Source organism: Athene noctua, chromosome 13 (genome assembly GCF_965140245.1).
Source record: "Athene noctua chromosome 13, bAthNoc1.hap1.1, whole genome shotgun sequence".
Classification (NCBI taxonomy): Eukaryota; Metazoa; Chordata; class Aves; order Strigiformes; family Strigidae; genus Athene; species Athene noctua.
The window spans coordinates 13,019,497-13,284,227 of record NC_134049.1 but is presented as its reverse complement, the minus strand read 5'-3'; the positions used below and the strand labels follow the sequence as shown (position 1 = coordinate 13,284,227).

The window sequence follows — 264,731 nt, the reverse complement described above, 5'->3', positions numbered from 1 at the left end:
CCATGTCTCCCTCAGGGGTTTGTGTAGGCCCTACCATAATGTGGCAAAGCTTCTTCAGGAGCCTTTGTGTAAGCTGGGACATGAGTGTCACACCAGCAACTGGCTGTGGGCTTTTGGGCTGTGGATGGTGGTGAGACCTGCTGGTGCCTTTGAGGTGGGTGTGCAGGGGTGTCTTCATCACCAAAAAGCAGGGAGGGAGGATTCTCCGTGGAAGATTTCATTATGGCAAAGTGTTTCTGTCCTCTTCCAGGTGCCCTAAGGCCTCACTGTGTCCTGCAGTTTGAGGTGGGATGAGCAGGGAGAGCTACACCCACTCTTCAGCCACCCCTTTCACAGTCACTGGAGACAGAGGAATCAAGGTGAGCTTTCAGCAGTATCATTTAATACAAATTCTGGCAGTTCTTCCTGCTAGTTAGAAGACCCATGGGTCTTAATCCTGGAAATGTGAATATTGTAAACTCATTTTCCATCTGTGCTGTCCTGCTGGCTTATAAAATGTTCCTGCTCAGCCAGAGCGGAGAGCCTGGCCCATGCTGGCACAGCCCTCTTGGGCTGGGCTGGAGATGGGACCAGCCTGGAGCTGGGGGGGAGGGAGCAGCTCTCCCGTGGAGGGGATGGCTCTGGCTCTGCAGGCAGGGACATGTTCCTCAGGTTGGCCTTGACAAATTAGCAGCTCACTGCATTTCCACGTTGTGCCAACAAACGAGTGTTTGTGCCATCCCTGTAATTCTGAATGACTGGAAAACAAGCTGTGGTCTTTTAAGTGACTGGTTATCAACCTGTGTTCACAGCAGAGGAGGAAAGCAATTCCATGAGCCATTAGGCTGTCCCCCTCTCTGCCCGTTTCTTAAGCTCTGGAGACGGGTGCAGGCTTTGCATCAGGCCAGGCACCTGAAGCGACCTGCTGCAGCCGAGTATCCTCATTTGGGCAGCAGTTATTTTCTAATTACGATTCTGCCAAGCACAGGAGGCTGAGCCCCATGTTGGATGCTTTGTGTGGGCACTGCTGAATCCACACGGAGGGATCCAGCAAAGGAAGGAGCTGGCCCAAACAGAGAGACAGAGGCCAGCAAGCTGGGGAGAGGTGACCCAGTTGGGAGGGACGAGCTGATCCTGACCACTGTGGTTTTTCTTACCTCAAATGGTGGTTGTCTCCTGTTGCCATCCCTGCAAGCTGAAGGGCAGTAATATATCGCATTAATCCCACCTGAAAACACAATTTCCTTTTTAATAGCTTCTCATCTGCCTTTTCCTGCCTATTTGGGGCACGCCCCAGTGGGGTCTGGGTTCAGGTGCTGTGCTGCTGGGACCCAGTCCTTATCCTTGCCCTTCCCCATCGCATCTCTCCAGAGACGTGAGGGATGTGAAACTGAGTGTTCCCAGAGTCCAAAACACCCCAACTAAGAGAAGCACAAGCTGCAGCACCCAGCACCCTTCACAGTGTGCAGTACCAAAAAACACGGTGCCTGTTTTCAGGGTGAGTTTAACATCTCTCAGGGTATTTCAGCAGGTTGGTTGAATGGCTCCTGCTGAGCTTTGTGTCTCCTGTCTCTGTAGCCACCCCTTGCACAGGAACAAACATCCCTTAAAACCCTCACGCTTTGATTTTTGAAAACACAGGAAAGGCCCCAGTTAAACCAAAAAGCAGCCATGGTCTTTGGGGAAGGTGTGTGGCTTAGTGCAGTTCAAATTAATTTTGCAGCGGGGATGTGAAAGCCACAGTCATGCCCCATCCTGCACCAAGGGAGCCACCTGAGTGCCCTCCCCACAGTGTTTTCAAGCCTGCAGGAAGATGTTCAGCATTGCTGGGAGCTTTTCGGTGATTGAAAAAGGAGATCAGTGGGAAAAGAGCAAAAATGCCTTTGGATGTATGAGCCCAGGAGGTTTTAAGTTAAATTCCAGACTTCTCTGGCTGTGAGCTCTGCTTGTCACCCTAAATACAGACACAAATAACATCAGTGCCCTGGTGCTTTGGTGTGGGACTGGTGCAGGGCAGGGGGGTCCATCTGGGCACGAGGGGTGCCTGCAGCTCTAGTGTCACGCTGGCATCATTGATGGGAGGTGTCCTCATGCTCTAGGTAAAAAGACCCATCCTAGTTTTCATGGGCATCATTTTCAGGGCACTTTGCTCGCCCACAGCCCCCAAAATGCTCCGAAGGGCCCATGTGTGTGCACAGGAGGTGTAGAAGGGTTTGTCCTGGCACATGGTTGCACTCTGGCTACAGCAGCAGCAGCCCTGCTGTGAACATTGGGCTCTAGGATGCCAGCAGAGCCCTTTCCTCTCTTCAGTTCTTTTCCTTTGGAATTCTAGGAATCTTTTAATTTTTTTTCCTTTTTCTTGGAAGAGGGAAGTCTGTTTCACACCACCCTGGCTGGGGGAGCTCTCAGGGTGCAGAATCCTGCCCATCCCTGTGCACCTCCATCCACCGGCATCGATGGTGGCTGTGGGCAGGGGAGGGGCAGGACCCCTGCTCTGACCCAGACCCAGCCACGGCATCGCAAGTTGCCTTTCGGCCACGAGCGCTCTGCCAACTCGTTGGGCTTTTCAGACCAGTTTCTCCCCACCCCTGGTGAGGTGTCAGCCGCGGCACCTTAGGAGGCTGTTCGCTCCTCTGTTCGAGATGAACAAGCGTGTGGTTCCCATGGAGACTCGTCCCTCCCACCGCATCGGTGCAGCCGGAGTCCAAGCGCTTCACAGCCTTTTCAGGCTGCAACAAAACATGTTTTCCACCACATTTTAAAAGGGTTTTCTTTGTAGTTCGGTGGTCTGATGGGCATGTGTGCTTTCTGTTGCTTACTGCTGGAAGGAGCTAGAAAATACCCCGGGAGACAGGGAAAGCGCTCACCTCTGCTCTGCACCGTGCTGGCCTGGGGTGCAGCGGGGCTTTCCCCACACTGCTCTTGACCTTCATGTGGCCGTGGCACAGCAGCAACCCTGAAATCCCATACCAGCAGCCGTGGTTGTGCTGCTGTCATGGCTGGTCCATGAAGCAATGCTCAAAATTGGTCCTTGGTGCAAGAGGGCACCAAGAGGTGCAAGTTGAATCCTCCTGCATAAGAGCACAAAAAGTCCTGGTTTGGGGTTCATGATGTGAAAGATATTTGCTCTGGAAAAGCTGCTTCCCCCCCCAGCCCCGGGTGACTTCTTTCAGCATCACGCCACTCATCATGGTCTGGCCCAAAGCCTGTTCCTACACGGGGTTCACAGTTTCCAATCCTTAGTGCTTGCACCCATGGAGGGTTCTAAGACCCAAGAGAGAGGAGTGAAGATTTAGCAGAGTCTTCAGGGCTGAAGTCATGGTTTATTTTTAATGTTTGGAGTCATAATGCTGATCTGGGACAGGGTAAGGGGAAAATCTTTCCTGGAAGAATTTATAGCTTGGGCAAAATAAACCCTCTCTTCAATTTATGGGATTAATCTCAGCTACTGTTTGCAGTTTCATTATTCAAGGGCTGTGTTTCCCTCCCTGCTGTCTTTTCTCAAAATGATCATCCTCCAGGCTGCCCCTGCCAACAGACCGATGAAGAACTGGTGCCGTTTAACTCAGGCTCCCCGGAACAGGCGTGAGGCATCACACGTTGGCCCTGATAGCTTTTCCTGCTCACTCCCTACACAGCACCCCCAGGCTGGCCCCAGCTGGGCCATGCATTTCCCAGGGAATTCCCAATTTCTGGATTTCTTCTCTTAAAAGCAAACTGCAACAGACTGCTCCAGCAGGCAAAATCGTGGTGAGAGGAAAACTTGAGATGTTGTGCTTTACACTAAACCTTTTACAGTGGTGTTTGACAGTGTTTTAGTTGAAAATTTAAAGCTTGTTTGAAATGGAGAGTCAAACTTGCAGGAATGGAGTGGAAACAGAGTGGTTTGAGCCTCTGGAAGCTTTCTCCAGATGCTCTTCCAGGCAAAATATTGTCTAAATACACACATTGTTGTACAACTTGGGCTGGGTTACAGTTTTAACTCCCGCATGCAGACTCGGTGTCTTCTGCTGCGGGGCAGCCAGCTCTCCTGGCAACTGCCTCCGTGCAGCTCCATCCCGGGAGATGCCGGCTCAGGTCCCCACGCCGCAGCAGCGCCGGGTCAGCCTCCCCGGGAAGGAGAGCACGGAGCTGCTGGACGAGCTCTGAGCCACAGCACCATCCTCCAGGTACTTCCTGGCAACTGTGGAGTTTCTGGTGTTTCTCATATTTGGAGGTGGCTTTCTCGAAGGGTCACGTTTCTCCAGGCAAAGGTGTTTTTCCCAGGGAAGCTTTCAGAAAGGCACGATAGCAGTGCCACGCCTCGGCTCAGTGCTGTGTGTCTGCAGCAGGATGGGCAGCGTCCCCATGCCATGCCAGGGCTCTTGTTCCACAGGAGCCTCATTCATGTGCGTGATTCTTTCCACCCCAAGCAAACCCCACAACCCTCCAGGGACAAATCCTGCCCCATGCGAGGTGCTGCTGAAGCTGGTCTGCACATTCAGGGTCTGGTAGGAGATGGGGGGCTCCGAGCTGCCTGATGCATCCTCAGTGAGGGAAAGAGGCCCAAAAAACCCCCTTGAACCAGCGTTTTGTGTTGGACTTGGCTCTCATCACTCTGCTCAGCAGCGTCTGTGTTTTCATCAAGGGCCGTGTCCATGGGAAGCCCATCCAGGAGCTGCAAGGAGCCATTAATTAACTTCAAGCCGTTTTTTGCTGAAAAGGTAACTTAAAAATCAAACAAAAGCTTGCAGAAATTTGAGAGCTGAGGAAGGTGCCCAGCTGGGGCAGGATGCGAACCTCTGGCCAGAGAAGGAGACTTCATGCAGCAAAGATCAGCTGCAGCTTGGCATTAGAAGGCAGACTTTGCAGAGCATCATCTTAAGCCCCCTTTCCCTGTGGGGAGGGAATTTGGGTTGTTTTAGGGCAGTTTGGCAGTGGCAGGGCTCTGCTGAAGGGCTGTGGCTGGCTGTGAGCGAAATGTTGGAGAGGTCACCCTGTAGCCCTTAATGCCACTGTGTTGGTGGCAGGGAGTGAGGTGATTTCCAGGGCGGGTGTTGACCCCAAGGAACTTTCTCCCACGTTTGTGGCTGGGTGTGTATGCTGTGAAGTGGGTGTGTATGCTGTGAAGTGGGTGTTTGGCAGCACCTTGTCTGTAGCTCAGCAAAAAATCCGTTGGGTCTGACTTTGCTGTCCCGACCCCGGGGCAGCCAAAACTCCTTCTTCCTCCCAACTTGCAAAACACCTTTCAGCCCATTTGGGTTTTTTTTATTCACCACTTCTCATCAACAAAGCTCTGAGCACCATAGAGCTCATTAATAAGGAAAACTAACAGTGAGCAGTGACCAAAAGGTGTCGAGTTAGGAATGTGCGGGAGGAAAGGGTGGTAGTGTGGGGCCGGGGCATCATCCCACTCGCTTGGCATTTGGTGCCATGCTGCTTTGCATTCTGTGTTGGGTCTTTGCTCCAGAAAAAAAGCCCTTTTGCCTTTCTAACAAGGACGGTTTTGACAGTTCACTTGCATCATGTCACCCCCTTCCCTTTTCCTTTTCTATTGTATTTTAAATTTTGTTAGAAATAGATGAGTAAATACTGTGTATATTTGTGTGGGAGAAGTGGTGGCTTGTGGTTTTATGATTTTCCCCCCAGCTGTGATTCACTGCTTTTTACATTTTTTAATCTATTCCACCACACCCCCCTCCTGCTTCTCCCTTTCTCCTGTGCAGCCCAGCAGCTGTCGTTATCAGTGAAATGACTTGACATTATTTTGCTGTACTTTGTTTCTATTCATTGATTTGTTGAATGAAAACTATTTATCTAGGACTGACATGCGAGATTGGAGCCTTTCAAGAAGAGGCAACTCTGCGGTATAATTTTGCTCCAAAATGAGCAGAGCGAGAGCTCTGTGTTAAAACAGCCCAGCTCAAATCCCTGGCCCTGTGATCATGCAGAAGCAGCAGCTGTAAAAACTCGGAGGTGTTTTATCGGAAAAGCACCTTTCCTTTCCCCACCTGCCCCCTTCCCCCCTGGGCAGCCCTGCTTGGTTCTTGCCAGAGGCAAATCTAGGGTTTTTCTCCGAGTGGGGATGCTGGGAGGTGTGGAGAGGCAGGTGCTGAGCAGTGGGTATCTGGGTGCAGACAAGCTGTTCTGCTCTGCCTGGTGAGCACTGGAGCAGTGTCTGGGTATGCTCCTTGACCTCCTGTCTTCATCCCCTGTGAGCACATCCCCACTTCAGTATAGGGCATCCGGCAAAAATGACCCTCTGGATCCCTCCTGGGACCCAAGAAGCCTGGAGAGAGGGTTGCACATCTCCAAAAAAAGGTGCCTGCCTCGTCCCCTGAGAGACATGATGGGCAGCTGCAGGGTGCACGTCCCTGCCAGGCTGGTTGCTGGGTTTTGTGCGTTAATATTGAGGGTAACGTTGGATGATGAAGTTGCAACATCTATGAGCTTGCAGCGTCTGCGGTCGAGGCTGCTGTAGGTCTCAGGGTGTTGATGCTCATCCCTGGGAGGACCAGTGGTGTAAGGGGCGCTTTCCATTGCCCCGCAGACAGAAGTAGGGCTGGAAAATACATCTGGGTCTCAAGTCTCCAGGTTGGCCGCTGTGATTTTAGCTTAAAAAAACCCAAACCTGGCCATGGACCTAAAATGACAGAAGCTGGTTCCCTGCCAGCACTGCTTGGAAAAATCCCACATCTTTCGCTCCATCAATACCAGCCGCACAGCTTGAAGGACAGGTTTTGCCTGGGGAATACACTCTTGTCTGAGGGATTCAGGATCCCTTTTTTCCCACAGAGCCCTGGGTCCTTTCTTCCCTGCACAATCAGCCCTCTTGCCGCTTTTCTTGCCTTTTCTTCCACCGCTTTCCCACATTCTGTTCACACCTTCATGAATATTCAGAGGCCATTGGCCATATGAAGCTATTGAGAGCTCTTGTTAACACTCCTCCTAATGACATGCACCTTCAATAGAAAACAAAAACACAGATAAGAGCTTGTTAGCCGAGACCCTTGTTCCCCACCTAACAAGGTTTCCATTGACTTGGACACTTGTGGTGACACATTGCTTGCTCTCACTGTTGCCTCTTTTGATTTGAGACTGGCTTTTACAGAGGGTTTTTTCTATCCCCCCTCCCTTTTTTTTTTTTTTTTTTTTTTTATTGTGCAGTTTTGAGCTAATTAAGAAAAAGGTCAGGTCTCCCTGAACAATGAGTTGTGGTGCTACAATGAGCCCAGGGAGCAGTGTGCAACGCAGCCCCAAATCAGTGGGCGCTGGGCTCTCCCGCCGCACGCCGCAGCGCGTGGGAAAGTTGTGCCACGAGTGGCATCCCTCTGCCTGCACCGAGCAAAAAGAGCCGTAGTTGGGTCAAGAGGTGATTAAAACCCAACTAGAGGCTCTGAAAAGGGGCTGAGACCACCCGCCACAGTTCCCAAGGGCTCTGTGGGTCCCAGCTTGGTTGGACATCCTCGACAACCCAAAGCACCATCTCCAGGGCCACACTGTGGGGTGACCCTTCCAAAAGACGCCTGGGCTCCTGCGCAAGCACTGCCACGCTCCCAAGATCCTCCCACTGACGTTGCTCCGATTTATGGCTGTATACAGAAAGCAGAGCCTCATAGCTGTGTCCCCAACAGCACCGACTGCCACGGGGCTTTTCGCCGGGACTGAAATCCTATCTGGTCTCAGTGACTTTTTTTTCCAGTCCTCCAGTCGTTCTTTGCCTTCCTCCAGCCGTCACCATTATCTGCCAGGCTTTCATTAGGCTGGGCCCACCCATTCGATACCGTGAGATGCCTCGCTTGTTGTTGTTGGGTTTTTTGGCCACACCTCATTATTTCTGCTATTATTAGGCTCTCGCAGAGTTGTTTGTCATCTTGTCAAGGCCCCTGAGTTTCTATGGATACTGCTCCCCTAAGTGGCCACACTATCAATTAAGACAGCTTCGTGTCTGAACTCTTCCAGAGGACTTTGCGAAGATCTGGAGATAATTTCCCTGCAATGCTCTGTTCGTTACCGAGCTGCCTTTTCAGTAAGGACCGCTGGGTCAGAGCTCTGGGTATTTGAGTTTTCTAAGTGTTACCAGTCTCAAAGGCAGGATCACCTGCTTGGCAAAAAGAATTTGATAGAGAGTGATAATAAAACACCACATAATGTATTTATATATTTATGTATTTATATATGGTGGGCTCTAATATATAAGCAATAATGAGATAACTGTCATAATGATGGAAGCAAAAGGCACCAGCAAAAAAAAACCTGCCATGGAATAAAAGGACATTTGCTTTATTGTGCTCTTTTGGGACTCTCTGGGGGAAGGAAAAGCCTCTTTTTTTTCTTCTTAATGCCCAGCTCGAGGACAGACACACGTGCAAAGCCAAGAGGATACTGAATATTTCTTCTGAAAATAAGACTGCTTGAAAGTTTCCAAATAGAGCAATTAAAACTTGTTTTCCTTATGGAAAGCAGCATAAGTGAGCAAAATGAAAGGCATATAGTTCTTAGTGGGAAAAGCAGGCAGAGGAAGATCACACTGGGTTTACTGGGACTTTACCAGGAACAGCCTGAGCACAAGGAGTGGCTTCACCCATCACCCAGCGGTTTCAATGTTTCTTGCATGCCCAATGTTTCCACAGATAAATTTGCTTCACCTACTGAATTTGTTTTGCAGCTGATTTGGTGTCTAACAGCGCTGCAAAAGCCAGCGTTGTCCCCATGCCTGCACCATCTTGTTTTTGCCCTCCCTGCACGGGCGAGTGGGACGGGGGCGTGTTGCTGGAGGGATGTGAACTGCTGTCCAGAGAGCACCCTGTCCTGCTCCCCAGCTCTCAAACAACCACTTAATTTTTCTATGCCCTTCTACAACTGTAAAATGTAGTTATTTAATGATTTCTCATTAATATCAGGAGGTTTACAGCCTTTTGGCTGGACAGCGAGCTCGAGCACTGTTTGCATTTACTCTCCCCTGAGGATTAGTATCTGGGGGCAAGAGACAGCAGAGAAAAAGGTTTTGATTTGGATTTGAGTTTTGGTTGATGATTAAAATTCTTTATATGCTCTAAACCAGTTTAGCTATCCCTAGGTGGATGTGTGCTGCCAGCAGTGCTATAATATCCATCGAGGGCCGCCCAGAGGTACAAGGAATAAACTCATACGTTATTAGCTAATACAGGAAAGTGATTCGATACGGGTCTCAGAAGCTGGAGTAGATAAATAGGATGATAAATGTTGGCATTAGCAGACGTGACTGACTCCTCTGTCTCTGTGATTTGGTAGTGCCCAGTAATTAAATAGTTGGAGTCTAATGTATTTTAAACTAGAGCCGCAGCCGGTAAATCACGGAGATTATGCTCTTCCCCGCTGTGCGCTCTCTGGGTCGGGAGGAATTTCCACTCCCGTGCCGCAGCTGTCTGCGGGCTCCGGCTGGGTATTGCATCAGTCGGCACTGGGAACGGCTGCACCGGCCCCACTGCTGGTCCTGGGCTAAAAACCCATTCCTGGAGCCTTTCCCTGCCAGCAGGGATTGTCTCCAGCCCCAGAACGGTCCCAGCCCCGTGTCTTTTTCATCTTGGGTTGTCTCATCTGTTCTGTCTGGAGCAGCTTCAGGCCCACACCTGCGTGCAAACGCACCCGAGATCACTGCAGACCCTTAAAACCAGGGTGAAAAACATCCTGGGGGAACAATTTGCTCCCCAAACCCATGCTGTGTTGCTGTGAGAGCATCGGCTCCTTGGACTGTTTTTGCTTTCAGACATGATTTTCATTATTATTGTTTTCAGTGATCCCAATTTCACCCTTGTATTTACACTGAGGTTTACTTTTCTTTGCAGCCAGACTACGACCTTGTACTAAATTAAAATCTTTTGTCTTCTTTTTAATACAGATTGTCCAAGAAGGAAACCCAACTCTTTTCAATGCAGCTTGAAGCTGCATTGAAGTAAAATTTACTTTTTATATAAAACTAGTTTTCATTTCTCATCCTTTTATTGGCCAGACCCAATTCTTCTGCTGGAGGTTGGTTGTATTACGTAGAGTTTTTCCGTTAACATTTAGCAAAGGACAGATTTAAACATTTCTGTGCCATTTGGCCATTTTACACCTTTTAACGCTGTTCCTGGATTAGCTCAGGCTTTCATTTGAAAATTTCTTATATAACTGGCCACACATTCAGCAGACATCACTTTACAAGAGACCTATAATGACCCTGCCCACATGCAGAAATGCTGCCTGGAACCACAGCTGTGATAAATCCTATCCCTGCTCTTCCTGGATATAATTATTTTTAATAAAATCTATTTGTACTGCAAATTCTTTCCTCTCCCAGCTCATGCATTTTTAAATAAAACAAGTAATTCTGCCGTATTGTTACAAAATATGGTTGCTGACGTCTGCCTGCTGTTCTGCACACAGCAGCCACGAGAAACTTTCCTCCAACAGGAAGGATAAAGATGAATTCTCCTGTTTTAGTTAAAATAAATGTTTCTTCTGCTCTTATTACTATTAAAAGCTGATGATCCTCAATCCACGGCCTGAAGCAACAACTAATATTGCTCACAGCAAGATTAGCAGCAGATTAACAACCAGTGAGCAGGAATTATTGGAGAGGAGTTTGTGTTTTGGAAAGTGTAAGGTATAACCCTCCCCGCCGGGCTTCGCAGGGAGTTTGCTCATCTGTAAATCATCCTGTGGGTTGTTTTTCCCAATGCGCTGTTGCTGTTTTGCCTTCCAGCTTATTTTTAGCCTGCCTGTTCCAGGTACCGCTGTGATACATGACCCGCGCAGACCCGAGGGACCTCACCCTGTGACCAGTCGTGTGTCGGCTGCCCTTGGCCAGCGGGAAGTTGAAGGACATGGGGACCTTCAGACTTGCCCAGCTCTGTGGTGGGCTGGGGTAGAGCTAGGGATCAACCCTCTTTCCCAGGTCCCATGGCAGCCCCCTGCTCTCCACGCCATCGTGCTGCTCTGTGCCCTGTTCTTGGACTGGAGGCTGCTCCAGGGCCATGTCTGTGGGATACACAGCAGGTTGCCCACAGACAAAAGGGATAAAGTTTTTTACAAGCTGTCGCTGCAGGTTTGAATGCAGGAAGATGTGACCTTGTCACTTCCTTCCAAAGACACGCTGTTGGGCCAGGGAGGCTGTTTTGGACTGAGCAGAGAGCCACTCAAAAAAGATGTTGGTAAGTGGTAGTATAGAGCTGGCAGAGTCAAACAGTAGTTGCACAAAGAAACCATGGGGAAGTTTTTCCCATGATGAAACATCTCTGGAAGGAATGAATTCCCAGCCCTGGATGACCTAGAGTCCTAAGCTTTGAAGAGGAATGAAAATGCCCAAATCCTGTCCCCCTTGGATCTGGAAGTTTAGGTTTCCTCTTGTCTGGTCCCCTCCTAACCAAAGTCCCCCCTCCTCCAGCTAACGGTGCCTTTGGTTGCTAAATGCTTTTCTTTTTTAGCATAAACATAAATTACTCAAATGAGAGCGGTGTGTGGAAAGCAGTAGAAACCACCTGATCTGATGCAAAAGGGATCAGGATGTTTTAGCCAAATGAGCTGGTAAATGGAAAATGGAGCTGGATGTAGACAAATGCAAAATGATAATTGGGGGCAGTGGACGGAAAGAGGATGTATAATAGCGGGGGCATATAGGAAGTGTAACAGCCAGAGCGGGGCAGGGGTTACTGCAAAAAATCTTCGGAATGATTCGGCTAACGCTAGGTGGAATGGAATAAAGTACCCTCAGCCCCTGATGCACATCAGCAAAGGTGGGGTGGGGTTTGCAGAGGGTTCCTGTGTAAGCAGCCAGTCCATGGCTTTGCAGCAGGAATTGTAAATGTGGCCGTGGGCAATAAACGGCTCCTTACAGCACCTTTGCTCTGGTCCCACTTTTAACATAGTGAAAATGTGTCATTTCTCCAAGCGTGTTACAAACGTTGCTGAGTTAATTCATTGGGTTTTGTGTGTGTGGAGTGGCGAAGAGGAAAGCAAAGGGGTTCAGATTTGCCTGCAGCCATCTTTTATGGTCCAATCAGCCAATTTTCTGTGTAACTAATAAATCACAGCGACAGACACACAGGATGGCGTTCTCTTTATGTAATTATCCCATAAATTGCCCCATTTTCTCCCCCAGAAAGTCCTCCTAGTTCTTTCCCTTTTCTTTGTTGGAGAAGGTTGTTATCCTGAACACAATAAGACAAGCGCATTTGAAGAACTTATTTTGTAAGCAAAGGCTAAAGAGATGGAGCCTGCTCCTTTCTCCACTGTGTGTCTCTCACGCGGCTGTTTGCTCCAAGGGGGGATTTGCAAAGCAAGGGAAACAATCTTACAGCTCAGGAAATTGAGCGTGAACTCCAGGACTGAAGCAAAAGCATCTTGCTGAAAAGCCAGTCAACACAGAGCTGAGCTGCCAAGGGCGACCATGGGGCGAGCAGCGGGCGAGCTGGGGGGACGGGTAACGGCATGGGCGAGCCTGGCTCTCCACCTTTAGCTCTGCATTTTGTTTCACTTGGGCTGTGTTTAGAGGTGTCTGCTGGACTCTCTGTAATTACTTTCACCGTGGCATTTGATTTCTCTGCAGAAACACACTCCTTTTTTTTTATCCCACCATAACTTTTGAAATCCCACACCACAATGACAAAGGGAAGCTTTTGCATCTTTAAGTTGTCCCTGTGCAAGCGACATTTTAGGGCACTCTGGCTTTTCAGCTGCCGCAGATGGCACTGTCACAGCCCAACAAAGTCACCTTGCCGAGCAGCAGAGCTTCCACAGCAGCCCAGCTCCTTCCTGCAAACAGCACGCTCCGCCGCAGATTTGCTTCTGAGACGCTTTTAATTCTCTTCTTATTCCTTTTCCATTCCCATCCCCTGGTAACTACTGTTTCAGACTGCTTAACAGTAAGCACGCAGACCAGGGCAGGTTCTGCCTGCAAGAAGCCAGATAAACTATTCTCCTGTGGGCGCTTGCTGTTATAAAACCCACACAATTTGTGTACAGCAAGACTTTGGGGATCTCTTGGCTTGGCTAGTGTTTTGATAACTGAGCTTGTGTTCTTTCTCCCTTGCCCTGCCCTGTAGAAGATACTTTTTAAAAATACAGCAAGAGGGAAGAGGAAAAAAAAGACCTTTTCCCAACAAGGATATAAAACTTTCATCAAATCGGCCATGTCACTAGAGACCCAAAGCTAATAAGTTGATCTTACATCTGTATAATAAACTCATTTATTAGGTTTTTATTTTAAGAGTTGGTGGTATTAATTAGATTGATATGGCCCATAAATCTCTTGATTTGCCTGAGCCCTCAGATACTTGTAATTTAAATTAATACAAGTGCAGCTTAATTAATCTGATTAAATCCTGGGACAAGCAATGTACTGTTTGCAGCATCCAGGAGTACACTGCAGGGAAAAGGAGTATTTTAAGGTAACGCAGGTTCTTCATCAGATGGTCAGCTGGTGAATGAAGGTACAAGAGTGGCGCTGCAGAAGACGCAACCCAAAGACCAGCCCAACGTGCAAGGTGAGAAGCTAGATGGCAAGCCAGGCATCTTTCAAATACCATGAAGACTGGCTGCTTGCTGGGGCCCCGTGCAAAAGGCAGGCATGGTACAGCCGCTCTTTGGCTCTGCCCTGAGACCTGGCAGCCAGGCAAAGCTCGTCACAGTATCAGGGCCAGGCAAGGAGCTGATCTCTACAAACTCACAGCAACTGCTCTGGTTTTGGGGAGTCCTGATCTTCTTTCATCATTTGGCACCAATAAATTAATTCCCCAGAGGGTGAGTTTAAGCCATTAGTGAACATAATCCACAGCTTGATCTCCTTTGTGGTTGTTATCTTGATATTTTTCTCCCTTCAGTGCTGCTGAGAGGAGATAACATTTCTTTCCAGGAGTGAATAATCATTAATCGGTTCTTCCTTGCCTAAGGGACTAAGTGCCCACCAGACACGAGCTGCCTCATTCCTCAGGCTTGGCAACGAGCAGACCAGGACGAGTGAACAGAGCAGGCAGTTGCGGAGGTAGGTTGATGTGCCCCAGCCGAGACGTACCCGTTCCTCAAGTCCCTTCCCATCAGGAGTATTTCTTCTCTGGTGATGTTTCGGGATACTGGATGGTGGTAGTGGGGATTTTATTGTGGCTTGCCTGAACGCACCCTCCTGTGGGATACAGCGTGCTCTCGCAGGGGTGCACCCATCTGCTTCCTGGCATTACTAAACCTTTGCCAGGCAGATAACACCAGATACTCGATCACTGTTTCCATCTATTTTTTTCCAGAATGCTCTGGGCTGACAGCTCTCAAGATTGATGTTCCCTATCTGTACAGCCCAGAGACCTGCCGGGCAGCCTTCTCCCTATGCTCCTGCTAATTTGCCCTAATCCTGAGTTTAAGTGAACTCCCCAATGGACAGGAGTGGAATTCAGGCCCCATGGTCTGCCCCAGCCATAGTTTCTCTGTTCCCCACAAGCGATCTATGTGGGATGGTGGCACAAGTCTGATATTTACACCGGTTCCCCAGAAGCTGGATGAAAACCCCTTTCAAGGAGGCCACGGCATATTTAGTAGCAAAGCACCAGCCAAGGGCTTGTGCAGCCACAGGTTGTTTCCGTTAAAGTACAGACGCCATAAAATATATTTTCTTTAAAAGCAGGAGATAATGCTATTATAGCAGTTGGATTAATCTAATAGTCTCCTTCATCTTCAAAAGAGAATTGCCTAAATAGCCGGAGAGAGACACATTTTACTAGTCCTTCTTAAGGGCTATCAATCAAACTTTCCAAGAAAGGCACTGATGCCCTTTTTGCTCACGAGACAGAAATCAGATTCCCCACGGCTTTGCTTTCAGCCTGCCGTAGCCTTGCAGTGTAATAGCTGCATTGCAAATGGTCTGGACATCTTTTTCCTCTCCTGGTCGGGAGAAAAAACCCACACGGAGGAAGCCTGTAAGAAGAGAGGGAAAACAGCCCAATTAGAGGCAATGATCTCTTAGCTCTCTGCCCTCTCTCCCTCCTGGATGAAGCAGATGTAAAACAATAGCTTTATTTGTGAAAATTTTAATTGGGTAGTTCAAAGGAAGCAGCGGAGGCTCTTTTGATCTCTTGGTGTGTTTGAATGCCACGTTGCAACGGTGCCTGCTGGCCACGGCGGTGACCTCTTGTGTTAATTAGTGTTTATCTGAAATCGAATTAGCTCACAATTGGGAGAAAGCAGAGTGAAAATCAGAGGATAATCATAGATTTGTGTGATTCTCAATTAGAGGTAAAAGCAGGTCTTTGGCTGCAGAAGTTGACATTAAAATAACTCTGAGAACATTACATTTTTGCTTTGTTTTTCTAATACTCTTCGTCAGGATGGTGCTATTTCTCTTACTAATACCCCGTGCTGCCTTCATCTTTGCTGAGTCTGCTGGTCCGCGATGCTCATTGGAACTTAAACCATAAACCAACACCGAACAATGATGCATTATTTATAGCAGACCGAATGCTGTAAGGTTGACAATAGTGCAAAGCTTCTCTTTCTTGTGGTCAGTAATCCATAAATAAATACATCATCTATTTAGGTTTGCAGAACTGTCTGATGGATGGGAATAGCCTGCGTTATACAACGAGGGCACTGAGGACGCTGCGAAAGCCATTTCTAAGTAACAGTATTAAAAATATTAATGTAGACAGGGGGGTGTGAGAGCTGCCCAGTCACCTTCCTGGAGCTCACCTGTGGGGCTCTCCAGAAGGTAAAGAGCAATGGGAATTCTCAGTGCAGGAATAGAAATACATAAAAGCATCAGATTCTTTGTCTCTGTGTGAGATATTAGCAAAGGGCAGAATTTTATAGCTAAAACTATCTCAAAAGGCAGGTATAAGGTCCCAGTTTCTGAGTAGAGAACAGCCAGAGACATAGAAGTCAAACATCTGTCCACCATGAACATTTGCAGACCTTCAGTGTGTTGGACTGGAATTAAACCCTGTCCTCTCAGATCAGCTCCAGATCCCAAAGATTCCAAAGTGCAGGAATGGTTTTATTCCAACTTTGCTTTCTGCTCCTGAGCTAGCTTCAACTGACACCAAGCTAAAAGATGGACCCTGCTGCTTGCACGCGCAGTGTGCTCATCAGTGTGGAGTGAGGCACTCAGAAAATAACCTGGTGGCATTTACACCGCATCCTTGGGCGTATATTTTCTGGGGTTAGCCACAAGAGGGTGGCATGATGATGTGTACCAGGCAGTCTCCCTGCTTCGGCTGTTTAGCTTCTAGCATGGCATTTTATAGCCAGCTCTGTAGATCTAATAAAACTTTGGAACAGATCCTTGGTTTTGGCACATGAACACATTTCCCACTACAAAGGAGCCTGACGGGTGTTTCTGATGGCAGCCCCGACTGTGCAGTGTTCCTTGATGTTACATGTGTTCTTTATGCCTAAAACCAGCCTTAGTTAGTAGGTACTGTAGCAGCGTATAAAATTTAGACTATTTAGGGATCAAAACTTTTATTGGTACTTGGTAACTGCTGTAGGGAGAAGTCCACAGATGTTGTTTATGAGCAAATACTATTTTTCATAGTCATGCACGTTTACAAGACAGTGATGTTCTTATGCAACTGCTTTATAACACATTGGGATGTTTCTAGTGCGTCTTTATTTGATTATAGCTGACGGTGAACAAGCTGGTTAACAAATACACACAAAAAAGACTCATGTGACAGACTAACTGAAATGAAACAGATTCATTTCCTCTAAAATCTACACAGCCTGGATTGTCTCGGCATGGTTTACCAGAACGTCAGTAACCCACCCCAAGTCACTTGTCTTGAATACTGAATCAGCCAATGTGTCCCTGTGTAAGGCAAGTTGGCATTTGATTTTGCAAAGCCTCGCTTGGGTGACAGGTCCCAGTAAGAGCAAGGAGCAGGGTACAGGGGATGCCCAGGTAGCCATACAAATCGAAGAGACAAAAAACCCCTCAAGTTTTACGTGCAAAGGTTTATAAATGCTAGAATTTTTTAATGTTACTTTAAAGTGATTGATTTCCCCATGTAGACAGACAGGTGATGTTTATACTGAGAATACACCTTAGCCTCACTGTTGTTTCATAGCCTGGCACTTGTCTGAATCAAAACTCCCTCATCCTGGATCTGTGCAGGTTTCTGCAGGGTGTGAGAGTCTTCACTCACCCATGGCTCTGGCTGTAGGGCCAGGGCCCTTGTTTGCAGAAATCCCTTTTGCTGTGAACATACTTTAAATACAAGCTTCCGAATCTCATTACTTGCTGCCTTTTCCTCTTCCATTCGTTTTTCTCCTAACAATGCACCTGCCAATATCTGCCCCTGAGCCCCATTTTAAGTAGCATTTTCCATAATTAATGTCACACTCTTGCTCCCTATCTATCTTTGGCAACTGCCGACCGCCTGCAGCAGGACCAGAGGAAGAGGGAAAGCTCTCCCTGGGTATAACAATAACACAACACCCATTCCTGGAAGAATGATGAGATAGCCTGTGTAATAAATATTTATAAGAGCAAGTGTAATGAAATGAATGTGTAGTATACTGAGGCTCCCTTAGGGTTTGGTCATCACAGGTTTTTTTCCTCTTTTCTTTCTTCTCTGTTATACAGAATTGTCCTGATGTCCCTGGGTTGTCGAGCAAATTGCTTATTGTGTTGCTCACTTACACAATGCATGTTATTATGTGCAACCAGCTGCTCCTGTTTGGCATTGCTCGCACATACAGAACAGGAGGCTATCGTCACTTTTCTCATCTGGAAGTCAACGTTCCCTCTAGCGCCGAAGTTGCTGCCAGACCAGAAGAAATCTGGCAAGGAAGCAAGTCCTGGTGGTAAAGGTCCCTAAGAGACTCCTTTTCTGGGAAGACCGAGGTTCCAGTTTTGTGAGGAGTTTGAGCTGATCCAGCTTTATGCTGCCACTGAAAGCCTCCTTGCGCCTCTGTCTGTAGATTCCCATTGCTTTCCTGTGCTGGCACTAACTCTTGGGTGATTGCACAGGGAGCTGGAGCAGGGGACTGATTTTGTGGATATTGTTGTTGCCAATTAAGTTTTCAGCACCATCCTTTCCTCTGTCCAGCTCCGAGCTCATTCAAGCACTAATGCCATCACAAAGGAAAAAGCAACCAACTCTTCTGGTAATTAGAACAGCTTAAATCCATCACAAAGTGTTAACCTCAGTGTTGCAGACCTGTCTGGAGTCAGAGATGGTCAGAAACCAGAGCAAAGCTGTATCTGAAACTGGGAAATTTAATCCTGCTTGGGAGAGAAAGAACCTCAGCACAGTCCCAAACGCATCTCAGGCACTGACCCTGCTGCAACATGGGGGTCAAGTAGCTGTGGGCAGCACTTCATATCTGCCAAACTGGAGGGCACTAACCCCCGGGGGGGATGCTTTCACTGAGCAGGAAGGCACTTTTGAACAAGTGCACCTACAAAAGCTTCAATGTGCTCTAGCTTCAGAGCTGTAGGGCTTGGCAGCACGGGGATTTGTGTCTGAGCTGCTGTTCCTGATCAGTGGTCGGGGGTGGGGGCCATGCTCAGTCTGCAAAGAAAGTGCCCATTGCAAATCTGAACAGTCCTCTTCAGTGTGGCGTGGATTAAACTAAGAGAATGTAAGGCAACCTTTGCCTGGACTAAGAACATCATCATAATGATTTTTAAAATGGCTATTTTGCTTTATATTTCTATCTCCCTTAACTTCCATTTTGCTCATTTACTTTAACTGCTCTGACCGCCGACTGCAGGTTCTCAGTGTTCTGAACCTCCAGCCACAGGAGGCAGCTAGAAAACATTTTCAGCGGTAGGAATCAGACTGAACCCAGACCTGAGACAATACTGTGCTGCCTATAAAAACACACAATGTGCTGTGAATCTTCTTGTTCCTCTTTGCTTTCTCTCCGGAATGGCTTTTCCCTGTTCTTTGGGTTTCTTTTATTTTAGGCGGTCTTTTCTAGGAGCAAGTGTTGTTCCTTACCTGTATTTGTTTAGTATCTTGCATAACTGGATCCTGGTAGTCTGAATCCTACAGCTGCCAGCGGGAAGTGGACAGGGGCTGCTTTAGCATGTGTTTGGATTCAGAGCCTGAGAAATCCTGGTTCAGATAACTCTGTAACACGTGCTGCTGTGCTTCGAGGCCTCTTGCATCTACACCAACCTTCCAAAAGTGTGGACCCCGCCTTGGCTACAGGCTGCCGGCACAGGAGAAGCTCCTGCTGAGCTAGATAAATTTATGGCAGCTTTTGCTGGATTTCCCTAATGAGCTCTTCATGGCTGGGATCTTACACAAACCAAGGGATGTGTACAATATACTGTCCATATACCTGACCCGCCACAGAATTTTTTTTTTTTTTGAGCACAGAAATGATATCTCCAGAAGGAGGAACAAAAGCTGAACTACAAACACCTGCCACTTGCTGCTGCTACTCTTTGCCATTCACACTTTCTCAGCTCAAAGTATCAGAGGTTTGCAGCTACTGAAAGGTAGAAATAAACTCTTTGCTGACAGGAACAGGAACATTGGGGAGTCTGCAGCACATAAATGGAGGCTTTTTCTTGCCATAAGTATTGGGGCAGAAGTGCTATTATCTGGGGAAGGAATGTCCCTTCTGGTGGCACGTCTGCTGTTACTTCGTTGTTTATGGATTTACAGCCAGGGAGTTAACTGATGCTTCCCGAATCTACAAAGTGCCTCTTTCTCCAGGCTCTCCTCCCTCTGTAAACGCTGCAAGAAGTCATTTCACACAGCACAGGGCGTCCCCGCGGCGGCTGAAGCAGCTAATGCCTGCGCGGGAGGTGTGACACCAGGGTCTCTCCCTGCAGCCGCAGGACGGGCTCCCGCGAAGGCACCTGTCAGCCAGCGCTGGCTGCAGCCGTGAAGGAGTCGCCCCGCGGAAATGTTGGTTGTCACAAGCTCAGTCAGTCTGTGCCGATGTGGGTGAGAGGGGTGGACGGTGGGGACTTGGTGTTACTCTCACAGAGTACACGTGTTATCAGTGAGAAAGGAACTGGTGCTCTGGGTCATGTTACGGGCGCTTTCACAGTTCAGGGGCTGTTTGCTAAGTTGTGGTGTTTTTTTTTTTTTCTTTTCCTCGGGGATAGATATTCAAGAAACATATCTGTCGCAAACTTGGGTTTGTCAAAATACTGGTTTAATTCCTGTTTCCACTGTCGTGCAGGAAGACAGAGACGTGCTGCAGAGGAATCGAGTAACGCTGTAATGTCAGGTAGGGAGCAAAGACTAGAATTAGATCTGGGTCTCTTGATTCTGCGTAGTGCCTGCTTCTAACCCTGACCTATTGGCAGGGAGCTGGGTCAATGTCTTAACACAGGCAGGTGCCATTAACCAGAGCATGCAGTATTTTACTGACCACAGGCAGTTTTCATTATTTATATTTTGCCTGACTTTTAGGTAAAGGTTTTCTTGCTTAAAGGGAGGAAGAAATGGCTGGGATTTGAGTAAAAAAGGGCAGGGGTGTGTCTGAAAGAAACCACTGGCAGACGCAATGAGGAGACATTCCTCTACAGCCTTGTTAAAGCAATTTGACAGCCCCTTTAAAACCACTCCATGAAGGAAGGAGCAGGTGGGAAGGGCTCAGAGAAAAAGCAGGGTTTGTGGAGGTTGTTAATCTTTAGCTCCACACTGGAGCAGTGCAGAAGGGAGTGTGGCTGTTGCCATCCCCTTTTCTTTCTGCAGGGAGGTAAGTATATGCAGGGCACAGGAATAGAGTTGGTAGATTTGTTGTGGCCTTACTACTCCCTCCTTTGCAGTGAGTGCCCACCCAAACAGGAGGGGCCTGATGCTGGGCAGAGCTTCCCTGCACATCTGTCCGGAGCAGGGTCTGCTGGCTCCCAGGGCTTGTCTGTGCCGAGAGTGCCAAGTACTAACATACAGTTGTATAACTCATACACACGGGAAACCTGCTTCCCACCACACAGCCTTTCTGGTTTCATTTAAGTTTTTATAGTTCATTATACAAGCTAATAAATAGGAGGGTCTGGATTAAAAAGGTTTCTTTTCTTCATATTCTGCGTAGCTGGAGCCCTCTCTGCATTCCATACCGTTGTGGTAAAACATCCTGGTGCGCTGGGCAGCCTCTTCTCCTTTCAGAGGCCAAAGTGAACCCCCTTCTACCTGCTCCGGATGCAGTTGCCTTCTGCTCGGCGCTGAAAGAAGGGCTTGGTGTCATTTGCCCTCAGGACTAAACCTGCACCTGCGGCTTTACGTGCAGTTGTGCAGCGTGACTTTGTGTCTGGGACCCAGCCAAGCTGGGGAGGCAGCGGCCTCAGTCTCCATCTTTCAGCGCCCTTCAGCTCCCCGCCTCATTTCCACTGCTTGGCTTGGCTGGCGGATGGGTCCTGCCCCCTCCACAGTGACAGGGTGCAGACAGCCTGCTTTATTTTTCAAGACAGCTGAGAAGCATAGGCTAGACTTCTGATGCCTGAAAAGCCCAATGAACGATGTATAGCTGAGGGAGTTGTGCTTCAAAATGAGCCCCCGGGGGACTGCAAACCAACGGCAAGATGGTCACCGGTGCCTGGTTGCCTCCGTAGCCTGGCGGGGCTGTGCGGGGTGGCTGTCTCACCTCTTCCCCACACACACAGGCCTGCACGGGCCAGCAGCAGGGCCTGTGGGAGGGCAGCCATCACCCCTCGGGTGGCCACCAGCCCTGGGCTGACTGTGGCCGTGAGAGCTGCTGAGTGCCTTGTGCCTGTCAGCGGGAAGCGGGAGGTGGCCAAGGGTGGACGCGGCTGAGGGCTCCCGCAGCCCCGAGGGGACAGAGGGGCTGGCAGAGGTGTCCGCCCCGCCGAGCATCGTGAGGGGGAAGACGATGGCTGGGAGCAGCGCGGTGTCCCCCATGTTCACCTGAGGTAAAAAGGAAAAAAAAAAAAAAAAAGAAAAAACTAAAGAGAAGGGTAAAAAAAAAAAATTAGTAAAAAAAGCACATAAACTGTTTATAACCCCCCGTCTGCCGGTCTGGGGAGCCAGCGGCTCGGCGGAGGAGCCCCGCACCTGCCGCGGCAGCCCGGCCCCGCTCCCTCCCATCAGGAAACGGGGCCGCTCCCCCCGCCGCGGGCTGGCAGCAACCTGTTGGTCCCGGCGCTGTCGAGGAGGGCGGGAGGAGCCCCCCTCGCCTCGGCGGCGAACCCGCTGACAAAGGCGGAGCAGCGGCAGGCCAGGGCCGCCCCCGGCAGCGGGGCCCGGCGGCGCCGGCGGGCAGCGCGGGGCTGGGGCGCTCGCACAAGATGGCGGTGGGGCGGCGGGAGAGCGCGCTCCCCTCGTAGATGCGGCCGCGGCGGCCCCTGCTCCCGGCGCCCGGCGGGGCTTACATGGCGCTGGAGGACCTGCTTTGTCTCTGCTTCTCCGCCCTCGCCGTCCTGGCCGTGCAAGGTGGGTGAGAAGGAAGGAAGGAGGGGAGGGGGTGTGTGTGTTGGTGCCCACGGGGGGCCGCGGTCGCGTGTGGGGCTCCGACAGCACTCGCCTTCGCGCCGCAGCCCGCTCGGCCGTGGGCTGCCGCTGGCTCCCCGCGGGGATGCGCTCCGAGGCCGGGACCCTCTCCCCCGCAGTTTCTCGCCCCTCCCGTAGTAGCCTTTAGTGGCTATTCTCCACCAGTGGCCCTCTCCCCCCTTTCAGTAGCCGCCTTTCCCCGTGGCCATTTTTTCACCTCTCCCCTCTCCATCCCCTTCTCTCTCCCGGCTGCTTTTCGTTCCCCTGAGCTGGGCAACGACCACACTCGTGGCCTCAACCCACGCTTGGACGGTTCCTCCTTTGGGGTCACCCTTTGGGGGTGACACAGGGCGTCCCCCACAGCGACTGGGCTGGGGCAGGGAGCGGGCCAGCAGCAGTGACCCCCGGGCCTCTGCCTTGCCGGCGGCAAGTTTTCTCTGAAGGGACGGCAGCTGTGCCAGGCTGGCTGGTGGCCGCAGCGCTTGTCCTGCGCGGGACTGGCCTGGAGCAGGCCCAGGTGTCCGGCAGGGCCATGGTGGGGACTCTCGCCTCCCCTTGACCCGCTCCCGCCAGCACAGGACACCCGGGTGGGCAGATGTCCTGTTGGTCAAGGAGGCGACCCAGGAATAGCCGCGTTCCTCACGCCCGTGTGTTTTGCAATGGTTACGCAAACGGCTCCGTGCGTGGGTACACGTATGCCTGTCACCCTGGCCTGCTTTCTGCCTTTGCTGTCGAAGTTTATGTCAAGGGTCCTTGGAGCTGTGGACCTTGGGGAGCGTGGATCGTTCCCTGTGCGTCCACAGACACGCAGAAGCTTTTGTCTGCATCCCTGAGAAGGGATTGGAAAGGTGTAGGCTGGCAGAGCTGCGCTGAAAAATGTGAGCCATGTGTGCGCCCTGGAGTTGTTCTTATTTAAAAGAGCCTCCTAAACTGGGGATTGCGGTGGAGGAACCATCCCTATGTCATTGTACATTTTTATTCCTTTTTATGATGCATTCTGGTTTGGCAGAACATAGTAACAGCGCAGAGGGTGTTTAGTCTTTATGGCTTTGAAAATAGCCTTTTGGAGAACACAGTGTGGGGGACAGCTCCAGTGTTTTCTTTTTATTCTTCAGAACATTCTGAGTTCCTGTAAGGGGTAGGTTATTACATGATATAGGTGTAGCGTTACGGTGGCCGTGTGTAGAAATGAGTAACGGTCCGTGTAAATGGCCCATTGTCATCAGTGCTTGTGGGTTTTTCTAGATAGATGGCAGCCGGTGACCCCACCAGCAGACGGACGGACAAGCTGGGGTGGGTGGGAGCTGTGTCTCCTGCCTGTTTGAGCAAACAGCAAAGTGGATCCTCAAGCTTATAATGGAGAACAATGATTAAAAAAAAAAAAAAAAGGAGAAAAGGGAGGTGGTGCAGTGGATGTTGTTTTCAAACCCACTTCAACACGAAAACTTCAAATGCTTTGCGGGAATTTGCAGTTGTGGCTTCTCTGCTTTTTTTTTCAAGCAATTAGGCAACTAGTGAAAATTTGTTTGTTTTCTCTCAGCGGGCCATGTACTGTATAGCGAGGTAATGAGCATGTCCACGCAGTCTGTGGTCGTGCCGCTTGGTACATGCGGATGTACTTTCCAACAGGTGGGTTTCATTCTGTAAAGAAAAACATGGACTTGTTTCAATCTGAAATTAATTTGGCAGAGGGTTGAAATGGTTTTGGGAAAGTTTGCATTTGATCCCAAAGCCCGCATGTTTTGATCCAAAGTTCAAGCCTCTCTGGGTATGAAATACTTAGAGGAGAGTAGACTGGAAAACGTTCCCCCCTCTGTGGATTTGATGGAAGCTGTGCCAGTTTATGCTAGCTGGCGATGTGATCCAGTGTTTTGAAAGCCTTCTGCCTGTCCTACTTTGAGACTTGTTTTCCCTGCAGTAGCAGGAAAGGGTTTAAGAAAAAAAAAACCCAAAGCAAAACGGCCCCTCTTCAGTTGACTCTGGCAAGGGGGCTGTGCTGGTTGCTTTCTTTGGGGCTCTCTACAGGGGACGTGTTGGTGGGAAGTGGGCTGAGCTTTCCGTCCGAGGGATCAGCTGAAATCCATCTGGGTTTATGTCATTTGGATTTGTGGTCGAGCCCTCTTGCTATACAACACATTTCCTTTTTCGACATCACCTAACTTCAGTGCTAATTTATTTTATCCTTCCTGTCGCATTCGTCTTGGCGGCGTAACCCAGCAGCCTGCTGCGTGCAGTTAGTGCCTTAGCCTGGGGAAGTCAGTGTTGCTTTTGTTCGGGGATCGCGCGGCGCCGCTGCCGCGGTCACTGCGCTTCGCAGAACATCGTCACCTGCATGCAGATCCGCTTGCCCTGTTGATTGTGTTGTGGCAGTGTCGCCTGTCCGTGGGCTGGGTTGCAAGGGGACAGGATGAGCGGTCCAGAGAAGGGGTGTTTCTTACAGTCCCCAAGAAAGGGGGGGCAATGACCGTGCCGAACACTTGTGCACACGACGTTAGCGTGGTTTTGCCTGCATGGTGTTTCCAGGGGCAGGTTTGTCGCGCAGGAGCTGGCTGCTGTTGTGCTGTGGCTGTCATGACGGCTGTTCTCCAAGCTCTGATGGCAGAGGCTGCTCAAAAGTGGGGAATTTTCTGCTGGCATTTCTCTGTTTCTCTTCTGGTGTGTAAATCTGAAGGAAAAAACTCTCAGGCTTGGTTCTGTTTTTGTTTTCCCTAGCTTTTCCCTTCTTTCAGTTTTTGTTTGTACACTGTCTTCTCACTACCTTGAAGTCCAAAATGAAGCAGAACCTGTAATTTCCTGATGTCTCCCCCCTCTTCTGCAGCAGACTTTCTCCTGGCAGCTGGAGCAAGTTTGATCTGCTGCAGGGGGCCCCACGCTGGGTGGGCGTATCGCTGATGGTACGCGAGCCACTTCAGAGTGGCGCAAGTAATAATTTGAAAAGAAAATATTTGGCAATATGCCTTTCCCTGGGGAAGAAGGGAGATGAGTCTTCCTGTGTGCATGTTTGCATCCTGGTTTGGAGCTGGAGGCAGCTTCTGTGGTACGGCACAGGTCTCTGCATCAGGGGCATCAGAATGACCTGCATTTGGGAGCTGCTGGGGTGGGCTGGGTGTTGCTGTGACATGCAGAACATCTTTTTTGAGTGCCCGCTGTGATCCTGGGCCAGTTGTTTCATCTGCTCTGGTATCCTCAGGGCCCATCTTTAGACAAAAGTAGAGATGCTGAACGTTTTTCTGTCGAAAGTGTTGAGAGGATAAAATCCATCAGTAAGTACTCAGCATGCATATGATCTTCATCACTATATTATATAACTATCCTGAGGGCAGGGTGCTGCATTTTCCATGTTAGCTCACAAATTTGTGACTCCTGATACCATATTGCTGGGTGTTTTGAACTCTGTTTCCCTCGGAGCTGCCTTCTCAAAGGTCGGCTCTTCTCCTGGGGAATCCAAGGGCTTGTGAACCACTTTGGGCATTTACAGCATAAGGATGCAGCTTGCACGATTTACATGCTTCTCTCCTGTTTAAATGGCTGCCTGGCCATTAAGCCTAGTCATGGTTATATAATTAAAATGGGAATTAATATTTAATCTGATTGTAATTTGTTGCTGGAATCCATCCCAAATTGTGTCTTTGCTTGAGGTGAGTGGGTACCTGAGGGAAAACTGAGGCCAGTGTTAGATGTGGGGGGTTTTCTCCTTGGACACTGAGAATTACAGACCTGCCTTGGGTGATGGCAGAAAACCTAACCTAGGCAAACCTGGAGAGATCGTAGTCATTTTGTTATCTGTAGGAAGCAAATGTTTGCTTTATAGTCAACTGTAATACTAGAGGGGATATGGTAAATCCTTGTTATCAGTATTTGCCAAGTGCAGGTTGAGCCAAAATCAACTCTGGTGCAATTTTGTTACTTTCTGGAGAAGAACTGGACCAGTTTGTCTACAGTATTTTTAGCCTGGTTTTCCAAGAAAGAGACTTACGTAGTCATGCTGTCTGGTTGTCTGTCCATCTCCCTTTCCTTTTCCAAATAATTCTTGGACCTGCTGGTCAATCATAGGTAGTATGGATATGGAGAATTCAGGGTTTTTGAAAATATGTGATCAAGTAGAGGAGAGAGATGCAGTTTCTGCCTGGACTGAAGCAGAGGCACTGGAAAACTCAGCTGCAGGAGGAACCTGAAGTGCCTCAACTGCAGGAAGAGCTTTGAACAGAGCTTGCACCTTGTTCAGGTAGGACAGGGTAAACCAGTCACAAGACAAAGAAATCATGCTCTCAAGTCCTTGTATCCACTTGTTTATTTTATTTTTGAAGTCTTTTATCCTTTAAAACATGCTGTTGTTTTATGGTTATGCCACTATTCACATCACAGGGCTTAGTAGCTCTTTTGTTTTCCTCTCTTCTTTGGAAAGCGTTTTTGAAACACAGGACATGGAGCTGCTGTGACATTGGCTCTTTCATGACATTGGCTCTTTCTGTTGTCTTTGTGTTGGTCACTTGCTGTCTCTGCCTCAGTTTCCCTGTTTGTTCCAGCTGGGCAGAAGATGCTGTTGCACACTGTAAGCGTATGAAGAACACCATCACTCTGAGCACCCTTCTTGCATTTATTAAAATCCCATGAGTAAGTGACAATAGTCCTCCAACTGCTGCTCATGCTTTTCTGACTTAATGGCTTCTTGGTGAGAGGATCCACAATTGTTAAAACTGAATCTACCATCTTCATAGAAAGCAGAGTTGAACTCTGTTTTCATGAGCTGTTCTAGAAATGCTAAACCCCCCACCAGATGTGGGGGAAGGACCGAAGAGCTCCTTCTAGTTTGTCTGACTTTCACTGGTATGCTGAAGTCATCCTTGAAACACCATTGAATTTTCCTAATTCTGGTGAGTAACAGAGCCTTTGTAGGGAGGGGAAGAGCTAGTCAGTGTTTACTTCCAGGAAGGTAAATACCTACTAGAGTTGGAGCTGCTGAGAAGAGAATTCCCTGGGAGAACAAGGAAGCACTTGTCATCAGCCTTGTTTGAGCATAGCTAACGCTTTCCTGTTTGCAGGTGTCGAGACACTTTGCTGGTGAGTGTGTAGGTCATGTTGCTTCTCCCTTGGATGTGTTTTTGTTCATGTCACTAGTGTCTTTTGGTGCCTCTGAGTCAGATCTGCTTCTGCTCTTAATCCATGGGATCCTGCTGTTGTGATATGGGCCTGCTGTATCTGAGAAGTCCAGCAGATGCAGTGTGCTATCTCTGTGGGTAATAAACATACTTTGTGGTGGTTATGATAAGCAATTACTGTATTGCACTGAAATATTCATATCAGATATTCTGAAAATACTTAAAAATCTGTATCTGCATTTTAAACACAGTTGCCTGTTACTGCCTTATTAAATTCAGCTGAGCTGTTAATAACCTTGTTTATTCTATGCTTTCTTGGGTTTTAATGTTTTAATTTTTTTTCAAGATCTCTCATGTGGATTTCTTGAGGACACGTTCATATTAAAGGTGCGTTAATGACACGTGAGCATCCCCAGAGGTTGCTCTCAGCCCAGATTGATGGGAGAACTAAAACCTAATGTGTGAAGCTATTGCATTTGTGCTCAGTCTCAGTCAGCCCTTTCCCTTATTCTGACTGACTTTCCTGCTGCCATTTCCTGCTTGGGTCTTTGAACCACATTCCCTTTGGAGTTGGGATGGCCTTGTTAAATGTAAGAATTTTGGAAATTAAACAGTTAGAACGGCAGAGGAAGGTGCTGGGATGGCAGAATTTGGAGCAGAAGTGAAGCAAACCTGGGCTGCAGAAGCGATGCCAGGCTGGCAGCAGGTTGGGGGGAATGTGATAAGGTCCTGCTTTGTGTTTCACTGTGTGCTGGGAAATGTGCATCCTCAATAGTTTCTAAATTGACTGTCAATAGATGATCACGTTAATTGGTGTGACCAAAAAGGTCATTACTTAATGGGATGGATTTCCTGTACTGTGTTGTGTGAGTACACCAAGGATTTTGGCAAAACCTGGCTGTTTATGCATGCAGGGCTATGATAAATTTTATTTTTCAAAAGCATCAGCAGTGCTTTTAGGTTTTAAAATTACATGAAGTTTTGTACTTGATGCAAAACTGTCCTCTCTGCGCCTCTTGGCTGGCAAGTTGGATCTGATTGCAGAATGAGTGCATGTATTTTCCAGACAAAAGTGGAATTGTGCCTGATATGAAAAGAAAACTAGTCAAGTGTTTACTGATTTGTTATTACTGTGACTGAAAAGGCTTCTATGTTCCTTTGGAAATCTTTGTCCCCTTCTTGTCTCTTTTTTTTTTTTTGAGATTGTCTAGTGGAAAACTCCAGTGTGCTCCTTGTAGTGCTAATGGAATGTGCTGTTACCTTTCTGGAAATACCATTGTTGCTTTAAAGGGATGACATGTGTAGTTCTTCTCTTAATCATGTTGAACGAGAGGGACCAGGCGAGTTGCAGTCCTACCCATCCCAGTCACCTCTTTGACTGCTGGCAAAGCCTTGAGAGAGCTCGTAAGAAGGAGACATGGAGCTTTTTGTGACTAAAAAAGACAAGGGTCAGGGAGGGCAGAAAATTAGCAGATGTTCAGGCTGATGTTTAGGGGATTTAGCCCATGGTGTTGGGATGGGAGATAAGGCTTGTGTACGAGATGCTGGGGCTTGTTTGAGGTTATCTTCACCAGTGGGGTAAGAAATGTAGCATGGGGTGGAGGATCTGGGGCTGCTGGCTTGAATCCATTATTTCCTGCTTGATAGGTGTTTGCCGTAAAGGCTCAAGTAGCCCTGATGTTAGAGAATTCAGGTTGTCGTAGGAGGTTGATCACGTCCTCCACAGGTTTCTGTGTGCTTGTGAAGGCACTGAGTGTTGTTGTATAGCAAAGCATCTTGGCAAAAAACACAGAGAAGATAAAAGGGGAAAAAGAAAACCAGCATCTGATCCAGTACCAGCTCCTTTGCTGAGTTGGCAAAAATTGTTTAGATCCTCCTTCCCAAGAATGATTTTGTAAACATAATACTGCCTATTAGCCATGTAAATTACTGTCATTGGTGGCAATTGTGATGGCAAGATAAGTGTCTTGAAACTCTGGTTTGATTTCTCTCTCCTGGCCCCCCCCCCCCAACCGGCTTGCTAACCAGTTGTTTATGTCAACGCTGATTGCGGCTTTTGTCAGAGAAATCAAAATATTGATCAAAATTATTTAGCTCTGTTTTTCCTAGGTCATAGTAAATGCAACTTTTCTGTTTTTTCCTTTGTACTCTTTTCTCTGTACTGAAAACAAAGCAAACCTTTCCTCCAGGAGATGAGCCGTACGTTCCTGAACTCAAAATGTCATCCGCTTGAAGAGGGTCCTTAGGAGTGGACTTCATATCTGAAGGCTTTCCTCAAGAGTCTGTCAGTTGAAAATCTGGCTAGCAGCATTACCTCAAGTACTATTGTGAGGTTTTCTTTACGTGCAAGTGGAGAGAGAAAGAAGTTTCTCCCAGCTGCTGGCAGAGAATAGCTTCCCATTTACTTAAGGCTTGTGGCTGCTGCCAGGATTTTCTATTTAGCAGCCGAGGGAGTTAAGTGTGGGGTGAAAGGCTTCAGTAACACTTCAGCATCCGGGCAGGAGGCTGAGCTGTCAAATAATTCTTCTCGCTCTTTGTTTTTTATACCCGTCAAGGCACTTGGATAGTTTTGTAGGTTTAAGGCTAGCGAGGTTGTGCCACTTTTCTGTGTACTGTGGGAAGCTGAGGATGTTTCTTGTTTCAGGTTTAATGGTTGTACTTGGACAATAGCATCTCTTAAAGAACAACACCCACTTCTGACTTAAAAATGTTTTGTGGGTGCTTGTCCGTCACAGCCCCTCGCTCAGTAATGTGCCCCTTCGTTCAGTCTGAATTTACCTAGCTGTGGTTTATAGGTGTATATGAAGACAGGCACTGGTATGAAAAGCCTCCCTGTGAGTGTGTGTACACTGATCAAATTTCCTGGTAACCTGCTGTTTGCTAAACTGAATACATGCAGGTCCTTCAGTCTTTCACCTGTTTTCCATCCCTTAATCTCAGCTGTCTGTAGCTATAAAAGCCCATCTTTTCTCGCTAGTTAGGTGTTTGCTCAGCAGAGGAAATTTCTGAGCTACTTTGATTCAGAGCCCTGACTTTTTGGATTTGGACCCTGCGAATCCCTGGGGGCACCAGTTCCCTGCAGCTCAGTGCAGAGCTGCTGTTCAGCTTGGACTGCTGGTGCTGGATGTGGCTTTTCAGATATCATGGGGCTGGAGCAAAGAAGAGGGAAAAGTAAAGAAACCTTCAGCTCTGAGAGTGCCTCTTTAGTGAGCAGCCGAGCTGTTGCTGAGGCAGATTTCAGGTGCTGCAGCAGGATGCTCACATGCAGGAAACCAGAGGAAGAATCAGGATGGGGCATGTATGTGCAGCTTCTGTATAGCTTTTATTGAAAGGCTATTGTCTGAGCTGGAATCACAGGGCGTAGTTACACTTGCATAAAAAATACTGTCTTAGTCTTACTGCAGCTTTCACCAAATAACATCTCAGCCATGTCCTCCATCAGCACAAGCACGGGTGGAGCATATGGAGCTTTGCCCTGTCCCACTCATAAAGATGCCTCTGCCCATTTCCATGTCACCTACACAGTGCAGTTTTTATATTCTTGTGCTGAAGTCTCAAGGCTCTGCCTCACGGTGTCTGTGAAGGAGCAGTGAGCCTTCAGAAGCAGGAAACCAACAGTAGGACTTTTTGGGAGGGAGACATTTGGTTCCCTGTTGCATAACACACTTAAGAGTGGCTTCAGGCAATCCTTTGTCTGCATCATAGTTTTTAATTTGTAAAATGAGGTGTTAAAATTTCCATCTGAGAGGCTAAACACGAATACTTTTGGGGTGTAGGTGTCCAGATGCTGCAGGGCAGTGTACTGCAGGTGTGTGTTTTGGATGTAGAAGTCTGTTGAGATGGGGAATAGGTGCTGTAGAAAATGCATCTGTTTGTGTGGCCGTGCAGTTGTGGTAGTTCCTACCTGTCTGGTGCATCAACACTGGATGTGTGTGTGGGAAGTGTGGATATGGAGATGTGTATGTGGTATGTGCAGGCCTGTAAATGAAAATTCCGGGTTACTTGTTTATGTATTTTGAAGTTTGTGCGTTTAAAAAAGTACTGCCCTCATAGGGAATATTTTCTTCTCACCAGAAACTTGTTAGACTGGAGATTTCACAGTACTAATTTTTATGGCATTTCTTAAGCTGAACTAATTGGGTATTTTGGAAGGGAGAAGCAAGAGTGTGGATGTGTGTTTTTATGTAGATTTCATTAAAAATGTGACTTGGATTATCCCACAAGCTATCTGAGCGATGTGAAGGTCTCTGCTGGAAAATGCAAGTGATTATAGGCTGGTGACTAACAAATAATCCTTGGCTAATATGGGGTGGGCTCAATTAATGTTAATCCCTGCTCATCAGTAGTAGAAGTTGGATAAAGTCAAGGAGATTTTGCAAGGCTGTTACTGACCTGAATGTGCGAAAGATCACACAGCATACCCTAAAATGAAACTAGTTCTTTGGAAGATGCATCATTCTCATAATTTCCTTCTTACACTAGAGGAGGAGCTATTCAAAATGGCCCAAAATTGCCTGGTTATGAAGATGAGGATTTCTCTTGTGCTGATGTTATGTGCTGAGGCACACAGGACCTCATTAAAAGAGAAGCAGCAGTAATTAGTCTAGATTAATGGAAATAAATCTGGTTTTAGTAATAAATGAGGTTGTGTTCCTTGGTCCAGAGCAGCCACCATCTGTAGTGTTCATCTAGCAGTCTGATGCACAGAGGCAAAACCTCTCCTGACTGTGGAGAAAAATGGGTGATTTGGACATTTTTGCTGAAATCTCAGTATAAGTCCAGGTGTTTTTAGATGTGTTTTGGTGAAATAAGTAGAAGTCCAGAGACAGCAGGGAGAAGCATCATATCTGAACCTGGACCCTGTTGATACAGGAGGGCCCCAGAGTGGTGTGACGGTCTTCACAGGCATTCTGCTGCTCAGATACTGGAGCATTGAGAGCATGTCCTTCACCGTTTGGAAGCAGACCCAGTCCTTTTACTGCTTTGTCCTCAAACTGTCAGGTTTCAGCTGGCTGTAGCTTTGGAAAACAGGAGAGATTTATGTGCTCTGAAGAGAAACTTGCGCTGACAGTGGATAAATGCACTGTAGATGTTGGAAAGTTAAACAGCCAAGTAGGTGTGAGGGATTTTGGAATATAGGCTATGAAATAAATTTTCCTCCTGTTGTTATGATAGAAGTAAGTTTAAATTTGGAAATGGGAGGGCAAATTGCCACCCGTTCTGACTCCCAGTCCTAACCATCTTCAAAAGTGATACTGCTCCTTGTTTTCCTCCACCTTCAAGTGCATCCTAGTAGCCATGGATATGGTCATTATCTTGCTATTTCTCCTGACAGAGTCTGATCCCTGAGTTGTAAGAGCTTACTTTGCATTTTCAATGATAACTGAGTTTCCAGATCACAATCAGATACTGTCTTTTAAAACAGGACGAGGTGAGAAGTTATGCCAGAAGGATACAACATCTTGAGATGGTCAAGCCCTTGCATTGAGTGCCCAAGCTGTGGGCACTCACTCCTTTGACTTAACAGTTTAGCATCTCCTGGTTTATTTCAATGTCTCTTTCTCAAACCTACCCTCTTATCTGCTGTTGTCCAAGCAAGGCTGGTTAGCTAGCTGTGTTGATAATTGTACCTTTGGGGGTTAAGTGATAACAAAAAGGAGCATAGCGTGGCTAGATAAAGCCAGGGGTAGTCCACACCCTTGGAGGGAGCTGGTGTCAGATGCTGTAGCCTGTAGCCAGGCAGTGAAGCACAGATGGGTTTTGTGACTTCCTGGAAGCCGGGCGGTGGATGGTGACAAAGCTGTGCCTGGACAGAGTCTGGTGCTTTGTCTGGACTGCCCACGCTGTCTGTTTTCTGCAAAATTAACTCCTGGCCTAAGCCCCCCTCACCTTTCTCTTGTATTCCTGTGCTTTGTGGGTGGTGTGTGAACTCTGTGGACCTTGTGTCTTCCCAGAGAAGTGAAACCTCTCTCGGGGTGATGCAGGTTTGCAGTGACAGTCGTTTGCAGTGAGCTATTGAAACATACTTTCCCATTAGTTTTCTTTGTTGCTGTTCTGAATTGTCTGCTCTTCCCCTGTGTGCTGGCTCATTATTTCGCATTAATTCATGATTTGTGCAATTATATGGGAAATGCAGGAGAGTTGGCAGGAGTTTGATGAGCCTGACTTTTCTTCTTGGGGGTAGGTGACTTTGTAAGGATATGGCATGAAAGAGTTGGTTTGTGTTGTCTTGGGGTGGCAAATTGCACACCCAGGCCTCACTGCTGGGGCTCTGTGGGACAGGTTTGGCTGTTTTGAAGAAAGCAGGAAAGCACAAGGGGAAGAGAGAGGGGCTGTATGTGCAGATTTCTTGGGTACCTGGTAGGACTGAAGCCAGAGCCGTTCTTGGCGTTTTGTATCTACTCTGTGTTACGGCGCTTTACCCCTGTCCTGGGGAGGGACACTGCAGACTTGAACCTATGAAGAAAACACGTGCAAACAAGGGAGGCTTTTTGCTTAACTTTAAAAAACAGAAACGTACAATAAATAGTCCTAAATACATGCCGGGGGATTAGTTGTGAAAGCTTTAAGCTCAGTCTGAGGAGTGCATGTGTCTTGGGATGTATGTCAGAGCAGTCACCCCTACAGAAGGGTTCTTTGCCCTTTTTCTTTGAGACAGCGTTTCAGGTAAGAACAGAAATGTGCTGTGGTCCCTTTTTGTGAGGAGAAGCCAGCACACAGCAAGATAAAAGGGCTGTCACTGTCTAAAACATCACAGTTTCTCTGCTTGTAGCTTGTGTTCTACTGGCAAATGTGTCATACCACTGGTTTCCCCATACGAATGCTCCTCTTTTTTTAAGAATTGTAGTTGTAGGTGGACTTCCCAGCTGCTAGCCCAGACCTCTTGATGGAAGCTGGACTAAAGCTGTTTGATGGATGGTTTCACAGTTAGAGTTCAGGCTGTTGGTGGAGAAGGGGCTTTACCTGCCCTCCTCCTTCCTTTTTTTATTTTCAGGTGAACTGCAGAATCTCATTACCAACAGCAGTGGCAGGGCTTTGAAGATTTCTGGCCTAATTATCTTATTTGTGCTGTGAGTAGCAGTGAAATCCATGTGCTGTCAGGGAGACTTAGCTATTGTGCCAGCTGTACAGGGGTGGGAGAAAAAGGCCTCATGAAAGGGCTTGTTTCTGATGGTGCAGGCTGACTTGGGCTGCATGTGTGTTCCCCAGCTGTACAGGTGCTTCCTGCAAGACCTGGATGGAGTGAATGAGGTGGAAGTGAAAAAGCTGCCATTATGGGCTCCATCCATGGCCACGCAAATGCCTTTTTTGGGTAATGCTCATGAAGGTCCAGCTTGCAAGGTTGAGTTCTTTCTTCATCAGGACTGTAAAAGCAGATTATTGATATTTAGAATCTGCCATTTGACTTATCATCTGCTGGCCCTGGGGATGGTTCAGGCCTGTTTTCTGTGACTTCCTAATGGCTTCCTCAGCAGTAAGTTTTAGGTACCTTCACATAATTATCAACAGTCTTATGTAAGGAGGTTTTGTCAAACTGGATATTCCCCTCTTTTCTGTTCAGCTCTTCTAACAGAAGAGAGATGCAGAGCAAGACTGTAACCTTGAGAAAGGCAGCAGCAGCAGGAGGTGTGTTGTGGGCAGTGGTCCATGGAGCACATCCGAGGTGGCTTGCAAACTCAGCTTAGCCAGAGGCCATTTCTGGAAGTAACAAACAACTGGACAGGGCACAGCTGATGAACTGTGAGATGGCCAAAGATAGGAAGGGAAGAGGTGGTGTGTGTTGATGCTGCATGAAGCAGTTTCACAAACTAACTTAAGGAGCAAAGCCAGGATGGACATTCCCAAAGGTACGCAAGATGTAGCCCTCTTTTTGGCAGCTGAGGCAGGATCCTGGAGCTCACTTTGGATGTAGTTGTGTCTCTTCTGTGTCAAGGTTTGCCAGAGGGAGGTGGCAGTGGGGACTGAGCTGTGTCTTGCCTGGGGGCTTTCCCTCTGACTTGGGTAGAAGATGCTGGGTGCTTCACAGAGGTCTTCTGAGAACATGGGTGCCTAGCCACTGCTGTGGAGATGCATCCCATTATACCTCTCTCTATGGAGGTGCTGTTTGGTTGTTGTGTACTTTTGCGTACCATGCTGTATAATTACAAAGGTTGTGGGACAAATGTAGCAAGTTCAGTGGCGTGCATGCAAGGACTGTGGTAGAGCCATGTATTTGCATGTCATTTCTGAGATGCTGACAGAGACATATCTCTGTATTTATGCTCAGATACAAGGAATCTTCTGCTGTTTGAGTGAAATGGGTCAAAATATTAACTGTAGCTATTCCCATCCTGACACTTTAGCGAAGTGTTGCCGCACCTCTTGTGGCACATATGGTTTAAGGAACACTAAACTGCAGGTAGAAAGAAGGCAGAGAAAAAGAGTGCAGGAATATTTGATGCCTTGATCATCAGTTGAAGGCAGAGGGATGAGAAAGATCTTTGATGATTAAGATCTTTGATCTTTAAGATGATGAAAAATTCAGAAACAGTAGAACATACACCATCCTGGCACAGTTCCTTGGGTCTTCTTTGGGTCAGTATCTCTGTGCTGCCCTTTTCTTACGGGAACGGTCATGACCACAGTCAAAAACATCGAGGGTAATAGCTTGTTTTTCAGATGCTACAGGTGACTGGTCCTGAGCAGCCTGTAATAGCTGTTTTATCTAGCCTTCTATCTTTGCTGTTGTATGTGTTTAGAGTCATCTTTCAAGTTTATGTGCAATTGTGGCTGGGTGGAAGGCAATCCATTGCGTCCTGTGGTGGCAGGCTGACCTGGCACAAAAGCTTGGCAAAATGCTGGTTCCCCCTTCCATGGCTTGAGGGGTCTGAGTGAACCCTCCCAGTACCACTTTGTAGGTGAAGCCAAACAGTCTACATGGCTACCGCTTACTCCTAATGATGCTCCCTGTGGCTTGCAAAGCCAGAACACTGACTGCTGAGTAAAATGAGTGTGCAAAGTCAAGTAGTCATTGCACATCTTAGTATTTCTTTCCCTTTCTATGATTCCAGATAGCATCTGGGAAAAATTTGGTTTGGAAAACAGCTATTAGGAATGTTTGTTGAGACACAAGGCAAAATGAAAGTGAAAAACATGTCTGCTTCCTTCAGCCTTCCACTTTCTTTTTGTTTAAAATGTCCACATGCCATTTACTTTCAATAAACAAAAGATGTTTCTTATAAGCTGGTGTTTACTAGTAGGGAAATGTGATTTATTAGAGAACAGAATCCCTGCTTGTGCATGTGTTTTCAAACTGAAGCAAGAGTTCATAATTTTATAGACCTTTCAAGAATAGATTTCCTAAAGCAAACAGTGAGGAACTGTTAAATTATAGCCATGTAAAACAACAGTGTAATAGTGTGATTGCTCAGTACTAATGGCTTTATTATTCTGTACCAAATAGGAGTGGTTTGGGCTGGTGGGAGATAACCTGCCTTTCCTGAGATAGCTTTGGAACTGATTCAGAGGAAAAGCCAATTTTAGATTGTTGGGCAACTTCTTTTCCTCGTAACGAGGGAGATAAGGACTGTATGGGTGTTCTCTTGCTCCAGCCTTCTTCCAGGATCATGCAGGGAGTAGCAGCTTCCAGAAATGCAATGTACAGTTTCTCTCTACAGTCTGAGAGACAGTGAAGTCTCATGCTGCCCATCCAAGTTAGACAGGGTCTCAGCTTCTCCAGCATTTGCTTGGGGCATCTTCGTGACCTGTATGCCCTTCAGAGGGAATAGGAGAGCAGTGCAGCTCACCTTCCAGAGTCATGGGTGGTGGAGGCTGTGTCGATGCCTCTCCTCAGCCCTGTCTGAGCTCACGAGCCCTCCAGGACTTCCAAGCAGTTGAGTGCAGTGTTCAAGTCAGGGGTTTTGGGCTGAGCTGCTGCAGGGGCTGCTGAATTCTTCAAATCCCTGTGCATGAGCAGAAGTGACCTTGGTGTGCCTGGAACTGACATCTCTGGATCTTCTTGAGACCCAGGTTTGTACCCTATCTGCCCTTTTCTTTCCACAGCTGCTTACATCCAGCTTAAGCAAGTTGAGGTGCCAGATGCCTGATCTTGCTTCTGTCTTCCGTGTGTCTGTCACCTCCAGGTGATGGTGGCTCAGTGTTGTGCTGACCTGGCTGTCAACAAAGCTCTGAAAACAGTGGCTGCTTGAGGAGGGTCTGTGCTCCCTTGTGCAGCTCTGCCAGCCGGTACCTCCTTGGCTGTGCTGAGCAGTTTGTTGCTGCAGGTAGTGAGAGGGACGAGTACAGGTGGTCTCAGCTGAGCTCCTGCTTCCTCTGGTCTTGCAGTTAGCATGTGTCTGAGGATGCCTGCCTGGAGCCTGGGTGGGATCTCCAGCAGATGCATGCATGGTGCCCTGGCCCTCCTCCAGCTCAGAGTCATTGCAGTGACCTTTGCTGAGACGTGTGTTGAAAGGGACTGATCTCCTGTGTTTCTTGGGTTTTGTATCCTGGTTCTAAACTTCTATACGATATGTTGGGCTCATTTCTGGCTGCCCTACACATATGCATGCTGGAAAACCTTGTACAAGCTTTGTTAGGCTATTGGAAGAAATTGTCTTTGCAAAGAGAGCTGTGGTTTGTAATGAAATAACTTTACAGTGACATAGTTTCAGTGCTGCAGTATGTCTGTACTGGCTTTCAGGTTATTCCTGGGCTAAAAATATGGCCCATTAAGACTTCTGGAACAGGATGTAACCATATTTTAAAGATACTTTATTCCTTATGCGTTATTGCTAAGTGATTTAACTGATACTGCATTTGGAGACCTACTTTGTAAGATCACTTTGTCTGAAGTAGAAATTGAGAAAAGAATCAATGTGCGTGTTTCTGATGGTGAAGACATGGTGCTGCCTTGGAGGGCTCAGGAGCTGGGAAGCAGGGCTCGGGAGCTGCGCTGATGTCTGGCACTGACTGATCAGGGCTGCTGGACCAGCTATTTCCATTCCTGATCTTCCCTGCCCCCAGATGACAAGAGATTCAGAATTGCGTGGAAAAGATTAGCATAAAGAGTTTTACCACCTACTTCATTTGAAACTGGATGCGCTTGAGATGTCTTGAACAAATGGACAGTGGCCTTTCTTCTCCCTGGGGACAGTTTTTACATGGATGGGAAGCTACAGATGGGGCCCAAGGCAGAAACGCAAACAGGCAGGGCTGTGATACGAAGCATTTGGCAGCATCACAGGCTTAAAAGCTCCTTCCCCACGGCTGCTTGATCCTGGTTTCTCGGTTGTGCTGACACAGCTGGTTGTGGGCTGCACTGTGAACTATGCGAGTGGAGCTTTGGCCTCAAAACTGTGGGATTAGGGTCTGTGTTGCTGGCACCGTGAAGCTGGCTGAGCCCAGTCCATCCCAGTGCTGCTTGTAAGAAGCCCTCAGAGGTGTACTTGCTTCAGAAAGACTGCTGTGATTACAGCTTTGCAGAGAAGCGCAGTAGTGAGTGCAAACAGCTAATTAGTTTTTATAACCCTCTTTTGTTTGCTTTTGAAGACTGGAGTCCCTTGCTTGCTTGCCTGGCTCCTGTTCGGTATTGTGACAATGTCAGTGTGAAGCTCAGGTTACATGGGGAGAGTTCAGACAGGTTTGATTTCAGCACAGGTCTTGTCCCTGAGCTGTTCCAGCACTTTCCTGACAGGAGGCAATCTCTGTCAGAACAGGTTTGGCCCCAAAACCATGAGCAAAACAGTTCTGAGGGACAGATCTCCCACAGTAATGAGTTCAGTGGTGGGTTGACTGTTTTTTGTAGATGAAAAGGTCAGATCTGTTGCCTGGGTTATGTAGAAAGGTTTTGTTCTGGAACAGCCTGCTCCTGATCAGCTCCCATCTCTGCTGAGCTGCCAGGCACGGGTCTAAACAGTATTTTTCCGACATTTTCCTCATTGTTGAATGTTGGAGAGTTTACTTTTTAGGTGGGTAAGTTCATTTAGGGCTGGGAATTTTTGAGTTCAGATCAGCAGCTTGGACAAATTTAAAACGCCCCTGGTGTTGAGGCTGTCCTACTTGGAGTTTGGTTTTAATCACAAGTTTTAACAAATTGAGTCTATTGAAAACAGTGAAACACCCTCTGGTTTTTTTTTTTTTTTTTTTTTTTTTTTTTTTTTTCCCCCAGAAGCTGTTAGCTGTCCTCAAGAAACAATATTTTAATTGAAGCCATGATGAAAGCAAAGCGGCAGTGGTCGTTGTAAAGCTTAATTTATTAAACAGCCTTGTTTTTAATGCAAAAAAATATCTAAAGAAAAAAAAGCTATGCGCTTTAAAACTGTCAAAGTAAAACCTACAACTTTGAAGTCTTAAAATACTTTGGGAAATGCTGAATGTTTTTGACTGGTTATATGGAACAGCTGAACTGACTTAACTGGAACAAAATTAGAGGAACAAAGAGGTTTTGTTTCCAGAGTGTATTCTTTGCCCTTTGACAGTGCTGTCTGGCTTGCACTTGGAGTTAGATACCCAGAGCAGGTCACTGTCAGCTTCCCTCCTTTGGTTAGAGTTTCCACATAACTGACCCACTGGAACAACAGTAATATGCTTATAAAAGAGTAAAAATTACAGGAAGATTCAGGGGCAAGAGCAGAACTTGAACCTCCTGTGGCTGTTGGGTTTATGAAGGAGTCCGAGTCTCATACTGATGGTTCTTCTTCCCTGGTGCCACATGCTAGTGCCGAGTTTGAGGATACTACAGGCTAGCAGGGCTTTTTCTGGCTGGTGATTGATGCTGTGTCCTACACAGTTGGACCTTCTCAACATGGCCTCAAAGTAAAAGACGTGCTTTCCTTGGAAGATGCTTGGAAAGTCTCCAGTGCACACTTCCCACGAACACAGCAGCTTTCATCAGTGAAACGGTGAGATGGTTTTTATGCACGTGGGGTATCCTTAGCATAGTAGCTGCTCTGGGAGGTGCTCATATGCCCCGTTCTCTGTAGTCATCAGTCAGGGCTATTTGCATGAAAACAGGCTCTCTGTAAAGTCTGCTGTTGGGGAAGGATAGACAGCAGGAGGAGATGAGCAGCTGAGAAACTGAGCTCTTGTTTCCATGCAAATACCCTATAAAGAACAAAAGAGGGCAAGAAGCATACTCAAAGGTGGGATCTGCAAGCAGAAAGGCTCCGGAGTTGTTTTCCATGAAGCAGCATCAGGTCCATGTGAATGTAATTTTTACACTGTTGTGCACTCTGGGTCTCACGGGTGAGTCACAGATGTTGCTTTTGTTTTGAACTTCTCTAGGGCTAAATCCTCCCCTCTGTTGGTGGGAATTCTGCTGCTGTTTTCTACACTAGAATTAGGGCTTTTGGGGTCTGCTTGCTGAAATGATGCAAGTTAATCTGTTCTTTGCATTTCCCAACTTGTAGAGGAGATAGGATGCAAAATAACACAAAAGTTGCTTTGTTTGCCCTTGTGGTATGCCCACTGTGGCTGGCTCTGAGGATCCTGGGGCATATTTCGCTGTCTTTAGGACTGCCCTGTGATTTCTTTCCCAGTGCATAGGAGAGAGCTGATTTTTCTTTCCTTGGCACCTGAGTGTGATGGGAAGGTGTCAGAGGATGGTAAGCCCTGTGTCCCAACTGCAATTGCTAGCAAAACAGCGTTGTGAACATCAGCCTCACTGGAGTCGCCTTGAGCTTGCAGCACTGCCAAGCTTGAAGGTCTTTGAGAGCAGGTGGGGGCTGGAGATAGGGACGGCCTCACAGTGTACCCGAATTGATGTGACGATGGCAAAGAGCTCTTGGGGACTGACTGGCATTCAGGGCATCAGACAGCTGGGGTGGGTTGAGACTTGGCTGCTCAGAGCTGCCTGTACCTGCAATAGAGGGTACCACCTTGATAATACAGGTAACAGGAACAAATGCCTGTCTCCCTTCTCCATTATTACCCAAAGCAAGGCACAAACCTCTGTTCATCAGCATTCACATCCTTTTGACCTGCAGGTATTGAGTTAGTTGCAAACCGGTGCACTGCCTGAGCAGATGCACGCTGAATTTAGTAGCTTGCATAGAAAATAAGTGTCAGCAAGATGTCAGAGAGGTTAGGCTCATTACTAGATCTCATTAATTCTGTGGAATACCCTGTAGAGAATAATTTAATATTCTTACTCTGTTGACATATATTAACATATATAATAGTTGTATAATTGTTACTAATAATTATAATAATAATAAGCTTCTCACAGACAATAGTCAAAATGGATATTCAGAAGGCCCTGTAGGTACTCTTAAATCACAGCTGATGCACAGGAAAGTGCTGGTGTGTGTACAATGTGGTGAGAAGTGCCAGTTTTCTACCTGCTTCTGCCTGGGAGTAGCGTGGTCCTGGAGGCCAGATTTCACAGGTACAGCTCAATGTGTTTAATCAGTGTTAGTTGATTGGGTTAGGCAGTTTGGGTCGGGAAGCTCCTGTGCTTTTAGCTCGAAATTACTGTTCCCTACCCTGGCAGTTGTTGCCGTTCAGCGGAAGCACAGTAATTTGAGGCGTGCATGCTCCTATGCCATTGCAGTGGTGCAAAAGTAAAAGGATATTGCTTAAGTCACCTTCAGCCTAAAGCATCAGTTTGGAGAAGCCCATTCTGCTTTGCCTTGCAGAAAGATCACTGTCAGTGTCAGTCTTCTCTGAGGGTGTCCTTTCTTAAAGCACTCTAACTCCAGGCTTTTCAGATCACTGCCCTAGATGTGATAAAGCTCTTGGTTGTGTGTGTTATGTTTGCCTATGTAGTTGCTACTCTACTAGGCCAAATCTTGCCATTAGTTATAACAGAAAACCAGAGGGTGCCCTGATTTTTGGGTCATTAAAAGAACTTTAAGACACATGGAGCTTGAAAGGTTCTGGATTAAAATGTGTTCTCCTATTTGCTAACAATGACATGGAGACCAACAATTGTGATACAAGGCTTGGCCCAAAGGGTACAGCTGGTCTTGGTTTATTGGAAAATAATACCCTGTGGCATATCTGAAAGTGAGATACAGGCTGACAAACCAGCATGATTATGGCAAAGAAGTAATATTGAGGGTTGTCCAAAGAAAGATTAACTTTTCAAGCCAGCTTTTACTGATGCAAATTGTCAACCACTGTGTTGCAATTAAGAGTAGAAATAACTAAATATGAAATACTGACTCGTAAAGGGGAGTCATCTAAAGTGCTTTGTGTTGCAAGATTTCATGAAAATGGTTTTGAAATGTTCTGCCGCATTTACCTTAGAGAGGCCAGTTCTGCCAGCTGGCAGGTGTTCCCACAGTGCATCATCCTGGAGATGTTTGGGGTGGAGTGTGTGCACTAGAACATCCCGTCCATCTTGCAGGGGTCAAAACAAGATTGTTCCCAGTAGTGCCTTTTTTTCAAACCCAAATAAATTTAAGAAAGGCTTTGTCCAGTGCAGGTGTAAAAATGGCCAGCTTGGTTTTCAGTCTTCTTTTTTTTTCTGGGCAGCAGTTCCAAATCACTGCCTTCCCTGGCAGGGGGGTGGCTCTGTAAAATATATTTCAGGGCTCCTGATCTGTAGGATTAATGCAAGTTGCATTCAGTAAACATCTCTTTCATTAAGTTCATATTATACAATATAAAGGACATTTTTCTTCCTTCCTAGAGTGATGCCATTGCTCTGTGTTGTAGTTACCTTGCATCTGGTGCCCAGTGTTACAGGTCCTGTTTCCTTTATGGATTGCTTTTTCTGCTGCTTCCATTGTTACCCTTACCTGGTTTGGGTTTTCGTGGGTTTTTTTGTGGTGTGTTGTGTTTTGGGTTTTTTTTAAATTGCATTAAAGTTGCGTGCTCTTTACAGCAAGCATCTGGGGCTTGATTTTTATTTTGTGTTTGTGAATTATTCAGTACAGTTTTGCCTTGATCTTCAGCAAGACCACCCCAAGCAAAATACCGCAGCCTGCAGTCCTTATCCTGCTAAAGTTTAGAGGTTCTGATTTCCCTGGTTTTTGCCAAGACCCTACTGGGCCAGGTCCAGAAGGTGAATTCAGATACCACCCAGCTTCTCCAGAACTTTGTTTCCAGCTTCAATCCTTGCATCCTCTCCTCTTAGTCTAATTAAAACCCGCTGCAACAAATGCTGTGAAGCCAGCTGCCATGCTTTGGCAGGTAGCAAACCCAGGGCAGTGAAACCTCCAGCTAATCCATCCATGCTATGAAGTCATAAGAATCTTGTTAATTTTTAAAAAGCCCTTGATGCCCACTAATCCAAATCAATTTTCATTTCTTTCATAAAGTCGTGCTTCCATTTAGGCTTCAGTTAAGAATTACAGCTAATTTGTTCAATTTTATAACAGTATAATTGAAAAAGTGATTTTAATGTCCTGGCAACCATATTCCCTTTCTTTGGTTGTTAATGAAAGAATCCATTAAAGTTAAATGATTTGGGCACAGATTCAAGTTGAATCGCCTGAATATTCTAGGGGAGTGTTTCTGACCATCTGCTGCTCAGTCATTGGTGTTTGTGTTGTAAATGGGACTGAGAGAAGGACTTCACAGGTCTTGTTCAAACCATTAAGCGTAAAATATCATTTTAATTTTCTGATCTCATTGTAAATAGTGGAAATTCTCGGGCAAGTTGGGACTGTCCTGGTCTGCGGTATCCTGCGCTCATAAGTATCACTGCTGAGCTGTGCTTCCACATCCTTTTCAGGGGATCTCATGGCTACTTGTATTGATTACAGTACATCATTCAGCAGTGTGTTGTAAGCTCCTTTTAATGACAGGCAAGACAACTGGAAGCGGAGCCTGTGAAGGGGAAGGTACACGTGATGGAAAGTGTTTCTCCCACTGCCTCAAGTCACACTCTTTTCCGTCTGGTTGCAAATGAAGCAGTGAGTCCTAGTGCAGGGTTGGTGAGTGTGAACAGAGACAACTAATAAATTAGAGCAGCTGCTGTCATTGCCTTCCTTCTTTGCATATTGCCATGGTGGGTGAGTTAGGGCTGTTGGGCCAAGCTGACACTTGGAAGCACAGACCTTGTATACTCAGGCGAGGGCAGAGTCAAAGGGCTCGTGTCCTCCATTCCCTGCAGCATGCTCTTCCTCTTCCTTTTGCTGCCAAGCTTTCTTGTTGTCCTTGGTGATGCACGACATATCTGACCTGCTGGGAAGCAAAATGGACAGCGAACTGGGCCATGAAATCCACTGGGGCTGGCTCTGGCTCTCACTGAATTTGAGCCTGTGCCTTGGAGGTGCATGAGTCTTTCAAGCCTCCATTACAGCTGGAAGCGTGTCCATCTCGTTAAGGAGAGCTCAAGCAGCCATCCCTGCATTGTGACCTCAGGCTGTTTATCACAGGGTTAATATTTACCCGCTCAGCTAGGGTGGCTTTCCATCCCTGTTTCAACAGCCTTGCAATGTGGAAAAAAAACCCCACTCAAAATTCCAGGTGGTGCTTTTCTTTGGAAATTACAAAGCATAGCCCAAGTTTCTGTAGTCCTTTAAAATGAGGGAGAGCACAATATGCTCTGTCAGTTCACTCCAGAGCTTTACACTGCATTTTGTGTATAAAAGTTTTGAGTTGCAAAGGCTAGAGAATTGTCTAGTAGAGAGGATGGGATTTATTTGTTGGGAAGTTTGGCTGCTGGTTTCAGACCTGTGGTGGGGACACTATCATTCTTCTGTGCATTGACTTTTCCCAAGGTTTGAAATTGGGTATGATGCTTATTTTATTTTATTTTTCTATAGGGTGGTGAGAAATTGACAGATGAAATATTCGCTGTTGGAGCTGAACATTTTTCAATTTAATGTGTTTATATTTGTGTCTTTGGAATACACAAAGCCACTAAGGGTGGGGAAAGGAACTACGAAATCTACTTTAACTGTAGCTCACAGGTGAAGGATTGTTTTGTATTTTATTTGGTAATACTAGTTTCTGGTTAAGTGACTGTTCTCAAGAGGCATGATGCTGAAGCTTGTATCATATTGCATATTTTTAGCTTTCTCATGCATGGAGAGGTGAAAGTATATCCTAAAAATATGCTGAACTTAAATAGTTCAAGTGCAAAAATAGGTAATGTTATAACAGGAGATCTTGTTTCAGACTCCCCTGTGTTGTTTGCAGATCAAACGTGATATGATGCATGAAATAAAATCAAGAACTTCTGCATCTAACAAAAGCAAAATGACTGGGTTTCCTTTCCAACATGAGTGAAAAATGCAGGAAGTAGTTATGTGCTTAGATGTTATCCATGGAATCATGCAAATCTAAGTCAGTCATGTTAGCGTGATGTGGTCCTTTAAAATGTCAAATATCAGGCTTATTCAGCTTGGACCAGTGCTCAGCAGCAAAATTATAGTCACTGCAGCAAATGGGATTTCTAATGTTAACACCAGCAGATAACAAAAATAGCATTTAATAACTTTCATTAGAGTTAGTGTTTCTAGGGCTTTGGGGCTTTGCTCTTTCAAATCATTTACATAATTTGCAGGTACAAGCTGCTGTGCCAGACTGTCCATCTGATTCTCTCTCTGATCAGAGCGTATTAATGCACTTGTTCGATGGTCTGTTACCAATAATTACCTTGGATTGCATTAGGAGCATTTCCAACATTGCAGCTGGTCTGTATTTTTCACTAAGTGTATTTCAGGGCCCAATTACAGGACTCTGATGTGTTATTGTTCCAGCGCGCTTGTTCAAGCTTGTAATTTTAATATGCCCCTACACTGTAAACTTATGAATGCAAACCCAAGGCTCTGTCCTGAGTTCCCCATGCATCCCACACTTGCAGCAGCTCCTGCAGAGATTGTCTCAGCTGTTCCTCATCAGTTTTTTAAGAAGGGAAAGATGACAGCTAGGAGGTGGAGGCTTCCTCAGAGATGTTTGTAGAGCAAAGCCTGAAGTTCAGTGTGCTTGGTGTGGAGCAGGTGGGAAAGGGACAGAAACAACTCAGCCCTCCCTGGATTGGGGAGTGTGGGGGATTGTGAAGAGGTTTTCAGCGATATTTAGTGTTGAAGTCACTTTGGCACTTCAAATAAGCATTCATTGATCCAAGGGAGGCTAGTGCTGATATTACTGTTATGCAGGGACAGCTATCCCTGTTCTTGTCTGTAGTGCAAGACACCCTGGGGAGCAGACCTGAAAATGGCTGAGTTTAACAAGTCTGAATTTTGGCTTGATCTATACTTCAGCTGCTGTTTCAGAAGCCTTTCTGGGGTCAGAGAAGAGAAAATACAAAGGCTTAACCTTCATGAACAAGTCAAGCACTTCAGTGTTATGACTGCCATTGACAATTCAACACAATGAATAAATTATTACTTTGATTTGTTTCATCTTTCTGGACCATTTGTTTGCAGAGGATACATCAGAATAACACACATTTCAATGAAACTGAAATCAATCTTGAGAGCTGTTTTTGTGTTTATCCCTATCTGCTAGGCATCATCTGTAGACACAGATAAGATGTTTGGGCAAATCTGATGCTTCTACAGCAACATGAGAGCATTTATCATAGACTCTTAGAATGGTTCGGGTTGGAAGGGACCTCAAAGATCATCCAGTCCCACCCTGCTGCCATGGGCAGGGACACCTTCCACTAGCCCAGGTTGCCCAAAGCCCCGTCCGACCTGGCCTTGAACCCTTCCAGGGAGGGATCAGCCACAGCTTCTCTGGGCAGCCTGTGCCAGGGCCTCACCACCCTCACAGGGAAGAATTTCTTTCTTATATCTAATCTAAATCTGCCCTTTTTCAGTTTAAAATTATTACCCCTCGTCCTATCCCTACAGTCCTGATGACGAGTCCCTCCCCACCTTTCCTATAGCCACTTTCAGCCCTGGGGGGCTGCTCTAAGGTCTCTCTGGAGCCTTCTCTTCTCCAGATGAACACCCCCAACTCTCCTCACAGGGGAGGTGCTCCAGCCCCCCGAGCATCTTTGTTGCCTCCTCTGGTTCCACTCAAGCAGGTCCGTGTCCTTCTGATGTTGGTGCCCCCAGAGCTGGACCCAGCACTGCAGGGGGGTCTCCCGAGGGCGGAGCAGAGGGGAAGAATCCCCTCCCTCAGCCTGCTGGCTGCACTGCTCTTGCTGCAGCCCAGCACACGGCTGGCTTTCTGGCTGAGAGTGCACGTTGCTGGCTCACAGGCAGTTTTCCATCCACCAACACCCCCAAGTCCTTTTCCTCAGGGCTGATCTCCAGCCACTCCTCGCCCAGCCTGGATTTGTGCTTGGGATCACCCTGACCCATGGGAAGGACCTTGCTCTTGGCCTTGTTGAACTTCATGAGGTTTTCACAGGTCCCTCTGGATGGATCCCTTCCCTCCAGTGTGTTGGCCACACCACACAGCTCAGTGTTGATGGGGAACTTGCTGAGGGTGCCTCAATCCCACTGTCTGTGTTGCCAACCAAGTTGTTAAACAGTGCCAGTCCCAACCCCGACCCCTGAGGAATGTCACTTGTCACTGCTCTCCACTTGGACATCAAGCTGTTGACTTCAACTCTTTGAGTGTGACCATCCAGCCAATTCCTTATCCACCGAGTGGTCCATCTGTCAAATCCATGTTTCTCCAGTTTAAGACAAGGATTGAGTTCTTCCTAGAAATCAGTTGATACTTTACTGAGTTGCAGTCTCCAGGGTTACATGAGCTGTGGATTGGTGGCTCCAGTGGTCTTGGGTGTCTGAAATGAGGAACTGCAGTTGGCTACAGCATTAGCAGCATCAGAAGTGTCTTTAAAAATGCTTAAGACAGGGACCTTTTCAGCTGTTTTATTTCCTTGGTGTCTGGTATGTTATATTTATACACAAAGACACTCATTTAACCAGGGCTTTGGCAGCCTTTGCTTTTATCTAAGTGAGTCTAGTCATTAACCTATCTACCTTAATTACAGCTTTTGATAATATCATGCTTTTCAGTTATGGCTATAAACTGCGATGCAGCATTGCATGCGTTTTAGATAATGTTTTTTTCATGCCATCCCTTCTGCTCTCTTGTTTTTAACTTGGGGTTTGAACAGAACAAAGGCAAGAGGCTCTTGCCCAGCATCGTTCTTCAGGGAGAGTTGCATTTGGAGCATGCTACAACTAATCGATAAATTATGATTAATTTAACTTTTCAATGGAAGGGCTTTGTATACATGTGAAAATATAATAATGGACCGCTGTGAAGTGAACGGGTTGGATCGATGTTCCAAAGCCACGAAGCCTTGTAAAGATTTGTTAGATGCAAAGATCATTATAATGAAATGAAGTAGAGCTGTAGGAAGATGGTATTTTTATGCATAATCCCTCCACTGGTCTTGTTGCAGTAACTGGGATTCCTTTTGACCTTTCCAGAAATGCCCAGCTCACCTGCTTGGACAGATGCAGTTGTTAGGGTTCAAGTGTGTTTGGTCCTATGTGACACTTTTCTCAGAAGGGTGTTTGGACCATGACCCTGCTAAAACTTTAGAGCAATTCCTGTCATCCTGAGAGCATATTACAAAGTATTTCTGTCTAAAATGCAGTTCTAGAGCTGTATGTAGCAGTTGAGACTGGCCTAGGCTGTGGGGTGGCCAAACCTAGGCTCGGCAGCCAGCTTCAGGGCATTTCTATTGGCCTAGGCGTGGATGGAGCTGAGCTTGCCCTGGGTCATGAGGGGCACTACAGTGCTCCTGAGCCCAAGCTGAGGAGTGAGTGTGACACCTCCCTCTCCTCCCATGTGGCTGGGTCTGTGAGGGGATCGCTCCTGGCATGGCCTCGTACTGTACCCCTTGATGCAGGGACGCTATGACAGTCTCTGAGTGCAGTCTCTTGCTGCACGCTGTGGCAGTCTGGCACCCAGCTGCTCATGAAAGGCTGGGAGCTGCTTAGTGACAGGGGATGATCTGAGAGTCCCTTGCTGCCAGCTGGATAAATATTCCTGCAGCAGTGGGAGATGCTGCATTATTAAATAGACCATCTAGCTTGCTTATATGCAGAATTAGGATAAGGCCTGCTTCCCACTGGTGAGCGCTGGTTAGTACTAGAACCGTTGCTCTGCTGTGCGGGGATATCAAGTATTAATAAAATGGTCTTTCCAGTAGCCCTGAAGATAGTTTTAGGAGCCTTCTGTTCCAGAGAGGCTAAATGGAGGCTGAAAGTTCCAGTAACATGTGGTAACTGAGAAGGGAATGTAGGGCTTTTGACCCCTCCATCCCACAGGCCTCATTATGATTAAGTGGAAAAAAGTTTTTTGTTTTATTGTGCCATGGGGAGGCTGAAGACCTGATGCACAAGGGGATTTAGGTGCCCAGCTCCTCTTTCAGCCTCCCGTTCTGTAGAGATCATGGGAGTCGGATGCTCCAACCCCAGAGCTCCTCCGGTTCTGCTTTCAGTGCTGATGTTGCTGAGCACCCAGAATGCAGACTTCATCAGAGACCTCTGTCCAGATTTCTTTCTGGGTCACTACTTGCCAAGTGCAGTTGCTCTTAAAACAGGCTGAGACCAAGCTATTGACTTTTAATTGTCAATGCATTAAGTTTCCAAGAAGAAAGAGGGCTTTGTGTTCCTTTAATGGGGACACACTGAAGTATAGTAGCTCTTTGAATGAGACAATGAGAACGTAAAGATTTTCTACAGCTCTGATATTGTCTGAAGAGCATCAGCAGAAGGTTGCATTAAGCAGAACAATGGCACAGTAGTTGGCTTGCTGAGAGGTAGGAAAACCCTTTGGAAGTAGTAACTCCACTTTTCTTCAGTGCTGTTCACTCCTGATTAAATGAGATTAATTGTGCTGTTGAGTTCCACGAGTTCAGCATCCAAAATAAATACATAAATTAAGACAGACGACAGTGCAGAGGCCCAACTGCAGTTTGAATTCCTGCCACCTCCTGTGGGATGTGGAGGGGAGAGAGGAGCCCTTTCCTCTTACTGTCTGATATCCCACAGAACACACACGACGACCAAGCACTCTGCTCGCCTTGCCTGAGACGCTTTTCTTGCTCCCGGTAAGGTTTTCTTTGGCTGGAGCTCTGCAAGGTGCACAAGCCAGTTCCAGAGTGCCAGATGTGTGTGGAATAGGAAACGTGCTGGCCAGGCTCCAGGCTGTGGGACCTGCAGCACAACAGCAGCTCCCCAGGAAAATCTCTGGCTGCCAAGAACTAGAAATGATGTCAGCTCTGGAAGTGTGTCAGATTAGAAACCCTTGTACTTTGCTCTCTGTGAAGTATTAATCTCCCAAGGCCTGTGCTGTAATGGGTCCTGTCTGGCTTGGTGCAACTTTATTTGTTTTGGGCTGGAAGTGTTTGAGGGTTTTCGTGTGAAGGCGCTGGAAGCTGTCAGTGGTTTAGCTGCTTTGGGTTTGGTCCTGTCCTCGAGCTGATCCTGGGGCCTCACTCAGCTGTGCTAAAGATGGGCCTCCCCTGCCTTGAAGTGAAGGTCTAAGCCTTGTAATTGCTGGGCTGGGCATTTGTAGGAATGGGCTGTGGTTTGTAGGAATGATTGTGCCTTGGGATCTTGTATGCGCCTAAATCTCTTTGATTTGCCCCAGCTGAATCAGTTTGTTGAAGAGAAGATAGTGCATCTCCCCCAAATACGGCCGTTCTGTCTGCCTTTGGAACAGCCCCTTTCGGTGGTGGCTTGGTTGTGGTGGTGATGGGGAGCTGTTGGAGATGCTGGAGAAGACTGAGCTGTGCTGTGTAACTGGGGTGGGTTTATCTGCTGAGTTTATGGCAGGGCTGCATTTGGAGCTGGGGCATATGCTGACTGACTGAACCAGCATGGCAGCGCCGTGTGTCCTTGTTGTGATGTGCCATTTGGGAGCTTGTTCATGGACCTTTCTCAGGGATTGTGGATCAACTGTGCTAGGTCCTGTATTAAAAAAAAAAAAAAAAAAAAAAAAGCAAAAAAAAGCATAGATATGCCAGTGCACAGAAATTCATCCCTTTTATGCCTTTATGTTTTGTTTTTAAAGTAATTACTGAACCACAACTGATCGTCCTCTGAACAAAGCTATTTTGTCTCATGTTGAACAGTAACCTTTTATTTGCTTGTGCTGTGTAACAGAGCTAAAGGACATGTTTACTGCTGATAGCCAAAATTTCACCAGAACAAGCATCTCCCTTGTCTAGGTCTTTCCTTCTTGTTTTAAGTGGTTACATCCCAGGGAAGGGAAATAACACTATGTACAAGGAGACAAGTGGGGTTTTGTGCTGTTCTCAGCCATGGAGTGCAAGCTCCCAGCAGATCTATGGGCTTAGGGTATTGTGTGTCTTGGATGTGAAAACACTGCTCTGAGGGTCTTGCCTCTGACCAAGTAATTGCATTGTCAGGAATCTGTCAAACCTTGCTGTGTTGCTAGCTCACACTTCACCTGGTTATTTATAGTTTTGAAATTACAGAACTAAGAGAATTCATTCTTTTTTACCCTTTGTTCTGTGGTAAGTTGGGTTATTCCTGCCTCCATTTGATGTCAGGGAGAGGAAAATAATAGGAGTGAGTTTTGGCTGTACGCTGAGATGTGTGATTTGGGAAGGGAGACATTGGCTGGTTTAACGTGGATTTTCAGATGCCTGCTTTGGATCTGGAATCAAGCCTGCTCCTGGCAGGGCTGTGCTCCCATGGAGGGGAGAGGACAGCTTTGTGCCTTGAAGATTTTACAACCTTTGTTCATCGAAAACGCCCCGTTTTTTATACCACTCAACAGGAGACTTTTTAATTTACTTCACTGGGCCTGGACACCGGAGGTGGATGGCTGGCTGATGGAAGTGAGGAAATAAATGGGAGAAAAAGAACATTTTTCTCCTGGGCTGTTTTTGTGTGTAATGTTGCCTAGGGGTTAGCAACACGGGAGAGAGTAAAAAACCCCTGCAGAGCCTGGGTCAGAAAATACAGTTTTCATGGGAACAAAATGCTTTTTACTTGCTGCATCAAAGACCCTCCATTCTGGGGCATGTTCTACGTTTGAATACATATGCATTCCCCCAGAACTCTGTGTATGTGAATGCATGTGTATGTGGTATATATCTACGTGTGTGTATTTGCACGTAGATTTATAATCTCAAAGCTGTTACTGTCTGTTTTGGAATAGTTTAGCAGTTTGCTGGTTTTAATGGAGTTTAATATGAACCTGTCTGGTTACCTGGGACTAGTTGGGCACTGTTCCTCTCCCCTTGCAACTCACCACTCTGCTTTTGGCCCCTTTTCCCCTAAAGAAGTATTTTGAGACGTTCTCAGTTATATTGGGCTGTCTCTGGTTAGGTGGTAGACAGGTGGGTTTGTGTGCTGTGATGTAAAAGCCTGCTTTGAATGCGTTTGTGATGTTGCCCACCATAAGGCAGTGCTGTATGGGGTTCGCTGGCCTCAATTTAGAGATCCATGAACTGAAAACTTACAGTTCTGCCGGGCTTTGAAGCTTGAAACTGCATGCAGGAGGAGCCAAAGGCATAAAGCTCTCAGGCTCCAAAGCACAGGTTTGTAGCTGAAACACCTGCCTTGAACTGATGTGTGAAAAGGCCTTCTAGCTTCTGGCTCGGAAGCCCACCTCTGTGTTATGTCACTGTCAGTTGGAGGGGCTGTATTTGCTGTTTGAGGCAGGTGGCTGTTCTGGGTAGTCTTCACTACATTCATTACAGCATTACCTCCGGCAGGTAAGAGGGTGAAGGTGAGCAGGAGGCTGCACAAACGTGTGGCTGTGTGTTTAAACAGGGTCGTATCCATTTCTGTCACTATACGGTGAAGAATGGAGGTTGGAAATAGTCAGCAGCTTCTGTAAGCACTTAACATTCCTGATTTCATTTGTCTTTGATCTCCCTTGGAGTAATTTTACTCTCTTCTGATCCCTTCCCTTGAAGGGGCTTTTATCTCATTGTCAGGTTTGCTAATTTAGTGCAGTGTTTTGAACCAGACCTCCTCTTATGTTTTTCAGAGCTTGGAAGATATTTTTTCCTTAAGCAGCTAGTATTTATACAGTTTTTTGAACATCTTAGGACAAGAGTTGTAGTGAAGCTTTTTGCAAGTCCAGGTCCTGGGCCCTGCTGCTCCAACCTCCGTATGTGCAAATGGTCTGTCTCCAAAAACCTGCAGTATTTTGGGGCCAAAAGGGCAGGAAGGAAACTGGATGATTCAGGACAGGTCAGAGCGGCCTGATGTCAGTTGGGGTCTTCATTTGCCCAGCTGGAAGCCTTCCCGGGCTGTGTTAAGTGACAGACAGCGATGGGTTATCGCATGTGTTTGACCTTGTCATGGTCTCCTGCCAGGTGCTCAGTTTGAGCCCTGAGAGTTGTGAGTACATCTGGGTTTTTTTATGTGGCTTCTTGCTCTAGAAACATTTTTGGTGCTTCTGGTATAAAGGGCAGTGGTTTGAGTATGGTCATGAGCTCCCATCGTCACGTAGAGCCTGCATTGCTTGGTGGTGCAGTAGAACCTTGCAAGTAGAAACATACTGATACCCTGGAGGTTGGTTGCTTGTAAATGGTTTCTGCTGTTACTGGGTGGATTATATGGTTGGGACAGTTTGGCAGGGAAGGAGTGACTATTGCTCTTTAAAGATATTGTGCAATCGTGCATTTATTGGTATGAAAGCATGAAGGAAGGCAGCCTCCTCCTGTCAACAGCCAGCAAGATGGTGTTGTCATCACCAGCTCAGCAAGTGCACTAAATATCAGTGATAGAGCAGACCGCTCTGTTGGTGGAGGATCCTTTGCTCCTGGTGTTAGTGCATTCCTTGGCGATCATGCTCCTGGGCTTCTGTGAGGTCCAGGCTTCAAATGTATTTCCCTCCAATGATTGTTTCTCCTCTCTTAGTATAGCAGAGAGAGACCTGAACCAGGCTGTTGGGTTTGGTGTGGGTGAGCTCTGCACCCTCAGAGTTTTGCAACTGGCCCTTTTTTCTCTAACATACTGACCAGAAGCTTGGATCCAGGTAGCTTGTGACTTTGGGGAAAAGAGCTAGGTGATACTTAGGGATAAAGAAACATCATGACATATTTTTAAAAAGCAAATACTTCTTCTGCTGTGATAAAGAGTATGGAGCTGTCTGTTCTTACTCTGCTGCAAGCAGGTTGAGTTGATTTTTAAGAGATTGAAGTTTAAGAAGCTGATAATTGCTTCTTACTGACCTGTGCTGGTGTGGGAAGCTGCTCTGCAGATCTCTGCTCTATTCCTGGCTGGCTGAGCCAGCCAGCAGTACCCTCACGCTTCACCTTTGGAAGAGGAGGAGTATTTTCAGCAAAATGCCATTTTAATTGCTGTATGAAGAAAATAGAAAATAAGACAGATAAACGGGCTGTTTCCCCAGGGGATGAACAGGCCTGCCTGGAATGGAGCAGGAGCTCATGGAGGATATGGAGGCAGGAGGACAGCCTGGGTATGTGATGGCAGAGGGCATGTGGGATGTCCAGCTTGCAGAGCCAGCTGATTCCACATGGCCGTGCCCACCCATCCCTGCTGCGTTACGGTAGGATTGGTGGTAGGATTGGTGTTGAAGGGGTGTAAGAGTAGGCACAGGCAGCATTAGTGCTCATAATGCTCGTGCTTAACACCAGCTGTCTGAGATGCGTGTCTGCGGCGACGTGTAAAGGAGGAATCGAGGGGAAAGATGCAAAGAGAAAGCTAGAGCCATTGGGTAAGGGGACTGACTTGTGACCTGAGTTAATTCCTTGTCCTCTCAGTCTACCTGTGCTTCTTGAGATAGCAAATTTAAGGAAAAGCAAAGGATTAAGAATTTAGCCAACAAAGTTTCACCATCTTTTGAAATAAGCTCTGCATCACATGCCTCAGCCCTTGCCTTAGTATACACACACAGGCTGACTAAGCCCCGTGTGACACACTGCCAGGAGCAGCTGCCACGGGGAGTTCCCTTCAGAGCAGCGTCTGGGTGGCTGCTCCTCCGTGGATGGGGTTCTCACAGCAGTGACAGCTCAGCTGAGCTTTCCCCAGCCTCAGACTGTTAACCCTCACCTGTGTTTGGCCGTGTCACCTTCTGCACATTTATGTGGTAGTAACTTGCTCTGTGCTTAATTTCTCCCCATTTCATACAGTTTTTTTTGTACTGGCTGTCTTGGATGGAAGGTGTCCAGTGGCAGTGTCTTCCCAGAGCATTTGGGGCAGCCTTTCAGCTTCATGTTCCCCTACTTCCAGCCTCCTGTGGAGCCAGTAGTGAGTTTTGTAGCTTGCTGTGATCCTCAAACGACTAATCTTCCCTAGGAGACACGAACAGGCAGAATTGCCCTTACAGGAGGACATTTGGTGACAGTCCCTGCCTAGTGGCATTCCTCAGCTTGCTCCCTGACCTGAGGGGACTGGGCAGAAAGGAACCTGCCAGGTCTGTGCTGTCTGACAAATCCAGAAATTATGTTGCAGTGTGTGCATGTTGGGAGCTTGATGATGTCTACTGCTTCTCGTTGTGCCTTCTTCCTGCAGACTGAGTTAACAGCACGGTGGAAGCATCCGTGTGGGAAAACCCTAAATCCAGAGACTTGCAGGCTGCTCCGTGTTGGTGGTAGCTGCCTGGCTGTGGTGCAGGCTGTGTAACATGGTGTGAAATGGGCATCTCTGCATCCTTCTCGGGCTTGGCTTTGGAGGCTGGGAGATTTTCCCTTGGACATTCTAATGAATATGACAGTGTTTGGGGCAGCGTCTATTCTGTCCCATAATAATAGTGATCAACAGGCATCAGGCAGGTGGGATTCTCGTGTAAGCCTCCTATCACTGAAGGGACATAGTTGGCCAATATCAAGTTCTCAGTGATTGTTCTGCAAACAGGCAATGATGACAAACCTGACAAATTCTCATCCCCACAGGCTTGGGTGGGCACCGAATCAGCCCCACAGGTGGGCAGGGTTAGGCCCTTCCTCTCAGGGGCACCTGCAGTTTCCGGCACACGCCTTGAAATAATTCCATCTCTCCATGTGTAATTTTGCGTGTCATTGCCCCTAATTGCATGCTTAACACACACTCTTTTAAAATGCAGCCCTTCTATCAGCAGTAGGTAGTAGCAGGTTTAATAGGGTGTTTGAATTCCTATAAAATTAATCTGTAGCCTTCTGCGATAGGAGACGGGCAGGGAGCCATGTGGTTCATATCCAGTGTTGATAAACTTGTTATAGAGGCAGGAAACATTTCTGATTGGAGCAGTGACAGAATAATTTGGAGTGGAGCCATAAAAAGAGTGGATGGTGATGGTTTGAGCACAGCAGAGATTGAAACTGCTGGTGTGTGGAAGCAGCACTGCCAGCTAACATTGACTTAGTGTCTCTGGAGAACTCTAACAGCAAATGCATTTTATTAATGGCAATATTCTTCAGGAAATGCTGAGCCTTGTTTCGGAGGTGGAGCTCTGCTACGAGTCCGTGGGTTTGGAAATTGGCCAGACCAAGACCTGTTCAGCTTAGCTTGCTGCTGGTCAGTGCTGTGGCCTCCGGCTGTAGGAGGCAGGTTGCCTAAGAGCACGTTCTGCGTACTGTCTGCTTGCAGCTGGAATATCCTTTTCTATTGTGGCAGATGCATCCATCCATTCTCATTCTGGATTTACCTATATGGGATAAAAGGCTCAGAGACAACAGGTCACATTTTTAGCCGTTCTTCTGTTGTCTTTTCTTTTAAATGTGTTTCCCAGTACGTGAACTGGTGGGAGACACTGTCTTTATGGATTTCCAGCTGGGCTTGTGCTCTTGCTGCCAGTTACCCCTGAGGGGTAAGTGCTCCAACCAAGCTGTGACTGTTGGCATTGAGGTACCAAGGTGGGCTTGAATACTTTTGCTTGCACTTAGTTGTCTTGTGGGGGTTGATCAGCCTCGGAGGAGGCTCTGGTGTGCAGGTGAGGGAGAGCCCTTGCTGCTCTTGGTCTGCCATGGCAGTTGAGGCCCTTGCTGCTCTTGCTTTTGTCATCACTTCACCTTCTTCCAGTTCTTCTCTAATTGAATCCAGCATGGAAGAAGCCAGTGCAGACAGAATGGGTGGCTGCTGGGCACAGTGTGGAGTAGCAGAAATTGTGCAGGTTGTACAGCCCTAGGGATGTGTGATGGAGAGTGCTGAGCACAAGTGTCATGGGTCACCTAACAGGGCTGAATTTCACATGTTACCCCAGCCACACTCATGGAGAACCGTGCTTCCTTTGTTGTGTAAAACTAGGATGTGATTAACCAAGGAAAGCAACTCCCACTGCAACACTGTCTTTTCTTTGCAGGGAGGCTGTTGGAAGGGGATTCTCTGGAGCTGAGCTGTAGTGCTGGTCCTGCAAAGGTGATACTGGAGCCAAACCAAGTCGTGATTTTGGACTGTAACCTGGCCCCTGCTGAGCAGGTGATCAATATCACGTGGAAGAAGAATGGGTTTCCATTAGTGGAGCAGGAACATCTCCATGTGCTTCCAAATGGATCGCTCTTCATCTCATCCCAGGCCGTGGCAAAGGACAGTAAATATCCTGAGAGGGCTGATGCTGAGGGTAATTACTCCTGCGTGTCTCACAGTTCCCTAGGGGCTATCACCAGTCAAACGGCTGCAGTCAGATTTTCAAGTAAGTGTTGGGGGTTTTTTGTTGATTTTCTTTTCCCCCCTCCTGGTGTTTATACAGGCCATCTGCCTCCCAGAGAGTTTGAGATAAAGTGTCTATGAAGTGGAATGATGTGTAGGTGGGATTTGGGATAGTCCCCAAACAAGCAGTGGTGTCTTTCTGTTATCCCATTGTTAACATCATGTTTAACTCTCCCAGGTAAGTGCCATCAGCCATGAATTAAAAACAGGATCCTCCTCCCTCTCCAGAAGACAGTGCTTGTTTTTGCAGAGAGCTCAACACTTCGCAGCCCCAAGTGCAGCACCCTCTGCCCGAGGAGGTGATTGTGGGGTCTGGCTATGACAGCTCTGGCTCTCCTCACCAAGCCTATGAAGGGCTTGTTGCCACAGTGACATAGATAAGGAGCACTGCCCTAAATCTGTGAGTGCTGGCTGAAGCTAAGGGGCCGGATGATGGGGAAGGGGTTGGGAGGAAACCCCCATTGCCTTTCTTCTGCAAGAGTCACCTCTGGATAGTGTGTGTGCAGGAATGCACCTGCGTTACTTTTGTGGGGACAGCTGGAAGGACTGGCTGTGTTTGCGACGGGGCCACTTGATTGGTCTGTTGTGTGCTCCCAGCTTGACTGTGCTGAGCTCTTTCTTCTGTCCACATCCCAGAAGTGGCAGTGGGTGCCCTGCAGCTCTGTCCGGATCAGGGTCTGCCCTGAGTGAAGAGTGTGGGTACACTGATAAAGAGAGTTAATCACTGAGAGACAGTCAGGTGGACATGGGTGGGCACTTGAGGGGCAAAAAGCACTGGAAACAAGCCAGGGTCTACTCAGGTGGTCCAAGTTCCCCTTTGTCTCTGCTCTCAGTAGCTGGCTTAGAGCTTAACAGGCTTCTAGTGGCACCTACTGCTCTCCCCATTCGGAATGTCTGGTGACTTTGATGGCTTTAGTGTGTCTCAGTATGGCCTTATGAAAAGACTCTGAACATAGCTGGGAACTGATGCACCAAGGGAGGCCTTGGGGTCTTTCATCTTCTGCGCTCTGAGGTCCTGATGGACAGGATGTTGGATGTCTTCCCTTCTGATGGCTTTTGTTTGTGAAAGCTTAGCTCTGCCTTTAGCGCAGTGAGTGGCAGAAGAGCAGGAGTTTAATCTTCAGTAAAACAACTTATCTGATGAGAGCCCAGGCTGGTGACTGCAGTGAGCAGGAGTGTTGAGGCTCTCTGTGCCTGGTGGAGCCAGGGGAGGTACCAGGATCCCAGTGGGGACAGATGTGCTGAATTTCAGTTCCCAAACATGCTCTCTTAAAGCACAGTGCTGATGATATCAGGTGTGGGAGGAAAGGAGGTAAGCCAAAATGGTTTTACAGTGCTTCAATGCCAGTAAGCATGTCCCAGTATGTGTCCATCACCCTGCTTTTCAGCTGCATTATGCAGCAGGAGAGAGCACTGTGCTCAGGGCTTCTGGATAAGGAAATCTTTGTGCATCAGCATGGTCTGAAATAACTATAATGAGATCCTCCACTCCCACAGAGACCAAACTAGACCGTGGCATTAGATTTGTGCTCCCTGGCAGCCTTCTACCATTATCGTTGTGCCATGGCTAGACAGGACCCAGAGCTCCTGGCCTCATGGCTGCCTCTTCTCTCTGATGCTTCTCTTGTTCTTGTTTCTAATGGTGCATTTGAGTGGTGTTGGCAGTGTCAAAACTGCAGAAGGGGGAGTTTGAACTGAAATGGGCAGGCAGGGCAGGGTAACCTCTTCTGACACCTTTTTGCTAATCTGAGGGTTCCCCTCCTCTAGTCCCAGTTCTTGGTGCTGGGCCTGAAGAGCTGTGAGCAATGCAGATGAGGAGCTGATCAGATACTTTCCAGCCTGTTCTGCTGTTACAGGGTGGCCTGTTCTGGTAAGGACTTGGAAAAGCTCTTCTGCAAGGAACTGAGACCAAGTTCAACTGGAGAGCTGCAGGGAGGAGGTCAGAGCCCTGAGTAGAGAGAATGGCAGCACTAGGTCTCACACACTGGATTTGGCTCTGCACATCTGCTCAGCTGCCTATGGGTCACCGTTGGTCTCTTCTGGGTTCCCTGGTGAACAGACAGCACAGTTTGGGGAGGAATGTGGAGGAGACTTGGGGAGTTTGGTGCCAAGCAAGGCATGTTGAGACCAAGGCAGAGCCAAGCAGCTGTAGCTCTCTCAGGAGGTGATGAATGCAGTAGGTGCCACTGGGTTTGCTGAGATGTTCCCAACAGGAGAATTTACCCCATGTCAACATGGTGTAAATCTCTGAACTCCAGGGGAAACTCCAGTCAGTGAAGAGCAGTGTGGAGGCTGGGATGGACGGTTGTCTACGTGACACATAGTCTGGGGCTCCACTGGGTGTGAGGGACTGTCTTGTGAGGTGAGTAGCTCTTTATAATGGAAGAGATGAAAGAAAGGGCTCTTCAGGTTCTTTTTTGTTTTGATCTTTGAGAGACTCCAACATCTGAACCACTGAATTGTTGGGCAGTATTAAAGAATAAAATTCCTTTGTGTTCAGGAATGGCTTCTGGAACTATAGTAAATGTGTGAATTCCAGTAAATGATTCCTTGACCTACCAAACAGATGAGGTTAGAAAATAATGCAAATACAGTAACACTTCTCTCTAGTACAGTGACTTCTGTAGGTGTTGGTGGATGCAGCTGCACAGCACACCATCAGGGCTGAGGTGCTTTCGCACTTGCTCAGAGCTGTGGTAGGTGAGGATGCAGAGTGGATGTCCTAACTCCCACTGTACACTGGGGATGTATTTATCTCTGGTACCCCAGGCAGGGCAGTCCAGGTTTGACTTGTGCATGTGCTTCAGGCTGTGAGCACTGTGCTGTAGAAACCAGCACTTCTGATGGCAGGTGAAACCTTTGACTTTGCAACATGTCCCCTTTTCTGCTCAGAAAATGTTTAGCAGCAGTACCCACAGATTGATGGTCACCCATGCCTCATGCTCCCTCCTTTCAGTCATTTGTAGTGCCAGATAAATAGCTGGTTCCGGTATTTTGTTAGGGTTAAGGGACCCCTGAGGGCTGTGAAGATGGAGTCAGGGATCCTACACACAGATATCATCAGGGGAGTTGGGAGACCTGGAGTAGAAAAGGCATCATTAATCCAGGAGGATTTATTCAGCTGCTCTTGCCGCAATCCCAACCACCCTCAATTAGGATATATTCCCTTTTAGGGGTAACTTGTGTTGAAATTCGCACCATGTCTCTTGCCTGATAGCAATGGTTTGTGCCTTGACAAAATGTATGGATGAGTGATTGAAATCGCCCTTCCCTCCCCCTGGATTTTTCCAGAGCAGCATACATAGGTGATGTGTCTCTCCATCCCATTCTGGGTTTTTCCTAGAAACGGAGTTTCAGGTGAACTCTCTCCTTGAGTGTGCTCATGTCTCCTTTTATTACCATCTGCACAGGGAAAGCACTGCTTCTGTGGCACACACGTGCACCTGACATAACATATTCATTTCTGAATGGAGAGCAGCGAGGGAATTGATTAATGAAATGTATCTCTTGCTTCAATTTGTTTTGTGGGTTGGGCAGAAGCACTTGTTACATTAGCATTCAGCTGGTGCAAATGAGGATTGTAAAGGCCTTTTTTTCTTTTTTTTTTTTTTTTCCCTGCTGCTGAATACAGTAGTATATCCAAGGCTGGAGTTACTCTTTGTGCTGATTGCCCTGGGCACTGCTGATCAGTACAGGCCACTAGACGAAAACCTGTTCAGCAGGTGGGATATGTTATCCCTGCCATCAGCCTGTGCTTCTGACCCGCAGTATGTTTCCTTCCCCAGGCTGGGGATCCTTCCGTGGTCAGCCATCCACACTTCGTGGCAGTGGTGGCCATGGCAGACGAGGAGGAGCGAGTCTGTGACTGCTTTTGGTGTGAGCATGCCTGTTAAGTGAACAGCTGCTCAGGCTGATGAATTAGGTTTGTGGGTTTCTCTGAGCCCTGCATGCTCCCACGTGGAAATACCAGTGGTGTTATTTTAGTTGTGGGAAGGTATAGCTTTCTACCTGTTAATAACTACATTTGTGAAGATTTGTTAAAGCTGTTAATTTAGCTTAAACGTTTTGTGCGAGGGAGGTTCTAGAAAATTACAGTAATTGTGACTGTCAGATGAAGACGTTTGCTGTGCCTGGAGGGAATGGGCCTGTATTGGGTTGCATGTCTGCTGGCAGCAAGTGCAGGAGAGGTTTGGTGTGTTATTGCACCTGGAAGGACAGGCCACAGCAGGAATCAACGCACATGGGCTCTCGTGATCCGCTCTCCACACAGAGAACATCTCAGCGACACACAGCGTGTCTGGGATTTGAGGAAAGGCAGACTGTGATTTACTCTTATTTTAAAGATTTATTTTATGGATTTTATGCTATTTATTATGTGGATTAGGTGTGTAGGTGAGTGAATGCTGGTGACTGTAGGCAGAGCCAGGCTAGGCAGGAAAACTTTTGGCAGATGAAATGATCTGGACCATCCACAGATGGGACTTCCAGGTGTGTTGTGAGTACGTGGAGAACTGGTGTCTGTGAAGAGGCAGGAGCAAGCCCTGTATGGATTTGCTGGGCAGCACAGGTCCTGTGCTGCCATATGGCCATGCAGCCAGTTCTGGCTGTGCCTCCACCGCACTGTGGAGCCGTGGCAAATCGCTCCCATGGCTTTCTGTGCGTGTTTTCCTTCCACCCCCCAGGCCTGTTCAGAGGTGAACCGTTCAGAGACAGGTCGTCTGGGCGCTGTACATGATCTCAGTGGGGCCCAAAGTTGCCCCCATCTTATAAATACCTACTAGTAACTGTAAAGATACAAAGGGGATGAGCACACGGAGAGTCTGAGGGCAAAGCCCTGTGGGAGAGAGCTGCAAGCCTGTTTCAGAAGGCCGAATTCCTTGCATAGACTGCATTTTCTGCCTGGGGTGTAGTGTTGCTGGCTGGCAGTCTTTCCAAGCTGACGGCCTCCTGCACGGATCAGGCTGCTGGGAGAGGGGGAGGGTGCTGTGTTTCCCCATACTGCAGTCACCCCTGGGCTCGAGGCTAAAAGTCTTGGCACACACAGTTTGGCTCCAGCTGGGTTTAACATGTCAGTGGGGAGGGAGCTGCATGCTCTATTCCTGAAGGTGCAGAGCCTTGTGCTTTGGCATGTTGCTGAGGGCAATTTGCTGTAATGCTCTTCACCTTCTCACCTGCAGTGGGTAATTTTTACTGAGTGGCCTATTAAGGTGTTCAGGTAATCAGTGCAACAGAGCTGGGAGGTGTTTTGTGGCACGGGATGGCTTTGCAAGCTAAACCCTAGCTGAGGAGTTGAAAATAATGTCGAGTATGTATCTATTGTCTTTGTTTCCTTTTTCCCCTCAAGCATCTTCTTTCCCTTCCTCCCTACGTGAAAACCTCTCACTTGCAGCGCTTCTGCAGTAGTCCCATCACAAGGTCTTTCTGGCAGGAGAGCCGCCCCTCCTAAGGATCTCTGTGGCCCTAGGGTGAGCAGTGTGTTGGAGCCTGTCTTGTGCTCGCTGTGACCTGCATGCACTTCTGTGCAGTGCGTAAGAGTAGCAGGATCTGCTTTCCAGTCCGTTCCTTCCACAGCCCGCTTGCCTTGCGCTGGCTGATTCTTTTCTTTCCGCCCAGCACCAGCTGTTTGCAGCATGGCTCTGAGCCTAGGTTGGGTCATGCTATAGGTGCTGGACGTGTTCTGCCTCCCCTGTTCCACCCTGGTACCCCTTGGGATGAGAGAGGAGGAACACAGTGTGCTGTGGTCTTGGCCTCAAGCTGATGCAGAGGATGCCTGGAGCAGCAATGAGCCTGGCCAGCAAGTCCGTGTCTGCCTGAGCCTTGCCAGTGCTGAGATCCAGGGTTCTTGTTCAGTCCTGCTCAAAGAAAGCTTTTCACTGTTCTTATCTTGTTTTGGTGTTGCTTTCTCTGCACAAAAGAGCCCTGTTCATGTTCCCTATCCTCTCCTTCACTGGGGAGGCTACAGGTTGCTTCTTTCAGAGCTTGCAGAGGTGATTTTTTTCAGCCTGTCCTCACTGATCCCCACTATCCCTATCCTGATCCTGTCAAAGGAATATGACAGAGTGGCTCAGCCTCTGAGTCCCACCCCAAGAGTTACCATGAGAAGTCACCAACAGACAAAACGCAGTTTGCTCTGCATTGCCAGGGTTGAACCTCCAGCACCTGCTGAGCTCTTGAGCTTTGTGGGCTCTCTCTGCTTGGGAAGCCTGGCTGTTCCCGCGTGCCGCTCGGAGCGAGAGGGACGGTGCACTCCCTAATCAGGGTCACTGTTTAGTCACGCTCCTTCACATCCTAATGAGAAATCTGTCACGGGTGCATTTCTTGGCTCTTTGCTTTTGAAGAGCCGTTCCAGAGCCCAGCACAGCAGGCAGATGGGGCTGGATGGAGGTGAAGGGCAGGATCTGGTTCTCAGCAGGGAATTTCAAGATTGCAGACACAGGTCTGGCAGGTGATGGGGAGGAATAGCCAGCAGCCCCTTGCTTTGGGAGAGGTTATTGTCTGGGTAACCCCAGGGAGCCCATGAGGCACTGTTACCTTTTATATGCCTTTGCCCTTCATGCCAAAATGTTCAGAGGTAAGCCTGGCTCGCTAAGCATCCTGCATCTCTTACCAAACTGTACAAAATATACGTGCCTGTAGCCGTGAGGGAGAACTAAGAGAGCAGGGAGCTGCCTGCTGGGATTTATGGAGCTTTTCCATGCTGTTGGTGACAGTGGTGTTGCTGTTCATGCACACCACATTCCAGTCAGGTTCCCTGGTCTCTGAAGACTGGTCCTAAGCTGCTGTAAACTTTGGGACTTCATCATATCAACTTAGATGATGCCACTTAGTAATGAACAGAAGAGAAACAGGTTACCTGACATGAAGCAGAGGAAGCAGAAATGCTTAGAGTTCATCTTTTTAAAAGGATTCCTGCTTCCCATTGTGACCTTTCCGGGTAGACCCTTCAGAGCCTGCCAAAGTATTCTCATTTACACTTGTAGGATGAAAAGAGAGTAACGAGAAAGAGCATTAAGGATATCTGCTGCCAGGAGAAGGTTGTTTTGATGGTGCCATCCCAAATGTACACTGGCATTTGATGGGTTTTATTTCAAACTCCCCGGTTCAGCAAGTTTTATTAACATGAGCTTAAAAGATCTTGTAATCTGTAGAAATTACTCTGCAGTGTATGTTTGAAAATACTCAAGCAGTTGGCTGAATTGGGGCCTTGCATATTAATGTCTTTCTCAATTTTTTCCAGGAAAACATTTTTCATTGCCATTTGTATAGAATTGAAAAACTAGACTTGGCGGACAGCTGGTAGGAGAATTAAGTCTGTAGCTGCTGCGGAGAGCAATGAGTTGCCTTAAACATGTGATAACTATTTAAATTAAAGAAAAACACTAATGACAGCTGAGAATATGCCGAGGTTAAAATGGGTCATGGAAAAGCATTTAATTTTCAAAACTGTACATACTTTCTCAAGCTAACACTGCATTAAAGTGTGTCTGTGTGTGCATGTATGTATGTGTGTGTGTGTGTGTGCATGATGCGAATAAAACTTCAGTTTTGGAGTCCTATAAAATCCAAGGCAATGATGGATGTTCTTGGGAAGCGGTGGTGGGATAAGCACATAATTGTATTGGGGGACCAGGAGGTCAGTTGGGGTCCTTCTAAGCACAGTGCTGTGCTTGGCCCAGCAGTCAAGCCTGTTTTTTGGCTGAAATTTATGTTTATTGTGCCATGTTCAGGATTTCTGGTACTTGTGTTACAGTATTGCTGGATGCGTTTGTACTGCAGGGTGGGTTTAACAGCAAAGACAGTTTAACAGAGACTTATTGAAAGCAGAAGCCAGTTCTTCTGGTGGAGAAGAATACAAGCTTTCTGTCCGTATCAAGGAGCCTGCATGCATATTCAAAACTCCACCGTGTGACTGAGATGCCTTTGGGTTATGTTGTTGATAGGACAGATGCTGACAGTCCCAGGGGGAGGATTTCGGCTCCACTGAAGTCAGCGGGGTTTTGCTGTGTGCGTGGAAGGGGAGGGAGATGAGGCAGCTGTGCATGGACGATGGGAGGAGTGCAGTCCAGGAGCAATCTTAAACGTTATGGCTTTGTCTCTGAAGCAAGTTCAGCCTCTTCTAGTATAGAAAGAAGCATATAGACAGGGGTGAGCCCTGGAAAGCAACCCAGTGTCCTGGCATGTCTGAAATCCATCCTCCTCATCTTAGCCAGGTGGCTGTGTCTCTCCCCTTGGCTGCATCTTATCTGCTTGAGTAGGGTGAAGTTGGTTTTTGCTGGCAAAGCTATTCACTGTGGAGAAGGAGGATCATAACCCTTATGGTCTCTTCCCGAAGTCTCCAGCATTGGCAGCCTCTGGGCAGTTGTTTTGTGAAACATCTGGCTTTGTTCGTACTCTTGCCTTAATTTCCTGTGGCTGCAGGAACGCTCCAAGGTAAGGGGAAACTCATCTCTCAGGGTTGTGGTATTTCCCCTTGTCTTTTTCTCATTCTGCATGTCCTTCCCAAATGGAACAAGTGAGCAGACAAGGAAGCGGTTTAGAGAGGCAACTGCTGAAACCAGCTAATTGCCTGTCTTTTCTTGCACACTGTTGCCTTAAAGGAGAAAATGAGGCAAGAAGCAAATTTGCACATTGAAACCTTTCGGTTACTGTTGTCAGGACTGCTCAGGGTCTGTAAGGCATGGGAAAGTGAGGAATTACATTTCAGGCTATCTTTAGGAAAGAAAAGCCTTCCTCTTAACTCATACATCATAACAGGTTTGCGTTTCTCAGCAGAAACACGTGAGTTATTAACTTTCCTTCTCTTCTTCTTTCCCCAGCATTATCACGCTTTTTCCAACAGCCGGAGTCACAGACAGTGGAAGAAAATGGCATGGCCCGGTTTGAGTGTCGGATTGAAGGACTGCCCTCCCCTGTCATCACCTGGGAGAAGGACAATGAAGCTGTTCCAGCAGAACCCAGGTGACTCCCTGATTGCTTTCCTGGGTCAGCTTGAGAAAAAGCAGAACAAAACCTGACCATTTAGGATGTGGAAATCCTTCATAAAAAGGTAGTATGAAGAGAGAGATGATAGACCAGGTTTGGACCTGATAATCAAGTGATGTAAGAGGAGGTGTTCAAGGGGCCCATGCAAACAGGTCCTTAAAACACCTAAATAAAATTAACTTTCCCCCAAATGTCCAACCCACCAAAAAAACCCACCACTAAAACAAACAACCAAAACCAAACCCAACTGAGCCCATTTTTTTAACTGATCTTTTGTTCTGGAACCTTTGCTGTGACGGATTGAGTGTTCAATGTATAAAAGACAGCTTCAAGGAAATGAAATTGGCTGATAAACAAAGTAATTGAGCCTCAGTTCTCCAGTGACTTGGAAGGTCTGTATGCAAAGGTGCACGATTTCAGCACAGTTTACATCAGCCATTTACTCCCCATCCAGAGCACTGGAGGAAACAGAAGAGCATGCAGAAGGACAGACAGCAGCATAAAAGTGAATAGAGAAACTTGAAACTGTGCCAGTTCTTACAGCCCAGAACCTGTGCCCTGTGAAGGTCTGTGTGTGTATGGAACAGGGCACAGCAGGCTGTGGTGTGGGCTGCCTTTGGCTCGTCCTCTTGTGTGAAATTAAGTGAGGTAGAAATCTTGGGGAATTGAGGCCTGGCATGAGGAATATTTCTCTAGCTGACTGTGGGGGCACAGCACTGGGGGTATGGGGCGAACTCCATGATGTGGCTCTTCTTTCATTTTAGTTTTAGAGATGGTCGTTTTCTTCCCTGCTTTTCCACACAGTTTTGTCTCAGAGTTAATGATTCTTCTAGAATTCATTCATACTGTGTGTGCTCAGTAACCTGGGACGTCTTTCCGTCTCTTTTATTCCCATGGTTAGAGGTCATCTAGTAAAAGACTCTGATTTTTCCTTTTTTGGGAGAGAGATGAGAGTCCTGCAGCATGATAGCTTTTCCTTAATGAAAGTCAGTTACAAGCACTGGAAAAGGATAAACCATTAGTTGGCTGTTAGTTGGTCTGCAGATGTCCCTCCTGGAGGGAAGCAGTGACTGCATTGTCCTTTAGTTCTTAAAAACTCATTTTCTGTTCTGCAGAAGGAGCTGTTTCCCTCCCAGGGAAGTTAAGCCAAAAGGCAGGAGGAGAGGAAGGAAGGAGGGGTGGGGTAAGGTTTAGGAATAATTTTGCAGCAATGACTGTTTCTGTAAGAATAACTGCTTTACATCCTTGATTCTGAAGTGTGGCATCTAAAGGTTTATAGGAGGCTGTTGCTTTTTAATGAGAAGAAAATTAATTAATAAAGAGAGAAAGAAAAAACAAAAAGGAAGGGATTGCAGCGGGAAGTATGCCATAGATAGGGCAATAGCTTTTTAATGAGACAGCTCGATGGATGTTGTGAAATTACTTGCTCAGAGATTGCTTTCAACACGGGCAGCCTGAAAATTGTTTTCCTTGTAAAAGCCAGAGCATAATCGCCGGCTGCAGATCGCACTTTTTAAATCATGTTTTAGCTAATATGCTTTTTCGGAAGGATTTGCTTTTTTTGTTGTCTGGTGGTTGTTGTTGGATTTAATATAACCAGGTTTCGAAGGAATTAAGTGAATTCTAGGAAACATTGGCTGCCAACCAGAGCTCTCTGTTACCCTTACTGCCATCGTGCCTAAGGACCAGATCTCAGGCCAGGCTGATTACTGTGGACTCCCTCCTGTGCACACTTCTGATGAGCCTGTGAAGATGCAATCATTTGGATAGGTAGACGTCGGGATGAGGATTTCGTATTCCAGAATAGCGTGGTTAGGTGCATGTACAAAATCATGCTCTGGGGCTGTAGGTACAACCTTCGAGATAATGATAACACCACTACGTCAATACTTATGATTTCTTTTAAGAGGGATAGAATAATCATGGGAAACTGATACTGCTTTTCTTTCTTCTTTTTTTTGGAGTGGATCTTCCCCTTGGGCACTCTCTTTGGTCATTACCCTTGAGTACAGGTTCTAGCATGGTGTCACCTCGAAGGTGCTGATGGCTGAGCTTAAAAATACTTAGATAACCCAAAGGGTAGTGAAGTGCTTATTGATGTTTACAGAATATTTTTCCCGCCTTGCTGAAGTTCAGAACAAAATCTAATTTTCATACGTGAGTAAGGCACAGAAGTGTTTTGCAATTCTGGCTCTGAAGTGCTTTTACAAAATATGGTCTTAAATCTGCAGCAGCTGCTGAGAGGTGGCTTGCAGGATTTCACTAGACTGCAGTTGCTTTGGGGTGTGTGCTACATCTCTTGGCATAGTCTCTTCTCTGGTTTAGGTGCTGGCTGGATTTAACACCAGGCTCTAAAGTGCTGTTTATTTTCTCTAGAGCCAAGATGAGTACTTGCTAGGAACTGGAGGTCTTTGGAGGTCTGCACATAAACACATACCCTACAGATCACATGGTCTGCAATCACAGTATCTTTTTCCACATTTTGGCTAAGTGAGGGTTTTATCTGTGTGGAGAGTTTATTTCTGTTGTGTGTCAGGAGTGTCTTAACATGGCTTATTAATATGTTCATGGACAGGGCTCTTGAGCTGCAAGCAAAAGGATTTGATGGAGTCTGCAGTGAAGCTGCAGGTTTCTAACTTGTACTGTTTTTACTTGTACCAGTGCTTTCGTCTGTTTTGTGCACCTTCAGAAGGCTGTGAGGAGGGAGGGTGTGCCAGCAGTTTACTGGGGAGAAAGTAATAAAGGGAATTGGACTGTTAATGCTGGAATATTCTCTGCTATACACACAGCACAGCACACTGGCCTGTAGGGTTGTGGGGTTTGGACAATGATGTTTGATTTCAGTTCTTGAGCACCACTCTAGTATTGTCACCCTGGTGGTAATGCTCTGCGCTCTCATTTGGAGTCTGCTCAGGGAGGAGCAGAGAGGGGAAGCAACATGTTTGTGCCCTATTGCTCTTGCAGCTTGCTGCCTTCTTCACCCATGGTAGTTTAGGCCCTGCTCTGAGTGTGCTGCCCTTTAACCAGCAACCTGCTGCAAGTGGGGGGCTGAGGGGCTTGCCTTTCGCTCCCGTTCAAGGCAGTCTCATGAGATCGAGGCACTGTACCAGTCAGCAGCAGAACTGAGACTGCTGAGATTCCAGCATTTCTGTTTCTACCAGGGCCTTTGTCTGTCCATCATTTGGTTTTTGTTTTCTGCTTAACCTGTAGTGAAGGTGAGCAGACAAAAAGATCTGCCCTTTGTGTGGAAGGAAAGCTGGTGCCAGCCATCTGCTCTGAATCATTGGGCAAACTTAACTTCCTTGCAAAGAGCCTGGGGATGAAGCAGAATGCCCTTGCAGGCAGCCTGGAGTTTTCTAGTCCTGAGCTGCTGGGAGCCTGAATTGCTGGAGGCTTTGTGAGCAGCTGAGAGCTGGAAGCTTTGTGAGCAACTGGGAGAAATTGTGGATAGAGAGATCCTGCCTCTCTTCTCCCCTTGCTTCCCGGGGAGAGCAATGCAGATCTCTCTACCGCTGGCCTCGCCGAAGGGACCATCTTGAGCTATGTGTTGAGTCTCCCCACTTAGTCCCCCTTGTCTCCAGCTCCTGCTGTCTTTAGAAACACAGTGGCTTGTTTTCAGCCCTCAAGAGAAGCCAAGTGAGTTGGCTGAGCGTGACTGTGACAGGTCCTGAGCAACCTGGTCTAGCTGACCCTGCTCTGAGAGGGGAAAGACCATAGACAATTTTCTGAGGTCCTTCCCAGCCTCAGTGAATCTGTGATATGTAATTGGAGTGTCTTTTTGTGGCTGGGAGATGCCTTGCCTGGTGTTTGAAATATGTTGATATTAATTACAGACTCAAATAGCAGATGCACGACAAAAATAAATATTATCGCAGTGGGAGGCTTTCCCTCCACAGAGCTGAGAGGATGCAAATATTTGTCTCCTTTCTCCTGCGTCCTGATGAGGCATCTTGATGAGGGCTTTCAGGGTACCACCTCCTCTGAGGTTTCTGGAGATCGATCCTTGGGAAAGCGTCTTTCTCAGGAGCAGCAGCATGGTTGTAGGGATGTGGGCAGTTGGCCTTGTGTACATGGGAAGCTTCAGCAAGTCTCTGTCCAGGAATCAGGCTGTAGGACTGTGCCAGTAGAGACAGTATGGTCACTGGAGGAGCTCTGTTAGCTCTTCTGTTTCTTCATCAGCTGTGAAGAGAACAAGAAGTGATGAGCTCACATTTCAGCAACTGAGGTTCAGGATAGATGCTAGACTTGCAGCAGGGATATTTGTCTCTGGTTCAGACTGCTTAGAGCAGGGGAGATATTTCCATTACTGGAGACAGAATAAATGTTTGCAGGAGCAGGTGTGCTGTTGGTGACCGTGGCTTGAACACAGCATGGGTGATCTCTTAAGATCCTCCTGATTCCATGACCCTCGTTCATGGTATTCCAGCTGTCTCTGCACCTGGAAGACCACAGCTTTACTTTACTGGGCTCACTTATTGGGGTCTTTGTGGAGGGAAGAACTGGCATTCATGGTTATAACTTTTCTTTGTGCTGTTCCTGTGGAATAGCTGCTATCCCTCCCCTCAGCAATTGCCTTTGAATGTGTCCTCTTCATAATGAAGACTGATAACCCAGAGCTGCTTGTCAAAGCTAGGCAGCTCTGTTTATAGAGGCTTGCAATTAAAAATGGATCTCATATATAATTAAAAAGGATCACGTAGGCTTTGCGCCTTGCATTCAAGAATAAAGAGGCTGCCATCTAGGAATCCAGGCAGAAAATGGAGATACTGACAGCCAGCTCCACTTTTATGCTAATTGCTAATCATCTGCTTTGTTCAGTATAATGCAGCAAGGATTGTGTTCATGGTACGAGCCATGTAGCCATTTCACTCCCTGGAAGTGCTGCCCAGTAGCACCTCATGGGCAAACGAGGGAATTCTGAATGCTTGGCTATAAGTTTGTCAGTTTGTGAAAGCCAGAAACTCTTGGAAGAACAAAAGCAATCAGCACAACCCAGGAATGGTGGAGCTTCAGGCAGCTGTGTACTGGCTGCTTTGGGCCATGAAGGTGTAGCTGTTCCTTGCAACGTATTTTTTTGGATGTCTACCAAACCTTTGTGAAAAGCGAGTGGTGAAACTGGATGTAGTGTGTGTGAAGGCACTTTTACACCTGGAGATGTCTACAAATCTGCATGCATGTTGTTGTTTTATACTATACATTTGGCTTGTAGCAGCAAAACCTTGTTGGGCTGGTCTCCCAAAAGCAAGATCCTATGTTGTGAAAACTCCAGTGCCACAGATAAGTCTGTACCTGCTGCTTTTTAAGAACCACCGGTTGGGCAGCTCAAAGATTTGTCTGTCCCGCTCTGCTGTGATTACCAAGGTCTGTACGTGGTACATCTGCAGGTGAAAAAGAAGGGATAAAAGAGTTTTGAATTGATGACTAGCTCGGACAAGGCATGGCGTATCTCTCACTCTTCCTTTTGGTCACTCAGGTTTATAACTCTTCCAAATGGTGTCCTCCAAATCGTGGATGTGCAGGAGAGTGATGCTGGAGCTTACCACTGCGTGGCAACCAACGCTGCCCGAAAACGCTACAGCAGTGATGCAGTCCTCAGCGTCCTGAAAGGTAAGGTGCAGGCAGGAGTGTGTGGGGCTAGGCACATGTCTGCCAGATAGCCGAAACATGAGCTGAAATATCAGTGGCAATCTCTCCTGCTGGTGTTGCTCTACAAACTTGCAGAGAAGTCATTTTATCAAAGATTTCTCTTTACTCTGATGGGATAAGCAGACTGGGTTGGGAGGTATTGCCTCCTGGGAGTCACAGCTGGCTTCTCTGACCAGCCCCAAGACTAGGCAGCCAACAAGAATAATGGGGTTGTTTCTCTCTGTGCCAAGGGATTTTTTTTAATTTTTTTTTTAGGTGGATTTTAACAACCCTACACTCCTTTTTGCTCTGGGGCTCTTAGAAGGGGTCAGGCACCCTGCTTGCACCTTGGGGAAGTGTAGGTTGTTGCAATCTTATCTCCAGTGGCCTTGGGTGGCAAGACAAGTCAAGGCTGGCACGGACAGAGGAAGGTGCTTGTCCAAGCTAGCTGGAGGCTGGAGTAGTTGGCAGGGCTGTGTATAGCCTGGGTTGCCTAGCAGGGTCCAGAGGAGGTCTGGCACATTGACATCTGACTTGTTTTCTGTGTCTGTGTTGCTGGCTCTTTGCTGAGCTGTTGAGTAGGCTCCAGAGATGGTTTTGTGGTATTTGGAAACAGCCTCAGCTGGGATTTCTTCTGGTGACCCAGACCGTTGGAGCAAGGCTTTGGATGTGAGGGATCCTTCGCCTCCCAGTCTGGGCCTCAGTCTCTTAGTACATTTTTCTTTGTAAACCAAGAGCACAGTGGGCAAGTCTGGACATGAGAATGCAGCTGAGAGCGTAAGTGCAATGGGGGGGGCAGTCTCCAGACTCCAGCATCCCTCCCAGCATGCCTGGCTGCCTCCCCAGCGTTGTATAATCCCCGTCCTGCCAGTGGACAAACTCACAAGGGCTGGGAGCCGGGCTGAGCTGTCCCTTCACTCAGGACAGTGCCCTCCTGCCACGTCTGTCTCCTCTTCCTGCTGACCCCGGTATATTTTGTAGTCAGCTTTAACCTTGAAAGCTCTGAAATCCTTCCCAGCCCCTTTTGTCTTTGTTTAGGATTGCATTGCTTGGCATTCTGCTACCAATGTATTTTCACAGAGATGGCTTTGCTGTTCATCCATCAGCAGGGAGTGTAATTAACTGTGGGCCCTGGGAATACACCTCTGATCAATGGATTGTGTCGTGGAGGTAATCTGTGTGGAATCTGCAGAGAATTTGTGAGCAGTTGAATGCTGTGTATCTAATTGCCAGCCCCTGCCAGATCCTCCATGCACTTAATGAAGCACAGAGGTGAGGGGAGTGCTTGCTATGGGCAGTTCCACCCTCCAGAGACAGCTCCCGTTTTGGATCCGGTTCGCTATTGATAAGTAATATTGATCAAGCTACAAAGGTGAATATGCTGTCCTTGGCATCATAATTCGTCTGCATAATTTTATCTTGTAACTCTGCAGTGTTTGATCTGCTTTGCGAGTGGAGGCAATGGAAGAGGTTAAATGGGAAGCATTCCTTCTGGCGCACCAGCCGGCCAGAGCAGATTTCTGCCTGGAGTTCTCACCCAAATCTCGCTTCTGCAGCACCACACCACCCGCTGGCTGCAAAAACAAATATGCGAGGTTGAGTTTTTCACCAGATTGAGCTGATAGTGATGAAAAACATGCCTGTTAAATCTCTGGGGTTTTTTATAATTGGGACAAGTATATCTGAGACAGATGGGAAACTGCAGTGACCTGTGCAGGCTGCAAACTTCTCCACGAGTGACTGGCATGGTATTGATCCTTTTTTGTTTCAGCACTTCACCATCAGAGGCACATTTTTGGATGCCTGGACTGGCTTGAGGAGTCTTTTCTACCCTGTTCAGAAACAGCTGATAGTAGTTGGAGTGAACTGGTCAGGCAGAAATCCTTTGCCGATTCTAAAAAATAAAACCAAACTAAACCAAAACAAACAAAAAATTCCAGGGGGGAAAAAAAACAGCCAAAAGAACAATAGCCTTAAATACAGCTACTTAGTGTTGCTTGAGTTGCTTATTTGGAAATTTCAGGGACCAAACTCTGACATATCTGCAGGCGGGAGCAACTGAACTACTTTTTCACTCCTTGCTGATGGCTAGTGAGTCATTTGTGCTGAGGTAAGATGGGAGTCCAGTCTTTCAGTCCCGCTGCACTGCCAAGGCTCCTGGAAAAGCTTTGTGCAGTGGGACTTAGTGTCTCCTTAGCAGCTGAGCCTGCAGCTTTGCTGCCCCACTGACAGCACTGGGCAGCGCTGTGTGATGATGACTGAGTCTGTGTGCTCGTGACAGATTTTGGGGCCGTGCTGGTTATAATGCAAACACTTCACTTGCACTGGGTTGCCAGCCCTCAGGCCTGGGAACATCTCGTGCTCATGCCTTTGCCCCTGACAGACAGCACTGGATTTGAACTGGCTGTGCGTAGCAAAAGAATCCGATTCCCTTGTAGCTCTTCTGCCCAGTTGTCCTTTTCCTCCCCCCTCTCCCCCTTGTTCCCAATACGATGGCTGGGAATTGTTCCATCTCCCTTTTTAAAGACCTTTTCCCAGTAGAGGTAGCAATTAGCACGACCCCCTTCTGTCATATTTGCATGGCCTAAAAACCCCAAAAGTGTCCTTTCCCTTGACAGCGTGACTTCCCGATCACATGGGGAAGGCTGTATTGTGTGTCAGTGGCTAAACGCACACTGGCCTTGCACAGGCAGGGTAGAGAGCGGCTGTGCACGGTGGGGCTGTAAGCACTGCAGATGTTTCAGCTGTGCAGACTTCATGGTGCAAATTTCCAGACGGTCCCTGGGGAAGTGGTGTTTTGAGCTGGAAGGGAGGAGAGCAGACGGGAGAGCAGGATACAGTCACGCAGCCCTGAAACAGAGCCTGCTGTCGAAATAGGGATAACTTGGATTTTCCCCTTGGATCTCCACCGCTCCCCAGCGGACGGAGCACCAAACACATCTGGCAGCTCCATCCGTTTGTGCCTCACCTGGACAGATGATGAACGAACACTGCAGCCCTGCTGTGCTCTCTGCCAAAAAGGGCATTAGGAGCTGGCTGCAGGATGCTTTTCCAAGGCGCTTTGTCTGTGCTGCCTTTGCTTGGGGTCAGTTCTTGGCGGGGTTGTGTCTTGTTTCTTGTAGGTCCTTTTTCGGGAGGCCTACTCTGAACTCATATAGAAAGAGTTAATTCCCTGTGAGTCCTGGTCGTGTTCCCAGGTCCTTGACATACGCAAGTAGGTGTTGTCATGTTTCATAAAGCAGCTCTCGAAGAAGAGTAGCAGAAAGGCTTGGGGACCACAATGTTGTGTGGTCTCAGCAGGTCATTTTGCCTTCACTTTTCCCCTCTGTGTCATGCACATGCTTGCTCTTTGTGTGTTTTCTTGGGGATAGGAGCTACCTCTAGCTGTGTGTTTGCCTCACAACTGATACAGAGTTACAGAATCATCTGGGTTGGAAAAGACCTTGAAGATCATCCAGTCCAACCATGACCCTCACACTGACCGTTCTCAACTCCACCAGATCCCTCAGCACTGGGTCAACCCGACTCTTAAACCCCTCCAGGGATGGGGACTCCCCCCCTGCCCTGGGCAGCCCATTCCAACGCCCAACAACCCCTTCTGGAAAGAAATACTTCCTCAGAGCCAGTCTGACCCTGCCCTGGTGCAGCTTGAGGCCAGTCCCTCTTGTCTCATGGCTTGTTACTCTGTTAACTCATCCCCACCTCTCTGCAACCTCCTTTCAGGTCTCCCCTCAGCCTCCTCTTCTCCAGACTAAACTCTCCCCAGTTCCCTCAGCTGCTCCTCATAAGGTATGTCCTTCAGACCCTGCACCAGCTTTGTTGACCTTACTTGGACACGCTCGAGTCATTCAATGGCCTTTTTGTAGTGAGGGGCCCAAAACTGAACCCAGTCATCGAGGTGTGGCCTCACCAGTGCCGAGTACGGGAGTAAAATCCCTTCCCTGTCCCTGCTGGCCCCGCTATTGCTGAGACAGTGTGGTTTGCATCCCCAGTGCTGCACAAATAGCCATCAGAGGCTGTGCTTCTGCTAGCACAGTACATTTTTGCAGGGTCTTCATCTGTTCTGTTTTTAAATGACACAAGGAGTGTCACTCCCCCTAACTCCCACTGCATCTTCCCCACTGAGTAGATACTGGGATCTCTCTTCTCCATAGCTACCCCAAATTTCACTGTCCTGCAAAGTGGAGAGTAGGACATTGATTTGTGTTCTGCTTCCTCCTTAGATTTGTCTTCAACGCTCTTTAATGGGAGGTGTCTTTTTAATTCTTGGAGACACTTTCAGTGTTGGGGGTCTTGAAAAAAAAAATCTCCTTCCTCCTTGGTTTTTAATCTCTTTGAGTATGCGTAAACAGTGTGGTGTCCCTTAAGTGACCTAAAGAAAGTTAAAGATCTTAGTAATTTTAGAATATAATAACGTTTTGACTGGGCTGGGAGAAAGACAAGAGATTAAAACAAGACCATCCATTTTGAGATCCTGACCCTACAGTTGCTTCCTGTAGATTTCAGTGTTTGTATCTTTTCACATTTACAGGATGGTCATTGCAGAAGAGTGAACGAAGTGTGGTGCTGGGAGCCAGGACTCTTGGGTTCTTCTTTTCGTCTCTGTTGTTGAGCCACAGAGGAGAGGAGAGTCAGTTCCTTAACACTTCAGTTTCTGCCCCTGTAAATAGGGATAATGTCAGAGGCTTGGAGTTGCCCTCTTAGAAGTGATGGGTCAGTCTGGAGAGTGATTCTGGGCATTTGGTGCTGGAGGGCTGTCTGTCAGGTGAGCTGGACATTGAGGTGCCTTGCAGAGGAAGATGCAGATACGTACCTGATTGTGGGTGTGGGGTTTTTCTTGTGTCCTTTGCACCCTGTTCCTGATCCATGCCTGCAGAGTAACTGTGATTGCTGTGAGATGTATATGGGTGAAACCTTTGCCTCAGACTGGGCTGGCAAGAATCAGAACGTGCAACAGCCTTCCCCCAACCCTAACAGAACATCTGTGCTGTGATGTTTGGGCAGTGATCTCATGGGCATGCTCCACGTGATCTTCTGCCTGTGCTGCAACAGATGCAGGAATGGGGAGGACAGATCAGAGCGATGGGTGCAGGTACAGCAGGGCTGAGGTCTGGGCTGAGCATGCCACTGAAGAGTCTGCCAGCAGATGAGCACGTCCCCCGTGAGTCGGGATTTAGTACTGTGTTATTAGAGATGACACTGCGAGATTGCCGTTGGCAGAACATCATTTACGTTGACAGTTGTAGCAGCTTGCTGCAGCAGTGTCCCAGGAAATGTATTTTTCAGCCAAATATTTGTATGAAATATGATAACAGGGACAGAGCTTGGAGGCAGCTGAAACACCTTCGCGTTTTTTGTTCTTTTGGTGTTTCTATTGCAGTGGCTTGCAGGTACCAAGGGAGAGCCTGGGTCAGGCTGCTGGGACCTGGGTGGTTCCTGCTCCAGAGGGCTGTAGGAGAATGCAGCTATTGAATGGGATGAGCTTTGGGGATGGAGGGGAAGGTGGTGATGAAGTGAGCAGCACTCGCAGTTGGCCACCACCTCTCAGAAACAGACGTGCTGTTACCACAAGTGGATTTGCAGTGTCTGCATGTGCGAAAGACGTGCTGGATGCTGGGTTGGCGCTCCGCCTGGGCCCTGACAACGTGCTGTGCTCCCCTTGCAGCTTTGAACACGGGTACCATGCTATCTGGGGATGGGGAAGTTGGGATTCAGGTCAGTGCTGCTCTGGGCTGACCTCCCTGACCGCAGCCGAGCATTGATCCCATTGTGTGTGCTGCTGTTGATGGCAAAGGGCAGCGTTTGCAGAGTGGGGTGGTGGTCCCACCTGGTCGGGGTGGTTGTCTCTGGGCCCTGTAGTGGTGTGGGGGAGAGCTTCCATAGCTGTGTGTGTGACAGAAGGCTGCTAAAAGCTGTGCTTCTATGAGGCAAGAGGGTCATGGAAATGCACCGAGAGAGAAAACACGGTGAGATAAGGCAGCTGTATCTTTACTGTGAGTTGTTGATTTAACCAGAAAGTGATGCTTCACCTCTGGAAAAGGGGACATCCCACTTCCTGCCCACAACTGCTGTGTCCCCATTACTTGTGCCTCTTCGGCTGGGTGCAGACCTCTGTCACTCTTCCCTCTCTTCTTTTAGCATCCTGGTTTTTTTGCCCTCTGCTCTCTTGCTTTACTGACAGTTAAGCAGGGAACTGCTCACCACTTCACATCCCAAAAGCTCAGCCACGAGGACTCTGTTAATGTGTGTTTCAAAGCTCCAGCTTCCTGGGCAGCAGGTATCTGAAGCTGTTTGCATAATGCATCTGCTGGGTTGTGAAAAATGCTCTTGATCCTCCACTGTGGCAGTGGATGCTAAGCAGATCACTGTAAATGTGGCTCCAGAGAATGACAAGATCAAAGAGGAGATACACAGCATTTCTAGCTTAATAAATAGGTCATTAAAGCTAGAAGTGACCTTCTGCTTAACATGAGCTGTAAACTTCCACTCCATCTCCTTTTTACTGAGCCTAGCAATGCTAGTGATTTCAAGCACGCATGGAACAGGATTGAGACCACAGATTTTGGGTGAAACTTGTGAAGGGCTGGTGCAGACATGCGTCAGGCACCCACCCAAACACACAGCTCCCTCCTTGGCTGAAGTTTGTACGGGGCCAGCATGCATCAGACTGCTCGCATCACTGAGGGAAAGCTTCTCGTAGCTCAAGTGTCAGCAGCCGGTTCCCAGGAGCCGGAGGGGGAGTTTCAGCTCAGCTGTCTGTGAAGTTTGGTGGAACTATGATATGCCACGGTCCTGACAGCTCTAGCAGCCTGCGGTGACAGAGGGTTTGATACAAAATTCAGAGCCCTCACCTCCCATTAAGCAGAACATCTAAGCCCAGGGTTGGCACCGAAGTGAGTGGCAACAGAGGTGTCAAGGGTAATAGAGCAGAACAAGGGATGTATGGCTGGGAGTAGGTGAGCTGTTCCTAGGTCCTGAGGGGAAACTGGTCTCTTCCCCACACACAGTGGCTGTGTGTGATATTTGGAGCTGTCAGATATGGCCAGGCTTTTGTGTTACAGGCAGCTCTGCCTCCAGTTCCTGAAGATCAGGGATTGTGGGATTCAGGGATGGTTTGCAATCCTCCGGTGTTCTTCATGTGCATCTCTTATGAGTTCAGATCTGCTGCACTTTTGAGGCTCCCTGAAATAAGCGCTGGTGTTTGGTTTAAGGCTTGGACTGAAGTAGGGTTGGCTACATTCAGCCCTCCTCTGAGAGTCTCTCATGGTGGTGTAACCCTGTGGTGCATCAGCACATCTGCACTACAGGGATCACACCTGGCCTCTCCTGGAGGGTACTGAACAGGCTGTGCCTACATGGTGAGCCTGGAAGGGAGCTAAGAATAGAGATCATAATTAGGTCAGCAGCTTGCAATGGGCTGCAGGACAAGAAGGTTGATGTGGTTGGGTTCCTGATGGCACTTCTTAATTATTAATCATCTGTGTTACAGCAGAGCCTCAGTAGCTCTCTGAGGTCGAGGGCTAGTGGTGCCCTGTGGCATTTACAGCATCCTAACAGCTGCAATGAAGATGTTGCAAATGTCCAGAGGCAGAGCAAAGCTCACAGTCACGTTGCTTTAGACATGGGACAGACATACGGAGGAGGCTTGTCCCTGTCTCAAAGACCCACCAGTATCTACAGGTCCAGTGGTGCTAAGGAACATGAATGGGGTGAGTTGGCCCAAATCATGGGGGAGGCTGAATCAGGAGCTGAGTTGTGCTGCTCCAAGCTCTCGCTTGGATATCTCGAATGCCAGGGATCTCTCAGGACACAGTTGGGAATTTGCCTTCAGTGAGAGATGTTCTTGCCCAGCTCTATTTCCAGTGCAGCCAAAGGGCAGTGCCACATGGGTTGTGAATGGGAGTGAGAAGGAGGATGGGATAAGGAGGGGCAGGTGGTGTTTCCAAATACCATGTCTTCAGGCACAGCCTTAGACAGATCGGGGCTCTCTGCAGCACTCAGCAAGAGTCCAGCCGAAGGGCTTTGACAGAATCTGTGAATATCGCTAATGATCTTTCCCCATGGAAAGCCAGCTTTCCTTCCAGACTTTTCCTAGAAAAACAGATTTTCATTGTCCTGAGTTAGTGCAGATGCATCCATCTGCCTTTAGTTCTCCCTTCCAAGTTGGCAGTCTCCGTTTGCTGCCAGACTGTGTTACTGTAGGCTCCCAGCATGTTGTGTGTTTGAAGCGTAGCTTGTAGGAAGCATTCTGCATACCTGGCATCAGGGACACCACACTATGAGGTGGCTTTCCATCACATTTCTCTTTTCAAAGCCATGCATGACAGTAATGTGAGTGGCCATCTCTGGCAGACGGAATGGGGCAGAGCACAAGCCCTGGTCACAGAGAAAGCAGGTTGTGTCCTTCTGCACAGCCCAGGACCTCCAGCCTGTTCCCTCTCTGTTGTTGCTAGATGTACGTGAATTGCAAATAGATCTGAGGTTGCAAATAAATCTGAATTGCAGATCGATCTGATGAAATAGGTGTCAGCCCCTGGGAAACATCAGCCTCTAAGCACAAGAAGGAATTTGCTGGAGTGAAATGGCTCCAGTCACAGACACAAGGTGAGGTGACTGAATAAGGAGGAGTTTCGGGGCTTGTGACTTGTGAGCCAGAAGGGTCTTCTATTGACTGTGTTTCCATCTCATTTCTGTGCAAGAGGTAATAGAATATCTTTACTTGCCTTACAGCTTTTTTGTTGGAGATCTCTCTTGCATCACCCTGGAAGGTGATGTGCTGGCCTCTGAAATGACAAAGAGAGCTGGTGTAATGATGGTTAAAGAAGTGTGGGAGTGTTCCCACTGAATCCCAGAGGCTGGCAGGCTTAGGTCCCCTGGGGCCATTTGGTGTTTAGTGACTTGGAGGTGTGTGTCTGTATTTAAATTGCTGATACTGTCGCTTTTCTTAACGGTCTTCTGATGCTTTCTGGCTATTACTTTCGCACCTTCACTTCTGTGAATTAGCTATGTTACGAACTCTGAGCCGATGGAGTCATGGAGATGCTGGGAGATGTGCCCACAGCAGCGCAGTTAGTGGCAGAGACCAGCGGAGACTCTTTCTCTTCAGCTGCTGGACCAGAGCCTGGCCCTGCTGGGAAGCTGGGACATCATTCTGGCTGGTCAGGGCTGAGGCACCGTGCTGGAGCTGTGTGAAGGATTGATGCCTGCAGCAGCCAGGCAGGTTGAAGGACTGGACTGGAGCAGCACAGGTTGCATCAAGGATCATGCCCTTGTGCTGTTGAGAACAGCATGTTGCAGTAGCACCAGTGTTGTCAGCTGTGGAATGTGCCTGGTGTAGTGTGGTGGTTGCTGTTGCAGTAATAACTTTGCAAAGCATCCTCTTGCAGCCCTTGTCTTTCCTGTCTGTACTCCTAGGAGCTGCTGGGGAATGGCTGGGGCTTGCAGTGCTTTAAGGGTTCCACTTGAGTAATGCAAGCTGCCTGGGTCTTAGAGTAGGGCAGGGAAACTGCTCTGCCATTCAAACTGCTGCAGAGACACTGGTCCCTTCTTCACTTCTTCTTTTTGTTGACCTTCCATCTGATCTAGAGGCTTAATTCCTACGGTACACTGAGTGACTTTCGTTTGCACTGATGTCTGTGAAAATGAGAACGGTGAAAGGCTTATTCAATTAATAGTTATTATCTAAAATTGTGACATTATCAGTGGTGCTCCAACATGGTCCTTATACTAGGTCTGTGTCCACTGTACCCTGAGCTTGGGTTTCCTATTGCTCCTGCCACATTCTGGCTTGTGGTCTGCTTCTTCTGCCTCCCAGAAGCTGTCTGTGATGTATCTGCAGGCTTTTGAGGATTCAGATGCATGGCCTGAGGTCTCCAACCCTTTGGCTGATTTGGGGCCAGTGACAGAAAACTGTAAGAGCCCTAATTCTCTTAAGAAGCAGCAGCTCTCTGTGCAGTGGGGCTACAGGGCTGCATGACTGTGGCTGTCAGCATGGCACCTCCTGTTTATTTTGCCTAGCTCCCGTGCGGAGCGGTACAAATGTAGGCGCTTCCAAGCGCTTGCTGGGGAAGCGAGCAGGAATTCATCGTGCAGTCTGGCTGGCTCTCGTCCCTTTTGGCGTGATGAAGAGCAGTTTCAAATGCATGTACGCAAACAGAGAGCCAATGTTGACAGCTTTACAGTAAGTGGAGTGGTGGGCAAAGCACACTCCAACTGCTTTGCAGCAGAGCTAAACGTACCCTGGACATGTAAAACTCTGCACCCTGAAGGATCAAGGGTTTGGGGGTGGGGGAAGAGCCCCCTAAAAATCCAAGGCAATTCCTGGAAACCTGCCACTGCTCAGGCTCTTTTTGGGCTTCTGGTTACATATAGTTCAGGGTGTCAACTTGTGGCAGAGGTAATACGTTAAAGGATTTAATTTTTGACTTGAAATCTGTCAGCTGTATAATGAAGTCGAGGGGAATGAAAAAGGTCTGCCCGATGGCCACTCTGCCTGTCTGGCTTGGGATCTGTGTGCTCCCCAGGCTTCCAGCCACAGGCCACAGAGCTGGGGAAAATGTTTAACAAGCTATTTCTCAAGCCAAGTGAAAAGCAGTTCCTAGAGCATCTCCTTATGCCACACTTGGTGTGTAACATGCTCCGTGGAGAGACCCCAGAAGCTGTGGCAGGTGCCAGTCTGAGGAGCGTGTCCAGGTAGTAAATGAACGCTGGTCATCCAAACTCGTTAATATCTTGTGCTCTCTCTTTTTTTTTTTTTTTTTTTTTTAAATCATAGAACTGTATTTCATCTATTAAATTCTCCATTTTGCATGCATGTATATGAAGACATTAAAGGAGCAGGTTTTGTGCCTGCTATCAGAACTGCAGATTGCACCATGTATTTTGGCATCTGTTGCTGACTTCTTTTTTGGGGATTTTGTGATAGTAGATTGAGGTACATGTACTGTATGTGGAGGTCTCTTAATAGCGCTAAGAAAGTGATTGAACATCTGTGTTTTAATAATTTATGTATGTTTCTTTGTATGCTGCTTTAAAGATGACAAATGCTGCGTAGCTGCTCTGCTGCAGCACTAACTTAGTAGGAAGAGAGGCTGTCCCCATTCCAAAAGGTGGAGATAAATTCTTCCTTGTCCAGCTTTTCAGTTAAATGTTTGCATTGGCAAATGCATAACCGGTTACAAAATATTTTGAGGATGTGAGGTAAAAAGACAGTACAAAACTGACTTACTGAGCTCATTTATATTACTGGGCAGAAATACCCCGTTATACCAATACAGCATCACTGCAATAAAAGCTGGGTTCCTTTCCAGCCTCCCCTCTAGGATGACTTGTGCGCTGACCCAGGCACACTGCAGCTGCCTGAAGAGAGGAAGAAAGGAGTATTTCTAATGACTGAGGCTGTGGGCATTGGTGCTGCCAGATGCACTGGGACAGCTTTTGCCATCCCAGTACCTAAGCCTTGTCAGTGCTGGAGTTTCTGCTGAGGCACACATCTGAAAGCTCCTGCAAGGCTTGTGAACCAAAGCCTGATCTTTTGCAGAGGAGGAGTTTTCTGTGCTGAGCACCATCAGAGCAGTACCAAATGTTTAGTGAATCGAGTCCATAGTCTTGAAACAAAAAATCATCCCTCCCCAGCTTCAGTGATGGAGGAAAATAGAACTTGGATTCAAACGGCAACATGGAATAGTATAGCAAAGGTGGAAGAAAAACCCAAAAAAGCAAATGGTAATTTTCAGAAAGGATGCGTGATTGTGAAAGCTGTGTTTGGGGAGAAGAGGAGGCGGTGTTTGACTTGTGATACTGTGGGGAGGCCTGAATTGTCATGTGTTGGAAAGGCAGCATTCAGCATCTGTAGCCACTTCTGAAAAATCACTGGTGCCGTTCCTCTCTTGCCTGTTTTGCTTTGCTTTCCTGTTTGCAAATCTGTGCAGTGCTGTGTTCAGATGAGAACAGTTATAAAGAAGAAATACTTCTTGCTAAGCATGTTCAGCTTTGAGATCTGACATTGTTTATATTGCCCCAAAGCAGATACGTCACAGTGTTAGGATACAGTGAGACAAGTGTCCTGCCTAGAGATTTTTACATGCTAGTTACCTCCTGTCCTGGATCTAGTCCAGAAGTAGAAATAAGCTGTAGATAAATTTCCAGGACATTTTAAAAGGAGGAGGAAAGCAGGTTCTTCTCCTCCATGGTTGCTGTTACCTTTCTTCCTGAACAGTCCAGGAGGTCTGTGAGTTGCCTGAGAAAGGGGAGAGTGCTAGGGAGTGGGAGTAGGACATGCTCTGCAAACACAGCGCCTGCATTTTTGAAGGTGTGTGCTTTGCAATGGGTAATTTGCTCCTTTATTGTCTGCAGCATAACAGCAGTGACAGCATTGACTTTCTCTAATGAACAGCTGCTCAGTGCTAGAATCTGTTCCCAGAGGAGGCTCGCAGGGATGAATAAGGTTTCATGCTTCTCCTCCGGAGAGGGTGAGAAAGTTCGCAGAACAGAAGATTGTTGCTTGATTGCTGGATATCTCCAAATCTTGGACTGCTGACAGCCGAGAGCTGAATGTGTCACCATGCAAGTCATGTTTAACCTTCCAGCACTTTTGCCGAGGCAGGGTGTTTATGAAGTCAGGAGAGAGGTGTTAGTTCCTGTCCAAGAAGTCATCCTCTTGTCACTGCAAACAAACATCACAAATTGGCTGAACAAAAACATTTTCTTCCTGTTGCACTGCCTGAATTCTTCGCTGATACTCTGCACTAACAAGAGCAGGGAGGGTGGAGAGGATAGTTGATGAATTATGGATGCATTAGAGGCAAACCCAAGTTGTAAACTCTTGGAGTTCAAAATCACTGATGTGTGTTGTAACTCAAGCTGTAACTTCAAATAATCATTTTGAGCTTTGTCCCAAGCAGCTCCCCATGGTGCCTCCCTTCACATCCCTGCTCACAGTTCCCCTTCACTTTGAAGTGATACAGATTGGATTGTTGGAGGTTAGGCAGCCTGTGTGCTGAGATCTGTCTGGCAGGCTTGCTTGCTGCTCAAGGTTACCAGTGCTCCTCTCCACACCTCCTTTTGGTTTTATACTACACTTGATCATAAGTGATGTGTTGTATTTCCTCTGTGCCTGCCCATCACCTGACCCTGGAACCCAGCTCCAGACACCGAGAAATGGCTATGAGGGCAATGGCACAAAGAAGCGGAGCGCCCAAATTTGGCATGACTCCCATCTCGTGATAGGAAAGTAGAAAAATGCTTGAGAAGTTTGCTGTAGTGAGTCATTCATATACAATAAAACCTGGGGGAATATTCTGAAATATTTCTGCAGATGATCAGGAAGTTTTGTTTCTTGCTGTGTGATGGCACCCCTGCCATCTCTTTGTGCAAACACAAGCATGTGCATGGGTGGACGAACTGTGCAGGAAAAGAGCCTTCTTCTCTCCTTCAGTGCCCAGAACACTTCTCTCAGTCCTAGTGCACTACTCCGAGTCATCCCAGAGCTGCATTTGGCACCCTACAGGCGTTTTTTTTCAGTAAAAGCGGGCAAAATCAATCCATCTGATTTAGAAAGGCAGACAGTCCACAAAGGCCATCAGTGACAGTGAGTTTTGATATGAATCCATGGGTTGTGCCTTGGGCTATGCAAAGCTTTTGCCTAGAGCAGCTTTGCTACTCGGAGAAACAAAACAAAGCTGGGGGCGAGGGGGGAATCTCAAAGATGAAATTTTAAATAGCAGCACTGTTAAAGCTTTTAGTACCACAGAATGGACAGCATGGCGCAGGTGCATTCAGTGACCTGTTTTGTTCAGGCAGTGAAAGATGTCTTGGAAACTGCAGCTCTTTTTTCCTCTGGTTCTAACAATATTCCCTCTTGACCTGAAATTTTCTTAATGGCAGTGGAGACAAAAAAACTCACGTTGGTTTTTACTCTTCGATGTTTGTTGGAATCCCCTGTGTGGAGGTTTTCCTGGTTAGCTTAGTGCTGTTCTTGGAAACTCTTCAAACCAAATGAAACCCAGTTCGTAGCAGTTAACCTGTGATCCACCCTGTCCAACCAGCCTATTGAGATAACAAGTGAAAAATGTACTCTGAAGGGGGCTCAATTTAAAGAGGAGCTTGACTTGTAGACTAGCTCTGACAGACCCACAGTGAAATACAAAGCTGGAGAAAAATGCGTTTGTGTGTGCAAGCTGTATATGGGGCATTCATCCATGCACACACCCAGGAATGTACTGGGAAAGCAAGCAGAACTGTTTGTTTTTGTAATAGAATTTCAATAATAATAAGTGGCAAACAGATGTGGGGTCTAGGCTAATATGTTTTCCCAATAGTTTTTCAAGGCTGAAACCAGAGTTTTGGCCAAGGGAGAAGAAAGCAGAAATAGATGTTTGAGCTACTGATCTCTGTGGCTGTTACTGCTCTTGGTTGTCAGAGAGACCTTGAGTCTGACTGTGAGGAAGCCCTAATACCACTCTCTTTCTACCTTCTGCAGAATAAGTATGGAGCTGATCAGTAGCCACGTGTCAGCCCTTTGGGTCACCAGGCCTGGTTTCTGCTGGCTGGTTACCTGGCCATGAGTGAGCTCTTCACTCTTTCCCTTCCAGAGCACCCAGGGTGTGGGATGGGCAGCACCAGAGGGAAGGGCAGCATGTGGTGCTGCTGCGGGACTGTTCCAGGTGAGCGTGGTGAAGTGTTTCACTGGTCCTTCCCCAGCCAGGAGAAATGCAAGGACAGGTGAACCTTTAGGCTGTGCTTTTACAGCAGCAGCTCTGCTAAACCAGGAGATTGCAGAGCTGGGCTCCTGGGGCTCTTTCAGAGTGAGGGTTTGTGCAGCTTGTAAAATCCCTCTCCTACTGACTGGTAGCACTACAAGACAGCTGTCTAGGGACCAAGTGACATGGGACAAGCGCCTTCACGTGAATTTTCTATAACCTGTAAGGTGCTTTTGCCAGCTGGCACCTGGCACCGTGCACCTGAATGCAGGAGACAAATGTTTAAATCAGATTTGAGGAGCTTTTTCTCTTCCTCTGCCCTAAGCTTGGTAGAGAAAGCTACTTGGAAATCTGGCACAGAGTATATTGCCATCTGGCTGGTGTTATTTTTTGCTCTAAATTTATTTTTTCCCCCAGCACTGCAGAAAAGGGCAGGTTTTACTCTCACAGACGTGTTTCAGCCATGTTCTGCCCAGCAGGTACACTGGCAGCCAGTGGTGCTAGATAAAGAAGCCCACTCCTGTGGTAGGCTGGAAGTCTGTCCCCATATACTCCTGCTCCAAGGGTCTGAGGTGTAGGCACTGCTGCCCTGTTCATTTTAATCAAAAGCTGCCATGGCCCAACAATGGGTAATGGGTCTGTCTCCAGGGTGGGCAGATGAGGCCTGTTGAGCCCTGTGCAGGGTGAGCCAGCCCTGAGCCTGTGGTCTACAGAGGTGTGCAACTGTGTCCAGCCATGGTGCCAGCCCCTCAGCAGAGAGCAACTCCTCCCCTGGCTCCTTTGCACCTCTTTCCCTGGCTCACTCTTAAAACCAACCTCATTACAACTCGTTGGGTTCTCCAGTGTCTTCCCAGCACTGTGACCCTCCCTGTAATGGCTACTGTAAAAGCCTTTTCCTTTGCTTCTGATGCTTTCTTATGTGTTTCCTTTCAAATCGTGTCTGGAAAGCTCCTCCTTGTTCTTTATCCAATGTTGCCTCAACTCTCTCTGCTGTATGGGGTAGAGAAAGGGTAGAGGCCTCGCATTAGCAATGTGCTGAGCATCCTCACCTGTCCGGCTGGGTCTCCCTGGAGCCCCTGTGCTCGGTTGTTTTGCAGGACTAATGATTACTCATGGATTTTAGTGCTTTGCTGAACTCGAGCTGGAGTTAAAAGAAAGCTGTTCCACAGAGTCTTGGGTTTTTCTGATCCTTCAGCTTACATGCCCGTTGTGGAAGCTCTTGTGCCTGTTTTTACAATAAGCCCATTTTCTGTCTCAGTAGTTCTTGAGCTCAGCCTTGGTGCCTCATTTAAGAGTGGCCAGGACTTTGATCTGTTTGTCAATGAGGCCTCTGAATCTATTGTCTGATGTGATTTCTTCCTATCCCTGTTCTGTCCCTCAAGTTTTCCTGCTGCAGCTGGATGTGATGGCTGTTAGGCTGAAAGCATCTGTAGCCATGAACAATGTGATCAGCTTATGTATGTGAAGGTAGCAAAGCCCTGGCCAGCCCACACTGTGCTGGAAGCACAAAAGGAGACTGTACGTGCCTGTACACTCCAGGCTGTGTAGTGTACTTGTTCCACAGGAAGGAAGGTGGCTGGTTTAGCTTTTCCTTCGTGCCCCGTGGCAGCTCTTACTGCTGGTGTTTGCCCAGAGCTGGAGTTGTAGTTTAGTGTGGTCCAGCCGTTGCCCCAGGTTGGGGACCATGGGCGCTCCTTGGTCTCTGCTTCCATCTGCTGGACAAGCTCTGGCTCCTGCTCTCTCCCTTTTTCCCTTGGTGCCGCAGGGATTTTACTAGCTCCTTTTAAATTGTGCTCACATAATACTACAGATGGAAATCCCTTTCACTCGTTTATAGACTGCAAGAAAATTTGTGTTGAACCAACTGTCTTTGGCAAGACTTCTGTGCTAGAGCAAATGGCAGTGAGCCTGGAGATCGGCAGAGCGCAGCGCATTCAGTGCAGCAGTGTGTAGCTTCCTGCCACTGCAGGCAGGCCTGTGTGCTGAGGCCAAAGCTTCTCTGGTTTATATTCACAAGAAAGTCATGTATGAAACAGTACTGCTTGGATGCCGCATGAATGGCCAGTGTGGGTCAGGCCAGAGGTCCAGCCATTGCAGTGCCATCTCCAAAAGTGACCACAGAAGATGCTTGAGGAAAGCATGTTAAAAAAACAGGCAAGGAGGACATGGTGCTTTCATTGGATATCTCCCTCAGCATCTGGTAGTCAGGGATGTGGGAACATCTTAGGCTGGGGACTGTGGTGAGACCTTTGTATTTACCAGTTCCAGTAAATGTGTCCTTCATGAGCTTGTCTGAACCTCTTGGTTTTGAATGCTGCAGCATCTTGAGACAGCGAGTTTAACTGTGTGCTGTGCAAAAAGCTCTTGCTTTTCTTTGTTTGAGATGTGCTGCCGCCAACTTCCTCTGTTGGATCTTGGGAGCACCTGGAACAGGCATAAGAATTTCTTGTGCTACATGACTCCTCAGCAGTTATTTCTCCTTTCATGAGAACAACAACAAAAGCATCTGTCAGAGTTAGACATATTTGGGAGAGCTGGAAGAACAGGGTTGCTAGTCAAGGGTCATGAACAGTCTGGTTTGCTCAAGAGTGCTCCGGTTGTTTTTATCTGACAACAGAAATTTGGCTACTGGAAAGGCATTTCCTTAACCTTCCCTTAACCTCTGCTCAGCAGTGGGCAGACACAGGCAGAAGGTTCATTTCAAGCAAAAAAAAAATCCCCATCCCCTTCTCAAGACATTGTGCAGTGCAGCCTATAGATCTTCCTGTAAGCGCTGCTTTGATTTACATGTTGGCTGTTTGTCTGTGCACGTAGAAGATAAACAGCTTTATCTCTTCCAGATGTGTAATGACTGATTTAGTCTTTGTGCCATCAGGTGAAGGCCTGGACACAGAGGCTTGACCTCTCTATTGCACTTTACAGTACAGCATCTGAATGTTGGAATTTCTTTAACCAAGTTACTAGATTCTTTCCGAGCTGTTACAATGCCTTGGCAAGGGGTGTATGGTGTTGCTGTTGCTCTGTTTGAGAATAGCAGTGTCTTGTTTCATCTAATTCACAAACATCAATTTAGCAATAGTCAATGAAGGTGCTAGGTTGAAACTATTTTCCATGTGAAAATCCCAATATTAATTTTTACTAGGGTCAGGATGATTGGAGTAAATCTGCAGGGTACACCTTTGTTCATTTCTTTAGCAAAAATATTGTGGTCATGTGAAAGCAAGACCTGCTTTTCTCCTGCAGCTGGGCATGAGCTTTTACCACACATGAGACTATGTGGGGAAGCATGGCCGAGATGTCTGGGCTCTATGTTCTGTGTTTTTCTAGGGACTTTACAACTTGGAAGGACAAGACTTTTCTTTTTATTTTCGACATTAGGTTCCCAGCCAGCAGGAGGAGATGTCACCATCATTGCTGCGCCAGAGAACACCACGGTGGTGGCTGGGGAGAGCGTGGTGATGGAGTGTATGGCAGCTGCTGATCCCACCCCCTTTGTCTCCTGGATACGACAGGGTGAGCATGAGGGACAGAATTCAGCTTTTGTTGTCAAGAGGGACCTGTGGATACTTTATTTTTCAAATCTATTAAAAAGCAGAAAAATCTGTGGGACAGGAAGGTGTTTGTTACATCAGCACCTAATGACTCAGGTGGTGTCGCAGTGTAGGGTGTCCTTGTCAAACTGGAATTACTAATTAAATCTAGAAGGTTACAAAGTTGTTTGACCTGTGAAATATATGAAGTTCTAGTGCCTGGATGCTTTTTGATCTAAATTAGTCATCCTCATTGTATGAGCTTGAGCAGTGAAGGTCACAGAGGTGGGGTCTGGTCTATGCCACTCCTCCGGGGACTCAAAGGTTAGTGGGGATTCTGTGGAATCTGCCGTTGCATTGGAGAAAAAAACTTGGATTATTTTGCAGGATTATAAACCACAATAAGATCTGTTAATGACTGGAGTGGCTGAGCGTGTTACTGGGAGGTTTTTATTCAGAAATCTTACTGTGGTCAGATTGGTAATGGAATGATCGAGAAGATGCTTAGTTCTCATCAGAGGTGTACAAATGAGCCATACTTTACCCAGGGCTGATAGCCTAAGTCATGAGTAGGATGCTAGTGTCACTTCACAGTGTGTCACATCCATCAGATGAGTTTCAGAGGCTCTGACTGAAGACAATTCCAGCTCAGGAGTCAGTTCTCCCCCAGAAAAGGCTCTCAGTCATTTTCATAAATCCGGGGCATGATTTAAGACTCTTCTCCCCTGTAACCATTTATTGTGGTTGGTCTTCAGCCCAGACTTGTCCACAGGCAGTGATTTTAGTGTATATAAATATTTCCTCTTCCCCACAAAAAAGGAGCAAAAAAGAATCTCAGAGGATACAACTTTGGAAATCAAATCAGCAAGGATTAAACGTTCTGGCAAAAATGTTTCTGGTTTATCCTGTGCACTTCACAATTGCTTTCCCTCAGTGCACTTCACTCAGCTTTCCCATGCTAGATCATTTATTCATCGTTCCTTTACTCAGAGCTACTGGTACCCGTAGTGGAGTAGATATTATTAGAGTTAATTATCACTATGAAAGTTTTTTGGATGGGAGGAAGAGGAGGGGGAAGGGAGGAAAGGCTGGTGAAACAGTTCCTTGCATTGCTTTATTTTAAAGTGTTTGCTTGGTCCCCCTCTGCTTCCCAGTGTGGACTCTTCAATTAGAAAAGATGGATTAACAGCTCTAGCAATTCTGTGTTATACAAGCATGTTTCTTTCCAAGACTTTGTTAAGGAGCAGGCTGGGTTACTGGACAATTAGTCATCTAGGTAACACCAAGGATTGTAACTCCAGGTTGCCAGTTTGGCTCTTGCCAGCCTTGGTGGTGTCAGCTAATTGCTACCATCTGGAGTCAGATTTTCAAGCCTCTCTAGTGTGAATGGGGTGCACAGATTTTCTCCTCCTCTGAGCATGCAGCCACTGAACTGTGAGGCCATCTGAAGACCCCCAGGATGGGTGGAGGGGGCAGAGGATCTGATCTCAGCTGCATTCCCTGCTGATGGTGCTAAGTAGGTGCAGCTGCTCACAGTGGAGGTGGAGAGCTTGCTTCTGTCTGGAGATACAGGCTCAGCTGAATCTGTGGGAGGTAAAGGCAGGCTAGTGCTGAGTTTTTGCTGTCTGAAAGACATCCGTGCTTCTGCAGGTGGAGAGGAACAAGGTCTGGTGTCACACAGGTACTGCACAAAAATTGGCTGGCTCTCCCAATCTGCAAACGTGTGCCAGAGCTGGCCATGGGTTTCTGACCTTCTGTCCATGCCTTTCCTCGGCCAGACTGTGCTGGGTGACTGTGCTGAGTTGTCCATACTCTGTCCCCAGCTCTTGGCTTTACTCCCCCACACTCATTCAGAGGTACATGGTCTCTGTGTTTCTTACATCAGAGCAGTGCTGAGAATAAGCAGTGCCCAGCACCGGCCCGCTGCCCTGTCCATGATGTTCTGAGGAGCCTGAGGCTATTTGATGGTGTAGAAGGATGGCTCAGCTTCTGACCTGGGAGCTGGACCTACCCTTTCCTCCCTCCCTACTCAGCAGGGCTGAGCATCTAGCCAGGAGAATGGTGGGAGGGCAGCTCACAGCCCATGTCTCTGACCCAAGCACTGGAGCCCCAGGGAGAACCAGGTGTCTTCCTGATACCTTACAGATCAGGAGCTGTGCTGGGGGCAAAGAATGAATTGGGAAGCTCAGTAAATTTGGGTTCATGTCTGGGACCCAGAGGAGGGAGGAGCCCCCGAGCTGTTAGTGATTCAGTGCTCTTGCTGACATTTGCATTAATGAGTGAGAGGAGGAGGGGTGTGTGTTCGTGCATGGGGGTCAGCAGGCAGATCCAGCAGTTTTCCCAAAATGTGTGTTAGCATAGCTTTCCCTTGAACGTGCTATTCCTATGGGGTCTCACTGCAGCCACACCCTAGGCATCAGAGACTATTTTGATCCAAACCAGAACTTTTTTGGTTATTACAGGCTAAACTAAACCTTTGGTTATTACAGGCTAAACTAAACCTTGGGCCAATGTTGGCTTGGGCTGGCTGATGCTCAGTAAAGCACTGAGGAGTGTCCCAGTAGGAATCCTCCTCTGGGCTGAGGTTCGGGATGTGGGGGTCTCTCCACTCCCCAGCTGTGATCCTGGCTCTAGTAGATGTGTTGTTTACAAGCCCTCGTAAAGTCCAGCTTGGGGCTCCCTCCCACATTTGTACACATTTCTCCCTGCAGATGGAAAGCCCGTTTCCACAGATGTGATTGTGCTGGGCCGGACAAATCTCCTCATTCCTTCCAGCCAGCCCCATCACTCAGGGGTGTATGTCTGCCGTGCTAACAAACCCCAGACCAGACAGTTCGTTACAGCCGCAGCTGAGCTCCGGGTCCTTGGTGAGTAGAGAGTGGGATAAATTCTCCAGGTAGCTGTAGATAACCTGGACCAACATCCAAGAGTTCCCCCAGAAGTTGCATTTGTGGCCTGTGCTGGGTAAGAAGGAAGCCAGGTTAGAGCCAGGAGGCCCTGGGTTGGGATGGGTCTCAGTGGGAGAGTCACCTCCTTTAATTTGGGGTTTAGTTCCTTGTATGTACTGAACCATTTTATGCCTTATTCTTGTTCTCCAGGGTTCCCCCATAGAAATCTGTATCACCAATTAACTTTCAGTATCGTGGAAGCCAGCAGGGAGAACAGCCTAGGATCAGGGAACGCAGCACATGATTGATACAGAATTTATTTTTCCTTTTGGACAGAGTCTAAATTAAGCCTCTAGAGTCTGCCTGGCAAATCCTATCTTGTAAGCAAAGCTGCTACTGAATTAAACATAGCACGGAGTGGGGAGGAGAAGGGATTTGCTTTGCTATCTTTTCCTCCTCCTTCCTGCATTAACTTGTCCTTTCTCCTCCCAGCTACACCCAGCATCTCCCAGGCTCCTGAAACCATCTCTCGCACCCGAGCCAGCACGGCCCGGTTTGTCTGCAAGGCAGAGGGCGAGCCAGCCCCAACCATCCACTGGCTGAAGAACGGTGAGGCCATCCTCTCCAACGGGAGGGTGAAGGTGCAGAGCAGCGGGAGCCTCGTGATCAATCAGATCGGCTTGGAGGATGCTGGCTACTATCAGTGTGTGGCTGAGAACAGCCTGGGCATGGCTTGTGCTACTGCCAAGCTCTCAGTGATTGTGCGGGAGGGTTTGCCCAGCGCTCCCAAGAAGGTGTCAGCTGTGTCCCTCTCCAGCACCACAGTCCTTGTGTCCTGGGAGCGGCCAGAGTACAACAGCGAGCAGATCATTGGCTTCTCACTGCATTACCAGCGTGCTGTGGGTAGGTGTTATCTCTGGTGCAGCACAGCTGTGTGGCAGGTACCAGACACAGGGCACAGGTTGACTGTTTTTCCCAGTTAGTGACAAGTGTGAGGCAATTCTGGTTAGTTTAACCCTTTCCATTGCAGGTAAAGGAATTTTCTGGAGTCAGCATCAGTCCGTGACAGTGCCTGTGGATTAGCTGACATAACTAACTCATTGCCCAGCAGTAGTGTGTCCACGTAGCTGAGTTGTCTGGATTCTAGTGGGACCAGGCACTTCTGGAAATTTATTTCTGTTTTTTACTTTTTCCTCCAACACATTGATTTTTATATGCAAAGGGTGTGATTATTAATGGAGATACTAAACAGCTACATTGTGTACAGGGGTAATCACTAAATTATTCACATCGAGAATCTTAAGCGAAGCACTCTGATCTCTTGGGGTCTGTCTTCCCAAACAGCCAGCAAGCCGATACTCTTGCTGAACTGTTGCCAGAGCTCCTCTGAAAATTAAGCTGGTAACTGCAGCTGCCTGAGCATGGATTAAGGAGCTTGAGTCAAAATGGAGATGTTAACATTGAGGCATTGAATGTTTCTGCCCAAAGAATTCATGTAAGAGATGGGTTTTGTGCAGGTGCTGGGGAAATTGGAGAAGACATAGTGATTTTTAAGGTGGGTTTACACTATGGACCTTGTGAGTTAAGTGATTTTTCGAGGAGTGTCTTGGCAGTTCACTGACCTGCTGATCAGTTTTTCCTTGGCTCTAGGGACAGACAATGTTGAATACCAGTTTGCTGTCAATAATGATACCACTGAGCTGCAAGTCAAGGACCTAGAACCCAATACCAACTATGTCTTCTACGTGGTCGCATATTCTCAGCTCGGAGCCAGCCGGACATCCTCTTCCATCATTGTTCAGACCCTGGAGGACGGTGAGTTGAATTAGATGGGTACTGATGCCTAAAAAGTGTTCTTGGCCTGTTTCATAGTGAGCATTGAATATGCTGTGGAGAATAGTATCAGCTCCTAGAAATCTAAACCTGCTTGCTGCTCCTACATCTTCTTGTCAGAAGCCCTTTTAAAAAGCAAACCAACCAAAACCAAAGCACCCTGGTCTGATCGTCAGCTTGGGTGATGAAGAGTATGAAAACAACCTCACTGACACTGGCGCCCTTGAGAATCCTGTGGGAACTGCACCTTTGGGCTTTCACCTAGCTAACGTGATATTGCTCCAAACCAACTCTGGGCCAGACTTGATTTCAACTCTGAAGACAGACATCTATTGCAGTTTGTAGGGTTGGGAGCAGCCTTGAGGTTGGATCCCTTAAGAGCCAGTAGTCTGTGCTGATTTTACCATTTATCACATAGCATTTTGCGAGCAGTAAAGGCAGAATGCCAGAAGGACAGCTGCCCAACAGGGGAGGACATGTGCAGCTTTCAACAGACTGCAGGACAGAGACAAGAAGCGATGGTTTTGGCAGACCTCACCAAAAGGCAGGGTGCATGATGTGCTTTTAATACTCCTGACATAGCAAACTGCGTGGTCTCACGTGTATGTGTCTGAAGCCTGAAGAGCTGAGTTGAAAGTGTGAAAGCTGCCTGCAGCACAGAGCTGTGATTCTCGAGGGAATGGGGATTCCCAGACTGAAGTCTGGATCTGTGAGCCGTTTCCTTTAGTATCTCCTTCACGCTCCACAGTACAGCGTAGGCTGATGAGCTGCTCTGTGCTAACCTCCCCAGTTTGCAGTGGACACAGGGTCCCTGGGGAGCAGTGTGGTGTGGCCAGCAGGCTCTGATCAGCCTGGTGACACTGAGCAGCCCATAATCTCCCTCCCCAGACACCCCACTGATGCTCTGAGCTGGTGAAGAGCTGTGGGATATTGGTTCTTCCCCGGTACAGATAGCGTGTCACGGGTGGCTGTGGCAGGGCCAAGACCAGGTCATGGCCTCCGGCCAACTCAGAGCTGCCAGAGATGTGTTGAGGTCTTGCCCTCATCTTTACTGACTGCTGCTTGTTGCTTCTACCCAGTTCCTAGTGCTGCCCCTCAGCTGTCCCTGTCGAGTATGACTCCTGGTGACATACGTGTGACATGGCTGCCGCCTCCTCCAGAACTGAGTAATGGCAAGATAACGAAGTACAAGATTGACTACTGCACCCTCAAGGAAGGTGAAGGAAACACTGTTTGGGGGGCTTTTGTCTTCTACTCCAGCAGCGTTAACAGCATGTCATGTGGGGGGCAGGAAGTGCAAGGCTGAAAACTGGGGGACCTCTTTCTTCCTGAGGGGGGAGAACAGCCTTCTCTTAGCCTGGCTCTGCTGTTGGTGGTCACAGCAGTGTGGCGCTGTGCTACTTCACACTACTTTGAGGTGCCTTTTTCTGTGATTGTGGAGGAGCCAGTGTCCCCATGGGAATGGCCTGATGCTTGCATGTTTGTACTGCCCCATGAATGTCTGTATATGCAACCCTTTAGTACCATCAGTGTTTTAGAGGAAGAGATTTATGCTGGTTGGGGAAGAAGGATAAACGCATTTCACCCCTTTAAAATGGAGCCTAATCAAAGTGATCCTTCTGGGAATAAAAAAAAAGCAAGTATCCTGGCCAGACTGTGTTGCTCTGTTGTTGAGTTTGATTCAGTTTTATTTATATTGTCAGACACTCTGAGAAGCCATCAGCAGGGATGGTAACGTTTACCTATGCTGGATGCGGCTGTTCCAATTCCACATGTGCTTGCTTTGCAAATCCTTCTGGGTATTTGCTCTTAAAACCATCAAAGCTCTGCAGCTTCTCACTTCCCAGGGTCATGATTCTTACTAAGAGAAGGACAGGGAATGTGATGAAGTGCTGGACATGTTCCCATGTGTTTGATCTGGATTAGTAGTCTGCGCTGTGACTCCTGGCTCTTGTTTCTTTGCCCTGAGCCTGCATGTGGCTCTGTGGCATCGTAAAACCTTGGAAACATTTGCAGTCCAGGGATCACACTCAGCAGTATGCTGTTACATAGCAGGGACAATGCTCCCAGCTGAGCTTACACCATGTGAAACTGAAAAGCAAGACCTCTGCATTCACCAAACAGGCAATATGAATCTTCAGCAAGTCCAATTAGTTGTTACAGTGAAAATCCCAGGCCATTCTCAGCATAAATTTCTTGTTATCTCCCTTACGAACTTGGGTGGGCTGAAGAGGGAGCGATAAAACCTCAATCTAGTGTGGGTGAAGGTGTGAATTTTGCAGAAAGCATGGCTGCTGGACAGTTCTGGTTCAAATTAAGGTGAGGATTTAAATACAGCAGTGAGAAGCACTGGAACATACCATCATGTTCTGCCATCACATCAGCAGCAGCAAGGTTTCTGACAGCTCCCTGCAGGCAAGCTCAGTGGTGCTGAAGGCAGCCTGCCGTTCTGAATGTGATAAAGGGGGTTGTCAGTCTGGGTATCAGCTCTGCCCAGTGTTTAGTTCTGTTTTTTCCTGGTGGCATGAGGTTGCCCTGGGCAAAGCCAAGCCAGCCCAGGGTTTGCAGACCAGTGGGGGTATCCAGGCTTTGTGGCTGCTCAGCTCTATTTCCCTTTGACTAGGAAACCCATGTTTTCAATGGTGTCATCTTGGTTTCAGCAGATCAGGTTACCTCCATTGAAGTGGGTGGAAATGAGACACAAATCACTCTCTACTCGCTCCATCCCAACAAAGTGTACAAAGTTCGCATTGCGGCCAGCACCAGCGTGGGCTATGGGGCCCCTTCTGAGTGGACACAGCATCGGACTCCTGACAGAGACAACCAGACGCATGGTAGGAGGCTGGGTAATGCCTGGATTGGGTCAGGGTATGCAGGACACTGGGGAACATGAGGCATAATCAGTGGTACTTGCTTTCATTAGGGAATTATAACCATTGGTTTTGGTTAGATCAAAGTACCCACCTTTATCTTTCTGTTCAATAGCCTCTCTATATCTTGCTGCTTGCCTAGGTAGTGGGTCTTTTCTCCCTCCATGTGCAGCTGTGAAAATTCCTAGGAAGAAAGAAAGAAAGAAACAAAACCCCTGAACTCCCATGTTATGATATTTGGGAGTGAATAGACAATTCTGCCAGACAGAGCTGAGCCCAAGCCAGACTCTGGCAGTGATTGAAGACTCAGAATATATTGAATATATCTCAGAATACGTTGAGAAACTCCCATAGTGACTTTGCGACATTGTTTTTTCCTGTATCACCCAGCTGATAAAGTCAACAGTAGAGCATAACTACCATTCTCCACTGTCAGACAGCGGAGACATCCCACTCATGGGACAGCCTTTCCTCACACCCCTCCCTCACTACCGAGGACTGGGAGGATTCAGTAGAGCAGGGAAATTGAGACAAGTGGCTGAACATTTTTCTCTTGTCTTGTTCTTCTAGTTCCATTTGCCCCGACAGAATTAAAAGTCCGAGCAAAGATGGAGTCTCTCCTGATAACGTGGCAGCCCCCAGCCAACCATGCCCAAATATCTGGCTACAAGCTCTACTACCGAGAAGTGGGCCCAGAGGAGTCCAGCGATGAAAATCCTTTGGATGGTGCTGAAGATGAGAGCTGGGACGTAGGACCCATAAAACTAAAGAAGAAAGTGAAGCAGTATGAGCTGACTCGACTAGGTTAGCTGTTTACATCTTAGCAGTTGGTGTGGAAACCCAGGATCTGTCTCCTGCACTTTGTAGCAGTCCTGGGCGCTTCCAGGAGGCTCAGTTATCTACTTGGCTGCAGATACACAGGACCAGGGCCCTGTGAGCTTTTTTAAGAGCACTCAAAATAATCTCTGGAGTGGGGCTCTTGGGTTTTGTATTAAGCAGAGTTTAAAGCAGAGGAATTTCTGATGCCAGTGTAGCAGGGATTGTATTTTTTTAACTAAGGGCTACTAATATACTTAGAATACACTAATAAGTGGATCTGAATCAATTAGTGGTTTTTATGTGTCACTATAAAGAGTGCCTAGATGAAAATCTCCAGTCAGGACAATGATCTCTCCTTCCCTGTTTATTTCTAAGAAACTCCATAATTGCATGCTGTTTGAAATCTCTCTGTATTAAAATGCAGAGATGAGTTAATTCACGGCATGCTAATTTGGGGTCAGTATTCTCCTCCACCTCCCACTAAGGGAAAAGGGATAGAAGAGTTGAGTGTCCATGGCTGGAGAACAAGTCTGCATCACAGTCAGATCTGCCTCCCTGGCTAACTGCACTTGGCGTTTCCCATAAGGAGTTATGTTTCTAACATCTGATCATACCAATTAGTTGATTTGCCCATTGATACAGGATGGAGAGAAAGAAAAGAGTCATGGCAGATGCATCCTTGAAACAGGATTCTGATTCTTAGAGTTGTTCCATCCCTCACTTCATGCTTCATCCCTGTTACTGCCCAGTGAGCTGAGACTGCAGGGCGAGTGTTTCTTGTGCTGGTTCATCGTGCATGTCTGGCATGTATATTGTATGTGGTGTAAAAACCAGGCTGCAGCACCTGGAAAGACAGTTTGTATCATCATGAAGTAGGTTTCCAGCTATGTTGCAGCCATCCTGCCACTGAGAGGGTGTTAACAGTTATGAGTTTCTCTGAAGAATTTAGGTCTGTAATTATTGCACTGAGGAAACCACATGTGAACATCATCATGCGCAGCTCTAACCGCTGGCAAGTCAGTTAGCAGAGGGACCCGGGAGTGGGCTGAATTGGTTCCAAATGCTCTGGCATGATGATGCTGAGAAGGCTGCTTGTTCTTCTGTAATTACTTCCTTAAATTTGGGCATCCGTCAAGCCCTAATGATTTCCTTATGATTTGGCGGTCATGTATCGGCTATCCTTGTGTCAGGAAGAGAGGCTCGGGTTTCTTCCAGCCGTGGATGTTCTCTTTTCTCCCCTTGCACTGTTGAATGACGTGCTCTTGCATGTGTACAGGAAAGGACAGGGTCAGGAATCTGGCTGTGCTGAGGAGAGCAGGGGGTCTGGACATGAAACAAGGAGGAGGTGTGGTTGGGATTTAGAAGGGTTTAGTTTTATGGCGGGGAGCTACCCTGTGCAGGTATTTACATCTGCATTAGGGGTCTTGCAGACAGAGTGGGTAGCAGCCTCAGGAGAGGTTGTCAACCCTAACATGACCTGTGCTGCTGCACACTGGCTGATGGGGAATCGGCTGGGGGGATTTCCCAGCTCATGGATGTCTGCCTGGGAAGCACAGCAGTCGAAATGTCTCCTAAAATCCCCCTGTAAAACCAAGCAAACAAGAGGCCTGAACAGAAACACTGTCTCTTGGGACCATCTCTTGATGTCAGGGTGAGGGAGCTTCATGTGGTGAATGGTGATGTCTGATGGGAGAGTGAGATTTACCCAGGCTGGCCCATGGGAGGTGGGCTGTTGAAGAGGTGTCACAGCTGATACTACAGACTCGTCAGGGATGGGATAAGAATTAATTAGGACGGGATAAGAATTAGGATGGGATAAGAATTAGGAATGGAATGGAGCTGGAATGGAATGGAATGGAGCTGGAATAGAACATTCTTTGTTTATATGAAAAAGAGTATTTCAGTTGGAAGGGACCTACAATGATCATCTAGTCCAACTGCCTGACCACTTCAGGGCTGACCAAAAGTTAAAGCAAATTCTTAAGGGCCTTGTCCAAATGCCTCTTAAATACTGACAGGTTTGGGTCATCGACTGTCTCCCTAGGAAGCCTGTTCCAGTGTTTGAAATGGTATCGGGAAGTCCCAGGGTTAGACCCAGACAAGGCTGCAGCTCAGATGTGGTTGCATACCATGTCTGTTCAAAGAAGGTCCAATTTCCCCGTTGGAGGCTATGTACTGCTGCAACACTAAACACCCTTCGGCTCCACATCTCTGCAGTGCCACTGGAGCCAGTGCTCTGCCCCTTGGCTTGGGCTGCGGCCTGAGAGATAAAACTCTTGTCCCACTGCTTGTTCCTGCATAGCTCAAGTTTGATTTCCTGATTTTCCTTGTTTTTTTTCCAGGAGCTCAGCAGGGCAAGAGGGGAAGCACTTTCTGGGGAGACAGCTCCTTTTGAGGCATGCCTCAGACAGAGGTGGATGGATGTGCAGAAAGCAGCTTTGGACAGAGCTTCTTGAGCATGGTTACTCTTTGTTCACAGTGATAGCACAACTTTTACACCAGCAAAGAGCCCTGCCTGCATTTCCCTTCCCTAGTTTCCTGTAACTTTAGGCTGGCAGTAAGGTTTCTTGTGCTAGTCCGGTGCAAGTTTCTTGTTTTCTTTTGCACTGGCTGGTCCTGCTACTGAAATGGCACCAGCTTTGTCCACCACCACTTCTAAAGACTTGCTCATCTTTTGCCTTACCCCCAACATCTGGCTGCTTGATTTTGCCTTTGGTAATGACACAGCTCTCTCCATTTAAGCTGTCTGACATAAGAGAAGACTTTTCTCCCATGCTCATGATAACCTCTGGAGCAAGCCATGTCTCCTTAGAGTGGTATCGCTAATAACACACCTTGTATCTTGTCTGAGAGGTATGTGCTGAAATCCTGTGAGAGGTGAGCAGCTGTTCAAAGACACGTAAGAAATACAGCAATTTCATGAGCCCACAAAATCAAAAGGAAGCTGTCCTGTATCACCAGGAGGGCTTTTCCCTGAAAAAGTCTTGTTGATTTCCATCTATGTTCTAGCAGTTAGTCTCTGTAATGGTATGCCACTACCAGGGCCATAATTTACAGGAAAAATAAATGGTAAGGATCTGATCCTGCTTTCCACATTCCCATGAAGGAAGAGTGCATTCCTCTGGGAGTGACTCCCTGGAGATCAGGGTATTTTCCCACTTACAGGAAAGTATGGCATCTGCCCAACATGAACACCTTGAAAAAATGAATGAAACTACATATTTAGCATATTGGATATATTATGCAGTCATCCAGATTAGTGATTTGAAATGATCTGGACTAGATTATTCTGCTTATATTTAATATATGGTGGAATGCAGTGAAATACATCTGTTTTCATGCTGCCTACTAGCTTCTTGACAGCTTGATAGAGCTTTATGTCTACATGTTCTAAGAGCTTAAACATCTGGGCCTGTGTATAAAAATTGAAGCCAAGCCTCTCACTGAGAAATCCAAAATATACCTATTTTCAGAATGTGAATTGCTTGGAGCTCCCCTGGCTTCACGTGTAAGTGGCTGCTGTATTGATCCTACCCGGGGATGAAGATGGAGGACTTGTCCTTTCCTTCACTTCATTCTCCAACAGGAGCTGCCCACAGCTGCAGCACATCTGTGAGCTCTTCCTCATCGTTTTGGATCACATCATGCGCGATGAGCTCGTGTCCCAGTGAAGCCCAGCCAAATGCTCAGGCAGGAGATGGAGTGTGTGTGCTGGCAAGAGATGGACTGGGGGCTTCTTTGTTCCAAGCCCCTGGTCCCGGCCGTTTGGCAGTTGAGTGCCCTTTGGTCTCATCCCCCTTGTGTGGTTTTGAAATGTTTTCCTGTGGCCGGAGAGTGTGGAAATGCAGATCAGGCTGCCTTGGAGGCAGACAGAACTGTTTGCTTTTGGGATTCTTTTGGGGAGAAAAATGTGGCTGAACTGTTTTTATATTCTGAGCGCGAACATGTGTTGTGGAGCAGAGAAAGCCTTTGGTAATTGGTACCATTAGCCTCTGGGAGTGTAATCAGTGCAGTAATAATAAAATTGGCATCAATAAGAAAGGTTTTATTCTGCTTACGTTGTCTGGCAAAGAGAGCAGTGATCTATCAGGGCAGGGAATGAACAAGCACGTCCCAAATTAACAAAATTCATCAATGTGCTGCAGCCAAGGCAACCAAAGACAGTCTGGACTGCTCTTGCTGAGCTTCTGAATGGGCTGACTGCTTAAGAGAGAAGCTGGTGAGTGTTATTTGAGAACTTCGTATCTCCCAAGTTGTTTCCTTGATTAAACATCTCCATTAAAAAAGCCTTAGATGTTACTTAGCACAGCCGAGGAGTATTTCAGCTGATGAGAGGCTGGAGGAAAGAGGGAAGTGAATTTTGGATGAATGTAGCACCACTTGGAGACAGAGCGCCCTGTCCTGCAGCTCAGTCAGGTCCAAGCATGAGGTTCCCCATAGAGTGCATGGCTGTCTGATGGGAAGAATGTGTGACGAGGACCCTCGGATTTCTGGTGTGGGTTTTGTATGCGCTGTTGCTTTTCAAATTGCAAGTCAAGAAACTCTGCTGTGGAGGCAAAATAGTCACCATAGAACAAAAGCTGCCAGTGACTTAACAGGGCCCGTGAGGACTTGCTGGAAGGATTATCTGCACAGCAGTGAATAAATCAGAAAGGACTTTGGAAATGGGAAGAGCATTGTGAAGAGGAGAGGGTGCCCTCGCTCAGGAATAAACAGTGCAGTGCATCTACTTCCGTGGGGGAGGAAGAGGAGTCACCATGCATAGGTGTCTTCAGTCGTTTGCAAGGGAGAAAAATCAGAAGATCCTGAGATGATGTGCTGCAGGACATGACACTGGTTAACGGTGGCTGGGACGAGTCCGTTTGCTGCCGCTAATTTCTGTAAAAAGTGAGGGGAGAACTAGAGAGTAGTTGTGATCATATGTGCAGCAGTTGTGAGACAGTATTTGAGTGTGGAAAGCCTGTAAGTGGATGGGGGACTCCCTGCTCTATTTTTGGGAAATACAACTCTGTTCAAGCTACTTTCTCAGATGGCGAGATCAAAGAAAACATGTCTAACTGGGGAGGGTTGGTAACAAAAATAACCCCAGACAAACCCCGATTGATTTTTCCAGCTCCTGGGAAACTCTATGAGGTGAAGCTGGTGGCATTCAATAAACACGAAGATGGTTATGCAGCGGTTTGGAAGGGCAAAACAGAAAAGGCCCCTGCAACAGCAGTAGGTGAGGAATGCCCTTCATTTGTTGTCTGTCTCTTCTGCTTGGCATGTGGCTTCAAAGGAAGGATAGAGGTAAAATTACAGACGGTGAACTTGAAGAAGGACAACACAAAAATTGGGAAAGTCTCAGTATAAGGAAACTCCCTTTGGCAGTCATTGCAAATTGCATTGGGAAGGAGAGAAAGGAGCAAAATATCCCTCTTCTTATTAGGGTTGTTCTTACACTGGGTGTGGGTGGCCTTCACCCTGTCCTCTCTGGCCCCGTGACAGTCTTGGAAATGCCAAATAACCTGGGTTTTATCTCTTACAAAGATTCAACAATGTGAATTAGCAGCATGCCAGGCTTTTTGCAGTGTTATAAAGAAAGTAAAAGCTGTGAAGCCCTGGGCTCTGTTCTCAGCTCTGCCATTCTGGTGTGGGGTGGTGAAGAGTCTGGGCTGCGCCTTACCCTGGCATGGGCCTGGCGGCGGGGTAGCTCTGAAACTGGTCTCCCGTGCTCCACACCACCACCTTGGTGCATGGATCCTCACTGTGATCTTTTCTGCACGTGAGGAAAAGCGTGGCCTGCTGCATGCACAGAGGGGCTAAGCCAGGCATCTAGGTTTACACTGGAGGCCAGCATATCAGTGCAGCCTTCACAACCTAGGCCTATTTTATTCCATGTTTTCTTTGTCCATAATTGTTGTCCCTTGCCTTACTGTAATGTACATCTCCACGTCTTTTTGTCTTGCACCATAGATCCCCCTGTGCAGAAGGGTCCTCCTCTGCCTCCAGTCCAAGTCTATGCAGAATCTAACAGCTCAACTTCCATATGGCTCAGGTGGAAGAAACCTGACTTCACAACTGTCAAAATTGTCAACTACACTGTGCGCTTCAGCCCCTGGGGCCTGAAAAACGCCTCTCTTGTTACATACTACACAAGGTAAAGAGGGATGCTAAGGGTTCATCTGCCAAGTATTGCTCATGTCAGGAGTAAACACAGGGCAGGAGGAACTTGCAGGGAAGCTCCAGTACTGAGCAAAATCCTGGGTGTTTCACATGCTGGAAAAGTCTGCCTTGGTCACAGATACACTGAGAACTGCTGAAATGTGGCACTGGCACTTGTCTATGACTTGAATACCAAGGGATCATTTACTGGCTGGTCTTTACATCTTTTCTGCTCTGGTTGGACCTTACATGCTTGTTTCCCTGTTATTAACACAGCCAGGTGCAGTTATGGCCCATCTCAAAGCATTCATGATTTGTGAGATGGTCCTCACAAGTTTGGTTTAAAAATTGCTAGAGTTTAAGCGATTATAATAATTTGGGGATGCATTTTAAATCTGTATTTGTGGAGGTTTTCAGCCTATAACCAGGTTGTGTTTTCAAGCTTTCCTCTGCAAGTACATCAGAAATGATCCTAGAGGCTGAGAACCTACTTTGTATCTGAGAGCTGAGTGCTCTTGCATTCACGTGACTGCAGGAGGTGAAGCTTTAGGTGAAAAATCAAATACTGTAGGAGTTAGGATAATCTCTTACAGTGCTCCTGGTAAGGTACAAAAGTGGCAGTGGGTGGGAGAATTATGTGGCGTTCACAGCCTTGGGAATGTGTCCTCTTTTGGCAGCTCGGATGAAGACATTCTCATTAGTGGGTTGAAGCCCTACACCAAGTATGAGTTTGCTGTGCAGTCCAATGGTGTTGGCATCGATGGGCCCTTTGGCAGTGTGGTGGAACGGTTCACCCTTCCTGACCGTAAGTATTTATGGGAATTGAATGCTGATTTCTCCTGGCTTTCCCTGAAACTCTGTCAAATCCCTCCTAATGTGCCCCTGAGAGATGTGATCTCAGATCGCCTGCAAGCTCTGGTGTCCCTGAGTGCATAAAAGGCTGAGAGCTGCTAAACATCCTGGTGGCTTTCCCAAGCCCATTGAAGGAGTGCTGCTTTGTAAACAGAGACGAGCATGTAAAGAGAATTAGGGCAACAGTTGTTGTTACTGGGGGATTACCTCTGGGTTCAGAGAAACGCTGCTCATCAGGAAGAGCTCTGCTATTCAGCTTCACAGCGCAGCAGTGATGGGCTTTGGAGGTGCTGTGTGTCCTGCCCCTAGTTGGGACTAGTTGCAGCTCAAGCAGGGCTTTGGGGAAGATGGAGAAGAAAGCAACAAGGAGCAGGGGTGTGCTAGGAAAGTTCATTCAAATATGACCAACATTGCACTGTCTCAAACCGAGTTGCATGGCTTCATCAGCACTGTCACACTTCCCTTGGCTGGCTGGCCACGATGTGCAAGTCCTGCCCTGTACTGGGCTCAGCAGCCTCCTCTCTGCAAGCTCCACAGCTTGGTTGGAGGAGATGTCCAGCCTCCCAGGTCACTCAGCATTTTATGCTTGCAAACATGATTGTGGCAGCACTGAGAAGGATTCAGAGAAGGCACAGAGCAGTTGTTATGCCCTGCAGGTTGAATGCTCTCCTCCTCTTTTCTGCTCTTCACGCTGGGTCTTTACTTGTCTCTGCCAGGTCCCTCTACTCCTCCATCTGACCTGCGGCTGCACCCGCTCAACCCTTATGCTGTCCAGGTGCACTGGTGCCCCCCTGTTGAGCCCAATGGCATCATTGTGGAGTACCTCATCCTGTACAACGCCAACAACACGCAGCCAGATGACATGTGGACCTTGCTGACGCGAGAAGGTGAGCCTCCTCGAGGTACTGTAACACCCCACTGGGTTCTCCTCCTGCCTTCTTCCCTGCCTACGGAGCCCTGGTTGGTCAGTCCTGCTGCTCTGATTTTTGCCTTCCTTTGAGCACATACAAATAAACATTCGAGAGCTCATGCTGCCAGCTTTCTTGGAGCATATGCTGGGCCCTGGTCCTGGTTGTGTAGGAGAGTCCAGGGACACGACTACTGAGAGAGATGCAGTAATACATGTCTAGGGCTGCAGTACCCATTGTCATCCAGCAAACATCCTGCAGACACAGGCTGGCAGACAATAATTCCTCTGAGAACGTATACCAGCAACACCACACGCTGTATCATCAGCTCTTTAAGCAGCAAGTTCATTAATCCTGAAGAGGTGTATGAATTACTTCTTAGAGCTTTTTAGACAAAAAATCGGTCACTTCTGATGGTCCAGCAGAATTCCACTGCTGCTTTTCTGCAGCCTCTGAATACTTTCGAAACTGCACATTTTAAACCTTTTGACTTGCTTTTGTTCAGGAAATATCTTCAGCACTGAAGTGCATGGCCTGGAAAGTGATACCAGGTACTTCTTCAAGATGGGAGCAAAGACAGTGGTGGGATCTGGTCCCTATTCAAACGTTAAGGACGTGCACACCCTCCGGGAGAAGTTGTCTGGTATGAATTTCCCCTTTGTCTCGGTGCAGGAAGTGAGTTGCGTTGCTGAAGACCGTGATTTGTCAGCAGCAGCATTTCTGTTTGCCAAGCAATTGCCTGATGACACCACACAGGGAGTGAGATATGACAGCATGCAGAGGATCATGGCAGAGTCCTCAGCTGTGCAGCTCCACAGGCCTCAGGCAGCCCCAGAACCCATCCCAGAGCTGAATTTCATCCCTCTTCCCCATCCCAGCTCCCGTGGAAGGGCACACACCACCTGCAACTTGCTGCCTTTCTGTTAGGACTGTGTACATAGATGTCAGTTTGCTTTAAGCTGCTCTAAATTGTCACTGCCAAGTAATCTTCTTCCTTTATGTGTATAGAGGCATCACCTATTGGTTTTAGTGAAGCTCGTGCTTCTCTGAACATAAAGCACTTTGTACCTTCTTCCTGCTAGCATCTGAAATGATATACCTGTCCTTCCCCTACTAGATGTTCTGGATATCCACTCTGTCACGGGAATCATTGTGGGAGTCTGCCTGGGGCTGCTCTGCATTCTCTTCTGCATGTGTGCCAGCTTCCGCAACAGCAAGCAGAGGTAGGTGTCCCCTTGCCCTCGCAGGAGGTGGAGGCGGCTGATGTGGAAGGAGGCAAAATACACTCTGAGCTGCTCCCATATGTGCAGCTGGGCTGTTTAGGGCATGGTATATGATGCCAGTTAATACAAAGACCGAGTCTTGGGTGTGCTAGTGGGCTAAGGAACATACTTAGTGTAATCTTACCACTTTTGTCAGTAGTTTCTCTTTAATTTGCATTGTTAGACTAATAGTTCTTTTTTCAGAGAAAGAAAAAAATGAGAAAAGGGAAAAAACACTATTTGTCATATTATTACCTGTATTTGTTACTGTGGGCAGTATTTTGCTTCTGTGGTTGGACAGCTCTAAGGATGTTTGTCACTTCCAGTTGGGAAGATGATGAAAGACTTCCCAGTGAGTGACGGGCTGGTTTAAGGAGGACTAGCCTCAGCCCAAAGGCCCTTGGTATCCCAGGGGCTGAATCCAGCCACAAGCGTTTGGAAAGACCATGACTGGAAACCAGCTTAGTTATTGGCAGCAGATCTCAGGACTAGGAACAAGCAATTTCTGAAGTCTCGTCCTAATGTGGCCACCTCTGTCATGTTGCAACTGTTCTGTGTAAAGCAGAGATGACAGGAGCGACACAGCTCCCCACAGGCACTTGCTCTGGTGCTGGAACTCGTGTTGTCTGCTGCCCTTGTGATCCACTGGTGAGGGGAGGGCTTTGTATCCAGCACCATGCTTTGTATGAGCTTTAGGAGTAGTGAAGGTGGTGGAGATGCATCTGCAGTGAAAGGTGTTACAGTAGGATGTGGATAGAGGATCTCCTTCCTTGGGAACATCAGGGAAGGGACTTGGGCCTGGTCATTTCCACAGGGACAGGCTGAGTGGCCCGAAGGGGATCGCTTTGTCAGTCTGTGGCTGTTTGGGACAGAGGAAAATGAGGATCATGAGAGATGTCAACTCGAGCTTGTTTTCCCTCAGGGAGGCCCTGCCAGGCCTGGATTCGCAGGCAGCTGGCAACCACACTTACTACCACCGGAGCAGGCAAGGGGTGGCAGCTCCCAGTGCCACCTTGGACTCGCATGAGCTGGAGTCCCTCATGTCCCCACTCCCTGAGGATGCACCCATGCCTCTGGGGGACATCATGGAACTGACAGAAGTGCACAGCCTCATCCACACGAGCCTCCCTGAGGACGTTGTCCATGGGAAGAAGAAGGTAAGGACCCATGCACGTGGTGACTGGTCTCCCACCCTAGGCAAGAGCCTTTGTTTGCTGTGTCTGTGAGCAACGACTTGTAAAAACAGGTCCTGAAAGAAACAGACCTGTGAGAAACAAAGGCTGAGAAAAACAGCCTGAGAAAGAGCAAGGATAGCAGGGGAAGTGGAGACCCTCTGAGCTAAGGAACGTCTCAAACACTCGCAAGAAATGTAACTATAGTCATGGAGTGGATAGTGTGGAGGTCGAAGCTGATAAGGCTGCCCCAGTAACACAGGGTGCAGCTGGAGGGGGGCGGGCCCTGTGGAGACAGGACGGTTCTGCTCTGGTGCACCTGGTCAGACTTCAGCGGCCATCTGTCCAGTGAATGACCTTTGCTTCATTATCCACAAATGCATATTAAAGTTAACAGCCCTGAATATGTTAACGTAGACTAGTAGGATGATGCTAATTGCATCATCTCATGAAACACTTACTGCTCCCCATACATGAGATATGTAGGTATTTGAGTTGACCTAGGGGATGGACCCAAAGAAAGTGTGTATAAATCGAAGGGGGGCAAGGGAGGGGGCCACACAGAGAGTGAATTGGAGCAAAGAAGACAGATGCCTCCTTGAACCCTTGCTGGTGGGATCAACGCTGGAACCCAGACCAGTGATCTCTATTTCTCTATTCTCTCCATCTCCCTCCTTTCCTTATTCCCATTTTCCTTCACTACCATTAAGTAATGCAAGGCACACTGTATTGCCACAACTTGTTATATCCTTAGCCAATTATCGTGTATCCAGTTAGTACATAGTGGGAAGTTAATAAATGTCTGGACTTTGAGACTTGTCTCACCATTGCCCACTCCGTTGGGGATTTACGAATCTGAGTCACTTGTCTCCCTCATCTGAGAGGGACATGACAGTTGCACGGCTGGGAAGCCACGGTCTGATCCTGTCCTGGCTCTGCAGAGTGCTGGTAATCTTGGCTGCAGGCTGGTACTGAGCATCCCTGCATTCCCTTCTCTGTAACACTGACTGGCTCAGTCTTGGCTGTCAAATGGAAGTTTGGGATCCCTGTGCCATCTACCAGCCCTTTCCATCCCCTGGCACAGTGACCCCTCATCCCCAGGAAGCAGCTACCAAACTGCTTCAGGAAGCTGTGCTCTTCCCGTTGCTGTGGCATATAGATGGTGTGAGGAAGTGTGATGTCTAGAACAGATGCTCTGCCTTCCAGGATATTCTTTTGCTTAGAGTAAAAGGAGCTTTGTCCATAAATAGTGTGTTCGCTGGAATACCTTTGAAGATATACAAGAGGTGAAATTGTGTTTTATTTCAAACATTTTTTGAAGTAGTCTTTTCCTGCCCTGCTCGGTTTGCCTGACAATGCATTGTCTTTCATACCTCTCTGCCCATTTCCTCTCTAAAGCTTGCCTGAAACATTTCATTCCATTAGGGAACCTTTAATTGGCCTAATTTAGTTAATCTGTTTATGTCTCTCTTTGTAGCCCAGGGAGAGCATGTAAAGTAATTAGGAGGTTCAGTAAAACAAATGCATTGTGAGCGCATGGGATTTCACGTTTGCATCAACGATGCGCTGGTGTGTCACTGGAGGGAAGGTGACTTCAGGTACCAGGCTAACCACTAGATCCATCCTTGCTGCTAGTGGCAGTGCAGGGGTGGAAACGCAGCGTCTTCTCCTGGTTTTAATAGTCCTGTGAGCTGAAGCTGTGCTATTGGCCTTCCCCAAGCGTGGTGGCAGATCAGTGCTCAGCGGAAGGAGAGGCAGCTTGTGGCCAAGCCGCATCTATGGATTTTGGTGGAATGTGGTTGCCTGGCTGGACCCAAGCCGAAGAGTGTGAGGAATTTCCTACAGCTCTTTCTGTTAAATAAGGAACAAATGTTTTCAGTGATGGTGACTTACCCTGAGAACAGGTCGGAGTAGGGGGAAGCTCCCTCCCTTGGGAGGCCTCTTCTGGGGGCAGCATATCCAGATCTCTCTTCCAAAGCAGCGATCCTGTCTGCAAAGCTTTACACTAAGGTTTTCCTGTGTGCAGAGCAGGGGCTGGAGAGGACAGTGCCAAGGCCTGGCTGCTTGGAGCTGAGCCTGAGATTTTGGGGCCACCAGCATCTGTCGCAGAGGCTGGCAGTGCCCAGGCAGTGCAGTTACGTTCAGAGATCTGAGCTCTGGAGAGGGGGCGATTCTGGCTGTAGTGTCTCTGTCCTCATAATTGGATGGATAAGGGTCACCAAAGGTTAAATTCACCAAGTAGTTTTGCCAGCAGACTAAAGAATTTGTTTTTTTGATGGATGTGGATAGGGAAACAAGGATCGCTGAGGAGCAGCTGCACGAAGCCACCCGGAGAGCAGTGCTGTCACCCGTGCTGACTGGTGAGGATGACCTGGAAGGTGAAGGAGAACTCGAGTGGTGGCCAGGAGCAACAGGCTGTTGTTGCTGGGAGTGGGCACTGGAGGGAGATGTGTTCCCATGCAGGAGGCCCCACTCCCTTCACTGCCCAGTTCCTGCTGGAAGTGCCACCTTGAGCCAGCCCTGAGCACAGCTGCATTCTCCCCATACTCTGACGTGTATATGCAAGGGTGAAAAGACTCAGGCCAAAAACATCTTCATACTGCGGTTGCCAAGAGGCCCCATGTCCGGATGGCAATGTGATTTCACCTGGCTGGGTGGGCAGGGAGTTGGGGAGGTCTCATGGGTGCGGCCAGACTGGCACACACATGCCTGGTCCCCACAACAGTTGTAAATCAGAGCAGGGTGCAGCTAGAGGTACGTGCATCTCCCTGCTTCTAGACAAAATGCTACAAACAAAGGCCCAAGAGTGGATTGTAGGTTCCCTGGGTTGTCTTGTACACCGCAAAGAGCTTCTTCCAGCAGCCATGTCAGCTAGGCTGCCAAAACCCCCCGGACCCTGCCTGAGTGTGGCCAGGAGCTCTGTACCCTAGAGTGACCAGCTGCCTTTGTTGCCTTCTGGTTTATTTTCTCATGCTGTGTGCGGTTGAGGCTGTGAAAACCCATGGCAAGGAATGTGGTAGAGCCACGGGAAAGAGAAAATTCCTGGTCCAGTCTGGCAGGGGGAAGCTCCCCAAGGTACTCTAGGTCAGGTACTATCACTTGCAGTCTTGGTCTATAAAGAAAGGGGCTGAGAAATGCCTTGAGGATTCCTTTTATCTAACAGCATATCATATCACTGCAGTGCTCAGGGTGTTGGCAGGGACAGACTTTTAGTCTGATGCTGCTGTTGGGCAGGTTTGTGTAGTTGTGATGCCAGGGAACTGGCAGCTCCAGGCCTGTGTGGCCTCCAGTTGCCTGCTTGCCTCTCTGTCCTCAAGAAACTTGCTTTGTGTTGGGTGGGTGGCACTTGCCGTTGGCAGGGGCAGTGGCAGCTGCTCCGGGGCTCGCAGGCTTTTCACATGCTGGCTCGTTACCTAACATTTCATGGATCACTCTTTATTGGTTTTAATTCTTGTGGCAGCCCAAGCTCGAAGGAGATTGGAGGTTCTGTTAGGAGGTGTACAAATACAAAGAAGGGACCGTCTCCATGCCATTAGCAGTCATAAGTCAGTAAATGTCACTTTGTAGGGACTGGAGAATGGTGAGACCAAGGGCAGGAAGACTTCAAGGACGCTGAGATTTAACTGACTCCTGCAAAGAATCATGGGCAGGTGTTTGAGAAGTCCCCCATTTGTTTTCAAGCTCACCAGTTCCTTTGAACGTAGGGCCGTGATTCCTCTTGAGCTGTTACAGGGAATGCTGGGGGTGCAGGAAGGTGGAAGGGGGGACGGTCTCTGACAGCCCACAGAGCCACCTGGCCACCCTGCCCCAGCTTGCAGGACAGCAAGGTGCTGCTGCAGCCGAGTTGCCGGCACAGGGCCCCTTTGCGCAGCCAGCAGCGCTGTTAGGCAGGGGGACGCTCGGCCATTTAGTGGTGCCTTTTCCCTCCTTTCTGTGTGCTTCCCAGTGGTCACACACAAGTATTTGTAAATACACTGGCAAGTGATTTTCCTCACTTACTGTCTTCCCCTTCCAAGTGACCCCCAGACTGATGCCCCCAGTAGCCCACATTATAAATGACACCGCAGCACACAGGCTGTGGTGATGCAGCTCTGTTTCCCCCGACAGATGGACTGAGGATGATAAAATGGCTCAGCTCCAGACATCTCTGTCACTGCTGCTTTTGGGCCAAGCGATTTAGGGGGTGGGGGAGAATGTTAAAAAGCATCTGCTTTCCATGGAAGACTTAAGCTTTTCATTGAATGAAGCCAAACCCAAGTGTTTTGGCTTGGAAATGTTTGCTGTTGTGCTTCTTGTGAGCCGGAACCTCCCTTGCTTGCTGCCCTGCTCCTTCCCCATGGGCCTCCTCCCTGCAGGGACTGCGTTTCCCGCAAAACATCCCCGTGGCTCAGAGAGTAAAAGCTGAAATGCATCAGGGAACTTGAATCTGTCTGGGTTGTTTGTCATTTTTGTATTGAAATTTTTCTGTGTGGAAAAAGTGTCTCGGTGTTTTCTGAAAAGTCTTAGATGAGAGCTGTGCTCCTGTTGACAGCTAGCAGAAATTCTCCTTTACCTTGTGAGGGGAGAGGTCTGTGTTGTATTGTATCTTGTTTAGAGGTGCAGCTGTATGTTTGCATGACATGGAGCTTTCCCGCTCCCACCAGCTGCTGTGGTGCCACTCAACAATGAATCCTTTCCCTCTGCTATGACACCCTTAAAAGCTGGGCCCATCTGAAATGTCCCCAGCCTTGTTTCACGCAAGATTTCAAGCTGGTTTAAATAACCATCCTCATAAAACAGGGAGCATTTCAAGATCAACGTTTCCTACATGTTCATTCTAAGCTCGCATATTTGCATGAAATCATTACTTGTCACTGAAAAGGTAACATGAGCTAGGCACGTTTTTACCAGTCAGAGTTTCTGTGAAAAGGCTAAAATGAAAAGGCTTGTTTGCTTTGATAAGGATTTAGCTGTAATGGAAACACCTTTTATTGGAATATGTTTTTATTAGTTTTCATTCTTGTGTTTGCAGTGAACTGACAAAGGGTTTTTTCCCTCTTTAAATTAGTATTAGACTGACACTCTTCGCCTTCGTTATTCTATTGTAAAAACCAAGAGAACATTTCCTTCCTTCAGCCGTTCACTAGCCCTCCTCGAGTAGAAAGAAATAGTATCGTTTATTACACCAAAAGATACCGCTTAAAATGCAGAGAAGCTTTCAGGCACACAAGACCTTCAGGCCTGTGATGAAAACAGACCTAGAGTTAATTGCTGCTGCCCAACCTTAGAGACTGAGTCTCAAGAGGGATTTTTTTTTTTTTTTTTTTTTTTTCTTCTCAGACATAATGTGCTTGAACAACATGTGGGATATAGGCCATGTTGTGTGGTTGATGGGTTTTTCTGTTTGTTGAAAGTTGCAAACTGGTACAAAACAAGTTTGTTCTTCATTGCAGCCAATTTCAGCCAGAGCTGAACAGGCTGTTCCCAGAGTCATCAAAACCTATGTAAACATGGCAGATTGACATTTCCGCTAACAGATGGTCCATTGGGGATTGCAGTAGAGCTGCCTGTTTCTTTCCACGTTTTTTGGTATTCACAAGATGCCTGCAAGAAGGTTTTCAAGTTTGCTCTCTGTGTGTGTGTATGCATATGATGCTCAGATCTTTCTGATGGCAAATATGCGTGTAAGCATCTATAATAGGACACACATTTGTGTGCATGTGTGCATATTTGTGTAGGTTCAACGTTGAAATTTCCAGGCAGTATTTGCTCAGTAACGTATGTTCCTTGGAAAAGGCACAGAAGCCATCAGTCAGCAATGTAGCTGCAGAAAGCCTTTCAGATGACAACAGAAGCAAATTGAACGCGTTACTTGAGTACTCGCATCTAGTGATATTCCTTATTGTGAGCTCTGTGTGATCGCTTGGTTGATTTCTTGCTATTAATGTGTAGTTTAATGATTGTCCACTTAGAAAGGGAGCAATTAGGGAATGCTCTTGGCTCAGAATATATTGTTGAGTATTGCAGAAAGAGGAATGGCAAAGACACTGCCTCCAGCATTCACTTCTAAATTAGCGAATGCTTGATATCCACAGTGCTGGGTTTGGACATCACTGTTCTGCGGGTGCTGCCATATAAACGAGGCCCTTTACTACTTGTTTTCTTAAGGTTTGATCCTGAGGCAGCAGCAAAGCTCCTAGGACTTGGGGTTGGCACCATGAAGAAATGCTGCTCTGCCTCCTGCAAGGTGTGGAGCCCTGTTGGTACTTGAGTCAGGAGGGGACAAAAAGCGCTCAGGAAAGGCTCGGGCAGCCCTTCAGCGCCTACATGAGTGCTTTAATGTGCCTTCTGCCAGCCCCGACAGCACGAGGTAGCATTTACTTCTTTCTAAATAGCTGACTTAGGAATGCCTGGCTCACATACAACATCTGGTCATGTATTTCTACCTAATTTCCAGCCAGATGGACCGAGGCACAAGGAGGTCAAATGACTCACACAAGGTCAGGCTGATGTCAGAAATCTCCTTGCCATCTCAGCCGTACTCGCGCTACGTTGACTGTAGTTGGAATAGATCTGGCCTGTGTAAGTGGCAGCCACATATGCAGAGCTAAAACCTGGGTTTCTCCTGCCTGACAGCGAGCAATCTGCAATTAGTGGGTTTGAATAGATGTGCTGTATATCTTCACCCCACACAGCCGTCACACTCACACCACCACTGTTCTGTATGCACACGCACACATGCGTAAGTGTCAGGTCAGGATTTTCTCATCACTTCAGCCTTGCGACGGCCTCTCACTTCTATCCAGGCAACGTGTAACATCTGTGGAGCCAGCGCAGATATAACTGGCTCATGTCTTCCTTAAATCTGAGCACGCGCGTGTGTGTGTGTATATATGTGTGTGAGTCAGTGGCAAGGCTGAGCTCAGGTATATGCAGGACAGCCCAATAAAATCAGAACCTGGAAAGAAAATACTTTTCTGCCTGTGAACTAATAGTCTGAGCTGTTAAATAACTTCAGCTCTTAAAGGCACACATTTCCCATACACAGAGGTGTGCATTCAACAGTTTATTGCGAGGGGAAGCTGAGAGAACCCAGAACAAATTGCGTTCAGCCCATATAATTTAATTAGATCTACAAACAAGGTAACACTGGTTGCCCAGGGGATTTAAAGCTGAGCTAAGAATTGCTTGGTGGTCTGTTGCAAAAAAAAAAAAAAAATTTAAAAAAATAAGGCCCCCAGTTTTGTGCCTCTTTGTTGATGGGGAATGGCAGAGTGTTTACCCAAGCCCTAGCTTAGAGCAGGAAATCTGTCTGCACCGCAGGGCGAGCAGCTTAGCATTGTCTGCAGCTCTTACACGTGCCAGTGCACACAGGTGAGGATCCTCCATGCTGCAGAGCATCGCTTGTGCCAAAGCAAATGCCATAATCATTCTGCTCCAGATTTCCACCATCCCTGTTCCTTCCCAGTTTTGCAGTGCTCTGGGTTGTTTGCAGCTTTGCAGGGAGTTGATTTCAGTGGACCTTTAAATGATGTTTTGTGCCATCATACACCTGTTGACCTCAGAATTTGAGAATCAGTGGAAAGTGTCTTATGCAACCAGTTGTGAATTGTCTGGCAACTTTTATCCCCTTGCTCTGCATCAGACCACATAACAGCAATAGAGCCTGCTCTAAAGCGGTGACTCTCAGTCCCTTGCAGCAAGCATTTTTATTTTGATGCCATCAGAAGTGTTTTCCACATTTAATTTGTGTCTTCCAACACTATGGTATTTTTCCCAACTTGCACTTTCCTTTTTCAAGCTGCTTCTCATTTCAGGTTTATGAGGATAAGAATCTCTGTGATAATTGGATCTTTTCTCCTCCCACTTCTCTTCTGCAGTCTTCATGGAATAAATCAGCCAACCAGCCCTGGACAAACAGCATAGCCAGATATGGGGACACTATCACAAAAGAGCCTCTCTCTGCTGTGAACGGATCGCTGAAGCTCCCTTCCAGTGCAGGACAGAAGCTTTTGTTACAAGCTCTGGTTTACGATGCCGTTATGGTGGGTGTCTTTATTGACTTGTGTATTCTGATGTGATTTTTTCCACTTATGCTCCCCATCTCCTTTTCGCAGCACTGGAGAAAATGTTTTCTTCTCTGAACTAGCTTTAGTTGGCTGATCATGGGCTTTATTTTTTTTCCCGGGGTATGGGAGTGTATGCCAGCGAGACTGATGGGATTTGAGTAAAAGCTGTTTGTTTTTCCCAAGCGTCACTCAAAGCCTCAGCTCTTCCCCGATCTTCTGTGTCGACTCCCGCCAGCCCTGCAGAGTCTGTGCTGTGGCCTTTTTCTTTCAGTGATGGTTCAGGGGGGTCCGACGGCTCAGCTGCCTGCAGGGTTGTGTCAGTCCCGGTTCCTGAGGACCTGGAGCCAGGCACCAGCAGTTTGCTTCGAGTCTTTGCTGGGGCCATGCAGCAAGCAGCCGAATGAGTTAGGAGCTGCAGTGCTCAGTGCAGTCATTAAGATCTACAGTGTGCTCGCCTAAAGGAGGGATGGCATTTTTGCCTGTACAGGGAGTCAAAGATCAAGGGATGATTTAAACTCCTTCTCCAGATAGGGCAGAGTAATTTCCACTACACTTGTCTTTTTTATGTGGATGCACAGACTGGGAGGAAATCCTGTTTCTGGTATTGCATCATTGGAATAAATAAGCACTCCCATGTTTGGGAGAGGTTGTACAAGGATCGTGATGTCTGTGCCACAGTCTGAGCAAAGCAAGATGACACCTGCTCTGTACCAGAAGGTTTCTTTGATTATTGTTATAAAAAGTTCACTCTCCACCCCCAGCAAATACTTCTAAGTAACCTACCTGTTTTTCCTTCCTAGGTAGTAGTGTGAAAATCAGTTAAACACAGGATGTAATTAACTTTGTGGATAGAGTTAAGACAGTGTTTTACAACCCAATTACAGGGTACTGTTTACAGCACAGCTTACCCCATCAGAATTTGTCAACAAAAGGAGAAAAGTGTTAAAGTATGTAAATGATGCACAAAGTTGGCTTTAACAGTGCAAATTATACGTGGGATATCACTTCCATACTTTGAATTGTCTTCTTGCTACTAAATCACACTCAGCCCAGAATCTAAGCACTGATTACCTAGACAACTCTTTGTGAGCTTCCAAAATAATTTGTTAAATTACTGAATGATAATCTAGAATGACCTGCTTGTTAGCCAGATTTGTGGAGCCTGAACTCTGCTTAAACTGCAGAGGAGAACTGGTTGTTTTCTTTCTGAATTAAAGTGCTTGAATTTACATCAACTTTTGCAAGCTGTGACCGGGGCTCTAACAAACATTTTGTGTATGTAGCCAAAATTAAACCAGGGAGGGGAGCCCTGGTATCTAGTTGTGGGTCTGTAGCATGAGCTGTCTCGGAAGCCAGTTTCCTAGAGCACTGCACACTCGCCCTCTAGAAATCTGGCCCTTAATAAGGAAACAGACAGGTGAGTTTGGGAAATTGTGGTCTTTGAGGCTTGAAGGAGTGGTTGCTCCAGCCTGCCAAGAAAATGTGGGCAAATCACTTCACTCTCTTGGGACTTGCTTTCCCAAATGTAAAATACGAATAATGATCCTGAGGTGATTTGAGATGATGCTTAAGACTTCAGCTCTGAGAAACATACCAAGATAATGCTTAATAGAGGCATGTGTACATTCCATTGCACTCTGTGGGATTAAAAAGAAATACATTTCTGTGCTTGCTTGGGTCACAGCCTCAATTATCTGAATTTCACTTACTTTACCGTCTTTTTTTTTTTTTTTTCTTTTTCTTTTTTTTAAATTTTCCCCGTTTGATAAAAGAATGAAGCAAAGAAAAGCCACCCACCAGCCAGCCTCCACCAAGTGGAAGCAGAGGTGATTGTCCATTCTGATTTTTCAGCCTCCGATAGAGACTACGACTCCCAGCTGCACACCCTTGAGAGTGAAGAGACAGAAACCGAGGAGCAGGAGCCTGAGGAGCTCCCCTCGGGAGAGGTGGCTCTTCCCAGCTCGCCCAGCACCCAGCAGGACTCTAGCCAAGTGCTGGTGGACTGCTTGGGCAATTCTGAGGCTCAGGCCCCAGACGAGCTGTTACATACCGACAGAAAGACTACCAAAACAGAGGCCGTTTGCATCCGTGGGCTCACGAACGGCTTCCACAGGCACAGGGAGAGTCTGGATTCGGTGGAGAGCGGAGATTCGGACTCTATCCAGGAAGGCAGCGGGGATGTGCAGCCAGTCAAGTGCCAATCTCTTTCCCCAGCCCTGGAGGAGGCCCCCTTCTGTAGTAACTCTGGTTTAACCAGTTCATCCTCAGCATCTGAGAGCATGGCATGTGTCCACAATCATTGAAGAGTGAACTAATCTGATTTTGATCATGGGAGAGCTAGAAGTGCTATAAGGGCCTGTCCCTGTGAGGTGCTGCATGCCCTTGACTCAGCCCAGCAGGAGGTAAGGCGGCACAGCAGCTCACCAGAGCAGGATTCGGACCTTGTCAGCTGTACATATTGCCTTCAAGAAATCAGTAGGTAGATTGGTAAGGGCCCATCTTCTTCCCACCACAGCTGATGAGTAACTTGGTGTTTGTGGGAGCAGGATTGAGCCATCTGCCAAAGTCTGATGTGAGACCAGAGCTAGAACTGAGCCTTCTGTGTTAGGCTGGGTTGTCACTTAGCTGTAGTCCTCAAGGTGACTGTCAGGACATCTCCTAGTGCTGGGAAGAGGCACGGTACACTGAGCGATTCTTCTCAACTGTCTCTTCACCAGGGAGCACCTCGGCATTACCTACTGCCTCGCCACATCGGGATGGATTTTGTCAGAGGAGTCCCACAACGGGGTGGAAGCCAACAGAAACAAATTCAGTGAGCTGTAACCACCAGCCTTTTCTGCCCTCCCGTGGTTAAAAGGATGATAAGGCTCTCTTTGTATGCTACCACAGTAACTAGGACTAGCAGGCTGATGTAGTGGCCTTTTATTACACACTCTACGAGTGCCTCTAACAACTTGTACTATATAGAACCTTCTTCAGTGTCTGGGTCATTTCACCAACCTGGGCTTTGTTTTATGTAGGTTCTTGTACCTAATATTTTAGGTACACATCTGTCCTTTTAATGTACAACATGTATTTTTATTTCCTTGGAACATCTTTATATTATTTAATTTTATAAAGTGGAGTAGTGTGTGGTATAGAGTAGCATTTTTACTACTTGACTCTTTCTTTATTTTTTCCTCCCTAACAACACAACTACCTCATGTCTGTTGGAGAAAAAAAAAGCAGTAGATATACTCTTTTGTTATAGTCCATTATAGGTTTTAACTTATTCTTATACTGCCTTTTTCTAAAGAATATGTTTGCACTGGTTGTTGACTCTTTTTTTAAGGCATAGTGCTGCAGACCTTTTGTCTCTCTTGCTTTGTTTTGAAGTGTTGCTGTAGGACACCTTCCCTACAGCAGGAGAGTTGGGTTGTGTTTCTTTCTAGGACTGTGTTTTGCAGGAGCTAGCCAAAGAAGCTGCTCCATCTTTCCTGAACAAGCTTATAGTAGTGAAGAGAAAAAAGAACCAACAATTGCAAAAGTAACTTGTCATCTTGGGGAAAAAAGAATCAACAATTGCAAAAGTAACTGGTGGTCCTGGGGACATCTAGTTCTTTTTTTTTTTTTTTTTTTTGTGCCCAAGTGGAGGCATCTCAGATGATTTAGATTTCCAGAGAACAGCTCTCAGCCTTGTGTAAGCAGTGGACTTGCTGATGGCTTTGGATGAACAAGTGAAATTTTCCAGTCACTTCTCAGAGTCCTGGCCAAAGTGCTTTTGGTTGTTGGGTGGTGTTCTTTGGGTTTTTTTTAAGAGCAGAGCAACAGCAGAGCTTGAAAATTAAAATAAAACCTTTGGTCTCATACCAGCCAGTCTGATTTGAAAGTCACCCAGTGACTCTTCCTTGCAGATGTTTTTTGCTTACTGCTGACATGTCTCTCAGCCTGGCCTCCTGATGTGGGGTGAACTTTTCTCTACCTTTTCTTGAGCCTGTCTCTGCCCTGTTCCAGGCTTGCAGAGTTTGACTGTGAATGCTACAGCTTGAACCAGCTCCACGGGGGCAACGAGGATCGGTAACTGTTCATGGGTGTTTGGTAAATGTTCTGCCTTCCTGGAGGATTCAGAGATCTGGCCATTTGTTTGTTTAAAAAATGAGGGGAAAGATGCCCATCTCCTTCTTTTCTTACTGAAATTCCCCCAAAGCTATATGGGGAGCTGTGTGCTGACCTGAGGTCCTGTAAAAAACCTTCTTGTGGTGCAATCTGGACTGAGATATCACTGCTAGCAGCAAGGAGAACCTTGCTCCACCAGCACCCTATCCCTACTTCGGTTGTGAAGAGCCCTGCTGCAGTGTGCCTGTGTTTGGAGCTGAGCTGGACCAGCCTGTGTCCTTGCAATCCTCCATCAAACCCTGTTAGCTCCAGCTCTTCAGCAGACGAGTACCTGCAGGCCTCTGTGTACCCTGTTGGGAAGGATATTGGAGCTTCTACCTATCCCTTTCCTACAGCATCTCCTCCCAGCGTGACACGCTGTTCTGGTAAACGTCTGTATTTCCAGTCCTTGCACTTACTCTGTTGCTCCGGCTGACACTTGGTGTCCTGAGGAGTCTCGGAAATTCTGTTCCGTGCTCTGAAACACCGTGACTCTGAAAGGCTGTGGCTCAGACTATGAAACCAGTGCCAGTGAGCAGGCTGGTCAGCAGCTAGTGTGTATGCTACCAGAGCAAGAGGCTAGAAAGGCAAGAAACCGTAACTGGACAGAGGAAGTGTGTAAATAACCCCCAGAACTCACTCACAAGACTTTGAAAGTAATGACCTAGCAGGGTTACAGATAAGGCAGTGAAGTGTTATTGAGGGCAATAAGGGCAATTTACAGTTATATGGGAGCGGATGCAATTACAGAGGTACAAACCCTCCAGCTGGGGAGTATCGGGTGTTAGCTGCAGAGGGTGGGGGAGACTTCTGCAGCTGGACCCTCAATTCGCCATTAGTTTCATGGAAGAGTCCTCACCCTTCCCTAGTGACAGAACAGACCCTGTACAAGCTACATTGTTGCTACTGAGGGACCAGAAAGCTCACTCCAGAGCTGGTGACTTCTCACACCAACCCCTGGTGACTTCTTTCACCTTCAAAACCAAGTCATCCGCCTGCAAGCACGCCGAAGGAGCGCTTCTGCTGAGTGGGCAGCGCCAGCAGGACTTTGGCCAGCAGCAGGTGTGACCAGGGCACCGGAGTTCTCCTGGCTCCCTGTCGTGACATTGTGCCTGGGGTGAGTGATGTGCCAGCCTTGAGCTTTCCATCAGGGGCCTGTGGGGTGGAGGCTCAGTCCAGCAGCTGATTCAGGTGTGTGCCACAGTTTTGGGGGCACTCCCTTGTACGTGTACCCTCTGCTTTGTCTGGACTGACTTCAGCAGTTGTATAGCCATGAGGCGAGCGTTGCTGCTCTGCCCAAAAGCTGTCCCTGCCTGTTACTGAAGCCAGCACAAGCTGGTGCGGTGTGGCACCGTTCCCCTGGATCACCCTGGGCCAATCACAAAACCACTGAGTTAGTTACGTGCTCCAAGAGCTTTGGAGGAGATACGGCAGAGTGCAAACAATTCGGCTTATGCAGCACAAAAATACTTTGTCTCCTCATGCTGAGGCTTATTCTGATCTTGTTATGTCCCACTGAGTTGTACCAGCCTGTGAAACTGGCAGTGTTTGGATGTCCAAGTATGGTGGTGGCCGTGGACTGGCACGGCAGACCTCAGCTACAGAAATCAAGGCCGTTCCCTCAGAGCCAAGAGATCAGCGCTGACCAGCAGCAGCAAAGCTGTTCTCCCTACAAATGTGTGTCCACGCGGAGTGCTGGGTGTCCTTGTCCAACTCGGCTGTAGCCCAGGTCCTTCCTGTCCTGAACGCACGTGAGACCTTTCTAGTCTCAGCTAGAAATGAATGGAAGAAGACAGATAATACACATTTTGTGTGTGAAGCTGAAACAACCAGTGCATATATTTTTTTATCATGAAATAAGTAGCTTTCTTGCAGATTTCTCACAGACACACAAACTGTTGATACCTTTAATTACCCATCATACTTAATCTATATTCCTACACATCAGGCTTCTTTCTCCCTTTTCTTCCTTTCAGTAACACTAAAGATTATTGCTGTTCAACATTTTGCTGGTGTATATTGTTTTACATTGTTAACATGTCAGGTTTGTCTCACTGGCATAATTTTGTAGTATTAATGTTACTGTTTGGCTACACAACTGTATATTCCCCGTGCTGCTGCAAGTCGCAATTCTCATCCTTTCATTTTTAATTCCTTGTTACATGAAACACATGACTTGGATAAAAATCTCTTTCAACTTTTTGTTGATTTTATTTCTTACTTAACAGACAGCAAAGTTCTGGTTTAAATAGTTCAAATGAGATAACTTATAATCTAGGGTTTGAGAATTTTTTGCATTATTAGCTAACAATCTTGAGATCAGCCCATGAAATATGCTGTGTAAGAAAACAACCATTATAATGGTTTATATATGGTTTTGATCTCCTTAGAAATAGTTGTTTTGAAGGGATCATTGTGTCTTTTCTAATCAATACTTTTTTAGAAAAGAAGTGTTTAGTCCAGCAGAAATCTGCCATCTAGTTCTGTTATTGTATTCCCTTGCTTGTATTGGAATTTCATTTAATTTTCTACACAGTGCATAAGAATGTGTAACCAGAACTTGATCTCGTTTGAAGATTGTGTCTGTGTTTGGTTCCATGCTGTATTTAATTATAACTTTCTTTCTTCAGAGACTGTTCTTACTCCACAAATACTCCTTAGTGTTAAAGTGTAAGAAGACATTGTCCTTATATTCCTTAACTAATGGGTTATTAATAAAATATTAAAAGAAAAAAGAGTGGGATTTGTCTCACGATTCAGTCTGTTACAGCTCTTACTCTGAGAGAAAGTTGTGGAAGGCGGATCCTGCTGCTGTGCTCGGAGTGGCTGAACCCCGGGGAATTTTCTGTTAGATGCTGGGCCATGCCCTGCTCCTCAAAACACGGAGAGGACGGCCGGAGAGCGCTCTGTCTGCATGAATTTGCCAAAGTCGGGCCTGCCTAAAGCTGCGCCTCACAGCGCAGGGACGGCCTGCGTGTGCATTTCCCAGCAGCTCAAATTCAGCCTCGTGCTTCTCTGGGTAACTCGTGTCTAGAGGAATCTGAACAAGACGCTGCAGCTGGCAGCCCCAGGAAGCATGGTGGAGCTCCTTCCATGGCGAGGGGTAGCTCACTGGTGGGAGCAGGAGGCAGGAGCCATGCTCGTGCCCGTGCAGTGCCTGAGCTCACAACCGTGGGGGTTGGGAAGGTGGGATGATGGTGGGCCTGGTTCCTTAGGGATTCTTCTGGGATTTCAGGTGCGGGCACAGTTTGGGTTCATGAGGCATTTCTTCATGCCTGTTCATTTCTCAGTTTTGAACTGATTCCTATAAGAAAAAGAGTATTTGTCCAGTTCCATGCTTCCTCTTGCTGGGGATGTTTTTAGTGTGAAAAATAAGCAGAAGCATCTAGCCAATGAACGGTGAGACTTCTCTTCGATGGCGCGCTGGGCTGAACGCTCTGTGGCTCGCATCCAGCGAGATTGGCGAGAGGATATCTGGCAGTGCCCGAGGACACACAATTAACCTCTCATGCATCTCCCTTTCCTCCTAGGATGCGCTCCCTACTTGAGTAGATAGTTTCCATTATTACTTTATGCTGCCAAGACTACAGAGCCATAAAATCTCATTTTATCTGCATTACAGAGGTAATAAATCTGTACTTAGTGTAGTGTTCTCTGATAGTGGTTAAAGGGAACTCTGTCAGAGTACGTAACTGTGATGGGGTTTTCTCCCGATGACAGGTAACCCCACAAATGAAGCAAGGAAGAACCTGGGGGGGGGGGGGGGGGGGGGGGGGAGCGGGAAGGGGGGTGGTGACTGCAAATCCTGCTTCAGCAAGCAGTTCGCAGCATGAGGTGCTGGTGGGAGGCTCTTCAGAGGGAACACAGTGGGGTGGCATGGGTGAACAGACAGACGGACAGCAGTTAGAGGGGAGACAGGACCACGGTGAAGCAAAGATAAGAGCGAGGTGTTGTTTGCATTTCTTTCTCTTCCCAGCCTTTATCACTGCTGTGATGCAGCTGGCAGTATTACCACAGCGGGCTTGGGGCTGCTGGGGTCTAAGGTAACTCGGTAAGTTACAAGTGCCTGGTGCAGCACATTGCCCAGCTCAACCCTCCAGGAAATGTGAGGCGATGGGCTGCGTGATGCAGCGAGGTGGCCAGGGATGCTCCACAGATGCTCTGTGGTGGAAATTGCATCTCGTGGGGACTCCTCCAGCCTCCTCCCCTCCAGCAGAGCACTGGAGCAGCAGTTACAGCAACACTCAGACCTCCGTGATTTGTGTGGCAGGTACAGTCGTGCAGGTTTCATCGTTCATGCTGGCTCCTCACACTCATTTCCAGTGATGGCAAAGCTGCGGGATCAGTGGCACAATTGTTTTCAATTAACCAAGAACACACAGCTCCTCAGCCAGGTAGCTAAGTGCTAGGAGGCATCCTCTCAGTGTGGTGACAAGTGCTGGCCCCTGCCACCACAACTATGTCCTTACACAGTCAAAAGTGGACGGGAAAGGGTTTCTGCTGGGGAAAGTAGCTTCCAGGAGCACATCCCAGGGCTGTCCCACCACGGCTGGGACAGCCCTCAGCTCAGTGCCTGGAGGCCGGTGCCATGATTTTGGCTCCCCTCCCTATTGCTCACTGCTAAAACCCTGCATGTATGTGAGTGTAAAGCTCCCTGGCTGTTAGCAGACAGGGAAACAACAATTACACATAGAATAATAAATGGAGTGAATTCAGACAAGTTAATCTCCCGCTTCATCCACTGAAACTACTAATGGTGTCTTGGGGACCTCAGTCTGCAGTTAATTGGTGTAAATCAGGAGCACTATCGGAGCTGATGGAAATTCACTGTGCAAGGGGTGAGGGGTGAGCAGCACCCTCTGAGGACGGGTCTCATGGAGGATAACCTCGTGGAGAGGGAGGATAGATGGACAGACAGACCCTGTGTCCCTCTGGGAGGACGGAGGGATGGATCCCACAACCGCTCTGCAGGGAAGGGGTTTGGAGCCTCGGTTCAGGCTGGGCACTGCTGCTCCTGTAACCCCGCTGCTTTTCAAAAGGCTCCAATTTCTGCTCGCAGTGTGATAAGCAAATTCCTGCCTCCAGTACAAAGCAACTTTTTTAAGCTCTCATGGATACAGAGGAGCACAGAAAAACAGGAGTGCTCTGGATTCCTGCTCTCAGAGGGCTCTAAGAGCCCCAAACCTGCCTTTTTCTTTAAAAATTTCATAGCTTTTCACTTGAGTCCCGTTGTTTGGCAGGACCACCAGCACTTGGGATTTTTGAATGTGACACCAGCGATGTCACCACTGTCATTTACAAGATGCAGGGCTGAACTTGGTGATGCCCTAAACATGTAGCTATGTCCCCTGGCACCTGGGTCTTGCCACAGCGAATGGCACCAAAAGCACCCAAAATCTGTGAAAACAAGCCCTGTAAAACACATGGCACTTCATTTTCTTTGGAATGATTAATTCCCACAAGCCATCCCCGGTGCCGACGGTGTCCCGGGAGCTGCCACAAACCTGTGATGGCTGTGAGTGTTACAGAAATGCTGGCGGCGCCCCGCGTCAGGAGCCAGGGAGATGGCTGGGGAACAGGAGCAGGGTTGGTGCCAAAAGGTCAGGGACAGCACAGAAATTCAGATGTTACTGAGAGTCTGATGGAGCCAGAGCAAATTCTTCCCCGGCTGAAAGCAACCTCGTACAGCTCAGCCCTCCGCTAAATGAGGGAAGCTTTAATGCGGAGCAGATGTAGTGACGTCTTCTTTCCTCCTTAGCTGACTCCAACATACTCAGGGTGCACCAGCCTGGGGAGGCACGCATTGCTCATCTTCACAAAAGGTTTTTCACCAGGTTTCTGGGCATGGTTACAGGGTTTGGTAAACTGGTTCATCAAGCTCTGTGTTTATTCTTAAAAAATAATTTAGTTAGAATCCACTGTTCAGTTGTTTTTTCCCCAAACTCCACAAAAGGCTTGGAGCTGTCATTGCGGAGATGACTTTTGCTGCTGCTGGTGCTGTGTTTGCAGAGAATGTGGGCCAAGGGACCGGGAAGGATCAGCTGGAGGCAGCAAAATACTGTGTGGGTGCTAGAACTGAGAGCCACGCAGGGACACGTTATCCTCATTTCTTGCCAGGGGGGCAGACAAATTATCTTGAGGGCTGTGACAGGATTTAGGAGCAGACTCATCCCTTACTGGGTCCTTTCTCACTGGGGCCTCTTCAAGGGGGAGCTGGCTGGTCCAACAGCTGACTGACCCGGGCAAGACACCTTCTGATAGCGCTTAAAATAAGGAGCACTGAGGGGCGGGACAAGCCCAAACTCTTCTTCATTCCTTTCCCCAGAATCCCCTCACGACCATCACTCTGTGATCCTGCAGCCCTACTTCCTGAGAATACCAGTCACCTCCAGGCATTGTTTTGTTTTGAAGAGCAAAACCCCAAAGTGGGATGGTTGGTGGGACCAGTTGGAAGTTGTGCTGCCCCTTGTTTTAATGCCAGATTTTTGGGTCCCATCCCTAAGGGCAGGCAAGAGGCAGCTCCCCAGCCTGGGGCACAGCCACTCGGGCTCGGGGATGGGACCCTGCCTTTGCCCGCTGTGGCACACCCTGACACCATTGCTGAAACCAGTTTGCTCTGAGCAGTGAAGGCCAGGACAGAGGCACTCAGGCAAGGAAACTTCTTCTATCTATCTATCTATTAGATAGTCTAACTATCACCACCACAAGCTCAGGAAGGAAGGCAGGGTGCTGGCTGCCATCCCCCGGGCATGGTGCGGCCAGACAGGGCCGGGCAGTCCAGGCTGGACCCCTGGAGGGGTTTCCCGCTCTGGGGGGCTGCGGGGCCGCGCCTGAGAGAGGCCATGACAGGGACCGGGGAGGGGAGACCTGTGAGGGGGCTCTGATGAGTGAGCTCTATTGAGTGGAGAGACCCGTGAGGGCATCTGGTCAGGGGAGACCCGTGAGGGGAGACCAGCGTGGTGGCCCCAGTGAGGGGAGCCCTGTGAAGGGGGCTCTGCTGACACGGCTCCGCTGAGGGTCCCCGCGGGTCCCGGGCGCGACAGGCGCCCGGTGTCCCCTCACTGGGGCCGCCCGCGGGAACCCGCGGCGCGGCCGGCGCCCTGGCGGATGCGCAAGATGGCGCAAGGCGCTGCCCACCCGTCCCCGCCCGCCGGCGGCCCCGCTCCCTCAGCGCCGCCCCCCCGCCCGCCCGGCGCGGCGGCGTGCTCGCGCGGAGGGGAGCAGCGCTGAGATCCGCTTTTTGCGTTGGGTTTTATTTTCCTTCCCCTTTCCTTTTTTTTTTTTTTCCCCTCTCTCCTTTCCCCCTCCCCCCTCCCCTCCCCTCTCGCAACTGGGGGTGGTTCTCGCCTGGCCTCCCTCCTTCCCTCCCTCCTGCGCGGGCTGCTCCCTCCCCGTGGGGCGCAGGGAGGCGAGCCCGCCCGCCCGGGATGCCATGGCTCCGCCGGGCTCCGCGCTGCCCGCCTGCCTGCTGGGGCTGCTGCTGCTCGGCTGCCGCGGAGGTAAGGGCCGGGCCGGGCTTAGGGAGCGGGCGGGGGGACGGACCTGCCGCCGCCGCGCCCGGCACCGGGGCTGCTCCCCGCCGCCCTCGCCCCTCGGTCGGTCGGTCCCGTCCGCGGTCCCTTCCGCACTTCGCGTCCCTTCATCGCCCCCGTGGCGGCCGGTGCCCCACGTCCCTCCGCAGCGCGGCGGCGGGTCCCGGTCCCACTTGCTGGTCCCCAGCCGGTCCCAACCCTGCACGCCCCCCTGGTCGCTCCCAGCCCGTCCCCGTGGCATCGGGCCGCCGTGGAGGCTGAACGGGGCCGAACAGCTCCGGTGGCTGGAGGGACCGAGGGCGGTCCCGGCACGCGTGAGTTGCGCCGTGGAGCTGTTCCGCCGCCGTGTTAGCATCCTTCGGCGGGAGCGGGGGGCTCGTCCCTCCGGGAAGGCACGTTGGGGTCGTGGTTTTTGGCTGCAGCCTTCTCCATCAGCCCATCCAACACCTTAATCTGCAAACAGCCCCTAAGTGTTTCCCCAAAGCTGTGTTTTTAGGTGGAAACCCCACTTGGCGCGGAGGGGCTCCGGGGGTGGCTCTTGCCCCCATGGCCAGCGTTGGGGAGCGATGGGGTGGCTGCCGTGGCAGTGGCGTGGTTGGGCACCCGCGCTCGGGGACCAGACCCGAAATCATCACCGGCGGTGTGAGCGGGAGACGGTGTCCGAGCAAACGAGTCGCGTTGGTCAGCAAAGGTGGTAGCTACGGAAAAGAGATGTTGGGCTGCAAGTTGCAGGGATGACGACGAGCTACTTTAAACCTACAAGTATTGTGCTTTCCTGTAATGCCTGGCTCGGTTCACACAGCCGCGACTGGTAACACCACCCACCGGACCAGGGCCGAACTACAAAAACATCAAAGGGATTTTTCCCTGGACCTACTGTGCACATGCCCTGCTGATAAATTGCAATATTTTCCTTCTACTGGTGATGCTGCTTAAACACGGGTCTAATCTGAGAAAGGTGCTGTTCTGCAGTGAAATACTAGTGTGCATCCTGTCCCCCCTTCACTTAGCAGTCTTAAAGTTGGAATTGTTTAAAAAATGTGCAAGCAGCCCAGCATAGAGGGTGAAAAGCGTGTGTTAGATTAATCGGAGATTAGCTGCCGTGGTGTTTAGGAAACCAGGCTGTGGGCTATTCCCATAATAAATCTCGCCACGTGGTTCGTAGCAGGCACAGCGAGGAGGAGAACCCAGTGTAACTCGCGGAAAATACAAGTTATCTGTGAAGTGAATGTATGAAGCAGGTCTTGTTACTCTGTTGGGATGCCTGGGTGCGCAGCAGTGCAAGGGGATGGTTGAAAAAGTACTTATTGGGGTGGGGGGGAACAAAAGTAAATTTTTCAAAGCAAAACTTTAGGAAGTTGAGTGTGTGTCTAGTTTATCTCCTGCTGCTGTCCAAATTGCCCTGCGTGTTTGTTTACGCTGCGAGTTGGCTCCTGACTTCCAGTCAGTGGTTCCTGACTTCGGGGTGTGTTTTGCTGGCCCCGCTAAAGAGTGCTTTGCCACACTTTAAAAGTTTTTCTATTCTGAGGTGTTTTTTTTCCCCCTTTGCTGGGTTTACACGCTCTAAACACAGTTAAGAGTGAGGTAGCGTGCCTCTGTTCTCTGCTGAATTCAGTAAACCCCCCCGTGTCGGTGTCAGTCAGCGCCGGAGCAGAAAGCCTCGCCGCAGGGACGGATGCTTGTCGGGAGCGGTGCCGCGCTGCGTGGGACAGGATGCTCTGCTCCCACCCCTGCAGTTTTCAAACTCCCCAAAATGCTGGCCTGGTCACTGTGAACCAGGCGTTGGGAGCTGCTGGTCAGCGTGCTGGAGTGGGCTCAGCAGCGAGACAGTATTTTCTTTCTTTTTTTTTTTTTTTTTTTTTAATTTCCTGGAGCTCTTTGTTCTGGGTGGTGGACAGCTTTTGTCTGTTATTGCTGAGCCCGGCATTCAAAGACAGGCATAGGATACGAGAGGCTCTCCGGCTCTGCTCAGTAACAGCCTTGGAATTAAACATCATCATTTATATTTAAGTAGGCTTAACTTCTAAATTATTGAAGCTCTAAGCTTTCACTAATTCCTACTCTGTGTGGCTTTGTTGGTTTTTTTAGACGCAAAAAAAAGATTGCTTTCTCCTAAATTGGTGTAATACCCTGTATTTTTTCTTAATATATATAGAGGGTATCAGGTATAATTTCCCCAGTACCACTCAGAGACACTATATGAAATTCAAACCCATGTCGGGGCTTTGTCTCTCTCTCGGGGGGGTGGGGGTGTTCAACAGGAGAATTTCAGGACGTGGTTTTCCTGCGTGGTGGATGCAGCAGGCGGTCTGTGAATTGAGGTGGTCGTCTCACAACCACATACTTTTGCGCCATGTCTGGGACCCGTGCTGGGTGCAAAGCTCACGCAGGTGTGCGAGCATGCAGCCCCCCATGCTGGTGGCACTCGGACGTCTGCTGGGGCCATCATGGTACCGAAACGAATCTTCTTGTTGGAAGTAGATAAAAACCAGTCAAGAGAGAGGGGAGCAGAGAGGGTCAGTCCCTTCCTGATCTGCCCCGCCACCCCCCGCACAGGGAGTTAGAAATCCTAAACTACTCGAATTGCACTTCTTATTACCTGTCAGGCTCTGGACCTTGCACAGCACAAGCTCCCGCGCTTGCTTAGGAGCTGGCAGAGCGTCCCAGGGAGAGGAGCTGGACAGAGGGCCCCAGATTTAAGGTTACGGCCCTGTTCCCCACTCCCCTCCTTCCTGCTCAGCCCCAGTTTTCACTCACATACCCTGGTGCAGTCAGCCGGGCGTGCCTCAGTTGACAGAGAGCTGCGAAACGGCTCTCATTTTATGTGTGCAAATGAGAAAGCATCTCTTTTTTTCTGTCTGAACTTTTCTTTCTCCGAAGTCCTTGTTTCTGGAGAGTCCCACGTCGCAGTGTTTGAAGTGCCAAGCAGTGCCTTCGTGGTGATCCCAGCTCTTTGCTTCTCAAACCCTTGGGACGCTGCTCCCCCCGCACCTCCCTGTCCCCACTGCCTTGAAACATCTTTCTCCGCCACGCTGGGATGGCCAGACATGGCTCTCTCGCCTCGCCTCAGCGTTAGGATCCACCACTGGCTCCGGCGGGAGCAGGATGGGGCCCCGACGCAGGGCTGTGGCACGGGGAGCAGCATGCAGTGGATCTTGTGCGAAGCTGCTGCTGGCACCCAGCTTTTCCTCCCGAAGCAGCGAGCTGATCCAGCACGCATCTGAGCAGACCACACGCTTAGTTTTTCAGCCTGCAACAAATCTGGGACGGAAGATGCTTTTCTCTGTGCCCCCTTCCCCCTACTGTATTTCATGCTTTGCACTTCTGGGCTTCTGGATATTGTCCTTTTATTTGATCTAACAAAACAATGCAGGAGCCTCCCCTTGCAGATTAAGAATTCCCATTTAAATCAGCCAAATAACATTGGGCAGGAACAGGAATAGTCCATTCAAAATTACTTTGAAATCACAAACTTATTTGAACTTTACTGGAGCTTTTAGTTTTACAGAGTTTAGAAACTAATAAATTATGTAGCAGGGCTCATGAAAATCTACCCAAGTCCCTTTATCCAAAAGAATATGCAACATTTTGGTTTTGCAAGAAAATAAAAATAATTGTTTACACATGTTCAGGAGTCATTGGCAAGCATATAAAACTGATGGTTAAGGAGGCGAACATGTCAATAATTGCACTTTAAGAGAAGAGAGAGGCATATAGGTGAGCGTACTGAGAAAAGCACAGAGCATACTGATCTGGCCTTACTATTATATCAGATGTCACTGTTGTATCGCACCCTCCACTTGAGAGGAGCCCAGTCACTTAACAGCCCAGACCTGCTCCTGTGTTGGTAATTTAAAACCAGAGTTTCTGAGCAGAGTCAAGGATTTTTTTTTTTTCTTGCACATGTGATTGTGTTGATGAAGCTAATGGCAAGTCAGGAGGATGCGGGTTGTGGCAGGTGATTCTGCCGAGCTGTGAAGATGCTTTTGCAAAAGGATCTTTGCTGCTGAAACCTGAGAGTACGTGAAAAGGGAGAGAAGTGCTAGTGTTTCGCTGAAACAGCTCTGGTTTTGAAGCAAGCAGGGATCAGTGCAATGCTTGGCTCCTTGAGAGGAGCAAGGCAATGCTTTCTTCCATCCTCAATTTCATAGTGCCAGGGCAGGAGGTGATAAGGCAGAGGGCATGGCAGGGAGGAGAGTGCTGTTTGCTTTGAATCCCCTGGATGTGATGAGGAATTTCAGAGGTTTTCATGTGCACAGAAACTTCTCTTCCTCCAGAAGGACCTTGCCTTTCCTTTCCTTGCATGCCACCCAGCTGAAAGCCAGGGGCTGGGCAATGGGGGATATGCTGGCTGGTGGGTTTTGGCACTGTGATGTCGAGGAGCTTGTGGCTCTCTCAGCAGCCTTGTGCCCTCGCCCTCCTCCCAGCTGATGTGTCTGATCCACGGGCACCATTACCTACTGCGTGGCCACTCCATTCCCTGCCAGGTCTGTGCAAGGCACCGGCCACGGGGACAGCCACCTCCCTGCTGCTTTCTTACAGGGTTGGGACCTGAAACCATCTCTTCCCTGTCCTATGTTAGAGCATCCTTGGGGGCTGAACCCTGGAGGGGCCCTGGCTCTGGGCACAGTGCTTCCCATCTTGACTGCTGCCTTTGCTGTCCTCTCGTGCGTGGTTGTTTCGTGTTCCGTATTTGTATCGCTGATGCCCTCTGCGGTGAGACCATGATCTGGTCAGGGCTGCGAAACACGTGGGGAATGCAAATAACAACACATCCTATGCTTGGCTTGCTGCCGTGCTCTCTGGATGCCTCGCTGTGGATGGAGCTACTGTGGGCAATTAACTCAGAAAAGGTCTTTGCCCTTTCCAGCTATACCAACAGGTTTCACCCTGATTTCTTTAGAGATGGGGGAGCCCGTGAGGACTCGGAGCTCTTCTTGGAAAGGGTCTTTGTGCTGTGAATGCTTCCAGCTCCCACACTGTGTTTAACAAGCGACCTCCTGGGATTTGCCCACTCTGGTCTCGAATATCTGAAAATTATTTGGGGCCACTTCTCTGGCTCTTTGGTCTATGTTTGTCTTCTTGGCTAAAATTTGTCTCCCTGCTGAGGGCAGCGACGCTGGGCATGTCTCTGAGCTCTGCATCAGGTGGCTGAGAGGTTGTGTTATCCTCAACAGAGACCTCCTAATGAGTGGATGTGGTTTATGTGCCTTGATAGAAAAATCACTTTATATAACCTCCTATCTGAAAGGAAAGGGAATTTAAAAAATCTAAGCTAGTAAACTTTACTGCTAGCAAGATGTTGGGCCTGCTACAGCCTATTCTCCTCTTCTTTAAATATAAATTTTTCTGGATGCCCTAAAGAGCCAATTTGCACCTTACTATGTTGTAGTGCTTTTCTCCTTAGGATCTAGGTCAGCCTCAAGGAGGTTTAAGGGGGCACCAGCTGGATTTTTAGGCTGCCAGTTTCATCAACCTGAAACCTGTTACAATCTGCTGGAGAACATCTTTCAGGTCCAGATATCTCTTCCTCCCATTTGCAGAAGGGTTTTGAAAAAAACCACACCACTGAAAAAAACAGGAGCCATTTTTTGCAGGACTGTCCCAGTCTGCACCCAGATTTTTGGTCCTAATACCCACCTGACTATAAAAACCTCTGGTCCTGGGCTCATGGGACTCCAGGGGCTTTATTGAAGCAGGACCAGAGTGGCTGTGAGTGGTGGTAAGGCTCACTGGTGGGTTGCTGCTGATTTATGTTGTGTTATGCTGGAAACAAACACAGTAAACCATGAGAGGGTGAATTTCTGCTCACAAGAGGCAATTTGCAGGTGGATGTCATGCTGTTGGTATGATGAGAGAGGAGCTCGGGCTGCCTTGGTCTCACTGCCAGCGCTTCTGAGGAAGCTGTGCTGGGAAGAGCAGGGTGGCCCTGACTGCTCCTGTGGTATCTCACCTTGCCACAAGCTCAGACTGGGCTCTTGGTGGGTCATTTCATCTCTCTGTGATTAATGTTCCCTTTCTAGAACGGGAGTAATAATACGGGCTTCATCTGTTGGGACTGCGTGATGCTGGGGCAGGGATGGCCCTGCTGGCTGTGGGTCTGGACAGGGTCCAGGAGGATGAGCTGTGATGTTACCGAGGTCCTTTGCGATGGATGTCACTGCTAATTAGACTGGTGAGATTAGCTGCTGTATTTTTTCGGAAGCACAGGAAGGAAAGCCAAAATCATGTTTCCCAAATGGAGAAGGGCAATGCTAGGGTATGAGCAAGTTCTTTTGAAGCTTTGAACATGAATCACAGTGTCAAGTAAAAAATAATTAAACTTATTTTTTTTTTAAATGTACTTCAAAGTGTCTTTTAAGCTTCCCATTAATTCGAAGTTCTTTCTCTCAGCACTAAATAAATCTCTTGGTTCAAAAGCGCAAGTGCTAATTGGTTTCTCTGAGCATGCCTGTCTTCTTGATCAATAGGGGAAGTAGTTTTTGTTAAATATTTGCACATATAGTCACATATTGTATTGCTTAGGGAGACTGTAAATGTTTCTCAAAAGGAGACTTGTAGATTGAGGATTCCAATAATTTTCTTATGGCCTTTATGTCAGAGCTAATAACGCTTTTTCCCTCCATCCTTTTTCAGAAAGCAAAGCTATTTTCCCTTGTGCACTCCCCGGCGCAGCCTGCTGGTGTTGAGACAAGCAGTCTGTTCAGCTGCCTGTGTAACACCCCTGCCTCTAACTACAAACTCAAGCTGCCGTGAGCCGAGTTTTACAGTTTCTGCCTCGAGCAGAGAGAGGCTGTGACTCACGCTGCCTCACAGTCTGTTTCGGGAGGTAGCTGGGACGTTGTGTGGGATGAGCTGCGTTTGGATACACAGCCAGCTGTTGGAGAGGGATGGGGCTTTCAGACACCCCAAGTGAATGTGCACAGCCTTGGCGATTTCCTCTCTGTCTCTCTCAATTAATTGCACTTTTACCATTTCCATGTGCCTTCAGAGTGTCATTTACTTCCAACTTTGCAGCATCGTTTCTGTGACTCACTGCTAACTACAGTTATTTATGCTAACAGAGCTGGATCCCTCTCTTCCCCTGTCACCTCCTTACTTTGTATGTGCTCTCTTTCCAGCCGTCTGAGCTGACCTCTAGAGAAAATGCCAGGAACTTTCTTGTCCTGCCATGGAGATTCCTCTGTGAGTGTCCCTGTCCCTTTGTCTCTCATCCTGAGTGTCCCAGGGAGTCAGGGCTTTGCGTTCAAGAGTCCACCTTTGAGACCTGGAGCCCCACAGTGCCAATCTTGGAAGACCAAATCCCAACATCCCTGTTTGAAGCCTGATCCTTGAAAACCACTTTTAAGGCAAATAATCCCATGGTTACAACCAAATAGATAAAAGGGAGCCTTTAGAAGGGGACAAAGAAGGTGTAAGGCACCCAGATGCTACCATGCCTTGCATGCAGTTCTCTCTGGAGTGGCTCTGCATCAGCCACATGGATCTTAGGTTGGGCTTTTTGTGGACTAGTTTCTCATACCTATTCCTCATGGTGTGCAACAATGGGTAGTACAGCATCCCAGGGCCTGTCACTTTTTGACAAAAACCCTGAGGAACATGATACCTTGTAGAAGAGAGAGAGGTGTCCTTCTCACTAAGCCCACTCTGTGGCCCCAAATTAGACCATGAGGCTGAGGGCCGTAAGGAAGGGAGCTGACTTCAAGGTGACCTTTGGCTGGAGAAGAGCCCATGGCTACTTCTTCAGAGCTTTCTGCATGCTGGGGACCTGCTGGGCTGAGGTACCGTGGTGGTGCAGAAACACACTGAGGTCAGCTTGCCAGCTTGGTTGTTGCCGACCGTGCCACCGGGGACTCACTCATGTGCAAGATATTGACCCCTGGAAAGACAGAGCCTGTGGTTTTTGCAGAGTGGGATACTGAAGCCCTTGAGGACCAAAGCTCAGCTTTTTAAGGCAATTCCAGATCTATCTCTTTAATGATGCAGATAGGCAGCTTTAGGATGTGCCCATGGTGCCAGGGAAAGGCGTAGGGACTTTAGAAGAGCAGCAGATACCTCTCTGCATCTTTCAGCATCTAAGTATCTCAGGAGAAGAGAGACTTTTGTCTGAGTTTGCATGGGAAGCCCGTGTTGGGGTGAAAGATAGAGCTTGGCTTCTCCCAAATCCCCAAATGGGGTGGGCTTGCTTCTCCCCATATGTCTGTTTAGTTAGTCACCTGGTCCTGAAGGCCCAGAAAAGTGTCAGTGGGATTTCTTCAAGGTCAGAAAAGCATCCCCTGATAAAAGCACCCATTGAGGAGGAGTTTGTTTGGGTTGTTTTTTCTGGACACTGTGAGGTATCTGCGTGTTACAAACCAGCTGCACGCTGGTGGCACACCTTGAGGCACAGTCCTGCTCTCCTGGATCCCAGGACCAGCCAGTATCCATCCCCACCCCCACTGAGGGTGTCTGAGGGCACTGGTCCTAATAATGAGTGTCATCACTTCTGCTGCTCATGCAGCCTTGAGTTAGGATGTGGACCGAATGTTTATGGAGGTAAACATGATTATGTCCAATCACAGGCCTTAATGATGGTTATTAGAATGACAGCTATTGTGGCAAGGACATGTAATTATGTTGATTCTGCCTTTTATTGTCATATAATAATAAGCTGTTTTATCTAAGAGTGCAGGGGAGCTGGGGGAAGATGAGGCATTTATTGCATCAGGGGTTTTTTCTGATTGCCTGTTAGGTTAAATCTTGAAATCTTGTTCAGTCTTTCTGGAGTCAGAAGTCCCCCTCAGTTCAGTGTCAGGATGCAAGGGTCCTTATCCTATCTAACTGCCAGGAGCGCCCACGCAGGGAATGGGGCCCCAGCATGGTAGGTGCTGTTGAGACTCTGGCCACTTTGCAGAAAAATGCAGAGCATTCATCTAATTCCTTAATTTTCACAAAAAAAAGTAATTGATGGGTTTGTGCTGGCTGTAGTCTAACTTGAGAGGACCCCAGGGCTATCTCATAAAAAAGAAGTCACAGTGAGCGATAGATCACTGAGAGATGGCTGGAGCTAGCCTGACATTTTAAGACTTAATGGGTTAATAAAGTGTGTGTTTTAGGTGTCTGTCACTAAGTAGAGTTTGTCCATTCCCTGCACACACTCATACCTTGACGGCAGTACCTTTGACCTGCTGTGCACTACCCCTGCCTTCTTTGTCTGCTCCGTCCATCTGCCTCGGCTCAGGTTGCACTCAATGTTTATCCCTCGTAATCCAATTTAAGTTGCCGTAGAAAGCAATGGGGATTTACAGAAAGAAAGAAAAAAATCTCACTGGTTTGCAGAGCAGAAAAGACAGATTTTTTTTTTTTTCTTCTTCTTCAGGGTAGCTGCCTCTTCTCATCTCTTATTTCACTATGTATCAACAATCTGCCCTCCACTCCGTTTTTGAGCCTAGTGCAGTGAGATATTGTCCTGGGTGGGGGTCTGTATTAGGGATGGGCATTACAAAAACTGTGCTGTGGCTGGTGTTTGCCAAGAGAAATTGCCCGTGTGCGTCCCAGTTCTGTGAGCAGCTATGGAGTCAGTCTCCCTGAGCTCATGAAAGAGGGGAGAAGCTGTATCGCAGGTTTGAGCAGCTGGAAACCTCCACCCATCGATGGGCTCTTGCACAAGAACTGTTAGAAAGGCTTTCCCCATATTCAGATCAAATGGTAGTTTTCTTACTCCGTTGGAATTTCTTCTCCATTGCTCTTCTTTAAAAAAAAAAAATCACCTCCATCCCTGTATTTAAACCCTTCAGATATTTATTTGACTCCTGTTTCTTGGTCGCTTTTTGTCTTTCATGTCAGCTTGTATTTGGGCTAATCTTTAAACAATAGCTCTATTACTGTCGTCTTCTGTAGCATCTAATCATGACTGTATGGCAAATTATACCCTAAAAAGGTGTGCTGGACCAAGTGAAGCATAATATGCCAAAGATGTAGTGTTTAAACGTTCTGTTGGCAAAAGAAGTAAATTAGGATGTATCTGTATGATGGGAAGTGAGGGTTTGCCTATTGTTGGTACAAATTCTGCAATAACTTATCTCTCATGGACGTCGTTTAGTGTAATTGCTTTGCAAGAAACCTTTTGTGTCGCTGAGCCAGAACATTGTGCATTTGTATTTCGGTGCTTAACTTGCTCTTCATTAAGGACTGAATAGCACCATCCTTTTGCCTGTTACAGCGTGAGACAGACCAAAGCGACAGAAGGGCACGGTGTTAAGTGCGAGAGGCAAACATCCTCCCGCTCTGCCAAGGGGGAGAAGTGTCGCAAAGATGCCGGTGGCAATATGGTCCGAATCAGGAGCTGCTGAACCTCCTCTTCACCCCTGCTGGCTGTGTGGGGCACAGCACAGCCCCCACCCCACCTGGTTACCTGGGGGAGAGGAGTGGATTTTTTGAACTGGTGTAAACTTCTGCTTCTGGGGTGGGAATGGCTGATGCCCCATGCTCGTGTAAGTTTTTGTTGCCTATTGCTGCACCCCTGCAAAGGGAGGGGGAGTGGCAATCTGCAGGGGGGTATGAGTCAGAGCTGGGGCTTGGCACGCCACTGCCTGTCCCCTTCACTGGAGTCTCCAAAGGCAGCCTTGAAGGTCTCTGCCTGTGATTGTGCCTTTGGAAATTCTGCCCCAAGATTTTGAGAACAAAGCCCCGGGAGGCAAAGCATGCCCAAGGGTTTCATGTTTCTCTGAAACACTTGCACCCTGTAGTCATCTTGTAGCCCACTCTGTCCCGAATGTCTTCATCATCCTGTTAGCTGCCATAGCAGCTGGCTCTTGCTGCTTCTTGTGGACACACCGCTGACTCTGCCCTTCTTTCTTTGTTTTAGATTTTGGCCACTCCTCCGAGCTGGCGTTTGTTGTGGAGCCTAGCGATGACATAGCTGTGCAGGAGCAACCCTTGATCCTCTACTGCCAGGTGGAGGGCATCCAGCCCATCACCATCACGTGGCGGAAGAATGGCGTGATGATCGTGGACAGCGAGAATGCCTTTATGTTGGCCAACGGGTCGCTCTACGTCTCCCGCTTCCAGAGGGTCCGGGGAGATGGGTCCTCGGATGAAGGCGAGTACGATTGTATGGCACAAAACCACTATGGGCTGGTGGTGAGCCGGAAGGCGAAGATTCAGGCAGCGAGTAAGTACTGGCAATCCTGCAAGAGGCACTGGCTTTGCTGGGAAGCAGGAGGACAGCGTGGTGGGTGCTGGGTGTTGAGGCAGGGAGGATTAAAGAGGGGAGAGAGAAAAAAGAACCTGGAGCTGGTGTGGGGATCTAATCTGTGTAGATATCTAGGTGTGAAAGAAGAGCTAATCGGCCTTCTCAGGGAGAAAACTAAAAGCCACCTTCTAGCACTAAATTCCCTGCCTCAGAGGGGTAAGTTATGTTAAAGTCATGTGGCGAAGTAGTCTGTGGTTCCTGTATCTCCTGTGGTGGGTTTGGAAGCCCCTTTGCTGTGCAGCACGGCTGGGCTCTGCTTGGCAGGCAGCGCTTTCCAAACCATAGGCAAAGACCTTCTGAAGGTCATGGTTTCTTTCATTTTGTTATTTAAGGCAGGCAGTGTGGAGGCAGCAAGGTCTTATTTACTACCCGGCATGGCAGTGCCTTTGGGGGCAAGGCTAACAACACCAGACAGATTGTCTGGTGGGGGAGCTGGGAGGAGGAGAGAGATGAAAATGTCAGCGAGGGAATGAAATTTAAAGGTGGGGGAGGAAGAATTACAGGGCAGGCTGTGACTCCAGCCCTGCGCAGTACCCGCCTTAGCCCGTTGCATTGCTGTGGCCAGAGCAGTGGGTCCTGTTGGGTCTCCTGCCATGGCTGCTGTGTTCCCCCTTGCTGGCTCTGGTTGCTGGTTTGTTTGTCCCAGGACTGATGGCAGAGCTGAGGTGTTGTGGTGGTTTCTGTCCCTGTTGTGTTGGTGCCCAGCTTTGCCCACAGACTCTGTGGGCTCTGGGGGTGCAGCTGCTAATCCTTTTTGCATTCAACCAGAAGTCGCTGCTGCGTGTCATTTATATATGGGTGTGAGGACAGGTGTCTGGTAGGGCCCTGAGACCTGGTCGAATGCTGGTTTGTTAAATAAGTTCTACTGAAGGGTTCTCCAACTTGTCTGGGAAACGACTACTGTTGTTCTTTCTGTGCAAGCCACTTACTACCGCTTCTGTTGCGTTTGCAAATTGCGCTGTGATTTTTTTGGTGCAAAGCAGGAAAAGTCTATGGTAAAGTCTGGGGCTGTGATCCCCTGGTTGCGCTCCCCAAACCAGGGGGGCCTTTCGGAGCACTGCTGCACGCTCCCTGCAGCGCCAGGGCCGGCTGGCAGCCCACCAAGGGAACACTCCAGCCCTTGTGTATAACAATTCCCGAGTGCATGAAGTGGCCATCTGCAAACCTAGCTTTTCAGTAGTGTAAGAAGTGACATTGTCCAGGAGCCAAGGGCTTTGGGTCCGTGCCAGATTAGCAGCTGGATCTCAAACTTGTCAGTCTTGTGGTGCTAAACCTTGGAGCACTTTTGGTGAACAGCTCTGGCATTTATGAGCTGGGAGCTGACTGACGCACAATGTCAAACTTCTCGGACCTGTAAACAGGAGACATGAGAGCCGAAGGAATTACCTATGGGATAGTGGATTGTCAATAAACACTGTTATCTCAGCTCCTGCATCAATATGTATGTGATGTGCTGTGTGTTCCTGAATAGCATTTCCTTTTGTAGCCATAGTTTCACATGAATCAAAATGAAAAAGGGATTGTGTTGAAAATGCTCTGGACTCTACTCTGACTTCAGGCTTGGTTTCTTGCCAGCCTTGAGAAGAGATCTGGGAGAAGCCAGCACAAAACAGGGCACACCTGGCCTCGATGCCACAGGTGCCTGTGTGTAGTGGGAATAAACTGGGATGTTGTGGACATATGTAACCTTCTCCTCAGGGTGAGCTCACCTGCTGTGCCTGAACCGCATGAGCACGCGCTTGCACTTAGGACTCAGCTTAAACATAGGTGAAATCTCCTACGAATGAATCACAGTTGTACCTTCCAACCCCTGTGTCTCAGGGTGGTTACACACAAGGAATAGTGATTCTCCTTGCCCCAAGTCCCGTTAAGCAAATCAAACAAAGGAGGAGGGTAATTATCCCATTTTAGTGATGACAGGAGCATTGCATCGAAGAAATGGGTGCTTGCTGCCTGGAAGAAAAAAAAAATAAAAAATGAAGCACTAAGCAGACCTTTGCAGAGCAGAGTAAATACTGCCGGTGGGTAAAACCTCATCCCAGTGCTGATCTCTTCTTCCCTCTGAGCCTGACATCTGAACACAAAAGCAAAGGAGAAATAAAAACCTTTCACAAACAAAAATCTTGAAAGTTGATCAAGGCCGAGCTACTGAGGAATAAAAGGGATCTGACAGACCGGAGCCCCTCGAGAGCTCTGCTGCACTTTTCACTGTCTTCAAAGGCAGGCTGTTAGTCTCATATCACCGTTACAGACCCTGGCTTTGTATTATTGCTTGGAATATAATCTTCTTGGCTTGGAGGAATGTACATATTTGCATTCAGGAAATGTGGGCTGGATATCATATTTTTATGTTTCAAATTTACTTCAACACTTGGTACTGAGTAAAATTTAACTGGAAGAATATGCTGCTCTCAGCCACTGCGCGTGCGGCCCCGATGCGCTTGAGGTGCATACAGTTTCCCCACGGAACAGGCACTTCTTAAAACCTTCCTCTTAAGAATTGACTCATTAAATTTATTTAACTAAGATTCAGGAGATTTTCTGTATGTCGTCATTATTAATCGAAGATACCCAGCAGAGGGAAGTGGACCTTGGCTGGTTTGTGGATTGGCAGGTCAGGTGCTAAACACATTGATAACATTTTTGTAGTGTAACCTTCTTTTGAACAAGTACAAGTGAGCAAGAAGCCTACACGTCGCTGAGTTGAGCAGAGGCCCTCGGCTTTTCCACCCTCTGCCTAACATGTCAGTTGGAATTTTTTTGGTTGCTGTTTCTGCGTCTGTTCAAACTCTGGTGTCTTAGTTTAAAAGGTTGTGGAATGCAACATGTTTTTATAATCTGATCAGGTTATTGAATACAGATCTTCTTTCTCCTAATGACAGTTTCATAATTTTGCATGACTCCGAGCTGTCTTAATTAAAATCAGTTTTGTAGGCAGAGTGTTCTCTGGAGGCACTGCTTGGCTGTGTGTTCGCGGGTCTCTTTGAGGACCTGTATTTCCCTTGTGCATGCCAGAAGCTGATGCACGCCTTTGCTCTCTGGGGATGAAGATACCCTCTGAGCAGTAACAGCTAGAGCCTGCTCCTTTGGAAGGTGAGCTCCCTAAAATGCAGCTGCCTTTCTTCTCATCACCACCCTTTGCTTAACTTGGCCTTACTTGACTCTGATCATGTTGTCTCAAGGCATTTCCAGCCCTTTTTGCTGATGCTGTAATTTGATGGGAGCTGGCTCCACATCATCATAAATCACAGCCCAGCCGGTGGAGTAAGACCCATTGATTATATCACTCAATAACAAGCAGTTACCACTAATTGGAAATCACCATCAAACTGGGTATCGGATCAGGCTCTGCACGCGTCCAGCCTGAGAGTAGCAATTTTCCGTGTTTGATCCGGTGCTATAAAAAAAAGGAAAGAGGAACAGTCAGTCAATTGTGCAACTTAGAGCCAAAGAGGTTTCTTGAAGTTTGGTGGAATGGACCTGCCTAGTATCTGAAGTACTGGGGGACCTGAGAATAGCTCTGAAGAGATCTAGACTTGTAAAGACTCTTTCCTCATCGTGTCTTGCTGCAGGGGGACTGTTTGGTAGCCCTTGCCCTTCTCTGCTCCCTTACCTCTTCCCTTCTGTGTCCTGCCCCAAATCCCACTCCTCCATCCCACTGTGTTTGGCCGTCCATGGCACTTACCCCACCAGCAGGAGGGCAGGATTGATAGCCGGGCAAGGCAGATGTTATATCTCTTCTCTGCACTGATCCCTGCAGACAGCAGCAGCAGCTCCTCTCACCCAGCCTGAGGACAAGCACACTCTCCCCACAAACATGCTGGCCACTGTGGCCTCCAGGCCAAGGGTCTCAAGGTCATCTGTGAAATATAAAAAGGGGGAAGGTCTGGTGCATATGCATGCTTGCAATTTGGTTTCCCTGCCAAGCTGTGTGGCTGAGGGAGAAGGTGGTGAATTGCGGAGTTTTTAAAGCAGCAAAGATCTTCCCATCATTTCAGCTCCTCTGCACAGAATATATTCAGGGTTTAACCTGCAGCCCCCTTTCCAGGCTCTGGGGTGGTGGGAAGAGCTGCTGAGCCCAAATAATGGCAGCATTTATAAGAGTGTAGAGACAAGAAGGAAGTCTAAAAGGATTAGGGAGAGACAAAGGGGGCTGATTATTTTATGGGTCACAATACAAGGCATTAGAGTGAGATCACAAAGGGATGTAATTACAAAAGAAGGCCATACTGGGGGGATCAAACCAGGATTAGAGTGGGAAATGTTTTTACACAGTTTTGTTCCACTCATTATGAAGTTAGCATTTTAAATTAAGGTTTAAATAAGGTGGCACCAAAGTTGTCACCAAGGTATTTCCTGGGCAATGCCACTGTTTGGATGCAGATTGTGAGTCTTGGCTCAAAACATCAAGGCAGACCTTAAGCACGTGGGTTTGCTGTTGATTTTTCTTGTGCGTGTACAGTATCTGTATTGTCAGCAGAGCCCTACCTATAGCTTGTGCTTAGATTGAGTGAACCCACTTACACAGTTGGAAGCAGGATACTTTTGTGATGACACGTTTTAGTGGTGCGAAACATGTGCTGGAGGTAAAGGTATGCTTTGAAAGCAGGTGCCCTGGTGTCAGTTTGCGGCTCTGGAGACATTGGTTGTGTTACTCCCAGGAACTTTTGGCTAACGGTCACTTGCATTTTATTGCAGTTTAGCCCCTGCTGTTGCATGCCAAGTTTCCTTCATCCACAAACAAGATTTTTAAAAAATTTTTTTCAGTTGTGGCTCTGCTTGCATTTAATGCCCTTTCTTCTCAAATGCTGAGTAGGAGGGCTTAGTACTGATGCAGTGATGTTTCTTTATTGTCTGTGCCTTGAATGCTTATGGTTCTGGGTAAGCCCAAAGCAAGTTCTGGGCTTGTAGCAGTGGGTCTCAGAGGGGAAAAATACCCATGAGGAATTACTGGGAAAAAAAAAAAAAAAAAAGGAAAGAAAGAAATTAAGTTAAGCCAATAGACTGTGGGAGGTTTCCAGGGAATGGGTATGATGGGTGAGTGGGTTATTTCCCTCCATCAGCTCTTTTGGCTGCCTCTAGGACGTGCTGGCTCACGTGATGCTGCCTCCCACATCTGTACTGCAGTATTTGGCCCTGTGTGTGCTGCAAAACAAATGCACAAATATAGGAGTCACAGGGGGGAGATCAGAGAGATTTGACTGGGAATTTTAGTAGATTTGTGGGATTAAAAGAGTTTGTCACTTACCACCCACTGCATTTCAGTGTCTGCATCTAACAGCCAGGATTTATCCTGAGAGTTGAGCACATTATAAGACCATATTTCTTTTGGCTGCTCATTTCTTAGCAGTGTGATAATTATTTAAATATCATCTTGCACTTCTTCGTGAGGCTTCCAATGTGGATGCGCCAACCTTAGCTCCGGCAATGTTATCTCTCATATAGGGGGTTTGCACTGCAGGCAGTAATGTCACTTAGTCATTTATAGAAAGCTCAGGGGAAATATATCTGAAGAATTTCATTAATGGTAGCACTGTTGAGTTATTTGTCTCAATTAACTCTTGGAGCACAGCTGAGGAAGTTCTGACATCTCTGCAGACCGCACCTGCAGCATGAGGCTGCTCCTGAGTTCGCCGTCTGCTTTTTTAACACAGGATGATGCTCTGCTGGTACCTGCGTGGGCGACTCTGTGGAGATGACATGGTGCCCAGCCTCATGTGCTGTGACACTGCTTGTCCCTCTGCCTGCTGCTTTCCTCCAGCCTCTCCTTGAAGCGTGGAGCCACCCTCCTCTGTTATTTTATTCAGGTGGGCAGGACTCTGCTACCTTGGTCTTCTGCTTGCAGTCATCACCCCGGGATATCTTTGGTGCTGTCACCTAGACCAGCTCTTTATCTACTTAGGCTCATCTCAGCTTAAGGATTTGTAATGCTACTAGTTATACAGTTGTTTTTCCAATGGGCTAGTGAGACGACATGATGGTTATATATGGCTTTCACTCTCATTCTGCCCTCCAAGGGTCCCAGCTGGCCATGGTGTGGCCAGCAACATCCATGCACCATCCGTGCCTCAGTTTCCCCTCTCTGAACTCGGGATGGGTTTACTGTCAGTGTCATTGTTTGCACACCCCTGTGAGCACCTTGAGAGGGGTAAGTTGCTATTTTCTGTTTACTGGGGACCCATGTTATCTGGATATGGTGTTTCATCTGCACCCTCGCTTCCCTGCGAGCCTGCCAAGAGGTGAAGTGTGCGCAGTGCCGGGGGAAGGCTGGTGTCCAGGTGAGAGGCGGGCTGCTTTGCTGCCACCGTTCATTGGCAAGGCTGTGAGTAGGAATTGATTTTCGGGGGCATTTGACCAGAGCAATCAATGCTCTTGATCTAGCAGGTAACCAGTGAGTTAAAGGAAAGCATCGCTGCATTTGTCTGGAAACTCTGGTCATGGCTGTAACCTACAGTTACTGAAAAAAGCAAAATACATAAATAAATAAGAGGGTATGGAAGCTGTAGAGAAAAATACCTGATTTTGTCAGGGCTGTGTCTTGTGTGCTGATCACTGCCCACAGCAGCCTGCCCGCTATGAGATCAGAATTTGGAGACCCTGCTCTGAGTGTCTGGGGCCTTTGGGTGCAGTAGTGATATGAGCAAGGGTAGACTTCACAAATCCCCTCTTAGGGGTGAGTCCCTGCACAGGAGCCAGAGCTGTCTTCCCAGGGCCAGTGGGATGAGACCCGGGAGAGCTGTTGGCCGGAGCTCCCCGACACTGAGGGATGGTGGATCCCCGTTCCGTGCGCTGCCTCTTCTGCTCCGGTTTTGGCTCTACCCACTGTCGCAGCCCTGTTGCCGGGAAGGGAGTCTGCTCCCACTCCTCCTAGGCACAGCATATGGTTTTCAGAGAGGTTCTTGCTTTAAACCCAATTTTACAGTTGGGTTGACTGAGGCAAAAGGAGGTCAAACGATTCGCCTGAGGTCACTCAATAAGTGGCTCAGATTAAATCTCAACCCACGATGCTGCCCGTTCCCAGCGCTGGCTGTGCCGGCCGGACCAGATGGCCTTCTGAATGCGGCGTCAAGATCCTCAGCTTTTTCTCTCCCTCATTGTTCTCCATTGTGGGCTTCTGAATGCAGGACCTTGAAAGTGAGAGTCATTTGGATTTGCCGAGTCCAAGTTATTCTGTTTAATGACATGGATTTGCACGAGAGGGTTTAGACACACTGCTTTGCTGCGGAGGCTTGAATTTTGCAGAGGTTTACCTCTTTGCTTCAGTTTTGTGATGTTAAAACTCTCTCTGCCCCCACCAACTAAAAGTGGTCCCCTACCCTTTCAGCTGCCCTGCTGCTGTCTCACTGGCTGAGCAGGGCTGCCCTGGCCTTGTACCTGTGCAGGTTTGTCCATAGGGCTCTCGGGCCTCTGTGATAATTCCCTGGGTGATTTTGCTGCAGCTTTCGCACCACTCTGGTTTGTCTGTGTAGTTTGTGCCTTCCCTGTAAGCTTGGTCCTGGGCTCACACAAGGGTATGGGCATAGGGTGCTGCTGGATGGACCGTGTCGTGCGTTTGGGTCTGGGAACCTGCAGGCTCCCGTGTTAGCACTGGAAGCACAGACAGGGATGCTGACATCTCCCTCCTGATCTAGTGTGGTGTCCCATGCATTGCTTGTGACAGGAGTAGGGGCCACAATGCAGTTAAAGCAGTGCACTGGGTATCACAAGATGAGCTCCCCACTCTCTAAATTAAGGATCTGCCTGGAAAAGCACGGCTCCGTAAGCTCTTTTGGAAAGCAGGTGGGCAAATCCTCGGGACTTGCCTAGCAGAGACCATCTGCCCAAGGAGCAGCAATGCTAGGGTAGCTGTTCCTGCCCACATGCACCCACCTACCTGAGGTCCTCGGGTGGTGGGGACCTCTCCTGCACCCACACATCTCTCTGCATCCAGTCTCCTGCAGAAGGCCCGCTCACATGCCTCAGTAAGTTGGCAACTCTTGAGCATGCCTTGATTAATGGTGGTTTTTTGTCAGTCCTAAGAGGTCCCCATTATGTGCCTTTGATGCTGCATTTTGCACTTACCACTGTCACTGAGCTCAATGACTAATTTTCACAGGTCATGGGAGAGGGACAATGGATTGGGCCACATTTGGAAGAAACAAATGAAATTTTGCTGCAACTGAGAGCACTAATTAAGAGTGAGGATCAATTTGGATGTACAAAAGAGATAGTTTTAGGCTGCTGGTGTGTAAATGAGTGGCAGTGTTGTGGTAGCAAAAAAGGCTCAGTGTGTGCATACTTCAACTGCAGCATTGTACTCCACTGCATTTCATCAATCCTTCTGTGATTATTCATCGAGGAAAAACCAAGTGTTTTCCTGCCTGCTGTGCCTGGGAAAGGTAGGGACAGCAAACCTACTGGATCAAGTCATGGTTGATCCCTATGAAATGTTTTGGGCCAGGAACAGGAGCTTGTGTTTCTTCAATTGCCTTGTTCGTCTTGGAGCATGGCACTGCAGATTGCCTGGTGGCTTTTGAGCGCAGTGCATTGCGTTCCCTGCCCAGCTCTGTGGGCAAGATGATGCCCATCCTCCCCTCAGGCCATAGCTCATCTTGCCAGGGATTGCACTGCTTTGCTGAGACTGCAGAGGAAAAATGCTGATTTGGAAGATGTGTCAAAGAGGGAAGGGGGACAGTGAATTGTCCTCAAGGAGGATGTCATGGATGCAGCAGGAGGGGCAAGGAAAAGCCAAGGATGTGCAAGCTGAGTTCATGGCTTCACTGTGCATTGAAGAAACATGATTCAGGTTCACCCACGTCTTCGCATACCACAAAATGTCAGAAATAATGTGTATTTGGGATGAGCTGGTTGCAAATATCCAGGTTTCCAGGGTGTGCTGGTTCACAATCAGTTTGCAGATCATTTTGGTGAAATCATGCCTATTTTTGGTTGGATTTGCCTTGGGCAGAAAGGTAGGAGCATTGACTGGAGCATCCTTTTGCCAAAAGGGTTCTCCAAGGCCTGTGGGGTTCCCATGAAGCAAAGGCTAAATGGATTTGAATCCAAACAGATTAATGGTACTGAGCAAACTTCCAAGATGATCAGGTGGAAGCGGCAGTTCTGTTTTCCCTTGTTCCTTGGTGTGGTTTTCCTATTACCATTTTTCTTTCCCTGCAGCTCAGTGTCTTCCCAGAGGGCAGTGGGGCATTCAGCCTGATTCTAGGGGATTGCTTTTGTCCTGAGCTCTGTACGGTGACACTGCCCTGAATGGCCAGGCAATATGCCTGCATCCCTTTGGTCCCCAGTGTGGCAGCTTCATCCGAGGTGAGGGTGCTTGCTCAGGGCACTTTGTGTGCTCGGAGCAGCATCCATGTCCAGCTCACCATGGTTTCCCACGGCAATGTGTAAAGAGGCGGGAGGGAAAGTCATGACTGCATCTTTCATTAGTGATTCTAATGCTTGAGGGGAGAAGAGAGGCAGGGCCCCAAGGGGGTCAGCTTGAACTCTCAAAAAAAAAGGGAGGGGAGAGAGAAGACAATGTCTTTGCATGCTGGACTGGCCATTTGAAAGATGACAATAAAAACAGTTGTTTTGTTTTTTTTTTTTTATGGTAGCTAAAGAGAAAACAGCTACCTTGTCCCCTAGGACTTTTAATGGTAGCCAAAACCAGCTTCCTTGTCCCCTGGAACACCCCTGGGTGCTCTAGATCTTTGCAAGGGCTCAGGCTCTGCAGGCACCCAGCTCCTCTAAATGACAGGGGCTAGTCAACATCCAAAAGACAGAGCCTGAGCGCGAGTCTTAAGGGTCCAGACTTGACTGTTTTGGCTAGAAGCAGGGTGGTGGTTGATGCCTTGGGAAGCATGGTTCTGCTATTGCTGTCCCGTGTGACCTTGGGCAGCTCTCCCGATGCCCTTGTTATCTCCAGGAATCAGGGACAGAGGCATTGGTGCTCCCCAGCCTCTCCCAGCCCCTTTGGGTTTGGGGGCCTGTCGCCCACAGACAGACTGTGCCGAGCTGGTGCCACGGAGCCTTGACCCTGCTTGAAGCTGTCAGAGCCGGTTATTGGCACCGGCAGCTCGTTCCCACCGCAGCAGGTCTGGGGAGGCTCCTTCCCTCCAGGCACACTGCTCGTGCTGATTGCTCTGCAGCTAATTTGGGGTTGGGGAGTTGGGGCACTGCAAGGACCTTATGTCGCTGCCGGTCATTGATTTTCACGAGGCTCGTGGATCTGGCTTTTCTGAGACCTTTGAGCTTCTACCCAATCATCTGGGAACCAGCCAGGGGGTTCAGAAGTTTTTAGAGGAAGACAGAGGTCCTTGCATTGTATGTTCAGGAGCAAAAGCCTCTTAAACAACAAGTATTAAAAGTCAGCGTAGGTGTAGGTACACAGGAGGTGTTTGTGTTTCTGCACTGGGGAACATGTACAAGCCTTGCTGTTTTAAAGCATAGTTTGCATACGTTTGAAGCACCTCTGTGATTCATCGTGCCGCGTCCTGCAGGGGAAATGGGATTTGTTCTTGTACAGCTCCGTGCCCAAGGGTAGCCTGCTTAATTTTTCTTTTGCTAACTAGGTTCCCTCAAGAATGAGAGATTACCTGATCTTCCAAAAGCATTTCCAATGTGCGGGGAAGTCTGGATGACTCACAACTTTTAATTAGCTCTCCTGACCGAGGCAAGGATCCCTCCCTTCCTCCCTCCGTTACAGAGAGGTGGTGATTAGAATTACAATGAAGATAATCCAAACTGTATGTGTAGGGTTTTCTGTAAGCGGAGAACAAAGCAGGACATCCATCTGGTGAGTGTGAGCCCATAATACCTTTCTGCTCATTTCTCCAGTGCAACAGGAGCTGCTTGGGACGGAAGCAGGCTCATTATTTTGGAAAGGCTTGCTGACACGCAGAGCAGGGCTGGCTTGTAATCTCTGAGGCACTGAAACTGCTGCTCAGGAAGGAGCATTGCTTTTATTTTTAAGTCTACCTTTGTATTTCTCCTTGTTAAAATCTGCAGTGATGAAGAATACCAACCTCTTCTGAGCCTGCCTTTAATTAGTGTATGAATGAGAGATGCCCTTAGTTTTAGGAAGGCTAATCAAAGCTGTAAGTGAGTTTTAAAAGGCACTACCCAGCAGCCGAGCTAAGCCTGTCCTGTGACAAACATCCCAGCAGCAGTGAGGAAATGCATTAGCTGGAGACAACCTCCTTTTTGAATGATGCTATTTCCCCTTACTTAAAATTTCTTTCTCTGTATTGGATAGAGCTCTTGCCTCAAAACTTTGGCATCCCCTTATGTCCCGTCTTTGCGTCGGGAGGCTCGCTTGGTGCCGTGGGGTCTGCTTTCCCAAGCTGTGCCTGACGGCAGGCAAGGAAGAGGCAGAGTTTGCAGCAGAGAAATGTGATCTTGGGATGTTGGGCCCTTGGCCATGGTGCTACTTGTGCTTTACAGTCAGTTGGATTTTGCCAGGCTGCTCCAGCCCGGCAAGAGATGGGCCCATTGTGACAGGGCCGCCTTGGTGAGAAAGAAACAACAAAAAGCCGTTGTGGAGGAGCAGCCGGCACTCCGTGCTGCCGCTCGCCACCATGACAGCAATGCAACGCATGCTTCGACTCCTGCCATGGCAACAAGTTCATCCTTAGGCCAGTACAACGGTTGGCCGCAACGTGGCAAGGCGGCCAGGAGCCGCCCCAGCCTTGCGGCATCCCCAGAAGGACCCAGGAAGGCAGGAAGCATGGGAATAGGTTTTGTGCCTGCAAGATGCTCTGCCAGCTGCAAAATTCAGGCTGCTGGTTTCCTACCCAAAAAGGACAGGCGAGGCACTGGGCAGTCCTTTTGGGATCCAGAGGTGGGCAGCATCGGTGTGCAGAGTCGTGACAGTTCTTGCCCTCCAGCACAAAGAGCTCAGGAAGGAAGATGGAGAGCCCAGATCCAAGGAAATGTTGGTCAAACACAAGGAATCCATTCCTCCTGTTAGTGCTTCAGGCATTAAAAAAATCCTCCTTGCATATCAGAGCTAAGTGCAGCATTTGCTTTGAAGGTAATGTCTCTTCAAGCCAGGATCCCGAGTGCCGAACTTGCCACTGGCACCTCCTGGCAACCCTGCACGAGCCAGGCGTGCCGGTGGGGTGCAGCTGGTGTGGCTCAAGGGGCAAATATGATCAGCTGTTGAATGGCAGAGATTTGAGATGTCATGCCAAGGCTTCATGTTTTGATTTTTGTAAAGCATGCTGTGAAATTCATAGATGGAGTATTTCTGGGGAGCTGCTTTGCTTCCTGTACGAAAAGGGGGGGGAAAGTGGAAAATAAATAATGTGCTATATTGACAGCTTTCAGCATTAAAAACCTGATTTGCACTGTCTTTCCCTTCCTAAAATTGTAACACTACTTCTGAATTCTTGATAATAAAAAATAGCAAATTATCAGTTCCTTTAGGTCGTCTATTGACTTTTAGCTGTTATTGTACACAAGTCATGTTTCTAGTATTTGTGATTCGTAGAGAAAAAAAAAAGCTTGAAAATATCTCGCTTTTAACATAACAAGAGCTAAGGTTGACAGAACTGCGAAACGCTGAAAGTTTGGGCTTCACGGCATTGCCAGACATCACAAGGTCCTTGATGACATGATGAGAGCTGGGAAAGCTGAATAAACTGATGAGCTTTTTCCATTTTGGTCCCTTGTCATGTAAATAGGCTCCAATCTGCATGTCAGATCCCTTGGGTAAGGGAGTGTAATAACATTAAAAATAAGGCAGCAAAAACCTCAAGGTGTGTGTGTGTGTTAGCAATCTTTAAACAGGAAAAAAATATGCTTGAAGGAGTTTGGATCAGGTGAGAGGGCTCCTCGTTACTGCTCTGCTTCTAATGCAAAAAGGTAACTGCCATGGCTTTAAAGCAAGTACTTTAATGCTACATAAATATAATTGCTTCGATGAAATGTCTTTAGCCTCCTGAGGGAAGTTGTAGTCTGGTAAGCTTTTAGATATGAATGGACGACTCTGTAATTGCTATTGTTTCTGAGACACATTAGGAAGGCCTAATGCTGATCACTTCTGGCATGTTATGGAAGCAGCGTAATGGCAGTCCCACGCAGCGTGCAGGGGAGAGGGTATTAGTATGCATTTTGCAGGATGAAAAACTGACAAACGCTTCAGGACTGGAAGTTTTTTTCCTAATTAGATTGTGGGCTTGTGAATTGTATTTGATTTTTTTTTTTTTTTTTTTTTTTCCCTTTTCCTGCTGGTATGCGGAGTGTAGGTATCTAATTCTTTGCAATTTAGGCTTTGGATAATGAGCTTGAAGGCAACATCTCTGAGGAGTGTGGGATTGATGGGTTAGTACATCAGCTCTGGTTAGTGCAATCTCCTGACTCTGACAGGGTCCAAACCAGCTGGTTCAGAGAAAAGGGCAAGACATGGGTATTGAGAATAACTTTTTTTTTTTTTATTATTTTAATACTGATTAGTAAAACATGGGATATTCTGATACATGAGATGTGCTTCCATCTCTGGATTGGGAGCAGCTATATTTAAAATTCAGAATCTGGACGTAAAGATCATTCCTAAAAGATACCTTGGGTTGTTTCCTGGTTTTGGAGACTGTAAGCATCCTGTTTTCCAGCTTTTCTTCATGGCACAGGGGCCAGAAATGCTAGCAAAGTGCTCTGGCACAGTAAGCAACTAGGTGGGAGTTTAAGGACCTTACACCATCCTAGTAATTCTGGCTTTGGTGGCATTTTCCTGGCAGCAAGTGAAACCCAGGTCCGAAGAGGCAGCAGCGTGGCCAGGAGGACTGGCACATCCTTTCGGGTATTGATGTAATTCTCATGCTATCAGTCAGACACGGGGTTATTCCTCATTTTCTGCTGGGCAGTGTTTTTTAAGTTCTTCTCAGTGCTGTTGGACTGCAGTCGTGTTCCCTGCCAGAGACAGGGGCCTGTTCGCAAAACCAGGGAGGTTTCCAGGCTTGGCTGGAAGAATTAAGGCCAGTGCTAGGGCTGGGTATGGCAGGCAGCTGAGATCTCCCATCGCACTGGTACTCACTCATTACAGATTAAACCCTGCACGTGGCTGGATGGTCTGTAGGGGTTAGTCCATGTCCTGTGCCTTATTGGAAGTGGCATTACTTGGAAGCTTTGCCATCATTTGCTTTGCTTTTCTATTAATGTGCCTTATTTCCATGGCTCTCCTCCCAGAGGTAGCATTCCTCAGACTAAGTGTTATGTTGCTCAGACTAATACTCCCTGATTTCAGAGACTGGCCTGCTGATTCCCAGGGTGGGAGCCTAGCCAAGCAAAAGCCATGGGATTGCCCATTTTATCTTTTGCCTCCGTGTGCTGATCTGGACCTTGTCCATACCATCAGGTGCATGCACAGCCTGGCTGCTGGATGTTTCTTCCTTCCATCAGCAGCTCGTATATTTTGTCAGTGATGCTCAGAGCTCCAAATCTCTTTTTTTCCTAGCTCTGTTAGCACTGACTTTAGGAGTGGTATCAGTTTGTGGTTGTTTTGTTGCTTGATCCTGCAAGAATATCTATCAGGTAGTAGCCAAAGGAAGATTTATTTCTGCCCTTGGGTTGTGTGGGTGTCTCTAAAATGCTGCTGTCTCTCACCATCCCCTGTGCAATTCCAGCTTGTTTACCAAAGTTGGTCCCAAAATGTTGGGAGCTGCTGGGCCTGGAGAGAGAGCCTGGAAAAAGCTCTTCTGGGGACAAAACAGAAGAGATGGCATTAGGTCCTTTATCGTTGTCCTGTCCTTGTGTAGGGACTGATGTAAATGTAGTCCTCATCTCCGCTGCACCATTAGCATCCTATTATAAAATGAAAAGTAATAACTTACTGATGCTTTCCCTTGAATGTTTAGCCTCAAGTGGTAAATCTCGGTCTTACTTGGAATTTATTTTCATTCTGGAGATTTTTACTGCCTTCAGAAACTTCACTTAGAAGAGTGAGATTTTATGGCTCTAAACGGTATGGTTTAAAAGACTGGGGTTTTTTATCCCATGGGCTTTTCTTCAAGGAATATGAGAGGGGTCGTGTAATCCTTGACATACAATAGATTGTCCCAGATTAATAACACACTATTTTTCACTGTGAACACAGTCCTGGCCCACTGTAATTTACTCTCCATCCTGACATGCTGTTAATTAGGATAAACGCTTATGTGAATACTCCGCATATGGCCGGTGCCAGCTTTCATAATAAGTTGCCCCAAAAGCGTGAGGAACGAGGGGTAGTGAGTCAATGAAAATCCTGTCATAAATTGACTTTTTGTGTCCTGGCAGTGCTTGGCTGAAAGCCAATGACAATAAGAGTCCGGCGTGCCAGAATTCACGGGCAAATAACACTTTTCCACTGCAGCATCCTTACAAGACACCCTCCCAGCAGCCGTCCGTCCTTCCTGCCTGCCACTCATTCCCTTGTGTCCAAGGAGGCTGTCGAGGGGGGGGGAAGTGTCTCTGTGTTGTGATGGGGTGCAATGAAAACATGAGTGACAGAGTGACATTTTGACAGCTTGACTTCAGGTTCCTACTGCAAATGTAAATAAGTTCATTTGAATCCAATTTATACAACCTGGAGTTTTTAATGGGAAATAAATGGAGGATTGCTTAAAGGTGACTTTTAGGGATTTTATTTTTTTAATCTGGGATTTTTGTGGGGTTTTTTAATGGGTTCAGCCACAAATTTCCATGACATTGTGGAGGTCGAAGTGATCTCTGTCCCAGTTGCATGTTTTTCCATCAAATTGCTTTGTTTTCTCCCAGTTTAATGCTAATCCCCATCTGAGTCGAGAGACTGCCAGCAATGTAGTTCATTAAATGTACCTATTGAGCAGCTGATAAAATTGAACTACAATCCCATCCTCCTCAAATCAAGGACTCTTAAACAGCCAATAGTCCATTTTATCTTTTTCCTAAGGGGTCTAATCTATTGCTCTTTCTCACTTGGAGACTTGCTGTATTTTCACTGGAGAAAAGTCGCTGAATGTCTTGTCAGGTGGGAACAAGACTGGTTGAATTGTGCCTCAAAGTGTGATTTATTTAGATGATCTTGGTACCTTGGGAATTTCTTACTCCTTGTTAGTGCTCCTTGTAGTAACTCCTGCCTGAGATTTGGGTGAGTAGTGCTGGAAGATGCAAACTCTGGTTTGCATTCCCCTCAGAGGAGCAATACAGCTGCGGTTTGGTAAAAGGTGGCATGAGATGACCCCCTGCATGACAGCATGTGGAGCCATGTGGGATGCAGAGCTCTTGTCCTTTTGGGGTCTGATTGCAGCACTGCTCTCGTACCTTCCTTCCAGGGTCTCTTTCTTGCTGGTTTTCTCAGAGATACGTATGCCTCTTCTTAGATTCCTTGGAGAAGCTGGGTAGCTCCTCCAATATTTCAGATAAAGCACCTAGACCAAAAAGACTATGGGGTTGAGATGGACCGTGGCAAGATCTGACAAAAGCACAGGAAACTGAAGCTCACCCGAGGCCAGACCCTTATCCTGATGTCTGGCACAGCAGAGCAGGATGTGATGCCTGCTGACCCGCACAAATGTGGGTCCGAGTGGACAAACAAACTGGGCTCAGCACTGCTTCCCAAAGGGACCTGTGTACTGAGGAGGGTTTAAATATTTTCCTTGGTGCTGCAAAATGCTAGGGAGGCACAGTGGGTGCAAATAGAGCTTAAAGCAGACTGGATTTTCATGTAGTTGAGTCTTTGGACTGAGCTAGCTCAGATTTCCTCTGGTTTCCTTCTAGCAGAGAATCTGGAGAAGGACTAGGGGATCTCATGGTGTGTTAAATTCAGCTTGTCCTTGTGGGCCTGAAAAGAGACTGGAACTTTCTGCTAGTTGAATATACACCATTTACTGTTTGTGTTTTGCAGGTTGTGTCAGAGTTGCCTTGTAGCTGCTGGTCCTCAAATGAGTGGCTTAAACCCTGGGTATTTAAAAAATTTTGAAAACAGATACAGGGTTTTGTGGGTTTGTCTTTTTTTTTTTCTTTTTTTTCCTCCTGAAATTTTTCAGTGTTCCTTGAGTCGGAAGTTTTGCAGTCCATGGCAAGAAAGTCTCAAGCAGTAACAAAGAAAGTGCTCTGTGGTGCAGCCAATTTAGCTCATTCACCACCCAGCCTCTCTCCAGGTAATGGGAGTTTATGCACATCTATTAGTGTATGGGGTTTTTGATTGTACAATTCTCTGTTCCTGGGTCTGCATCTGGAGTGGATGAGTTATCTTGGCTAAGAGTTAGAAAATCTTTAAGCCTAACCACAGATACAGAGATCACACAGACCTCGTAGCTGTAGGTGTTTGACTTGGGCATCTGGGTGCCTTGAGATGTGGAGGTGAGACATGATCTCCTAGCAAAGCCCTAGTGTCACACCTGGAGTTTTGTCCCTGCAGGGACTTCAGAAGCCTGTGTTGCTGCAGGTCGATGGAGGATGTCACCCAGGATTTCTAAGAGGTAGCAGATTGCTTACTCCTTACACCCAGACCTGTGAACACCCATGATGGATGTTAATGAAGCATCTGCTTCCTTCTCAGTTTAAAGTGAAAGGGTGGCAAGGTAAAGTGACAGTCAGACCTCATTTATCTTAATGAGAAGGGTCAGGAGTTTAATGGAGTTTTGCTTAGTGAGGGTGTTTCAGCCTACCCTGGGTTTGTTTGGGAGACAGTTTGGGTCCATGGGGCTTTTTAGCTCATGTGGTGTGGCTACCTGGGATTTAACGCTGATGTCCTCTGAAATCTTTCCTAGAGAAGGCAGTTTTGGAAGAAATCCAGGAGACTTTTTAGTATGTCTTCTGTGACTTAGTAAATGTTTTGGATAATGATGTAGTGAATTTTGCAGACAACTTTTCCCTGGCTAGCCTGGTGCATGTGGCTGTGTTGCATCCATCTCTGAGATGTGTGCTCTGCTACACAACGGTCACTTTGAAGCTCTTTCCTATAACAGTTTAGACATTTAGCCAACGTACTTAGCAGATACCAGCAAAAAAATGGGATTGTTTTTACATTCCAGACTCTCACCTTGTACTTACCACTTCTGAGGTTTGTTTGACACGATGCTGACATATTTACAGTGTAGCCTTACTGTATATAGATGGAATAATCAGCCAGTCACTCAGGGCTGCATCAACTAGGCAGAAGTAAAGCTCTTTTTACTAGTTCACGTGCAGCACCATGCTGTGTGCATAACCTCATTTCTCAAGCCTTTTTCCTAGGTATTGAAAATAGACCCGAGCAACACCTACCCCTTAATGGGACAGACCTCCAGCTGGTGTATATCAGCGCAGCTCCAGCTGAGAACAGACCTCTATCTACAAAGGGCCTTGCCAAGATTAGCGAGGGAATTCGTGCAGGGCTGACGAAGCAGGTGAATGCTATCACTGTCATTTTTGAGGGGACATGAAGGAATAGGAGGGGTAAGATGATGCTGAAACAGTCCAGAGCTCTGTTGCAGAGCTGATGTGGAGTGTGAAAGTGTTCAGTCTCTTGTTGGGGCTGTGTGCCCTGCCCAGAGAGGAATTAAGACCTGCTCTGCTGGAGTCATTCGTGCTCGTTCAAAGCCAACATCAAAGGGTCCCATTCTAATTCAATGCTTTTTAACACACAAATGGTGGTAAGATCATTAATTACTGCACTTCACCAACTTCAGTGATTAAATGCTCTGTGCTTGTGAGTGTCAAGAGCTGGTGAATTCTTTCTGGTGCTGTAAGTGAAGGGCAGAGATTTTGCCCACTGTTGAGTTTAGATGGTGCTGCAAGCAGGCAAGAGCCACTTGCTCTCCAGCGAGGCACATCTATGCTGGAGTATAAAATCTATGTGGCCCAGAATATTTTCATGTCATGCTTGATGGCTTGCAAGCGCTCTCTGCTCCTGCCTTGCTGCCCAGGTAGGTAGGCAGGCAGAATCATGCCTTTTGGAAGAGGAAAGCAGCAGTGTGAATATTTCATGCTGTGGGAGCATGGAGCAGCATGTCCCATCGAGACAAATGTCTCTGAGGTCTCCTTCACATAAACCTTGGTTGGCTTCTTGATTTCTGAGGCGTTCAGCAGCTCTAAGTGTGTTACTTTTCTCCACTGAGCACTATGTGATGGGGCTGGAGTAAGAACCATTCCCTGGGGAGGTCCCTCTACACCTTGGGAGATGTTGGCTTGAGGCAGAGATGTTTTGCCCTGAGCTCTTCCCAAGCTGAGGAATTCTGCAGGCAGCTTGTAGCTCTTTTTGCAGAACGTGGCCAGTGGGCAGCTAGAGAACCAGGTGGTTATTTTCCATCCAGACAGGTTTCGACACCTACCACTACCCATGGGGAGAGAATTATTTTCCCCTTCCTCCAGAGTATGACACCTCATTGTTCCCGGCACCTGAGGCATGCAAAATTCGTCCTGGAAGAAGGGTCCAAGGGTAACCATGGCTGATTAGTGAGCCCTGAGCAAAATATGGGCCAAAAATCTCACGCGTATTACTGTGCAGGGAGAGAAAGTGGACCCCAGGGAGAGAAAGCAGACCCCCTGAAGAGGGTGCAGCTCCTGGCCTGGACCTCAGGGGCTGCAACAACCTTGCTCCTGTGGGCTGTGACCACCCCATGGGGCTGCGGTGTTTGCCCCCAGAGAGAGCCTGTGTTTGAGAGGGCTCTGCAAGAGATGGCATTCGGAGGCTTGAATTGGACCTGGGATAAGCATGCTCCCTGGCTTGGTTTGCGTTCAGCGCGGCAGGGGGGACACGTCCCTTGCTGAACTAATGAGACTAGGTGTATGTGACATTTTTATGACTCCTTCCCAAGCTATTTCCTCCAAGTTTTTAGTGTTAAATTGAATTCCTTCCCCCACCCCCTGGTGTTGTCTGCAAAGCCATCTGCAGACAGAAGAGTGATGCAGAGATAGCACTCCTGGGGGTGGACCTATCTTGACTTTATGGTTCTTACATCTTTCCTTTAGGGTTTCTCTGACTTTTTGCCAGGCATAGATGCATCTGTCTGGGTATCTCCTGTGGCCCTGCATTAAGGGCTGCCCAGCCCAGCGTATTGTGGGTGGTGCTCACCCCACAACCCTCCCAAAGCTTTGTTGCAAGAGATGTTTGGGAGCAGATGTCCCAAATGAGCATTTCCCAAGTTCTCACCCCACTACAGATATTCTCAAGAGAAACATGCTTCAGTTTTATAATGTAGATGAGCCTCCCTCTCTCTTTTTTTTTTTTTTTCTTTTCCCCTCCAGTTTCTAGCCCCAGAAGTAGGCGGTGAATTCTAAGGCTTGAGGGAAGCAACAGCACAAAAGCCTATTACAATCCAGTCACATTGTGCAAGGTGGGGATTTGCAATTTTAAGCGGAGGGAGAGGGAATCGTCATGATAATTACATATAATACCTAAAGTACCTATAAATACAGATGTATATTTATATAAAGCCTCTCCCAGCACACGAGTTCCCTGTCTGGCCGGGGTTGCCAGACCACCCTGTCCTGCACAAACAAATGAGTTAGAAAGTCCGAAATTCCATCCCTGCCTTTTGGGGCTTGTCTGGGGAATTCCTGAGTAATGGAGGTTGAATTGGGTCACAAGGGCAGCAGGGAATAAATCTTCAAAGGTTAGCTCTGGCATGAAGTCTCCTTTTTTAGGCATGTCAGGGATTCTTTTGTTTTGCTTTGTTTTCCAAAGCCCCCCCTGGCCAGGGAACAATACCTCGCTGGGGCCAAGCCTGGCCGGGCACAGCCCCGCAACATTGTCCGGGGGGCCAGGGAGGGAGCTGGGGGGAGAAATGACATCTTAAAGAATGGTGCTTCTTCTTATGGACACTTAGTAGATCAGTGTGCATTCAATTAACCCTATAAACCGTGCAAGGTCCAGGGAAAGAGCCTTTCAGGCATTATGGATTGAAAGTATTAAGAGGGATGGGGGGAGGGCTATTGGTGACTCCTGTTTAAATAAAGCCCCTTAGGCAGGAGCAGTGTGGTGGGGGTGATAAAAGGGGATTTTTTGTTTGGTTGTTTTTTTGGTGTTTTGTTTTGTTTTTTTAATTAAATTCAAGCACAGTGTCATGTGCTCATCCAGATTTTCTTCAGATAAAGTTTGGAAATCATTGCACAGCTCAGGCTGGGTGTCTTTGTTAAATGTTCGGTCCAATTGTCTTTGGGTCTGCTGGCTTGGGAGCAAAGGGATCCTGTAGATGGTCTTGGGTGGAAAAAAACATTTTACATGAGTATTTTCTTCCCCCTGAATTGTGTCCTCAGGCCTCGGTTGTAGTAGCATGTGGGGACATCCATGGCCTTTCTGAATGCATCTTTGATGGTCACCTAAGTACAAAGACATCTCAGTGCTTCTGTGAAGGACCAAAACATCTTGATTTTTCCAGTTGTGTGTCTGATGTCTTGCAGATGACAACTGCTGTGTTTTGAAAATACAGTATTTATTCCTATTAATATGTGGAGGACAGTCAAATTTCAAAACTTTTGTGTGCTGACAACTGCACCCCAGCCATCCACCCCAAAGTCCCAGTGCCAGTTGGGGCTAAGTAGCCCCTCCAGACAAGAGCAATATTGTGAGAAAAGAGATGGAAACAGCCACATTTCTTTCTCTGCATATGGCTAATATTCACCTGGAGAAATCCAACCCATTTGTAGATATTAAACTAGACACAGTAATAAGTTCACTATGTATTTCAATTTACTTTGCTGCAGATACATTTAATTTACCAACTGCAGAGTTTTAGATGGAACTGCCTGTATTCCTGCCATTTTATGCTAAGTTCTGAATATATTATATGTAAAGTTGTAAATTAATAGTCCTGTTTCTGATTTGTTGCACATATGACATGGATGTGCAACTAAATTAACAATGAAGTCTTGGTGTTGCAGAGTTTAATTATATTTGCAGATGAATTAGCATCTAATTCCTCTATCCCTTCCTTATTGTGAAGCACCCTGGAAATGTTTTTTTCCCTAAAGACATTGGTATTTTGTATCGTTTTGAGAGATCTGTGAGATCTGCTGTGTTTCCAGCTTATCTTGGAGCTGCTGTTTGTTCACTGTGCAACCACTCTACATACAGCAATGTCTATCGATTATTGAGTGATAAGTGGCATTTCTGGTGATGCTACTGCTTTCTGGATGTGGTATCACCAAGAGTCCCATAGTGTTAGAAAAGCAATGCGTGTCTCTGGGACCTTGCAGCCCAGGTTGGTTCCTGGCAGGTTGCTGTGGTCATGAAGAGCTGGAGGACTTCATGTGGGCTTCAAATGCAAGTTCATGACATGTTGGAGATGGCTAAAGTGGAGAAATGGGCTTGGGAAAGAAGGAAAAGAAATAGCTGGGAGTTGTGCGAGTAGTTTGAGCTGACAGTTCTTCAGTTAGGAGGAACCTACAGCCTGCAGGAAAATGTTGGTGATGGTGCAAAGTGACATTTTTCCTGTGATGACTGTTCTTGGAAAGCATCCCTAATCAGGACAGCATGTAGCTGTGGGCTGAAGACCCTTTAAAACCAGGCTGAGCCTGTTACCTGGCTGTTCTTAGGTGGGATGTTTCCTGAATTGGGCTGGAATCAGGCAGTGCCAGCTGTGTTAATTCACTTTATGAACTAACTCCTAATTGCTGAAGACACCATCATATTAGCAAGCCAGGAACATGGACCTTAGGAGCTGCTCTGCTGATAGCTGGTAAAATGCAGTCTGATTTTGATCAAAACACGGTAAAGCAGCAGAAAAATGAAAGCAGCTGTGGTTTTGCCTGGTAGTAAAGTTTGATGGTGCCTAGCTTGGTGCCAAATTAGCAGGGCATCCTCCCTTTCTCCCTCTGCTTTGTATTGGTTTCCTAAGGAAATAGCATCTTTGTAGCTATTTTAACTTGGGAAGCCTCCAGAGCTCAGCGATAACAGCTTTGTGCCCTGTGCTCCTGAAGATCTGAAAAACTGTTGGGCTTCCTGGAGGAAAAGAGCTGACGATGCTGGGGCTCAAAGTCCTGCCCCAAGTTATTCCCTAAAATGCCCCATTCCTTCAGAGAATGGGTACAGACAGGGCTGGAAACTCATCAAGAAGATGTGACTGCAGAGAGTGGCATTTGTGTGGGTCCCTGCCAGCACCCTGGGGTCATGGTGTGCCAGGGTCTCCCTCCCTGACGCCACTCCTCCATGTTTGCAGAGGACCTCCGTAGCGTCAAGACTTGGTTAACATGACCTGTTACTGAAAAAATAAAACCAGCAGCTCTTTTCTCTGCTATCCTCATAGGCTCCAGTCCATCCTCCTTGGAGGAACATGCACAGCTTGGCTTTCCAGAGGGCTGTAGTATCCATCTCCTTGGGGTTTCCGGGAGCATTAGCTTTTCTAGGATCTGGGCCACAAAGTCAACACTTGGTGACTTTACTCTCAGCTGTACATTGTGTAGGTGCTTTACTGCTCCACTGGATTGAGGACTCTTTGTACAACACTTTTGAAAGCTGCCTCCATCCTTGGTGTGTTAGTAGCATTTGTCGACCTTTTTTGAGCAGCAGGGATGAGATAATGGTGTCCTGCTTTATTAGGTCTTTTAAAAATTATTCTGACAAAACTAATGGTTTCTTTTCTCCCTGCATTGCGCCGATTAGCCTTTTACATAGCACTGTGCTCTTCCTTTAATTTAAAAGTAGCTTCTAAGTCAATTGCACTGCAGATCCCATCCTAGGAATAAATACTTCTTTCCTGAGCAAATACAGGAGGAGTCAGCAAATATGAAGCATCTATTTTTCCTATTGTCACATACCCGTGGTGTTCCTGAGATTGATTTGTGCTTGCTTAAGGGTGTGCTTTAACAGGAGGACATTTGGGATATAAAGCAGGAAAGGTCTCAACAGCTTTTAATTGGAGTTGTTGCTTTTGATGGGGCTGCACTAATTTCCAGTGGCTTCAAAGCTGGCGGGGAGCGAGGAAGGCTGGGGAAATCCTGGCTCCATCCACAGGCGGTGGCAGGTTTGCTGTTGCCTCAGAGGGATGTGGTGTGAAGCCGCGGCACTTTGGGAAAAACAAGAATTAAATCCAAACGACACCGATCCATGCACCGGGGCTGTGTATATGAAATGGAATTTAAATTTGTGTCTGTCACTGCCTGAGAAAGAAATCTGGGCCATGATGAGAGTTTGTAAGGGGAAACCAAGCTATTCCCCCCAGAGCTGCTTTCCTAAGCCATGCCTGGTTGCCAGTAGCTTCCTGTCTGTTGTTAGTTTTTCTTTTCGAATACAATTTAGTTTCTGCAGGCCAGTAGCTTTTAATGATTTCCTTTGAGTCCATGCATCCTCTGGAGCAGCCCTCTTCTCCCTTGACATTTGATGTGGGAATGTGTACATCAGTATTGTTACTTAAACAATACCCTTCAGGCACCGATGCTGGGCCCTCAGATAAATCACAGATTAAAATGAAGCAGAACTGCTTGATAAAAAGTCTACAGTGTTCTGGCATGCAGGGAACAAACTGCACAGAGTCCAGGTAATGGGAAATTGTGTGTGTTATCTGAAGACCCATGTAATTAATGAACAAGAAACCTGTTTACTCTGAAAATAAATGGCAGAGTTACTATAATGTCTTTCTGCTTTGAATGCTGAATGAGTATCTCTGGAGGAATAAAAGCCCTAGCAGCTCAAAGTCACATCTCAACCAGAAAGGCGGTTTGGAAGCGCTGAGAATCAGAGCTGTTTTGCTTTTATGAAGAATATGAAATCAGCCTTCCTTCTAATAAACACCTCATTTATTTTCTCTTGGCTCCTAAGCGATCTAGTTTGCAAATCATGGTGCGGATGGAACAATTAGCGGATTCGATTCAGTGCACATGCCATTGCCAAGCAGGAAACAAGCACGCCGGGCATGAATAGCATCAATCTTATTTTCAGGCATGTGCAAGTATCTGGCACTTCAGAGAGCTTTGCAAACAGGCTGTACTTCTGTTTTTCCCCTTGCTTTCCGTCCTGATCACAGTGCTGTTGTATTCAAGTGTATTACACCAGGCTTCCGGGTTCCCCGTTAGAGCTGCTGGAGTGCTGATGGCTTGGTAGGCTTTTTTACTATGCTCAGTATTTCATTCCAGCTATTTTCCACGTGTGGAAAAATGCTCCCACGCAGGAATCAGCATTGCAGCAGGCGCTGGGAAAGGGAGAGCTGTCCCTTTAACCACGCAGAGCATGTGGCTGTTTTTAGTTAGAGCTCTTTTAGCAAGTTGTCTCAGCACATCAGGGCCCCACTTTCATCATGCCTGGCTTTTTTTTTTTCCCTTCTCTTTGAGCCCTAGAAGTCAGAGGCCACAGTGGGGGTGACAGAAAGCAGTGACCTCTGCATAAGCAGGGGGACCAGATGGCCACTCCTCTTCCTCTGAGCCTTTCTCCTCTGGCCCCAGGGCACAGATCTGTGACCTTCGCTTTAACTGAATGCCCAGACTGTGTGACTGGGGCTTTGACATGCTCTTTAATAGGCATACATTATCCCTCCGTTGCTAAAAGCCCAGAAAACTGGGTTCATTTAGATGGAATTTAAGTAAAACTGTTTGGATTGGTCTTGCTATCCCCTAGCTGCCTCCTGCTAAATTGTTGATCTTAGTGCTAATGAAGGGAAATGCACTCACAGACGAGCTTGGAAGCATTTTATTTTCAAAGCTTTGCAAACCCCAGTGTTTTCTGACAGATGAAGCATGTGCTAACGGTGTGAGCCCACTTATGTGCCCACCCACGGCACAGGCAATGCTCTGGTACTTGGACCACATCAAGCCCTTGCCCTCTGCTGCTGGGCTGGGCTTAGTTTTGCTCTAAGGTCTGTCTCTCCCAGTTAAACAAAACTTCCGATGTTAAACAGTGGCAGAACTTGGGCTTGTAGCCTCTCACAGAGTTTGGAGGCACAAGGGGGAGATGTAATCACTAATACTTCTATAATTCTCAGTTCCACCCATAGGCTACTTGGTCTATTTTCCAAGTGTGAGCCAAGCTAGAGCATTGCCGTGTGGTAGCACCCTGCAGTACCAAGCACAGGATCAGTGAGAACGGGCAAAACCACCCCTGAGGAGAGCTAGCATTGGACCAACTGAAAATTAAGAAAATACTTTATTCTCTGTGAATTAGAAGTCACTGTGTTTTTCTCCAGTACCCCAGTAACTGAGAAGTTCATCTGATATGTCTGTCTGGTCCTGTAGCTGTTATTAGAGGAGGCCAGGCTCTCGTTAAAGCAATTTGTGTAATGGTAGCTGTGTTCTTCAGGAATGTCCTCAGGAGAGACTGGAAATGCACTCTTTTCCAGCAGAATGGAAATGTGGAGGTGTGTTTTTCTGCTAATGATCGGCAAACATCTCTGCCGATCAGACACGGATGGCCTCCAACCTCTGCCAGGCAAGCGGATGCTGAGGAGGGGCTTTATTAATGCCTACCATTTCCGAAGGGTTAAGCACATGAAAGTTATTCAAGGAATTTCCTTTCCAGGGCAGACTTAGGGAGGTAGGTATAAGCAAAGGCCAATTCAGTCCTGCTGAAAGTGATGGATGCAATTCTCTTTGAAGTTCCTGGGAGCTGCACTTCCTTGCTGAGTAGCTGAATTGAATCCAGAGATCTTCAACTGTGAATCCGTAGCCACAAAACATGGTTTTGTGACATCTGCCATGGTTCACCAGCTACTGAAGGTGGGAAGGGGAGAGCAAAAAAACCAGGAATGCTGGTGCGGATGATACCAGAGGTTTTGACTGCTTGCAGCTCATGTTCCTGTTTTCAATTAAATTAGAAAGTATTTGTGGATGAAGTGACCCATTAGTTGGGTAATAACACTACCTTATCACGCCTGCTTATCAGTATTAGTTATGCACTATAAAACCCATACCAAAGCCCTTGGGGGAATCAATTAAATTGAAGTGGGCAGCTTTGTGTATGTGTGCGATGGAGCTGTTGTGAGATGCGTGGCACGTTTGTGCACAAAACTGTTGCCGGTTTGGGACAGACGGTATTTCTGAGCTTGCACACCAGCCCTGCCTGTAAGCTGTCAGCATCACACATCTTTGTTGCCTCTGCCAATTCCTCACTGGAACAGAAGAAACAGGCCATAAATTTGCTGATTATGTGTATTTAGGCAGACTAGCTCCCTTAATGGCCTTTACGATGGTTGCAGCCGCCAGTGATGGAGTTTTTGCATCCCCAGCTTTTAATAGTAGATGGTTGCCTGTTCATGCTGTACATCCCGTTAAATAAATCTGAGCCAATGGTAACTGATTGCTGATATTAAACTGCAGAGGGAGAGATTAAAAATATTTTCTGTCCACTTGGAAAGCTTGGGAGGGCTTTGTTCAAGTTTTATGGGTTTTTTTTAAAGAGGAGATAGGAGACAGTTTAAGAAATAGTCTCATATGTCTTCACCGGTGTTTGAGCCTAGAAGCAGGAACGGGGAACCTGATTTAATGGCATATCAAATAAAGAGCTAGCTCTCATCTGATCTACCTCTTTGAAACACTGCTGAGGAGCGATCAGTGTCCTGTCTGCTTGCATCAATAATCAGACCTTATAAAGTATTTAGATTCTGGTGGCACAGGGAGCTGTGGTGGCCAATCACCTGGAAAGGGCTTGATTTCCAGATAAAAACTCCCAATGTAGTGATTGAATCTGCTAACGTTACAGCTGGCAAAAAAGAAGCCAGAGAAAAGCAGCCTTTCCGTGAGCCTTTCAGGGCTGCAGTGCAAGTTAAAACGTGGTGGTGGTTTGGAACGTTCAGGGGCTGCAAAATGGCCGGTTTCCTCTCAGCCAGGCAGCGAGGAGTGGTCGAGGGGAGAGTCGAAGCATGGGGCGACACGGGGCTCCTCACTGTGGCCCCTTCGAATCCCCTGCCAGCCCCCCACTGAAAGCAGCGTCGCCATAGTTGGCCGGGGCTCAGCTCTGAGCATCCTCTCTGCTTTGAACCTGAGGAGCCGTCACACCTTAAGGTCAGGCGAGGGGCCCATGTTAGCGGGCAGGGGGAGGCGGAGGGAGCAGGATGTCATTTTGTCATTAGCCGAGCTTCAAAGGCAGGCAGGCAGGCATCGGGGAGGGGGGAGAGGAGCTGCGGGGTCACAGGGGCCTGTGAGCCCCTTGCCCAGCCTCTCTGCAGACCAGCTCACCTGGTGCACAGCTGCTCTGGGAGGAAGGACCCCAGGGAGAGCGGAGGGATGGAGGAGGCAGTGTGGCAAAAGCCACATTGCCAATGCCTTTTACCCTGTAGCCTGCCAAATTCTGTGTGGAGGTTGTGGGCTGGGGGCACAACCTTCAGTGGTGCCGGGATGATGGTGTGAAGCACTGCCTGTGCATTGGAGCAGCTGTTAAAAGTGTAGCCTCCTTGGAGCAGTGCTGCCTAAAATGATTTAGTGGGGTCCTGCACGTCTCTTGGAGACTCTGGAGCATGATTTTGGCTTGCTGGGAGTGCTCATGCTGGAGGCTGGTCACAAGGCTCAGTGCCCTTGTGTTCATACATCCTGCTCTGGAGAGCCTTATGCTTTCCTGAATCAGATCCAGCCCCCAAAAATAAAAAGAGTGGGTTAAAAATGACAAGATAGCCAAAGGAGGAAAAAAATCCCCCTCATTTTGGGGATCTGTGACTTTGTGCTCTGGGCATTAAGGATGCTTTGGGGTCCCCCGTCAAGGTTGTTTTCTGCAGCTGCTGGGGATGGGTTTGTTTATTCCACTCCTAGCCGAGATCCTCTTGTAGATCCCCACAAGCGGGGTTGGGAAGGAACGCCAGCCTCTGCGAGGCTGGAGATCAAAGCACATCTGTTGGCAATACTGGGAGGCTTTTGGGATCAGATGCTCTTTGACCTGCCCCTATGAAAGCAGAGGGTCCCGATGCATGGTGGAGGAACTGGGTGATGAGATGGGGGCAGCAGCCGTGGGAGCAGGCGGGCAGCAGCCTTCGGTGTAACCTAGCCAGAGCCAGCAGAAACATGGCACAGCTCTGCTTCCCAAGCTCCTTTCATCCTGCAGCCTCATCAGGCTTGTATGCTGGTAATTAGGATGTTTGCTGTCACTTCTATGGGCACGACAATGCATATTCATCAAATATGTAAATTAACACATTAAGCCATTTGCATAAATCTTCCGGATCAGAGAGGATGATGGAGATGAATTGCTGCGAGAGCAGCTCTGTAAACGATTCTCTGATACGCAAGTCACGCTAGGGTCCTGCATGCTCTCTGTGGGTGCTCCGGTGATGCAGAGCAGGAACTCGTTTGGGTTAATTAGTGCAAGAAGTCCAGGCATCATTACCTCTGGAGCAGGATTACAGCTGCATTTACACAGACAGCTCTCAGGTGGCCTTTTCTTTTGGGGGAGGATGGGTTGGAGGGGTGGGCAGGCAGGTGGAGACTTATCCATGGAAAAAGCAAAGCTGCCCATGCACTAAATGTGCCGGAGGTCTCCAGTGAACAGTAATGCACAAAAGTGTGCTTGGACTTGCTCTGAGCGGTGGGCTTCCCAACAAGCCCCCGGCACAGCTGCCACCTCCAACACATCTGGTATTACCAAAAGGAAAATACATAAGACCTGTAACCCTTGCCTGCAGTAGCTTAACAATACCTCTGAGTATTGCTTCAAATACATATAATAAGTCTGAACTAATAAAGTAACGAGTTTATGAGCTTTTTAAAGATTTTACTAGATAAATGGAGGGCCTAATAACATGATTCGATTTCTTAATATAAACAATGTATTTGCAGGGGCCTCTTAAAATATTCCTAACTTTAACTGCAGAAAATGAAGCCTATGATTTATATTTCTGGCTGCTGGAAGCTCTGGCTTTCATTATCTATATATGCTGCAAATCCAATTATGTAATATCATTGAGATAAGGCATGTAATGTTTCACATCTAATTGTTCTAACATGCAAATTCTTTCCGAAGCTGGCGTACGTTAGGATGAAAGGAAGGCAGGGGCTCTGTTTGATGGGTGTATGCGAGTGGAATCAGGCACTCTGTAGGCAGTTGGTTGTGTTGACCTGTTTCTGGCTGGGTCTGTTGTGCTGTGAGGTCTCTGAGAAGCTCTCTGGGAATCATAAGGTGATGCTAAGCAGGATGCTGGTTTTGGGGTGAATGAAGTGTAAGTTAAATGCTGTGTATGGCTACAGAGTATTTCACTGATCCAAGCATTGCAACTAAGTTTTTTTTTTTTCCCTATGAGACCCCTACCATGGGGCTTGATAATCCCTGTACATCAGTGTGAATGAGATAGCTTGAGTCTATAGCCTCGTTCCCCTCCCCAGCAAACGACTGTGAAACCAGTTTGCATGTTGAATGTACCCCCAACAGACAGACTGTGCCTTGCCTGGCTGGCAGTCCAGAGCACCTCTTGATTCACTGTATTGGATCCAAATTTCACACCAATTTTCTAGGTGGTTTTCATCCACAGGTAGGAAAGAGACCACAGACTTGAGGAAGTTCTGGTATATCTTGTTAAATGGCAGCTTATGTGCTTTACATCTTCTTTCTGGCCTTAGATATATCATCGCTATCTTTGATCATCTTTGGACACATGTGTGCTCATCCAAGACTGTACACTTACTTTTTGAGCTAGTTGTGTCCTTGTCCCTTCCCATGATGAGGTTCCATCAGGCCTGCACACTGAGGTTTCACTGCCAGGGCAGGTGAGAAGTAGGCAAGGCTGGAAGACACACCTCCCCTGGTTCATCTTCAGAATGCAACCAAGGAGCACCATGAGAAGGTGTCACCCTTGTAAATGGATGTCACCTGGGAGACCCCAATCTTCATCCCTGGGACCAGCACAGACACTTATATTGACACTTGCCCACATTAAGCAGAAGGGCTGGTAGCAGCATGCTGTAAATTAGGGATCTTCATGCAATCTGCTGACCTTTGGTTTGTGCTCAAGGGGTGCTTGGTTTCTCTGACAGGGAGTGGAGAGGGGATGCATATGGGTTGGTGGCTTTTGATGGCCTTGCTTGTTGACCACAGCACAAGGACACATGGAGATGTGTTAAAAAAAAATAGCTTTTTGAATAAGATTTCTATTGCCCTTGGTAGAGCTGGCTGGGGGAATTTGAGAGAATTTATTTAAGCAAAATGTTGGGGGTTTTTTGGCCTGATCCACTTGCATGCATGAACTTGTCCTACACATTGGATAGGAAGTGCAGGCAGAGCTTGCTTCCGCCTTATCAACTTCTCAGCCTTTGCTCTTCCTTTTGGCCATGCACACCATCCCAGCCAGGTTTCAGTGCTGCTGTGGTGGTGGTGCCACCCTCCAGCCACAGGTTCAGGTCCCGATATTTGGCTCTTTTGAGGAAGTTTCCCACTAGCTATCTTACAGCTACTGGGCATTGTGCTCTGGATGTGAATAGGTCCCATTCAACCTTGTTTTATTCATCATCAACAAAGCATGAAATTACAGTGGAAATGCTAATAGATTTCCTAACAACTTAGTATCTACTTGGGTGAAACAGTTATTTGTTGACTAATTAGTAAGTTAATTGTTTTATACTTTATTGAGGTCAGGTTGCTATTTTAATGTCGAGGGAAGTGGTGTTGCTCTTCTAAATAAGACTCTGCTTTAGTGAGTGGTTATTGTCATCAGCTGGGATAAAGAAGTATAGGGAAAGGGTAATGGTATCTCCCCAGCTGTTTACCATGTGCCAAGCCACTATCTGAGCAAACCTGTGGTCCAGGCCAAGTGCAAAATGCACAGGTGTCACATGCATACCCTGCAAATGTCTTGGACCTTTCAGCAGGGGAGGTGTGCCCAGTTGGACCAGTGATTACTGGTATTTGCTTTTGGAGGTCTTAGCAATGTTCAGGCATGTGTAGCCTGAAGCAGCGCTGGGTGAAATGCCTGTTAGGGGTCTTTGTGCTGACCTCTGCAAACCGTTCAGAAGCAGGGAGGAAAGGGCTGGTGATGCTCGGAGCCATACCTGGAGTTTGCTGCGGAGGATGGGTCTCCCAAGAAATGCTGAGGGCCTTTGGAAACCTGACCATCAATCATGGTGTGGGCACTTTTTTTTTTTTTTTATTTTGCTCCATTTTCCTGCCTGCTCTCCATTTTGGAGCCGGAGAGATGAGCTGTCCCTGGGAGCTGGGACAAATCCTGCTGGGGTGCTCAGTCTTCTCTGAGACCATTAATGGGGCAGGCTTCTCAGCTTCCAGAGCTGCTTGCAAGCTTCGGGCACGCTAATTAAAACCATTCCTGACATAAAAAAAGCATTTTGCAGAAAGAAAGGAAAGACCTCTCCTTCCTGGAGTTTATGATTGAATGTATGAGTAATCTGGCCTTGGGTTTCTGGGGCATGAAGTCTTTTCCCGCTCTTGATTTATGTATTTTTTAAAAAAAAAAAAAAAAAAAATTACTGCGCTCCTCCTCATTAGCTTTCTTCCCCTTTTCTTTCCCCTTCTGACCCTGTGCTTGTGGCCAGGAGAGTTTTCCCAGATTTAGAAAACAGTTTTAAAAGATATCCATGTGTGGATGGAGGCAATAGCGGACTGTCGGTGAAGGCTCCTCCAGGATAGTTAAGCCATATTCCTTTGGATATTTTTTTCTCTCTCCCATGTCCTTCCTCTTCATCCTTCTAATTTAGGGCTTTGTGGTAATTATCTGCCTTAGTCAACCCTGTCCTTTCTCAGTTAGTGCAGCCCCAGAGATGTGATGGGAGTCAGTGTGTTCATGCCTCTTCTTGCTCGTCCTGCTGGACTTGTCTCCCACGTGGGGAGGGATCATTTATAAAGTATCACTCGGTGTTGGGCAGCATCCCAGGGACGACCAAGAAATATTATTGCTTTCAGGCAGTCTGTTTTGTTCTGATTTTTCCTTCTTCCATCTGGAAATATAGCATGGAAATTACTGATACCTGTTGGGTTTATTTTTTGCATTGATGATCCTATGCTTTTTAGAAAAATTGCTGGTATCTTCTGCCTCAATTTATCTATAGCCTGCTCTGTAGTCTCAACAGTTTTGCCCAAGCATCTATACCAGTTTGGCAGTCCTGGAAATGCAGAGGTATGGGTCAAAAGAGCCCTGTCCTTGCTGTCACAAAGTCTGTCCATTAACCAGAGCAGTGCCAGCATGGCAGTGCAGCTGCGGGCTGCCTCGAGACCTGCGCTCATGTGCAGGTAGACCTGTCCATCCCACAGCTGTATTTGTCTGGCTCTTGATTCTTCCCCTAATGTAAAATCAAACTGAAAATGGCTGGTGGCTGAAAATGCCAGGAAATACAAGCTGGTACCAGACTAGTGGAAAAAAAAAATCAAACAAAATAGGACTCAGATCAGCCAACAAACTCCCTCTTAGTCGCTTAATTTTTTTAGTTCCCTTTTTTTTTTTTTTTTTTCCTGGAGTGGCCAGATAGCTTTTAAATCTTGGCAGTGGGACTTTTGCTGTACCGTGTCCAATAAAGCCTTCTGCATGCATTGACTGGCAAGAACAATCCCTGGGCAGCCCATGAAGGGGAGTATTTTTGCAACCTGCATCCAAGTGTGACTCCGATGTTTCATGCCACCACCTGAGCTAGGACGGGCTGTGAATACAGATCACACCACTCCTTTCCCTGCTTATCCCAGGCTTCTCGTTGGGAAAAGGGCACTTGCTCAGGGGCTGTCAGGGAAGGGGGTTATAAAAGTTTTATTAGTGAAGCAGAAGGATGTTTCCAGCCTTCTTGTTCCTTGGAAAATAGGAGAAGAAAAGACAGATAATGTTTTGCCTCTTTATTAGATTGGGAAATCACCTATAAAACAGAAGTGTATTTGAAACCTAGCCCCCGTGTCTCTCATTAATGCAAATTCAGCAGCGTCCAGCCAGTCAGATGGAGGGTTTGCACGATGGGGGGCTTTGAAGGGGTCCTGTTATAGCAGGACAAGCCCTGGAGAGCTCCGAAGGAGCCAGATGTGAGGCGAGACGACCAGAGCCACCAGCCCGGGAAGCCTGGCACTCAGCCCCTTGCAGTTCCTTGCAGCAATGCAGCCAAGTGCTAATACTCAACTGTGACAATCCACAGGCTGGAAAAACTCAGCCTTGGGGGAAACTACCTGCCTAGTGGGTAGTTGAGAGCTTGTGCATGCTCGGGGGTTGTTGGTAGGACACTGAGGGACAGCAGTGAACCGTAAAATGTCCTTAAAAGTAGCAAGTCCAAGTAAAGCCATGCGGCTTAAAATGTTTTATCATGTCGTACGCCAGGGCTATTAGTCCCCTTCTGTGCTTCTGTCAGGCAGCGTGGCAGCCAGCAGTGAAGTTTTATCAGATATTAAAACCTGCTTTTGAAATTTCTCCTAAAGCAGAATGCTAAATCAACCTCTTCACAGTGTTGGGGTTTTTTTTCTTCTTGTGCTGTTTCCTGCCTGGCAGCTTCACCTTTACTTCCATTTCTCTCTCTCATTTTCCATCAGCTCTATCTGTAACCGTTTTGTGTTTTATTGAGCATGAATGAATGGTGATGCCTTTTAGATGAGTGATATTTTCATCTGAGTATGCTTGTTTAATATAAAGCTCTGCTCAGCTGTTATCCCAATGGTGCTTTGTGTTTACCAACATATTATTTCAACTAGCTTGAATTTGGAGGCAAATTAATTGTGTGGAGAGGTTTTTCTCCCGTTCTCCTACCCCAGCAAAAATTCTGCTTCTCTTCTGATGGGACGTTACGGACCTGAAACGCGATTCAGAGGCAGCGTGAGCTGTGTAAGAGCTACAGCATTGCTCCTGGGGCTGAGTGTAACCTACGCTTACCATATGCTACCACCCTCCCCTTTAGGTAAAATGGGGGTGTTTCTGCCTCTCTGCAAATGATAGCAGCTCTGCAGAGCAGAGACCGTAATCACTCAGGCTGCTGCTGTGTGGGTCTCTGTGCATTTGGGAATAAAATTTTCCATCTGTGGGACTAGTTTATGAATCCAAAGTCATTAGAAAGGGTCTGGGTTTACCCTCGGTGTTCTAAGCTGGAGCTCAGCTGTCAGTGACAGTGATAGATCCCCAAATACCTGCTTGTTGCAAAGCATCGATGCCATCCCGAGAGGTTCCCTGGGCTGTGCAACAGCAGCTGCACCTAGGGATGCTGAAATGTGCCTCAGTTGTTAAAGCTTTGGGTTTTGCTTGGCCCAAGGTTTATCACAGCAATACTCTGGAGGTCCTGCTGATTGAGTTCACCCTGGGGAAGTATACGGCTGGGTTTTGGCACTGGTAATAAGCAGGCTGCTGCTTACAGCCATAGCAAAGGGATGCAAAAAGCCAGCGAGGGCATCATTTGCCTCTGTCATGCTGAGGAGCAAAGCAGAGTGTGAGGGACCGGCTGCGGGTGGGCAGTGCTGGTCACTGCGTGGCACGGGCTATAGTGAAACCGCAGTGGCAAGAGCAGTCTGGTGTGCTGGGCTTGAGCGATGCTCCTTTGATCCTCCCAGGCTCTTCTTCGCCTGTGTCTGAATTAACCCCGCTGCCTCTGATCCCTGGCTCGGGCCACTGCTGAGCTGGGTTCCCATCAGTTCTCTGAAGCTGGTGATGAAGGGGAGAAGAAAATCCTTTTCTGAGGGTTGACTCTTCTGTTTGCCCAGATGGAGGGGGCAGATCTTTTCGCTCCAGTCAGAGCTGAGTCCTTTCAGAGAGCTCAGACCTGCATCTTACACCACAGAAACAAGACTAGGTACCAATCAGCATACCCGGATGTCCCCAGGGTAGCACCCTGGGAGCTTTTGGAGCCATGGGGTTCTGCATTGGCCCCAAAGCCCACTGCTGTGTTAGGAGCTGGGGAGGAGGTGGGATCTTATGTCCCCACAGGCAGGAGACAGACTCTCCAATATGCATTTCCATTCCTTGGGAGCGCTGTGCATCCTTAATTCCCTGTAGCTTGTTCCCTTCTCAGTCCTCATGCAACAGCTGGCAAGGAAAGGTGCTGAACTTGGTCATCACGTCCAAGGTGCTCAGCCAAGCCTTTGCTTCACTAGGAGAGCAAGCTCTGACATCCTTATTCTGTACCACAGCACTTAAGGAAATCGGATATTCATGGCAGTAAATGTTCCTGTGGGGTGATTAGTCCTCTGGGATCCACGCTGCTAAGTCAGTGGGGTTGCTCCTTGGGAGAGGTACTGCTGTCGAACCTGGCCCCGAGCAGTCATATCGACATCTTCATCCCCTTCCCGGATTATACCCCACGCACAGTTATTTCCTAGCTGATCTGCTCCAGTATGGTATTACAGGAAAGTTAGTTAACGAGGCTGGTTTTGAGAGCGACGTATTGGGCAGGCGGTGTTCATCTGGGCTGTCCCCACTGTTGCAGAATTTGCATCTGGCCAGTGTTGTGCATCTCGCAGCCGAGCTGTGAGCGGTTGGTGAAAAGGGCTGCACTTCCAGTTCCCCTCGCCAACTATTCATCTTGCAAATGAACAAGGGCAGCTCGCACCCGCCCCAGCCCCGCTTAAGACGATGGCTGGGCTGTAACTCTGGGCTGACGTGGCGTTGGTTCATGGCATGCCGTGAACGGCTCATGCCACTCTCTTTGCTGCCGGTCACCAGCCAAATTTCTTGTGAGCAGGCCACGCATCTGCGTTAATTTAGATGGCTTAATGTGGGGAACTCGTCAGCTTGATTTCCCCTGTGGCTCTGGGAGTCAGCTGGAGCGCTGGGGCCTCCCATTAGTGGTCCAGCCCAGTGCCAGATGGCGGGTGATGGCTTGCGGAGGCTCCGGAGCTGACGTGCCCCATTGTGCGAGAACACAAAAGCAAGCCGGGCTGGATTTTCTTTCTTTCCCTTGCTTCTGCTTTTATTTTCCTTCAGTGCTGTCACCCTCACAGCTAATTCCTGGAGCTCTATTTATTTAGTTAGTTAGTTTCATGGTGTGGAGGGCTGTGAAGTTCCTGGTGATGTTTTCCATGCGGATGCTCCTGCCTTTTCCCATGCAAGTATCTTACGGACTTTGCTATTTCTCGACTTTTACTCCCTGCCTGAATGTGCATGTGGCGTGTGCAGCCACATGGGCGTGCACCCACACAGAGAATATCTTCTTAGACAATTTGGACACATAAACAAGTTATTAGGGTACCACAGTGGGTCTCCTGGGGGGGTCATCATGTGCCACAATATTTTGTTGAGATAGATTTAATCACTGTCCTGGATATTTCAGGTGTCTCAGCAGTTTTTCAGGTCTCTAACAGTCTGTGCTACAACTACACATTTGTTACTGAGTTTTCATCTCTTTTGTTAATACCAGAGAGGTGCCTGTTTTGGGGGGGCAAGTGTTTTCTTCTGATGAAGATGCATATTTCAGGAGAGGTCGGTCTGATTTCCCCAAGCTTGGTGCAGGAGGGGCTGAGCATCCCTGCAGAGGTCCCCTGAAGATCAGGCTTGCGGGGCTTTGGCTCTGATTTCCCCAGTGTGCTGCGAACACCAGGGCAAAGCTCAAGTTCAGAGCTCAAATTCAGGAAAAATGCCCCCCTCCTTCAGGCACAGCATTAAACCTCTGCCTGCTCTCTAAAATCTACAATACTGCTGCAATGCTGCTGTTACTTGACATTTAGCATCGCTCCAGCCCAGGCAGGTTTCCACACTTGCATGCGAATCCCAGGCCCTTATCAAACTTTAATTAAAATGAAATATTGTGACAATGGGGGGTTTAGTTGACTAAATGCTGTTAACCCTGCAAGCTGGATGGGAAATGCATCCAGGAAGTGAATGGGGACAGCAAGTGCATGAGCAGTGATGGGGATGGAAGAGTCCGGGCTGTGCAGGGCGAGATCACCCTCTCCCATGGGTGCACCCAGCTAGCAAAGCCAGGGAGCCTTTGCAAAAGGGGCATGGCTGCATCCTTCTTCTGCCTCATAGCTGGACAGTTGCAGGTTTGTATGGCTGTCCTGTCACTGAGAGCCTTTGAAGGCAAATATTGGTATTTAAATTTGGATTGCGTGGCTGCTTGAGTGTTCAGCCATTCTTCTAGCTCTTTGTTCAGCAGGAGCTGCAGTGCTGAGCCCTTCTCCAGGCTGGGCATTGGATGCTGAATATCTTTTCAGGATCTCCTCTTGTCTTTTGTCCAGGACACTGAATTTTGCTGCCAGGGATGATTTGGCAGCATGGGTGGGGAGTGATAGGGGGTATAGGGGCTTGGTGCATTTGCAGAGGGCTTAGCTGGTGGTAGCCATGAGCCCACAGGGGAATCTGTGTCTCCTAGTCAGGGGACCACTGCTCAGGGAGTCTGACAGCCCATCCCAACCTGCCCAAGCAGGATGCACAAATGCATGAAGAAGCACAAACCTTTGGGTAAAATATTTGCAGATTCCACAGCAGGAAATAATGCAGATTCTTTCCATCTCTTCTCCTCCCAGTGAATCGATTGAGCCCCTCCTTGTAGCCCTGTGAGCTAATAGTTGTCCCGTCTGGGAGCACCCCTCGGGAATTATACTCATCAAAGACTTCTTGTACCTCACTGTCTTGCCTTGTGTTATCCAGGGCTTCTTGTCGTATCCTGTTCCCATAAAAAGTAGCAAAGGTCTTTGAGAAGAGAGGAGAGACACCACCTGAGGTTACCAGTGTTTGTCTAATCCATGATAAAAAAGCAAAAAAAAAAAAATAATCTGACGTGTATATCTGAATGCCTTAGCAAAGTGTTCAAAGCTGAAATTTTGTTTTGCTTGATTGCTTGTTTTAAAAATTCCCCATAGAAAAAACTTGGTTCTTTTTCCTTGTGAGTAACAGATATATTTGCAAAATACTGTATTTGGTTGTGACACAGTATGGAGATTGGATGATGGTGGATCACCTATATGTCACTCTCCTGTAGGCACAGTGAGATTATCTTTCTACCATACAGAAGCCTGCTGTTGTAAACCATCTTATATGCAGAAAACACACCCAGTGAGTGCAGCCCTACATGGTGTGGCTGTACATACAATAAACCGCAGAGCCGTGTGGTGGCCTCGCAGTAAATCAGTGCACCTCCTTTTTCTGTTTGTTTTCTTCCTTGACGTGATAATCTGGGATATTCTGGTTCTGGTGGGGATTTCACAGGCCGTATTGTCCCACTGGCCACCGCCGCTGGGCTCGTGCCAGAAAGAATGCACTGAGCTGGGAGCAGCACAGCAGGGCGGTAGGAGCATTGCCTCTCTTCTTCTGCCACATCTTTTTAACAAGTCCCCAAAGGTAATGAGTTTAATTTGATAAACTGGGCCCAGGGTGAGGTGTCGCAGTGAGTTTGGAGATAAACCTCCCCGCTTCTTATCAACAAAAAGCCAGTCCTCCCTGGAGAGCTGTGTTTTCTGGAATGCAACCATGCTCCTCTGGTTTGGTGATGGTCTGGTGATAGCGAGGAAGATTAAGATGGTGAGCTCTGTGGTTTGTAACTCTGCCATCACTTCCTTCCTCTGTGTGACCATTCTCCACATCCTTCTTACCTATAACAGTTCTCCTGAGTCCTTAGTTGTCCATCTTCATGCTTTGGGATGGTGATATGTCTGCCAGTTGTATTTAGGGTGCTGTGGGGCATGCGGGGAGGAGAGAGGCCTCCCTGTGGATGCAGAGGTGCTTTTGGATGGAGTGGCTGCTTCACGTGGACCCGGTATGAAATGTAAGCTCCCACCTTGTTGTGGGAATGGGTGTCTGGAGGCACCCTGGCTCACAGAATCCAGCCTGTGTAACCACCTGTGCTGTGTCATACATGCACATATGTATGCACAAACTACAGTGTATACGCTGACAAGCAATGCTGGGGTACAACCCCAAGTACATCCATCTGAGCAGAGGTGTAGGAAAGGAGTTAACACTCGCTGGATCATGCACAGAAATACAATCCCCATCTCCCCCGAACTCCCAGAGAGAAATCGGTGAAAACATCAAACCACACGTCCCGTACAGTGGGGCTGATACGCAGGAGCTATGAACTTTCTCTTTGAGGTGGTAATACTTTGGCTAGCAGCCAGGAGCGGCAGCCGCGAGCGGAAAGAGGAACTTCCAGAGATAAGCTATTTTCAGCCAACAGGGCTTCTCGCCACGAAATAAATAGAAAAAGGACGAGCTCTACGTCTGCGGTCATGTGTCCTGCTTTCGTGGATTTGGCCTATTTTCTGAAGAATGGTTGTAATTCAGCTTGAATTTCCCCTGGATCACTGCCAGCAAAATAGGAAGCTGTTGCTATTGCCAAGGAGCGAACAGGAATTTATATATGTAACTCAGCCACAGAGATGACAGCTAACGGCTTAGCCGCTGCTAGGAGGAAAAGCAGACCTTGGAGAAAGCTGGATTTTCTCAGTATCATGGCAGTTCAGTCCTATCTACATCTTTGATATTCTCACCTTCAGTCTGGACCTGGCAACATCATTAATGCAGTATCTGTGCTCACCACCAAGGAATGGGAGCAGAGGAGCACTCAGCATTTTGGAAAATCACCTACATTTGAATGAAATTCAGCATTAAAATGGACAGAAAGGAGCTTTAGAAGCAGTCCTTTGTAATGCTGACTCCGTACCCAACTTGCTCTGCATGTGCACTTGGGTCCTTTGGTTTCTCCTCTCTCTTCCCCAAGTGCACAGGGGATGCTGAGTATTTCCCTTGCAATGGTGTCTGGCGGCTGCTCTGTGTCAAGCGGTGGAAATCCAGCCTTTCGTGATTGTTCTTCTATCTGAATAACTTCTTTAGTTGACATATGCACTGTTTCCATTTCTATTTCATTCCTTAATAAAGAAGGGGGCAGTTTATCATGCTCAGCACAGAGTTTGAACGTGGTGAAAGACATACTGTTCTGAAAGATTTAAAGTTCATTTCTGTCAGACAGAGAGACCGTTGTTGGGGTTACTCCCTCTCGAAGGCAGGGCAGCTGCCTTTCTCCTGTGCTGTAGCTGTTTTGGGTCTACAGGGAGCCTTTACCTTGTGTCTTGATGCAGCTCTTCCCCCTGGCTGGACCCCGTGCTGCTGGGAGGTTTGAAAGTATGTGACATTTTGGAGACTGAGAGATACAGCTGGGACTCAAACCTTCCATCCAGCCTGTGCTGTGTAACGGACACGGCAGAGAGGTGTGTCTAGGTACCACAGAGTCCATCGTGTCTGACTGCCTGGTCCTTAACAAAAGCCTGAGTCTCTCTCCGTGCTGTGACTGGGTTTTTACCGAGTGCTAAGAGATGTTTTGCTGTATGCATTGCAACACCTTGGACCACTAGATTTGATAAAGTGATGCAGAGCATCATCTTGGAGGCAGTCCTACCTCCTCCAGGCACTCATCCAGCCACTGCCCAAGGGAGTATCTCTCTCTGTACAATGAGCACCATGGTGCACAGGCAGAATGGGCTGTAGCTCAATTTCTATGGACTTGGTCAGCCCAGCAGTGCAGGAGCAGTGTGATGACCATGGCTCAGCAAAACCGAGCACTGGCTGAGCTCCCTTGCCCAGTCAAAACTCCCACCATGGCAGCGCTGGCCCCACTGCAGCAGAAGGGGGAAAACGAAGAGTGAATTACCAACACTAGTGCTGTTTGCTGTCAGCCCGATAAAAATGGCACCTTGCCCAAGTCTTCTATAAATCACAGGTTCCATTCGGAAAGGAGTTTTCTGTGGTAATTAATGAGCCAGTATAAAGACATTAAATGGAGAATGTGTGGTGATAGAAAGGCTTGTCATTCACTGAGCCATCTTCCCCCATGTGAATAACCACGAGGCAACAAAGGCCAAACTCCTTATAGACTGAAGTGCACTATCTCTGATAGCTGGGAATGAAGTAATTCTCTGAAAATAACAAAGGCGCAGTGAAATACATTAGTAAACTAATTACAAGAGAGCTGGTAAAAACAGATGCTGAAAATTTAAAGCTATTATTGGAATGATTGCTAGCAGAAAAATGGGGGCTGACAACAAAAAATTAAAAAATGCATCTCATTTAAAATTCATTAGCCTGTAAATCAGGACAGCTCCCTGTCTGAAAGTGGAGCTGATGGCATTTCTGTGGGCGGTCATGATGAAAAGCTTCCTTTCCTTCACCTTTCTGGATTCCACCGTTGCCTCCGGAGATGCTGAAACGAAGCGTGTGCTTGTTGACGAGCACTAAAGAACAGGGATGGTTGCTGGCTTTGCAGACCGGGCGGTCTGAGCAGGGATGTTTCTACCTCGAGGTGCTGCAAGGGCTGTGGTGGGGTAGGATAACGCGTTGTGCTCAGATGGCTCATTGCCTCTCCAAGCTGATAAAAAGCTGGATTGCTTGTCCACACTCGATATCAGAAGGAGTTGGCTGCAAACAAAGTGATCCAGGGCCAAAAACGGCTGTGCGGTAGCTTCCTCTTGTAACATCTCCATCAATATTTGGGAGAGGGATGGAAAACATTGTCATTGTGCAACAAATCAAAATGGTAACTATGTAATTTGTCTTAATTGTGTGTGTCGGAGTAGGAAAAACACGAGGAGCTCCGGATGGGAATCTGGCAGGAGAGACCTGCCTGCTGGCAGCATGCTCTGCGCTTTGCTTTGCCCTTGCTGAGCCAACCTCTCCTGGAGGCTTGCAGGACAGCTTGCCCTTCATTTTCTTGTTATTTCTGGGATCTGCTGGGATACTTGAGTAGGATAAAATCATAGGTATTTTGCAAAGAGCAAATGTGTGCTTCAGAGGAAAGCCTGGGAGGCAGTGAGGTCCTGAAGAAGTGATTGCCCAAAGCGGGGTGAGCTGTGGGTGCAACAGGAGGGATCATCTTCTTGTGATGCTGGAGGGGAGCCCTGCTTTGGAGTTGGAGAGCCTTGTGTGATGGTGGGATTTCTTAAAAGGTCACCGCACAGAGACACAAGAGCCCTTCGTGGTAACACATACCACTGGGCAGGTGTCACAATGGCCAGTGTTGCCCGGCCAGCTTCACCCTTGGTTCTGGAGCACTGTAATGATGACAGATAACCTCCACCTGCACTGCAGAATCGCTAGTCCCATATGCACTCCGCCCAAGCAAATTAAGAGTTGTTTATGACATTTAATACTCCCCCTTCCCTCCCGCAGCAGGGTGGCAGGACCACAGGTTTAGCTTCACAAATGGTCGCCTCAGGATACACTAAATGCTGTCATGAGCCAGAGAGCAATTTCATCTTGAAAAATTACTGCAATAGCGCTCCCTGATAAAGGTCTCTCCCAGCTATGCCTCCTTCTTCACCAGAAACTTCTTCTCTCCCTGAAACCAATTTGAGAGTGCTAAAGGGGCTGTTTGTTAGTTGATTCCCTTGCAAAACAAGAGGGTGCTGGAAGATGAATAACCACCTTATGCTGCTCTGCGTAGCAGGTAATGGGATGGGATGCTGCCATGTGCTCTGAACATTGAGGGAAGTGAGAAATTTGGTCCGTGGGATTGCCACAATGCATCTTTCAAAGTGATTTATAAGGAGCAGCATTGCCTCGTGGATAGAGTGTGCCATTGGTACTCAAGGGATGATGCTGGATTTGGGTTGTGACCGTGGGTTTCACTTGGTGTCCCCTGTGTCTGTCTCTGTAAAATGACCAATATTTCATAAGAAAGGTTTGAGGATGCTCAGACAGACCTGGGTGCTCGCTGGGCTTCAGAGAGGGCATTTGTGCATCACCAGGACTCACTTCTCCTTTTTTTCAGGCTGGGATGATTTCTGGATACAGGGTCCTGGGTCTGAGTAGGCAGCTTTTGGGAAGCGCCGCTGCATGAGGGAGAGCACAGTGAAGGTCAGCTGCTTTTGGGGGTTTACTCTGACACAGGCAGCTCCCCTGGTGCTTTCTATCCTCCCAAGTCAAGACAGCAAGAGTGGTGGGGTGTTGGATGCTGGGGATGCTCCCTGGCATGCTTTACTGGGACAGTGTGGGCACAGTCTCTCTCTAGAAGGATAGCACTTTGTGAGCTTTATGGAAATTGTGAGACACTTCAGTATAAAACAGCCCTTGGGGTGTATGGCCCCTGTTTATTTCCATGCATGGTGCAGAGACTGCATTTATCCAGACAAAAATCTTTCCCACTCACGGGAGAGTACTTCTGCATCAACAACTGATGGTGGTGTAGTTATTTTTCCAATAAACGAGCTATAATCAATGCCATAAATATATAAATATACTTCAGGACTGCGAGATGAGCTTGGAGGAGCATGTGATTGTGCTGGTGAGGCTGGGTGTGCTGGTGATGGGGAGCTCATTCAGGGCAGCCTCAGGAAGGGGAGTGGAGCCCAGCACAGGCATTGGAAGGTTTTCCAGGTGCTACAATAAAGCCCCTGTAGGGACCTTTGCAGGGACAACCCATCCTCCTTCTCCCAGCCCTGGTCCTTTGTTCAAGCAGGGTGGGTAGAGCAACCAACCCTGAGCATGTTCACTCTGACCCCTGGTCTGCATGCAGTGGAGATGTGTTCATTACTTCCACAGGATATTTATCATCTCTGCACAGAACCCCTGTAGGGCTCTGTGCTTTTTTCCCTTGCTTCTCAAAGCACCAAAACAAACAGTAAATCATGGGTTGGTAGCATCCATCGGCGCTGCTCATTGTGGTGCGGTGGGGAGGTGACCTAAGCTGGATTTATCTTGCAGTTATTTTGCATGTTATGCAAAAAATTGAGAAACCACAGTCCCAGATCAAGCAGCAATTTACCTCCTGGTGGACTTGAGTCATGAAGTGGTAGATTTTTTTTTCCCCTTCTCTTGTAAAATATCTGTTGCATGTTCCCTCCCGTGGGCAGCTGCTGTGTCCCACTGCGAGGCATTAGCTCAGTTATCTCCCTTTCATCCACATCCCAGGGGCTTAGGGCAGGAAAAAAAAGAAACAGGCCAGGTGGAGACTTTGTTCCTCAACCAGAGAAGTCCATCTGATAGGGTGTTTTCTCAACCTTGTTTAGATTATTTCACTCAGCTTTGAATGAGTGTGACAATAACAGAGACACGAGGATGCAAACTGCAGAGAGGGAGGGGAGCCTGGACCATCCTCCATCCCTCCTCTGAGCAGTCCTATCAGCACTGGCCAAACGACAGCTAAAGCAGAAGAGGAATAAACATTTGACTGCAAATATTGCAAATATAAAGTGTGCAGGACTGACCTTCTTTCCCTCTACATCTGCCCAGCACAGAGTGAGATGGGGCTTCCTCCCTCTCTCATCTCACCACATATTTTGGTTCCTCTTAAATGAGCTACATTCCTCCAAAATGTCTTCCTTGCTTCAAACTCTACTGAGTCTTGCAGTCCCTTTTCTTTTGAGATCTGAGACCTGGCACGGACAATAGAGATTTGGGATTTTCACCCTTATGATTAGTGGGCAGGGGCAGAGGGGATTTTCATCTGTGCTGGGAGAAGCACGGCTGCTCTTTAATATTTCCCTCCCTTTCCAAAGCTGAGAGAAAGGCGATTTTTCTTCTCTTTAGATGTGAGTGAAGGCCCCCGCTCCTGCTACTCCTGGAGAATTAAATAGATAAATGGGCGGCGCTGTTGTTCACGCTTCACTATGCACAAAGCAACTTGCATTCAAAATTGGGCTCATGGCAGTTCAGCAACAACCTCGCACAATAGCATCATTAGACACGCAGGGCCGGCTCACAGGCGCGGAGGCTGCTCTGCAGCTGGAATAGCCACCGGGCTGTTGTGATCTGGGCTTTTTTTATCTTTATAAAATGCATCTTTGAAAAAAAAAGACAGAGAAAGAAGATATGGTGTCTTTTTCTTAAAGACTTGGGAAAGCGTCCCTGTTTGAAAGCAGGGGGGAAGAGAGGAGAGGATGGGATTTGTGGTGTCTGTACACCCTCCATCTTTTTACTGGTTCTTTCTTGCAGGGAAATCCTCCATTTCCAGAGTATAGAGGGGAGCAAAAACGAGACCTGTGTCTGCTAAGCCTTCAGCTGACATCCTCCTTGAAAATATTCCTCAGCAGGTTGCTAACTTAATGATAAAGTCTCCTAAGGCAGGCAGGAATGGAAGAGGATTCCATCCCTCTGCTGGCTTTGGGGCAGGGAAGGCATTTGGGAAGGAGTTGTGGTGCCAAGGAGGATGGGTGCTTAATAAATGTCAGAGATACCAAGGGCTAGTTCTGCTGGAGGTGTCAGGCTGATTTGAGAGTGGTTCAGGTCTGGATTTAATTGGCGTGATGGTTGTTTTAAAACTGCTGACTCATGGGGAAATTAAATTTTATTGGAAAATTCAGGATGAAAATCAGCAGCTGTTGCCAGCATCAGGATGGAGCCATACTTTGAAGGGGTTGGCTTTGCCCATGGCTTGTTTTCTCACACTGGGCAAACCGTTTGCCTCCCAGACTTGACCTTCAACAGTTGTAATGGAGCTAATGGATCTTGCTTTCCTTGTCAGGGATGTCCAGGAGCCCAGATACTGGAGGCAAGTCCCCATTAAACTCTCGTTCCTTGTACTGTGTCAACTGAGGCATTTTAACCATGTGCGTGCATTGGAAGAGGTCTGAATTTAACACATTGGTGGCAGAAATGTGGTGAAAGAGTCTTCACTTGTGGGCTGTCATTTGTGGACTGCCTGGTGTCAGTGGTGATGAGGATGCTCAGCTCCTCCCCAGCATTCTGTTGTGTCAGAGCTAACCTGAATATCTGTTTCCCCATAGGTCATTTAAAAGCAAAAAGCAGTGTGAGTGCAGAACTAGCTGGACTTCCAATGTACTCTCCTAACACCATGCTTGGCACTGAACCTTTCAAGTCTTCTTCCTCCCCTTGTGCCTGCAGTTGATAATAATGTTTGCGTTTTAATGGTTCTAACAGGCCTGGGATTTGCTTTAACATACCAAGTTAATGTTTTCTTTTTCTATATAAAATCTAGGTCAATCTCCAGCTTAGCACTAATGCTGTACTGAGCAAAAAAGGATTGGCCACTAATGGTTTCAATTTAGTTTTTCATGAAGTAAAGAAGATTTCACTCGATACTTATTTTCATTTTTATTCCATTGGCCTTTTCACAGGGCCTGTTAGGATGGAGAGAGTGTTTGTGCTTTGATTAAGGGAGAACCAGCAGATTCTGCCAGAATGAATCCTCTGTGAATATGGATGAGGATGAGAGTTGCTGCTCTCCTGCGCTGTACCTGCAGGACATGCCTTTGGGGACTGCATCCCAGTGAGGGTTAGGTGGGGGGAGATCCCAAGCATAGGCTTCTCTTTAGGGAAGAGCCTCACTTGTGATGCAACCTCATCCTAGTTGAGGTCCTCCATGATACAGCATGGGGGGAGGAGAGATGAAGAGGAACTCCTCTGCCTCATGACAGTGTGGCTGTAGACAACTCAATCTGAATCTAGCCTTGGCCAACATCTTTGAGAGGAGGTTCACTCATGCCTGCAGTGTGGGAGGGCTGCTAGGACCATTCCCCATCTGCTATGAGCCCATTTTGATTTGTCTTTCCCCGCCCTGTGCTGGTCTGTGTGTACCATGGCCAAAATCCAGGTGTGATGGTAGCAGAAGCACTGAGAATGGAGAATCAATATGGAGCAATGAGTGTGTGTGATTTAGGATGATTTTATGGCTTGATGACTACCCTATGTGCACTGTGTGTGTCAATGGACTGTGCTACACATGGAGATGGCAGAGACAAGTGGGATTGGAACAGGGTGGCGGCACTCACACCCTCTGATGACAGTAAAAGGGGTCTGAGGCAGCTCCAGTCCCTCCATTGGCATGTGGATGCTGCACTGCTGGATGATGGAGACCACAGGCAGATGGATTAGAGGGTGCCTCCCCTCTTAGGAGCTCATGGGTGAATATTGTGATTGCATGTATTTATTTTTAAAATTATTATGGCCATTGGCCTAGAAATGAGATGCAGCTCCCTGGCTGCTGGCCAACCCACCCAGGCTGGTGTGCAGCTCTTCTCTGTGGTGGCTGAAACAATAGCACCCAGCTGATAACGGAGGTCCTGGCGTTGGCTTCTGACAAATAGGAGCACGTGCTCCACTGTATGAGTTTGTTACAGGCAGTTGGGACTTACATAAAAATCCCACGTGGGTCAGCAGAGATTTAGCCCCTCCAAACGATGCCCTGTAAAGCAGCTGTGCTACTATCCCTCTCCTCTCCATACACCCAGTGATTTATTTCCAAGCTGAAAACAGCATCCCAGGTAATAACTCGCATTCAAGTTTTGTTGCTGTTTTACAGGAGATGCTACAAAAGCTTTTGTCTCTGTAACTGTAAATGAACTCGTAAACCTGTTTTAAAAATAGCATTTTGTAGTTGGGTGCATGAATTTTTAATGCATCTTCTGCAAACCAGCTGGTCTTGGCAAGGGTCACAGTGTTTCCTAGGCATTTAACATAAAACTGTGCTTCAAAGCCACATTATAGGGTCATTGAAGAGTAATATTTTACTTAACATCCTCATAACTGAATTATTTATAACTTCCCATGTTTTATTCATGATAAATATTAATACTAGTGTCTTTAAGAGTAGAGGTTATTGCTGCAGTTTTACCTATAAGAGGTGATATTATTGAAATAAAGGAACAGCAATGAATTCTGTAGCCAGCAGAGCAAAGTCTGTGCCAGGGCTGTTCTCATTCACACCTCCCTCTTCTTATCAACCCTGTCAGCCACCGAAAAACCTCAGCACTGAGCATCTGTACATTTGAAAGGAATTTTCCTGCAGGCATCTGAATCTGTTTTTTTTTTTTTTTTCTTTATTAACAAGCTTTGTGTTATTCTCATTATTTCTTGCATTCATTTATTAGGTGAGAGTTCATAAGCTTTGGTTGCAAGATGCTCTCCCTGGTCTGGACCTCCAAATGGCAGCCTTGAAATATTCTGCGGGCTCCCTCGAGCTCTCCTGCCACAGGCACGCCTGGACCCGCCCACTTTTTGAAGCATCCCTTGCCACCTTGGAGGGGCAATCACCTGGTGTGGGTGACCCCCCAGCAGCCTTGGGGCTCCTTCCCACATGGCTGAGTGCTGTGGGCCACGAACAGTCTCATTTCAAAGCTAAATCTGTGTGAATTGTGTAAATTCCTATTCCACCATTACACTCCGTTCCTTACCAGAGAGGATATTTGCCTTAATTTTCATTTTAGGAAAGGGAAATACAAAGTTGCATGATCTTTTGCCTTGTGCTGGTGTGTTCCCATCTGGATGGAGCATTTCACAGCCACCTCTTGGTCCTGCTCCCATCGGTGCATCCCAGTTTGGGGCTGGCTGCCCATCCCACCCTCACGGCTGCAAAACCTTCCCAGCTCTACGGCTGTGCGGGGCTGGGGCTTTGGTCCGTGTTACTCCACCAGCTTAACAAGTCTGCAGTCAGCGCACTGAGAGCACTGGTTGTGGGAGCAGTGCGGGTTAATGCAACACATATTTAATGTATGATTGCTAATGGCCATTTCCCATCTGCCTGGGCCCAACCGGAGTTTGCAGATGAATGATTAAGCTGCCCTGACACATAAGCAGCTTGTCCCTTAGCAGAGGTACATTCATTACACTTGATGCATGTAAAAGGGAACAAGGCTTTCTTGCTGGGGAGAAGGATATTATCGGGCCGGGGTGGCAGAGCAAGGGGCTCTCTTGGAGTTTATTTTGTATGATAATGTGAGAGATCTTCCTGCAGATGCAGCACTATAAATGAATCATGAGCTAAATAACCACTGGGATGTTTATTAGCTTCGAATATGTTTATTGCAGAGTCAACAGGCAGCACCTTCCAATTAATTAATAGTAATAATTACTGTATTATTTATGTAGCTCTAAAAGCATGCCAGCATCCGCACAATGGTTACAGCTGTGGCTGTGCTGAAGCGGTCTGGTCTGTATTCATCCTGCCTGGGTACGTTGAGGTTTGTCATTCACTGTCAGGTGGTTCCAACACCAAAAGCCTTGGTTTGCTGAGCTCTTGGCAGCTGCTCTTTCTATCGGCTGAAGCCTGTTGCTCTGCAGTGTGGGGATGTGAGTGTTCCTTCTGTGGTGCTGGAAGGCAGAGTATGCAATGAACTGGAGCACCTGCCAAACAGAGATGGAAATCAAGGGCTGTAAGTTTTACTAGGGTATCTGGGAGCTTTTTTGGTCTAGGTGTTTAAACAAAATGAGTATAGGAATCAAGCTATACATCAAAGGATATTTACAACAGATAAGATATTGGCAGCAACAGAAAGGATAGACATCTCTTTTCTGATGTGAGCTTGGGTCCAAAGCATGCTGCAGCTGTTGAAAATGACCTCCGGTAAGTGCCAGTGCAGTGTCTGTGTATCTCACTGCCCCTGTAGACCTCGCTGTGGAGCATGTGGGTCACGGAGCACCATCTCCTGTCCTGGTTGAGTCAGTCAGTTCAACGTGCAGAGGCAGATGTAGAGCAAGAACTTACCACTAGTCTTGTTTCTCCATGCAGGAAGTTAGGCTGAAAACCAGCCTTCTGTTCTTGTGTTACAATCCTATTTGCCAGCTCCAGGAAATAGGGGTGTTTTTAGCCTGTGTGAAGTTGTTGACAGTGTATCTCCCTTCACATGTGAATATTTTTGTCTCTCTTTTTGTCTTCCAGCAATGTCCGACTTCCACATCCACCCTCAGAATGCAGTGGTGGAGGAAGGTGGTGTAGCAAGATTCCAGTGCCAGATCCACGGTTTGCCTGAGCCGGTCATCCTCTGGCACAAGAATCGCATGCCGGTCAACACAGACAACGAAAGGTAGGACCTGTCCAAGCCATGTACTGCTGTCCTTTCTCCAGGGTGAAAAAGGTGGCCAGGCTTGCTACTGCTCTCACAGTTGTGCTAGGACGCAACTAACATGGGCTGAGGGTCTTGACCAGCATTTCTGCCATGAAAGATTCTTTCAGTTAGTGTTGTGGGTTGTCTGGGCTCTTGTTGGCCAAACACTGTGCAGAAATCCTGAATCTCCCAAGAGAGCTAGATAAACCCCTCTAGCTGATTTTGGAAGGAACAAGGGCTTGCACTGACCTTACCTGAGAGTATCAGCTCTCCTCCAGGTTGACATTCCAGCATGAAGAGCCCACCCAGCAATCCTAGCAGAGCCAGGGTAGCTTTGGCATCCATCATCCCTCCATGGCCCCATTTTGTGCGACTGTTTCCGAGTCATATCTCTGACTTAGGATCTTTCATGTGGGTCCTGAACTCTTGCAAGCACTGAATTACACTATGGCCACTAGACTTTCCTTCCCAGGTAGACTCCCTTGTGTGTGGCAGCAGGGAAGCTCTGCAGAGAGCATTTTGCAGTGCTCTGGACTGCCATTTCCCATGCAACCCTCCTAAAAAGACACCCCAGCAGCCCCCCTTCTCCAGCCTAGACTTGGGACGGCACGTCCTCACTTCCTGTGTTTGACAGGCTGCTCCCTGCGTGTCGGAAACGTCCCTCATCACGGTTTGATCCTCGGAGCGGTGGTGGGGCCCGGCGGAGGACAGGTGTCAGGAAATGCGTGCTCCATGCCAGCAGCCTCTGGCGGGTCCCAGCTGTGGCTTGGGAGCTGCACAACCCATGGCGGGAGACAATCAGTCACAGCACACCTCGAATCACCAATTGACATCTGTGTGTTGGGATTAGGAGAAACCAGGAAGCTGTAAATATTTTTCTGAAAGCCCCTATTCTTACAAATGTCAGTTCTGCAGCAGAATGTGGTTGGGTTCTTTGGAGGCAGGAGAAAACACGAAGGCTGGAACAATGCTTGACCTTTTCAGCGTTACAATGAACTTACAGTAGAAGGACCCAAGAGGCCCAACTGTGCTGTGGAAAACTGCAACTGTCAGGTTTTGTTTCTCCTTTTGTTTTTCATCTGAGCTTTTTTTAGCCCAGCACAAGGTTGATTCTTTAAACCTGATCTCCTCTGAAGGCTCCTTACTCATACAAGTACTAAACTGGGGATGTGGTAGAGCAGGGCAACTGGTCCAAGGTGGTATCAGCAGAAGCAAGGGGTGCAGAACTGGGCCTGATGCCTTGTGTGCATCCTGATGAGATGTTGCAGGACAGGAGAAGTTCCCTTGAAGTCCCTCGTGCATTATTACCCCTTTCCAGTTGAGCCCAGAGTCACAGGTGTGAAGATGGTTAGAGATGTGACAGGGATTTAAGTGTGACCAGGACTGAGGAGCTCCAAGACTGAGGAGCATCAAGACTGAGGAGCTCCAAGGTTTTTCTCCAACCCAGAGAGCCCCAAGCTACACTCATCCCCACTGCTTCTCCACTGGGGCAGGGAGCTTGCCCAAGCCCTGGAGAAGGTGAGCTAGGAGCAGTTTTCTTACATTCAGTGACCTGATTTTGAACAGATTTGGCTTTTTGTAGGATCAAAGTTACTGGGGAAGGTTTTTATTGTCAGCTCAGTAGATTAATCTCTGACACCAACAGGCCTGGGTGATGAGGGTTGCTTCTCTAACTGAATCGGATTTCTGCATTAATCACGCTTTGTGCATTTCTGCGTATAAAGTGTATATAAATTTGTATGCTGAGTCTTGCACTTGGAGGCTTTGAAGGCAGAATAATAGCTTCGGAATTGAATCTTCTAATGCTGTGGGCAGATTGTTAAAAAAATGAAGGCTTCTTGTGGTATAATTCATCCAAAACAATGGGCATTTTAAAGTCTCAGAGAGATTGCAATCAACTTCGGGACATGTAAAACTGATTGCTGTCACACTGCCACTGACACCAAGCCGCACGTTTGGAACCCAGTGCAGGGAGCAGCTTATAGGCACTTAACCATATGCTGATATCGAAAAAGCTATACTTCATCTTCCAGACGGAAATGGATTATTAACTCATCACAGTGTAATGACTTACTACCAGCCAATTTAAACACATGGTTGCCAAGCAACCTGTAATGTATGTATACAAATATGTGTGTATGCATGCATGATTTAAATGTACCTGTGATTTAAATACATAAAATATTTATTGATATTTATGTATGCCCACTCAATATCTACTTTAAACATGCCTCTCCACTCATTTGAGGTTTTAATGTCATGTGGATTTGAGTCCTGGACCTGGAGCTGGGAGCATGGAGCACACACTTCCCCTGATGCTTGTCTGTGGTCACTGTACTTCAGCTGATGAGTAATAAATCCCACCTCAGATGTGTTCACATGCAACTGCACTGCCAAAGCTTTTCCACAGATTAAATAGGAAGCATCTACTTTGTAGCCTTCCAGCAAAAGCCATCCTTTCTCCAGGATGCATCAGAAGATAAAGAAAAGGAACATGCCCTGCTGTAAAAAAAGACCAGAGGCTCAAGTATCTGGAAAAAATAAAGAACTGATGGAGTGACAAGTGTGGGCTCAGCCTGCTGGGGGCTGCATCACTCGGGTGGTGTTGGCACCTCTGCACCAGGATGTGGGGAGCCAGCCTGCGTCACCTGCATGGCTCTGCAGGCTGCTTTCACATCATGTCCTGACTTGCAAGTTTTTGTTTCTGCTTTTCTCTTCCCACAGGTACACGCTGCTTCCCAAGGGAGTCCTGCAGATTACAGGACTGAGAGCAGAAGACAGTGGGATTTTTCACTGTGTTGCTAGCAATATTGCTAATGTGAAATTCAGCCGGGAGGCCAGACTCACCGTGTCAGGTTAGTACCAGTAAACACTGTCCTGACTGTCTTTCCGTTGTCTTCTTCCCACTGCTGTTCTGGATCTGGACAGTTTAAGAGATCTTCAGGCTAACAGCACTGAAAGCATTCCTCTGTCCAGCCATAACACCTTCCTTGTTCTGGATTGTTATTAGTTCCTGCCAGATCAGTCCATTTGATAGCAGATAAATCTGTCTCTTTGCCTGTAAATTAGTGCCAGTTTCAGGGTAGAAGGAGGACGGTGAGAAAATGAGTTACAGCAGCTCTACATTAAATAAATTCTTTTGGAAATGTGGAAGATTCATCATTTCCTTATGAGATCTGCTCACTCTGGAAGTAATTGCGGCACACAGGGTGCTCAATTATTTATCTAATGGGGGAATTATGTTCTGTAGGCTGTCAGCATTGCCTTGCTACCGAAGCAGGCTAACCTTTCTTTGGAAGACAAGAAGGAGAAGCCCTGAGCACCCCAGGCTGAATTTTGACTTGGTTCTCCATCCACATTCGATATCAGTGACTGAAACAGATTTTCACCTCTGAAAGCTTTGGCTGAAGAAGTAACAGTGCCTTATGGTCTCCTATCCATAAAAGGGGCCCAAAATCTCATACTTGCTGTTTGTTTCGTGCTGCCAGAGGTAGGATGTGATTAAGCAATAAGGACAAATCAAAGCAACCCACATCCACGCTTTGCATGTGCACAAGTTTGGCCTGTTTGTGAAAGCACACAAAATGGCATGTGAAAGTGATACCCTTGGGCACAGCAAAGGAAAGATTAGGGTGCAAATACACTACCGTGCTTCCATAGCTGAGCTGCCCTCCACTGACCTGCCCATCCTCCATTAGCTGTCCATGAGGGACCCAAGCTGATCTCTTGGAGGCCTCTTCGAATAATAACTCATCAAACAATTTCTAAACCTGAGGCTAGATTGTCACCTTCTAGTTAAGCTTTCTTCATTTATCAGTCTTTTTAAATTAAAACACTTTTAACTTCAGAAGTCTGGCTTTATGTTTCAGTAGCTGCTCCTAGTATGAGGGAAGTAGAAAGTATTAAGTCAAATCATACAACCAAGCCAGATCAAGCAGCCAGGAGTGAATGACACCTTCATGCCCTCTTCTCAGAAGTGCCTTTGATATGCTCAACCTCCTTGTATGAAAACAGGAAAACTTGCTTCTCCTGGACTTCAGAGCATTTGTGGGTTACCTTCAGAGAACATAAGAGTGCCAGAGAAGTAGTCACCTGCAAATTGTGGCTCTGTCCTGCTGGTAGGGTGGCCTCTGAGATACAGGATTCCATGCAGGTCAGAACCTCCCTGAGATGCAGGGTACCCTCTGTGGTCCCCTGTGACAGCAGTGGGGATGCATCTGTGGCTCTCTGGGTGGGAGGGGACCATCCCAGATTCCCTATGGGAATGGAGATTGCAGCTTTGGAGATGAGGCAAGGGAAGTCTGCATAGGGCTGGTTGGGTGTGTGTTTCTCCATGAGCTTTTTTATTTGCAGCAAAGAGTCTTCCCCCATGAGTTGTGAACCTTCTGTCCATCAGATACACATAACTGCTGGTACCTGGTGGCTGGAGGCTTGCCAGCGTATGCTTGTATCTCACAGCCTACCTTCAGTCACTGAAACAGCTGCCTGGCCAGTGGTTCTGGAGTAGGAGGCTTAATGCCTGTACCGAATGTCAGATTAGCCTCTGTTGACTGTAAAAAAGCAGCACGTGTGAAATGGGGTGAAGCTGAGAAAAGAGTGATGCTGTATATATCAACTCTGATGGGGAAAGCAAGCAGGTTAACTGGTTCTGAAAGACCTGGGAGCTTTTGGTGCCTGTTACTTATCTGTTTTCTTGATCTGTGTGAATGGTAGCCACGTGGAAGTTAAAAAGAGCAGTAAATCATCAACGTGGTGCAGTTCTTTGTGTCAGTTTACCCGTCTGAGTTATTATTTCTCACAGGGCAGAAAGTGCTACTTGTTCTCATCTGACCATCCCTCATTTCAGATGGATATTTTCCAGGTTTCCTGTCTGTGAAATGTTTGTGGTTTTTCTCTTCCTTAAAGCAGTCGAATGATGAATACAGGCACCGTGTGTAAGTGTCTGTTGAAGGGCTTGGACCATGCTTCAGTGACTGCTTGTCAGCAGAGCTGCCATAACAGGACGTTTGCATGCTCTCAAGTCCATGGATTGGGTTAAACCTCAGTGGAAAAGGTTTATGCTCTGTGGTGTTTGCTAAGAGCACACAAATATCTATTAGACCAGGGCAGCAGGTATGTACTAGCTTTGGCACACCGGCAGAGGCTGTGGTATGCTGCAGAGGTAGCACAGGGATGTTGCTTCACTGGTGTGGGTGTTATGTCAGTAAATACTGATATAATGTGAGTGCTGTTGTGTAAGTCATTAGGCGTGATAGGGTAAGCAGTAATCTTGCAAACCTTCCCATCACCTCTGTCTTGCATAGAGATGTAAAGGAAATGGTGCTCTCTGCTCTTCATCGTGGCAGGAGGGCTCCCTCTTTTCTTAACAGGGCAGCAATTTCAGCCATTGCTTCATTCACAGAGAAGCACCAGATCTGCCTCACTGGGGTTTCTTAACTGAGCCCTGGCTGGGAATGGAGGAGGGATGGGATGGGATGGGATGGGATGGGATGGGATGGGATGGGATGGGATGGGATGGGATGGATGTGGGCTCTGGGAGCTCCTGCCCTCCAGGGCACTGCCACAGCCTGTCTGGAGAGGAGGAGGACGGCTGCCTGAGGGGGATGAACGAGGCTGCTCACAGCACTTTCCTTCCTCTTGCCGGCAGTGGTGGTGGGGCTGCCGACAGCAAGCGGCACGGATATGTCTTCCAGCCCTAGTGATTGATTATTTTCAAGTGCCTGCTTAGCGGAGATGCTCCCGAGGGGCTGCCTGCCTCTCAGCACTGACACCTTTTCAGTGCGAGCTGCAGCTCTCACTGCTACTGTCCTTTTGATCAAGATCTAACAGCCTGTGCTGACGACGCTCCCGTCCCTGCTAGAGTGCCTGTCACTCCTGGCGGTACCGGGGACCTCCCCATCCTCGCTGCGATTGCTACTGGCAGAGTCTCTGGGGACCATGCGCATCATTAGAGCCTTTTTCTTTTTCAGAATAAATCCCTGCCACGTTGCCCTGAACCCTGTTGTGCTCCAGCAGCACTTGCCTGCCACAAGTCCCTCATTTTGTCACTCCTTCCTTCCTGACCCTGCATCAAAGAGCTTTTCTGGTTGGAGAAGAAAACCTCCTCCCCGATGGTCAGGCACGGTCAGCCTCTTTGCGTGGTGCTGGCGTCTGACTGCCGCATCCCTGCTGGGTCACCAGCCCTTCTGGCCCTGGAGCTGGCACTGCCGAAGACATTGGGCTCGGCATCGAGGAGGCAGCAGAGCCCTAAGGGACCATTACGTGGCCTTTGCAGGAGAAAGTGAGTGGTAGTGGAAATGCTGCTTCCAGGGCTGGGCAGAGTTTGGCCAAACTCAGGGAGCTGAGCCCACACCTGAAAAACCTGAATGCGTATTTAGGACACAGAGTATAAATCAGAGCGTCATTTTTTTTCTCTATAGTTTATTATCAAAATAGAGTGTTTTATAAATTCTACTTTAGTCTCAGCTCCCATTTACTGATATTGCTGGGTGACTTTGAACGATTAATTTCATTTCACTGTGTTTTGAAATATTGAAATCACTATATAACATGATGATAATACCATATTATTCTAAGTGTGAACATTTAGTATTGTGATTTAGAACAATAAATCTACATGGTTTTTAAAGGCACTCTGAGGTACTGAGGGGGAAGGTATTGTTTTTCAGATCTCTTGGGGTTAACCAGCTGGTCATATGAATTTATTGTGCATTTCGATTCTCATCAAAAAATCTGCATTTTATGGCTTGCAGTGGAATGTGTTTAGTGAGAAAGTCAGCTCTTAAGTCACACTGACATGGTGATTTTTCTTGGATTTTGCCCATTTAGACATAACCTCTGAGTCGCTCTATCACTGGCTGTTTAGCCCCTGTAGGAACGATTAACAAATGAGCTGCTCTGATCTGTGCTTGCCCTTGGACTGCTGCAAAATCCCCCTGCTAGCGCCCCGACTTCAGTCCCCAAACTGCTGTGAAAGGGTAACATTAAAAAGTGCAGGAAGAAAAGAAATTTTTTTCTTGGAGAAAAGCCCTCAAAGATAGTTTTTGGTGGATCGCTTCTCTTTAACAAGCTTTTTGAACACTGGAAGGTCCATGTACAGGTCAGTGTGGGATGGTCCCTACAGCAAAGCCCAGCCCGTGGCAGAGCTCAGCTCCTCAGCCCTCCTTGTGCCTCTCTCCTGCTCAGGGAGAGACAACCAGCTCAAGTATTTCCGCAGGTGTACAAACCATTTTTGCCAGCAGCAGCTGTCAGATTGTTGAAATTCCTTGAACACTGCTTGACCTCAGCATTTCTAGAGTATAACCCAACTCTAGTCAGAAATGGGGAGAAGACTAATGCAGAGATTATCGGTGTTCCTGTCTATTTATGGAGAACTGAGAGTATCTCCTTCTTTTCTCCCTCTCCTTCTCCCAACAAATGGGACTGAGGGGCCTTTGGCCCAGGATAAGGCACTTTTTGGGGACTCAGGAAATTCAGGTTCAGCTGTAGTATACCTGACACAGGATGTTTTTTGTCCCACAGTCTCCTCCTGTCTGGTGAAATGTGGGTTTTTCTGCTTGTCTTGTGCCTGTCTTGTTTCTGTAGTCCTTGGTCCAGGGCTTTATTTTATTATGGGTCTGTGCATCATCTTGCACAATGGGTTTCATTCTTGATTGCTGCCACTTGGTGCTACTGTAGTGCAAATAAATGATTAACGATTGCATCCTGAGCAATGATTGTATCACAATTATATCGGAGCAATGCATCCCCTCCCTGCACCCAGGGCCAGGATAGGGGTTCTGTAAGACGCAGGGAAATGACCACCCTGTGGGTTGCAGGTGACAGAGGAGTTTCCTTGAGTTTCCTCTCAAAAAGATCTTTAGCAGGAGTCAGGAACTGGCACCTCCATTACTCACTGTGTCCCAGGACAGGGCTTTTGGAGCAAATGACACCAGCGGCAAGTGAGGATGCTTGCAGAGAGGCAGATTTAGGCATTGTGAACTGCATGGATTACTTATGGCTTAGGATGCTGAAAGATAAAGCAGCTCCTTCAGTTATTTGCATTCCCGTCCGCGTGTGCTGTCCTGCAGCCTGTGTCCTTCCTATATACCATGTTTTTCCTGCACATCTGCTCTCTGCAGCTCACAGTGTGGTTCTTTCTTTGTGCTGCCCATATCTGGGTCTTAATGGAGCTGCTTGTGGCTGGGTCAGTTGGCTGGAGGGGTTTTCCCCAGGAATATCAGCTCACGCTTAAAAAACATTCAGACAGTGTGACTCATGCAAACATTGTGCTCCTTTTGTTTCATGGACATCTTGAGGAGTACACCAGCCACCTCATTTGTACTTAGAGGATGCATGAAGCCCTTGGTGTTTCCATTAAACACGTGAAAATCAGATGCCTTTTAATGATGATGCTGTCCTTGCAGGCTCCCACTCCACTGTTTACAAGGACCCCATGATTCTCGTCGGTCCGGAGAACCTCACGCTGACGGTGCACCAGACCGCTGTGCTGGAGTGCATCGCAACGGGCAATCCCCGGCCCATCGTCTCCTGGAGCCGCCTAGGTAAGCCCCGGGAGTGACCGGGATTTCCTTCTCCTCCTCCTCCTCCTTCTCTCCATTGCCATCGCGTGGAAAATAGGTAGGTGCCACTATTTTATGCAACAAGTGATTCACCCTTTCCCTTCCCACTGAAGTTAATTGTAGGCTTGAAGTGCTTTTCATCCTCATGTCTACACTTTATTTTTTCTTTCTGACAAGATCCTGTTTTTACCTGTTAGAGAAGTGGGTTGGTTAAACCTGTAGATGTTTCATGAAAGGTGATAATTTTATCTTTCCTCAAGTGACAGCGTCTTCTTCAGCTGAATCAAAAACATCACCACTGTTGGCCCAGGGAAGCAAAATCATACAAAAACACATCCTTTGCATAAAACAGACTTGAAAGAAACTTGCTGGCTGTTCAGTGAGTTTTTAAAAAAATTTGAGGGGAGAGAGTGTTTTAAGTAGTGTGTCTGAAGCTCTGAAAAACAAATGCTTGCTGCTGGAGTCCGTGATATTTTTTTTAATCAGCTTGGAAACCAGAGGCAGCGTCTGATGGCATCATACAAGCAAGGAAGAGCCAAGTGCCATGCTTCTCCCAGTCTGAAATCAAGGGTTATTTTAGCCTCTAACTTTGTCATAGTAGCTCAGAAACTATTTTGGTCAGAGCAACACTTCCACTGCCCTACAGAAATCTGCACTGAGCAAAGAGCTGATGGCTTTTGTTTTATCCTCCAGAGCTTGTAACTTCATGCCTCTGCACTGTGGGGTTTGGTTCAGTTAGTATTTCCCAAGCCCTTGCAGTCTGTGAGGTCATGTCATTTTTGGGATGCTAATCTCCCCGAGTCCCCCTGCGTGGCTGTGAGGCACGAACGGGTAATCCTGTCTCATCTGTGCTGGATGTGGGACTTCACCCTCATGGCTCTCCAAGGGTCAGAGTCCAGCTCATGGGAAGGGTGACTTCCCACTCCAGAGCCATCTGCCAGGGGACAAGGACACGTATCCAGCATCAATCACACAATTTCCCCATCTTTGCCCTCCTCCTTCCATCCTCTGGTGGCTTGTAAAATCAGCTTGTCTCTGCCACTAACTGTTTTTTTTTTTCCTCCAGAGCCATAACCATCAGATTGATGCTGTTTTAAAAATTCCCCAGATAGGCTGTATCACTGTTTTGGTTCTCTTGGACACAAGGCAGCTCTATGTTAGTGCTCAACTATAATAAACTACTTTATAATTGCCTTAATTATAAGTGCTTATTACCTTCTTCAAAACACTTGTCTCTATAGAGCAGTGCAATAATGAAGATGTAATAGCTTCGTGCAGTGTTTGTCTGGATGGCCTGAGCTCAGCATTGCCTTCCACCAAAAATATCCTCTCCATGCTGCTTTGCAGCACGGCAGCAGCATTAGAGCTACTGAATGGGAAAGAGAACACGGTATTTTCCCTCCCCTTCAGCAGGAATGTTTCCTGTCCAAAGCATCACAAGATCTTGTTTAGTATTACACCAATCTCGACAGCGATGTGGTATACAGACTCTCTGATGAGTTGGTGGGTTTGTCATCTCTTTGTAGCCATTTCAGAAGCACTTTCATGTCTCCCTGTCTGTGTGATCAGGAGGGAGAGAGGTTTGTGCTGGACGGGGAGGTCCTCCGAGCTTCTGTCATCTGTACATGCAGCTTCCTTCTCTGTGAAAGTCTTCTTCCTCAAATTCCTCCTACGGAGCTGGTTCAGTTTAAATAACGAGTTAATTTACTTAGGAAAAAAACCGCTTTTAATCCACTCCCAGAAATAAAAAAAAATCCATGGCCACAAAGTCTTAGACAGATGCAGCTGATTTATCAATAGGCCTGACTTAATTTAAACAAAAAAAGTCAATTATGTGTGAACATCTCTCTTGCCTGGTCAAAATAAAGAAGAGTCGTGGCATCATCATTGTTCTGGGCCTTTGCACAGGGCACGCTGCTGGTTTGGAGTGTCTCTCTGAACCTCTTTGCTCACAGTTTTAATGTTGTGGTGTTTCTTCTATCAGAAAGGAGCAAAAGAACAATTTTGCTTTACAGCTTTCTGGTACAGGGGAACATAAGCCATAAAAAACATCTGCACTTTTTGCTTTGGCTTTGCTAAAACCTGGCTGGTTTTCAGTGGGGAAGGCAGCTATATTTTGCTTGAAGGAAATAATTCAAATTCTGGGCCAGTTTTTGAGTGTCACACAATCAATTTTGAATTTAATTTCCTTGGGAATATGTTGTAGCCCCTGACCACAAACAGAATTCCTGTGTCTCACCCTGCATGAAATGTCAACATTCATTAGAGAGCAGGCTCTGAGAGAAATGTAAAATCATTAAGGGTTTGTTCAGGGAAGATGGGGTTTTTCCTTTCAGAGCTACGCACTTCAGGCTTGGACCTGTATGTGTGCACAAATGAATATCCTGGGCACTTACTGCAAAGCCTTTTGAATGAATGACGATTTTAATGTATCCTTACCCTTTAACTGACAGGCCACTGAGCTGGCCTCCATAAAAGGTACCAAGGCAGAATAATAAACTATTTAGAGAGATATAGAAAAGTGAGGCGAGAAAGAAAAGACAGTGATTATCTGATAGCGTTATACAGAAGTTGTCAGAAAGGGTCGCACAATGGGAAGGAAATTACTAAAGAGGGAGCCATTCAAGAAGTAAACTATACAACAATTGTAGGAGCCAATTAATTGGTAACTTATTGGACACAGAAGCTTGCAATAGATGGCTGACTGGTTGACAGGAGCACCGTTCCTGTAAGTGTTTAGAAATAATAGAGTAAATTTCACCACTTCACATACTGAATAGTCAACTGTTGCAATGTACTCTAAATATGCTAATCCACAGTGCCCAGTGTCCGCCAGAGCAGGAGCCCCATGTGTCTAAAAAGTGGAAGGCTACTATGGCACAATACAAAGAATTCACAAAAGACCTAAATGATCAACATTAGAAAGTTGTTACTTTCTTTCTAGTTGCTACTTATAAAAGAAAGGCGTTCGTGTTGTTGCATATTCATATCGCCTGGCACGTTTTAACGGGTCTCCGTAATTGGTGCTGGTGTGCCAATCACTTGCTTTGCAGGCGGAGAATGGTCTCCAGAAAGCATCACATAAACCTTGGAAAAATAAATAATGCAGCTTCAAAACCGCAGGCGTCTTTCATCCAGACTTCACCCTACTGGGGAACCTGGAAGCCTCTACTTGTCCACAGCTGGAGCATCTTTTGGGAGCTTGTCCCCTTTGGAGAACAGTCTCTTTATTCATTGGTTGTCCATCTGCTCTTCACAAGCAGCTGAACCTCCGTCTTCTGCCCTCATCAATCGAAGATCAACAAGAGAGAATCTGTCAGACATTTCCACCCAGACTGGCTTGTTTTCAGCCCTCAAATTTTCTGCATTTGACTGCATAAAAAGAAGTAGAAAGTTATGTTAAATGGGCAGTGGTTTCAAGCCTGCATGTGTCCTGAGAGCTTTGGGAACTGAGCAACAGTGTTAGCTTTTGCAGTCTGTCAGATCTCCTCCATGGAGACATGACTTGGTGATGGCAAGTGATGCCAGGAAGGTGGGTTTTCAGGGTTTGGATCCCTTGATCCAAAGCCACTCTTCAGCTCTATGTGTAAGGGAAACAGGGTTAAACTACATAACAACTATTGCAAAGCAGGTGTGAGACATCAGTCCCTCTGCACAGCACTTCTGCAAAGTGCTGAGCTTTCGGGATGCAAGGAATCTCTTGTGTAAATACTATTTATATCTGTTGTCAGTGTTACTAAGTTGGACTTGGTGTTACCTGAAGACCTTTGAACTGATCACAGGATGGCTCAGGTTGGGTGAAACACAGTGGAGTAAGGAGGATGGAGCAGGCTAGGAAAGGAGAGATAATTCTCCAGAATCCCTTTTCAGCGCTTTTCGGAAGGGAGAAGTTGAATAAGAGGCATATGGGATGATCTGGCACCATGAACCTTGCTGGCTGTTCGAGGTGGCCACACTCTGAATCAAATGGCAGATCCTCTGAGGTTTCTGAGCTTGAAGAGCTTTGTTCTTCAGGGAAATGAAAGATGCTTGGTTGACAGGAGACATTTCTTCAGACCACCACACCTCTAATTAATAGTTGGAGCTAGAGAGATAACTGAGGACGTATCAATGCTGGTATTTGGACTGTGTGGAGTACCTGCTGCAGGCTGGGTCTTTGCATGCTTAAATTATGTAGCATGTTATAAATAATACAGTAAAACTACTGACATTCAAGTCACATTTCTGTGGTATTTCTTAAGGCGATGATGTGATGAAGCATCCAGGTATGGCCACTTCACATCTTTCACTGGTCCCGTCCCTCCCTCTAGAGAGAGATTTGATTTTTACACCTATTGTAAATATGGACTTCCAAGAGGTCTAATTTAAAAGATGAAATCAAGTTCAATTTTAATTTAATTCAGACCTCTTTACACTTCACTTCAAATGATGTTTGAAAGGAATGGTTCCTTCTTATTGCTCATTAAATGTGGGACAGGTCATGTTTTACTGTCCTTTTTATGACTGGGCCATTTACTGCTGCAGTGGCTTGGCCAGCTATGTGATCATTTAATCATTTAATGACATTGTTTTTCTCTCTGTAAAAGACCTGAGCATTTTTCTTTGCAATGCAAATAATGAAGTGATCTGGCATTGCCTGCCTAATGAAGCAAGGAAACCTTTAAGTTTAAAAATTTCCTGAAAAACAATATATAAAGAGCATGGCAGGAGATATGTTTGTGAAGTGCTTTGTAGCTTTCAGTCCATGTTTTGCTGGTGTTTCCTAGCGGGATGGTGCTGTTAATCTGAAATGGGATCCCTCACTTCTGTGGTCCAGGCTTGTGAGCTGATGAACGTGCGCTGTTCTCACTAACGCTGCCAGAGATACTTTCTCTCCATCCCATCGCGTCTCTTGCTGGGGGGATCCAAGCACTTGCTGGGCAGCAGGTTGCACAGTGGCATTTCTGGGTTGATGGTTAATTTGTCTCTCTCCCTGAGTGCTGCTTTCCCTTCATGTTTTCCCAAGCTATTCCCAAACCTCTTGGTTATGAATGGCCCAAATCCTCATAATACTCTTTATTATGCAAAGCATGATATTACAGCTAAAGCATACGATTGCAAGATAACTTTTAACTAGCCCTGCATGTGTTGAAGCATGAAGCCTGCTCAAGGTAAGGCATGAGCCAGGTCTCGGTCAAGGACCGTGTTGTTGTACATCAGAGGCTGTGAAGGAAATCCTTGGGGATAATGGGGTGTCTGCAGCAGCCCCGTGGCAACTTGTGTTTCCCTCTGTGTTTTCCATCAAGGTTTCCCATTGCTGGATTGCACCAGTTGCAGCCACTGAAGTGGTTGTGTGCCATGAATATTGGTAACTAGCTTGAATCTGAGGTCCTTCAGCACCAAATGTCCCTGGAAACTGTTCTGCCCACTGGATGAAGATAAATTTTAAAACAGGTTGAACAGCCACTGCTTAGCATCTCTCAGGAGGTGGCCCACAGGGGTGGAAACCAGCTAGAGCATCTCAGATCTTTCCCCATGACTCATTGCTTCCTACAGAGCAGTTGTGGTTCTATTTGGCTTCTTCCATTTCCTTAGCAAGATTATGGCACAGACCAACAGAGCTCCCAGGAGGGATTTTTCAGATGAATTTTTCCTTTTACTAGCCACAACTCTGAAGAACAAGAGACAGGCACTTCTGGTGTCGTGGAGTGCAGTTGTATGGAGTGATTATGGGATGGTCACATGGGGAGATCACCAGGGCTGGTTCTTGCTTCTCCCATTTTTGTATGTTCTTTAACCTTCTCCATGAGCAAAGGCAAGAGATGAACTGGATTCCCATTTCCCGTCTGATGAAAGTGTGCTCTCTTTAACTGCTCCTCCGGTAAAATGACTCCCCTGCCTTGTCCCTCTGCTCAGACACCCTGACACATGCTAGGACTGATTTAGAGCTGCCTTTGTCAGACAGTGTCTTAAAACAGAAACCAATGAAACAATAAAAAGCAATAGCCTGATACTAATGAAACACATTGTAATTAGATCTGGCTGGGAATTTTCCAGTGAAAACAGGCTTTGTTGGAAAAAGGTGAATTCCCTGATACTGAACTATTTCACATTAAGCACTTCAATTTTGAAGACCTTGTGCTGGAGCCCAGGCATGGTTCTTAGGAAGCATCACTGCTCTCCTGCCAGCCTTCTTCAGACCCAGCACTCAGGATGGATGCAGCCCTTTCCATTTGCCCTTTCAAGCTAGAGCAGCTGAGCAGACCTAACCACCAGCTTAGAGTTTGGCTCCTTGACCCTGAGCTATTGTGTGTTGAAGAGCTAAGAGTCAAAAATCCAGTGTTTGCATAGTTTCTGAAGCCACAAAAATTCATCAAGGTTAATTAGGCAAAAAAGTATAACTTCTGGCTCAGAAAACTCTCAACTCATAAAATGCTGGCAGCTGGGAGAGTGCATCAGGGAAGTGCTGCTGTAGGTTGGCTGATCTTCTCTTTTATGGAGCATCTCTGCTTGGGGCAGGCTGTTGAGCTGATTGGATCCCTGGTCAGTCTAATGTAAGAAGTCGATAGGATTTTACTTGGTTTAACCATTCTGTTGGAAAGTGTTCTGGGTACTTCATCTTAATCTGAACATGTGGCTGAAAGCTTTCGCATTTCCTGTGATGGTACTTTGGTTTTCCAAGCAGCACAAAGTCTGGTTTTGGGCAGACACTTGAGGATCCTGGTTTTCTACAGAAGGCAGTTCTGCTAGGAGCATCAGCTAAAACCCACTGACTTTACTTGGCAAATCCCAGTAACAGAGCATGGCACTACTCCCCTAAGTACTTAGAGTGGACCTCACTGAGGACTGTGCCCTGGAGAACCTCACTCAAAGGTTCAGCATGTGACTCTTACCCTTTTCCCCTTCTTTCAGATGGCCGCCCGATTGGTGTGGAGGGGATCCAGGTGCTGGGGACAGGAAATCTCATGATCTCGGACCTCACTGTGCAACATTCTGGCATCTATGTGTGCGCCGCAAACAAACCCGGCACTCGGGTGCGAAGGACCGCGCAGGGCAGGCTCGTTGTACAAGGTGAGAAAACCTGGGGCTTGGGGAGCGGTGATGCCCACTTCACTATGCCCTCTGCACAGGATTTACATGTTGCCTGGGCACTGTGATGGATTGGGTTGGACAGATGGTGACTTTGCTTCTGTGATGGTATCAGACAAAGGACTTCTTTGCTAGACACAGGGTTTTCCAGGTGGGCGTATGTCTCTGTGTCCCACGCAGATGTGTAGCGATCAGGTATCATTCAACTGACACTTTAGCTGTACAGGTTGCAGTGGTTTCCCACTCCATCACAGGCACTTATTTAGCTTAACCGCCACCAGTTGTTACTTGCTATCATACTTGTAGATCTCAACAGAAAGCCAGGGCTGAATTAATCAGCCAAATTAATTTCTCACCCCTGCATGGCCCTTAGCGATATGGGGACACAGGCACTGTTCTCATCTTGAACCCCTCCGCATGATAGATATTACTCCAACTGAAATGGCACCAGTAAGTCTAAAATCATTTCCAAAAAGTCAGTGAGATTGTTTTCTTTAGCAGTTGACACTGTGTCTGAGCCCCTTGCCTCGTGAATAAACCTTTTGAGGGACATGTCCAGGAGATACAGGTTGCTCCCCTTCCCTGCAGCAACTGTCCTTAAATGCCACTTGTAAAGGGTGATTCAGCCCAGAGTAGAGATCAGCACTCAAGAAACCAAACAAATCCCCTCCATATGCTTCGTGCAACTAGTCTCCAGGCTGAGGGGAGCCAGGCAAGTATTTCAGAAGGCAAACCCAGCTGGCAGTGTGCTCTGAATGGCAGTAATCCGCCCCTGATTACAGGCACTCACCCCCTCTTCAAGCTAGTCCACTTAAAGCATCTTGCGTTCTCATCAGTTCACTCATTAACTATTGACTGATGATATCCTGAATCTAAAATTATACACCTCCTGCCGGAGTGAGCTAATTGAACCTTTCATGCTGGTGATGGGGAAAGTGCCCTGCTCCAGCCCTGATGCTCACCTGACAGGTCCCGGGAGTCGCTGGCGGTGATCCGGCACCGCGCTGCTTGTGCAGCAGCCGTGGTCCCTGGGTGCTGGCATCCCTGTTCCCCTTTGCCTTGGGAGCAGCGAGGAGCGATGTAGAAAGGGTGCTTGTACAGGGATGCTTGTGACCTCCTGAGTCCCAGCTGCTGATCAGACATAAGAGGAGGTGTAAACTCGCCGTTTCTTTTGCTGTTGGGTTTCTGGGTGAGCAATGCAAGGGGGTAGGCACATCTATGAGTCCCTTTATTAAGAAACACCAACCCAGGCATTAAGAAAAACCTCACTGTACTGATACAAACCCTTTAGAGCTGCTGCAGGCCAGCTCTGCACATGGTGCCTGTAGTAGAGGTCTACTAAACACAACTGCCAAGCTGATGTCCAGGAGGCAGGCAGGCGGAACCAAAAGAAATTACTTGGAAAATCTGTGAAGTTGTAAAAATACAGCTATTGACTACTGTTGATTGCTCCTGTTAGCAATTGGATGAGAGGGGGAAAGGTAGCACAACTTCTCATTGCTACAGATCGTCAGTTTTCAGTCTCTTTGGAGATTTGAACATCAACTCCTGAGCAGCTGGTGTAGTGCTGGAGTTTGTCTGGGGTAGAATTGCTGTGGATTTTCACCTGGGGAACCAGGATGAAAATTTGTCCCTAAAATGGTAATCGCAGGGCCATTGGAGCCCAGCCTCACTGTGCAAGGGGGATGCTCCTGCATTCAGTGTTAGCAGAGAAGTTGGCAGTGCTATGGAGAAGCATGGCCAGTGCATCCTTGGTGTGGCCCATAGACATGAACTGCAGCGTCCAGGACCCCAACCTGTGTTGACAATCCATAAAGTGCTTCATGTTTTTCAGGGGACGGTCATTCTTCAGGGATGCTAATGGCAGACCCTGGCCAGGCAGTTGGGCTCATCCCAGGTTTTCTCACCCTCCCTCTGGAAGCAGCTTTTCCTTCCTCTGAATCTCATTTTGCCTGAATTTTCCAGCTGAGAGGTACAAATGATTGCTGTTCAGGTTTCTCTGGGAAGAAAACAGCGATAATGACTGACATGGGAGACTGTGGGTTTTATCTTTGTCAGGATGTCAGTGATGCAAATTACATCCGTAAAGAGAATAAAAGCAAAGAGCGGGCTATCAAAAGCCTGGTTGGAGAGGAAGTTAGTACAGGGCTAGGACAATACAGCGTCCTCAAAGCACGCCAGGCCAGGTACTTGCTGCATTTATGCAGGGACCCTTGAAGTGCCTGGAGGCACAAATTAACTTGGCCCTCGTCTTTTGAAGGAGGCACGTTTTATAGGCGGGAGAAAGGCGATGTTTCCTGTTATAAGGCAAGGAGTTAGCAGGAGGCTGGGATTGAGACCCTGTCCTCCCTCCTGCTGCCAGCGGTGGTCCTCGTCCCCATCACAGCAGTTGCGTGTGCAGAAGTGTCCTGGCACAGGGCTCTGCTCCTGCTCTGGCAGTAATGTCCTTTCCCATTGCAGGCTCTCCTTCAGATCATCTAACGCCGTCTTATTATCTTCCTGGGAATTCTTCCTCCCTTCAGAGGAGAAGGCGTCAATCCCCCGCTCCCTCCCTCCCTGCCCTCCCCTGGCCATTTAGGCTCCTTTGATCTCTTTTGTAAGGTTCTCACACAAGAAAGTTTCCATTTTCTCTTCAGATCCTGGCGCAGCCATTTGAATATTGCTTTGTGCTGGGCTGCGAATGAAAGTCTCACAGGGGGAGTTGTCGAAGGGCCGAATGCATCGCCGACTGAAACGGAGGGTATGCGTGCGTGTGGTGCAAGGGAAGAGCAGGCTTCGGTGGCAAAGAAAAAAAATATATCAAAGCACTCTCTCTCTACCTCCTGTGCAATCTTTTGTGCTTTATTATGTGTTTGGTGTCATAACAAACTGATGGGCTGTGAATGGCCAGATGGTCACCAGTGTTCTCCACTCCACGCTTCATTTCCTCCTGAAAGCTATGCAGAAAAATGAGATCCCATCTCATAAATGAGTGCCCATCTTAAGGACATGTTTTTGAAGGCTCTGCTGACAATGACTGCCTTGTTCGCTTTGCTTTCTGCCGGCAGAACCGGGCAGCGCTCCTTGGTCCAGCAGATCCGGCTGCCACTGCATTTCCTGATGTTTCTTCCATCGTTCTCGCTGGCTGGCATTGCAAAGCCTTGGCTACGGGGTTGAATTCAGCCGCAGATGGATTGCAGTTGTTGTGTTTTAGGCTTGGCTCCGTGGTACTTGGTTTGTCCTCGAGTTTAGCCCTATATTCATGCTGAAAAACCAGCTTCAGTGAATGCTGCATGGGTCAATGTGCCCCATGGAGCAGTCCTCTTCCTGCCCATGTTTTCCTTCTCAAGAAAAGCCATCACGCAGGGACAGGTGGGCACTCGGATCTCATCTGTTGGGATGCTGGAGTGAGCTGGGGTGCCTCTGGAGCATCCTCCCAGGAGTTGCCAGTAGATGACATGGGAACATGTCCCACTGCTGCAGAGCTCCAGCCTGCACCTTGCCTGGACAAGAATTTCATGATACCCACTGATGGCTGATGGACGGCCCCCATGACAACCTCTCGTCAGGCCTGTTTCCCAGGGGACACAGTCACAGGTCCCATTTTCGGCCCTAGCAGTCCCACCAGCTCTACAAGTTCATTATTTAAGTTACTCACATAAGCACCCTCTGTAGTCAATGGAAAGAAGCCATGTGGGCAGCAGTTCTTTGTCTTACATCTCCTGTCATCTGATGCTGTGCTTGACTGACATCCCTGTAGACCCATCTTCTTCTTTCGACCCTTATTATAGGTTCTGGTAACCCAATTTATGAGGTTTTGTTGTTTCCATGTTATTCTTCCTTCTCCTTACCCCAGCCTGCCTCCCTCACCCTGCTGCTGGCTACTTGAGAATTAATGACAGCTTCAACTGAGGTGCACGGGGCAGGGATTCATCTGGAATGGGTGCATCAACTGTCAGTGCTCCCTGATCCTTAGGACAGTCCTTCTCAGTGAGCTGTCGGGTGCTGCAATGAGCACCATGCCACAAACTCATGGCAGGGACAGCAAAGCTCCCTTTTATCTTGGGGGTGGAGTGGGACTGGTGGCAGGTCACTGCTGAGATGAGATGTCCCTAAAGGGATGGAGCCTGTCCGAGTCTCCCATCACAACCCACTGTTACGGTGCATCTTCATGCTATCACAGTTTGTTGAGCACAGTAAAAGCTATTGAAGCACTTCATTAATGATTCTGGGGGTGGTATTAAGTGTTATTGCTTTTTGATACCAATGTCAAGCCTTTAAATATTCATTAAAACTTCATGATCCCCTCCCTCCCATTAAGTCCTGAATAATGAGCACCCTAGATTCTTCATACTTCACAAGCCAGGGCTGGGTCCTGCGCACTCCTCCTTGCCAGGTTCGAATCCTCTGCTTTTAACAGTGATCTTCATTAATATTTTTGTTATCTTCATGGAGGGCAGAGAAGCGCTTCGTCTCACTACCAGCAATGGACTTCTGGCATGTAGCGTGGAAGGGGAGAGGCATTCAGACCACTGCACCTCTGTGCAGGGTGAGATGAGCACTGACAAGATGCTCTATTATGAATGACGAGGGGGTTGGAGAGCTTGGCTGAAGGCAGGGCTTTGCCTCTATTCCTTTCCTGCTAACCCAGAGCTGGAGGTGGCAAACTCTCTGTTCCTGTTGAAATCATTTGAAAGGGCAGGGAGAGGACCTGGGAGGGGGAGAGCAGTTGTTCTTCTGTCCAGGAAAGGAGCCCTTTGCCCTGAGGCCATGTGCCAGAAGCCACCTCAGGGCACCCTGCCTGGGGTTGCCAGTATGAACAGCGAGGCAGGTCCGGGGTAGCAGAGGGGCATCTCCTTGCAGCAGTGTCTGTCCCCATGTTTAGACCCTGGTGGCATCTGGACTGCGTCCTTTCTCTGATGATGTCAGAAGCTGGTGATGGGGACAAGGAGCCTTTTAGCTCCATGAGTTTCTGCTGTGACCTGGGCCCTTCTGCCACTACAGCTCCACACTGCTGCTCCTTCTGCACCAAAAGGAGTAGGGACAGAGCAATGCTGGAGAAAGCCAGGAGGAGCAGGAACAGCAGACGTGCATTCCATGTCTTGCAGTGAGGGATGCCACTGCGCAGGGACAGCTCGGTACAGCGGAGGTGGAAGCTGTTTGAAGGAGTGGCCACCTGCTCCCCAGAGAGTTTAAGCAAGTTAAACAGGGGCCGGGGTTTTGAGCTGGTTGTGTTTAGCAAGACAGCAAAGAGGAGGGACGGTGGAGGGGAGCAGGGACCCGAGGAACCCGAGGGGCTGCAGTCCTGAATAGCATCGCTGGCGCCAAGCCAGCGGCCGCAGCTGCACGTTCGTTACTCCCGAGTCACACGCGACACCGCTCCAATTACTCCCTCTTGACACAGGCTAATAAGGGAGGATAAGGAGAGCCAGCGATTCCAGAAGGGTTACACCGGATGCTTCTTTCCATATTTAAACTTTGGTTCTGCTGGAACAAATGGTGGGTTTGAGATTTAGTGACGTGGGGGGTGGAGGAGGTAGAGGCAGAGAGCCAAGCAGCAGGATCTTTAATGAAGCTGCAGCAAGGAGCTGGAAGATGGCTGTGCCCTTCCTTGGCATCGTGGCTTTGCACCTGCGAGTACTGCGGGTGCAACTCGTGAGCTCAGATGAAAGCAGGGAGGTGCACAGCCACTTGCAAAATAATTGCTCCTGCAAAACCCCGCCAGCACAAAGCGGGGGGCGGGAGGTTAAGGAAGTCTTGAAAATCAGGTCTCTAATGCTCTCACTGTATGCCACAAAGGGACCATTCACTGCAGTGAAGAGAGATTTTTCCCACTGCTTATCCATGCTTCCAACTTTTATTGAACCCATCCTGAATTTTATTTCCATTTATAAGTCTAGAGGGGGCAAAAAATGTAGGGGGGGGGGGGGGGAAATGTAGGAGAAAAAAAGGACAAGGGATCGATTGGCACCTGGGGAAGTTTAGCAGGAGGTTCTGGAAATATGTGTCCATTAGGTTGCTGAGATCAGGTTCATTAGTATACCCAAGCGCTGGCAGAAGTGGCCTGACAATAAACTCTGCCAGCGGACACCCCCTACTGCTAACATAAGTCGGACCTGCCGTGCTCTGCTTCCCTTTGATTATTAAAAATGGAAGAGGGGGCTCCTTCGAGGTAGATGGGCTCTTCAGTGAGTTTCTGTGTCTTTCTGCTTGCAGGACTTAGAACGTGCATGACTTTGCTCTGACACACCCACACCTTGCACTGCGCTTTGGCCTTTTTTTGTAGCAGTAGTGATGCTCTTCCCTTGCACGCTTGCAGCTGGAAAAGAGCTTTATCACCCCGTGCTCCCGCAGCAAACCCTGAGGGGGTTTTTGGCCATGGACTACAGGGCTCAGCTCTTGCATAGCTGCTCCCACCAGCAGCCTGGCCGCTCCTCAGCACATTTTGCTGGATCGGTTTGCTCTCTTTTCCCATCCCAGCATCTCTGCTGGTGGCAAAGCCCACCAACACCATGCTTAGAAAACACCAGCGAACGGCCCTGAACATGTTTCCCTGGATAATCTTGCTTTTGTCGGAAAAATTTAACACCAGCCATCCATTACATGACGCTAGTCGGTAAATTCATTACAGGCCCGTGCCTCTTATCTGTTTGTCTTCATTGTGGCTGCTGCCAGTTCCACCTGATTTTAGGTTTCAGCAGCAATGTGCAGTATATTTATCACTTTGCCATTTGAAGCGTAACTGCCTGAATAAACTCACCTATTTGACAGTGTCTTTCAGGCTCTGCTTTCTGTAGGCGGATACGCTGGTTTATTCTGATAAATGATTTTAAATCTATTTTGAGCTACTGGAAGGGTGAAATCACTTTCTGTTTAAAAATGTTATTGTTAAAGGTGAAAACATTTGGTTATGAGGTGAGCAGCAGTTACAGGGATGGTGGAGACTTCTGCCAGGCTTGTCAGGAGCCCAAGGGTCCCAGGCTGCAGGTCTGGGGTATAAACAGCTCCCCAGGCTACTGCTACCAGGATAGTCTGCAGTAAATCTGATATTTACTGGGGGAAGAACAACCTGCTAGATTGCCCTGTGCACATCCATACATTTCCTTCCATTTGTAAGCAGTTTGGTAATGCCGTATGAGTCCTTTGGGTGAAGCCACAAGACATTGCTCTAGTTCCACTGTTGATGAAACAGCAGATCTTCCCAACCACAAATACTATAATCGGCGCTTGTAGTTGCAGCCTTCTTTCCTCACCGCTCTTCGTACTGTCAATATGTGCTGATTTTTGAAAGCCTCCATAGCAGAGGGCTCATTTCTGCCAGCACAGTGGCCCTGCGTGGTGCCACATGGCTATGCAGAGTTACGTACACTTTCCATTTTATGTCTGTGCAAACAACCAGAGGCTGCTGACCTTCCAGCCTGCTCCCCTAGCAGGCAGGATGCATTTAAATAACCTTTGTCAGATATGGATTATTTTGCAGCACTGGGATTGCTTTCAGTGGGAGACTGGGGAGAGATGAGTGGGCTTAGATCCTGTTGCTGTTTGCCTGAATGATGTAGGACCCCTGGGCTCTCCATACAGTCCTGAGCTGACCTTCAGATGCCTTCTGTGAAACAGCCATGACTGCCAGGATGGGTGACCAGATTGTAGCACTGCACTAATTACAGACACAACATCCAATTCACAGTTATCTGCTGCCTATGTTGGGTTGGCCAAGTATCCCACATTTCCAGGCAGACGGGGCTTATTGAAGCCCAAGCTACAAGGTTGCTCTTTGTACCAAGAGAAAGTGGGATTGTCATGACTTTTCTCACCCTCCTTCTCCTTTCTTCTTGCAGCCCCTGCAGAGTTTGTGCAGCATCCCCAGTCCATTTCCAGGCCTGTGGGGACTACGGCCATCTTCACGTGCGTGGCCCAAGGGGAACCCCCGCCCCAGATCACTTGGCTGAGGAACGGGCAGATCCTGGAGACCAGCGACCACATTAAGCTGAAGAATAACAACAGGTAAGTCCCTGTGCGCTGGCTGCTGGCACCGCAGCATGGGGTGGAGAGCAGTGTGAGGTGCATAGCTGGGTTGTGCCATTCCCTAGCATCAATCTGCACAGATGGAGGACTGACATCACCTGATGGTCCAGAAGTAGCTGTCCCTGCAGGTGTCATTCTTGGGCAAAGAGCAAGTTGGCTCACACAGGCTTCAGCTTTTGCCCAAACTGCAGATTTGAGGCAGGTGTGTGCAGTAGCTCATTTTGGACTGGTTGGTGAAGGCTGGCAGAGAGCAGTGGGGTCTGCAGCGCGTCCTGGTGGGCCGTGCAAGCCCTTTTTTGCCATAGCCCCATTGCGCTGGGCAGTGGCTAATGTGCTCAAGGCCGAGAGGGGCATGAGTGATCTAGAGAGATTCCAGTCCTGCTGCTTGAGCACCTTGAAAAGGGAGTGCTTTAGAGCTGGCTCGGCTTCAGTAGGCAAGGTGGGTTGCTGTCATGCATCCCTCAGACTGATGCAATGCTCCCTCACCTTGCTTTTGAGTCTGAATTAAAAGCTGTTATTTTTGAACTGTCGGGCCTCCAGTGGAAAGGGAAATGGGAGAGATGTTGGCTTTTTGCATTAGCAAAGAGCTAATGTGAAGGTGGTAATGTTTAGAAGCAGGTCTGTGGATTTAACTTGGGCTCTAGTCCTGCTAGGTGCACTTTGTAAGCTTACATTTCAGCACTTCGTGCTTTATTGTACCAAGACATCAGCATTAGACTTTGACTAATGATACAGAAACCCAGCAAAAGTTTGTATTCAGTCCTGATCATCATCTGGGTATTTCTGGAAGGACTGAATGTTGTCCCTAGAGTTGACAGGGGCCACACTCACTCTGCAGTAGAGGAACCATGCTTTAATCCCTGAACATTGACCTGCCTGAATGTGCAAATGCAAATACATTTGAAATAATATTTGCATGGAAGTTGTTTTTCACTAAACTTCAGCCTTTTATCTCACCGGGGAAGAGTGTTTTCTTTGAGTACTAAATAACTGCATTTTCATGTGAGAAGATAATATGGTGGGATGCACTTAGTGTGAAAATTACAAGTTGACAACATAGTTTCTATGGAAATAGCATGGAACACTATACTGAAAAATAATAGTGCCTGTGTTGTAAACCTAAATTATTGGTAGAGATTTGTACTCTATGGTGTCATATAGCTGCTATCTGTATTAACAAATGCATCTCATGAATGCAACTCCCCAACCTCACTGGAGGGTCTGGACCTTCAGTTTAGACTGTTGGGAGGTGCTGTGTGAGCACCATGGCTTTTTCCTCAAGAGAGGACAATGATTTTATTTTTCTAAGTTTCTCTATAATATGGGGTTTTGTTTTGAGGTTTGAGGCTTTTTTAAAGCTTTGTTATATGAAGGAGAGAAGGAGTTGCAAGGAGGATAAGGTATGAGTTGTAATAAAATATTCTTAATCGGTGGAGGTTTTCTCTGAGCTTTTAGAGCTTCAGGGAACTTCATGTGTGCCCCTCAATCCAGCCTCACGGTCTTCTAGTTCACTGCATGGGTTTCTGAGGCATGTCTGCCCCTACAATATGAACAGAGCAGAAATAAGAGAAAGGAAATTAGTGCATCCCCCTTTATTGACCAGAAAGTGGAGTCAGAAGTGACCAAAGACCTTACAAGTAGTTGTTAAATCCATGACAAAACCCACACTGAATCCAGCTCTGTATCTCACCCAGGTGTCTTGCCTGTGACATCATTCCTCTTCACTGTTTGAGGAAAGTAAAAGTAGGGTCTTTGGTCATGGTCATGTCTCCTGGCCAGGTCCCTGTGCCTGGAGCTGCACTACCCGTGCATGTGAACTGCGACTTGGTGAACATGGAGGTAATTGCTTTCTTATGGGAATCACGTAATGCAATTTAGTGTCAGTCTTTTCTACTGCGAGGTAAATGATCAGATTGCATCTGGCACAGGCTGGGGGAGCTCAGCCATTTACTGGGGCTCAACTGACACGTGGCATCTTCTCAAGCTATAGTAAGGCAATTGTAAAGCTGAGCCCTAAGGCCATTGTACTTGACGATGTTGAACTTTTGGCTTCTTTAGCACTAGTCTTGGTCTACTCTGACACCCAACTTCAGGCAAGTGGCCATGCCTGGTGGTTTCCAAAGCTGTCAGTCTGAAAAATGCCCTCGCTGGTACAGCGGGGCTGGGTGCTCCATGAATTGGAGATCAACGGCTGGGGTTTTTTCTGAGCTTTTTCAAGTTGTCCTTTGTTTCATTCTCATGGGCATGACTAAGTGCTGTAACCCACTTAGTTCCAGGCAGAATCAGTTTGTGATTATGCCTTGGATTTATCAGTCTATTGCACTTGGAAAATATTTGTCCATGTAAAGATGGATCTTGAATCTACTGGTAATGAAGCTACTAAACTGCACTGTGAGCTTTTTAATTAGATTACATGGTTTCCTAGAAAATTCATTTGGATTAAAACTCTGCTTAATATGGCAATAAAGGTCTGAATGCCCCCAAAGGGATTTTTTGAGAAAAAAAAGTAAATCATCCCAAATCATATCATGTGCTAATTGATTGCAAAATATAGTGTTATGAGCAACTTTGTTCGAAAGACACAAACACAGCTAGAAGTGAGGTCCAGACCTGCAGAACATGGTGTGTTCAAGATGCTGCTCTGTTCCTGCAAGCTCCTGAGGGCAGTAGCCTGTCTGCACAAACTCAGAGCTGATGGGAAGATCTGTCCATCAAACTGTTGCTTCACAAAGTTGTGAAGGGCCCTTTGACATCTACGTCACGTCACACTGTCTTGTATGCAGTAACTGCAAACCCAAGGAGAGCAAACCCTCAAGGTCAGGGGACTTCAGAACCCCATTGTTGTTGAGATGGGACAGCAGCTTCAGGACTGGATTCACTGCAGATTGGATGCGGCTACTGGTACAACATCAAATGATCACTTGCCAAGCAACTTCCAGCCTTTCAGCACAGTAAAATAAGTCTCACAGGCTGTGTCCGATAAACACCTCTTCCCTTGTGGTCCCTTAGATGTGAATTCTCATCACCTGATGTGTTGACGGTTTCTGGGCACATTAGCATTAAAGATCAGCCTTCTGCGGTGCCCTCTCCAGAGGTGGTTGTTATGTTTTGAAAATGCCAGCTGTGTGGGAACAAAATATCCAATCGATGATTAGCAAAAATCAAAAGCAGTTCTGGGATAGTGGATAATTGTTAATGAAAAATGCATGAAGGCTCAGGCATAGGGAATTGTGGGGTTTTCCATTAAAAGCTGTGAATAAAAATCACTGGAGGAGCTGACAATGGGGCTGCCTTGCCACACAGTCCCTGGGCTGGGGATGGAGCTGATAGCTGTCAGGGTGATGTTTTTGGATGGAGAAGTTGATGGAGCCTTTTTGACTTTGGTGGAGCCATCCCCATGTCCAGCAGCTTCAGGGTCTGTCTTTTTCTGTTGATCAGAGATGGTGTTTGCCCATATTGTTCCTGGGGTGATTTGGATCGATCATAATCCAAACACCTGAGAGGTGTCGTGGGCATTGCCAGCAAAATTCCCACCTGGCATCACGAGCCCGGCCCAAAAGCAGGCGTATTGCTGCAGGAGGAAGGGGTGGTTAGTGGCCAATTTAATTGTGGGCTTGTGTAAAATCATGCTTTCTAGGTTATTACTTCAAAATGTACAAGGAAGCATGAAATAGTACCCAAATTACTGCTCTGAAAGGTTTATTGCCTTTCTTTCTTTGACCCAATCAGGTTCAGGGGATAATTTTCAGCCTAGAAGTATATCACACTATGGGGTTTATATTGCCATAATAGCAAGGAACAAAGGCCAACATCTTCAGAGAAGGCAGGCTCTAAATATTGATTTTCCAAGAAGATTTTATTTACAAAATGGTAATTAAGGGACTTCATTTGTTCCACCGGAAAAAGGCTTCGTTAGAACTTGGGCTCAGGTGGCATTTGCTCTTCTCAGTGACCTTCGCTTATGAACTGTCTCCTTTTTAAATTCTTCCTCACTGGTTTGCGCTTGTTTTAGTGCTCTGAGAATGACTCGCTTCAAGGGCCGTGAATGTTCAAGGTTCATGAGGGAAAATATTCCTCTGTAAATAAAGTTTAGGACAACTTTGCTTTTCTTGCACTTGTCATGCTGCTTAATCCTAGCACAGATACAGAGGGCAACCCTCAAGCACAAACACCCAAGCACATGGGACCAGACAGCCCTTTTGGTACCAAATCCAGAGAAACTAGAGCCTGTCCTTCACAAGGTGGCTTTTTTCTATAAAACCCTGTTAGCTGAGTGTGGAGAGATGCAGATGGGTTTGTACGTCCCTTCATGGTGCACACATCCCACAAACTCTTGAAGTTTTAGGGATTTGGACACATTAAGGGAGGACAGGCAAGCCTGCAGGTTGTTTATGCAGTGAGTTTGAAAAACGTTGGTGATTATGGGAAGGGTACCATATAGCAAATCATATTTCAGTTCCCAGAAGCGTGACAAATAAGTACATGGAAGACTGAGAAGTGAACCAGCTGCTCCTGATTTAAGAATAATTTATGGGTTTGACTTTGTTTGGAAGACACGTGGAAATGGTCTTCACAAGGAAGGTCTCTACACGAGCACCCAAAGCCCCACTAAGCCCCTTCCCTGCACCAAGCAGGGATCCCGTGCTGGGATCACACAGCCGTATCCCACAAAAGGGATCTGCAGCAGCCCTGGAGCAGCCAACGGCAACAGGCATCAGTCTCTCCTTCTCATGTGGCCACAATTATTTTGCTACCAAGTTGCCTGTGTAATTTTTCTCTGTCTGCTGCTCCACTGAGCTGCTGAAGTGCATCACCAGTTCAGGGTTTTCAGTGTTTCTTCAAACTGTTGCATTCAGCAAAATAAGTCTGCAGAGAATGGTCCTTACACAGGAGCCTTTGAAGCAGGACTGAGCCCATCATGGGGCAGCCCAAAATCAGCCTCCCCTAGATTAGGCTGAGTCTTTCCTTTCTTTCCCTTGCTAGGAAAAAGGGTTGGGGGACTTTCCATTTAGCAGCAGATAGCTCTCCCAGCTGTCTGCATTAGCAGTCCTACCAACGTAGGCATCTGCCCTCCCTTCCAGTAGCTTTTCCTGAGATGTTTGCTGCTTCCCTGTGGTCCTGCAGATGCAAAGACTTTTCTGCTCCCTCCCTGGGACAGGATTCAAGTTAAGTCTGTGTTTGCAATCTCGGGCTTGTGAAAACAGATTGAGTGGCAGCCAACACGTTTACCAGATAACCAGCAAGTCTTGTAAGAAGGAGCAGCCAGCTCTGGCTGTGGTCTCCTGCCTGTGCCAGGGTACACTCTGTAGGGATGGGAGGACACAGCTCTACCGTTCCCACCTGGGAAAGCTCAGACCACCTCTGATGTGGACTAGAGCTGAACCAAGGGACCCAGAGCCTCCAAGGCTAGAGACTTGGTGTCTGGTTGGATTGTAGACCTGAGCCTGGCCACTGCTTGTCCCACCTTGGTGCCTGAGCAGTGGTGAGTTCCCAAAGGGGCTCAGCGCATGTGTCGTGTCAAGACAGCGCAAACCCAGTTGTCATGGAGTCAGCATTTCAGGATGGAACGATGCCGCTGCTGTGCCTCCTGTAGCAAATATGATGCCGTTTACAGCATCCCATTTGCAGAAAACACACTGTACAGCCAAATCCTCTTTCTGCCAGACCTTGCCCTCTCCCAGGTGTGTGAGGAGCAGCATCTCCAACCAGCTTTGCAGGATGAGAGTCTGCTGGTCCTTTCATCTGGCACTGATGTGGAGTGTGGGCTGGTTCCCCATGGCACGATGTGCCCTACTGGGACCAGCAATATCCCTCCAGAAACTGCACTAGGATGACTCTGTGACTGCAGAATCAGGCTGGGATCCTGGCCAGTGGGCTGCAGTACCTGCTAAATATAAACCAGTTTGTATGGAAAGGATTCCTTCTCCTGCATAACACAACCCAGTTTCGCCCTGTGTATTTAATTTCTAGAAGTTGAAGAACATGCTTATAGAGGGCTGGGGACGATATGCAGTGTCCCTCTGGGCTGATGAGCATCACATTCTTAGCCTGTATGAGGCAGCCTTCAAAATACAGGGCATTTCTGTAAAACTGCCAACAATCAGCACCAGAGGGGAAAAAGCTCCTTCCCAGCATGGCACCGGCCGACAGCCCAGGAGCAGATCACTCGGTGCAGCACAGCACAACACGACCCACAGCAAATGGAGGCAGAGCAGGGCACGGGGACAGGGCATCTGAATGACACGCTGGTGGCTTTCTGGAGCTGCTGGCACTTAAAATGCTCTCCCCACTAGCCACAGCCTGCTCTCTGCATTAATTTCATCACACTCCCTCTTTTGTGTGCCTGTGTGCGCGCGCATGCTGATATCCTTCCAGATGGGCCCCTCTTCTTCTTTGTGCTGCTGAATCGATGAAGAGGCTTCCTTCAGTTCTCAGACTTTTTCAGAAGAGCTTTTGGAAAGCCGATCTCCGGTCACCGGCCCAGACCCCTGACCCGAGCCAGATCAGTCATCCTGATTGCCTATGAACTGGGAAGACAGCTTGGGAATACTGCGGCTTTCGAGCAGCAGAGGCCTCTCATTTCAGCTCAGCCGGGTGTGAATCTGCAGCGGCTCCTCTCCCCACTTCCATCAATGCCTGTCAGGGCATTGTGCGGAGATGTGATGGAGCCCTCGGCTCGCTGAGCGGCTTTAGTGACCAGCAGAAAGCCTTCTGGCATCTCGCCTCGTCTGACGTGCTTGCGGCGCTGCCAGTCTGGCACTCGCGGGAAAGTTTTCCAACAGCAGATGTCCCAAAGTGACAGATTTTTTTCCTGTTGACAGGGGGAAATAAAAGGACACTGCATATTTCAGATGGCTGACGTGCAGAGACGCTCTGCGCCTCCTCACACGGCAACTACATATTTTCCTTTTGTTTGAGCTTTTTAAAAAAAATAAAAAGACAAAAAAACAGCAAAACCTGGGAAAGCTGCTGGACCAAATGCTGACCCTGCTGCATTTCATCCTCCACATCCCAGGGGCTGATGTGGTGGGCAAAGGCAGGAAGAATTTGTCAACAGTTAAGATGAAAATGGACGCACAGCAGAAGTATCAGCTGGGATGATGCTGGGGTTCATGTAACTCACTGCCAGCTCCTGCCCTCCTCATCACAGCTACCAGCGTGCTTCAGAGCTCATGCCGGGGCTTGCAGGGAGCTTGGCAGCCTCCTTCAGAGGTCTGCCTGTGGGCATTAGAGGGACCAACAGAGAGAGAGAGAAAACCCTTATTCTCATGAAGCTGGTGTTTAGATACTGGGCATTTTGCTTGCCAACTTCTCCACACTTGGTTTCTGCTCCTTACCCAGGTTTATAGGCATAGCCAAAAATCCCATTGTTTTATTGACCCCGTTGCCTCAGCATCATTCCAGGTAACATGGGCTCTAGGTAATGGATGGCCAAGGCTCTTATTGCACAGTACGTCCAAACACAGCCTCGTAAATCTCAGTGAAAATTAACTTTTCAAAGCCTAAAGCAAGTTTTCAGCTACCTGCCATGTCCACTTTGTGGAAATTTATTTTGTTTATTTCTTCTGCTTTGACTGTGCGTGACAGTGTTACTGACCACCCTGGCACCTCTGCAGAGAGGCAGCTGGGGTGTCTGAGGCTCTGCCCAGCTCTGGGTTCCAGTGGCCAAGAGCTGTCCCAGAATCACTGGCAATCCAGCACATCATCTGTGTCACCCAAGAAGAGCTTTGCTCACCCTGCAGTCCTCCCAGAAGAGATGTCTTTGGCTCCAGCATCATGCTGTTGCCATCAGGTTCCTTGCACCCATGCACTGCTTTCCAACCAAGCTCCCCTCTTCTCTCCTCTGCATCTTTTCCTCTCTCTGTCTAAAGCAAATAAATACACTCGGAAGCAGAGAAGGCTAATACTCCTAGTTGTTCCTAGGCTGCTTTGTGCTTGAGAAGCTTAACCCTGCTCTCAACTCGTGTGCCAGCCTGGCCTGGCTGCTCCTGGGTGCCCAGATGCACAGCAGCCGCCTGGAAATAATCCCTGCACTGACAGGACAGAAGGAAGCGCTGCTGCTCCTTCCACACATCTGCTTTGTGCAGAGCTGCAAGTACAGCTTTCGGACAGCGTAATCCTGCCTTCTGCCATCTGTCCTCACAGGAATCAGCCCTTGTTGACACAGTTGAGCCACACATCGTGTCCTTCCTCCCTGTGCCCCCTCCCAGCTCTGCCTTTCTCCTTCCATTTAATCAGATACGTTGAGCCCGTGGCTATGAGAGGAGCTTAGGGCTGATTCTCTAAAATCACCATATCAGCTGAAACCATCACATTTGATATTCCATTTACAATGTTTCCAAGGAAACAAAGGCACAGGACATAAATAGATGACTGTTAAACATTTGCTCACTCACCATGGCCCCAATAATTTGCAAGGCAGAAATATGAATGTTAAATCAACAGCAATAATAAATTTTAATATAGGAAGACCAATATTTTGCTGCAATTAGAAGAAGCATTCGTTCTGACATACAGGCAGGCAGTGGCAAGTTATTCATCATTTTCACTTTCAATGTACAATTTTTCATTTACATAAAAGGCGGCTTTGATTATGACCCACAAAAAGCCATGAAGTGCCCCTCACATCAGCAGGGGTGCTTGGGTTTTACTCATGTGCAGTCAAGTCCCAAGTCCACCTGGAATTCACCGCAGGAGAAGAAAATAATTTATTTCTCCCTAGAAGCAAGCAAGGGATGTGGATTTGGTTAGGTTTGGGTCATTTCTTACAGGAAAATAGCAATGAGAAAGTCATGCAAGCTGTGGCATAAGCCAACGAGATGATGCTGAAGCTTGGAGGCATTGTGGTCTCCCAAGCATTCATGCCAAGCCAGAGCAAACCACAGTTACAAATACAGATGCACAAATAGGGATTAATCCAGAGTGGTGCACATCTGGGTGATGCTCCAAAATGGAAGGGGAGGCAGTGGTGAGCAGTGTTTTATTCGCACAAATTGAATCGTGTTGTTCCACGCTTGATTTTTGAGGAAGGGAGCAAGCCCTGGAGAGAGCAGAGCTTTCATTGATGGATCCCTGTTTGTGAACAAATGTTATTAAGAAAAGATGGAGCTGTGTTGGATGATTATTTCTGAGCCAGTATTTGCTGGTGTTGTTTTAAAGATACTGGGCAGTGCAAGCCTTGGGCTGGCGCTGAACTCACTCCAGTTGTACACAGCCATTGCTGGAGGGTCGCACAGCTCAGAAAGGACCTTCAGTTCAGGTGCCCACGTGTACAAGGACTCTGGTTGTCACTGTGCCCACCAAACCACTAAACATCCCTCCTAGAGGTGGTGCAGAGATGGGCACCGTGCTCAGGAATTTTGGGAAGCTGGTACATCACTGGCTTTTCCCCCCTCATTTAGGGTGTTTTCCGTCAGGGTAGCCAGTGCCTGTCTTTATCTTGGAGGCTGAAAGCAGCACCTAAGCCTGGTATGGAGGTCCCTGAGAACACGCTGGAGGAACTGTCCTGGTTGCTGCCATGGGAGGGCAAGCTTTGATGTGCCAGCAGCAAAAAGATGCTCAGAGGTTTCGCAGACAAAACCTGCAACTCATTCATAAGCTTTGGGTTTTGGCTCGTGGTGATCATGTTTCTGAAAATGCAGAAGCAGGAGCTGAGGCTGTAACCCTGCTGGATAAGTCAGCTAATCCTGATGTTACCCTAAGACTGCTTTAATGTGCTATAATACAATTAGAGCATCACCAGAGGGCTTTCTGGCTGCGCTTGATTATACTTGGCTTAGCGACTGTGTGCAGTGTCTGGATGGGTCTCACTGGTGTGTACTGGAACTAAGACAGTTAAATCTGGTTTGGGTGTACAGATGCACTTGCCACAGAGCTATCTCTGCAGTGTGGCTGGGATCTTCCTGAATTCAGGGCTTCAGATCCTGCCATTCCCTGTCCTACCCTGTGTCCACATCTGGCTTTACTTGAACCACAGTCTCCACAAGTTGAGACAGAGATAATCGGCTCAGTCATGGGATCTGAGAAATGATGCATCCACCTCCTGGGCTCTTCCTTCCCCAAAAGACTCTTAGACTGGCTCTTAGGAAGTATTTCTTCCCAGAAGGGGCTGTTGGGCGTTGGAATGGGCTGCCCAGGGCAGGGGTGGAGTCCCCATCCCTGGAGAGGTTGAAGAGTCAGGTTGACCCAGCACTGAGGGATCTGATGGAGTTGTGGACTGTCAATGTTTGGTTAATGGTTGGACTGGATGATCTTCAAGGTCTTTTCCAACCTAGACGATTCTGGGATTTTGTGAAAGCACCCGCCCACAGCTTTCTGGAAGCTTTCTGTGGAAATAGAGGCATGTGGAATGCCCTGCCAGCAGAGCCAGCACAGGGGGGTGCCATGGCATGGGAGGGGAGGGACATCCACTGCAGGGCACTCAGTGAGCTGCTTGTCCCCATCGTGTCCCCACGCAGCACTCTCTCCATCTACGGCATCAACCAGGCGGATGAAGCCATCTACCAGTGCATCGCTGAGAACAGCGCCGGCTCCACGCAAGCCAGCGCTCGCCTGACGGTCCTGTGGGCAGATGGGCTGCCCGGTCCTCCACAGAGCGTGAAGGCTGAGACAGTCTCTGCAACCACCATCCAAGTGTCTTGGAAAGAGCCTCTGCAGAACACCACAGAGATCATCGGCTATGTGCTGCACATTCGGAAAGCTGCAGGTACGGTGCTCTACCCACTGCCCAGAGCATCCTCAGCCTTCCCATAATTTAGCAATGTGGCCTACGAGGTAATCTGGTACTAGACAGTGCTGCCACCCACATCATCTCCATGTTTCTGAAAGACAGAGATGAGGAAGTAACGCTGATGTAAATACCAAAAGGGTGGGGAGGGTGAAGCTGTGTGGTCAGGTCTTGCTGCCTACTTAGAGCTCTAGCAAAGCACACAGAAATGTCAGTAGATGATGTGAGCAGCTACGTATCCACCTTAGAGATCAAAATTGCCACTTGCAACATCTGTTTAGGCTCCTTGTCAGAGAGGCTGTGGCTGCCCCCTCCCTGGAAGGGTTCAAGGCCAGGTCGGACGGGGCTTTGGGCAACCTGGGCTAGTGGAAGGTGCCCCTGCCCATGGCAGGAGGGTTGGAGCTAGATGATTTAAGGTCCCTTCCAACCCGAGCCATTCTATGATCCTTACCTCTTGCTAAGCCTAACGCTGCTCTGTTCTCTCTTTCTTTGCCCTTCAGATCCTGTAGAGAGGGAGTATCAGGAGGCTGTCAGCAAAAGCACCTTCCAGCGGCTAGTGACTGATTTAGAGCCCTCGACCAGCTATAGCTTTTATATAAAGGCTTACACCTCCCGGGGTGCCAGCAAAGCCTCAGAAGTCACAGTGGTGAGCACGCTGGGAGAAGGTAAGGAACACTTTGCGCTTGGACCATCAGATGCTGAAACCCGCTGTGCATAGCAGCAGCGCCAGTCGCCCTGATACCCACTCCGGAGCACTCTGGCACAACCTGTGGTGTTGATGCTCCTTGTTCCCGCTCCTCCTCATACTCTGGGATACTGTGTAAAATTCACTTGTATTGTTACACGGGGGTCTACTGATTGCCTTAAACATGGCGTTGCCTCACATAGCTGATGTTGTAGCAGAGGGTGAGCGCAAGTCTGGCTGGTCTCATGCATTGCAGCTGCTCTGGGCTCTTCCTGAACTGCTTGCTAAACTCAGATTTCCTGCTCAAACAGCATCTCAGGATCCTCCAGCAGCTCTGGTACTCACAGCTCTTACTTGATACATGCCACACTTCTTAAATTATTTTTTTTTTTCTGCTCTACCCTGGAGAAATCACACTAGAGCTGAGCTGTCCTGACTTACAAATCCCTGTCTTGGCCCAGCCTTCTGTTTCAGTGGGAAGTTAGAGCGATCTCCAAGGATTTTTTCCTGACTTGGCCTCCCATATGTGGCCACCAGTTAACTTCCCCAGTAAGAACGTGGGTGCTCTAATGCAGGACCCTTGCACACAGACACCAGACAGAAGCCCCAGCCCCAGTGTGGTCTGTCAGCTGGCATTTTAGGAACATTTTTCCAAGAGACTCATGTACCTCTCCAGCACCTCTGAATCTCACATACCGACACTTTCTTAGGAGCATTGCATCATTCTCATGAACACTCAGTAATTATGAATTTGCAGCAGAGAGGGCCTTGGGTGTGATACGTTATTTAGGATCAAATGAAAGAGTGTGTTGACTTCCAGGTGGGAGATCCAGTTCTCATTCCATTTTCAGCCCTTGCCAATGTTTACTACAGCATTTAAGCAACAACGCCAATAAATCCTCACACTGCAAGTTGTCACCCTGCAAGTTTATTTTCCTTAGTACTCTGCAGGGAATCAGTCACCCTTGGAGTTTGTTTTTCCTTCCAATTTAGACACAGAAGGATGGACTAAGGCAAAACTTGTAACTCCTTGACCCAGTGCTCTGAGTTCAGCTACTGGAGCTAGAAGCCAGCCATGCTTCATAGAGCTTGGTGTCTCTGCAGGAGTCTGGGTCAAGCTAAAGAGGAGTTTTTGTCATTATTACCTTCAATCACAACAGAAATAGTTAGGTATCCAGTAATGGGATCATAAATTTCCTGGTTCTCTGAAGTTTCAAGGCATCACTGTCCTGCTCTGCTATCCTTTAAAAAATGCTTGTCCTATGTCACATAGCTTCAGCAATTAGCCCCATGTTCAGGATGGACAAGCTGGTTTGGTTAAGATCAGTCAACCCCAGCTTGCTTTTGCCTTGTACGAAGATAAAAAGAGATTTAAAAGCCCCAGTTCTGTCATGATTTGTTTGCTTTACTTCACTCGGGTGCCTGTTGCCTTTTGCTCACAGAGAGAGCCGGTCAGAGAGCTGGGATCCAGTGGCTTTTGTCACCAAATTAAGGTTTCACTGTAGGTCTGCCTCTTCTCACAGCCAAGCCATTTCACCCCGTGCCTTCCCGAGGTACCCCAGAGAGCTATGACTCCCCTGGGCTCATGGAGCAGCTGGATCTGTGCTAGCAGCCTCAGAAAGGGACGGGATTTCCCCAACACGCTGTGTCTCGGTGTTGTCATCCCGGCTCAGTGTGACGCACGTGAGATAAACACAGAGACGTGTGTAAAGCCCTGTGGTGACAAGGCCCTCTGTGTCACCATGCTGCAATGTCCTGCCTTGCGTGGAAGGGACGCGGTGGGTGAATCTGGCAGCCAGGAACAGCTCAGCAGAGCTGGGGCGGCGCTTGTTGGAGTGGCCAGCAGAGATGTTGCCAGCTGGAGTCCATGTTATACTGGTATTGTCTGGAGTAGGAATATGGTGAAGGTACTGAGGAGGAGGACTGCTTTCACCTCGGAGAGGTCAGCTTTCAGGGCTAGGAATATGCTGAAAGTGCGCTTGGCTGAAGCCTCCAATGCTTTCTAGAAGCACGATGCTCCTTCCTTTGTGCCAGTGATAGTTTTGGATGGAAAGTAGAAGGGAAGACGCCGTAGAGAAACTACCCAAGTGAACCTTGTCCTCCATAAACCTCTCTCACTATGGAGGTCTTCTTATCTCCTCCCTGTTGTTCTCCTTTACGCCGTTTCACAAATGCCATGGTATTTTAAATCTCAAACTCTCTCCACTTCATTAAGCAGCACACATTCCTTGTTCTTGTCTTTTAATGCTTTTTAGGGTTTTCTCCAGGACTTTTTGACATTTTTCTAGGATGAAGACTGTTCCTTTAGTCATCTTCGGCTAAAGACGCCTTCAAGAAGAAAGTTGAAATGACCTGGGGAAAATTCCAAACAGCACGGAAGAGGAAAACAAGTATCCCAGCCCTTAGCATGAGGGAGATGCCTCACTTATAGTAGATCCATATTATGTCTTACATATACTTCTGTGAAGCACCTATACACTGGTGTGTGTGTACATATATTTATACACACACACACAGAGATATACTCCATCTGTATACACTTATTTGTGTAATAACATTATAAACAGCACATGCATTCTGCGAGTGCATACATATAATCAATATTATACATATATATACTCAAAGTTTGAATAAATACTATATATTCCATACTTTGAAGGAGAGATATTCTTGTGGTTTTTATTAAATGTAAGGCTCTGCAACCATAAAATAAAGCCAACTCTTCGCAAATCAGGATGGCCCACATCAGTGTTTCTTTGTCCATGGGATAATGCGATTTCCCTTTCTTTGGCGTTTTCACATGTGATTTGGAAAATGATGCTGTAAGCAAGGGGCCAACTTCTCAGAGGGGGGATCCAGACAATTCCTAATTCTGCCCTAGAGGGAATTGGGAGAATTAGGAAAAAAGAGTATTTAATTGGATTGCAGAAATATGCAGCCTTGGGAAGAATGGCACATTCTGGTATAAATAGAATTTACTCTGTGTTTTGCACCCAGAAAATGCTAAGCACAACCTTTCCCTCAGTGAAATGCACATCAGAATGAATTCTAGCAAGAAGATGGACTTCGCCCCATTTTTTTTCCACTGGCAGCACTCAGGCAGGATGGGATCTCATTAACCTGACCCAGGACAGCTGCTCTCTGAGTCTTTCCTCCTGAATCCACATGGAGATGCTCACCCGTCAGCAGGGACTTGTTCCTCCTGCCATGCGTATTTGGGGGGGCATCAGGCAAAGCTGCTGCACCCTGAAGGAGGACATCACTTTGGGAAGAGACAGCCTTGCCCAGACCCTCCTGCTCACCAGGAGAGATGTCTTTCCTTCCCCTAAATCTCTTTGTGGGAAAGCTTGATCGCTCAGTGCCTGGGAAAAGGCAAACTGTTGTGCTGTGCGGTTTTGCTTTTACTATTAAATTGAGGAAGTGCCCTTTTTAGCTCTTGTCAGTCTTAGATTGACACAGCCACATTTCATCCACTTTTCACCATCGCTCACTAAGTGGCTGTGCTGAACTCTCTGCCAAAGGCCGGGTTTGCACTGCTCATCCTTTAGAGACCCTTTGGGGAAAAAACAAGACAAAAAGCAGCATCGGTTTAATGCAAGCCCAGCAATCCTTATATTTGGGAACTTCTGAGCTTGTAATCATGTGGGATTGGAAAAATAGCTCTGCCTTAAAGCCTGGAGGCTGCTGGAAAAGCACGGCTGTTGTTCTGCTGGATAATTTTGCTGCAGTGTATATCTGAGCTCAATGCCTGGTACAGCAGCGCACAAAAACCCCTCTCCCTCCTGGTGCCAGAGCAGAGCCTCCTGCACCTGGTGCTTTGCACCTTTTGAATGGTGCCAAAGGCTGGGGAACCGATGGGAGCATTTGGCCTGGGGGAGTTTTGTGGAAATGAGGAAAAAAAAATCATCAGTGAAATGTCCTGCTGAGACACATCTCTGTCTTGATGTGATCAGTGTATGAGAAAGGGAGGGAGAGGGGAAGGAAGAGGCTTGGGGGAAATGTGGTCCTGTGTGCCCCAGCGCTGCACAGGGCTCTGGCACAGGGCTTGGTGCAGAAGCAGCTTTGGAAAACCCAGATAGCTGCATCACAAGAAAATTGGCTTTGGTTTACAAATCTTTGCCTCTCAGCCCAGGCTGATGGGGCAAGATGGGGCTGGGCAGCTTTTTGGGAGACCTGGGGAGGGAATGGCTGTGACTTGCCCCCCCCCGATGCAGCACACCCTGAGAACAAGGGCAGGGGTTTGGGCCATTGACTGGAGCAAAAGGGATCCTGGTGAACTTTGAATCAGGCCTCAGTGACACCGGGCAGCAGCAGGGACATCTTCCCCGTTAAACCCCCGTGCGCCCCTAAGGCCAGGTAAGTGCCTGCCTACAAAAACATGCCAGCCACAGCTCTGCAGGGATCTCAGGCTGCTCAGGTGTTTGTTAATGAAGATGCCCTGGTTCTCTTCTAAGTCCCCAGCACAAAATCACAAACCTCCCTCCCAAAGCCAGGGGGGAGAGAAAGCTCCCGCACACCCTGCAAGCCAGTGCAGGTACCTAGCATGCTTTTAAGACGGATGTCTCCAGCTCCATCCCTTCTGGTTCCTTCCTCTCTGGGGAATTAATCGCTTTGAAAGGTCCTCACTACCCTCAGGGCAAGGGCAAAAAAAGTGGAATTTGGGAATGCATTGCCGAAGTTGCTGCATTCCTGCCCTGACCCGACGGGGCTGAGCATCAGCTTGCAACCAGAGTGTAAAAGTAGCCTCTTGCTTGCTGAACTGAGCAGAGGAAAACCTTGGAAACAGCTACCTGAAGAAGTTTAAAGCTGTTAAACCAGAATCTGGTCTGAGCTGATTTTTCTCCATCATCTCATCTAGCGCATTCTTTGGTGCAGTGACCCCAGGGAAAGCCTGATGGGGAATTTCTCTAAATAAGCACATGCAACCCACTGTCTTTCTCTCTCTGTTTCAGTCCCAGCCATGCCATCCCTCTTTATTAAAGTCATTAACAGCACCGCTGTCCAGGCCACATGGGAGCCTTCCATCAAACTGGGCCAGCACGAAGGCTTCAAGCTGTATTACCGCAAGGTCCACCTCTCCCAGTACACAGGGCCGGTGCTACTGCCCAGCAACGTAACAGCATACAACATTACTCACCTGGGTGAGTATGGCGACGCCTTGAGCTGCGTCCCCTCCTGAGCCTGGGAGAGCCTGTCGTGATGGGAGAGCTGGGATGTGTTGCACAGCGATGAAACGGGGGATGCTGCAGCCCTCCCCCAGGTTTTTGGGGTGCTTTCTCAGTAACAAGGAATTGTTTGCAGCATCTTGTGTGTATTTGGTACAATGTACATTTCCTAAATAAGTATCACTGAGGGAGATGATGCTAATGATGAAACCTGAAATGCCCTTCTTGTGTCTCCTTTGAAATAGATGCGTCGGTGGTGTATGAAGTCAAGCTCCTCGCCTATAACCAGCACGGGGATGGAAATTCCACTGTCCGCTTCGTGTCCTTGAGGGAAACCGTGGAGAGGACAGGTGAGACGGGATCTCAGTCTCAGGGCTGGTTTGTGAAAACCGCTTTGCAGGAGAGTGGCAAGGCCAGACACATACCCCAGACACCTGTGGCTCTACGACTCATCTCACCTTCAGCCACTTAATTATTTTCAGCATCGCAAATAATAATGAAGCAAAACTCTGTGAGGCTGGGACCACCTGGTGCTAGTAGAGGTGGATTCTCTGCCCCATGGCTTGCACCATCCCCACCAGCCAGTCCAACCTGATGACTTTTTTACTAAGAGGGAGAAGATAAACTAAATGTTCCTCTAATTCATGGTTTTGTCCTCTAAGGTCAAGCCAGAGGTGAGGCCATGAACATGAACAAACCCCCATGCATAAGCTAAGAGCTGCCATCCTTGGGTAAGATGTGGTGCACCGAGTGTCTCCGCTTTCCTTGATATTTTGACCTTCACTGGTGCCAGGAAGGAAGGATACATGGCTTTGGAAAGGAGAAGGGCTGCAGAGCATGAACACTACATTATGTGTCAGAAAAGGAGAAATTTCTAGAGGGAATCTCTAACTGATCACACCTTTCATATTCATCTATGTGTAAAAAACATCCTGCTGGTCTTAAAAGCCTTTTAAGCCTTCTGGTGGGAATATCTTCAAAAGATAGTTATTACTCCTCTATCTGTGTTGGAGTAAATACTAATCTCGTCAGCATCTGCCTACTTGGTGCTTTCCACCAGGCATCAGCCCACTCTGGTGTGGTGGCTGCCTCTCACCTCCCGCCTCAGACACAGGGTTTTTCAAAAGCTAATGTCAGAGCTCTCTTTGTGTCTAGTAACAGCAGCATGGGTAATGGGGCTGGCTCTCTATGGACCTTCCAGTCCTATGCTTGCTGTGACGGCCTTCCTAGGGTACCAGGAGCAGGAGAGCTGCTTTGGCAGGCAGTGACCCCCCCCAGCCCCCCACCCTGCTCTCCTTTTCCCCATACACAGCTCCCAACACCACCCAGGCTCCAACTATTGCTCTTGGCTCCCCCAAAAGCTGGAGGAGCAATAGGAAAATGGCACCACTGACCCCCCCACTCCTCCCTTCTTCTGCCAGTGCTGAACCCCCCTTGCGACTGCATGAAGGATGAGCAGAACAATAAAACCTCCACGACCGGTATCATCATTGGGATCCACATTGGCGTCACGTGCATCATATTCTGCGTCCTTTTCCTCATGTTTGGGTACAGAGGAAGGTAGGAGTTGCTCACGCTGCTGCTCACGAGGGTTGATTTTCCTTAATGCCATGTGGGTATCCCCACAGGGGTCTCGCACCCCCAGGATGATGATGGGCTGTTGCACATCTCAGGATGTGCATCCTGCAGTTGTGAATGCACAGCCCAGATCCCATCAGCATGGAGTGCTGCCTGCCTCCCTCCCAGGCACACAGACACAGCAGGCTTCACCAAATACACCCCATCAGCTCCGGTCCCTGTCAAGGGCCCTGGTACCTCCCAGGAGCATCACTATACCTGCTTTGGCAAGCCCTGACCCTCCCTGTAAAGCAAAAGCCCTTTCATGGCGAGGGGAAAAGATATGACTTTATAGGAGGGATTTAAGAAGTGAAGGCATGAAGCACAAGGATAAGGCAGAATCAGGCATGGGGGAAGGAAGGGTTTGCTTGCCCTCAAACTCCATCTCTTTATTTTTCAGGCTGCTGATGTGCAAAAATGTGCAGGAGCAGCTGTCAACCCCGCAGATCCCCAGGAGCCAGCGGAGCACCACGGGCCTCGTCCTGAACGGGGCCGCTCGCAGGGACAGGGATGACCGGGACTTGAATGGAAAGCAGCTGGATATGAATGAGCTGGAGAGATTATTCCCAGCATCCCCATCCCAGGAGCAGCAGGAAAAGGGAATAACGGTAAGTCCAGTGGGACAGGAGCATGCCTGGGAAATGCAGACGCAGCTGTGTGTCTAAGAACATCATCGGTGATGTGCCACCGTCATCGCATTGTCCTCTTCTCTCTCCAGTCAGCTCAGAGCCTGCCAACCACCCACGACAACACCCAGATATCCACACTCCCTCTGGATGAGTTCAGCATCATCGAGGAGCAGCCAGACCCCCTTCTGAAAAGCCCCCATGGCAGCAGCCCTGCTGCTCCAGCTCCTGACCACGGGCCCGCCAATGAAGGATAAAACTGCCAAGACTCGAACCCTCCTGTAGGAGTTACCAGAAACCAAACCCGCGGCTGGTGATGTCTTTATGACGAGTCGTCAATCTCAGGTCAATTGAAGATTTTTACGGTCTGATTGTTATTTTTTTGTTTTGCTTTATTTTTATATATACATATAAATATATATATATGTATACAGCCTTTTGGAAACTCTGTGAAGTTTATCTTTCTGACCTCTCTCGGGCATCTCGGTATGTATCTTCCGATGACAGCTTTATTGAGACTGGTCAGGATGGATTTTCCCTGCAGCTGCTAAGTAAAAGACTCCTTGGCAGAGTTTGGCAAATTCTCCCATCTGGGGATATGGTGGAGCCTCCTTCTCTTGGCATCCCAGACTTTTTCCTGATCAGCAGCTTTAGGACTACTTTTTGGATCTATTTTTTATTTCCAGAAGACTGGATTTGGAGTAATCCTTCTAACTTGACTCCAAAAATCGAGGCCCAGGAAGGCTGTCTCTCTGTGGATTTGATGATTTTGTACACTTTCGCTATTTCTCAGGATACTTTTTTTGCTGATTGACTCTAAACAATATGAAAAAAAAAAAAAAAAAAAAGAAAGAGTGTGTGTGTCAAAGAATGCCTGCCTGAGGGCTACTGAAAGACTTGGACAGACAACCCAAGTGAACTCAGAACCTACCTCAACCGGAATGAATGTCTTCTGGGAAGCAGAAATACCTGCGTCTTCCTTCGTGTTCAAAAAACAAGTAGCGTAGCACTTGGTCAGTACAAGCTTGGTCCTACCTCAGCAGTCACGCTCTGTACCTGCCGCCTTGGTGGGTTTGTTGTCGCCGTTCCCATGTAAAGCACTTCCAAACCTTTGAAAGCAATGTTCTACCTCAAGCGTGATAGAAACGTGTGTGTGTGTGTGTGTGTGCATCCTCTCCTCTCCCCCAATTCCTGCCTCTCCAACCCAGCCCCATGCGAAGCCAGATGCTTCACTAGTGTTATGAGCTTTACTTTTAGGCACGTAGCGGGGCTCCGGTGTGATTTTTTTTGTGTGTGGTGGAGACTCGTATCATGGTTTTTTACTTTAAAGATTGTTGGGGCTGTCACAGGCACCGCTCGGTGTCCCATGGCTTGCTGGCACCGGCGCTCCCGCAGGGCTGATCTGGGCACTGGTAGTAGCTGCCTTGGTCCATCCCAGGTGGATTTGGGATGGAGCGAGGTGTGTGGGGTGCTCAGATGCCAGTGCTGGGGCCAGAGCACCCTCCTGCCCCGTCAGTGTGCCACTCCCCAAGGCTGATTCCCAGCAGGATGATTTATGGCATGTGCCAGCATGAGCAGCATCACACACCCCCAGGAGATGGGAACCTGGATGTCACCGCCTTGTCCCTTCAAAGCCCACCCTGCCATCAGGAGCACCTACAAGGGCACCCTGATACAGCACTTCCCAAACCCCTTGAGATGCTAGTGAGCTGCTCCCAGCTCCTCCAGCCTATTTCCAGCTAGCAGGAGATCACGCAAAGGATGAGCTGAGCCAAAAAGGGCTCATTTCCCTGGGAGGGATGAGGTGAGGAGGGCTCCTGGGTGGCAATACAGAGTGAGACCCCACGCTGGAGGATGCTGGGGGCTGCCCCTTCTCCATGCCCAGGGTGGGCAGAGGAGCTCCCGACACCAAAGAGAGGGTTTGTGCGTGACCCCCCCCTCCAGGGACCAACCACCACAACCTGCCACTGTGGTTTCTGGGTTGTCCTGGTGTGGAGCAGCCTTGTGACCTGGTGTGTGACTGGCGTCGGCCATAGGGTGAGATGGGGACACGCACAGGGGACAGGAATGTTGGCCAGACAGTGCTGGAGAGTTGGTTAAAACCAGGCTAGTGTGAAGGTTTGAACTCTTTGTATAGGTGGTGGTAAATCAAACATTGCTGTATTTGCAAGGACAGGTGAAAGGAATCAGGAAATGAAATGAGTTTAAGTTTTAAAAAAAGGTAATAATTGTATTTTTTTAAATGGTACCAGTAGGAGAGTCCCTTGTGTCAGAAACATCCCCCATTGCCTTCCCATTTGGCAACGGGATGCTACCAGTAATTGTGTAAATAATACAATATACAGGACGATAAGGCAAACATCTCTTCCCCTGTGCTGTGTCCTGGGGCTGGGCTGGGCTAGCTGTGATCTGGACTCTGTCCTTACAGATCAAATCATCCAGCTTGGTCCAAGCAGGTGGAATGACACTGACCTTGAGAGCAAGATGCTCTTGAGGCTCCGTGTTCATAGCCCTCTCCCATTAAAATTAATCCTCCTGTAGACATCTTGCAGGGCAGAAAAAATGTGAAAAGTTTAACTTATGTATTAAACCCCCAAATAGCCTCTCCACACCCCACTAAAGAGGCTAAATGTGCTGTCAGACTGATTCCTGCTCACACCTACCATGGGGGGATGCACCCTCCTGCACAATGCCAGACCTGGGGATGGCCTGGGAAGGGACCTGGGGGGGGGAGCGCTGGTGGCACCATGCAAGACCAGTAGCACAGCACAGCCCATCGTGGGAGCCAGAGGAATCCAGGGCTTGGAAAGGGCAGGAGGGAGGAGGAGATGCCAAACAGATTGAATTATAACCTCATATCAAAGAAATCCCAATATCCTCCTGCCATCCCGCTCCAGCCCAGCTTTTCTTTTTTTGTGTGTGTGTAACGCCGACGTTCACATTGAATAAGTACTGTTGCCAAAGTGAACACAGAATTTAGACTAGCTTTCAGCTCAGACTTCCTGGAGCTGTGAACATGCTATTAATTTAATATCATATTATTGTGATATTGTAATAGTAAGAAGTATTTGTCACTACTTCCTTTTATTAAAGGGAAATGCTGTGCCATTTGACTAGTTGAAATATGATAGTATGTCAAGAATAGAGCTTTTTCTTTTTTTTTTTTAATTATGCAGTAATGTGATGGCTTAAACCAGTGCAGATTATGTGTTGGTTTGAGACAGCTGAAGATGGATGTAAATCTTTAAAGACTATTTTTTAGATGTTTAGCTTTTCCTCTTTTCTGGGGTTTCTTTTCTGCTCTTGTCAATCTGTACCATTGGGATCTAATGTAGACGATTGTGGCAGGTCAGCCCCTGAAGGGATGAGGCTGAAGTATGGAAATCCATCAGGAGGACACAGTCTTCCCTGAATTATCCAAGCCTCCCAAGTCCACAAAACTGGGCAAAAATCCCTTTAAATGGCACATTCTGGCTTTGTGCTGTGGAGTACCTCTAGATGCCACTTAGCTGGAGAAGCAACATGTCACAGCCCCTCTTGCTGTTCGTCAGTGCCTGAGCTGGGCTGGAGGCAAAGCTGTGCCAGTTGAAAACTTGGGAAAACATCACCTGGAGTATGTCTGGCCTTTCATTTGTAAAACAAGAAGGAAAAAAGAATGAAAAAAAATAGCTTGTGTTTGGTTTCAGCATGGGGCACAGGTTCAAGTCTGTCCTTGGTTCATCCAAACTGCTGCCCCGTGTTTGAGGGAAGCACTGGATTTTTATTCTGTGCTTGGGGCACAGTTGTACTTGGGTAAACACATTGTACTTGGGTAGGTTTGTCGTACTTGGGCAGATGTAGGACTGCAGGTCCCCTCGTGCTGCCGGTGATTTGGATGCAGTTTTACAGGTGTCAAAAATGCTCCTCCCAGGTTTTCCAGGATCACGTATCTGTTTTCATGGATTCAGAAGCTTTTTCAAAGGAATCACCTTCAGGCTTGGGCTGGGCTGTTGATTGAACAGAAGCATTTCTGCTCTGGAAGTGTGTCCCCACTGGCAGCCACCATGGCAGCGTCCCTGTAGGGATGATCCCTCCTGAGCCTTGAGGCAAAGCTCTGCTGCATTCACGGTGCAAACCCACCAGCCACCAAACCCACCACCCAGGGCCAGAAATGGGAGAGGGTGTGTGGCCGTGGGGCTGTGCCATAGCAAAGGGGTCCAGGCATCGTTCTGTGTACCCGGACCAGAGGGCTTAACCAGCCGGACTGTCCCAGTGTTGGCACTGGTGCCTTTGCACCCGTCCTTGCCTGCCTGCCAGGGATCAGCTAACAGCAGGTGTTCCCTTTGCCTGATAATTCATTTATACGCTTCAAACATTTAAGCAACAGCTTGCCAGATTTCTTATTTCTTTTTTTTTTTTTGTCCCCCTTTTCTTGATGGGAGGAATCAGTTTTATTTAGAGGTGAAACCGCTGTATTCGAGCAGGTGTTGGATCTGGCATAAGCCACTGGCAACCACCCACATTTGGGGTAGGAATCTCATCCTCTAGTACTTTTCCAACCCAATAATTCCACTAATTCAACTTGCTGTCTTTTCTGGGCAGATCCAGAAAACCCTCTTGCTTTTCTGGCTGTGGTGAGATTAAATTACAGCAAGGAATAAAGTATCCAAAACCTGATTTACTTTTTTTTTTTTTTTTTTTTTTTGATAACCCATAATGGGCACAACCTATTCTTGGAGCTCTCAAGTTTACCAGAGATGGCTGCTACCTCAGGGATAGTATCCACGTTGTCTTTAGTTGAACAGGGAATAGTTTTATGCTGTGACAGGGTATTTTCACGCTGTTGGATTCAGGTATTTATTTGTCTACCATATCTTTCTTCTTCCTTGTTTTGTAAAGATGCTGATATATTTAAGTGCTGGACCAGTTTGGGAATTTTAAAGCTTCCACCCAATATTATGCCAAGGGACTGTACATTTCAAGTTGGCAATAAAGGAGGAGAGAAGCTACGAAGCGTTGTTGCTTCTGGATGGTGAAGGGAAGGTTTTTGCTGCCCGCGGGGGTGTTCCTCCAAGATAACCATCCCAGGGCATTTCAGGGGGGATCGGTGCAGTGTCTGAGCCCTCTCTGAGCTGACTGACAGCACTTCAGTCTGGGAAGATCAGTTAAAAAAAAGGAAATTAAAAGCTTATGAAAACAAACGGCAGTGGAGGTGAGGGAGCTACTTACTTAGTTACTTCATCTGTGCAAACAGTATTTGGAAATCTATCCCTCCCCGTGCTGCGCCAGGGAGGGCAGATTAAAGATCCTATCTAGCAATTTGATGCCTGCTCATTTATTTCCCTCACCCACCAAATTAAAAAAGGGAAAGGAAAGGGATGGAGCTTGGGATGGAGCTGTAGGCAAGGAGATGGTTACGTGTGAAGCACCAGCATCCCCAGCCAAAAGCGCTGCTGGTGCAGGGCCTCGGCACCAAAACCCACCGTAACACTGGAAATCAGTGAAGCGGCTCTGGGTTTCCTCTGGGAGCAGAGTCTGAGCTTCAGCGTCAGGTAACAAGAAGGGACGGGGCCGGTGCAAAGCCCAGGGAGTTGGGGAAAAGCCTGAATTCATGGGGCTTTGGATCAGGGTCTTACTTACAAAGCAAAGAGGGATTTTTATTTTGATCATATTTCCATCATTTAAACTTGCAATATCTTTACATTTGTAATAGTAATAATAAAGACGATGCTAAACCTTTGTCCCAGTCCTCTTCGGGAATCAGCCGTTAGGAGTAATATTAAAAACCCAAATTGCAAAGCACTTTTCTACTGTTTATTTTCTACCTTTCTTACTTTGAACTGTCTTGATATTTGAAATCCCACTGATCCTATGATTGTTAGCTCTGTATAAAAAAAAATAAATAAAACCCAGTTTTTTTGTAGTTTGCTCTGTTTAGATTTTAGCCTGTGGCTACTTGTACAAGAAAAATAAAGCTAGAATAAATGAGCTCAAGTGGTTGAGCCTGAGTGGTGCTTTCTTTGTGCTGCAGCACGTGCATGGCTGCAGCGTGGGGATCGTGCAGGGCAGCTCAGGGTAAATCTGGTGAATTTGGCTCCTCTCAAAGAGCAGCTTTCAAAATGCAGTTTTTAAGGGCTGAGGAGTTTTTATTTTGCTGATTTGCTCTTAAACCTCAGGCAAAGCCATCAGCAGAGGTGGGCTGGAGTGTCAGGGGCTGCTGGTGGCTCTTTGGCAGCTGGGGAGGTGGTTGAGACGAGGAGCTCCAGCATCACGGTGTGACACCTCATGCTTGGAAGGTGCAAATTAATTTCCAATTAATCTTGGCTCTTGCTCAGCTATTGCTGCCATCTGCTTCTCCCACGGCCTTGGCTGCTAACAGGACATCACTTTACCTGGTGGCTCTGCAGAAACCCCGGATTAAAGCCATGCTGTGCCCTTTTCCAGCCCAGCTGCAAATGGTCTGCGATGGCTGAGGTGGGATGGGCATCCCCGGGCATGGGCAGCACCAAGCCGCGCACACACTGCCCACCGGGATGGCACAAACCTCAGCGTCTGGGGCAGAGTTGTTAAACCCAACATTCCCATCTCTGCGAAGCACTGATCAGCCAGGTATAAAGCCCAAAGCCTGATGCCACAGTGGCATCCATGGGACCAATGGAAAAGGTGTATCCTTGCCCCAAAATGGGGGCTGCAAACCAGCCCACATGCTGCAGCGCTGCATGGAGAAAGGAGGGTGTTGCTGCTGGCTCAGTTCTGGGTCCATTTTCTTTATTCCGCTTGAAGAGATGACTGGTACAGGGCTAACAGTGATTTTTTTGGGGGACTCATTTGATACCAGTGGGCACAGAGACACAGTTCTGCAGAGGCTGAAAGAGCCCAGCCACCTCACACCAGCCAGAAATCCAACCTAGTTACAATATCCTGTACTTTTGGACCATTTCAGCCCCATTTTCAGGTGCTGCCTTTGCAAAGGCAGGGACGGGAGCTAGAGACAGTGCCCCTCCCAGCCAAGCTGCAGGACCTGGACCGCAAGCATCAATTCAACGCCGAAATGGAAACATTCCAACACCTTTGGCCTTCTCCAGGTCCTTTAGCTTTTTCCTTGCTTCATTTGCACCATCCACAGACAGAAAGTCCCTCCCAGGACAAGGGCAGCTGCTGCCACCAGTTACTTTAGAAGTGACACAAGCTGCAGATGAGCCCTTCTTTCACCAAGCAATGACTTTACCAGGTCTCTACTTGCATCGCCAAACTCCGGTTGCGCTCGTGGTGATGGGCTTTTAATGAAAGCCAGCAGGTATCTTGCAATAAAACCTAAACACCCAACGCTCCAGCAAACCACGCATCCCAAGGGATACTGGAAGCTGAAGCAGTTGATGCTTCAAGCATCTTAACAGCAACAAGAAACAGTTTCCCCCTAAAAGCTCACCTAAGCACACAGAAGGGTTTGATGCTGGGTAGAGGATGCAGAGGCAATTAGCGGCTGCCAAAAGTAATTAACTACCTTGCAAGTGAGGACTTGTGTGTGGGACTCCTCTGGAGGAGTCCGCATCTCCCTGGTGTTAGTGGCAAAGCAAAGCCCATCCCAGCAGCCCTGGGACAGGTTGCTTTGGGAAAACACCATTTATTGATGAGTTGGCTGGAGGAACAGCACTGTCCTCTCCTCCTGCTGCTGCTCTCAATGCCAAAGGACAGTCAAAGCAAAGGGCTGCGGGGAATAAATGAATGAGTCCGAGCCCAGCAGCACGTTCTAAAGAAGGTTTCAATAAGCAGGTGAGTGAAGAGTCGCTTCAAACAACTCCCCGAAGCTCTCAAAACTGCCAAATTGCAGCACAGATTGTCTAAATATACACTTCATAACAAATACAAGCATAAAAACTGATTTTATTTCCCAGTGGCAACACAGAAGGTGAAAAAAAAATCAGATCTAGCTCACTCGGGGGATTTTTGTGTAAGTTCAGTGGAATACAGTGTGTCAGACAGCAGCTGCAGAGTCAAGGTATTGTATAAAGCTTGTGGCTTTCATTAAAAAAGGACTTTCTGTGCCTTCATGGCAATAAAAAAAAAAAAAAGGCTTGACAATATTAATCTAAAGTCTTAGAAACTAAGGAAATAAAAACCCCAAGCAATGTGTTTAAATCGCTTTGGGTTTCAGCTGTTGGAAATATTAGTAGCCTCAAAAAGCCCTACGTGAATGTTCCAAACTCATCTTTAATAAAAGAAACCTCATTTTGACCACAGACATTCAAATATCCTCAGAAACATCTCATATCAACTCTTCAGCTCCAGAAATACTTAAAACAAAAAAACAAAAAAAAAAAGGGGTGGGTATTTTTGGCTCCGAATGCTGGGTTCCTTCCTTGGGTATTGCTGGAGAAGATGTTCCTGCTAATGTCCTAGTTATAACCCTGCCAACACAGGGAGAATTTATAACATCCCATAAAGCCCTAACTATCCGAAAGGTCATTTTAGTGCTAATACCACTCGGGCATCACCGTTTCATTTGCTGACATTTTTATGAAGCCACGCTTAATTCCAGCACGGCTGCTGTAAAAACTTTATAGGGATGGTCTCTGCCTCGAAAAATAATCTTTAAAAATCAAGAGCTGCGACATCTTCATCAGTGGGTGCAGGCAGCCCTGCAAAGCTGCACTTGCTCTTAGTGTGGGGTCCCCCCAAAAGAGGGGCTGGGCACCCCAATCCACTGCAGACATGATCCAGGGTGGGGAATTTATCCTCAAATCTGGGTCTCCAGCCCCATTATTCATAGCTCCATCAGAGCCCACCAGCACTTGCTGCCTTGGCTAAATTAAAAGTCTCCTAATTTCATACAAAACTATCAAACCCTCGTCTTGCCCAGAAAGCCATTTCCTTAGCGCTAAAATAGCTAAATTAGTCTTGCTCGGCATCGTAAAGGAGCTTGTCTTGTTTATTGAGCGATAAATATAAAGGTACAGTAACTAAATTCATCAGTCCCTAAACACAGCCGCTGGGAACGGCCATTTCCACCATCCAATCTACGACTGCATGAATATTTCAGAGTACTCTTTCCCTTGGGTGCTCGCCTTATCTCTGGAGCCTGGATATTATTTTCTGCTTTTCAGCTTTTTGGATGTATTGGAGGAAATGTCATTATTTGGACCTGGGTGGATTACAGTTGACTTTCCTAAGCCAATTTATATTGGCAAGCTGCTGTTTTTAAAAAACCCTATAAATCACTCCTATGAATTTTAATAATATAATGTGGTTTCAAACATGCTCCTTTAATACGTGACACACTATTACAGCTGGCAATAGCTCCTCAGGTCGCGAACTCCGTTTTACCATCACCTTTGGCGAGCGCCGCAGGGAGACGAGCGATGCCTTGGCCCGAATTATGGAAATAGCTCGTTGCAGGGATTGCGATTTAACAGCATGCCAAGAGCACACCTCTGCTCACGCCAACCCGCCGCATTTCATGTTATCTGCCTGCCCAAAGCGTGAAAGGCAGAATTAAATCTTGCACGAAACCCTCGTGTAGGGGCTTATCTAGAGTGTCTGAAGCGCTGGAAGAAAGGAATGGGGGTGCTGAGATTAGGCCCCACTCCCCTCGCCTGTGCTGAGCACTTGCAAACTCATCGCAGCTGCCTACCTGTCAGAACAGGGTGTCCCTTTGCAGGTGGGTCTGAAAGCACCGGCGTGGCTCCCCACCGAGAGTCCCCTCCAGCCCGGCACCGCCTGCCCACCTCACCCTCCTGCAGGCCCCACGGGGGGCTGTCCCGCCCCCACAGCACCCTGTGAGCCCAAACGCTCCTCGAGACAGCCCCTACCCTTCTGCAGGGTGTCAGGTACCGGTCACAACACGGTCACCGACAGCAATAATACGTTTGAGGCCGCTTAATTAATTTCTTTATCTGAAACTTTGTTTGGAAGATCAGGAATTTCCTCCCTCCCTGCCAAGACCCTGTTCCCAAGGCAGAGGCGGGATCCAGCACTGGGGGTGAGAACTTACAAGATGCTGGTGCAGAAATCACTGGAAGTAGGACTATTTTCTGATATTTCCCTTAATAAAGATGAAAGATGCATGTTGAGTGTGACCCCAAGCTGGGATTCAGGGCTCTACGTTGTCCAGAAATTCCCCCACACTAGGTGATGAGGCCAGACCTCCTAATCACCCACTGACTTGTTCTGATAAGCCTATCCTCATCCTGTGCAAATTACATTAATTTTCTTCAAGTCACTGTTGCAACAACTCCCCCGTGTCTGCCGGCTATCAAGGGGTGTATGCACCCCTTGGGGAGTGGTCTCCTGGTCAGAAGAAAAAGGGCTAAAAGGGATGGGGAGTAAAAGCCAGGGCAGAAAGGAGACTTTGGGAGACCATCTTCAAGGAACCAGGTCATGGAACATCTCCTGTGGTTCCTCTGGAGGAGCTGATCATGGTGTGATGCCCCAGTGGTGGCACCAGTGATGTCGCCACTGGAGGGGTGACTTTTTTTGTCCACGTTGCCTGGTGTCAGTTGCACAGGACCAGATTATAAGAATATAACATGCACATGTGCAAGAAAGAGGATGGTTAAGGGGTCAACTAATTGCAGACAAGGGAAAAAATTAATGATCTAGACTTTGCTTTTTGGCTTCTGAAGGCAGCGAGGGCTCCCCAGCACAGGATGCAGCAGGACGGGGGAAAAGGGGTGAAGGCACCTCCCTGGACTGTGCTACTGCTTGCTTGGCTGCAGTCAGCATCACCAAGCCTCAAAGCAATCGCCGGTTTAATGTTCTCAGGAGAAAAAAAAATTAAAATCCAGTTTGTGCAGGGAGTGTACAAGCTTTTCAAAGGCTTTAGCTGTGATGATTTACCCTGAAATGTTGTCACGTTCATCATTAATCTATTTTTTCCCTTTTCTGTAACTTAACCTGCGACAAGTCGACATTGTAAGTGCTTGATTTTCCAAGAATAAATTACAGTTTCATAAATGGTATTTTGCTTCGCTGCTCAATTTGCAAGTGAAATGATGCCAATTGCTTTGTTCACAGGATTTTATCCAGCACGACCAATATCATCCTCAAGATTTTTTTTTTTTTTAACCCTCAAGTTATTTTTGTATCCTATATAACAGGAACACATGGAAAAGTACACAACAGCCCGTATGTTTTTGCACTGACTAACCATGAGATACAAGGGCACACGTGCTTATAAAACCCCACGTATGTCAATCTAGAAACAAGGTAAGTCACACACAGAATGAGCCACTTCCCAAAGAGAAAATAACCCTTTAGATGAAAAATATTTAGAGTTGCCACTTGCTGGTCTTGAGAGTGCCCAGAGTGACTTTTTACATGTGTGATTTATGATTTGGTTTGCGAAAGCAGCTCCCTCAGATTCTCCCAGGGACCCCCCAAGTTGCCCCATGGACCAGCACAGCCCCGACAGGATCTCCAGCATAGGAGGTCCCTCAGCCACATTGAAAATATTATGCTTTTCACAGCAGTTTAATCTTCTTATTTTTTTTTTTCCACTATCATTACAAAGTGATGAGAAAAAGTAAAAAAGCATCTTTCTAGCTGTTTACATTTTTCAAATGCAGAGGGGTCCTCCCAGCTAGGGATGCCAAGCTCTGCCCAGGGACAGCCGGGCCACTGAGGACACACTGGACATGGGGCCATGCAAGTCAGGACGTGCCACCATTAAACCTGGTAAATCCTTTCATCAGAGGAAGGAAAAGAGGGAAAAAGTCCCTGCATGTGACTTATTTAATATTACAGATTTGGTTAACAGCCTCTAGCTTCTCCCGGGACTTTTCTAACCTTCACTTTTCTTTGGGGAATGTTTTGAATGTTGCTCGCTGTCCTCTTTTGGTGTAAGATAAAAAGTGAATGAAAATACTTATATTTGGAATGGAAACCTTGTATTTGAGGTGCTTGTGCTTGCCAATACATCAGGATGACTTCATGAAGAGCCTGGAGCTTCCTCTCCACCCTTTAACATGAGCCAGCCCACCAGAGCTGGCCAGTGATAAACCTTATAACCTAAACCACTGAGCTCCAAATCTGCGTGACTCAAGCACTTCAGGTTATGTGGGCAGGTAGGAGCAATATTTACATTTCCAACAGAGAAACTGAGGCACCGAGAAAATGTTTGTCTTCCCTTATGGCTTCAGGTACGAAAACGCATTCACATACCTACTCTGCTTCCCCCGCAGTTCCCTCACCCCCCTGGATAAGACACCAGGAAAGGTTTTTGCTTTTCCCTCTGAAAATGGATGTTTCAAGAGAGTCCCAGACCCTCAGTGGCTTTGGTCTTCTTCCAGCACTGAACAAGGACAAATTTTTGACCCAACAGCCCATCACAAAGCAGAAGTGTCATCTTTTGGCCAACTCCAAGAGGTGATGTTGAAATCCCAGAGAAATGAAACATTCACAGCCAGACAAAGTGCAAATCGAAATAAAGGCAAAAGCAGGTTTGTGCAACCCCAGCGCGAGTCCAGCCTGCCCACCTTTGTGCATCTTAGTGGGCAGAGACCAGTTTTATCAGACATCAGAGAATCCACATTGAAGCCTTTGACCCCAGACCTTGGAGACACCCAGCATCCCTGCTAAGGACATCACTAGATTTTTACTGATGCGCAACGAGGAACACAAGATTAAAATTTAAATTTAAAATACATGAGGGGGCTGCACACTGCAGGTACCGGGAGGATGGTCCCTCCCGATGCTGTTCTGCCAGGCACAGGGCTGCTGGCCATGAGCTACAGGCTGCTACTGGCCATACAGCCGGCTGCTAATGGCTTTAAGCAGCTGCTAATTGATCCGTGTAGTCACTGTAATTACGGATGTGGATATGGTGGTAAAACACTGGCAGAGCATTAACTACTGCGGGAGGAGAAATCCAAATCACAGGTTAATTGATCTTCGGGCAGAGAAAGCCCCACTCGGCCCCATCCCCCATCGCTGAGGATTTTCCATCACACCCAGAAAAAAGTTGAGGTTTTCTGTGGAAATGTGCCGATTTCAGGAACATTTGATGGAAGGAAGGGTGGCTGTTCTGCAATTTTTATCTATTTCTTTGCAGTTTGCCTTCAAACCCAGGCTGAGCCATCGCACGGCTCCCTGACTTTGCCCATGCTGCACTGGCCCGCCATGGCAGCCCCTAAAAAAGTGCCCAGCAGAAAGTGCTGCCTATCATTGTAATTAATTTCCCTTAATGACAACCTCTGGCAGCACCAGTGTCTACAGTCAAATATTGCAGGGTGTTGTATGAGCCACCACGAAGAGCTTCATCGTGCGTGCAACAGGGATCTGCACCACAGAATGACAACTCATTTAATTATCCTAATTAAAACACACCTTGGTAGGTTCTTCTCATGGTGAGGGGCTGCATGGGGCCGAGGGGGAGCGGGCTCAGCCCCCAGCTCCTGCCTGCAGCCACGGGCTCCCAGCAAGAGCCAGAGGATGGAGAGGGGAAAAGAAGGGGAAGGAGAGAGAGTTTGGTTCGGGGACAGCACTGGGAAGTGACAGTGTTGGAAGACGACACTGCTTTGCAATAACCTCCTAACCTTCGTTAATCCTGCTGTCACAGCATGGATGTGTTGCATTAATTAAAATGAACGGTACATGACAGAGCAGGGAGGAGAGGTGCAATAATTCCATTATTTCTCCATGCTAGCACCTCCCCCGGCTTCATCTGTGAGGAGTGAGGCAGGGGGTGGCAGGGATCGGGGTGCCAGGACCCATCCTGCCAGGACTGGGGGGCTCTGAGCAGCTGAAGGTTCCCCAACCTCCTGCCTCCCATCAGGGTCCTGGTGCCGAAACCCAGAAGGATGCTCAGAGCTCTGTGGCTGCTGATCCCTCCGGACCCTGCACCGGTGCTACAGCAAAGCCTCTGTGGCCACGAGGGCCCACGTGCCACATCCACGCAGGGACACGCCGAGGGCAAAGGGGGGCTCCTGGGGCCAGGAAAAGCATCCAGCAGAGACAAACCCTTCTCTCCCACAAATAGCAGCTGTGTTCGACAGACAGGCACCAACCGATGGCAAAGCAAGGGTTTTGCTAAAATGCCTCATCTGCAGAGGATGTTCCTCCCCCCTCCTGCACCTCTCCTTGCCTCCGTCCAACAGCATTCCCAAAAGACTAAACACCTTTGGTTTCCATGGCAGCCTGATTTTCAATGAGCATCCTTCAAGTCCTAACCAGAAAGAAAGTGTTTCATTAATGCATACAGGACACACTGGCATCTCCCCGGCATGACAGTATCTTCTCAAAACTAGCACCTTCTGCCCATGTTTTTTTTATTTTAGCAGATTGATGGGAGCCAGCAGCCTTCACTCCCACCGGAGCTGTGGGAAGGGGATGGCCGGGCACTGCCGCTCGCTTCCAGGGATGGAGTTTGTTTGCAGCCGGGAGGCAATTGGGCTGCTTTTTCTTGGAGGAGATTAAATAAATAAAGTACTTTTGAGCTTCAGGAGGCACGTGGAGGCTTCCTTCTGGAGCAGCTGCCTCCCCTCTAGGCCTTTGGGCAGGGGACAGTGACCTCTCCCCAGCTGTGCCTTCCTGAGCTGTCCCGGGTACAAACCACCTTGTTTTTATTTTGCTTGTTACCATCCAGACTCTGCTTCTCATCTCCCATTTAACACAAGCCCAGTGGTTTGCACACTTGTGGTTTGCCATGTCTTTTGGATTTAAACCCATATAGTGGCTCTGCTGGGCAGAAGGTGCCCACAGATGGGAAAGGGAAAACTCATGAACCCACAGATTTGAAGCATGGCACTTCAGTCCTGTGGATTTCATCAGAAACGGCCCATCTAAGAGCCAAAGGCCCCACCAGGTCAGGGGTGTCCCAGGGCATGGCAAAGTGTTATGTGTTTGCTCTGTGATGTCCAAATAAAGTAACCATTAAGCAGAAGCAGGGAAATTTTTTTGCAGAAGATGCCTGGGGGAGGATGTGGAGGACATGCTGCTGCAGAGCAAACCAGTGCTTCACTAGCCTGGGACCCTTCAAAGATTTTTTTTTTAAAGACTCCAGGTCATGGTGCAGCCTTGGCCCTGGCTTTTCCCAGCCCAGGGGATAATTGCCATCCAGCCGTGACGTACCCTTTTGCTGACCCCGCCAAGGTTCCAGCCACCCTCCAGGATTTGGCAAGGACAGATATATGGCTGGAACCCAGGGGGCTCCTAAAAGCAGGTCACGCTGAAACAATAAAGCTTTGTCGGAGGCAAAGAGAGAACGAAGCCGCGGTCAGCTCCAAATGCTGCTGCGGGATTTACTGCCCGCAGATGGGCTGGCAGTTGCAGATGATGCACCAAGCATCGCCTTGGGGCAGCCCAGGGAATGGGGAGCTGGAAGAGTCTCCCCACAGTCAGGACACTTGGTTTGGTTTTCTGTTTGCAGCAACATCTTTAGCTGCAGCAGAGGGTCCTCTCTGGAGACCAGGATTTGGGAGGTCTCAGGTGGGGAAGGAATGGGTCCAACACTTGGTTGAGGTTCCCTGCCTGGACTTGCTCCCCCTCCCACTGGGATGCCTAAATCTGGGGCTATCAGAGCTGAGCTGAGCCCCAAAGCAGGGTTTGAGCCCCAGGGAGGTTTGCTCTCCCTTGCCACATCATCCAGCCATGGGCTGAGCCCGGCTGTGTGGATCCAAGTGTCTCAGAGGGACCTGGGCCTCAGCCCTCCATCACTAAAAGGCAAGAGGGATGCTGCTGTGCCAAAAGCATGTATTTATCAGATGTATTTATCCCAGAGGTTAGGAAGGAGACACAGGGCCGTGATAAAGAGCTTGTCCATGCACCAAGGGGTGGGTCAAAAAATATCAAAGGTAAATGAAGATGATGATGTTTCATAGGGTACATTTGAAATAAAGGTATTATTTTTTAGAAGATCACCTAATGTAAGTTAATCTTAGAGTATAATGACTGTCTGCCTTAGCAGCTCCTTCTCCACTTGTCTGCTTTTGAGAGGATACACAATTCTTCATTAAGACTCAGAAGCTTCAAGCACTAAAAATACCTCCAACACATTTTCACTTGCCCAGTGCCAATAATGCCATCTGCACTGCGTGTGGCTTTTTAATAGAGAAAAGCATCTTTTCCTAATCCTTCTGCAAAACCAGTGCAGTTTTCACAGCCGAATTTCAGACCAGCCTTGCAGTTTTCAGACCAGCCTTGCTCCACCAGACCAGACACATTTCCATGGCACAGGGTAGACCAAGAGTGCTTACAGCAAAGACTTAGGCCCTTGCACAAGGCAGCTCTCCACCAGGATAGAAAAACCATTAGAGCTCCCAAGAGCAGAAACACATTGGAAGCCGGTAACATCATTAAATGAATATTCATAAATTATTTTGCTACATAAACAATATTAATATCACACCTCCCACCTTCAAAAGCCCATTGCAGGCATGGATTCATTAAGACCCCAGACTTCCAGAAAAGACCACTCGCAGACTTTCAGTTACATTTAAACTTGGTGACTTTATTAAACACTGGCAATATATTTATTTTAATAGAGTACAAAGCCTGGATTTGGCCACCCTAAAACACCACTCGGAGCGCCGAATCTCCGAATAACCCGATCAAACAAAGCTAATGTGTGCAATATATCTTGGGTGAGTAATATACAGCCACATTTCCTGCTCCATTTACCCAGTTTTAACTACACCTGACCTACTCTTATCCTAATAGAAAACGGCTGCTCTTCTCATTGCCCCGTCCTCCACACATGTTTTTCTGATAATGGCCAAGCCTAAATCACTTCCCTTTCTCCTAAATGCTGGGCACCAGCTGTCTTGTGACATTTAACTACAACAAGTCCATTTGCAGGACCTCCAGGTTAGTTCCTGGGGCTCTGGGCCTCTGTCCCGATGTCCTGTCTCCATCCTGCATCCGGGCATCAGATCTAAGGCATTAGGCTCAGTGCCGGGTCCTGCACTTGGGTCACAACAACCCCATGCAATGCTACAGGCTTGGGTAAGAGTGGCTGGAAAGCTGCCTGGTGGAAAAGGACCTGGGAGTGTTGGTCAACAGCTGGCTGAATATGAGCCAGCCGTGTGCCCAGGGGGCCAAGAAGACCAAGAGCATCCTGGCTTGTGTCAGAAATAGCATGGCCAGTGATCATCCCCCTGTACTCAGTACTGGTGAGACTGCAGCTCAAATACTGGGTTCAGTTTTGGGCCCCTCACCTCAAGAAAGACATTGAAGTGCTGTAGTGCGTCCAAAGAAGAGTAACAAGGCTGGTGAAGGGTCCAGAGCACAAGTCCTGCAAGAAGGGAACTCGGGTTGTTTAGCCTGGAGAGAAGGAGGCTGAGGGGAGACATTATGCTCTCTATAACGACTGACAGGAGGCTGGAGCAAGGTGGCTTCTTGGTCTCTTCTTCCAAGTAACAAGTGATAGGACAAGAGGAAACAGCCTCAAGTAGCGTCAGGGAGGTTTAGACTGGATATTAGGAAAAATTTCTTCACCAAAAGGTTTATCAGGCATTGGGACAGGCTGCCCAGGGAAGTGATTGAGTCACCATCCCGGGAGGTATTTGAAAGACATGGAGATGTGGCGCTTAGGGACATGGTTTAGTGGCGGCCTTGGCAGTGTGAGGTTTACAGTTGGACTCGATGATCTTAAAGGTCTTTTCCAACATAAACAATTCCGATTCTTTGAGCCCAGCCTTGAGGGATTCCCCTGTTCAGCCTCACCCAGAAGGTATGTGGAAGAAAACCTGGGAAATGCCCCAATTCTTGCTGCTGCTGGCTTTGCAAGCCAACGTCTCGCTGCATCAGCAAGGGAGAATGCATGATACTTCAGTTTGTGCCGGGGTGAGAGGTTCCCCCAAACCTGTGAGCATTATCTCACAGAGCAGGTTCAGTTTTGGCAGTTTCTAACAGTGTTTTTCCCCCCCATGGAGTTTAGCTCGTAGTGATCCATCGAGGTAGATTTAAAGCTTCCTGAGCAGCATGCTTAAATGGCCAATTTGACCAGAAAATATGTTTGAATCACAAGCACTAGCTGCGTTTCTCCAGCACTGAGAAATCACAGCTATATTTCATTATTGTTACTAATTTCTATAAAGTATTATGGGGAGGTGATGGCACAGGCAGAAAGAAATATATACCATTTGCAGTGTATTGACCCTGGAGAAAATTTCCCAAGCTTGCTTAGGGGTGCAGAAATTGGTGCTTGGTGCAAATAAATGAGCAAAAGCATTTTCTGAAGGAATTAGCGCATGGCACAAGCAAATTGCAGCAATTGTCTCTCTCCTTTCTAAGTGCTGAATTGCCTCTATAATTCCCCATCATTTAGCTGCATAAATCTCGCACAAATAAACCGGCAATTTGCATATGCACAGAAAAGAAATTATAGAAACACAAGGAAAGAAGTTATATTTTTCCTGCTCGAGCTGGAAATAAATATGCATTGCTTATTGCCTAAGCTGTGTTTGGCCCAGCTTGGAAATAAAAATTTAGGAAACCCTTTAATTTTCTATAATAAATACATATCAGAGGATGAAAAAAATAATTTGTGGCATATGCAAGCCCATTGTTTCTCGGTTGTTGCATCCCAAGTGCGATGGCTGCGGCGGCAGACCTGCACATGCGTGCGGAGGCTGCAGCGTTACGGTTGATGCTGGTGCCCTTCGTGACTGTGGCCAAGGGATGCAGCTCACCAGTGGGGAAGCACCGCCCCACAATCGATGGGAAGAGCGATGCTGTGGAGCGCAGATGCCTCCGCTGTGGTTTGATCCAGCCCTTACGGAAATAAATGGGGAGGTTTTTGGGGAAGCAAATGCTTCTTGAAGGCAACAGCGCATTATGAATCATCTTGATCTTTGGTCCAGGAAATGCTTACTCGTTGAAATTTCTGTGGAGGACTCTGAGATCTTCACTACTACAGAAAGCCCCAGACAAGCCCAGAAGTAATTAAATTATATCTCAAAATTATTGAGCCATAATGCACCAGCTGGCCTTAGACCTCACGGGTGGAAGAAGGCACCAGTGGGCAGCTGGCAGTGGGAGTGTCTCTCGTAGTCCAACTGTTCGTCATGGTGATGGAGACTTCCCAGACAAGCAAAATAGCTGGTTCCGATTAACTCTCTGTGTGACTGATCTCATTCTGGAATAAGAGAGCGTCATTCCAAAACACCATAATCCTCTTCCAAATGACTTAATCACATTTGGAATAATGTGCTTTTCTTCTAAAACGTTCATATAGGGAAAAAATCGGGGGTGAAAATAATCAATCAGAAACAGACCTTTGGAATCACATCTCATGCAGAAGAGCTCTCAGTGGGAACATGTGATACTGCGCTGGTTTACAAAGATTTAATAAATCACTATTTGCAATAATTCCTGCAGGCTGGGAGAGCGGCGTGACCAAGAGGCACGCGGCATCTCCTCCTTCCTCGCTTTGTCTCCAAACCTATGGAGCTCCAAAGCGATCCCACTAGGGGTATTTTTTAGCACTGGTGCTTCAAGCACCCATTTGTGTCCCTCATGGTCCCTATGGACCACATAATGTGGCACCTCTCCATGCCATGTGGCTGAAGTGTCACTGCAAACCCGCTGCTCAGGAATATGTCAGTCAGGCCAAATTGGAAAGCTAAAAGAAGGTGACATTTTAGCCTTGGAGGTGAAACGAATCATGCTTCTCTAAAGTAAAAGATCTTTGGAGAGTGGGAGAGAGAGGGAAAAGTCAATTTAAACCAGTAAATCTTTACCCAAGCCACTCATTAGCAGTTTCAGTTGGTCTAGTAACACTAATGCTGCTTGCAGAATAAATGTCTCTGGTTTGGAAATCTATCTGGTTCGGAAGGGCACTGCTGGAGCGATGTTCATTGCCCTGCTCAGATGTTGTGGTAACAGGTTGGGCCTGAGCTGCAGGGGCTGTGCTGCGACAAAAGGGCCATCTAAGCTCCTTGCTATGGGTGGAAAACTGAAGAAAGACTTTATTTCATCAGGGGCTCCTCCTGTGTCATCTGCTGCACCACGCCCTCCTGGTTCCACTGCCATGGACCAAATCATTTTATTTAACCTTCCCTCTCCCAAAATCCAATTTCCAACTGTGGAGGTGACATCTGGGAAGACCCAGACTGTGTCCCCAGGAGAAGGTGCCACCAACACCCACTGGTTCCCATCCTACAGCCCATCTCTTGCTCTCCTTTACATCTCCCACACCACCGGGGCAGGAAGAGCCTCACATCAGGGAGGAGGAACAAACAGCAACCCGGGATGAAAGCAAGAGCTCTCACATCTTTCATGCATTAACGAATCATTCCTCCTGCATGACACATGTGCCGATTCATCATACGTGATCAATACCTTCCTTGAGGCCCCAGGATGATGAACGTCTCTGCTGATATTCAAAAGACCTTGAGAGAGCAGGGGCAGCTCCCCCAGGCACAGGTCGAAGAGCTGAGACTGAAGTGCTATGTAAGATGATATGTGGTCCCAAGATCTCTCCAAAAGGCACAGAGAAATATTTTTGGCTAGAAAGCCTCTCCAGCAGCAGGAGGGAAGATTTTAGATCATTCAGAGGCGGGAAGCTGATGCTGGACTAAGAGGACCTGGATTTTGTGTGCCAGGCTGGAGCAAAAGGCTGCGATACCTGCCTGCAAAATGACAATGTGGTTTCCCATCCCATGCTCTTGTTCGGGGCTTGGAGTCATCTCACAGCATCGTTTTGGGTGCAGTTAGAGATGGAGTCAAAGACTCTGATCTCCATTCTTGTGTGTTTGTGTAGACCACGAGCCCCATGTGCTCCTGCGTGGCTCCTCTCTCAATCTCTTGCTTAATCCCACGCTCAGCCTAAAGTCATATAATGAGTCCGTGGCAGGGTAAGAACCAACTCTCAGCCTCTCCAAATTACCACGCTAACATTTATCTCACCAGCCCAGCAGGACCCAGGAGCTGCTCTCCTCCTGCATGAGGAATTTCTGTCTTCAGCCACAGCTCTCTCCTTTGCCTGTTTCCAGCAATGTCAGCAGGAAAATAAACCTCAGCCTCCCACATATGCAATGCAAACAAGCTCAGCACTGCGAGCTGCCCGTGGACTACAAAGCATAGAGTTTACTTTTCTCAGAAGCGGGGGAAAAAAAGATAACTAAAACAGCATCCCCACCTTCAGACTCCAGAGAAAGTAAAATCCAACCCTTTAAGACAGCTGTTTGTCCTGCAAAGCTCCACATTTTTCCCCAGAAACTGTAATTTAAAAAATGTTGAGAACCAGGAAAGCTCCTACAGTAGATGTTTCCATGATTTAGGTTAAAAATAATTGCTGTCCAGACTTATCTGCCTGACATAAGTAATTAGATAACAGAGTACTTATAAGCTGTCATTTCCTATAAGCATATTTTAACATGGCCTTTATAATTTGACCTTTATATCTGCAGCAGCTTCATCCACTCCCTGCTCCTGTGATGGATTTATTTTTGAAGATCGGACGCATGCTTGCCAGTCCTCAGGCAATGATGCTGCACAGGAGACATGTTACAGACACAGCGGTTTCTGCAGTGAGGAGGAGAGATCCTTCACCCAGCAGTTCGTGGCTCCACTGGTGGCAGATGTGCCAGACCCAGACCCTGCTGCAGATCCACCAAAATTGATCTGCAGGGTTAAATTTATTATTTGCACCAAGGGAAATTACAGAGGGGCACTAGAAAAAGTTGGGAAGTGTAGAACTAGTGGGACTTCACAGCACCACTGGAAGGGAACAGGCCTTACCATATATTCACACTTTCCCCCCCAAAACTGGAGAAGCCTGCAGATCTCTGCTTGTACATCTCAAGGAGCTGGAGATGTGCTTCCCAACTCGTGGGGGAAGCACCTCCCTGCCTCCCAACGCCTGGAGGAGGCCAAAAGCAAAACACTGTGAAGGAAAAGGACCCAAGAGATTTAGATCACCGTCACTATTTTCAGATATGAAAACCGCTGCAGAGAGACACTGATGCCCAGGCACAACAAACCCAACAGATACGCAACAGGGACTGGAGTCCTTCATGGCTGAACAGCTCTGAGTAAATAAAAATAAAAAAAACAACCCAAAAAAACTAAGACAACATAGACTAATTTATTTCCTTTTTTATGAATCCCAGACTTGGGTAGGCACCCTCTTCCTGTCGACATCCCTTGAGATGCAATTTGACTTTGCTGGAGTTGTCAGATTTCTAAAATAAGAGATTTCATTTTTACACCTAACTCAATATTTTTTATCAAATCTTCCTTCCTTATAAAAAACATTTTCAAACTCCCCCCACAACTGATGGATTTGTTTTTCTTTTATTGTCACAACTTCCTTAATGTTATAAAACCCCTAAATTTGAAGAGTAAGCAGGGATTGCTAAAAGATAGTTTGTATTTATTGCAGTGGTGTCTGGGAGACTGCTGCTAAGACAATATTTCTTTGCATCTTAAAAATCTATATGTCAGCCAAAAGGCATGATCCTGCTATGGGAAACCAGCCAACATATTGCCTTTTTCAGATTTGATACTCAAAAATAAGTTCTCTATTTTAAGAGGCACAAAAAGGTTAAAACAAGCCCCATATGATTAAAAAGCAAACCACAGGAGAAGCCTGGGCTAAACCCCGCACTGCTACCATGCAAAGGGCTCCAAGGCTTTCACATCCGAGGAGGTGTAGTAATGCAAAATATCGTTATTAATAATAAACTCCTGATGGAAGCAGGGTACAAAACTGCGCCTCAAGGAAACGTGGATCCTGAAAAACTTTTCTCGTTCCCTGGATCCTGACCTGCACCATGTATTATTAAACTTCCTCTCTGCAAGGCTCCTCTTTAATCCCAGGCATAGGAAGACCTGAGTATCTTTAAAGATGGTTTTTACCTGAGTTAGGGATGTTTGTTATTGATTTTATTTATTCATGGGAAATCAGCAGCACTGCATTACCACATCTTTTAATGAGAAAAAAAAGGCAACATACTGTCAACTCAAGAGCAAGAAGACCACCAAGCACCCATCAATACAGTGATCTTTTTCCTTGCAAACCAAGAAGTCAAGCAAAGATGATGATGTTTGCACCTGCAGTTTTCGATGGACGAAGATGCTGCAGCCAGGTACAGACACCAAGGAAATTTGTCCTGGCCATGCTCAGCATCTCTGCATGGCCTCAGCTAAATGAGTTTTGCATCAGGTTCCTCTGATAGGAGTCAGAGCACCAGCTTGACTCCCACCAAGGTTCACCTCCTAGTTTGGCCACTGTGATGCTTTTCATGAGGTTTGCTGTGGCAGCCCTGGGTCCCTCTTCTGCTCTGTATGCAACAAGGCAAGCGTAAGGATTTCACTGCTCCTGTTTGGGTGGATGGTGCTGGGGCATGTGGTGGGGACGACTGCCCTGGGTGCATGGAGCTGGCAGGAAAAGAGGAGAGGGGGCATGGACTAAGCTATCCATGTCATGAGCTGTGGAGGGCTCAGCATTGGCCAAGTTGCTGGGTTTCACATTTTCTCAGCCATAATAAGCAGCAAATATTCCCTATACATCCCCTTTTCCAAAGCAGAGGTTCCCAGGGTGGTTTAAAGGGCCTGAAATATTAGGCCTTACAGTGGCTTTAATATTTGCAGAGCCATTACACATCTCCAAGGATGGAAATATCTATTTTATGAAACCTGAAAGCTTTAGAGCTCTCCGTCCCTCTCTTTCAAGCAGATAAAGTCAGACACTGGGGTCAGAATTATTTTGGGAGAAGGACACATAGACTAAGAGGTCGGCTTCTTTTGGGACCAAGCGGAAAATCCTAGAATTTGCTGAGATTCCCCAAATTATAAAGCAGAACAATAAAGCTGAACCTCACCTCTGGCTGGCAACAGTGGGAGTTCTCCTGCCCAGCTCCTCTAGCACTCCACACTTTGGGGTATGTGGAAAACCCAACAGGCCAATTCATCCCTCGACACAGATTGAAGAGATGCTCTATCACCCACTGCACCAAGTGCCGCCTTCCCACCACAGCTTGAGCAAGCCCCCAGTATATTTGTCTGCTGGTACCTCGAGGTGGATTCAATGAGCTGAGAAGGACCATTGGTTCCATATAAAAGCTGGGGCTGTGTTAGATCTTCAATTGCTTTCAGAAGTGGTAGAGATGGAAAGAGCTGTTGCAAATCAGAGCTGTTGCCCATCAGGTAGACAACACTAAGGCGCTCTCCTGAGTTTGGCAGGAGTTTGTCTCTTTTCAGGGAAGGCAGAATAGCTCTTAATAGGATTTCAGGATGGGTTTATCAAGGACAAAATCCCAGTATCACAGAGAGATTATCCCATGTTCTCTGAAGGAGAGATCACAAGATTATCCTGAAACAAGGTTTGTTTATGTTGAGCTAATGACAGATAATTGGTACCCCCCCTTTGCCTATCTGGGTGACCCAGTGAGCGCTCAGAAAGTAGAAAAGTAGCAGCATTTCAAAAGGGAAGGAATCCAAGGTCTGACATGGACTCAATCTGAAAGAAAAACTTCTGGAAAGGATCAGGGCAAGGCCATGAATTTATGAAGTAGTTGTTTGGCTGACTCTAATTTTTAAAGCATTATTATCCTTTTAGTGAGGCTGTCGGGTAGATGGAAGCCAGAGCTGGCGTGATGAAGAGCAGCTGAATAGTGATTTGCAGCAATTCCTGCCTTCCACACTTTTTTTTTTTTAAGAGCGGCGAGCCAAATTGCTTGTAAACAGCTTACCACAGACCAAAATGCTGTGAAAATGGGAGTTTCTGGAGTTGTGAGGAACAAAAAGAGAGAATGAAAAGGGAAAAGAAACACCAGTGGAAAATCCTGAGATCCACCAGCATTTGAAAGGCCAAAGCCAGACAGAATGTGGCAGGAACATTTGGTTCAAATCCTTGGAGATTCCTTCCAGACTGACCTAAACGGGGCAAACCAAAGAGCCATTTCTGCGGATTTAAATGCACTCTGTGTGCCCTTGCACCAAATCCTCGCCTCACTCACAACAGTATCATCTGCATTTCTCCTGCGTTGAGCACATGCCACAGCATTACCCAAAAGCAGCTCAGTCAGATGCTGCATCTCCGTAACCTTCCCAATGCTCAGATGCCACCTTCCAAGTAATGCAATCAAAACAATCCAGCTAAAAGCATTTTGTCTGGCCAAGACTGACATGAATTGTTTCTAATAAAACTAAAGCTCTGTGGGACAACTAATGGGTGCTTATTAGTACAGGCAATGGACTATTCAATCAACCATATAGGGAAACTAATGGGGATTGATGGCCAAAATACAGGATGAGGACTTACCTCTTTAAATAAATAGCTGATGGGCTGGTGATTGGATTAATCTTAGGTTTCTATGGGGAAAGTTTATACCTAGCTAATAAAGAGAAAAACAAAACGTGTGGAAAATAGCATCACCAGGTCCCTGGAGGTTTTAATGTTATTGCTTTTGCAGCCGTGGTAGCAGATGGGTTTCTGGAGACACCCATCTTTCCAAACAGAACTGATTTGGAAGAGGGTTAGCAGGTGCTGTAACCCTGATGATGCAAAAAATTCACAGAGCAGCTGGAAAACCTCTCCCAGCTTTTTTAGGCCTCTGACCATTCTTTTCATCTTCACTTGCAGCAGTCCTGGGTGTCACTACCACAACCTTTGCATGGGAAGCATGAGCAGCAGGCGCTGGAGATGTGCTGGCATGCAGCATGCCGCAAGGGCAGCCTGTGGAAGGCGAGTTGTAATCTTCTTTCATTTCAGAAGTCAAAGCCTGATGTCTGGAAGTGGGGCAATACCCCCTGTCCAGGCAGCACTTTTAATTTGCTTTCTGTGCTGCTGTAGTTTGCACCAGAACTCTGAGTTTGGCTGATTCTCTGCAACTCAGACGCTCCACATCTAACCCGGAAAGCCCCGGAGCACAACGGAGGCTGCGCAGCACACTAGGAACACCCTGCATGCCTCTCTTCTGCCTTATCCTTCTCTGAGCATCACTCTCACTTTCTGCTGGGGAGATGGTTCAGGTCAGGATGAACCTTTGCACTCACTCAGTATTACCCTTTTTTTTTTAACCACCTTGCAGACAATCCTACCTGTCCCCACTTCGTGTCCTCCCTTCAGCAGAGGTTTCTCAAGATTCTTCCAAAACCTAAGATTTTTCTACTTTTGCCCTCAAGCTGATAGAGGAATTGAGTGATTTGAAGAACTAAAGGAAGAGAACATGAACCTCTAGAGCTTGCAAGTCATTCTTCCCTGCAGCAAACCATTCCTTCATCTCCACCCTCCCATTTCCTTCCCTTTGAAAGGCCTCCGACTGGATCACAGATGGCAATTCCTATGTGACAGATCCTAATGTAATTATTGACGACAGAGCAGATGTCCAGGGAGGCACACTGCTCCTTTTAATCCAAAATGCATCAAGACCCTCACCTTTGTAGTTTAGGGTGAGTGTAAAGGTATCTTCATGGGAAGGTGAGGGGGGGCATATTTTTTTTCTCTTTTGCCTCATTTTTCCTTTTCCTTTGAGAGGGGCAAGCTTTGCACAGCATGGCTGGGAGTGACTAAACCTGACACCAAAGGGGTCCTGTTCTGAACAGCAATGTCATTAAAATGCTACAAAAATCTCAAAGTTTGCAAGGACATGGGAAGGGATATGCTCTATGTGGTAGGGTATGTGTGAACCTCAAGCCATTATAGCATGCTGTTCCTGCTCCTTGCTGCATCTTAGGTACACAATTCCTAGTCAAGAGAAAGAAATAATTCCTATTTTGGGTTACAGAGCAATCCTGACTCCCAGTGTATCAATTTGTCTCCCAGTACTTGACAATACCTGACTGCTCTCAGTTGGGTGTAAATCAGATCGAATAGTCACTTGCAGGCAGAGTGCACCAGCGCAAAACTGCTCAGAGAGAGACTCGATCTACACAGTCACCCAGCATGTTTTTAATTCTTTAAATCAGACAAATCCTGTTGTTGTTGTGAAAGAGCAGACTACTGACCTTGCTCATCTTGTCTCTGCCTGTCAGTTAAATACAGCATATTTTTTCTCCTACTATAGGGCAAAGCAGTTGGATAAAAAGGAAACTACACAGGATGAGCCGTTAAGTGGGAGGTGCGGTGCAGACCACATCTAGTTAGCACCAGGTAAAAAAACCCAGGTGACTTGTTTCCACTAATATTTTAAAGTGAGAGCTCTCATGCTCCTTATCTCTCTTGGAGATGGGAAAAAAATCCCAAGAGCCTTCGTGGCAGCAAAGACAAGGCTTAGCTTGGTGGGAGATGTCCTGCATGGCATAATGTATGCCAGGAGCAATCCTGTTGTTTTATGGGCCCAGTTAGTATGAAGTGCAAAACAAGCTTGGGGCTGAAGCTGCATTATTCATGGGGGAGCTTAAATATTTCAGTGTGAGGCTGAGGTGGGGAACAACATAACAATAGTATAGTGTCCTCTTTCTTCCCCTAAAATCATTGTTTGTGTTTAAGAAGGCAGGAGGGGAATATTCTTTTCCTTTAAACACAATGCCATGCACTGACACATCCCAGAGAAAAGCTGGATAGCAGTGGGGCAAATGAAGGAGAGGGAATTGCCCTGTCTCCTCCCAGCTCCCAAGGAAGTATCAGTCCTGTCTTTAGAAGAGGAACAGCTCAGTGCCTGGCATTTATTTTTGGAGATGATTCATCAGTTCTGCTGTGCTCGAAGAGGACAAATTATCAGGTGGGTGTACAAAGTTTCTCGCAGTTTTTCCTCTCCGAAGCAGCAGACTTATTTCCATGCCGCTCTCTGATAACTCGCCTGGGTTCAACTTGATTGGAGGTGATGGCCGGTTCGCAGCAGGGTAGCGGGAAGCTGCGTTATAACGCCCAGTTGCAATATTTGATGCAGTGTGGTCAGAGCAGAGAAGGGAAGAGGCAGGTGAGCAGGCAGAGCTGCCCGCCCCTTCTCCCTGTGCAGATGCGCTGCTGCCATCAGCCGGCAAATGGAAACCAGCACAGGGCACGATCCCCTCCTGGTACGAGGAGAATCATAAAATCAGAGAGAGCACAGCAGGAACAGCACACCCCACTTAACTAAGGCCAAACTCTCCTTTTGTTGTTTTCACTCCGAAGAGGCATCCTTTGGTGAAAAAAAAAAAAAAAAAAAAAAAGTTATGCCGCAAATGGGATGCCCAGACGCAGGGAAAGGCTGGACGTCTCCAAGCAAAACTTGCCTTGAAGTGCTGCTTTATCCACTCCAATGCCACAGAGCTGAGAACTGCAGAAGCTTAAGGGTGGAGTGAGGGTGTGGACAGGCCTCTCTGGGTCCTGGGTTGGGTATTTTGGAGCTCAGCAGAAGTGGGGTTGCTCGGGCAACTCCCTACATATTCTTCATGCAGTGCTGAAGTTGCACCAGAGCTACACACCCCATTCAATTCAGAGAACAAACAGTCCTGAGAAGCAAGAAGGTTCATCCATCATCATCAGTTCCTGGATCTTTCTTTTCTTTTTTTTTTTTTTTTTTAAGACATTCACATTCTAATTTCCAGTTCCTTTCCTCTGCTACCTCCTGCCAAGGCTGCCCCAGGACCCTGCTGCCCCCAGGAGCTGGTGGCACCGAGCTGCCCCTCACACAGGCTCGTGCCACGTGAAATTGAGTCTATGCCTCAGTTCCCTGACCTCCAGTTGGGCAGATTTCTGCCAATCTCACAGCTCATTGCCTGCCCTCACCTCTAAAGCAAAAGGTTTCGTAGCCTTCCTGCAATATACATCTGTCATACGCTAGTTTGAATCATGAAAAAAATGTAGAAAACAGAATGACAGGTGTTTGAAAGGGAAGCAAAAACTAATCGTAAAAATTCTACGGGCAGCGGATTATTGTTTCCCAAGCTAGCGCTCAGTCACTTTTAGGCAGTGGTGCGTGACCAGCTCCATCTCCACATCCCAACCGTGCCCAAGGGGGGGTCTGGGCACACGCAGGCAGGAGGTGCAGAGGGGAGGATAGGGGGCTTGGGCCCTCCCCAACCTGCTGTGCCACGCCACTGCCCAGCACGGGCTGAGCTGACAGCACTCCCTGTGCTGACCAGCTAGCCAAAGGGCACACCTCCCACCACTGACTGCTTTGAGACCTTCAGCTCCAAATACAGGCAGTCTGGACTGCTCTTTTGGGCTTAAAACTCCATTTTTAAGGTGTGCAATCCCCTAGCAGACAGCCTGGCTCTTGCTATTTATCCCTACAGCTTTAGTCTGGTGTTGAGAGTCTCATGCGGAGTGAGGTTTGGCCAAACTTCAGATAACCAGCCAGACCTTTCTCACTTCTGTTTCCCTTCCTGCAAAACACCCAACAAAGATAAATTTTGGCAGCTATCTCTTGTATGACACAAAACAGAACCAGCTCCCCAGATCTGACACAGCTGAATCACAACAAAATCCCCATTTCTGCTCTTTTTGAAACCATCAGAAAGAAACTCAAGTGACTTCCCCAAAGGTGAAAAGCCCCAAACTTTTCAGTTCTCATGTTTAATTTCCGTTTCTCTCCCATGTTCCTTCTCAGTTCAGATCAAGGTTTGTAGTCAGAAAATCATATTTCATAGCCAGAAAACCTTATTCTAGTCCACTGTGCGTGCCATAAACTCAGTCTATTTGTGACCCATTACATGCACTGTGCCTCTTACATGGAGTCATTTTGCATACAACCACTTCCAAAACAAAGCTGCACAACTTTTCCTTTGGATTCACTTCTCAGGGAGACATAGGGTCTCAAATATTTCTGATAACAGCCCTTTCTGATCTGTGTCAGCGTCACAGAAAAAAAAAACTTTCAAAAATAACATGCTGCTTGGGGCACTGGGCAGTGTCACACTGGGAGGACACCTGGAGCTGCAAAGCTGCATTTCCCATACGGGCACCTGCGGCATCCAGGGCCTCCTGGGCATAGACAAGTCCTTGTCACGGCTCTCTGCCTCGGCTGCAGCAGGAGCAGGGCACGGAACAGCATTAATATTTGCCAAGAATAGGCTGGAGGGCTAAGCTGGGCAAACTTCAAAGGCGCTTTGTGTCATCAGGCACTGCAAGCTGGTTTTATCGGATGAGGGAATCTGGCCCATAACAAGGACTGTCACCTCATGCCATAGTGTGGCAATGCTTAAGAGCAACATACAGAGTGATGTATGGAGCAACAGGCACAGCTCGTATTGCCTTTTTGAGAAGCTGGAGGAGAGTACAGTGATGGCAGTGCATGACCCGCACGTGTCCCATTCCAGAGCACTCAGCTTCCTCCAGCAGGAGAATTCCCAAGGGCAAATCCTGCTGCTGCCCCCGTGCTGCCCTGGGGATGCCCACAATGGCTGGCTAGGTACAGGATCACATCACTTATCTTCTCAGGAACGCTGAAAAGCTCTTGTTTGGGAAGGGGGGAGGAAGCAGTAGGTCCCTCCTTTGCTGCGGGGGTTTGGTGGTGGTGAGGGTGGCTCTGCCCAGGCTCACCGCGCAGGTGTGGAGCAGACGGTGGTGGTGCTGCCGTCCCCAGCTCCTGCCAAAGCTGACCCGGAGGCTCACTCCTGACCTGGCTCGGACTGGAGCCCGTAACCCAGAGGTGAACTGCTCTATATCCCATATCCAGTCTCCCACTGAGTTTATTTTCTAGTGTGGCAGATCAAAGACTGCTGTAAGGAGCAAATCTATCAAAGGCTCAGCACCCTAAGATAGATCCAGCTTGCTTTTATGTTTACTTTTAACAAGCATACTCCTTCCTATTGTTTAGCAATTGCTTTAAAATGGATTATCCATTTTCTGTTATCAGATTTCCCTATTAATGGGAAAAATCAGGCATTCATAAATCTTAAAATGTGCTACTATCTGCACGCTGCATGTATCGCATTAGGGAAAAAACAATCTGGGGAGCAAAGCTATTACTGAGTGACCACGTCTCGGCTCAGCAGCTGGTTTTAATTTCAGCAGAAGATCCCCTCTGCTTCCCAGTAATGGCACCAGCCCTGCTCTCCCCACCACTTCTCCGTAAGTGCCACAAAACTCCAGCGTCGGCCTCGCACATCACACACTACAGCAATTCAAATGGGGAGAACCTGTGCATCTGAGACAACGAACACCAGATCATTACTGCCTCTTCCTTACCCTTCCATATGCTGTAAGCCCAGCTCTCTTCACATGCTGCTTTTTCAGTCAAAACTATACTCGCTTTAGCAGAGTTGTTCCTGAATTTCACCCAACTAACTGGAAAGTTATTCCCTGGCTGCCTGATTATAGACATAAGCCATCAGACATGCCTGGAAAATTGCCATCTAGTAGGTATTAACTGACAGCACTTTGTATCCTCTGACATGTGTGGAAGAAGTGAAAACTTCCCTTTATTTCCCCTACATAGCGACCTGCATAAAGCTGAACATGGACTCAAACGACTGCTGGACATGCCACCTTTTAAGCTTACTATCTTCCTTACTGCACAAAAAGCAAAAGAGCGTATCAGCCAAAAGATAAGGGTCAGTCTCGTGGTTAGAGCAGCAAACTGGCTTTCAGGAAATTCAAAGTGAGATCCTGTCCCTCTCCCCTAGA

At 47.7% G+C, this 264,731-nt stretch overlaps 2 protein-coding genes across 3 annotated transcripts; both read left to right on the top strand.

Annotated features, from left to right (window-relative positions):
* The first annotated feature begins 22,115 nt into the window (after positions 1–22,115).
* IGDCC4 (immunoglobulin superfamily DCC subclass member 4) lies at positions 22,116–124,371 on the top strand. Of its 2 annotated transcripts, none has more exons than XM_074917427.1 (20): positions 22,116–22,322; positions 57,560–57,889; positions 66,723–66,864; positions 72,362–72,495; positions 90,591–90,725; positions 93,454–93,609; positions 94,123–94,533; positions 95,281–95,445; positions 96,543–96,680; positions 98,127–98,297; positions 98,904–99,137; positions 104,266–104,373; positions 105,108–105,291; positions 105,974–106,101; positions 106,865–107,035; positions 107,562–107,699; positions 108,174–108,279; positions 109,241–109,475; positions 117,350–117,514; positions 119,311–124,371. In XM_074917427.1, the coding sequence occupies exons 1-20, from the start codon at positions 22,217–22,219 to the stop codon at positions 119,839–119,841; spliced, it is 3,888 nt and encodes a 1,295-aa protein (XP_074773528.1). In that variant the 5' UTR covers positions 22,116–22,216; the 3' UTR covers positions 119,842–124,371. The 2 variants fall into 2 exon arrangements, with proteins under 2 accessions (XP_074773528.1, XP_074773527.1); XM_074917426.1 differs by having other exon boundaries at positions 98,124–98,297.
* Positions 124,372–129,068: 4,697 nt separating this feature from the next.
* On the top strand, positions 129,069–233,608 carry IGDCC3 (immunoglobulin superfamily DCC subclass member 3). The gene is made up of 14 exons (XM_074917263.1): positions 129,069–129,171; positions 140,051–140,356; positions 190,700–190,844; positions 193,590–193,720; positions 199,271–199,408; positions 206,318–206,476; positions 214,312–214,477; positions 224,956–225,203; positions 225,725–225,889; positions 230,862–231,050; positions 231,320–231,424; positions 232,496–232,634; positions 233,092–233,299; positions 233,410–233,608. The coding sequence occupies exons 1-14, from the start codon at positions 129,105–129,107 to the stop codon at positions 233,572–233,574; spliced, it is 2,331 nt and encodes a 776-aa protein (XP_074773364.1). The 5' UTR covers positions 129,069–129,104; the 3' UTR covers positions 233,575–233,608.
* Positions 233,609–264,731: the final 31,123 nt, after the last annotated feature.

Excerpts from the sequence above, each read along its gene's own strand:
- IGDCC4 (XM_074917426.1), top strand. The coding sequence starts at position 22,217 with ATGCGGCCGCGGCGGCCCCTGCTCCCGGCGCCCGGCGGGGCTTACATG. Across the intron at positions 57,890-66,722 it reads GGCTGCAGTCAGATTTTCAA|CATTATCACGCTTTTTCCAA; the intron begins GTAAGTGTTGGG and ends TTCTTTCCCCAG. Across the intron at positions 108,280-109,240 it reads TTCCGCAACAGCAAGCAGAG|GGAGGCCCTGCCAGGCCTGG; the intron begins GTAGGTGTCCCC and ends GTTTTCCCTCAG.
- IGDCC3 (XM_074917263.1), top strand. The coding sequence starts at position 129,105 with ATGGCTCCGCCGGGCTCCGCGCTGCCCGCCTGCCTGCTGGGGCTGCTG. Across the intron at positions 199,409-206,317 it reads CGTCTCCTGGAGCCGCCTAG|ATGGCCGCCCGATTGGTGTG; the intron begins GTAAGCCCCGGG and ends CCCTTCTTTCAG. Across the intron at positions 231,425-232,495 it reads GGAAACCGTGGAGAGGACAG|TGCTGAACCCCCCTTGCGAC; the intron begins GTGAGACGGGAT and ends TTCTTCTGCCAG.